This window comes from Podarcis erhardii (genome assembly GCF_964252035.2).
Source record: "Podarcis erhardii genome assembly, chromosome: 11".
NCBI classification, from domain to species: Eukaryota; Metazoa; Chordata; class Lepidosauria; order Squamata; family Lacertidae; genus Podarcis; species Podarcis erhardii.
Window position 1 is genome coordinate 37,547,001 of NC_138501.1, and position 288,358 is coordinate 37,835,358.

The 288,358-nt window shown below is 42.4% G+C and overlaps 3 protein-coding genes and 2 long non-coding RNA genes across 11 annotated transcripts; 2 read left to right on the forward strand and 3 right to left on the reverse strand.

Moving 5' to 3' along the window:
- Nucleotides 1-18,207: 18,207 nt before the first annotated feature.
- On the forward strand, nt 18,208-23,972 carry LOC309352886. Its single transcript, XR_014161446.1, has 3 exons — nt 18,208-18,316; nt 23,266-23,323; nt 23,873-23,972. It is a non-coding gene; the product is annotated as an uncharacterized lncRNA (long non-coding RNA).
- An 89-nt stretch (nt 23,973-24,061) lies between these two features.
- Nucleotides 24,062-26,687, reverse strand: LOC309352890. The gene is made up of 3 exons (XR_014161450.1): nt 26,614-26,687; nt 24,848-24,909; nt 24,062-24,169 (listed from the first exon to the last, which is right to left on the reverse strand). It is a non-coding gene; the product is annotated as an uncharacterized lncRNA (long non-coding RNA).
- Nucleotides 26,688-54,828: 28,141 nt separating this feature from the next.
- On the reverse strand, nt 54,829-70,732 carry SNX18 (sorting nexin 18). Its single transcript, XM_081881495.1, has 2 exons — nt 68,947-70,732; nt 54,829-55,953 (listed from the first exon to the last, which is right to left on the reverse strand). The coding sequence occupies exons 1-2, from the start codon at nt 70,634-70,636 to the stop codon at nt 55,700-55,702; spliced, it is 1,944 nt and encodes a 647-aa protein (XP_081737621.1). The 5' UTR covers nt 70,637-70,732; the 3' UTR covers nt 54,829-55,699.
- A 353-nt stretch (nt 70,733-71,085) lies between these two features.
- ARL15 (ARF like GTPase 15) lies at nt 71,086-172,062 on the forward strand. 6 transcript variants are annotated; one of them, XM_081881698.1, is made up of 6 exons: nt 71,086-71,480; nt 73,845-74,031; nt 161,834-161,978; nt 165,892-165,951; nt 170,605-170,813; nt 171,982-172,062. In XM_081881698.1, the coding sequence occupies exons 2-6, from the start codon at nt 73,984-73,986 to the stop codon at nt 172,045-172,047; spliced, it is 528 nt and encodes a 175-aa protein (XP_081737824.1). In that variant the 5' UTR covers nt 71,086-71,480; nt 73,845-73,983; the 3' UTR covers nt 172,048-172,062. The 6 variants fall into 6 exon arrangements, with proteins under 6 accessions (XP_081737824.1, XP_081737823.1, XP_081737825.1 ...); XM_081881697.1 differs by lacking the exons at nt 71,086-71,480; nt 73,845-74,031 and adding exons at nt 110,335-110,821; nt 126,949-127,005; XM_081881699.1 differs by lacking the exons at nt 71,086-71,480; nt 73,845-74,031 and adding exons at nt 110,336-110,821; nt 154,133-154,319.
- Nucleotides 172,063-256,834: 84,772 nt separating this feature from the next.
- On the reverse strand, nt 256,835-280,770 carry ISL1 (ISL LIM homeobox 1). 2 transcript variants are annotated; one of them, XM_081880658.1, is made up of 6 exons: nt 280,314-280,770; nt 278,866-279,055; nt 274,018-274,277; nt 268,632-268,915; nt 265,163-265,330; nt 256,835-258,313 (listed from the first exon to the last, which is right to left on the reverse strand). In XM_081880658.1, the coding sequence occupies exons 1-6, from the start codon at nt 280,339-280,341 to the stop codon at nt 258,197-258,199; spliced, it is 1,047 nt and encodes a 348-aa protein (XP_081736784.1). In that variant the 5' UTR covers nt 280,342-280,770; the 3' UTR covers nt 256,835-258,196. The 2 variants fall into 2 exon arrangements, with proteins under 2 accessions (XP_081736784.1, XP_081736783.1); XM_081880657.1 differs by having other exon boundaries at nt 268,632-268,918.
- Between the last annotated feature and the right edge of the window lie 7,588 nt (nt 280,771-288,358).

Consider the following 288,358-nt stretch of genomic DNA (forward strand, 5'->3'; position numbering starts at 1 on the left):
CTTTCAACTGGAAGACTTGCCACAGCCAAGAATACTGGCTGGAAGACATGTGGTGGGAGGGAGAGACATGGAGGAGCCTTACATCACTGGTCCATGTAGCTCAGTATTGTCTCCGCTGAGTGGTAATTGCAGCTCTGTGAGTGGTAAGCTACAGTTCCCATGATTCTTTGGGGGAAGCTTTAAATGTGAAGTAAAATGTGGATTAATTTGCTTTTGTACTATGTTATTCCCATAAAATGCAAATAAACCTCATTTTCAATTAACTTTTTGTCTGCCTTCTCTGCTTCCAATAGCCAGTTTTACCACATAAGCCATTTCCCATACTTAAACTAGCCATGAATCATTTGGGAGTCATTTTGGACTCACAGCTGTCCATGGAGGCACAAGTTAAATCCGTGTCCAGGGCAGCTGTGTACCAGCTCCATCTGGTACGCAGGCTGAGACCCTATCTGCCTGTGGACTGCCTCGCCAGAGTGGTGCATGCTCTGGTTATCTCCCGCTTGGACTACTGCAATGCACTCTACGTGGGGCTACCTTTGAAGGTGACCCGGAAACTACAACTAATCCAGAACGCAGCAGCCAGACTGGTGACAGGGAGCGGCCGCCGAGACCATATAACACCGGTCTTGAAAGACCTACATTGGCTCCCAGTACGTTTCCGAGCACAATTCAAAGTGTTGGTGCTGACCTTTAAAGCCCTAAACGGCCTCGGTCCAGTATACCTGAAGGAGCGTCTCCACCCCCATCGTTCTACCCGGACACTGAGGTCCAGCACCGAGGGCCTTCTGGCGGTTCCCTCACTGCGAGAAGTCAAGTTACAGGGAACCAGGCAGAGGGCCTTCTCGGTAGTGGCGCCCTCCCTGTGGAATGCCCTCCCACCAGATGTCAAAGAGCACAACAACTACCAGACTTTTAGAAGACATCTGAAGGCAGCCCTGTTTAGGGATGCTTTTAATGTTTGATGTATCATAGTATTTTCATAGTATTTTAATATTCTTTTGGAAGCCGCCCAGAGTGGCTGGGGAGGCCCAGCCAGATGGGCGGGGTATAAATAATAAATTATTATTATTATTATTATTATTATGAATCAGGAGATGGTGGGATGGCCTTTTCCCATTTTTTGACACAGTCATAAAGAAGGGGGGGAATGGCATCCTTCCAAGGCACCGAAAGGTCGTTCTCTTTTGGGATCATTCCCCATGGCATCAATTTAGAAGAATGGGAATTAGGCTTGGGTGGATATTAGGAAGGGGTGGTATATAGCAGCAGGAGTCTGTGTCATTCAGAATAATGGGCACTGTATAAAAACAAAACAAAAAAAACCCAGCCATATTGAAACGCTTGACTACAATGAGTCAAAGAGAATAAACATACTGACTGTACAGCATTCTAATGAATATTCAGCTAAGCAGAAGTCAGTCTTCAGTACAATGCCCAGATCAGCTCAGATATTAGGCTAGAGATCTAATAGGGAGGGTCACAAAGACCCACACATAAAAGGAACAAAAAAGAAATTAAAATACAGTGGTACCTCGGGTTAAGAACTTAATTCGTTCTGGAGGTCCATTCTTAGCCTGAAACTGTTCTTAACCTGAGGTACCACTTTAGCTAATGGGACATCCCACCGCACCATTTCTGTTCTCATCCTGAAGCAAAGTTCTTAACCCGAGGTACTATTTCTGGGTTAGCAGAGTCTGTAACCTGAAGCGTCTGTAACCTGAAGCGTCTGTAACCCAAGGTTACAAGGTTGTAGATGTCTTTTGCACACTTGTCATAATATTACTTAGCATTTATGCAGCATTTCTGAGCATTCAAAGCTAGCTCTTATGGATATGTTCCCCTGGACTCCGGTTGTGGGAAACCACAGGAGGGAAGAGTATTGTTGCACTCAGGACCTGCTTGCAGGCTTCCCACAAGCATCTGGTTGGCCACTGTGAGAACAGGATGCTGGACTAGATGGGCCATCGGGCTCTTCTTATATTCTTTCTTCATATACATTGTCTTGTAACCTATGCAACAGTCCTGTAAGGTAAAGGTAAAGGACCCCTGACAGTTAAGTCCAGTCGCAAACGACTCTGGGGTTGCGGCGCTCATCTTGCTTTAGTGGCCGAGGGAGCCGACGTTTGTCCACAGACAGTATTTCCGGGTCATGTGGCCAGCATGACTAAACCGCTTCTGGCGAAACCAGAGCAGCACAAGGAAACGCCGTTTACTTTCCCGCCGGAGCAATACCTATTTATCTACTTGCACTGGCGTGCTTTCAAACTGCTAGGTTGGCAGGAGCAGGGACCGAGCAACAGGAGCTCACCCTGTTGCAGGGATTCGAACCGCCAACCTTCTGATTGGCAAGCCCTAGGCTCAGTGGTTTAGACCACAGCATTGCAGATAGGAGGACTGAGGTTCCATGAAAAGCTCTAAATCACTCTTTTAAGATTATCATTTGGAGAAACAGCAGTGGGATGGAAATGCTGACCCCACCCTGATAACAGGTGCCCCACTGGACCCATTCCCTTCAACATGCGCGTGTCTGGCATGGGAATCTGCAAGGGGGCATGCAGCTACATGTGGAGCACATGTAGCTAGGTGTGTTTACATGTCTTCTCTTTGCAGATGTTGATGCTCAATTTGCGGGCACTGGGCACAGGCTCAGCAGGGTGTGTGTTTTGGGCACCAGGGCCAGCAAAGTTGGCTCACACCTTTTCCTCAAACAGAAGTAAACAGGGATAGAAAAGCTGCCCTAAAGCCACCTAGTAAGTTCGTGACAAATAATAATAATAATAATAATAATAATAATAATAATAATAATAATAATAATTTATTATTTGTACCCCGCCCATCTGGCTGGGTTTCCCCAGCCACTCTGGGCGGCTTCCAACAAAGATGAAAAATACACTAAAATGTCACATATTAAAAACTTCCCTGAACATGGCTGCCTTCAGAGGTCTTCTGAATGTCAGGTAGTTGTTTATCGCTTTGACATCTGATGGGAGGGTGTTCCACAGGGTGGGCGCCACTACCGAGAAGGCCCTCTGCCTGGTTCCCTGTAACTTGGCCTCTCGCAGTGAGGGAACCGCCAGAAGGCCCTCGGAGCTGGACCTCAGTGTCCGGGCAGAACGATGGGGGAGGAGACGCTCCTTCAGATATACTGGACCGAGATATACTGGACCGAGGAGATATAAGATTTGAAGTGGGGACTTCCTTCCTCACAATTCACTCTCTTAACCACTACGCTACCTTCGGTTCAGAAAGCGAAGATGGAATAGTTACTGAGTAATTGAACTGGAGGCACAGGCACAGAGTTGTGTCCAACATTGCGGGGGCTGCATGTGACGACTGTCGCATCAGGAGAGGCTGACTAGGCCTCCTCCCAACATTTGTGTGCCAGGCTGTGTTGGTTGGCCCAGGGTGACTTCCCTTCAGGCTGCATGGTGTCCAGAGACGACAGAGGGACACTCCATCAGGCCATGCAGCGTCCGGAGATGCCAAGGGCCTGGGGCGACATCCTGGCAGGCCATGTCATGTCGGGGCGACATCCCACCAGGCCTCTCTCCCTCCTCAAGATTGGGGGGGGGGAGGGTTGAGCCCTGTGTAATAGGACATGGTGGGGCTGAAGAGGCCTCAGCCCCATAGAGTTGGTGTGCTTGACTAGAGGAAAGTGAAGCTAACTCATATTACCCTTTGCTTTTATGAATGATGTAGGCCACAAGTTTAGCCCATGTGATGCCCTCCCATCACCCCTAGTCAGGATGGCCAGTGATCAAGGCTGATGGGAGTTGCAGTCCAGCAATATCTGAAGGATATGGAAGGAACACTGAACGAATAAAGAGGCTTGTATCACTTTTGACCCACTGCACATCACAGTCAACTGGTATCACCGCAATACATCATCATTTTCCATTGTCGCACAGGTCACACAGATATATTTCATAGCAGCAACTTTAACACACGCACACACTTATGTTGCACACAGCAACTTTAACACACGTATGTTATGGCTTCAGCACCTGCTGTGCTGTCTGCTGATGGCCTTCTCAACCTCTTCTCAGGAATGTTTTTCTCACTCTTATCATCAACACAAGCTGCAAGGTATCACACAGACTGTTACTTTGGTTCATCAAAATTCCACAGCCTCACACAGAGTTGGACTTTTCCATTGCTGTATTCCATTTGGGCTTAGGAGGCCTAGATTAACAGAACCAATCACAATTGCATGACATCCTTTTAAAACCATGTGTAGCCATGTGGCCATCAAACAACAACAATAAAAACATCAGCAGTAAAAACAACACCAGATATGTCACATATACATACTGGACTTCCTGAAAAAGGAATTATTAATTGTCTTCTGTGTGCACAAGTTCTTCCTGTCATTGCATGTGTCACCACTAAACATGGTTAAATTGCTTCCTGAAAGGTGGGTTACCTATTCAGCACTGGCAATGCTTTCCATAAAATGACCAGTGGCCAGCGGCGTAGCGTGGGTTGTCAGCACCCGGGGCAAGGCAAGTAATTTGCGCCCCCTAACCCAGGGCAAGGCAAGTAATTTGCGCCCCTAACCCCTAACCTGCCGCCGCTGCCAGCTTCTTCTTGCTGCTGCCTGGGCTGGAGTATTTACGGTAAGGTAGCCACGGCGGCAGCGGCGGGTCCGTGTCAGGTGATCTGAGGCAAGTTGCCACTGGCGCTGCCGCCCAAATGACACCACTTGCCCGGAGGAGGAGGGCAGAGAGGCGAGGAAAATGCAACATGGCCCAGCAGCTGCAGCAGCAGCGGCGGCGGGGGGGCTGTGAGGAGGGGCTGCCTGGCGCGCCCTCCGTGGCCCTGACGTGTGGGGACCGCGGCGAGCGCTGAGAGCCGCTGCCTGCCGGACGCCTTCAGCCCGGACACGCGCACAGCTCGTCGGTTCCGCGAGACATGGGGCTCTGCTACAGCCTGCGCCCGAGGCTCTTCAGCAACTCTGGAGGCGGCGAGCGCGCCCCCCCCAGATGTTGCGCCCGGTGCGGCCGGCCCCCCCTGCACCCCCCATGCTACGCCACTGTTAGTGGCTACAATTGCAGCGCAGAGGTTGACAGACTCTGCAGAGAATGTTGCAGAGCAAATATAAGCAGCGCTGTGGTTCTGGGTTGTGGCCAGGCTGATGTCATTTCTGCTAAAGACAACAATGGAAGCTTAGAAACCACCTGACGATAGCTGCACAGCCACAAAGACTGGGTGGCTGTGAGGAAAGGGAGACACATCATTGCAGAACTTGAATTGTGTGCTGGAATTTTCTACCATAAAAGGATCTCACGTATGGGTGTTAACCAAGACACATTGTGTTCCCTGCTATATTAAAGATGTGCATCATTATTCATACATATTTGCATTAGTTTTCTGATCAAGTACAAATGGGAAAATTCTGTAACCTCTCACATCACATTCTGGGCTCCCCCCCGATACAATACTACAGAGACATGGGGCACATTCACCTTTAAAACACATGACTTCCCCCAAAGAGTCATGGGAACTGTAGTTTGCTAAGGGTGCTGGGAATTGAATATTTGTGAGGGGAGATCTGAAGGGCACTGAGTTGTGGGAAATTTAAATGGTAGCTCCTAGACCCCTCACTGGGGGCCACCTAGTATTGCAGGGGAAGCACTAGAAAAATGGCTAAAGAATTCGAGGGTAGGCGTTATCTGTGGGCCCTGCTAGTTTCTGACAACTACTAAAGATACTATCAATGGCTACAGGCCACAATGTCAGTGACTACTAGGCATGATGGCTCTGTTCTACCTCCCCATAGGCCTCTGACTACCAGTTGCTGGAAATCGAAAATGGAGAGAGTGTTGTTGCACTCAGGCCCTGCTAATGTCTTCCTACAGGCATCTGACTGGCCACAATAAGAACAAGATGTTCTTAAGGATAGCACATGCTGATACTGGGCTTACTAGTGAGCAGTCTATAACTGTTTGTGCTAAGCCCTTGGACTAGAAAGGAATAGGTGCTTTCAACATCCCTCTCTTTGAAACTGATAGGCAACAGGGAGCTTCTGGACTGGACAGGCCTTGTATAAATGCTATGAGGCCAACTTTTTTTGCAGTTAAGGATAAGGCAGTTCTTATCAGCTCTGTATATTTCATGCTAAACAAAACACAGTTTTCTGCTTATTTATCAATAAAGAATTGTAGCAATGCAACAAAAATCCTTTTGTTCCCTTCCATCCCAATATTTCCTGAATACACTCATTTGTTCATGGATGATGATGATTCTCTGTAGAAACAGACTTGCTCTGCTTCAATTGCCCTTCAGTTCCAGGAATCATTCTCACAGCATAGCTGTGGCTGTCACTGCACAAACACTTTGAAAACGGGGAAAACATCTGACCAAAAAATGTAAAGTGCCTGTGGATTAAGTGCTGTTAAAAATCCATTTCCCCACTGCTGAGCTAGTTAACTGGAGCAGACAGGAAGCTCTTCCAAGCCTGAAATAATAAACAAAATAATAAAGAATTAATAAGCGCTGCTGAGAAGGAATGTAAATAATTTGATTGTGCCGATTGTCATATAGGTGGAATTAAGCGAGAGGAAGAAAGAGATCATGGTGTCAAAGGGGGTTGCAATCCTGAGCACAATTACATTCCTGAAATTCTGAAAATCCCAATAGGATTCCAACTTCAATTTCATTTATCCATTCATTTATTATATTTCTATGCTGCTTTTCACCCACGTGAGTCTCAAAATGTCTTACATACAATAAATAAGAACATCACAATTGCAACATAAATCATATAAAATAATCAACAAATCATCAGCAAAACAACCACTTTCTATAAAACACTAACAAAACAACTTTTTAAAAATAGCCTTAAACAGCACAACTACAAGAAAAGTCATACAGTGGTACCTGTGGTTGTGAACGGGATCCGTTCCGGAGGCTCGTTCGCAACATGAAAAGAACGCAACCTGCAGCGGTGCATCTGCGCACATGGGTTCGATTGCCGCTTCTGCGCATGCGCGTGATGTTTTGCGCGTCTGTACATGTGCGAGCGGTAAAACCCGGAAGTAACCCTTTCTGGTACTTCCAGGTCGCCGCGGGACGCAACCTGAAAAAACAACATGAAGCAAACGTAACATGAGGTATGACTGTACTGTCAAACAACATGCAGGATTGTGGTCCAGGTTAGGACACTTGAAATCTTGGAAAGCTTTCATTTTCAGGATCCAATGGAGCTCATGTGCTGGAGTTCATGTGTTGCAACTACAACCCCGTATGCTTACCTTTAAAAGCAGCTTCAGAAATAGGCAGGCGACTCCCCAGTGTGGGATTCACTGTGATGCCAAGGAGTGCAGGCCGAAGGGGGTCATTGCCGCTTCCTCCACGCAAATGTTGGAAGATTCAGGACAGACAAAAGAAAGCATGGTATACAATTCACATGGTACTGTAGTACCTCTAGTTATGAACTTAATTTGTTCCAGAGGTCTGTTCTTAACCTGAAACTGTTCTTAACTAGAGGCGTACTTTCCCTAATGGGGCCTCTTGCTGCCGCTGCGCCAGCGGCACACGATTTCCATTCTCATCCTGGGGCAAAGTTCTCAACTTGAGGTAACTCTTCTAGGTTAGTGGAGTTTGTAACCTGAAGTGTTTGTAACCTGAGGCGTTTGTAACTCAAAAGTACCACTGTACAGAGTTCTCTCGCATTAGAGGCAGTGATGGCCACCAATGTGGGTAGCTTCAAAAGAGAATTCGACAAATTCATGGAAGATAAGGCTATTCATAGCTCCTAACCTTGGAAGATATGTTCTACCCTCCATGGTTGGAGGCCATATGTTTCTGAATGCTAGTTGCTGGAAACCACACGAGGGGAAAGTGCTGTTGTTCTCAGGTGCTGCTTTGGTGTTCCTAACCTTCTTGTAAGCTTCCTAGGTGTATGTAGCTGGTCACGGCCACTGATGGGAAATGTGAAAAGGGCTCAAATAATGGACTGGGTCAGAGGTGGGAAACCTCAGGCCTAGGGACCCACCCACCCTTCTCTGTGTCTTCCATGGCTGAAATGTGTCCCTTGAACTGTGAAAATGCCTGTGTGTGTGTGTGTGTGTGTGTGTGTGTGTGTAAGTAACCCCCTGGCTTTTTGTGGCTAGAATGTAGCCTGCTGAGGGCCTTCTTGGTAGTTGTGCCCTCCCATCAAGATGTCAAGGAGATAAAAAACTATGTGACTTTTAGAAGACATCCGAAGGCAGCCCTGTATAGTGAAGTTTTTAATGTTTGATGCATGTTTTACTGTGTAATAGTAGTAGTAGTAGTAATAATAATTTATACCCCGCTCATCTGGCTGGGTTTATTTTGGGGGGAAGCTGACTTGGGGCAACCAAGTTAGATGAGCAGGGTACACATATTACTACTACTACTACTACTACTACTACTATACTATTATTACTATTACTACTAGTAGTCTACAAGGAGGCACATCCATAGCTCTGCCCACTTTTTCCCTGGCATCACTCACCACTGGCCTGTGGCTCCCATTACGTTGCCCTTTCATCACATCCAGCAGGACTCACTGAAACTAATTCTAGAAAAAAACCAAAACTTTTAATCTTGTCTGTATACACCCTGGAGTCAAACTGGCAGGCCTCTCCGCCTTCTGCAATTCTAACTGAACCAAGCATAAAAATTTGAGTCTTTGCCACCACACCTCAGTGATATTTAAGTTAAATGGCTAGGGGAAACTGACAAAAAAATGATTGCAAAATGAAAGATAATCTCATATTTTTTTGAAAAGGATTCTACAAGGAGAGAATATAAATTCCAGGAAACATACAGTACATGAGAAGAATTTTGCTTGTTCTTTGCTTCTGGATGACCTTTAGAAACACTGTATACTTTGGAACATTAATAAAACAATTATTATAAAGAGTTTCAGAGTGTTGCAATATGGATCATATTTTACTGCTTCAATTGTGTGTGTTGCTTCCTGCTGCCCCTTGCTTTTGAAAAACATTGCTCTCTGCATAATTTCCCTGTTAACAACAAATATTCTTCAGATACATGGTATCTGAAGAAGTGTGCATGCACACGAAAGCTCATACCAAGAACTGACTTAGTTGGTCTTTAAGGTGCTACTGGAAGGAATTTGTTTTGTTTTGACTATGGCAGACCAACACGGCTACCTATCTGTAACTGGAACTATGGAAGGCACCACATTGAGCCGCATGAAATGGAAGTCCATCAGGTATCTGAAGAAGTGTGCATGCACACGAAAGCTCATACCAAGAACTGACTTAGTTGGTCTTTAAGGTGCTACTGGAAGGAATTTGTTTTGTTTTAACAAATACATTGATATTCTCTATTGTATGTCTCACATGATTTATTAGCCCACGGAAATAAAAGAAACACGAGTTTACCAGCCACTGTTTAGCAATCTAAGTCATTTGTCACCCATCAACACATTTAAAAGGAAAGAGAGCTTTACAAAAACTTCCTTACCAACTTGGTTGTCTAAAGGTAATACCTGCTTGTCATAGGCAAGTGGCTATTTACAAGCCACTTTCCCCCTCAGTGTATTTCAAAAGCATGTTTACCTTGCAAACAGGGGTCTGGAGAGCCACACTAGGGGTAAAATGCTTGGGTGTGTGGAAGTTTCAAAGAGAAAACAATGATAGGGAAAGAATTAAGCCCTCCCCTCCCATTCCTTCTCTGATGCAAAGCACCTTCAGGGGCAATTAACATCCAACTGCAATTGTCATGTGTGGTTTGCACCAGGTCTATGTCCAAAGAACGTATTTGCTCACAGCAGCTGTCTCCTGTTCCCCAGCCCTACATTCTCCTTATGCTGTATCCATCCTTTCCCTTGAGGTGTGGAGGCAGCTTTCCTAGCAGTGCGTGTAGGAAGAGGAAGAAGAAGAAGACTTTGGATTTGATATCCTGCTTTATCACTACCCGAAGGAGTCTCAAAGCGGCCAACAATCTCCTTTCCCTTCCTCCCCCACAGCAAACACTCTGTGAGGTGAGTGGGGCTGAGAGACTTCAGAGAAGTGTGACTAGCCCAAGGTCACCCAGCAGCTGCGTGTGGAGGAGCGGAGACGCGAACCCGCTTCCCCAGATTACGAGACTACCGCTCTTAACCACTACACCACACTGGCTCTGAGGCTGAAATTTCTCAGAAGAGAATTTTCTCAGAATTGTCTCTTTTGGCCTCTTCCCAATGCTTGGAGAATTCTGCTTTCCCAGAGAATATTCAGTGAAGACCATCAGCATAATCACTATTTCACCATCTGCAACTGAGAGGGAGAATTTTAGGGGCCACTTTCACCCAGCCCTAACATACTGAAATACAGTAAAACATTGCATCTTACCGAAGAGAGATTGCTGGTCAGGCATGGTCCTCCACTGCCCTCCCCCCCTGGAATTGTACAGTTATTCAGATGGTGATGATGACAATGATTAGTCAGTCTTGAACAGGTGCTTCCCATCACCATGTTCCCTTATTTAGGCCATGTTCTTAGAAGGCCAGAAACTTACTATTTTATATCAAAGAGGTTCATTCCTGGAAGCCAGCCAAAATCTTAGAAGTATCAAGCATAACAAAGACAGGAAGCAGACAGCTCAAGTGCCAAAAATTCCAAAGCTTGCCAAGATATGCATTTGAATGTGTGTGTTTCTTGGGGGTGGTGAGGAAGGAATGGAAGAAGAGAGTGCTACAGACAGCAAGGTAAAATCAGCCTTAAGTATTGAGTACAAAAAGGTCATTCTCAACAGATGTTTAAACTGCTTTTAAAAAGAAGAAGTGGTAAACGAAAGTGTATCCAGGTGTTCTGGGTTTTGTATTTCCAGATTGGGTTTGTATAACGAAATAGAAAAAGAATAGTGGCTGAATTATTTTAGTGTTTGTGACCGAGCTCGTATACTCAAGGTGGGCTATGTGTTTGCATTAGCTCTTAGCTCTTGCCTTGTTAACTTGGTTTGTTGTATCTTTGGACTTACACCAGAGAGATGTAGATCATGGGTGTACCCAGTATTGTCTTTTGGGAAAGAAAACATGGAGGCTGCATTCTATCCATGCAAAAGCTAGAGGTTTCTACATTCCTCACCCCACCCCATTCTTTACCCAGGCAAGCTTGAAGCACTATCACAGTTCAAAGACACATTTCAGCCAGTGCTCAGAGAGGGTGTGGAGCAGGGTGAAAGAGGGTATGTGTGGTCTGGAGGGAGTCTTGAGAGCTGGAGAAAGAAAGAGGCCTGCAGGTCTGCATTCAGCATGTGGGCTGGAGGTTCCCTATCCCTAGTTGCTGATTTACCTACTGCTTTTGGAATTTTAACAAAAGAAAATGAAAAGCTAGCAGTTGCTCTGTTCTTTCTCCATCATTGGGAGGAACACACAGGTCCTTTGTGAGGAGCTCAGCAGAGGCTAAATTGTTCATCTAGTGCTTGGGAGACCTGCAGCTCAAAATCCTATAGGCACATAGGACTCTGCCCTATAATAGTCCATCTACCTCAGTATTGTCTACGCTGACTGGGAGTGACTCTCCAGGATATTGAGGATATTGTGGTGGGGTCTGCCTGGCCTGCCCTCACTATTAAACACTGTGTGTTCAGATGAATGTCTGAACACAGCTTGTGAAACCAGCTGATGAGTAAAAAGATTGGCAGTGAAAGGCTATAAAGTCCATGTCTTTAAGCTCTGCGAAGGGTTGGTAAACCAACTTCCACTCTCTTTAATTGATGCCGTTTCCCCTTCTTGCCTTAGGACCATGAAAGACCACAGCAGATCAAAAAAACAAAGACCTTAGGCATCAGTTAAAGCTAGAATTACTTAAGTATCTCCAGTTTTAACCAGATGCTGGAAGCTTACTAATGATGTAGCCATTGGCACCTCCAGCAGGAGAGTTCCAAAGCCAGGACACTACTACAAAGAAGGCCCTGTCTTATGTCTCCTCGTAATGTACCACATCCCCTGTCAATCTCAGAGCCTAGACTACTCTATATAGCAACAGGTGTTCTGGACAAGTACCTCGGTCATTCAAAACTTTGTAAGTCAAAACTACTGCATTGACTTAGACCTCATGAGATATAAGCAGCCGGGGCCAATCCCACAGAATAGGTGTCACATTCTTTCATGCAGAAGTATCTGTCAGTACTCTGGTGATGGCATTCTGCACTAGCTGCAGTTTCTGGACTGTCTTAAAGAGAAGCCCCATTTAGAGTGCACTACAGTAATCAAGACATAAGTTGGAGTTCAACAACATCTGGAGGACATTGGCTTGGAGAAGGCTGTTGGTCTTAGGGGGTGAGTTGAGGTACAACAGAATGCCGAACCTTCACAACCTCATGATGTTTTTCTGAAGATAAATAACTCCCATGTAATGCTGCTTTGAACTTCTTGTAGGAAAGATGTAATAAACACAACCAAAAAATCTTATTCATGATTATTTGTTTCAAGAGAGTTGGGTAACCCTTTCTCAAGACTTCTTTTATTAAATTCTTTGAAAGTTCATAAAGGAGAATGAAGGGATTGTGAATTACTTTCAGTTCCATAAAGTTGGTTGTTGACAGAATGTAGAATATATCAGGATTAAGAGTGTCACCTTTCGGAGAAAAGTACAGCTTAATATTATATAGGGTAGTGATTTAATTTATCTCACTGTCAGATTTCTTTTACAGTGAGTGTGAGGTATGGGGATTTCAATAAAACCAGAAAGCATACAATATTTTATGGAAACCTGTTTCCTTGTCTGAGCCCACATCAGTGCAAACTCAGCATATGAAACGTATGTGTGCACCAGACTTTCTTTTGAAAAAATATCCTGTGGGAGCCCACATCAGCAAATATTTGAAGGAGTTGATACATTTGCCAAGATTTAATGACTCGCATGTGTGGCTAGTGGCATCTGTGTCTAATGTATCACTGCTGTTTATTGTATGACTTTTGATATATATAATGTCAGAATAAGAACAGGAAGAGCTGGTGTGATGTTTATTTCAGATTACTCAGTAACTAAAATGCAATCTTCTATGAATGAAGGGCCCTTCTGAATAGGAACATAGGAATCAGTATATCCACCTAGCTAGCTCAGTATTGTCCACACTGAATGGCTGTGGCTCTCCAGAGTTTCAGATGGAGGCCTCTTCCCGCCCTACCTGGACATTCCAGGAATTGATCCTCAGACCTCCTGCATGCAAACCAATTGCTAATACACTGAACTAACAGCACTTCTCCTCTGAATACCCCTGAGGAACCCAGTTCCTCCAGAGAATGAGACCGAACTCTTATCAAGTGGGGATGCAGGGCTGCTGTATCCCAGAAACTCAACAACAGAGCACCCTTGTTACAGAGACCAGTGAGACAGTCTGATCTGTACGCTCCTATATGACATCAGGGAGGTCACAAGACCTACTTTGGTCTATTGTGAAAAGGCTTCCTTGCAAGTTTGGCTGCTTCTCTCCTTTGGCACACTTGACATTTCAGATTCAGGATCCACTGTCAGCTTGAGTACGAGCCACTTGTAAAATGTCTTGTGTTGCAAATCTCTTAACAGAAATGTTTTCTGCTGAACATGTATTTCAATCTTCAAGGTTGCCAGTACAGTGGTACCTCAGGGTTAAGAACCTAATTCGTTCCGGAGGTCCGTTCTTAACCTGAAACTGTTCTTAACCTGAGGTACCACTTTAGCTAATGGGGCCTCCCGCTGCCACCATGCCGCCACCGCACAATTTCTGTTCTCATCCTGAAGCAAAATTCTTAACACGAGGTACTATTTCTGGGTTAGCGGAGTCTGTAACCTGAAGCGTCTGTAACCTGAGGTACCTTACCAAAATTGCCACCTCAGCATCTTCTTCTTTCCAGTCATTGATCTTCACAGCTTCCCAGAGGTAAGAAGTGGTTTCAAGAGAAGGCAGAACAGCTCAGAGCAGCCTATGAGCCAAGCCCAGCTGGCCAACATGATTTGTTTAGTTCTGAGCTTTAATTTGAACCTGCTTCAAAAGTAGAAAGTAGTTCTCAACTGCTCTGGTAGAGGCACCCTGTGAAACAGAACCAGCATATTTATTGCTATTTTCTGTGGAGCTAGAACAGTTTACCAAAGCTGCTTAGAGGTAAATTTAAGAAATGCTTGAAAATAAAACAAAACAAAATATTATGATGCATTTAGTACACCGAATTAGATATTGGGCATTTGGACAACAATGGATATTTGGGTGTGGGTTTCCACTTTAGTTATATTTTTGAACCAGAATTAAGCTGTAGAACTATATCAGAGACCAAGAACCTGTAGTTCTCTAGATGTTGCTGAAATACAACTCCCACCAGCCCTAACCATTGACTGTGCTGGCTGCAGCTGATGGAAGCTGGAGTCCAACATCTGGAGGGCCACAAGATCCCCACCCCCGAACTAAAGGAGAATAGTGTCCATATTATGTCCCATATGGTATGCAAAATCAATCAATCAATCAATCAATCAATCAATCCAGAAACATTCCAGAACTGTTGCTGATAAAATCCCAATATAAGTTGAAGAGCAAAGGCCATTTCAATATTTATTTCCAATATTATTCACTAAATTTCTGTCTGTCTCCCTCTTACTAGTCCCAGTATATAAACCCTGGCTAGAAAGATAATATACAGGTTGTCTTCATCAGAGCAATTTATGTAACCTTACAGCATGACTCACCCCACAGGCTAGTCCTAATAGCTGCAGAGGAATTTGAATCCAATATGTTTTATTTATTACACCATGACTGCAATGCAAACAGATTGGCTTATTTACAGGCTGTCTTTGTTAGCATGAAGAGAAACTGAGGTGGCAATCCTATACATAGGGTGGGAGTTACTTCTGAGCCAACAGGCACAGGACTGTATGGTAATCAATTTATTATTTGAATATCGAAGTGTCACCAAGACAGTTTATAAGACACAAGCCAGGCTTTGCTTGTGAGCCAGTGTGGTGTAGTGGTTAAGAGCAGTGGACTTGTAATCTGGTGAACCGGGTTTGATTCCCTGCTCCTCCACATGCAGCTGCTGGGTGACCTTGGGCTAGTCACACTTCTCTGAAGTCTCTCAGCCCCACTCACCTCACAGAGTGTTTGTTGTTGGGGAGGAAGGGAAAGGAGAATGTTAGCAGCTTTGAGACTCCTTTGGGTAGTGATAAAGCGGGATATCAAATCCAAACTCTTCTTCTTCTTCTTAGAAAATTTTCCCTTACAAAGCAATTAAAGGCTGTCCAAACCAGCCTGGAGGTGGTAAGGAGCATGAAAGCCATTCCTATGACTAGCATGTCACTTTGATTCTGATAAATCCAGTTATAATTGGGCTCCTGAATCTGGGGAGAATCTGTCTATTTTGGTTCTATCCATATCTCATTTTTCCAATCTTAACTTTTGTGTCGGTTTGTGATTTCCTTCCACTGAAAAAAAAGTTTGTCAGGATTTTAGTATATGTTCCTCCTAATCTGCACATTTTTGTATGAATTCTTGCCTAATATTTGTTGAATTCTATTTTCATTAATATATACATTTTATGTACTTTCCCTGCAATATACACAGTTTTGCACACCATATCCTTCTGAACAACTGCATCACAAAGTTAAGAAATGTGCAAATTTCAAAGGACAGCTATGTTTCAGTTTGTATATTGTTACAGGAAGTGAACGTTATTTCTCCCTCAACTTTATCCAGCCCCTCATGTAGCCCATCATCTAACTATTTGCATGCCTCTTTTGGTGTGACAAGAATAGTGCATTCCTCAGACCTTTGATTGTCTCAAAAACTATTGCTTCTTGACTATTATTATTATTATTAATTCAACTTATACACTACCCTATTCCCAGAGGTCTCAGGGAGGTTCACAACAAGACCACAACATATAAAATCAAACCAAAAGCAATAATCCAAAAACTCCCCCCTCAGTGCTTCTGCTATGTGAGCATGGCCTTCTATAATTTACGGTGCAGAGAAAAGCTCCCTGACAACTGGTTTCAATCTTTTCCTCCTTTTGCCTTGCCATCTGCATCTAGTTGAAAGCCTTTCTGCAAGGTAACATTTATGTGTGCAAGCTGAGCTTGTCTTCTTAGCCCATAACTTTCGACCCACCATGATGGCATCTCGCCATCTTTTCCCCCTGTGATAATGGAAAGTTCTTATCTATCTGTGTTTCATCCATGGATAACCAAAAGCATGCCAATGGAGAGAGAGAGAAGGAGTAAGCCGAGCTACTTTGAAGCTATGTTATGTGGCTGGGATAGATTAGGGCTTTGCGGTATCTGGTCTTTGCATGACTACATGGTGGAAAAGACACAAACAGCAGGCAAAACCAGAACAAGAAAGATACTCTTCAACTGCCCTTGAGATGCAAAGCATCCAAATGGTAGGAACAAGCATAGCTTGCTTATGTGGCAGACAGTATGGTGATAGTGCTCATCTGATCTCCCAGCAGTGGACTTCCAGCTGTTTACCCTAGAAGTGGGTGGGGTGAGGCAGCAGGGAGGCCAATGCTATGTAAACACACCAGCAAGAGTGCTGTCGTAGTTTTGACAGTGTGTTTGCCAAACTCCCCATAGCCTCATTCCTCCGGCTTTCCTTTTTGGTAAGCATCAGTGACTCAACCTGCAGGAGGTCAATGGAGTGCTACCATCCCACCACGCCATCTGCTATTGGTAGCAATAATGTGCAAACTTAGGAGCATGCTCAATGGATCCTAACTTTTAAGTAAGCTTGCATAGGTGAGATGGTATATTACAGATCTTTCTTTCTTGAATTTATTTATTTATTTGGTTTTTCAAATTAGAAGTTTACAATCACATATCCAACATACAACATACAAACAAGATTCCAAAGAATCTCTTGGACTTCCCTCCTCCCCTTTGTGGGTCCTATCGTTAATCATTTCCTCCTGCATCTTTTATGATAATACAAATCTTTTACATATCCATTATGCCCACAATTCACCATTAAACTACAAGTGTTATTCCAATCCTACTAACAATTTTAGCTGTATACACTGGTTTTTGAGATAAATTTTCCCCATTCCTTAAATTTTGGACTTCCTGATTTCTGATTCTTCCAGTCATTTTAGCCATTTGGCATAATCTATCAATTTAATCTGCCATTCTTCTCTGGTAGGGACTTTATCTTCTTCCCATCTCTGGGCCAATAACATCCACGCAGCTGTGGTAACATACATACCGTATTTTTCGCCCTATAGGACGCACCGTCCCATAAGGCGCACCTAGTTTTTTGGGGGGGAAACAAAGGGGAAAAAATTTCACAGTGGAGAGCTGTGCGAAGCCTGGACTCGCTGAGCTCAGCGCACCCAGCCTTCAGCATGCAGGCAACTCTCCGTAAGCCACGGGAGCCGGGCACCGACCCCTCTCGCTCTCCAGGCTTCAGCGAAAGCCTGCAATCGCCCCATAGGACGCACACACATTTCCCCTTCATTTTTGGAGGGGAAAAAGTGCGTCTTATAGGGTGAAAAATACGGTAAATCGTCTTTTCTGCTCCCTTGGGATTTCGGCACCTAGAATTCCTAAAAGAAAGACTTCTGGTTTTTCAGAAAAAGTTACGTTCAACATTCTTTTCAACTCATATATCATTTCCCAAAATTATTTTACTATCTTACATTTCACAGATCTTGTTTCTACTTTGGCTCAAGCCAAGGACACATGCAAACTGTTATAAAATGATGGACCAGAAGACAGGAGTGTAGAGCAAAGTTTATCTGACACTGTGTAATTCTGACTGCAACCAATCTTAACATGGCTGCTGTTCAAGGCCTCTCATTTCTGGTGGTGTTTTCCAAAACTGCTCTCCCCGCCCCACTGCACTCACTCATGGAACACTTGGTTCCCACTTGCTATTGTATTTCGGCATCTAAAGAAAATATTTCTCTTCAGAATCAAGAAAGTCTCTTCCAGCTTTGTGGTCAAGGTCTTTTTGGAAAGACATGGAGACAGTTTTGGTTTTCTCCTTTGTTTGTTTAAAAGGTTTTATGTAAGAGAGCCAGGTCTTTAATTTGAGGCCAAACAGCTTCTATAACATCGCTCTATTCACATGTAACTCTGGGGCTGGAGTTCAGTAGAGGAGGTTTTGCTTCAGGCGGCAGATTCTGGAGGCAGCAGAGAGCTGTAGCAACAAGAAGTTGGAAGGAGAGAGCTGTGTAGGTCATATGCCCTGCCCCCCCTATGCTAGCCTGCTGTTCTCAGGTGCAGAGGAAGACACTATTCTGTGCCCAGTGTTAGAGTAAGATTCATCTGCCAGTCTAGTCAGTTTTTGTACATGGAATTGGAGGGAAGCGCCATCTTTCACTTGCCCTCTGGAAGCAAAATGCCTTGAGTGATTCTCTAGCAACTCTCAGGTATGAAGCATAGCTGTCAAGTGTCCCTTATTCCAGCGCCATGTCCCGCTGCTGTCCCTTATTGATGGATGTCCCTTAAATGTCCCTTAAATGGTGTCCCTTAAATTTCAAAGGAAGCAGCTCCTCTCCCTCCCTCCCTGCCGGCCAGGGAGGAGGGAGGCTCCAACTGTGTTGCTCGGCTACGTTGCTCACCCAATAAGAAGTCTAAGAACGACTGGGGGGGTGGAGCTTGCATGCCTTGTGTGTGGCTGGTTAATGCAAGCTGAGGGGGTTTTTGAATGCTGGACGCCATTTTGTTGCACGTGCTGCTGCAAAATTTGCAGTGCAAAGCCAGGCCGGGGAGCCATCTTAAGTTGAGGCTGCATAGGCCTTGTGGTGCATGTGATTCAGATTCTATTCAGTTGAACCTCTGGTTACAAAATTGGTTGGACAATGTTCTCGAAGCTACCCAGCATGAGTTTGACCAGACTGCAGGAGGACAGGAAGACTGGAGTGCCTGGAACAGGTGAGGCTGCAGGTCCCTTATTTTCAAGGCTGCTGGTCCCTTGTTTCAAATCTGTAAGTTGACAGCTATGGTATGAAGTTCAGCATTTGCTCTTGTGCATTATTATTTTTTTTACCTCAGAAAGAGTGAATAGTGTACTTCAGGGCTGCAGCAGGTTTTTTTTACCTCAGAAAGAGTGAATAGTGTACTTCAGGGCTGCAGCAGTTTTTTACCTCAGAAAGAGCGAACAGTGTGCTACAGAGCTGCAGCATAATTGTTTCCTAGAATGCTGTTTGAGAGGGAAGAGGATTGGTACCTGACATCACTTTTTTTTGGGGGGGGGGTGAGGGTTAATAAAAGAAACCTGCCTCGGCCATAGCAAATGTCTGTTTTCCCTGAACCATCATAAAAAGTTTTTTGGGGGAGGGTGGCAGCTCTTCAGAAATTGTGCCCCCTGTTTCTCAGTGGACTGAAACAACCTGCTCCAAATTCAGTCCAAATATTTGTTTCAGTCACATTCTTCCCCCCCCCCCTTTTTTTGTTTTTTATTGAAATTTCCACAAAAAAACAAAAGACATACAACAGAGGAAAAATAAACAAACAAAAATAAAAAAGAAAACACTCTTATTAATCAATTATAAGTATCATCCACTCATTTACACAACGTTAACACACGTCTTGACTTCCCTCCTATCCTGTTGCGGTTTTCTTACATATTTTCTTCTCCTGCAGTTTCTAACTCTGTGATTTACGCATAGCAAGGTTTATGTTAGGCCTACTGTAGTTTTTAATTTGTTACAATTACTTTCAATGTACTTCACAAATTTACTCCATTCTTCAATAAACTTTGTTTCTTTTTGATGTCTAATTTTGTTTGTCATTCTTGCTAATTCTGCATATTCAAATAATTTTGTTTGCCAGTCCATAATTGTGGGAGTCTCTGCTGATTTCCAATTTTGAGCTATCAGTATCCTGGCTGCCGTTGTCGCATACTGAAATAAATTCTGGTCTTCTCTTTTAATTTCATCTCCGATTATTCCTAAGAGGAATGCCTCTGGTCTTTTTAAGAAGGTGTACCTAAAGATTTTTTTTAGTTCATTATATATGAGCTCCCAAATTTTTTTACTTTTGTCACACGCCCACCACATATTGTAAAAATCGCCTTCCTTCTGCTTACATCTCCAACACATTTTATTTCCACTTTTATACATTTTATCTAATTTTACCGGTGTAATGTACCAACGATACATCATTTTTTCCAAATTTTCTCTTAACGTGACACATACTGTAAATTTCATTCCTCTGTTCCATAACCTCTCCCACTTGTCATACTCTATGTTGTGTCCAATGTCCATGGCCCATTTTATCATTACCTCCTTTACCAATTCCTCTTTTGTGTCACATTCTAACAACAGATTATATATCTTTGCTAAGAGTTTAGTTTTCCCTTCTAACACTTCTATCTGATATCTAGATTTTTTCTCGTTCATCCCCAATTTTTTATCCTCATTCCAAAGTGCATTTATCTGATGATATTGCAGCCAACCTGTCAATCTATCTTTCAGTTCGTCATATGATTTAATCTTCCAACCTTGTGTTTCAGTCACATTCAAGACAATGCTATGCAGTTAGTGTATTAAAATCTGCTACCTGGAACAGCCGAGAGTGCCAGTTTGTAAATTCACCATTTTGTGATTATTAGTGAGAAGAAGCCCATGCCACTCACCTACCAGAACTGTAAAGTTCAGTGTGCCAATGAAGAAACCAAGCGGGTTTGCATCTGTTTCTGCCCAGTGAAAACATCTCTTTGCCTTGAGACTTTATCTCCCTCTTATATTACACATTTTAACATAATGACTAAATTTGCCACTTTTTTTGACATTCTTTCACATTTGCAGCAGGACAGGCATTTATAGTTTTGGCTGATGCCAGTTTTATAGGAGGCATGGAAACCTTTTTATGCCTGTACTTTTTGACAGTGCTAAATCTAAGGCTGGCAATCTTTTAGCTGTTATAAAATGCATTTTCATTGTAGGGAATTCATTTGCTTCTCTACTGCTGCCAGACTTTCTCAGTTGCTTTAGAACCACATCCCTGCATATATATTCTCTGTGCACTCCAGAGTGAAATCTGCCTCCCTCAGTAATCTGGCTCTGACTCTGCTTGACTTGATGCCACACATTATGCCAGAGTAGTCAATGTGGTGCTGCCCAGATGCTGTTGAACTACGACGACCATCATTTAAAAGATTATTGAGTTCATCATCTGTGGCCCTTCTTCGTGTGCCTCCTCCCCATGATGTGCGGGGGGGAGGGGGTGCAGTGACACAAGAATGGGCCTTTTCGGTAGTGGCTCCCATTTGTGGAATGCTCTCCCCACGGAGGTTCACTTGGCTCCTTCATTGTATATTTTTAGGCGCCCGGCAAAAATGTTATTCAGCCAGGCCTTTGGTTGATTAATATTCTATTGTTGTTGTTGTTCTTTAGTCGTTTAGTCGTGACTGACTCTTCGTGACCCCCTGGACCAGAGCACGCCAGGCACTCCTGTCTTCCACTGCCTCCTGCAGTTTGGTCAAACTCATGCTGGTAGCTTCGAGAACACTGTCCAACCATCTCGTCCTCTGTCGTCCCCTTCTCCTTGTGCCCTCCATCTTTCCCAACATCAGGGTCTTTTCCAGGGAGTCTTCTCTTTTCATGAGGTGGCCAGAGTACTGGAGCCTCAGCTTCAGGATCTGTCCTTCCAGTGAGCACTCAGGGCTGATTTCCTTAAGAATGGAGAGGTCTGATCTTCTTGCAGTCCATGGGACTCTCAAGAGTCTCCTCCAGCACCATAATTCAAAAGCATCAATTCATTGGCGATCAGCCTTCTTTATTGTCCAGCTCTCACTTCCATACCTCACTACTGGGAAAACCATAGCTTTAACTATATGGACCTTTCTTTCAGTAGCACCTTAAAGACCAACTGAGTTAGTTCTAGGTATGAGCTTTTGTGTGCATGCACACGAAAGCTCATACCTAGAACTAACTCAGTTGGTCTTTAAGGTGCTACTGGAAGGAATTTTTTTATTTTGTTTTGACCATGGCAGACCAACACGGCTACCTATCTGTAACTGGATATATGGACCTTTGTTGGCAAGGTGATTAATATTCTATAGCCTTTTAAATGTGTCTGTGGGAAGAAGGGGGGGGAATTGCTTTGCTGTTTTTGTTTTAATTATTTACTTGTGTTTTTATCTTGTATTTTATTCTGTGAACTGCCCTGATATATTGTGTTCAGGTAATTGCCTGGGTGAGGGGCCATTGGGAGAGAACAAAGGAAGGCTGATGGGCTATTAAGAAAACAAAGGAAAGGGGGCTCTGTGCTGGATAACAAATGGGTGGGGCTCCTTCTCCAGCTCTTAGATAGGTAGAAGGGCAAAGCTGGAGTTGAGGGCAGAGATTGCTGTGATGTGACCTGGAGGAAAAAAGTTGGAGGTTGGGAAGGCAGAGAGAGTGAGCGAGAGGCTAATTTCTGCTTGAATCCAAAGCTGTGGCTATGGGAGAAGCAGGACCTTCTTGGGGTGTTAATGCTGTGAAGCCCTCCATCACATGCTCAGGTTGTATATACGTGTAAATAAACCATAAAGACACCATAGTCTCCACTGTGCTTCATTTTCAAAAGGAAACCCTAACCCTAGGTAAGTGCCTCAAACCCCTGGAATCTTGCTCTGCTCAGAGATTGCAGTGGCATGGAACAGTACGTTGAATCCTATAAATGGGGAGATGGGTGTTGCATTATTTTTGTAGATGGTATAGCAGAGTGGTACAGTGTGCAACTTCCATTTTAATTCAACTTCCATTTCCACCTCCTTGTGGAAGAGCAATATTCCATTAGCGCTAGTCGTGATGGCTATATATTATCTCCAGTATCAGAAATATTATGCTTCTGACTATCAGTTGATGGAAAACAAGAATTGGACAGTGCTTTTGCTTGTGGATCTCCTGCAGGCATCTGGTTGGCCTCTGTGGGAACATAATGTGGGACTAGATGGGCCTTTGATCTGATCCAGCAGGACTCTTTTATGTTCTTTCACTTAACTTTTGTGATCAAAAGGGTGCTAGCATGGAAAGAACTCTGAAAAAGGGTGAATGAATTGCTCAGCTCATATATCTTTGATGCATGTGAAAATAAAACACCAACTTATTCTATTATCTATTTTGTCAAAGGGCGAGATCACAAAAGGAGCTTGCATTTCACTAACCTGCCAGTGTTGGGAAATACTATGCAAAATAGATAGGCAAAGTGTGTCATTAATAATGCTGTATTATCATGCCCATCTGTCTTTAGTTTTGGAACCAAAGTGCTGTGTTACAGCAGCTGCTTCCCATTTTTCTCTAATAATTACTGTGATTAGATGATTTAATGTGGTACTGCATTTAACATTCCTGGTAGTAACACTGACTCTGATATCTGCTTATAAATGTAGAATACTGAAGAGCAGAATAAGAAAGCATACAACAAAGGATCTATAAACTCACATTAACGTAAGTCTGGTTATGATAAAGAGGTGCACTTTTCCTGAATGTATATCTCCTCCCAATATGTAGTTTATCTTCAACTAAGATACTGGGTAGTCTTTATTGCAGAAAGCTGTAAAGCTTTCAAATTGCAGACTGGGGTGGTTCCAGATGGGCATTTGTTGTGGGATTGGTGCTGTTCATCAAAATGCCAGCCCAGGGAAAAACTGGTAAGTTAAAAAACAAACAAAAGCAAAGCCTGTTGCTAGTGAACCGTTTGTAATATCTCAAGTCAACAACATGTTTACAATATTATGCTCTTGTCTAGAAGCACCCCGTGTTGGCAAAAGCATCAGATTTAAGACAGTTGTTTAATTAAGACAGTTGCTAAGGCTGGAGTACATGTCATGTTAATTCTTGATGACTGCAATAAGTCCATAAGTCAATTCAAGCAACATTTCCAAATGGCTCTGAGTTGAAAGGCAGGACTATAGAGAAGGGCCAACGTAGATAATACTGAGCCAATGATTTGACACTGAACACAACCAATTAACCACGTCTTCTGTTCCATTCTAGGCCAAGTATCAGTCAGGTTCCATTGTGCGAAATTTTCTTTTGGAGTACACTGGAAATTGCTGCTACTTCCAATTCAGAAAACAGATGTTACATATGACAAATGTAACATTCTGAACTTTTGATATGGAAAATAAAGTTGCAGGATATGGTGCAGGCAGGACAACCATCCAGCCTGTTTTACCCAGATCTGGCCAGAATAGCAAGAGTTGATTTCACATGCCTTTGGAATGCTGCCAGACTGTTCAATGATATTCATGAATCATCCGTCTCACTAGCTGTCTGTTTCACTGTGCAAAGCTGAAATTAATTAGATAAAAGATGAATGTTTTAAAAGAAATTAACTGATTGTATCACACCCTTAATATATCTAATCACTTCATTTCAAATATCTTTTTATAGTATTTTCATACCACTCTTCTTGGAAAACTACTGGGGCTGCAGTGCCTTTATGCCATTTAGTGCTTAACAGCTCTAGGGTTCAGCTGGATCACACACACACCATTCTCTGTCTTCTATCCAGGCAACCAATAAGTATTATCAGAGTTCAAGGCAGGGCCAGTCCAATTCATTTTGGCACCTTAGGCAAACCACAAAATGGCACCTCCCTCCCTGCTAGGGAAGAAGGGGTGAGTGTAGATAATCAGAAACATCAGGAACAAATGGGAAATAAAAATCTACATTGGGTCTGCCACCCCTGTGGATCCTGCTGCCTGAGGCTGTCACTTCACCTTGCCTCTTGGGTGGGCTGGCCCCAAGTAAAGGACACATTCTAGCTAGGCAAACACACTCATGGAGATTATAAAGTAAGGCTATTAGGGGGTGACCTGGGGAGAGTCCCAAGGGACCACACTTAGCCCCTGGGCCCGAGGTCTTGCAATCCTGGGGGAAGTTTGCCCATAGCTACTCTGTTAAGAGCCTCACTCTCTCTCCCATGTTCATATCCTTATGTGTAAAATAGCAATAATATTCACTTACCTTGCAGGGCAGGGGCGGAATGATAGAGATAAGATCATAAGGCATTTCACACATCGGAAGTACTATAAAGAAATATACATAATGAAGTGTCAGTGGGGATGGGCAACAACCAGGGGAGGAAATTACAGCCCCAGTGAAAAGTTTATTTACATTTTTTTCTGTTTAATCAAGTACAGATCTCATATTATGCATGCTCAGGACTCCTTTGGGAGCAGTTCCAGCTAAGGTTCATTGGAAAAGGGGGAGTGTATTGTAGCAAAAGATAATATAATCAGGCTTAGACTCACTGAAGAAGAACTGTAAAAGTTTGGAGAAATGGCAAGCCGTAAGTCAGGGCAGCTGGCTTCATAAAAAGCAGCAGCTATTCATCCACCCTTGCCCTAAGAAGCAACTGAGTTATTTCAGTATGACTCGTAAAATAAATACAAATGTACCAGACACACAGTATTATTCCTAATTTAAAAATGGCACAATGCATAAATAAAAAGTAGCTATTTCAGACTGGGCTTTCTCCTACCCCCACTTTCCTTCCTTTTTTTAAAAAAGAAAATCTTTTGTTGGTTTAACCATACGCTAGAATTATTGGACAGGAGAAATTGGAAAGAATGTTCTGGATCTATGTCTGATTAGTTAAAATAGAAGACTGGGTCACATAGACATACTCTTGGGATCCCAACAAGTTGCCCCTAAAAGCAGCTTTTTCCTGGTGTTCCAGCCCAAGACAGGGCTGGGAAAACCATCTTTCCAAATGAACGGCAATGCTTTGTTGGCACAGTTGTTCCTCTGCTTGAAATAAAGAAAAATACTTATGCCATGTAGATAATCCCATGTAATTATGCTACCATTCACTGTATGAGTTACATTCTTTGACCCTTGTGCAAATTCTGTTGGAGGAATGTTAAATGTTGGCAATCAAACTCAGTGTTGCCATGTTCCCAAAACTTATTGGCAACTGCAGCAGTTTTCTCTTCCTGCTATGCATATATGAGTGTAAATTGCATTTGAACTCCAGAATAAACCATGGTTCATTATACTGGAAATAAACCTAGGTAAGCCTAGGTCTTTCATCCTCCGCACTCTTCCTACCTACAATGTGGTCACACGGACTTTGGAATCTTTCACTTCTGCTTTTGATTAACTGTACCCTGTTGCCTTGTCTGAACCTGACAAGCTGTGGTTAATCATAACTATGGTTTGTTTGAAACAAACCTACTTCAAGTTTACACGAGGAAGGCTTGAATTCCTAGCTGCCTTGCTGAATATTTGTGACCAAGAAATACCCATGCAGTTCATCCCTAGATTATTCTTAGGTTGACTCTGCTTAATTTGGCATTCTCAAGGATCAGTATCTATAAACATTATCATGGGAACATTTTATTTACATTGTGTAAAAATGTGACCTCAGAATCACTGCAACCATCAGCCTTACTGATTTGAAGTGGCATTTCCCTGACAACAGTTTTCATGATAACCACTTGTTCAAAGTGCAGCCAAATGACGATGTCAGCATTCAACTATGTCCAATGCAGTAATGGAAAACTAACAATATAGGGGCTATATCTGTACTTATGAGAATGAGTCAGCACAAGCATCACCTTAGCGAAGTGTTTCTCAAACAGTGGGGCAGGACCCACCAATGGGCCTTGGGCCACTTTCAGTACCACAACCGTGCTGTCCCCTAGTCATACTATAGGATAGGCCAATGCCAACACCAGCAACTCCCGGCATAGTTAGTTAAGATGGCCTTTAGATCTATCATCAGCTACCTAGTTAAGAGCAACTGAAGTTGAAGGAGGAGGAGGACATTCAGAGCAGAGAGCAAGATGGGTGAACAGTTGGCCTGGAATTTACAGTTGTGATTAGAATTTACAGTTGTGGCGCCTGCCCTGTGGAACGCCCTCCCATCAGATGTCAAGGTAATAAACAACTATCTAACTTTTAGAAGACCTTTGAAGGCAGCCCTGTTTAGGGAAGTTTTTAATGTTTTATTTTATTTATTTTATTTTAAATATTTTGTTGGAAGCCACCCAGAGTGGCTCGGGAAACCCAGCCAGATGGGTGGGGTAATAATAATAATAATAGTAACAACAACAACAACAACAACAACAACAACAACAACAACAACAACAGCATATGCCCTACATAATGGTTAAGACAGTCTTGACATCTGTTCCTTCCTCCTAATAAGGAAGGGAAAACTCCTAGCAAGCAGGAGAGGATTACACCCATCCTTAGTTCTCTCTAAAATATAATTTGTAACATAATGCACACAATAGTTATTATACTTAACAATGTACAGACAGACATTGTTGCTGTCTGCCTTTAATTAGGGAATTTGTTTCCCCCTGAAGACTCACCAAAGCTTGAGTTTGAACATCTTCTGGAAATGATGTAAAGCATCATTCAGTCTGGTTTTCACTTTCTAGAGATAGGGAGTGTGTGTTATTGTGATTTTTATGACTGACATATTGTTACCCGCTGAAATATTTGGGTTGGGGTGGTATAACAGGTTGTAAATAAAATAAATGAATCATATAAAACATTAGTTCTCATATATCTATTTCAATTGACTGTTCTTTTAAAGCCAACAATTAAAATGTTCCTGGCTCCCATCCATTGTGGGAGGGTCCCTAGCAGAACTCTTCTGGCCTAAGCATATTCCAGAAAATTCTCACAGATACTGTTTTGAGGCATGTGAGAATTTGTTTGTTGCTATCTGTTTGTTCCTTGGTAATTGTTAAAGGGGCGTTTATCTCCTGTTCTCACCCATGTCCTTTCCTAAAATGAAAACAATCCACTTTCATTCTCCATCAATACAATTCTGTACATTTTGCACTAGTTAATATGTGAATGCTCAGCTGCAGCTTATTACACTTTTCCTTTTCCTTGGCACACAATTCTCTTTACAGTTCTTGTAGCTACAGCCGTCTCCAATTTTTCCTTCCATGCATATAATCTGAGGCTGGTTGCCATGGACCTGCATCTCAGGCCAAGCTTTGTTCTGGGAAGAAGCCACACCCTAAAATCTCTTCCTAAAACAGATTTTAGGACATTTACTTACCACTTGCTTCCCATGCTGACTGTTTCCCTCACTTATACAGTCATTAGGGTTGCAAGTTTTACTCATTTGAATCCTGTTTACTCAGCAGTAAATTAAATGCAGCTTATTCAAGAAGAAAAAAGAAAAAGTATGCACAGGACTGCAGGATGTCAAGGACTGGCAGGGCTCTGACAAGTGTGTGACAGGTTTGGGGGCTGGAGGCTGACCCAGGAGAGGGGCCAGCGATTTATGGGTTTTAGTGCCACTTGAGAGGCAGTAGACAGGGGGAAAGGGAAGGGTCTGAGCAATCAGAGACAAAGGTGGGTGAAATATACTCAGAGTCGCAAAGTGATTTCATGCTCTTTATTCAGCTCATAGTGGTGAGGAGGAATGAATGAATGTCCCCTCAAAGTATCTGCTTTATATACATTATTTACACAATGGGCTGCACATGATTGGCTAATTCCAGGATTCTACTGTAGGCCAATCAGGTTGTGGATTCACTTCTATCTGGAGCATGATTGGGTGGTTCCTGCTAACCAATCATACTGCTGCATTGTTCTAGGACCAATCAGACTGCTGCATTCTGAATCCTATTGTTCTAGGACCAATCAGACTGCTGCCTTTTGGAGCCTATTGTTCTAGGACCAATCAGACTGCTGCAGTTTGGATCCTATTCAACTCAGTACATAACACCCCTCCCCTCTAAGTTCCAGTCCTGCCCGGAAGGTCGCATTCATAGTCCTCAAGGTACGCCGGTGGCCTACGTGTGCGTTGCGGCCTGGGGTGTTCCCTGGTCCGGGGTTCAGGTTCTGGCTCGTGTTCCAAGGATGGGGCTGTTTGGTCTGGCGCAACCGGCTCGCTCAGTCGTGGTTCTGGTTCCGGTGTCCTTTCGGCCTCGCGGGTCCTCTCTGTATTTACTGATTCTGCCTCTCCTGCTTGCCCCTGCTGCTCTATGGGCCTCACTGCCCCACTGTTCCCTTGGGACTCCTCTGACCTGTCCTCCGCCTCCTGGTTTTCTCCCGGGAATCGTCGCCGTATCTGGTCGCAGTGGCGGCGCCAGCATTGCCCCCCATCTGTTAGCACCTCGTACGACACGGGGCCCGTGACCCTGGTGACTGTGGCAGGTACCCATGCAGGGCCTGCCCCAAAATTCTTTGCGTACACTGGGTCCTGGGCCTCGAAGGTCCGGGGGTTCCTGCCTTCCCCCACCACTACCTCATCCTGAGCTCTATCGGGGTGAAGGCAGTCCAATCTGATTGCAAGGCGCCGACCCATTAGTAGTTCAGCGGGGCTCCGGCCAGTCGTTGAGCTGGGGGTGCTGTGCTGTGCTAGAAGGAATGTGGCAAGGCGGTACTCCCAATCCCCTTGCGTCATGCGGCGAAGGGTGTCCTTGGTGGTCCGCACCATGCGTTCTGCTTGGCCATTGGTGGCAGGGTGGAATGGCGCCGAACGGATGTGGCGGATGGCGTTCTGCACTGTGAAGGTTTGAAATTCTCCTGATGTAAATGCAGTCCCGTTGTCTGAGACGAGAGTGTCAGGGAGCCCGTGGGTTGCAAACAGCCTGCGTAGTACCCGGATGGCTGCGGACGTAGAAGTGGACGGTACCAGTGCGACTTCCAGCCATTTGGTGTAGGAGTCCACCACTATGAAGAATGTTTTCCCCTGAAAGGGGCCAGCGAAGTCCACATGCAGGCGTGACCATGGTGCTCGGGCGGACTCCCAGGACTGGACTGGGGCCCTTGGGGGATCTGGGCGGGATTCCTGGCAGGCCTGGCAGTGTTTGACCCAGGCCTCTATCTCTCCGTCGATCCCCGGCCACCACACATAACTCCTGGCAAGGGCCTTCATTCTTACTACCCCTGGGTGTGTCTCGTGTAGGGCTGTGAGGACCCTTTTGCGGAGGGGCTGGGGAACAACGACCCTGCTTCCCCATAACAGGCACCCCTTGTGGGCTGACAGTTCATGTTTGCGGGTTGTGTAGCCGGCGAATTCTGGCCCGGGGCTGCGGCTGGGCCATCCCCTCCACACCCAGTCCAGGACCCGGGAGATGACCCTATCTTTCTTGGAATGGTGTGCAACTTCTTGTGCCTGAATGGGGCGGTCAGGAAGCAGCTCCAGGCTCATAACCTCTTGTGCAGGTGCTGGGTCGGGGCCTGTTTCCGGTAGTGGTAGCCTGCTGAGGGCGTCTGCATGGCCCATCGCCTTTCCAGGGCGGTGAATCAGTGCATACTGGTAGCTGGCAAGGAAAATTGACCACCTGAGGACGCGAGGAGACAGTACTTGGGGGGTCTGCTTTTCGGGGGCAAACAAGCCAAGCAACGGCTTGTGGTCAGTCACCACGGTGAAGGGCCGCCCGTACAAGAAATCATGGAATTTTTTTACTCCCTTCACGATTGCCAGACCCTCCTTGTCGATTTGCGAGTAGTTCCGCTCGGTTTCGTTGAGTGTCTGGGAAAAGTATGCTACCGGTACCTCTCTTCCATCCGGGAGTTGGTGTCCCAGGACAGCGCCGATGCCATAGGGCGAGGCGTCGCATGCTAGCACCACCGGCAGCCTCTCGTCGAAGTGTGCCAAGACCGAGTTTGAGACAAGCAAGTCCTTGACTGCCTGGAATGCGGCCTCCTGGCGCTGGCCCCACACCCAAGGGGCCCGCTTGTCCAGGAGTCTGTGTAGGGGCTCCGCTACCGCCGCCTTGTGGGGAAGGAAGGAATGGTAAAAGTTCAATAATCCCAAGAAGGCCTGAAGTTCAGTCTTGTTCTTGGGCGCTGGGGCATCACAAATGGCCCGTACCTTGTCCCCAGTCGGGTGAACCCCTTCTGCATCCACCATAAATCCCAGAAAGTCCACTTGAGGCACTCCTAGTAGACATTTTTTCCCGCTTCACCTTGAGACCCGCCATCTGGAAACGGTGCAGAACAGTGCGGAGGCGGTCCTCAAACTCCTCTGGTGTGGGCCCGGCAATCAACACATCATCAAAGAAGGGGGTGACACCAGGAATCCCTTTAAGGAGAGAGTCCATTAGATTCTGGAATATGCCTGGTGCCACGCTGACCCCGAATTGCAGCCGCTTTACCCTGAACGCTCCTCTGTGCGTCACAATCGTCTGTGCCTCTGCTGTGGCCTCATCTACTGGCAGCTGTTGATATGCTTGGGCCAAGTCCAGCTTGCCAAAAATTTTCGACCCAGCCAGGGTGGCAAGGACATGGCTGACCACTGGCACTGGGTATGCATGGGCCATGAGGGCCTTGTTTATGGTACATTTGTAGTCTGCGCAGATGCGGACCGAACCATTAGGCTTGACGGGTGTGACGATTGGGGTTTCCCAGGGGGCATTAGGCACCGGCTCCAGCACTCCTTGCTCCACGAGTCGGTCCAATTCCTCGTCTATACGGGGTTTCAGGGCGAATGGGACCCGGCGGGCCTTGAGCCTGACTGGTCGTACTGCGGGGTCAAGCTGTAGAGCAATGGGGGGGCCCGTATACTGTCCCAATTTCCCATCGAAAACCCCCGGAAACTCCTTGCATATGGCGTCCACGTCCACTTGTAAGCTCATGTGGTTCACCCCGGTGATGGCTAGTCCCAGTGGTCCAAACCATGCCAACCCCAGTAAGCTAATGTAGGGGCCCTTGACCACAAGCAAGTCCAGTTGCCGCGTCCGCCCTCGGTATTGCACCCTGAAGGTCCCCACCCCCATTGTGGGGACCTTACGTTTCTGGAAGTCCCGGAGGGTGAATGGGGCCGGCCTGAGTTTGGGACCCCCAGTAGGACACAGTTTCCTTAAGGTCCTTGCCGAGATTATGGATAGAGTTGAACCCGTGTCAAGCTCCATGCGGCATGGGGCCCCCTCTATCTGTACCTCTACATAAATTTTCTCTACGTTGGGGTGGGGCAACTGGTATACCTGGAAGTCTGTGAGCTCCGTCGAGTTGCCTTGGTGCGTTGGGCCCCGGGACCTGGAGCTCTTGGATTGGTCATCTGATGCCTGGCTTCGGGTGGGCCGAGCCCGACACACCCAGGCGATGTGTCCCAATTTTCTGCACTGCCTGCACTCTGCGTTGCGGAAACGGCAGGTCCTCCTCTCGTGACTTTCTCCACAGCTTGCGCAGTTCCCTCCTTCTCGTCGAGGCAGCTGTGGTATGTGGGCTGCTTGAGTGCGCTGCTGTACTCGGTGCACCTCCTCCCTGTCGGATCCCGAGTCGTTGGTGAGGTCTTCGTGGTGGACCCTCGGTTGGGACGGCTGGCTCAGCCGTGCCTCTTGCGTCGACCTCTCAGCAGCTTCCGTTGCCAGGGCCTCCTCCAGAGCGACCTGGAACGTTAGGTTCTTCTTAGCGTAGAGGCGTCGTTGCAGCTTCTCATCCTTCAGGCCACCGACGAGGCGGTCACGAAGCATGTTCTCCAGCTCTGAGAAGTTGCAGAACCGGGCAGCTTGGCGGAGAGAGGTCACAAACCCAGTTATGGTTTCCCCAGGGGCTTGCCGCTTTGCGTAGAAGGCATTTCGACGAGCCACCACTGAGGGCTGTGGCGAAAAGTGCCCCTTCAGCTGTTCCATTATTGTTTTGTATGGAACAGTAGCGACGTCTTCAGGCGCCAGGAGAGCCCGGGCGATTTCAAATGTCTCCTCTCCGCAGACGCTGAAGAATATTGCCCTCTTCTTGGCGTCTTCTTCATCGGTGACCCCTTTGGCTTCTAGGAGGAAGGTGAAACGGGAGGCGTACGCTTCCCAGTCTCCAGATGCTGGGTTGAATGGCGAGAAGCTGCTGTCAGTTGCCATTCTGAGTTCCTTGTGTCCCGGAGCTGAAGCCTGGATACACGGTGCGAGGCAGCGGTGCGGCAGGTGGCGGTGCTGCGGTGCTGTGTGTGGCAGTCAGCTCAGCGGGATCCCATCCTCGTCGCCAGTGAAATATACTCAGAGTCGCAAAGTGATTTCATGCTCTTTATTCAGCTCATAGTGGTGAGGAGGAATGAATGAATGTCCCCTCAAAGTATCTGCTTTATATACATTATTTACACAATGGGCTGCACATGATTGGCTAATTCCAGGATTCTACTGTAGGCCAATCAGGTTGTGGATTCACTTCTATCTGGAGCATGATTGGGTGGTTCCTGCTAACCAATCATACTGCTGCATTGTTCTAGGACCAATCAGACTGCTGCAGTTTGGATCCTATTCAACTCAGTACATAACAGTGGGGACACAGAATGTGTCAGAAGCAGACGAAAAGTCTATTCAGGCAAGGGGTGGGCTGGTCGAATCCCCGCCATACCCAGCCCACTGTCTCCTAGAACCAGGAGGGGCTTCAAGAGAGAAGTGCAACAGCAACTTCGATGCAGGAAGTCTCAGGTTGTGTATGCACACTCCATTGGACCGGGGGGGGGGGAGCCCAGGGTGTGGGGGGAGGCTGCACCCAACTGCCTTGCCAGGCACAAACCTGGAAAAGTTAATGCCAGCTATGTAGATGCCAGAAGTGTGTGTGTTTGTATCCTTAGGTGCTGTTGTTAATGTGTACTTTCATCAATAAAGAACTAACGATCGGCCATTTGCCTTCCTTAGCTGGGTGTGCACAGGACAGAGCCTTTCTCAGCTAAACTTTTAATTTCAGATTTGTTCCTCAGGTAATTGGTGGTCCTGATACAACATGGTGGCTTTGAGGGTGTGGAATCTGTCAGACAACTAAGAACATAATAATTTTCCTTGTATGTATGTGTGTGTGTGTGTGTGTGTGTGTATGTAGGTAGGTAGGTAGGTAGGTAGGTAGGTAGGTATGTTTGTTTGTTTCCCACCCTTTACCAGGGCCCAAGGCAGGTTACAACAATTTTAAAATCCAATATAAAAATAGTTAAAACAATCAAGACAATAAGGTGGGTTCTAAAATATAGACAGGTGTCAAAGGCCGGGATATAAAGGTGCATCCTGAGCATATAATGAAAGCTACTCAGTGAAGGTGCCTGTCATAAGTCCTATGGATCTGTCATGGAGAGGTTGGTGAGATGATAAGGAGGAAGGAGAAGAGTTTGAAGAATTGGAAGAGACTGGCCCAGGGAAAGAACTTGGGACTCCAAGAGGAGTCTGACCTCAGACCCTGCAGGTGTCCCAGAAAACCAGAACATCCCTTTTCCCCCCTGAGAGCGCAGCAGGCATTTTGGGTGCTGTGTTCTTGAGCAATTTTATGCAGAGATCTTGCCCTGCAAAAGGAAATTTGGGGGGCTGTGGTCTCAAATGGTACCCCAAAACATGAGTTTTCAGGCACCATGAGAGCAGAGCCCCCCTTGAGTGCTTTATTTAGGACTACATGCAGTTTTGGGAACTGGGAGAGCACGACACCGAAAAAGCATGTCTTTCGGCCTCCATGATCTCATACGGGTCACGCGACTTAGGCAGGAAGACAGAGAAGAAGACATGCGTCCTGGTTTGGGGAATCAACATGTTGGAGGGTATGTGACTTGGGGACAGTCACAGAGGATTGGGAGATAGAGCTCAGGAAGTGCCTACTGGCTTGCCAGAGGACAGGCCCACTTGCATGATATTGAACAACTGTGGAAGTGGCTCTGGCACCTTCCCCTGTCAATGAAGAGCCTCCCTCTTCATGGAGGCACCTGGGGATAGGTCTGGCTATGAGCTGGCCGAGTCATCTCTGCTTCCATCTGAAAGGATGTAGAGATGACAGTGCCTGTGTGAGTAGACCATGCATGCCCAACCACTATGGAGGAGTCCCCATTTGCTTGACTAGTCTTGAGGCTCATGAGTCAATCATGCCAAAAAGCTGTGCTTGTTCCACTCTTCAAAGGGAGAGTGCAGGGGGCCTGTCAAGTGTTGAATCAACATCTTAGCTATGCCTAGCCAGACGCAGGTGGTGCTGTGGGTTAAACCACAGAGCCTAGGACTTGCCGATCAGAAGGTCAGCAGTTCGAACCCCTGCGACGGGGTGAGCTCCCGTTGCTCAGTTCCAGCTCCTGCCAACCTAGCAGTTCGAAAGCATGTCAAAGTGCAAGTAGATGAATAGGTACCGCTCCGGCGGGAAGGTAAAAGGCATTTCCATGTGCTGCTCTGGTTCGCCAGAAGCGGCTTAGTCATGCTGGCCACATGACCCGGAAACTGTCTGCGGACAAACGCCGGCTCCCTCGGCCTATAGAGCAAGATGAGCGCGCAACCCCAGAGTCGGTCACGACTGGACCTAATGGTCAGGGGTCCCTTTACCATTACCTTTACACATGCTGGGATGCTTACCGACTTCATCAATAAAACTTTGAAGTCCTCCAGTTGTGGTAATGGTTCAAATTCTGAGTCCACGTAGGTGTGCCAGGACAGTGCCGGGTGCACCCCTGTAGAGAAGGAATTCTACAACTGAGGGGCTGCTACAGATAATTCCCTTTCCCTTCAAATGAATGCGGACAATGGAACTACCAAGGAGCACCCCCCCCCGCCGCCAATCTAAACACATGAGTGTCTGAAGGGAATGAGACTTTTCCAGATAATTAGGGCCCAAGTCATATGCAAAAACCATGAATTGGGCCCCCAAACAAACAGGCAACCAATGCAGCTGTTTCAAAACAGGATTTTGTGAGTTCTAATTTGGCTGCTGCATTCTGGCAAAATCTTCCTGATTCAGTCATCACACATCCTTTTCCAGACTGAGTACAGAAATAGGATATAGATGTTCCTCAAAAATCCAGATGGCATAGCTGCGAGCAATACAGACAGTGTCTTTCAAGTGGTCAATAGGTGACAGATGTCAGACAATATTATAGATTTCTCAAGGGAACTACTTTTTTCTTTTAAAATGGTGCCAGGAATAATACCCTTCCCTTGCTGGAAGATGGTGATGGCACAAGATAGAAACATTTATAATTAAAAGGTATGGGAATCCAGATATTTATAGGGAGAGGATATAAGGAAGCAGACTTTCTCTCCCAGCACCCTGACTTTTGAAATTCAGTGTGAACAAAGCTTATATTTTAATTTTTCCATTATTCTATTGATCAGTCTTTTAGGAAAACTTCTATTATTTTATAGATTAGTCTTTTAGGAAAACCTCTTAGGACTATTGGCAACAACAACTTTTAGGACTGATAGGTGTATGCATTCTACTCCCTTTCTATACTGTAATGTCATCTGTCTCTTCTTGCTGTACTGTGAATATGCTTTGGATATGCTGAGGACATTAAGCCAGTGTGGTGTAGTGGTTAGGCGCGGTAGACTCGTAATCTGGTGAACCGGGTTCGATTCCCTGCTCCTCCACATGTAGCTGCTGGGTGACCTTGGGCTAGTCACACTTCTCTGAAGTCTCTCAGCCCCACCCACCTCACAGGGTGTCTGTTGTGGGGGAGGAAGGGAAAGGAGAATGTTAGCCGCTTTGAGACTCCTTAGGGTAGTGATAAAGCGGGATATCAAATCCAGACTCCTTCTCTAGAGAGAGGGTCAGTGGATGCTGGGGGTAAGGGGGACTGAGGTTTTTGAGTTCTCTGAATACTGTATGGTGATATTCCGTATATTTTTTGTTTTCTGAATCTCTCTCTCTCTCTCTCTCTCTCTCTATATATATATATATGGAGAAGCAAAACACTATCAACAGCTCTTCCCCACACCCCTCCAAAATCCCTCATGCCCATACCAGCCAACTTGCAAACTCTTTTTTTAAACAAAAAATTCAAATAATAAAAAAAATAGGTTAGGGAGATGGTGAAAGCAAAAGTTATTTTGTGGGGTATAATACATGCACAGAAGATTTCTGTTGGCACCTGTCACATCCAAATGGTGTGACTCAGTATAAGACAGCTTCCTATAGTCCTATGTGCCTACGTAGCTGACACTGGTAAAAGGTGCTCTTGAGGCCACCTGGAGCTCAGTCACCAATGCTGGGCCTAGAAGCACCCCTATATTTCAAGCCTACTCCTTTAAGGGGGAATAAAACCTCTTTTATTTAACCTCTTTTTAAACCTCTTTGAGAGCCAGTGTGGTGTAGTGGTTAAGAGCGGTAGTCTCGTAATCTGGAGAACCGGGTTCGAGTCTCCGCTCCTCCACATGCAGCTGCTGGGTGACCTTGGGCCAGTCACATTTCTTTGAAGTCTCTCAGCCCCACTCACCTCACAGAGTGTTTGTTGTGGGGGAGGAAGGGAAAGGAGAATGTTAGCCGCTTTGAGACTCCTTAAAGGGAGTGAAAGGCGGGATATCAAATCCAAACTCTTCTCTTCTTCTTCTTTCAAAGCAAGTCGAACACCACCTAACTGGGCAGAGAAACCACTTATAAATTGTACTTCTGTCTATGATTGGCCCTCACCCAGTCCATGACCATTAGTTTTACTAAATACTTCCTTCAAGTTCCTCTACCACAGAGTGTTGCCTCTTTGGCCACCAGCTACATACAGTAGCTACTCATTTTGGTTTAGATGTGGTAAGTCGTGAAATGTTGTCATGCTTCCCTTAAAAACCCTTTTCTTATAGGCCTGCATTTGTCAAACGTATAAAATAGCAAATCTGCCATGGTCTAATTATAGTAGCTTGTAGCATTTGCCAATGGTTTGCTCAGTCTTCCCCATTCGGTAAGCTAGGAAATAACTCTTGTAACCATGGGTTTCTTCCCAATGGAAAACATTGCTTTTCTTCTGGAAACTATTATTGCTGTGAGCAGAGTGCCAGTAAGATTCCATGGCTTTTATCCTAAAGTTCGGGGCTTAATTTGAGTGAGGGCTCACCAAGGTTCATTCTCAGGCTCCCTTTGAAATGCTGAGTCCCAGGCGACAACATAAAAAGTATCTGCTTTGAGCTTCCGTTTCTGCAGTGGTGCCACCAGGGAAGAAGCCCAGAGCCCCACTTGGTGAAATGAGTCAGAGGTCTTCAAGCAGGGCTGGCTTATCACACTATGAAAGAATACACACACTACCATCTAAAGTAGGAGAGAGGCAACACCAGGCCAGAACATGACGTTTTGCTGGTGAACATAAAGAAGGTGCCCCTGTACAGTCAAATGTATACAGTTCAACACTTTCTCCCAAAACATAGTGAGAATAGGACACTGTAAGAATATATGTTTCAAATAGGCATTATCCTTTATTACATCTTCAACGACAAGCTGCGTTAGACAGTCCTTTTATATGCAAACGCAATGGAGTCCAATAGATTCTAAATATTATTTCAAATGTGATTCGTGGTCTTGTGATAAGTTGCCTAGGTAGAGTCCTTTGGGTCAAACAGAAGGGCCTGGGGGCACATTTGGTCCCTGGGCTTGAGATTTCTCACTCCTGCTATTTATTGACAGTGTCCACAAATCTATCAATAGCTGTTAGCCATAATAGTAAAATAGGACCTTCCTGTTCAGAGGCAGCAAACCTCTGCAGGTCCCAGCAAATCAGAAGGGTTTTTGTCTTCCTACCCTAGTTTTTGGACCCAGAAGTATCTGGCTGGCTAATGTTGGAAACAGCATTCTGAAGGAAGTAGCTGAATCCTCGATCCAATCTTGTGGGGCTCGTCTTATGTCCCCGTATACTCAGAGTAAAACCAAGCATGCAACACTTTCAGAGGTTTCGTCGCAAGAAATTCAGCAGCTTCAGATTACAAAGTTCCACAATCACCCTAAAGCTTCAGGGCTAATGTCTGGGAGGATCTCTTAATTCCTTGCCTTTATGTAATTCTCCTTTTTATCTAGTATACAATTACGGGTCTTCCTGCGGAAAAAGAGAATCATCCACTCTTCAGCACAACCCTACTGTGGAGCTGTGGAGTTACAGCACCAATGAGATTAAATGCCAGAAGAAGACGAAAACGTTCTCAAAGCATTTCTACACATGCATGCAGGCAAAATTAATTAAGGGTTTAACTTTTATTGTATTATTCCACGCTCCCCTTCATTCCAACACTTTTGACTTATACTAGCCTTTGGCTTGTGGAGAACCATGTGGAAATGGTGGAAAGAGGAATACATTTGGCAAGCCTCAAAAATGACCATGGCTTCTAGGAGCTTCCTCTCTGAGCCAAGGGAGGTCAACAAGGGATCAATGTCAGCTTCAAAGTGGAGCTGATTTTCACCAGGACTGCAGCACAAAGGGAAAGGCCTTTTCCATTTTATTGAAATAGTTTATTTTTTAATTAAGTGGCATAGGACTTGCCGATCAGAAGGTTGGCGGTTCGAATCTCCGCGACGGGGTGAGCTCCCGTCGCTCGGTCCCTGCTCCTGCCAAGCTAGCAGTTTGAAAGCACATCAAAGTGCAAGTAGATAAATCCGGCAGGAAGGTAAATGGCGTTTCCGTGCGCTGCTCTGGTTCGCCAGAAGCGGCTTAGTCATGCTGGCCACATGACCCGGAAGCTGTACGCCGGCTCCCTCGGCCAATAAAGCGAGATGAGCACTGCAACCCCAGAGTCGGTCACGACTGTACCTAATGGTCAGGGGTCCCTTTACCTTTACCTTTTGAAATCTTGCTAAAAAAATTTTTTAAGTGTCATAGAAAGACCCATTCCTACTTTTTGCGTGAACTTTGCAAGACAGCCACTGCAGATTTTAGGTGTTGAGGATATTTTAATAAGAGGGGATTCTGAAAGATCCAAATCCCAACTTATGGATACTTACAAAATTAAAAACGCTGGTGTGTTTTTAGAGCATCTGTGGCAATTGGAGACTTTAACAATATTTTGATAACAAGAAGCACTTAGAGATTCAGTGGACACAGAATGTCATCCCTGAACGTTAGAAGGAGAAGCCCAACAAACGTTAGTCACCAATGCAGCTGAAAGAGCTATTTGCATCTCAGTGGCACCATAATAATTACCTTGCCAATTTGTTTAATGCTTAGAACTAGGTGTACCTCACAATCTTGATTAAAGCTGAGTGCAGATAATGGATTAATCAGCATAAGGGAGCTTAATGGAAATGGCCTCGGGAGAGCACCAGGCACTGTGTGTGTCTTTTCATACACAGTGGCCTAACACTGCCCTGTCTATGTCTCACCATGCGTCATGCATATCTATGTCACACGCAGCAATGTCACTTCCCCCCTTGCTCACACCCACGCAGACAGGTGCATTGTTATGGGGCACAGGCAGGTTAAATACTTTCCCCCCAGGGTCACATTATGCATGAATGCCACCCTGAATCATAATCACAGCCACAAACTCTACTCTTGTTCTGTTAATTACCAGCTGGGTTTTCTTTCCTGTCTTGCCTAAATATTACAGCACAATGTTGTTGCCAGTGTTAGTCCACCTCAGAGAACACCCGTTGAAAGTAATGGGCATATCAGGCACACTCATTTAATTTATTAATTTATGAAAATATATGTATATGCCACTGAATCATAAAAATATATCAAAGCAGTTTACAACATTCAAAAGATTTAAAAAAACCTATACAATAAAAGTGTAAAAATTTAAAAACAGTTGAAAAGCAATTCTTTTTTAATAGGTTTAAGTCTGAGTAAAAACTGAATTACAGCTCACTGTTTTGCTTTTTGCTTTTAAAAGGGCAAAATGTCTGAAATGGATTGGCTCAGTTCATTAAATGTTCCAGTTAATATGAATCTTAACCTTTCACATACCATGAAAATAAGGGTTTCTAGAACTCTGTGTCAATATTTTATGTTTACATGGGCAGCAGGACCAGGTGAGACTGGTGCATTAGGTTGCAGTGGGCACTGCCCTACCAACCTCAGTCTGCCCTTAGCCAGCTCCCACATGCCTGCTGTCTTTCTTACTACCAGCCAGGGGTTGTCTCTGCCTGACATTGCCTTTAATTCTGTCTACTGTTGGTCTCCCTGCCTTCTGTCTTATCAGTCCCAATGGGTACCTGCCACCGTTGAGCAGCTCCTGTGACAGGTTTTTCTCTTCCCAGCTGTATCATTTAGGGTTGCATCCAATGCTTGTCCTACTCAGCACAGACCCATTGAAATTAATCACTATGACTGACTTCTTTCCATTAATTTCAATGGGCCTACTCTGAGTAAAACTTAGGACACATTCCCACCATACGTTTAAATCACCGTGATGCCACTTTCAATAGTCATGGCTCCCCTAACAACTCTCAGCACCCTTCACAAACTACACCCCCCTTAATTCTTTTTTTGGGGGGGGGCTATAGTTTGTTAAGGGTGCTGAGAGTTGGTAAAGTTAAAGGTAAAGGGACCCCTGAACATTAGGTCCAGTCGTGGCTGACTCTGGGGTTGCAGCACTCATCTCGCTTTATTGGCCGAGGGAGCTGGCATACAGCTTCCGGGTCATGTGGCCAGCATGACTAAGCCGCTTCTGGTGAACCAGAGCAGCACATGGAAATGCCGTTTACCTTCCTGCTGGAGCGGTAGCTATTTATCTACTTGCACTTTGACATGCTTTCGAACTGCTAGGTTGGCAGGAGCAGGGACCAAGCAACTGGAGCTTACCCCATTGCGGGGATTCGAACCGCCGACCTTCTGATCGGCAAGTCCTAGGCTCTGTGGTTTCACCCACAGCACCACCCATGTCCATCTGAAAGTTGTTGGGGGGGGGGGCTATTGCCCTCAAGGAGCTACAATTCCCAAAGTGAAGAAAGATGGACTTAAACCATATTAGAAAGTTCTTCCTAATGTTTAGTTGGATTCTCCTGTTTAGTAAGTTGAATCTATTGGTTTGGGTCCTGCCATCTGCAGCAGCAGAAAACAAGCTTGCTCCACCTTCCATTTTGACAGCCCTTCAGATATTTGAAGACAGTCTTCCCCCAACCATTCCTAATAAGGCTTGATTTTCAGACCCTTTGCCAATTTGGTTGCTCTCCTTTGCACACATTCCCACTTGTGGCCCTCTGCTGAGCATGTGGCCCTGGCAAATGCCCACCTTGCCAACCTCAATGGCCAACCTTTTGTTCTCAAAACTCTTATTTTACAGAGCATCGCTTAAGGCAATTAAAAAACAGGAAAAACTTAAGTAGCTCAGATAACAACCTTGCCTCAGTGCCAATTTAAAGTAGACTTATTTTTGTTTGTTTGTTAAAGGGCAGAGAGTGAAAAGTATACTAGAATAAAATCAAGAGGAGAGAATAATGCAGAGGAAAAACAGGAAGATTTAGTTCACATTTTTTTTGCTAAACATTGCACAAAAAAGCAACTTTGGAAGGAAATGGATTTTTTCCCTCTGTGTTATCTGTTTATATATGAAACAGTGTGAACATTTGTGACCTAGTGTCAGGGGAGGAAATGTCCATGATCTTGAGTATACGCTCTTAAGTTATTTTTGATTCTGCCAGTTCTAAAACCATAACAAACAGAACAAGGAGGAAAAATAAATCCAGGCAAAAGAAAATTCAGAGAAACCCATCATCCTTCCATTTCACACAGAACCGCAGGACTCAATCTGCAGTTTGGCTAAAGGCAGGCATTGGGTGAATAATGAACATGTTAACAAGGAATGAATCATTCATTTGATGAAAAAATGTCTATATTGATTGGATAAATTATTCACAATGAATAATTCACCCATTACCCTAGTTGAAGCCCAGGGCCATTGCAGCAGAAAGACTGTTTCAGAAAACTCATTTCTCAAGTCAATGTAAACGAAATAACCTTTTCATCTAATTATTACGCATCTAATACAACAGCTATTGGCTGCCTGGTACATCCCTGATGTTTTGGACTACAACTCCCATTAGTCCAACCAGCATGATCATGGCTGCGGCTGGAGTAAACCAAGTCTCTGCCCTCCTGTCTGGTGAAAATGGGCCAGCCAAAGTAAGAAATCAGATTTTGCAGAAACATTGAGGGTTTTTTTTTGCAGGGGTGGTGGTGGTTGTGGTGGTTGTCTAATGTTCCTCTAAGAAACCTGGCCAGATCCTGGTGATCCTAATCAAAGTCTCAAGAACAAATTCTGCATATTTCACAGGCCACAAGCTACTTTCAAATCCCACTTGCACAGCAGCAGTAGCATCACTGAAAGACTACTTTACCAGGGAAGAGTCAAACAATTGGTTAAATAACATAAGAACAACTTCCTGGATCAAGCAAATGGCCCATCTAATCCAGCATTCTGCTGTCACAGTGGCCACTCAGGTGACTATATGGGAAGCCTGCAAGCAGGATCTGCTATCTCTTACCATTTAAAGAGATTTTAATGATCACAGTGAAAGAACAAAAAGTCCATTCTTGGAGTAAAGGTGCTCCCAATTAAGGTTAACACCCACTTCCCCAAAGTAACCTTTATCACTTCCTTGTCTTGCAACCTGATCTCGCAACCACTGTGCCTTCTGTGCAGCTACCTTATATAATCTCCTTGACCTTGGACTGAGTGGCTGGACACTTTCCAGAAAAACAGAGTATGTTAACTCTATTTCTCCTGGTTCTTTTTCTCCTAGCTGTTTACCACCCAGTTCTTCCCAACTTTTGTCTTCTGAACTATGCCCCTCTGCGAACCACTGTTCCAAATCTATACTGTCCCACTGTATCTGGGAATATTCAGGATCCTGGTTAGGAGCAGGGGGAGGGGGAGGTTCCCACCATTCGTCATCTGTGCAGCCCTCCTCAGCACAGTCCTTGATATCTGAGCACAACAGCACTGTCCCTCCCTGTGGTTCCCAGGAACTGGTATTCAGAAGTATTACTGCTCCCAACCATGGAGGAAGAGCATTGATGTCATGGCCAGTAGCCATTGACAGCTTTATTCCCATTGATTTGTCCAATCCTCCTTTAAAGCCTTCCAAGTTGGTGGTCGTCACTGCCTCCTGTAGGAGCCAGCTCATTATCTTATGATAATGGCATCATATAGTTAAACGTTCCAAATATCTGGTATATCTTTACATGCATAAGAGTTCCCAACTTACAGAATGGCTAGCACCCTCGAGTCATTACAGGTTGTGATCTGAAAAGCTTCCAGGGATGTATTTTAGAAATATTTAATACAGCACTGGGAGGCAAGTTGCAATTCCGCACAGCCGAAGGGGTTTTTTGGTCGCAGAGATCAATCTCAGTAGATGGGGACTAAGCAGGAGACACTGAAAGAACCAACCCTAAAAGCTGCAGGGTGTCTCCCGAGATCAATGTCCAGGCCTCTAAGTGCTGTCTATGATACTTTCAGCAGATGGTAGAAACAGGTCAGCATGTTGAGAGGAAGAAAGGGTGGGGAAATAAGATCAATAATACGCATTCGACTGGTAAATGCAAGAAATGCCATCCAGTGTAGAGTTTGCGATTTTCTACCCTCGGAAAGAATTTCAATCTCATCCCTTCATTCATCTCAGAGGCTCTGATGGTTCTGTGTGGCCGCAACTCCAGTTTCCTGTTTATGCAGTGTGACTCGTTTCAATGAATCAGCATTTCATCCACTGCTTATTAGACTCAAGAGAATTACACAGCATGTGGCTTCTTTGGACATAATGTTTTTCACTAGCTGCTGGATGTGACCTGTTTCCCCCCTCCCCTCCTTAGGGGTTCATTCTGATCCTATGTTTGCTGCAGTTCTTAAGAGAGGCTTACTGTCTTTTATATCTGCATGGGATGCTTTGTCAGGAGCTCATGTTGCATAAAAGCCCCATCTCCTTGCTTGGCAGAAGTGTAGCATGGGGCCCCCAAATGGAATACCAATTACCATACTGGCATCGCTCTCCTAACCCTACTTTAAGATAGCTTTCAAAGTGGCTCACTCATAAATCTCTTATCCACACAACATTTTATAGATTAGCTGATCTCATGGCTAGATCACCTGAGACCTTTCTTAGTGATCTAACCATCTGCCTGAGTCACATGATAGTTTTGTAAGTCATCCTTGCATGACTGCATCATGCAGTGTTCGCTTTCCCCACACTTGTTTTAGATAGAGGGAAAGAAAAGATAAAATTATTGTGCTATGAGTAACTGGGAGAGAAGTTAAGAAAGTATAGTACTACTCAGACTACCCTGGAGAGGGGAGTTGTTTAATTTGCTATTAAAAATATACAATCCCTCATCTCTTCCGACCAAATGCTTTTAAATGCGTAGTGCTGTATTATGTCCATAACTCAGGCAGAAATCCTATGTACACTTAACTGTGAGTAAGCCCCATTGAACACAATGCAACTAGTGAGTAAACATGAAAGAATCACACTGTCATTCTTTGACCCTGTCATGTCAAGCTGTTGCCTGTAATCTTGCCAGGTCCTGTAATACAAGATAGATATGGTGAAACAGAAAACAAAACAAGTGGATGATGTAATGTAGAGACCAGTTCAGAAGTACATCCTGTCATGATTGTCACAGCCATGCCACCTCACAACCACACACCTTCTAAGGTTATACAACTTTCTAAGATTGTACAATATAATAAACTTATAATTATACAGCAATAGTAATTGGGGATGCATTGCAATGATCAATGTACATCCCCATGTGTTGCCTTTCAGCTAGATCTACTATGGGCAAATGATTTGGAGTGCTCCAATATCTTATTCTGGAATGACTTAAGTTGTGCTTCCCCCTGAAGTTTCATTGAATGTGACAGAACGTGCACACCATTCTCCTGAAAGTGAAACACCTTCAGGTATCTAAAGGGCTGTCACATGGAAGACAGAGCAAGCTTGTTTTCTCCTGTTCTGGAGGGTAGGACCTAAACCACTGGCTTCAAGTTACAAGAAAGGAGATTCCAACTAAACATTGGGAACTTTTTGACAGTAAGAGCTGTTTGACAATGGAACGGACTCCCTCGGGAGGTGGTGGAGTCTCCTTCCTTGGAGGTTTATAAGCAGAGGTTGGATGGCCATCTGTCATGGATGCTTCACTTGAGATTCTCGTCTTGCAGGGGGCTGGACTAAATGACCCTCAGGATCCCTTCCGACTCTACACTTCTATTATTCTATCTTTGAAATCAGTTTCATCTATGTATTAGCTAGGGCACTGTATATGGGGTAACTTAATATGGTGGGTGGCCACCATGGATGGGAGCTGAGCTTGACTCCTCTTCAAAAGCAGCACTGACATCTACCACTAAAAAGTCTGGCTGGGAGGGTGGTGAATGACCGTGCAGGCTTGTCTGCCCTTTAAGGGGTCCTTCTAATCCCCTGGGGCCCTTGGCAAATACCTAATCTGGCCAACAGCTGGCACCAGGCCTGCTCTCAGCACAAAATATTGGGCCCATTCACATGGTTGACGAAAGACTGCAGTTTGAGATGTAGCAGTCTTGACATTTGTGGAATCAGTCTGTACCTGGAAATTCTAGCATCCAAAGGAAAGTAGTTGCCTTGCTTCCAACACATTAGGGACATTCTTCAGCTGGAAAGGCAGCAGTGCTGCAGCTGTGAAGCTCATCTATTGTTTCCCTGTAAAAAAAGAAAAGAAAGAAGAAGTAGTGAATACTTCTGTTCTGAACCAGCAGTTCCTCATCAAGAAGAAAAGGGCAGTCAAAGTTAGTTACAGTTTTAATATTGCTTTGATATTAGTTTTACTTTCTACTGTGATCTGCATATGCAAAAGCATTGGCAAAATTACTGGTAGGTAGACCTGGGGCTTGGAATGCCTCAGGCAGGGCTGGCTTCTGTTAAACTAACCAAACTTTTCATTTAGCAATCTCCCCTGAGTTCAATGGGACTTACTCCCAGATAATAATAGTACTGTATCCTTAAAGCACAGTCCTGGCTACTTCTACTGAAAAGTAACTCCAATTGCTTGCTAACTATTGCATCCTGAGGCTGCAGTTCTAACCCACTCCCCTAGGAGTAAACCACAGTGAATTCAGTGGGATTTACTTCCAAATAGACAAGGTTAGGATTGTGGCCTAAGTAAATCATAAATCTCGACCCATGGGATTGTCTCCCAAACCTAGAATATTTGTTAGGTTCTTTATTTATGTAAAACACTGAAGAAACCGACAACACTTTCTTTTGAAAAGAGAAAGGAAAAAACCGGGATGCAATCTATCGCTTAAATTATGTCATCATAAAAAACCCCCACAGTGTTAACAGGAATGTACAAAGGCAAATATAAAGGTTTAGTGATTTAAAAGATTAATCTAGTTCTTCTAAGTATTGCAATTTTTCCTTCCTGATTCTATAATCCTACATGGAATAGATCCTCTTTTTACATTCTTTTTGATATCACAAAGAACTCATTGTAGTGCAATATTTATATTCTCCCGAGAAGCTGAAAGCAAATCCTATTGTCTTTTAATGTTATCTCCAAGTGCAACAGAACTGTAATGAATTAATGTGCAGGAAAGGCAGGAAAGTGGTTATTGATTGGTAGTCATCAGGCACAGACTGTCCTGTAGTTTTATTACTTAGCATGAGTAGAGAACCTCTTTTCTGTCTCTCTGATATGGCAAATATTTGTACCTCATTTCCATGAGAGAACAGGGCGCATGGGATTTCATACCTGGAAATGATGCTGTACTTAAGTCTTTCCAAAGCATGTTTCCTAAAGGAAGTAAGTTTTGTGTCTGTAGTATAACCATGGTGGTCACACTTTATTTATTGTTAGAACCCTAAAGTCCATTAATTGGAGCCAGGTGTAAATTAAGGGTTGTGTGCAGACAAATACAGAATTAAGGAATATGCATCTCTGAGCATTGTTTTTACGTTAGAACTGAATGTGCACCATGTTTCATTTCAGCAACATTCCTTAGGTCAGGGCTTTGTTTGTTTGTTTGTTTGTTTGTTTGTTTGTTTTTGCTGTTATAATCAGTGGTGTAGCTGAGGTTGGATATAGGCAGCCCTATCATTAGGCAGAATGTGCCAGCTGCCTCAGGCATCAGATGCTAGGGGGCGGGAAAGTGTTGAAAGGCAGAGCTGTGTATGCTAGGTTAATTTCTCAGATATGGTACAGGATGATGCCCCATCACCTGCCTTGAACTATGATTCCACTGCCAGGCCAATAGGCTTCTGAAGGGTGAGGCCATCATATTTTCTTTTTCCTTAGGTGGTACAGTGATTAGGAGTAGCCTTAGGGCTGAGGTAGAGAACCCCCAAGCCCAGAGCCCCATCAGCTGGCTGTCCAGAGAGCAGCAGATGATGGGGCAGTGACAAACAGATCCAGTGCCAGCATTTGAGGGCATGGGCCTTCAATGCTGATATTGGTCACTGCAGCATTCTTTCTTACTTACTGAAAACAAAACAAAACAAAACAAAACAAAACAAAACAAAACAAAACACCTTCAGTGGCATGCACATAGTTCCATGTGGTGATCCTATGATCTTTTTACTTTAAACATATATTATCCTCCGTACCACAAAATGGTGCCCAGGCAGTGAAACTAACTGGCAGCTGGTGCAATTCTTGCAGTACTGGGGTAACATGATGGTGATATTTGGTTTTAGTGAGCAGTCAACTGGAAGTCAGAAACCATTGCCAATCTACTGCAAGTCACCCCCAGATCTACCTTCTGTCTGCCTTGGGATATGGTAACAGATGGAACAAATATCAAATGCATACAAGCACGTACAGCTTTTCAAGCACCCAACCCTCTATATTTACTTATATCACCCCATAGCTGGCATCACTGTGGCTTCCACAGAGATTTGTAAGGAGCAGTTTTATACGAATGTCTGACTTTTCCCATCTGCATTTGAATATAGGATATCAAAAACCGATACAGATTGATGGAAGCTGTGAAATGTTTAGTGCTTAACCCCCCCCCTGCATATTCCTACATTAGTGGAGGTCAGCCCAGTAAAAAGCTGGGTCCTTGCTTACTTTAAATTACATCCTGTTTTTATTTTGTGGGAAAACACCAAAGTGTATTTGGGGAATATTTTTATGGCGTTGCTGAGATTTTAACGCACGCTGAGGCCCACCAGAAGCTGGGCACAAATGACTACATTAGATATTACATAGTAAATATGAGATTCCCAACAGCAGTTTTGCAGGTAGGTGGTATTTCTTGTAGGGGATTGTTGCTCAGTTCTATTGAGATCAATATATACCTGTACAATCCCAACCCCATTTACTTGGGAGTATGCCCTGCTGAAATCAACAGCAAGCACTTCTGAGCAGATGTGGTTTGGACTGCACTGCAACATACAAGGTGTGACTGGAAAGTTTGATGAATAGTCACAGAAATCGGAATATTTGAACATACATACCTTACAGGCCTTCAAAGTAGCCCCCCTCTGATACAATGCACCGTTGACAACGTTCGTAGAACTGTTGGAAACTTCTGGAAAAGTCGTCTTTTCACACTGCTTTCAGTTCCCTCGTCACAGCAGCTTGGACGTGTAATTTCAGTTTTGGAAGAAGAAAGAAATCCGGTGAGGCCAGATCAGGAGAATAAGGAGGGTGGGACAACTCAGTAACCTCAGTAACAATTTCATGCAGAATATGCCATTCTTACGCCATCATTCGGATGTACAAATGCTGACCCCGCATCAATATTTCACAAACTCTGTTGACATTTGCTGCCGTTCTGCTCATCGACGGTCTGCCAGACCGAGTCATCTTTGATGGTTTGCCACCTTTCATGGAAATGCTTAAACCACTCATACACTGTCTTTCGAGTTACAGCTTCATCTCTGTACACAGTTGTGAGCATTTCGTGTGTCTTCGATGCCGATTGCATGTTGAAATATTTCTCGCTGTCCGATTTCTGTGACCATTCACCGAACTTTCTGGTCACACCTTGTATTTAAGTCCCATTGATTTAAATGAGCTTTAGCCTCCCCCAGCTTTTATTGGATTGCCCACCATTGGCATTAAAGTGTTCGTGAGTTTTACTGTGGCTCATATAATTTCTGAAGCATGAAATGCTGACCATGAATCAGGATGAGGAATGGAATCATTACTTTGGCACAGCAGGACCCCCATAAAGACACCAGAAACATCTCTATTGTTTCATTACATAAACCTGAACTCCCATGCAAACCCCATTAAAATCTAGTCTATAAAAGCAACATAAACATGGGCACACTCAAAGTTTTGAAACCTTCCCATAAGGCTGTGCTGTACATACTAATGCAATACAAAACTATATGACTATTTACTTTGGCACAGGAATGAGGGCTTGGCTGATGTCTACATAGTGAATTCTCAGCAAGTTGGTGTTACTGCAAACACTTCCACAGCCTCGGCTGAAAAATGTGTAAGGCCTGGGATGATTGCTTTGTTAGAGCACATACACACTTGTCTAACCTCAATTAATTAACACATCAAAGTATTTAAACTGTGATTCTGGATCAACTTTATTTGTTGCACTGCAAAAGCCCCCACATTTTCAGAGCAAACTGCTGCAATCCAATCAAAGTGTTCAGTTTTCTTTTTCACGTGGGAGGTTGAATTTGGAGAGGCGCCAACAGCAGGAATGCAGGAAACCAGACAGTGTGTTGTAAGAGTTGCTCTTTACTGCAAGGTTGGTGCTAACAAGGTTCCTGGTGCATGAGTAATCACAGGAGAACACAAAACCTCGTGTTCTCTTTAGTCATCAGAAAGTGTCAGCACAATTAAAAGATGTCTTAACAAAGGTCAGCTGTAAGAGGCTTTAAGCGAACCACTGTAAAGTCACGTGCCCTGCTAGTTACATGAATCAGGGAGTGTTCAGATGGTTCTTAGAAGTCTGCCCTGGAAGGTCTCCAGCTTGCCAGGCATTTTTGTATCTTTGCTCCATTTCCCCACAGGCTCCTACTTTCCACAACTGCCAAGTATAACTCTTTCCATTTAATATTAGCTGAACTATTTTTTTTAGGTTTGGCTACTTCACCATTCCAAGAGATCAAGCTGGGTAACAATGCATTTAAAATAAAACAAGGAGCAGACAATATTGCTATGGCCCAATCAAAACTATAATGAGACTGCAACCTTCCACTTGGGAGAGCTCTCAGGGTGGAAACTTCTGTTTAATGACAACAGTTCAAAATAATTAAGGTTGCAATCCTAAGCACATTGATTTGGGAGTAAGCTCCAGTAGGGTTTACTGTTGGACAAGCATACATAGGATTCAGCATTTCATTTTGTCCCACAAGTGCCATAAGGCTTGAATGGAAAACAGGATTTTTGTGTGCATTTTATTGCTACCAGACAGGCACACCAACTCCTTGGTGCCCTAGTCCCCTCAATATTTTAAATAGGGGGGGACAAGACACGCACAAAGTGCTGAGGTAGCATGAGCACATGTCCAGTGATGGCATGTGGCCCCAGGCACCCACAGTCATAAGGGCAAGCTGTGGCTGCTGCTACCAGATACGGAGATGTCAAATTAAAGCACAAAGTGTGAAAAATTACAAAAACAAAAAAGACCAAAACAAACACAGCAATTTTGCCACTGCCGAAAAACAACCAGAAACTCCCAAAAGACAAAATCTGGAGTGAGCAAATGCTGCTCATTAACTTCTAGTTCACTGGCCATTGCTGCTGTGATGTCACAGATGTCCAAAGATCAGAGTAACTTTGGCTTTAGTGCCAGCGTGGTGTAGTGGTTAAGAGCAGTGGACTTGTAATCTGGTGAACCAGGTTCGCTTCCCCGCTTCTCCACATGCAGCTGTTGGGTGACCTTGGGCTAGTCACACTTCTTTGAAGTCTCTCAGCCTCACTCACCTCACAGAGTGTTTGTTGCAGGGGAGGAAGGGAAAGGAGATTATTAGCCGCTTTGAGACTCCTTAAGGGGAGTGAAAGGTGGGATATCAAATCCAAACTCTTCCTCCTCCTCTTCCTCCTCCTCCTCCTCCTCCTCTTCTTTTTCTTAGTGTATTGAAACAAACCATAAATGTGTTTTAAATGTGCCCATCCATTCTCACATGTTACATCCAACAATCGTACAATCTGTGTACCTGTGTATACTGACATCTGAGCTGTGCACTTGTAGTTATTCACATGTAACATTTACCAAATGTACAGTTTGCGTACCTATGTACCCACCAGCTGATCTGTGAAAATCAACAAGCATATTCTCTTACACACAAACACTCATACATCTGTACAGATTGTACCTGTGTTCAGTGTAATGTGTGAACGAGTCTTCTGAAAGACTCAAGGGCTTGCTATAGCATTTTAGCAGGTCAGTCCACTAAAAAGATATAAACACAACTGTCTGGAATCCAGTCTGTTCCCTACCATAAGCTGTGGACACAGCACAACCATGCACTGAATTCAGCAAAGCAAATCGTAAAGGCACACACTTCAGTGCACTTAAGAAGCCACATCTGTTCTTAGCACGGTACAGTGGTACCTCACGTTAAGAACTTAATTTGTTCTGGAGGTCCGTTCTTAACCTGAAACTGTTCTTAACCTGAGGCACCACTTTAGCTAATGGGGCCTCCCGCTGCTTCTGCAGCGCAATTTCTGTTCTCATCCTGAAGCAAAGTTCTTAACCCGAGGTACTATTTCTGGGTTAGCGGAGTCTGTAACCTGAAGCGTCTGTAACCTGAGGTACCACGGTATCATTCAGTGTTTAGGGAGAGAAGCAGCTTAACATGAAAAGTTACCCATTTTCCATTAAAAGAAACAAGAAGTTCCGAGCAACAGTTAACTTGTGGTCACTGGCAATGGAAAACATTCCATTGAAAACAGTAACAAGTTGCGGAATGCAACCATATGAACAGTTATCCCTAAGCTAAGTTACATGTTCACTCCCCTTCCCTTGGGTTTTTAAAATCTGACTATCATCCTAAATTTGCTGGGAAGATCCAGTAACAACACTTACTAAAATGAAAGCCACAATGTTACTCAATGCCCCATATGCATACATAACTCAGGGAACAATCTATTTGCTTGGCCTTTATCACAAGGAAAGTTCAAAGGAGAGTGGGGGAAAGCCCTGAGTTTCTATGCAGAGGGAATGCTGCTAAAGTCCCTTCAAACCTGTTCTTCAGGCCTCTTTCACTGTCTCTGCAGATCTCATGGAAGGAATCTCTTTTCAGCTAAAAATAATGTGTTCCCACTTAAAGGACGGTGCAAACATGTCTGTCCTGGACACTGGAGAACGAAGCAGAGATTCTGAGGAATACTTCAAAAGCCACATGACCCTCAACGCTGCATAATTGTATACCAGTTTTAAAGATTTGCCATTTAAGGACTGGGTGTCTTTGTATCAGAATCTTTTCAGAGAACTTTTTCTCACAACTCAGTTAAATTATGAATTTTGCTTCCACAAGATGTAGAAGACAAATTCATTAATGGATATGAGCCACAATTGCTATGCTCTACCTCCACTGTCAGAGGCAATATACTGTATACCAGTTGCTATGATTCCTAAGTGGGGAAGAGAGCTGTTGCTCTAAAGTTGCATGTGGCCCATAGGTATCTGACCAGTCAATTTGAGAAGAGGATGCTCAACAAGATAGACCTTTGGTCTGATCAAGCAGGGCTCTTATGTTTATTTTAGTCTCGCCTATGTTTTATTATGCTTAAGGTTAAAGGGTTTTAGTGGCAGTTAATGCTGCTGCTACTGATGCCTTTACTAGCTTTGGTTGTTGATCTTATGATGTTTTTATAATGTTGAGTTGTGCCCAAAATGATGGCATATAAAATGGTTGTTATAAATAAAAATATACAGAGGTTGATTTGTGCACCATCTTCACACATCACAGCAACTTTGGCCTGCTCTGTGTAATAGCAGGCCTGCTAAACATCTGAAAGACATGCACTCCTAGTAAACTAGATTGCCCCATAATCTGTTCGGGTGTGTGTGGGGGAGCAAGACTAAAGCTTTGGAGTCCGCACATCAGTTTAGCATTAGAAGTTAATTTTCTTCACCTTTTCCCTGTATCCGTGATGAATCCATGAAAAACAGTGATGAAATACGAACATAATATACGCTGGATAAGTGTCCAATAAAAGAGCCAGATGCTGAAGGATTGTTGCATAAGGAATTAAAGAACCTTCCTCGGCAAATAAAAAATCCACAAGACCAAAGAAAAATGCCCCCCAAACCTAGCATGCATGCCTGAGCATGGTAGGTTCAAAGGCTGTGCTTCATCCTCAGCTTGTTGGTCACAGGACAAATTCCTAGTAGTCAAGGTATCCTATGTACAGTAGGATGTACAATGTCACATAGATTTGTTTCAAGATAGTCTAGCATAGATTGGAAGTAAAAATATGATAAAGCACAATGCACAAATATTTACGGAAGTACTCACATTATTTCTTTACTTTAAATCATCAGACTTAGTAGGTAACCCCATTGTGTGATTAGATGGGGAATTTGTCTTTTGACTGCATTTTTTCCCTTCCTTGGTTAAAACCAGGAAATGAAACAACAAAACAGCGAAACCAGGAAGACTAGTGCCATGGAAGAACTACTATCTCATCTTACAGCAAAACTTACAAGCTTGACTTTTGTTATGTCAACATGATGAATTGCCATTACTCACTCTCTCTCTCCCTCTCCCCTTTATATAACATGCACATACATAAAAAATGTAGTTAATAAGAGAAAGAACCTGGTAAATTTTCTTGTATGGGTGATATTGTTCCCACACCTGTGCTACTAGAGTTGCAAAGTTCCATATTAGCAGTTGCTTTAAAGCTGAAAGTAAGCTTGTCCTATGAATGTATGGGGCCACACAACCACAAGGATTTTTGTTTTCTTTTTGTTTGCAGCAGACCTACTTTTAAAACTGATTAAAGGAGTTGCTGGTGTTTGTTTGTTTGTTTCAGTACAAGTGGTTGTTATTTAAGGAACTAAAATCCAAAGCCCCTTTGGCTTGCAGAACCAGTTGTGTCCTTCTGTGGGTTAGTTAATTACATTAAAAGGAAACAGACCTATAGGATAAAGACAGTATTTCAAAATTATTGTTATTTGACTTAAGAAATTACAATTAGGGGAACTATTTTTTAAAAAAATTAATTGTGGGGCTTAGGTAAGTCCTTAGGCACACTACAATGCCGCTGCTGATATTGCAGATGGCCAAGGCATATTATGCCACAAAGCACACTCCTACAGAGGCAGTTTTAGGATAGTGTGACTGGTTTGGCCGCACTGGCAAATTGTGATCTGCAAGTTTCAGTTGACAATGTAACCAGGTTTATAACCAAATAAATCAGCTGCCACGCTAAGCAATTCTCACAAACAATACATACATACAAATATGAGCCACTGATCCTCTGCTCTTATCCCACTGATATACTTCAGTATTCTTTTATTAGATAAGTGGTCCAAAGTTTCTATTCAAAGACATGTTACAGTGAAATATTTTACGTTGTCATGTTAAGAAAGGAAATACAGCAGTGCTGATTTCTTGCTTGTAGATTTAAGATTCTGGTACAAATAATAAATAGTATTTTTAATCAGCACAAAGTCTAAAATGATTTTAAATTCTGGGTTTTTTCCAGCCAAAATTTATCATAATACCTAGGTGTGCAAGTTACATGACAAGTTATTTTTCAGTCACTGTGAGGTTTGAAATCAGGCCCTATCAGAGGTGCCAACCCTTCATTCAATCAGTCATAGAAATGTGGTTTACTAGAAAATAATAATAATGAAAAACTGTAATTCTAAAGGCACAAAATCGCATAGCTGCTCTAACAGGAATTTGTAAACAGAGAATTGGCTGAATTTAAAAATTCATACCGAAGAGAATTTTAAAAAGGCATCTGAAGCAGGCTTTTATCTAACCAACTTCCTTAAAGACCCAAAAGGTTTTGAGGTCTACAGCATATTATGCACTAAAATACCGTATTTCAAAAAAGCAGTAAGGCAAATAGTATAATCATTATTTCAAAAACATTACAATGGTAGTGTAGGCATTTTGAGTATAACTTAGTTACAATGTGTAGTACAGTCTCCACTATATAGGCATAATTATGTCCTCCTTAGGCAATTTTAGGTTCAGTTGGACTCCAGAACATATTACAAAATCATCCTTGTACACCATCCCAAAAGGCGTCAGGAGATACTTGAGTGTGGAGTTTGTATCCGTTGTTCATTCCATCCACAAGCTTAGAAATATCCATTATTTAAAGTCCAAGAATTAAGCATATTAAACACTGTCATACTTGTGAAGAGCTTCTTCTAACTTCTGTGTCACTTTTTGGAAAAAAAGTATTTGCTGTTGTAAGAAATGCTGCATTTGTGATTTGAAGTCTCTCACTCGAATTTTGTGAAAATGGTGAATTTCTGCCAGGGTGGCAAAAGAAATAATGTTACAACGATCCTGAATGCCATCAGCTTTCTGAACCTCCATCTTCCCTTCTTCTACATGCCGCTTACTTTCCTTCACTTTGGTAAGGGCTCCTGCATAATGAACAAAAAAGATATACTGGAATTAAAAGATGACTGGAACAAGTCTAAGTAAAAGCTATACTGCTAATTACGCTTGCTGTTCAGTCTAAAAAATTCTGAAATTATTCCTATATTCTAGGACATAATAAAACCTTTGATTAAGAGATTCTCTCTGCAATACATCATAGTATATCCAGTGTGCATTCTGAAAGTAGCACCAAAGTGCTTACCATACCTAGACACGGTTTTGAAATGCTTTTTTTAAAAGATCAATTGTAAGCTGCCTTGGGCTGAAATATTTACCTCATCCTACAAGTCAGCTTACAATTGTTTGCTGTAAGCAAACTCCACCTAGAATATGCATTTCAGATCACCCGTACTATGTACCATACTTACATCACTTTGCTGCAAAATACAAGAGATGACTGAACTCAAGGGTGATCATACCTTTTCTTCTGCATGCTTGCAGGTTAATAGTTGATGACATTATCCTAAGGTAACACCTTTAACATATATATTACATTTTCACATTCAGGGGTAAACCAGAAGTGAAAAGTGAAGAAGAGCTCCTGATTGTTAATTCAGCTCTGTTCATTTCATGAAAAGTAATATTATAAACAAGTTTAATGAAGATATGTGAATTCTGGAGTGCTCAGTGTGGCCACAAAGTGAGCAAGGAAGTGAGACTACTATTCCCGCAATTCTGTGTTTCTGTAAGACTTTCAGCCCAACAAGCCTGAATTTATAGCCACTGCTCAACTAAATAAGACAGATCCAATTCTACAAACTTCTAGATTCCAGTTGTAATTTCACAGCAATCTAAGTAATTAAAAGGCAAAAACAGACTTTAGAATTGTCCCCATAACTTACATACAACCCTCTTGTAAAACTTTCAGATAAAAAAGGCATAAAAGAGGTTAAATGTTCAACACATTGCAAACATATTTTTGTTTGTTGCAACGAAATTTGTACATTTCCAAATGGTGTACACTTCACAAAGTTCTGCCCAGGTGTGGCTCAAGTTTTCTTTTCAACACCTTGGGTGGGAAAAGACACAGGCAACCTCATATCAACAGTGTCCCAGAAGGTTGTATATCCTCACAGAGAAATGTGGAGAATGCTGACAGCATCAGATATGCTGAGGTCAGGGGGAGAGACCATTGTGGCAAATACCCCTTGAAATGGGGACCCTTAAGCAACTATCTACCTCTGTGGTCAAGTAAGTCCCATGCTAAAACTTTTGTTTTCTTTTTGTAAAGTAGCTACAGTAGGATTTTAACTGGCAGCTCTATACAAGGGTGATTTGGCCAGCTTGGTTCAAAAAGGATGCAGCTGCCACCAGATTGGCCTAAGCCACTTCCTGAAAACATGTGAGAACCACATGCACGCCAAATCCAGTTTTAGAGCACTTATTTTAAAGCTTTTAGAATCCTTTCCGCACCAATTTATCTGCTGAAGAACTCTTCCAAATTGCAAGGGATTCTAGAGCATGTTCTCCTATGCACAGCGAGTTCAAAGTACATTGACAATTCTCAAGAGTGCATTTGGAAACACACTCAATACTCCCCTAGGGGTATACATAAAAGGGGGAAAACAATTATGGTGGAAAGTTGCTTTCCAGGGAACTTTGCCATTATTGATTTTCTCACTGAGAAGCCTAAACTTGGAAGGAACCCCAGGGTCCTGAGGTACCAGAACAGTCTGAATCATAGAATCATAGAGTTGGAAGAGACCACAAGGGCCATCGAGTCCAACCCCCTGCCAAGCAGGAAACACCATTTCCTGCTTGAAAACTACTGCCTTACTGGAATGATAGGACCAAAACATAAATATAACAAATGAATGAATGAACAAATGAAATAATGAACTGGCTAGTTCTGGCAAACAAAGAAGAGTCCTAAATCTGTAAGGTATATTCAAAAAAAGCAAACAGACAATGGATGAATGGGTTAGATATCACTTGCATATTTTCCATTACCACTTCTGAGTCACACTGAGTCACAGAGAACTCACAGGGTCTTTAGTGAGACATTACTGAGAGATGTATAATTTCAAGTCACTTGACTGCTTTAGTTGCACATTTTCAAAACAATTGTGGACCAGAACTTCAAGATCCGATTAACACAAAAGGTGAGCCATCTCCCTGAATAAAAATGTTTGTTTAACTAGTAAAACAGATTTAGGCTAAGTCTGACGTACATACAACATCTGGTTGTTGTCAGACAAAGAGTAAGCCTTGTTTGTTTTGAACCTTTTTCATTTTAAGTAGTAGACATGCCTTTCCAATTGTTTATGCACAATATGTACAAGTAATGAAAGAATACTTCAGCTAGGATAAACAATGCAAGCTTATGGCCATACGTACCCTGCACTGGCACACAAAATGAATAAAACTTACCAACTGAAACAATGAGGATTTTATCAGAACTCTACCAACTAACTTAAGCCTGCGATAGCATTCCATCATGGATCGTGGACCACCTGCTTGCAAAAAGTGAGGCTACATGATGTATACACAGCCAAGACTCAGCTATATGATCATAGTAGAGCAGCATAGGCTACAATGAAGCTTCTACATGCACAAGAAGAAATGATGCAATTGGCTAAAAATGCCTTCTCTTGGCCTCATGACATTCCCGTTTCCCCTTGGCTGTTGCAAGCAGTGTTCTGTTTTAAGTATTTCAAGATGTATTATTCTTAACAGCAGTTCTCTTTTTTAAATAAATAAAAACTAACATCTTTTCTTGTTTTCTGGCTTACTTGATCCTGTAAATAATACTTCTAATAGTTTTCAGACCTGGATAAGGCTTGGCTGTATTGCTGCCAAACATAAAAACAAAAGTCCTAATAAATATAGTGTAGCAGTGCCATGCCAACTGACAGTGGATCTGAAGGAGGAACTAACAGAATCATTAAATAAGCTTTTGAACTTGCAAATAAAATTGCTACATTTTTAAAATACATAAATCCAGAATGTTAGTATATTTCCTGTAGGCTGGTTGAGGTGACATAACCTGGTTACCAGCAGTTACAGGCTGGAGAGTACTACTTCTGTGTACTATAAACTCTCTACCAATCCCAGCAAAAACTTTCTTATGGCAGTCAAGAGTAGAAACAAGTATATGTTCTGGCCCCAAAATGATCTGTTTCATATATCTGATTTTAACATCACTAGATGCAAATCACAAGCTGCAGGACTCTTAATGGATTACAGAGTAGGACACCTGCCTCAAGGAACAATTTGAAGAGGACTCTGTGCAATTCTGTTTGTTCTCCATCAGGTATGGAAGTCACTGAATGTTAAAAAATATATTGTAAAGAGCTTCTCTTCCTGAATTTTAAATCAAACTATGTAAAAGCAAAATGCAGGTGCATGTGTAGGCACACCAGCTGAAGATATGTACTAATCTTACCTCAAGTTATGAATACTTACTTATTAAAAATTTTAAAACAATAATTATTTGATGGAGAACCCCCACTAGTAAGAATCTCTAATCTATATAGTGGAATAGGCTAGATACAACAGGTTATGATTTGGACCAAACAGTGTTAGGCAACCTGTGCCCCTCCAAATGTTGGATTTCATCTCCCATTTGCCCTAGTAGGCATGGCTAAGGATCAAGGATGATGGGAGCTGTAATCCAGCAACATCTGGAAAGCCACAGGTTCCTCTTCCCTGCTGTGCAGCAATTTTATATGACAAACTTTAAAATCCTAGGTCAAAGCAGGCAAAATTAGCCACCTTCATTTAGAATCTTTAAACATTCCTTTAAACCAAAGGAAGAACATTTATGGCTCTAGATTAAAAACACTGAATACTGCTATACAAATCACACACTTTACTTAATGCAGAAATACAGTTAACACAATTGGAAATGGAATCAAAGCTGTGAAGTCAAATTTTCATTTACTTAACATTAAAGGGGTTAAGATCAAAGACCAAATCACTTTGAAATCACACTTCCAGTTAGCCACTACACTGTGAAAAAAAATATGCTAAAAGTGACCGTCTCTAATGGTCTACCATAGCCTTCCCCAACCTGGTCCCCTCTAGTTGTTGAGAGTACAACTTTTGTCATCTGTGACAATTTGACATTCCAGCTGGTGCTGATGGAGGTTAGAATCCAACAACATCTAGAAGGCACCAGGCTGGGGAATGCCCATTCACACTCACAACAATTCAGATGCTGCACTTAGTATTATTGAATAGAAAATTCTGGTGCTTCTGCAGTATCCTAGCCAGCTGAATCATAAAGAGCAATAGTCCTATTGTGTTCACTGAGACTATCCATGCTAACTTACAGAACACTATGACTCATACAGGTTTTGTGGCAAGATGGTTACTTTAACTCAAAACAAGTACAGTGGTGCCCTGCAAGACGAACGCCTCGCAAGACGGAAAACCCGCTAGACGAAAGGGTTTTCCGTTTTGGAGGCGCTTTGCAAAACGAATTTCCCTATGGGCTTGCTTCGCAAGGTGAAATGTCTTGCGAGTTCCTGCGGGTTTTTCCCCCTTTCCCCCCCTTTTCCTAAGCCGCTAAACCGCTTATCAGCTGATCCGCTAAAAGCCACTAATCCGCTAATAGCGCTAATCCGCTAAGCTGTCAATGGGCTTGCTTCACAAGACGAAAAAACCGGTATACGAAGAGCCTCACGGAACGGATTAATTTCGTCTTGCGAGGCACCACTGTAGGCTTATAAAAATGAAGTTGCAACTCAACATTAGCTTTTTCCTTCCTTCCATCCTTTCCTTCCTTCCATCCATTCCATCCAATGGGAATTGGGAAGTTTCAAAAGGATATCATTAATGACAATGGGTGACACCCAACTGTGCCGGACCACTTGCGAAACAGATTTGCTTGCACAACAGGAGTTCCCCTTCCCCACCCACTATGTGATCTAGGTTTGGGGGACCCTGTAGAAGGGATATAGGTGGGGATGGGAGCAGCTGGGAAGGGAAGAGAGGAGGGTTAAGTCATGCTGAATCTACTCATACAATGTACTTGATCATCCTAACTTTACAGCATTTTTAGAGTTACTCATTCATAGAAGTTGAAATGGAAGTGAAAAGTCACAGAATAGTTATCAACCTCTATTTGCTACAATGTTATTTTTTCTTAGAGATTTCTATTTCCCCCCTTTAAAACACAAATACCCTTCTTTCTTATTCAGCAAATTTTAAAATATAAAAAACTCAGAGTGACACATTGCAAATACTACTATAGTGGACAGTTTAGACTGCCATGGGCATATGCAGCAGTGTAAGGGAGCTGGTTAAAAAACCCCTGTGTTTCTATTTTAACTTTTGGAACAAACACCATCCTAAATTTTTTATCCTGTCAATGCAAGTTTTTAAATGTACAAGCTTGAGAATGGAAAGCTAAAATCAGTGGAGGGTGCAGCTATTTGGGGTATCCACCAAGTTGCTTTTATTGTAGCACTCCTACTTCAAAACCCTTTCATCACAGAATTCAGAAAGTACTCCTTAAAACCCATGAGAGTTCAAAGATCAGTGTGCATATTCTGTATTTATTAAAGAATGTAGTCTGGTTTGAGAATAATTTGACCAATAGTGTACACACACCAGTGGGAGTTTTTCTTTAGCTCCCCCAGGACCAAATCCCCCAAAGGGCATTGTCACTGGTGTGCCTGTATACAGTATCCCCACCCTTGCCCCAAGATCCCTTTTAAACTGCTCTTGTGCAATCCCCAATTGCTTTCTGAGCTTTTACAGTGCAGTTATGACATCAGTTTCTGTGTGTGCTCACTCCTCTAGATACTGGCCACCAACCTGAGCTTTCAGGCTGCAAAGAAAATAATGGTCTTTGATGTTACAAAGTAGGGGCCAGATTACTTGCTCCTTAAAGAAAGCCATTCAGTATAAGTGCTTTTGTAGTTTGTTTTGCCTCCTGATGATTGAAATTAGTGTGGGACACATTATCTGCATAAATCTGAAGGCAGATGTAGAACAACAGCCTTGCATCAAACAAAACTCGAGTTTGCAGTCAGGTTCTGTGAATGAAAATTCAGATCAGAGGTTTCCACTTTTGTGCTGAAACCTGATCCATGAAATTCATTATCTTTCAACTCTGGCAAAATGTCACACTGGTTGAACTTTTTAAATTATCAGTTGCTTCAACATATGTTCCAGCTTTAGTAACAGACAGTTAAGAATTTGGCTGACAGGTTGTTGTTGTTTTAAACAGACATGCACTAGGAATTGTAAATGTATTTCCCAATAAAGTTGTAGGTGGTGGTTTCTGGCTGAAATAAGGAAACACTTTCATGTTACCACTTATGAAGAAACCCCTTTCCTTCACTGCAATACCATCACACATCCTAGTCCACTACTTACAAAACTACACTCCAGGCAAGAACAGGTACAAATGCTTAAGAAACCTGACTCGTAGTTACATAGAAAGAAACAATGCCTGTGGGAAACAATCATTAGGAACTTCAGCTATTTCAAAATTGACACACAAGGCTTTCGTAGGCCCAGTAGCAGAAATGTACTTATTCAACTGGACTTGCAGCTTGTTTCACCCCAGTGGATTGTGATGGGCAACCTGTTAATCCTTTTGTGCTTTTATGCTTTCCATGTGTGGTGGTGCAAACTGAATTTACAGCCTCTCTAGTTGGCAAAGCAGAGCTGGGAAAAATTGCTGCCTAAATCCCTAGAGAGCCAGTTTGAAACCAAACACCAGTCGAAGTTAGCAGTGCTTAGTGCAAATTGATTGAAATCATTATCAAGGTAGAAGAAGAAGAAGAAGAAGAGTTTGGATTTGATATCCCGCCTTTCACTCCCTTTAAGGAGTCTCAAAGCGGCTAACATTCTCCTTTCCCTTCCTCCCCCACAACAAACACTCTGTGGGGTGAGTGGGGCTGAGAGACTTCAAAGAAGTGTGACTGGCCCAAGGTCACCCAGCAGCTGCATGTGGAGGAGCGGAGACGCGAACCCGGTTCCCCAGATTAGGAGACTACCGCTCTTAACCACTACACCACACTGGTACTCACCATGTTTAGATTTCCATGTTTTTCAATGTTCAAACTACTGCAATTGACTTACAAGGTGAAAAATCTAACAATTTCCCTCAATGCAAATTATTTTGGTACATAATAAAAACTCACAAAAATGAACATTTCAGGAGTTCATGTCTGCTTTAATTGACCATATGTGAGCTGCTCTGGAAGCCTTTTTGGCTCAAGAGCGAGGCATAAATGCTCTAAATAAATAATGTATTATTATTATTATTTATTGAATTTATATACCTCCCTACACCTGGGGGTCTCAGGGCGGTTCATTATGAGTAACTTAGGTGACAATCCAGTATTTACCATGAGAGTAACTTCACTTAACTTACTTCTGAGTACACATGCATAGTATTGTGCAGTTGAGAAGCTTACCAGACTTTGGGAAAGTGTTTCACCCCAATACATCAAATGTTAATGAATACTTTCTTGTGAAATGTTAGAACAGTATTTTTTCAGCTTTTTCACTACACACAAAAGGACCAATGCATCATTCTCAAAAGTTTGTAAATTTTAGTTTAGCTTTCTAGCCAGCCATGATATATGCTTGTCAATGACCCCTGTGCTTATGTCAGAGAACAGGAGCTATGGCACAAAATCAATGAGAGCCATATTTGTGTGCCTTCTGCCTGCTACTAAATAGATGAGAGATCCATCTTCCACTCCCCACCCCCCACCCCCTAGTTGGTAAAGAGAAGAGTAGGAGGGTCCACACATGTGGCACTGCGGATGGGAATTCATCCTTGATGTGGGTATAAGGAAGGCTGCTCACTTCCATTAATAACATTGCAGGGGTGGGGTGGGGTGGGGAGTGGAATGAAAAGGAAGTTCTCAGAAATATTTTCACATAGGCAATGCATCACTTTTGGCAAGCTAAAACCCTGAGAGAATGTTTCATTGGTCTAAACTACATTACAGTGCTAAGCATGGGCTTTAAATCAACTTTAGTCTTTAATGGAGTTTGTATCTATAAGAATGGGCTACCAGGATAACTGGAAGGAAAAGTAGCACATTATCTATTAACCTTTAAGATGCCTCCTATTGTGCTGTAGTGTATGTGAGCAAGCATGGCTTGCTTCTCAAGTCTATACAAAATTTCATCAATGATTTGATGAAATATGCTAACTTAAAATAAATTATTACCATACTCCATTTTCAGCAACCACATAAACACTTTCACCCACACCACAGCTGGCATTTAAAAATTCATTTAAAGCTTTTTACTTGCTTAACTAGCTATACTGATACACCCTGTGACCAGTCACATCTATTGCAGACATAAGTGAGGGTTGTAAATGAAGCTCCTGGACACTTGGTGTCATTTCCTTTAACCCTCACAACTTGCACAAAAAAACGGTCTAGCTGTCAAATCCCCTAAACTATGGACAGAGATGCTCACAACAGCATCTTAATGCACAGATACATATGGAGAAGGGTGATCCTTCAACCCTGCTCCTAAGTGTAAAAGGTTTCACAGGTCAAAACTTGTACAGTACAGTGGTGCCTCGCAAGACGAAAATAATCCGTTCCGCGAGTCTCTTCGTCTAGCGGTTTTTTCGTCTTGCGAAGCATCCCTATTGGCGGCTTAGCAGATTAGCGCTATTAGCGGCTTAGCGGCTATTAGCAGTTTAGCGGCTTAGAAAAAGGGGGGGAAAGGGAAAAAACTCGCAAGACTCGCAAGACGTTTTCGTCTTGCGAAGCAAGCCCATAGGGAAATTCGTCTTGTGAAGCAACTCGAAAAACGGAAAACCCTTTCGTCTAGCGGGTTTTTCATCTTGCGAGGCATTCGTCTTGCGGGGCACCACTGTACTTTGAATTGCACTAGAAATAGACTGGAGTATAGCTGGCGTAGCACTGGCCTAAAATGCTCATAATGCCCAAACCGTTAGTGAGCTACCAGCCACTTTTGTACAGGCAGCAACCATGTTGCACGTGTTCAATTGGCACGCGACCACTGATGAGTGGGTAATTTTGGACTTGGAAAATGGCGTAACGGGAGTGGGGCATAACTGGGGGGGGGGGGCTTATGCATGCTCTGCAGACATGCGCAAGGGCCAGGAACTCTACCCCGGTTGCCTGTACTAAGTGCAGGTTCTGTATTGTCTTCAAAGGCAGCTCCACATATGAGTAGTGCATTAGAGTAGTGCAACTTGGAGGTCACTAGAGCATGGATAACTGAGGCCAGGCTATCTCTGGACAAAGAGGGTTGCAGCTGGCATACCAGCCTAAGTTGGTAAAACTTAAAAGCAACTTGCAGTTCTAATGACAAATCTGGATCAAGCAGCACCTGTAAGTGACAAACCTGTCCTTGCAGGAGACATGGGACCACATATAGCACAGGGTGAACACTGCTCCCCTGACTGACTCAATTCAATTGTGATGTCCTAGCCATGGTAGATGCCAGCAATTTTATCCTTGATTTGTTTTTTTAGGTTGTGCTAAATTTGCAAACACATCACTGTGGACCTCCAAGAGTTTAGTATCATCAGATGGGCAGAATGCCCCACACCATCCCAAAAAACTCCAACGGACAGTAATGTGAGGATATAAAACAGTGTTAGAAAATAACAGCTTCTTTGCTGTCATCAGAGACACCGAGTAGACTTAATAATGAGCTCTAACACTGTAGATTCACTTCAAGTCTTCTACCATTTGCACTCTAGCCATCTTCCTACTTGTTTCACTGCTCCCAGGAATACCAAGGAGCTTACTGAGTTCTGCCCAACATAAGTACTATTGCTAATAATAGTAATTATGTGGTCATGAAAGGCTCTACTGATTTTATTACAGGTTGTATTTATTTTATATTTACACACTACCCTTCTTTTAGAAGGCCACAGGGCAGTGTATATAGGTTTAATCCATTTTATTCTCACAACAACCCTGCAAGGCAGAGAGATAATGGGAGTTACTCAAAGTCAATAAGTAAACTCAAATCTGAGCAGAGACTCTCAGCCTCTCATCTCCAACTCCAGAGCATTATCCACTATATACACTCCATTTTGATAAACAGCATATGGCTTATATACTTAGCAAATGAAACAAATATTTTTGAGAAATTGTTTAAGCTGTAGCATGCTATGTAAGGATTTGAGTGAAACAATGTAAAATGCGGACAAATTATTGAGGAAGTGGGTCAGACATGCATCATCTGTGACTCAGCAAGCCAAATGTAGGTCGCCAGTCATGTATACTAGCCTAGCAAGATCTCAGTTAACCTCCTGTTGCTAGGGAATCAAGCAGGGCCTTGTCAAACACCTGGCAGGTCACTAAACATGGCCAGTAGGTTGTGCTTAGTTTGAAGGGGCACAAGTTATGCTGGCATAATCTAAGGTACTGCATCTTGAGATAATGTCAGCAGAAAACTCTGCAGTGGGTTTACATCTAGGCTGATTTACAGTATTTAGGCACACAAGTAATACATGTAAGGTGGCCAAGTAACAGCTTGATAATATCTGCACTACAACTACTTCAGTTTTTAACTGACTTAGTGCCTGCCAACACGAATCCATGGCACACATTAATTCTACTCAAATGGGCTGACTTACAAGCCAATCTTTTCAAGAGCTGGCAGGTATCCATTATTGCTTTTTCCTTCATAAGACAAACCCTCAGCCCTATCCATGTAAAATAACTTGGATTTAAATCAATAATCCAGCTACAAATACCGCCCCAAGCAAAAGCACTTAAATGACAGTGAAAATGTTAGTATGTTTTCATATTTTAAATGTTTTCTGAATTATGGTGATAGTGTGAATGAATAGCATCCACCAAGTCCTTTCTTGTAGCACGATTGTAAAGGCACACAGCAATCACATTGTCCCTGAAGGTGCAGACAGCATTTCAAATGAGTTTGAAGAATGGCACTGTAATGCAATACATAGCCTATAACCTGATGGAAGCAGGTATTCCTTCAAATGGCAATTTTTGAAATGTTGTCTATATAAAGATTAAGAATCATTAGGAATCATGAAGCACTTGCATGTTAATGGTCCAACTTGCATTTTGCTGCAACTACTGTGAGAAATTAGTGTTCAAATGTGAAACGTAGGTTAATAGTATTCTCAGAGTGTCATTATCTTTTAGAAGTCACAATTTATCATCCATCATTTACACAATTGGAAAACCTCATACTATAATCCATTGACAAAAAAAGTCAACCTCTATTAAGGTCAACAGCATTGATTACAATGTATTTGGCATTAATATATAAATGCAACCATGAGAGCATTTATCAATACACTAACATCAAATGCTGAAAAGGTTTATTAGCAATGTATTTATAGGCTCCTAGCATATAATACTCAAGTTACAGTTGATTTCAAGAATAATTGTATATTCCTGGAAGACCTACCTCAACAGATTTGAATGTCATGTGAAAATTCCCACCTCTCTTTTCACTGTGTTTTGTTATATTAAGTTTTTCTATCTGGATGAAAATAGTCCTGACTGGAGTGATAACCACAAAGGTTGACATTTTTATCCTTGGCCCTTGATATGTGGAACACATTAACTGATTAAGAGCTGCACAGAGAAATTAGACACCAAGGTGATGAACACACTGTCAAGAATGGGTACTAACTTCACAGCTGTATCTGTACAGAGGAAGTCAAACCTCATCACATAGCTCTGAATTGTATTAGATTGTATTGTATTAGGTTTCATTTATGTAAACTGGCCTAAAATCTAAAATAGAGAAACATTAGATCAGTAGAAAACCAGGTGCAAGGAAACAAAGAGAATCCTACATGCCTCTGAAGAAAATCCACCCTGGAAATGTTAACTACTTATGTACTAGATAGCTGTACATCTATGACCAAATCTTACAAAGTGGTTATGTGAACAAAGCCCAAGCATCCAAATCTTACAGGGACTGAGAACCTGCAGCCCTGCAGCTTGTTGTTCAACTCCCAATTTGCATCAGCTGTACTCAGCAGGGCCAATGGTTAGGAGTGGTGCAAGTTGCAGTTGGGCAATGTTTGGAAGGTCACAGGCTCCCCATCCCTAATGTGAACCTTAAATCCAGACAGAGCAGAGAGTGTATTTGTTTTTCTAAAAAGCTCCTTTGTGATACATTAATGTTTGTTTAATTAATGATCCAAACGACTCATATGTGGCTTGAAATTAATTAAAGTGTTCTGTGGCTGACTTTGCCTTGTTAAAAAACCCTGAAGCTACTCACAAGGTACACAGTAAGCAATGGTCTCTCTGACACAATTAAACAAGTATACTCTTTTAAAATACTGCTCAGTACTTCACTACACTCCTGTTTTACAAACAAACACAAATCCTGAGTATGATAGGCAAGTATAGTTTCCTGCTTGGGGGAGCAGGGTAGGGTAATAACATACCATTAAGGGTTCAAAACAAGCATCCTTAAATTCAGCCCTTCCTTAATAACTTGAGTCCATAAATCCTATTAGAAGAGGCTAACTTCTGAGGCAGAATTGTCTCCAGTGTTTTACCAAAAATAAGCATATTGTGCCACCTTAAAGACTAACAATTTTATGCTGCCATAGTATTTAATAACTTTATAGCCCAATCCTATAATGCTTACTCAGAAGTACTGCAACCAGTGAAGTTTATGCCCAGTAGGTGTGCAAAGGACTGTGGCCTAAAATCAAATCTAGATCCAAATTTGACATGAGGTTATCTTCAATAACTTGGTCCATTATATATGCATATTGGTACAAAGGGGAGAAAAGGCAAACATTGGGGGGCAAAAGGCAATGTAATCCTGGTGGCAGAACTTATGACATTTCCATACAAAAGTCAAGTGTATACTGTACAAGATTAGCACAGTGGCCATTCATTATTCGTCTTTGAGGTGCTACAGGACTGTTTAGTTTTGATGCAACAAACACGGATACTATACTCCTCTGGAACATTTTACTACAATAACTCAGAAGTCTAACTTCTATTATACAAATTTAATTGGGTGATAGAGGTAAGCCGATATAGTTAAAACTACATTACCTTTCTGGACATGGATTATGTCTGGGAAATTGGCCAGATGTCCTTGATACAGAGCTAACAAATCCATCACTGGATCGAGGTCCTGTCTGGGTTGCTCTGCAAAGAGTTCACCAATAGCATCATAAGCTTCCCCAGTGAAGGCAATGGCTTGATTGAGGCCAACTGAAAAAGCCTGCTGGTCCATCTCAAAGGCTTGGCTGAGGCCCTTGAAGGAATGCCCCACTTTCTGGTACTCCTTCTTGAAGCCAGTAACCTGCTTGCGAGCAAACTCATTGACTGTCTGGTTCAGCTGAATGGTGCTGTCATCCATCTTCTTGGTGAAGCTCTTGAAGCCATCGACTTTACTTTCCACCTCTTGCAGGTCCAGAGCAGCAGGACCACCAGCAGGCACGCTAATTGTGAGGAAGAAGTTAGCGCCCACCATCTCATCCTTCTCAGCCTTCCGCTTGCCCTGCTTCCAGGCCTTCTCATCGGTGCTCGGGCAGGTGAGGAAATGCTGGAAGGCATCACACTGCGCAAGCACCGGATGGCTACACATATGGTCCATCCACCAGGCCAGGCCTTTGCGGCGTTTGGAGATGAAGTCCTCCTCAAAGCGCCCCGTGGCCTGCTTCTCCGGCAGATGCGGCACCGAGATGACCGGAAACTTCTCCACCAGGCGCCCGTAGAGCCAGTCAAAGTGCTTGTAGCGCCGGTGCACCTGCTGCCCAGTGTGGCTCGGCACCAGCTTGTAGGCGATGTAGCTCTTCATGCCCTTGAATTTGGTCTGCTTGGTGGGGTCTTCGATGGAGCACTGGAAAGGGTAAGGGTTCTCCTGCCACTCGGGCCCGTAGGTGCCCAGCACCACACACAGCTTGTCTCCATCCTTCACAAAACCCGACGCCTCTCCGAGCACGAAGGCCTCGCCACCGGATTTCACAAAAGTGGAGAAGCGGTTCAAGTTGCGGCTCACCGTGGCCGAGCTCTTGGCCCCACCGGCGGCTGGGTGGTGCAGGTGAGCACCAGGCTGGCTGCCCCGGGAGCTCAGCGACAGGTCAGAGCGGGTGGAGAGGCGGTACCTGCCAGAGGAGCCACCGGGGCCTCCGACCCCCATCCCCGCATTTTCGTAGTCCGGGTACGAGCTGCCCAGGACGCCCGGCTCGTCCGCCACCGTCGAGCTGTCGTCCCAGTCATCGTCCCAGTCGTCGTCGCTGCCTTGGCTGGTCTGATAGGAGGACCCTCCGTAGGAGGGAGGCACCGCTTGAAAGGAAGAGAAGCCCGACGTGGCCGGTGGAGGAGGCAGCAGCTGGAAGGGCTCTGCCGGCGGAGGGAGCTGCTGGTGTTGCTGCTGCTGCTGGTGGTGATGGTGGTGTTGCTGCTGGGCCGGCGGAGGGTTGCTGAAGGCTGTGGCGGGCGACGTCGCCGCCACCACCGCCGCCGCCAGGGGCTCGAAGCCTCCGCCGGGGACATTGGCGTAGCGGGCCGGGGCCGGCACGGGCAGAGGCGCGGGGGGCTCGGCCGCGGGCGCTCGGATGACCTGCACGTAGGAGGCCGGGAAGAGGCCCCGGTCTCCGCGGCTGTTGACCCCCTCGAACCAGCCCTCGATCTCCTGGTCGCTGCACAGGCTCAGCACCTCGTGCTCCCGCAGGGAGATCTCGCCCGGGTTCTCCGACTTGAAGTCGTACAGCGCGCGGGCCCGCAGCAGCGCCATGGTCCCGCCGCCGCCGCCGCCCAGCCGGGGATGGGGGACGCGGGCGGGCCGCCCCACAGCGCCGCCAACCAAACGCAGCTCACGCCCCCCCCCCCCCGCCGCCCGGCCCGCAGGTCCTGCCCGCCCACTCGGCTGGCGGCGCTGCTCCCTTCGCCTGGCTGGAGGCAGCAGCGTCTCCTCCGCCTCGCCCGCCGGGACCCTTTTATTCTCCTCACGATTCGCCCCTGCGAGTTCTCCTCTGCCTCTCTCTCTGCCTCCCTTTCTTGCGCAGACCGTGTCGGCTGCTGCCCTCCCTCAGCGACTGAAGGAGCGACGAGGCAGCCCCGTCACTGGTATCGCCAGCAGCTGGAGTCCCCGCTTCACCTCGTCCGAGTCGGCTGGCTGGGCGGAGGGGTGTGCGCGAGAAAGGCAGAGGGAGGGAGGGAGGGAGGGAGGGAGAGGAGTGCGTGCCCGCGCCCGCGCCCCCGCGTGTTTGTGTGAGTGCGTGCGTGTGTGTGTAGAAGGGGCCGGGCCCGGGGGATTGTCCCACGTCGCCAGTTTTGCTAATCCAGAGCCGAGAGGCAAGGGCTGGGGAGCCGAGCGCAGAGCTGCCGCCCCCATCGATTGGGCCGGGGGCGAAGAGGGAGGGGGCGGGCTGCCGTTTGGGGGTTGTGCTTCCCGTGGCCCCCGCCTGCCCTCTGGCGTTTGCCTTGGGAGAAGCCGCTGCATTCGAAAGGCTTGAGGGAAAAGAGAGCGCGCGCGAGAGAGGGAAGAAGGCGGGAAACTGAGGAGGTATTTACTTCAGGAAAAGTGCCGAGAGACCTGAATTAGGCGGGTAGAACAACAGAAACAACAAGTCACCAACGTGAGCTGCGACCCTGACTAGGGAATGGCACACACGTACCCCCCCAATCCTCCACAACATAGTTCAATTTACTTACGGGTAAATTTAGGATTGGGTTATTTGGCTGAAATTCAGAGTTGCGCAGTCCCACTGAGCATAGTAGCATTCCCTCTGCAGTAAACACTCGCAGGATTGGTTTGCAACTATTATTATTACGTATTAATATATGCAGCGTTACATACAAATAGCTATTTAAATCCATATGCTTACAGTTTCACGTTGCTTTATAGAAAATTAGGACAGAAATGATTTATTTAACTAGTTACTGGAGTTATGGCAAGCTACAATTTTTGAAATAATGCTTAAAAACAAACAATTTTAATCTCCAAAACAGCAGCACCTTTACTGAGGGAGGATAATCTATTAGGTTGGTCCTATAACCTCAGTCCCCGTCCCCCCCAGCTGCCTTCTTACTTATACAGTAACCATCTTCGTGGGTCACCCTGTCTGATAGTTTCCTTCTCCTTGTCTCAGGTTGCCTTTCTGAAACTCAGTAGTGAGAAGGATAGGTAAAGGGACCCCTGACCATTAGGTCCAGTCGTGACAGACTCTGGCATTGCAGCACTCATCTCGCTTTATTGGCTGAGGGAGCCGCCGTACAGCTTCCAGGTCATGTGGCCAGCATGACTAAGCCGCTTCTGGCAAACCAGAGCAGCGCACGGAAACACCGTTTACCTTCCCGCTGGAGCGGTACCTGTTTATCTACTTGCTTTCAAACTGCTAGGTTGGCAGGAGCAGGGACCAAGCAACGGGAGCTCATCCCGTCACAGGGATTAGAACTGCCAACCTTCTGATCGGCAAGTCCTAGGCTCAGTGGTTTAACCCACAGCGCCACCCGCATCCCCTAGTGAGAAGGATAGACAGAGACAAAACTAGAATTAGTTGGCTGTGCCTTTCATGGCATCTGGCCCCACCTTCCACTGGTCTCTGTGTTTTCCATCCTCCTAGATCCAAAAGGCACCAGCCACCACTGTGAGTAGTGGGACATTCTCCTACGAAAAATGCCTTGACTTTCATGGCTAGTGGCTACACTTCAGATGACGGAGAGAAAGATGCTCAAGATGGGTGAAAAGATAGGTGTGGGACGAGACAGCCCATTAGGAGACTGCAGCTCCTTTAGAGCTGTAAAGATCAAAACCAGCACTTCGATTGGGCTGGAAAACCCACTAGGAGCCAATGAAACTGACACAACGCAGTCGTGGTATGCTTGAAGTAGTAAGCTTCTGTTAATATTCTTGGTGCTGCATTCAGAACTAGTTTAGCTTGTGAATGCTTTTCAAAGGCAGTCCCCCACAGAGCACATTGAAATAGTCTGAATTGGATGTTATTAAAATGCACATATCATTGCTAACCAAGAAAAGTTTCAGCTATCATCACAGACCTAAACTGGGAAAAGACACCAGATGCCCCTGTCAGTTGAATATTCACAGACAGCATTAGCGCCAAGACTACCTTCAATCTATGAACCCAAGCAGGCTGTAACCTACTCCTAGATCAGGTGATTCCCCAATCATAAACACCTCTCTTACCCATTTAAGTTTCACTCTATTTGCCACCATCCCTAAATCACTGATCACAACCTTAGTTCAAGTTACAGGTAGGTAGCAGACCAACACAACCTTAGGCTCAAGACACTAAGTGCAACCCAAGGTGTGATGGCCAGGTGTGGAACCAAGTGTAGGTGACTTCTTAGTGGTTTCATATAGCTGCTAAACAGCATGGGGACACAATGGATCTGCCCAGAATTGGGACCCACCTTTAGCCCAAACATGAGTACAGTGGTACCTCGGGTTACATAGGCTTCTGGTTACATATGCTTCAGGTTACAGACTCCGCTAACCCAGAAATAGTACCTCGGGTTAAGAACTTTGCTTCAGGATGAGAACAGAAATCGTGCTCCAGCGGCGCGGCGGCAGCAGGAGTCCCCATTAGCTAAAGTGGTGCTTCAGGTTAAGAACAGTTTCAGGTTAAGAATGGACCTCCGGAACGAATTAAGTACTTAACCCGAGGTACCATTGTATGCAGTTCTTAATTGTTTACAATATATCTGTATAGTGGTAGTTGCAGAACGTTTTTGTAGTCTAAAGGCTCTGAGGCTGCCTAACCTTAAAGTACTCGGGGTTGTTGTGCATCCTGACTGGTTGTTCTGTCTAGTCCCTGCCTAAAGCTAAATCACCAGTTATGATATAAATTGAATACAAAAAAATCAGAAATTGTGACAAAGAAGATAGAAATTCAGACCATCAAGACTAGGAGTGGGATCTGGGGAAAATTCCAATCACATAAGCCAACGTAATAGAAAAAAACTTATTTTTCCACATCTAGGCTTGTACATGGGCAAGCATAAAGCCACACTGAGCCTCCTTTCTGCATCCTACAAATGACTGAATAGGAGGAATTTCCTTCGTTGTCTTGCAAGCATGTGCTTCCCATAGGCCAACATTGGACATAACCAGGATTTCTCATGCACTTTCCCCCACTCTCCAGGCAAAACATGAACTCCCACTTCCAGGTAGGATTTGCTTTCTGTTACTAACTGAGGCTCTTCCAAAGTACAGGCAGCAACCATTTTGTGCACATAAAATTGATGTTTGACCGCCAATGTGTGGGTTTTTTTAGACCAGGAAGAGGGCTGGATGGGTAGAAAATGTTTGCAGAATAGCTGAAGAATCATGTTAAACAGATTAAAATGTCAGCAGGGCTGGAGTAAATTCAGCCGTTTAAAGTATATAAAGATATAATGAAGAGGAAGGAGAATAAAACATATGGAATAACCAGAATATGCAGTTGTAATGGGTAAATATATAGAGCCATAGAAAGGGGGGGGGAGGGAAGTAGATGATTATGATTGTATGAGTAAATTGAATGGAATGTGGAAAAAATTAATGAAAAAATGTGTGGGGCTGGGGGGTGTCAGTAACGAAACTCATGCAAAATTGTCGCTACCTGTAGTTTTAATAGCAAAAGCTATTAATTATTTACTCTCATCACAGAAGTTAGGACTCTTCTAAGTTGGAAAGCTATTTATATATGTTTCATTATTTTTCTTTAGTTATCATTGCACGGCATATTTTTTTCAGGGGTGGGGGAATTGCTTTATAGGAAAATTGTGGGGTCTGTATTATACTGCATTATACTGTATTATATGATGCTTGGGTTCATTAAAATTTCCATATGGCAGTACATTGTTCCCCGCTTCAGTCCTTGAATTTTCAAGGCTTGGGAATGTGAATTGCTGGTGTTTTGCATTGTATAACACTATGTTGCCTTTAACTGACAGTTTCAGTAGCTGATTATTGGGCTTGTCTGACTCAGCAAGGATTAGGATTCATGCGCCATTATTAGTTGCATGGAATGCTGCTATCAAGAGATACTTTTTTACTGAACACTGCAACATTACAATGATGAGAAAAGCAATACATACAGAACTTTAATGTTTTTAAACTAGGGATGTGGGGTTTGAATATGAGAACTTTCTGCATCTCTAGTTTAGTGCTGTACCATTAAATCTGAAGCATAGTTGGGAGCATGCCATCATGACACTGACCTTGGTGACACACAATATGCCACCTATATGTATTTATTCGGTTTGTATCACTCTGTTCTTCCTCCACAGGAGGTCAGGACATCTTATAAGTGCCAGCTGCTTTCAAACTACACTCTGGACTGGACTGTTATCTCTAATTACAAAATAAAAGAAAAAGGAACTAGAAAAAGTTCAGTTTCAGTTCCCTAGGGGCTTGTGGTGTTCAGGTGTTCTAAAGGATGTCTTGATTTATTCTATTTTAGTAAATCTACTGGATTGCATTCTTTAATTTCATTTTATAGATACTTTGTCTGAATAAAGCCCGCAGGTTAAGATTTTTGTACAGTGGACGCTCGGGTTGCGAACGCGATCTGTGTGGGATGCATGTTTGCAACCCGCAGCGGTGCATCTTCATACGCGCGGGTTGCGACTCGGCGCTTTTGTGCATGTGTGACGCCAAAACCCGGAAGTAACCTGTTCAGGTACTTCTGGGTTTCGGCAGTCTGCAACCTGAAGAAACGCAACTTGAAGCTTCTTTAACCCGAGGTATGACTGTATTTGTTTTTTGTTTTTTTGAATGTTGAAATGTGTATATCTTTATTGTTTTAAAATAGATACATTTATGCCAGGAAAGCAAACAAACCAACATACAATCAAATAAACTATAAATTGACAAACAGACAGTAGCAATATATGAAACAACACAATTCTTATAACTAACATCCTTTGTACTCCCAATGATGTGAATGATTGTAAAACTTGTAAAACAAGAAATTAAAAATGACTTCCAGTTAGTCTCGCTGTACTTTATCTGTTGATTATCTTATACCGCACAGTTACATATTTCTTATATAGATATTTTTGTATTTGTTTACAATTTCTTTTTGTTATGCAAAAATTATTTTGACACTGTTATTAGTATAAGACATTTAATTTGTATTGTATTTTGGAATTTTTATTTTGTTCATCCTCAAAACTCTGGTCTCATATACTCTTCCATTTTTGTAGTAAGTATAACATTGGTCACTGTTTCCATATGGCAATGCAGTATGTCCAACTTCAGTCCTTGACTAAAAGGTGGGGATCAGAATGTATGCATAACCAGGATAAAAAAGGGGACTGTATACATAACGAAAAACAGTAGTAGAAATTATAGAAATTTTAATTGGTTGTGGAGCACAGGAGAATATGTCTGTATTTGAGGATGGTTACTGGCAGTAAGGCAGAAGCAACTGCTTGGTTTTATTATCAAGTCTAAGACTCTGCGGTGGGAGAGTGCTTTCTGATTTTGTACAGTTCCAAGGGTGCCAACGTGGTGGCAACTCTCCTGATTTAGGCTGGATGTACACACTTAGAGTCAGTGCAGTGAAGGGGTTAGTGATGGGTTTAGACTAGGTTCAAATCCCCTATCAGCCACAAATCATGTTGAGTTACGTGAGCTAGCTACCACCTCTCATCCTAATCCACCGCAGAAGATTGTTGTGAGGATGAAATGGAGGGGACGTTGTATGCCACCCTACCTCATTAATACTGTGTTGTACTGTGTAATGGTACAAGATAACAGTTTCAGAATAGAACTTTGTATGCAATAGACCTGGCTGCATGTAGATACATAGTTATACTCTGGTTTTTTCCCCACCAATGTAAATATTGACCACCTTAGAAAAATGTTAGAGGGTAAAGCTGCAGAAATAACTTTGTGGATTGGAAGGATTGGGTTGGAAGGATACTGAAAATGGGCTTTGAGTTTGCACTCTGTCCATAATATAAATAGGCTTCATTCATATGTTAAAAAGCAACCTATTTATATATATATATATATATATATATATATATATATATATATATATATTTTATATCGGAAAACCTCAGTAACACCAGTGATATAAACTTGACTGGTTTTATCATGGGTATTTGCTGTTGTTGTCAGAGCACTCTCATGAGTTTTTTGCTCCAGGGGAAGAATAATTAATGGGCTGCCTGGAAACATATAAGCAAGTAGCAGGCTGAACAGGGGAGCACTTGTTAATTTTGGGAATTTTGTTCTGTGTTCAGCAGTGCTCTGAAAGTTGTGTGAGTCTCAGCAAGATATTTGGTGCAGGGAGAGCTTTAAAATTATGGAATACATACAAAGTGTTTCTATGGAAGGTCTCCAGTACAGTACACCACACCACACATAAAGTTCAAAGTGTTAAAATCAACACAATATATTCCTTCTGTTTGAAATAGAAATCTTTAAGCTGCAACTCTAAGCCTTCATACTTAGAACTATGGCATTGAAATCAGTGGAATGTAGTTCTGATAAATACTTAACATATTGCTAGGTGATTTGCGGAGCAAAGGACATTGTCCATCCTCTGCAGAGTTCATTTTAAAACACCATGTAATGAGTAAGAGGTGATAAAAGGTAGGTGCAATATGTGAGGGAAGGCAAAGGTCAGTGCAACAACAACAAAAAAGGTACAAGTGGGACCTGCAACAAAAAGTTGCACTGTGGAGTACTTCTGTTCAGTTAACCATGCTTTTTTCTAGGCTGTTCCACTCCATTTCCCTTCCCGGTTGTTTTTCTGCCCCCCCCCCCATTCCATTGAACATGCTCATTCCAGACTGGGATGTTTTTTTGTTTTCCCTCTCCCCTAAAGTTTTGTGCATTTCTGCAAATCATGGGTTCCAGCAAGTCTGCTGATAACTCCCTCTTCTGTCTGGGTGGTAGTGTTCTGCCATTCACCCCTGAGCTTCCAAAATAGCAGGAATGTTAACAAGATGATACCATCAAATATTGATTCAATTTGCGATTAGCAGTGAGATATTTATACCTATTTCTTTTATACAGAACACAAAAGAAATGTTTTTAATGGATGTTCCCAACGAGGTGTCAAGGCCTTTGTGAGCAGATGAAATAGACATTTAGTTGTGGTAGCCAGACTCAGGGTAAATTCAGATTGTATGTTCATTGCTCAGGGTGGAACTAAACTTTATGTTATTCACATTTTTAGTTCTTGCATAGATAATAAATAACTTGGGGGCAGCAGCTGGTGATAAACCAGCATGGGACTATAAGGAAGGGGAATTTTAACTCATTGTTTGTGCCTTAATAAAAAATTGGAGCTCCCCTCCCACCAAAATAAACCTGTTTATAATGAGAGGAAAACTCCCGCTGTTGCTACACAGGACCATGGCAGGGGCAAAGAGTTAAAGATCCTCTTCCGCAGGACTGGCTAAATACATTTTACTGCCTGAAGCGAAGTAGCAAATGGTACCCCACCCCCGCTTCCCACCAAATCAAGGAACAGAGCATCCAAGCCAGGCTAGTTATTTGGGAATCTGAAGCAGAAAATCCAGTAAACATCTCTTCCCCTCCTTGACAGCAAAAATACAGTAATAATAACACTCCTGAGCCAAGGCAGTATGATTCATTCTTTCTCTTACAGGATGGTGCTTGGTTTGTAGCCACTAGCTACACTTGTGTGCTACAGTCTCTGCTACTACTGTTACCTTTCCCCATGTTTTCTCCACTTCACATCTAGCATGTTGCTGGGAGTGTAGGAAAAACAAGGATAAATTGTTGGCTTGAAACATCACTTTATTTACCTGCTTGGAACTGGAAGAGAAATGAACAACCCAAAAGTTGTGTGTGGCTCCCAAGTCACAGGATAGCTACTACTAATCTGCTATACCTCTGAATTAATGGAATCAAATATTTCATCAAAAATATTTCAGTTTTGTGATAGGGTAATATGTTGTTGTTGGTTAATATTCTGTGATAGGCTACTGTGATAGATTGGTTGTATGTGTGTGTGTTGGACTAGATCAGTTGGGGAAACCGTGACTCTTGCGCAACTGCCTTAATTACTCACCAGTGTCCATTTTTACGGAGCTGGAGTTCCTGCCTGACTCTTATTAGTGATCTGGACATACAATTGCGGGCTGCAGGGGCACCAGATGGGGAACCATATCAAGGTCAGAGCCAGAGCTGACTGCTGGAGATAATGAGACCATTGCATCTGAGGCTGTTGGAAAGCAGCCCCCAGAAAAACCTCCCAGATCACTGGGACCCATAGGGCTAGAGCCCAGCCCTGCACAAGCACCTTCCCCTGAAAAGCCAGACGTCTCCCACCATATATCACCAGTCCAGCAGTTTAGGGAGTGCACCAGGAGAAAGGCTCTGATACACAGGGAGAGTGTCCGTTTTCATGCAAGAGGATTGGCCCTTAAGGCTCTGGAGTTCTCTACAGGGTGGTGGAGTCTGGAGGAAGTAGTCTGGATACAAAGGCCTCAGGCTACTTCCAACCCTTGTTGGAATGAATTGCTTACTCTGAGCTATCTGTGGTTTGGGTGCTTAGCCTTGCTGCTCACCCCCATCCTTGCTGTGTTCTCTGTGGGATTTGGCATCAAACAAGTGTAAAACAGCTCATCCCTGGACTAGATGAATTCAAAGGAAGTAGTGCTACTTAAAAAGAGCATGATTTAAAGTTCCAGGAGAAACAAAGTATACTTTCAGTACATTATGAATAGGCTTTCTTTATTTTAAATTATTTTATTTAGCTCTAATTGTATTAGTATTTCATACAGAACTTTAGAAACTAATGTATGTAATGCCACTAGGGGGCACCAAACGTTTTAGAAAATCAAGCTACCAGGCTAAAAGCAGAGAAAATATATACTGTACCGTAATATGTGGTCTTTCAGCAATCAGTGAAAATGAATGCTGAAATATATTTGATCACCAGTAAATTTTTATCTTCTATACATTTGAATAGAACTTGGATTTTGGAGCTGGAGCTGAACATGAATGTCTTGATTTTGAGAAATAGCTATAGCTATCCTTGTAACTTTTAACTTTCAGTTCTTGTGAAATTTATTCTTTGTGTAAAGAAATGGCTCTATCCTGGTGATACTGCATGTATTGGATATAGAGGCAGGGAACTCAAAACCTCACATGCTCCTCCACACTACTACTATTTCTTTTTGCTTCTGCTGGCACTTGATCTTGCAGTTGTAGTGGATAGCCAGAGGAAAATGTCAGTGCAGAGTGTAGCAGTTATAAAAATGGTAAATTCTATGTTAGGGATAATCAAGAAGTGGATTGAAAATAAAGCTGCCAGAATTATAATGCCATTATACAGATCTGTGGTGCAACCATACTTTGAATACTGTATTCAATTCTGGTTGCAACTGGAGATGCGAAGGAGCAGAAAAAAAGAACAGAAAGACTGGGAAAGTTCCCCCAATTTTTCAATTTCTTTCCCTGAGCCTTCACATGTCTAGCCACCACACCTCATAAAGGATATTGCAAGTCTTGAAAAGGTCAGCCAAAATGATCATGTGATGGGAACAATTTCCCCGTAAAAAAAAAGTTACAATATTTGGAGGTCTTGAGCTTAGAAAAATGGTGACTAAAATGGAACTTGATAGAGGTTTATAAAATTACTGATGGTGTGGAGAAAGTAGATCAATAGACTTTTCTCCCTCTAATAATACTAGAACAGGGGACATCCAATAAATTTGAATGTTGGAAGATTCAGACAAAAGCAAGCATTTCTTCACACAGCACATATTTAAACTATGAAATTCCCTCTTAACAAGATGTAGTGATGAACACCAACTTGGATGCCAGGGAAGAGGAGTAGCACCAATCTCTCAAAACACATTTGCTGCCATCAGTCCCCCTTCCTCTATTATTGAGGCAAGGACAATTCTCAAGGCTGTGAGTGACTGATTTTAATTATGGGGATGAGGGATCATCCAGCCCACTCCTGTCTGTCCCTGCAGAAGCAGGGCACCTTGCTTTCCTTGGTGACATCCCACTGATACACACATGTAACATGAAGTCTAATAGTCTAGGCATGTGAGGAAGTATCGCTTTGAGATGGTTGCAAACAACTCCAACAGCCAATTTTAAGAGATTTTATTAAAAGGGTTAAGAAGGCAAAAGGGAATGGATATATGCAGGGACGGCATGTTCCCATTTTGCCACATGAGGCCCTGCTCCCCCACTGCTGAAGCATTCCTTACCTAGGTTGTGCAGTGGTGGCATGAAGTGGTGATGATGCTGGCAGATTCTGGTGAGATCTCATGAGATCTTGCCTGAAATCAGTGCTGCTGCCAGCAGCTGTGGGCACCCCCAGCTGGGGACCCACAAGGGTGCTGCCTTGGGGGTTTCTGCTGCCCAAGGCAGCTGCTTCACCCCACCTCATGGGTGGGCTGGCACTGGGTGTATGAAAGTAAACAAACATTTCAATTCTACCTATCCTAATATTACTACTTTCAAACAGGGTTTCTTCATGGGCAATGTAGTATCTTGGGTGGTCAAATGGAGGTTGAGGGACAAAGAAGCTCCCATTGATGCCAATGGAAATGCACCTCTAAGTTTCTTGAACCTTTTAAAAAATGCAGACAGCAGCTGCTGGGCAGGGTAGGGGCAGTCTGGCTCAGGATTACAGAGAGAGGCTCAACACTTTCCTCCTTGTTGTGGTCCCTTTGAAAATCATTGCCCCAAAGCAATGGGAGGAGGGAAAGATGCAATTTGCATCAGGTGCTATTTGGCCCTGAAAACCCTTGTGAGCCAGACTCATCTTTGAGGTGTCAGAAATGAAGTTATGAAACTATTCAATAAAATACATTTTTACTTCATTTCTATGGATTATAAGCCACCTTGAGTACTGTAATATGAAAAGGCAGTTTACCAGTGAAAAGCAAAATACTATTTTGCAGACTTTAGTGCTGACACACACAGAGATCATTCCTGAGTTCATTATAAATAATAACTCAAAGTATAGTTTTCACTGTATTTTATGAAAGGTGATTTGCTTTGCTCTAACCATATGCTTTAGAATTTTGAAAGAGTAACAACAGAACATTTCCCTGGAAACCAGAGTTCTGCAGATATTTTGAACTTGGAAAAGTAATTTCTGTTGAGAGTTGATACCATGTGTGGTTTTGATATGAGAAGGGTTTAAAAAAGTGGAAGTACATCAGCATTTCTCATCGTACAGTACTTCTAAGACAGAAAAGGTGAGTTGTCCGGTTATCCAGATGAAATACAGATTCTAATGTGATGTAAGAAAGAGGGTAATTTATTTGACTGAATATGAAAGTAGTCAGGGCTTATTTTCAGCTGGAACTCAATTCTGGCACCTCTCAGGTGGGTGCCATTGCCATTATAAGAGAACAAGAGAGGCGCTTATGGTGAGTTCCAGCATCTCTTTTTCTTTTAAAAAAAGCAAGAAAAAAAAGCACTGAAAGTAGTAATACAGTTAACTTTCTAGTTTAGAAATCTAAGTGAAAAAGAACTTTGTCATGGACTGGCTAGATGCAGAGGAATGATGGGAGAAACCAGCTGGGGAACCAAGAAGCAAAGAAGGCTCAGAGCTTGGCAGTGGTGGAGGAAGCTGCTTGGGTGCCTGGGGCAGCATGAACTACCCATAGGGGCAGGGTGCACCACGGGGCCTCCAGAGTCTGCCTGCCTCCTCCCACTCAGCCGCCCTACAGCTGGGGGGGGGGGAAGGCAGCGGGTGGACCATTTGGGCTGTGTGGAGCCTGCGCGTGCCCAAGCCACCATGTCTCTCCCAGGACAATGGTGGTGAAACAATGATGAGTGATCATAGGGAGAAGCAGTAGAAGACTGGGTAGAGGAGGTGTCAGAAAGTGAAGAGGTAACAGCGCTTATAGACCTGGGAGAGTCTGTGGCAGAGAGAAGTCCAGAATCAGAGGCAGAAACTGAGGCAAGGAAGGAGGAAGGCCAAGAAGCAGAGATGGGTCAGACTGGTGAAGAGATATGGTTCATTTACACGTATTTACACCTGATGGAGTACATCTATCTTGTTTTTGCCCTCATAGCTTCAGCAAGCTTGGGCCCAGAGCAGAAGACTGCCATACTCCCCAGTCTGTGTGTACAGCCTCTCCCAGCCAGCCCCACATGGAGTTCTGTCTGCCCCCCTTTCCAAAAACTCTTTTTTTAAAGGCCAGTTTTCCTACAGCCTGCACCACCACCCACTGCCCACATGGAACTCTCCCTCCCAGGTTACATAATCAAACACTGAAATCCTAAACATGCCCTTTGTCTCTGCTCATCATCCCCTCATGGGAGGAGGGTAACTGTTTGTGTCAATTCCCCATTATCTTCCTTGTACTACAAGATGGTTTTTCTCCCCAGGCAATTCCAGGCCAGGAAACTGATTCAGTCTGAATTTTTACACTGCTAAGTTGTCTCACATCTGGGTGAAGACTTCAAGTATTTAGTAATCTTATACATTTACTTAGTCTAGAAATTAAGGGGAGAGGAATCTGGTACCCAGGACTTCTAGGGGAATCTGCCCCCCAACTCACAACAATATGTTATTAAGTGCATTTCTGCACACAATGAAGTGTTATATGTGATTACATTAAAGCTAACAGTAATTGTGTGTGTTTGTGGGGGGGGGGGGAAGTCCACCACTAATCTATAGTTTTGTTATAAACAAACCTCTGTTGGTACATCAGTTCTTCCCACTAGTATTCCTTTAATATTTTTTCCTGATAAAATACAGTGGGAGAACATAGTAGCACATGTCAGAAACGAATGGTACTATAAGGGAGGTAACACATTGTACGTATTAAAATTTTTGCTACCTCTGTTTCTAAATTGCTTCATTTGTACTGTTGCTATTAAGCAAATTCTTCTTACCACATTCTAAGATTTAAGTTGCATCAATCAGTTTCTCTGGGGAACTGAGAGCAGCTGAACTTTCTTAAATGTGAACAAGGTACTGTTTAAAGCTTCTTTTTAAAAATGATTGTATTTTTTTAATGATTGTATAGCTGTGAAATATGTCAGCTGATTTACTTTCATTATCTAAGAACTACAAGCCAAAATGACTGATGAAATACATTTAAAGTCACTTCCTTTTCCATGCTAATCAGATTAATATGTGGATTTTGCAGATAACACTAGCTTCAGTTCCAAGAATCAGAACTGTGAAAAGGCTTGATTTACTAAAAAATCTGTTGTGAAGTATCTTTCAGTTCAAAGTGCTAAACTCATTGATTGAAATACTTAAGTCTTGTGTGCAAATAATTTTGTTTGATTTCAATGAATAGATGTCTACTTAAGTTAGTGGAAGATGGAGAAACAAAACGAAAAACATCTTTTTCTAAGTTATCCACCTTTAGGTTTTTATTCTACCAATGTGTCTGAGATTTTGGTGTCAGGTTCTCTTTGCCACTCTCCCCCACTTTCTCCAAGCCAAAAAAGGCCTTCCCTTGGGGGGTAACAGATGATAGGAGGCAAGGCTCTCAACAGTTGTGAATAAAATGTGAAACTTTAATAAGGTTAGGTACACAATGTATGTCTTTTAATTTGAAGGGAAACCTCATGTGATCTACTTCATGCTGAACTAAAAATAGAAGTGCCTTGTAAACATTTTGTTCACTGGGTGGTTTTGACTATCTAATCTTGCTGTTCATAAGGTTTGAAGGACGATACTTTTGGAATGGGGAGCATTATTGTTCACTGGCCTTAAGAACTTTAAAAGAAAATATTTTCAAATTGCTTAGTATAACATGCAGAAACAATATACTGTCAGGAACAGTTTTTGTGATTGCTTATAAATATAAGCTGCTTAGGAAGTTTTATATGGCTTGATGACATCTGCTTTGCAATTTATACAATGGCATCCATCAGCCCAGGCACTTGAAGAAAGCAAACACATACTTTCAAAAGACTATCACTGTGTCAGACTGTGCCTTAAACTATGTATGTCATGCAGTGATATGGAACTCATGTCACAGTGCTGCTTATGAGCAATAGTGGTGCTTTTTACAGACCTCTCATAACTGTGTCTCATCAGATTAGAAAGTGTCACATGTACACTTATACTGTAATACAGGGACATCCAACTCTCAAGAGACTGATCTACTCCCAGTATTTTAAAAAACTGGCAGTGATCTACCCATTGTCATTGGAGGGAGGAGGAGTGTGCGTGGGGTGGGTTGATTGCCCAGAGTTGTTGAGCCTTTTTCAGGAGAGGATTAAAAAAGGTAAAGGGACCCCTGACCATTAGGTCCAGTTGTGGATGACTCTGGGGTTGCGGCGCTCATCTCGCTTTATTGGCCGAGGGAGCCAGCGTACAACTTCCGGGTCATGTGGCCAGCATGACTAAGCCGCTTCTGGCGCACCAGAGCAGCGCATGAAAATGCCGTTTACCTTCCCGCCGGAGCGGTAATAGTAATAATAATAATTTATTATTTATACCCCGCCCATATGCCTGAGTTTCACCAGCCACTCTGGGTGGCTCCCAATCAAATGTTAAAAACAGTACATCATTAAATATTAAAAACTTCCCTGAACAGGGCTACCTTCAGATGTGTTTTAAAGATAGGATAGCTGCTTATTTCCTTCACATCTGAAGGGAGGGTGCCTATTTATCTACTTGCATTTTGATGTGGATTGCACAGGGTTTTTTTAGCTCCCCCCCGTAACTTTTTCTACACAATAAGGATCCCACGATCTACCATGATCAGCCGGGGATCTACCGGTAGATTGTGATCTACTGGTTGGACATTCCTGCTGTAATATATCAACCCTTGGAAATCCAGTTGCAGATATTTCATAAAATGTTTTGAGATTATCATTTAATATTGGTCCCCCCCAAAATCTAATGACTTATGGAAATACATAAAGAGAAACAAAGAGGGATCAAAAATGCCCACCCTGATTTAATTCAGATTTTTCCTTTCTGGAGAAGATCAAAAAAGTTTTTTTTTTAAAGTTTGCTCCCAACACCCCATTTGTGATCTCTCCACAACCTGTTTGCAGATTAAGCCCCTGCTTGGAAGCAGTATAGTATTCTCTACTGTTTCTTGTTGTTGTTACTCTTAAGTTACTCAGTTGCTTTCCCCATTTTGTATGGTTGCAGATGCATGTTTGCTTTCATAAATTCTGAACAATTTGCAGATCTTAAACTTAAAATTAACCTGATCCAGCTAATGATACACAAAGAAAGAGGTGTTTATATATGCATCATCCTGCTGGGAGTGTAAAAGGCTGCTGAGGTGGAGACAGAATAGAATTTCAAGGCAGCAATCACTTTGCAACTGTGGTTCATTCCAAGCATGCTTCCACATCAGTGACAATACTGATCACCTCATAGATATGGGGATGTAGTCTTGGGGGCTGGTTTAGGCACTCCTTTCTCCTTCCCATCCCCCCAATTAAGTCCTCCAACAGTGCATGTAGCTGATGGCAAGAGCTGATTTGGCATTCTTTTGCATCAACAGTCTTAGTCCAGGTAATGTAATGAAATTAAAAAGCATCTAGATAAATTGCAACAATATTTTATCTTTTAATGTTTCCAAATGACAGGTGCCCATAACGAGAGCCTGTATTTAGCTTGGCTCTTTCTCCTTTGAATTCCTTTACTATTCATAGCTCAGCAGTCATACTTATTTTAACTACACTTGAAAGGAGCAGACTTACTTACACAGCTGCTGTTCTCCCAAAAGCAGAATGTTGAAGTATTTAGAAGAGCATATATAACAAATCTTTGCTGGAGGAAAAAAAAAACACTTTGAAGATCAATTGTTCAATACAGTATATTAATATATCTGGGACTGAGAAGTTAATGTTCGGTTTAGAAATTGATTTACCTCTTCAGGAGTAGGAGTTGTTATAGTTGCTATAGGGCAAACTTTAAAGAGAGGTCCACCTGTCTGGTTGGTTTACTTATACACAAATTACTTCTTCGGATCATGGCCACAGTGCTAATAATGCAGCAGTTTCCAGCATGAAAATCCTATTTCAATAAAAAGTATGCTCTAGGCTTAAATCTTTTGCCTCTTGAATACAAGTGCCTTCAGATTCCAAATGCAGCTTCCTGTTTCTGCTCTTCTTTAGTAAAACCTTCCCTTTACACATTCTTTTGCATCCATCTTGTACATCTTTTCAAGCCTTCATGCTGTTCTGTCAGATAGCCTTGTTATGAATGTCCGTACATCAGCAGCTGTTGGGAGCAAATACTGTCTTTCACATCAAACAATCAAACTGGGTAAAATATGCAAAGGCTTGTCTTTATCTTCATTGTAAATGCAGTTCTGCATGCAGAGCACCACAGTACATAATTGCTTAAGCTATAGTAGGAACAATATTGTCTCACCAGTAACAAAAAGTCTATAATTCATTTCTTGCTCAGGGTCTTAGTTTCAATAACCAAAATGCCATCATGACAGAAAAGAGCATTCAGATCTTTTGTTTCAACTCTGTCTGGCAATTTGTATTGTCTAGTAAAGCTTCTGGCTATAAAGCCATGTTCATCCATCCTGGGTCCATGCTGAGCTTTGATCAGGAGCCAGCCTTCAAAGGTTTGAATGATAACATCTTCAGGACGGAACTGCACAACATCTAGTAAGACTTGAAATTTAGGCTTTTCTTCATCTGTATGGTTCTGCTCTTTTTCAGCAGTACTCTTGACTGTATGTATATTCTTTGTCTGAGTGGCTGAGGCTGGGCCTGGCAAGGCATACAGAGAGTGGTTTAGTTTGCACGCATCCAAATCTTGATCAGCAAAATGCTCCTGATAACGTATTGGCGTTTCCACCCAGTGCCGTATAACTACTCCTTCCATTGCTGAAACAATGTTGATAAAGCCGCTGCTTTGTTTTGTTCAACTGGAACAGAACAGTCTTGAACAGAGTAGTGTACCCTTTCCAGTTGTACACTCACTTACAGACTAGTTTATCAGTTGAGATAGTGTATTATTTTTAGGTCTGGCAGAGCTTATTGCTTCACTGGGTGTGACTCAAATCCAGAGGCATGCTGCATCTTTTGACAAGCTGACAATTGACCACTATTTATAGGACTTGTGCTTGAGCTGCTTTGAAGGTTGTCGTTTTCATTAGTTGGCATTTATATGGCATTATTCTACACTTTCTCTTTTTTGTTATGATTCAGGGTACATCAGTATATTTTGGTATATGCCCCCCCCCATTTATTCTTATTTCTTTAAAAACTATACGGTTACAGTGAATTCAAGTTATTTATGCTGTTGCATCATGAGCAAGAAGTTGATTTCTCTGGATGTTTTCTTCAAGTACAAAGCTTGAATCTGTTTATTGAATGGATGTATAACATTGCCACTGGAGGTTCAAGTGACCTTGATGATTTGGAGTGCCTCTTTCCAGCTCCATCTGGTTTGCCAGCTACACCCTCTTTTGGATAGAGGTTTCCTGGTCACTGTAATTTATCTTGTAACTTTCAGGCTGGAGTATTATAACATGCTTTACATGGGGCTGCCCTTGAAGATGACTTGGAAACTTCAACTGGTCCAAAATCCAGCAGTCAGGTTATTGAGTTTCCATTTAAAACTTGCAATTCAGCAGTCAGGTTATTGAGTTTCCATTTAAAACTTGCATAATCCCTGTTTTTTTTTTTTAAAAAAAACGATATACCAGTTGCTCTTTGCTTCTGGGCCCAATTAGTGTTATAGATAAAAAGCTAAAGGACCTCTGGATGGTTAAGTCCTATCAAAGGTTATTATGGGGTGCGGCACTCATCTTGCCTTTCCAGTTGAGGGAGCCGGCGTTTATCCACAGACAGCTTTCCAGGTCATGTGGCCAGCATGACTAAACTGGTACTGGTGCACGGAGGATCATGTTATAATCCTAAATAAAATAGGAGCCAAATATCTGAAAGATTGTTTCCTTCAATGCAGAATTTCTCATGTGTTAGAATCGGAAGTGGAGGCTATCTTAGTAATTCCACCACCCTCAGAAATCTGGGGGCAGCCTGGGAAAGGAGGAGGTTCTCTATGGCAGCCCCTAAGTTGTAGAATTTTCTCCGCACAGAGGTGCACTTGGCACCTTTGTTATATAGTTTTCATCGTATGCTTTACCCTGGCCTTTGGCAGCTGAGATATATATTTTAAGATCCATACTACTTTCTTGACTGTAATTCAGTTTAACTGTTTTAACATTCTATTTATAAATTTTTATAACCCATCAGTCCATTGGTATCAGCAGGGAAACTGGTGAGTTCTTTTAGCCCTAGGAGGTGAAGAGAAGAATCTGTAGATCCACTGAGGCTACCAGGGTCTCAAGCACTTCAGGGGAAGCCAAGGTTCCAATAATTTGGGGGTGGATAGGTTTTCACTAAATGCAAGACTAGAAATACAAAGATAATTTATATTTGCTTCTTATGGTCATTAGGATGATGAAGAACCTGAAATCCTGCTCTTGTCCTTTGCCAGTCTTCCAGAGCCTTCTTCCTGGCTTCTGAGATTTTGCCAGGTATTTCTACTACATTGCGGGGGGGGGAGAGAATAAAATAAAAAACCAAACGAAACAAACATGCTTGCTAGATTGTATCCTTGCTATCCTTACATTAAAGAACCATGCAATTTATAAAGCTGTGTTCAGGAGATAACAGTGTGTTAATTGCATAGAGGCTTTACTCCAGCTCCTTTGCTCTCAGTACATAGATAGTTTGAACTTAAAAGGCCTGGTGAACCAAAGGAATTTTTACATTCTTATAAAGAAATGGAAAATATTTTCTGTTAACCATTATTTGTTAAATTACCCTGGAGAAGATTTTTGTCAGTTACCTGGGCTATCAAATGTCACAATCTTATAAAAAGAAGTCCTTTTTGAAAATTTGTGTTAACATTATTACTTACATTAGCTCAGTTAACCATAGCTTCACAAAAACTGAGAGGTGCCTTTATAAACAAACTGTCTAGGAGACTGGTTTGATTCTACAGATACACTGAAATGCATGATATGATTGCTGAGTCATATCAGCAATGTATTAAATCTTATTTTACTTATTGTAGCGGCCATTTGATTAAGCAATAAATCATGTGAACTGCAATCATGAAAACCAAGATTTTCAAGGTTTGCAGGCCATAGGTTGGCTGGGCTCAGTCCATACACATAAACCATCCCACCAACAATATTGATTTGCCCCATCTAGTACTTAAAAACAAAATAAAACCAGACTTCTACATTTGTAATATATTCATTTAAAGAATAGCTTGCTTTAGAATACAAAAATTTCTGGGTTTTAAACATCAGTGGTTGCAACCACCTTCCAAAAGTGGTACTGCTCCAACTCCTCTCAACTGACTCAGGGTTGCCCACCTAAGATTTCCCCCTAACTAAGGGTATATTTTTTTCAATATCACTTGGGGGGAAGAGGTAATAATTTAAGGAATATGTTAATTGTAAGTAGATAAAAGCTTTTGAACTTAAAATAAGTATTCTTTTTCAACTTAATGTTTCTAATGCACTCTTACAGTGTAACCATGTGCTTATTTTTCAAAGGTTAAGTCCCAGTGTGTTCACTGGGGCATACTCCCTTCTAAGAGCATTTTGGAGTTCATCCCAAGGCACAATAATATATATAAATACTTAGAATTGTATCCAATATTAGTCATATTCAGAATGGACCTATTGAATAAATGGATATGACTGATTTCTGAATAAAACTCACTTGGATACAACCCTTTGGGTTTGGTGACAGGGTTATAGGTATTTTGGTGTGAGGAAAACACAGATTTTTTTTTTACTCCAACCAACTGAAAATGTGACAGCCCCTTCCAGTGACATAGGCAATCTGCAGCTCTACTTGGCTGCTTTTTTCACTTCTTATATTTGTTGTTGAGGCAGAGACACCTTTGAAGTACAGGACAGAACTGGAACTTAACATCTGATAACAAACAGAATATGCTGCATGCTCATAGAAAACTGTAAAAATAACTCTCTCTACTTTTGGCAGTCAGCTTGCTATTTCAAATGTTTTAAAGAAAAACTGTCAACATCAGACCATCTAGTATGTCCCACAGGCTGTCCCATTATAGGGCTTAATGGCATCTTGAATGTTTTGTCCAAATTATTTTAGCTTGAATATGACAGTGATTGCTCTAATGAACTCAAGTAGCATACCGTCTTGCTGCTCAGAAATCCTTGAGAGCAGATAGCACTCTGGAAATTATTAACGGGCAGGTCTGTGCAGGCCACAGTAAAGCACTGAATCTGGAAGGAAAAGTATCCAGATGCCAAATCTGTTTTGTGTGAGACATATTTCTACAAGCCAGTCATGCAAAGTATTGCAGATTTCAGAGTCTGATCATGAGTTTATGTGCCCTAAAGGATGATGTGACGCAAGTTTCAAAACAAGTTACTGGTATATACATAGTAACAATACTTTGTACTTAAAACGTTTTATGTGCTTTGCATACATTTCAGTAATCCTTGCATAAATGCCATACTACAGTACTATTATAGCCCTATGCTGTGTGTTGTGAGAGACAGAGAAATATACAGAAGCTTAAGGCCACCTAGTAAGATATGGAAAAGTTTTAAGTTGTCTCTCAACCACCATTCTCAGTTTTAAGTAGTCTCTCAACCACCATTCTCAGAAACATGAATCCTTAAATATATGAATAATGGCAGAACAATTGTGTGAATGAAGTAGCTTCATTTTACACAGCAACAAACTTGCGTTTGCTTCAAAAAATGCTGAGAGATGCAGGCCAGTCTTGATCCCTGCAATTTGTGTCCACAACAAATACTTGGAACAATGCACATATCTCAATATATCCATGTCAAATACGTGATAGGTGGTGATACACATTAAAATGTAATGTATAAAGTATATGGGTATTTCAGCTCCTTTAAAAGCTTTAAAGTCAAGTAGGTTGTTTTGAAAAGTTCTTTTGCTCGGGTCTAGCAAATTCAGTTGTTGCACTTCTAAGTCTTGCAGAAAGTAAACTGACCTCATCTGCTTTACTAATTAAGGGCTGAAGCACATGTTACAATAACTATAGATAGGTTGCCCTTCCTTCTCTTTTTTGGTGATCATTTGTTGCCAAGTAACATGGTTTTCCATGAATATGATCTTAACAGTGTGTCCGTAAGTAACTGTGGAGGCCAGTTCTGGGTCCACGCATCCTTATAATAATAATAATTTATAATAATAATTTATTATTTATACCCCACCCATCTGATTGGGTTTCTCCTTCCACATTGGGGACATAAGTTTTTGGGTGGGAGTTGATCACGGTGAGGATTTGCCAAATGTACCTTCTTCTTAGCTTGTTTCTCCCTTTTGTCCTGAGTTTGTGCTTCTTCCAAGTCGATGACTTTGAATAGCTTTCGTATAAGCTATTCTCAAACTGGAGCACTTGCAGGCCAGTGTTTCCCAATTATCTGTGCTTTTATTTCATTTTAAAATATTTCTATTGAGAGCCTTTTAAAACCTCTTTTGTTATCCACTGGCATTTTGCTTCCCATTCTTAAGCTGGGAATAGAGTAGTTGCTTTGAAAGATGATAATCAGGTATCCAAACAACATGACCAGCCCAATGAAGTTGATGTTGAAGAATCATTGCTTCACTAGTGGTGATCTTTGCTTCTTCTAGTACCCTGGCATTAGTTCGCCTGTTTTCCCAAGTGATATTTAAACTTTTTGGAGACACTGTTGATGGAATCATTTGAGGAGTTGGGGATGGCATTTATAAGTGGTCCATGTTTCACAAGCATACAGTAAAGTTGGTAATATAGTAGCTTTGTAAACAAGCATTTTGGTTTCCCTGCAAATGTCCCGGTCCTCAAACACTCTGCATTTCATTTGGGAGAAAGCTCAGGTGATGTTGGAAAGATAACTGCCCAGGTAGGAAAAGTGATCAACACTTTAAAATGTTATGCCATTAAGTTGGATTTGTGGTGCAGAGGGGTTCTTTTGTGCTTCTTGGTTCAGCACTTTGATTTTTTGGATATTAAGCACTAGGCCACTCTTCCTATGGTGAGTGAACTCCACATTAGATCTACTTGTGCTCATCAGTAGCTGCCAGGATTGTGGAGTAATTGATATGGAGATGTTCATAATGGCAGCGAGTCATGGGGTAAATTGTTATGGCTGGAGCAGAGATCATTCAGTAGAGAGGCCACTTCCATTTAGCTGAATTCCTGTCACAACCGGAAATGCCAAACTAGACATGACAGTTGCTGAATCTAGGATCTCTGATACTCAAGTTGTAAGAACAGGTGGCATCCAAATTAAGGAGCAAAATGAGTGCACTAAAACCTTATCCCTTCCATAGCTTACCTCCTTGTAGTTCATTGCCTGAACTCCTTCTCCTCCCTCACAGGCTTCAGGACTGGAAGTGAGCCCTTGGAAGAGAAAAACATCAAAGATGATGGGCTATGGAGAAATATGTTGTGGCAGGTCAGGGTTCATTTTCCCTCACCCATCCACTCATTCCTTCTGCTGTTCAGTTCTCATCCTATCCCACAACACATAACCCAGCATACCTGCACATGAGTCTGCAGCCTTCTTATCTAGCATTAAAAGAAGATTTATGCATTCATGATTGATAAGTCCATCAGTTGCTATTGGTTGTAATGGTTATATGGTGGTTATATGGCACTTCTATGTCTCAGAATCCCAGTTGCTGGACAGCAATAGGAGGAGGAGCTATTGTCTTCATGTCCCATTCGTGGACTACCATGAAGCATCACCTTGCTTGCTTGCTGTGGGAAGTAAGTGCTGGACTTGATAGAGCTCTGGTCTGACCTAACAGGACCCTTTATGTTTTATGGAATGCAGTTTAGATGGCTAAACTGGCCCTAATATAAAGCTGAACCGATAGCTCAGATCCAAGATATTGCAAAGGGATTTTCAAGGCAGTTTAAAATTAAGAATTAAGAATTTTAAACTGAGACAGCAGCAATGAAATATCAATAAAACCCTACTAAAAAGCGCCACCTCAAAAAGAGCAATGTAGGTGTGGTGGTCAATAGAGGCCCTTAAAGGCCAAGGAGCTTTCTAAACATAAAGGTTTTAAGTCTATATAGGGCAAAGTTGATCTCTCTGGGGAGAGAGTTCCAAAGTCTGACTGCTACACATTTCCTTAACTGAGGTTTTCAAATGTTCGCTGATATATAAGTGAATTATTTACTTATACTTTCTTGAAACATGTATCCATAGCACAAATGATCAAGCACATGCCAGAGTTTACTTTCAGTTTCAGTTGATTTCTCGTATTAGGAAGTTGCCAAAGGTATGAGGCAAGGTCAGTTAACAGTTATCCTCCTTAATAATGTGGCACCCAAGTCAGGGTGGTGAGTGCTGCAGGAATAAATAGGACATATATTTCTAAATACCACTCCAATTCTAATAATGTTTACTTAAAAGTGACTTTCATGCAATTTGGGAAAGTAAATAGGCTGAAGATTGTAACTGAATTGCGTTAAGGTTTGGGATGTGAAGAAAAATGTGGTTACAAGAGAAGCACAATTTATTTGGAGAGTAGAACAGACAGACTCAATGATCCACTGCCCCAAAATAGCTATACTAGACATAACTGGTGCTGTTTGTACCAGCTGCCTCAGGTCCCATGGGCCAAAATGCTACTTGTCTGGCCTTATGAGTGGGATGAAATGGCCCTTGTATGGCTGTGCCATGCAGAGACTAGGGGGAAATAAAAGCACACTAGAAGTGTTGTGAAGATATCTCTTTATGCATTTTCCAAGAAAGTGTATTTTTGGCCTGACAACTGGTGTTATGACACACACTTATGATATAAAACAGAGATGGTAAATATTTGCTTCATGGGCCAAATCTAGCCCGTCAATCCAGCCTATGGCACTCTCCATAGGCCACATTACTTCCTCCTCACTGAAGGCTGCATTCTGCCCCCTTCACAATTGTATTAGCAAGTGAAGCTTGTATATGTATATGTATATGTATATGTATATGTATATGTATATGTATATGTATATGTGTGAATAGATCAATGAATGGATAGTTCAATGTTTATGCTTTGACCCCACCATCACTGATACACGACCCCAGTCACTTCTCTCTGAGAAAGTCTGGTCCATAAGTGCAAGAAGGTTCCCCACTTCTAGTGTAGCATTAGACGCGAGACATTTACCATGTTTTCCTGGGTATAAGATGATGTTTTTTGCTCAAAAATATTATTAAAAAAATTAGGGTCTTATACATGGATGGTGAATGCACAGGGGTTCGGGTTTGGGCAGGCAGTCTGGGCTCAGATTTGGGCTCAGGCTCTTGAAATATTTTAACCCTAACTTTGGGTGACCTCTGCAAAAAAAGCTCAAAGTTGTTCTGTTTGGTGTTAAAAATACTGATTTTTTAATTTTGGGTTCTAAAAAATAGTGGTTGTCTTATACATGGGAGCATCTTAAACACGGGGGAAAAACTGTAAGTGGAACTTACCCTATGAAACTCAATAATAGAATCAGACTGTTAGAAACATCTTCTCTGACCAATATTTGCTGCCTTTGATTGTTTACTGTTCTTTTGTGCCAATGGATTGTAAGTACATCACATTTTGAAAATAAAAACAAGAGGATTTAAGGCTTAAATGAGAACTGTAGTAGGGCTAGAACTGGGGACTGCAGGAAATTTGAGATAGATACACTAAAACAGATTGACATCAAATGACCTCTGTACTTGTGTATCTCTTGGTATGTAAGCAGTATATAAATAAGTAAATAAATAAATATTACTAACAATTCTCGTCTAGTGATGGCATTCTTAAAAGGAATGTATTTTGTTCCTTTACTAAAATAATAATAATAATAATAATAATAATAATAATAGGCAATGCAGATTACAGTTTGGCTACTCAGCTAAATGCAGCCACAGTTCTGCTGCATTAGTGTAAGAAACCAATAGAAAAAAGACAGTCACGGAACTGAGAAATTGTACAAAACAAATGAAATACCATGAAAATCCCTGAAACGAGAAGTAATCGACTAGAAATATTATCTTGTGGAAATCAACTAAATAATAAAAATCAAAAAGCTTAAGGAAAAAAATTAGAAAAACCTAAGATAGAACAAAGCCTTAACGGGATGCCGGCTACAAACCTCGTTTCACTGAACTATTCAATTTCCTCAGAAGGAAATAGAAAAATCATAAACTTTAAATGACCAAAATTCAAACAAGGGTAGAACCCCAAAAATTCTGACGTATTATAATCCTAGGTTGACCTAGGTAAAGCAAAACGCAGTAATAAAGGATTGAAGACTCAAAAGTACAGTTTCTAATACTGAATTTACAAAAAAGGTTTGAAAACCTAAATAGCAAGCATTAAACAAAGCCAAACGTGAAGAAGGCAAAGCACAATAATAAGGGGTTGAAGACTGAACTGTGAAAATTCTAGTGCTGCTTTTACAAAAAGGTTTAAAAACCTAAATGGCACAAATTCAAAGAAAGGAATACAAGATAAAGCTGTTTTGGGTTTTGAACAAACTCCTGAACAGGGCTGAACAGGTCTAGATGTTACTGCTGATGATCCAGCACAGATTCAGTTCCTGGAATAGCCAGCCTAGCTTCCTGGTGAAGTAATGACCTAAGTATGGGTCATTGAGGTAACAAAGGAAGTGACTCTGTGCCAGAGAGCAAATGGGTGGGCCCTCTCCCTCAGTTGTCTGGTACTTGGAAAGACAAAAGCCAGTGTTAAGATTTGAGCTATGTCAGCTGGAGGCTGGGCAGCTGGGAGACACAGCTATATCTGATTTCTGTTGGAAAGGCTGTGGCTATGGGAGAAGCAAGGCGCTTTTGGCATTTTAATGCTGTGAACCCATCCATTGTAGGCTCAGGTTGTATATATGTGTAACTAAGTGTAATCCACTCAGTGGATTTGTAACTGGCTGTCTGACCGAACCCAAAGGGTGCTCATCAATGGTTCCTCTTCATCCTGGAGAAGAGTGACTAGTGGGGTGCCACAGGGTTCTGTCTTGGGCCCGGTCTTATTCAACATCTTTATCAACGACTTGGATGATGGACTCAAGGGCATCCTGATCAAATTTGCAGATGACACCAAACTGGGAGGGGTGGCTAACACCCCAGAGGACAGGATCACACTTCAAAACGACCTTGACAGATTAGAGAACTGGGCCAAAACAAACAAGATGAATTTTAACAGGGAGAAATGTAAAGTATTGCACTTGGGCAAAAAAAATGAGAGGCACAAATACAAGATGGGTGACACCTGGCTTGAGAGCAGTACATGTGAAAAGGATCTAGGAGTCTTGGTTGACCACAAACTTGACATGAGCCAACAGTGTGACGCGGCAGCTAAAAAAGCCAATGCAATTCTGGGCTGCATCAATAGGAGTATTGCATCTAGATCAAGGGAAGTAATAGTGCCACTGTATTCTGCTCTGGTCAGACCTCACCTGGAGTACTGTGTCCAGTTCTGGGCACCACAGTTCAAGAAGGACACGGACAAACTGGAACGTGTCCAGAGGAGGGCAACCAAAATGGTCAATGGCCTGGAAACGATGCCTTATGAAGAACGGCTAAGGGAGCTGGGCATGTTTAGCCTGGAGAAGAGGAGGTTAAGGGGTGATATGATAGCCATGTTCAAATATATAAAAGGATGTCACATAGAGGAGGGAGAAAGGTTGTTTTCTGCTGCTCCAGAGAAGCGCACACGGAGCAATGGTTCCAAACTACAAGAAAAAAGATTCCACCTAAACATTAGGAAGAACTTCCTGACAGTAAGAGCTGTTCGACAGTGGAATTTGCTGCCAAGGAGTGTGGTGGAGTCTCCTTCTTTGGAGGTCTTTAAGCAGAGGCTTGACAACCAAATGTCAGGAGTGCTCTGATGGTGTTTCCTGCTTGGCAGGGGGTTGGACTCGATGGCCCTTGTGGTCTCTTCCAACTCTATGATTCTATGATTCTATGATTCTATGAACTAAACCATATATCATAAATACACCACAGTCTCTGCTGTGCCTTATTCTGAGGAAACCAAACCCAGGGTAAGCGCCTGGAACCCTGGAATCTTGCACCACTCTGAGATTGGGATGTGTGCAGCAATATGTTGCAGTGCTCAGACATTCTTAAGATAGTAATATGCATGTCTTACTGATGTTACCCGTCAACTTAGAACAACACTACCAAGATTCCTGGATTCCAGTATATTGAAAACTTGCAGATGCAGTACTGTACTTGAAATGTAGTACAAGTTCTAAAGGGCATGTTAGGATATTTAAAAGACCTTTATAAGAAAGGATCTGTGGAATACAGAAGAGGCATGGCCTGCAAAAGGTAATAGAGTCTATTTACCTCTAGAGTCTGTTAATGAGTCTGTGTTGTTAAATTTTATAGCATTACATTGCTCTGCAGCCTTACTCCTTAAAAAATCAAAACAAAACTGTAAGCATAGACAATACAAGATGAATGGCACCCTCAGAAATAGAAGTTTCTTGAACATTCAGTCTGGAGAACAATTCTGTATTATTTGAAAGTTCACTCTTTGTTTTAATGTTAGTTGGCCTTTATAGAATGTAATCCCAATTTGGTATTTTGATACTGTGGGACCTGTACAGTTACCAAAAAATTGACCTGTAAATTCTAAACACATCCCCAGGAAAATGTATTATACTGACACCTTGTGGTTTGGAAAAAATACCACAGGAATACTTTAGGTTTTCAACCTTTTCGAGTCCATGGCTCCATTGACCGACTACATTCTTTCTGCAGCACCCCTGTAGGATTCAGGTGCCCAGTTATGTCACCCCTTTCCTGCAGAGCTGGCAGCCTCTCACCTTTTTTCAAACATCCTCCCTTGTGGAGTGTTCCCTCAACCTCCTCTCCTCTTCTTGAGAGTCCTCTGGGCAGCTGCTGCTGCTGTTGCTGATTCTCTGAACAGCATTGCTCTCCTGCCCCAAAGAGAGATGCCCCTTACTTACACTGCCCCACATGGGCCTGGGACTTGTCTGTCCATTCCCAGCAGCAAGGGCTGGCAGACTAGCTGGCTGGGCTCCCTCTCCCGCTTGCTTGCTTGCTTGCTTGCTTACTTTGATGCCACATCAGCTCCAGGCAACCAGCATCTGCTGGCCGGCTCCAGAGGCACAATTTACCTGGGGAGCTTGTAGCCAGGGCTACTGCAACAAATATCTATGCAAGCCTTTGGGAGGCAGAGGCACGAGAGGGCATCAGAGAAGGGAGGGAGGGAAGGGAAGAGGGACAGAGGCCAGTGTTGCCTGTGGCACCCCTGACCATCATTCAAGGCACCCCAGGGTGCCATGGCACACTGCACTTAGCTGTATCTATTAAATTTGTTTTGTATTTTGAGTTATGCACAAGGAGACACATTTTCCGTTAATAAGATTTCAGTATGGTGTAATTAGGCTGTAGAATTGTGACTTTGGGCAATTTATCTTTAAAAGACTGCTGTGGAGAACGAGGCTAGCAATATCTTGCCATTTTTGTGTGAGTTGTTGCAGCTGCTAGTCAATAATATTGCGGCAAGCCTACAGATACAATTTCATTCTTGCAATTCATTCCCAAAAGGGGGGCAGGGTCTGACAAGCACAGAATTAATTTTGCCTAATATGAGAATGGTATTGTGAAATCACAATAGCTTTGCAAAGACAACATTTAGTTGTTGCTGACCTGCCGGTAGGCATGAGAAGCTGATTAGCTTTGCCCACAGGCTTTAAAATTCCTAGTAGGTTGCAGTTAGCTTGTGGCCTCCCGTCAGATGTTAGATTCCATCAGCCCCAACCAGCATGGCTGATGATCAGGGCTGATAGGAGTTACAGGTCAGCAACATCTGTAGGAACACAGGTTCCCTACCCCTACAGTAGAGGACACAATGTTGCTGCTCTTAAGCTAATTTGACAGTCTTCTTAAAATGCGGTGCTTAGAACTGGACACAGTACTTTAGATTTTGCCTGACCAGCACAGAACTGAGGGCAACTGTTACTGCTGATCTGCAATGTATGTTTCTGTTCATGCAGCCTAAGAGTGTGTGAGATTTTTTAAAAGATAGATAAAGTATAATTAAAACAAATGCATAAAATAAACTTCATTGGGTTGGATCCTGAAAAAGTTAGTCACACCTAGGGCAGATCCATACCATATATTTAAACACATGCTACACACTTCAAGGCACATGACTTCTCCCAAAGAATCCTGGGAACTGTACTTTATGTTAAAGAGTGATGTGAATTGTAGCTGCAAGGAGGAAACTTGAGTTCCCAAGACTTTTGGGGAAAAGTCAGGTGCTTTAAATGTATGGTGTAGATCTGCCCTTAGTATGCAATCATATTCAGCAATTTTCATTTCTGCAACAAGTATAGAACTTAAACAAGTCATGAGTACAGTTGTACCTCGGAAGTTGACTTCTGAAACGTTCGACTTCCAAAGCGCAGCTTCTGATTGGCGGCAGGAAGTTCCTGCAACCAATCGGAAGCCGTGGAAGCCCCGTTGGACATTCGGCTTTCAAAAGAACGTTCAGAAACTGGAACACTCACTTCCGGTTTTCTATTGTTCAGGAGTCGGAATGTTTGACTTCCAAGGCGTTCAGGAGCCGAGGTACGACTGTATCATAGTTCTCATAGATTTTAATGGGAACGAAGTAGGTCTTAGGCTGCAGTCCTATGCATGCTTACCTGGAAGATAATCCTATTTCTAAATGAGGCGTACTTTTCAGTGGATATGTATCGGAGTTCACTAGTCTGGATTGAATCCATTATGTTTTTTGGGTTTTTAAAGATAAATTTAGATTTATATACCACTTTCTTACAACTAAAGATTTCCCCACTCTTTACTGCTTATGGGTTACCCTTTTCTCTCTTACTTTCTCAGACTAGAGTGAGACTAGAGTGGCTATTTCACCACTCTAGAATAGCCACACGTTTTCACTCACAGTTTGTATTGGAAGAGCGGATTGGGGTAGGACTAATATATGCCATTCCTGAGGCAAGCTTTCTCTCTTGACTCCTAAATTTACCACTGTTTTCTCATTAATTTGCATCAGTCTGATTTTTGATCTGTTCATTCATTCAGAATTGCTCTTGCCCAGTTTCCAATTTATCTACTCTTTGCTAAGTCTCTTTCTCCCCCTGTTTTTCTCTTCTTGAGATCTCTCTTCTGCTTTTAATTACCATGGATCATGCTCTTTTTCACCAATTGTTTAAGTTTCTATTAATGGTTCTATGTTTCTCTTTTCTACTTTTTGTTGGTGTTCCCCAAGGTTCCATTTAAGTTCACTTCACCCTCTTGGCTTTAATACGTTTCCAACACTGAAAATCTTCAGCTCTTAATGTTCTTTGCCTGATCTCATTCCTTCCTTAACTAAAGTGTGTTATGCCTTTTCTGGAGAATAAATCAGAAATCTAATTTGTATATGACAGGTAAAAAATGGTTATGGTTAATGACATTTATACTATGATATATATTTATTTAAATTTATTATTGGCCATGGTTAAAGTCTTATATGATATATTACTGATTTTATAACTTTTGTTTCAGTTAGTAGATTGTTCTATTCCAAATGTGGGTAAATCCAGAGTAAAAATACCTTTTCATAGAGAAAAGGAAAAATACACCAAGATGCTGAGGTCACAGTCCTGCAGCTGTAGTCCATGTTTGGAAGTGAGCTTTGCGTACACAAACTTGTAATGCCCTCAGGGGCTTACTGTAATATAGGAAGGAAGACACCACATGCACACAAATTGAGAACTGCTGCATGCATGCATACATTTTCCATAAAGAGAAAAGAAAATTCCTGAATGAGAGGGGCTCTAGTTGAGCTGTTAAACTAAATTAATATCCAGACATGACTCTTCAGAGTATTAAATTAATGAGATAATTTTCTCAATGTAGCCTTTGCTTCCGCTACGGTAGAAAGTAGTAACTTACAAAATATTGTCCCACAATTAAAAGCTCCTGTTACCTTGAGAGTAGAGGAACAAACCATACTTCCTAGTTTGTTGCCTATAATTGAATATGCTGTGCCTCGTTAACACCCAGAATTCACCTAGATGCCACAGTTATCTGCTGTTCTTGTTTTGCCTAGGGCTGTATTCTGCTTGTTGCTTTCAGAACACACCATGAATTAAAAGGCAACAAAAATTTAAAATGTTACAGTAGTCCTTTTATCAACTAGTTTTCAAGGATTCCTTTTGTCCTTCCCCCTGACACTTAAAGTACTGACACTTAAAGTACTATAAGCTAGGAGAAAATAATTGCCCAAATGATGGGTTCTAGTGAGTGAGGTGTCACAACTGGAATGCTGACAATTTCAACTTGGTATCATGATATAGCCGATGTGTCCCAGTTTCTCTTCAGTTTTTACTACTGTGTGTGTGTTTTGAGACCATGCCTTCCCTTCCCCTCAGCTTTTCTATTCAATTCAATAATATCTTGTGATTGAGATTAATAACAGTTAGGTACAAGTTTACTTGCATTCTAGGTTCCAGTGCTGGTGGTGGGTCGCTTTGGGCTAAGGTGAATTTGAAACCTATAAGAATACTAGGCTGGATCAATGGGACTCCACTAACTGGATGCACTGGCAGGAATAGTCCCATACCCCCCCCCCTGCCCAAATCTGCTCTGGAGGTTTGTTGGATCACCTGGGAAAGTGTGGAAGTTGGTACAGAGTACAGCAGAGGGAAGTGGGGGATTGCTGAAAATTGCTTCCTCTTCCTTCCCACTAGTGAGTCCAATAAGCAGACAGAGAGGCTCTGCTGGATTAGAGTTTTATTTACACATGGAAAATGCCCTTCATTGACAGAGGGAGAAATATGAATACAACCCATTATCTTTGCCACAGAATTTTGACTAATGGAACAAATGTTGGCTAAAGTACTCTGATTTTACTTAATTGATATCAACTGAAGCAATATAACTCAGATAAGCAGCAATGCAAATGAGAATATTTAGACTGCAAAGTAGTGTTCCTGGAAAGGAATGATACAAAGCTAGGCTAAACAATGGAAGCTCTGTAGACTCTTGTTCCGGCTGTGTTTTAATTTAGAGTTGCTACTTAGCCTGAGAATGGATGCTGGAATTATTATATTATGTTAGAATGTTGGACTAGTTCAAATCCATCTTCAGCCCTTGTTCTCACTGCGACCATGACTGTGACCATAAGTATATCTCAGCCTGAGCAACCTTGACAGGATTGTCGTGAAGACAAAATCAGAGTGGGTAGATAAGGCAAAGGGGAGAACAAGGTATACTATCCTGAACATTCTTGGGGGAAGGGTAGAATGAACATGTTATTCATAAATAAAATAATGCAGACATTAAATATGTTAATAGCATATTCATACATTTCCGAAGCATCAATGAGGACAGAGATGAAGGTGGGAAATTGAGGAAACGGTGTTTGTGTTACTAAGTGGGGAAAAAGATGCTTGGCACTATCCAGCATGGTTAAACTTATTTAAAACCATTGAAATAAATAGGTTTAAATGTGCCTAACATGTATGCGCAACAATTCAAAGTGGGCATGGATTCTGATTTCATTAATGCAATTAGTTGTGAAGAACACATAACCTGTTGGTATATTGCCCATTTTATTAATGTTTCTGCAGTGATTTAGATTGCAAATCACAATGTCCTGGAAAAATATTTATATCACCTCATTCTGCCGTGTGTGTATTGTGCATACATGCCATATTTTGGACAAGGAATGAAGATTCAGCTTAAGATATAACTGAAGGTCATTCCACATTGACCTTCTAATTTCTTCTTTTTTAAACCCTGATTATGTGAATTGGCCATTAGGGAGGTGTCCTAAGGAACATCTACTGCAAATGAAATCTCCTTACAACACAGACATTATGAATATATCATATGCATCCAGTGTCATAGATGAGAGGAAGTTGAACAACTTGACTAGCAGCATTCTTAGCTTGACATACAGTTGCTTAATCTGTTTTCTTTTTTTACAACATGTTGAAAATGTGAATAGGAGGCAAACTTGATGCATAAATAAATACTTTCAAATACTTTCATCAAGTGATTTGAATTTATACACTTCGTTAGGCATTTAACTACTGGAAGCAGATTTTTTGTCTCAGTGTTGTTGTCTCAGATTTGCTCTCAGAGAAAACCCAGATGCCTAGATCAGGTTCAGTGTCCTGACTCCAAGGAACATTCTACAAATATTGTGTTGGCATCCATCCACCAGGGGTGAAGTGAAACCACTGGATAATCACAGCACCTGTTGTGACTGAAAAGTTTAGTAACTCATAACTGCTGTCTCCTGAATTGTTTTTGTTGCATTAGCAGCACCAAAGAGACCTTTCTGGGATGCAAGCCTGGGTAGTATGTACAGAGGTCCTGGGCTGCCCAGATGACAAGACCTCAATGATGTGGCACCAGCTAGGCTGCAGGAGTTGCCAGAAGGAGGTGTATAAGACAATATTCAACCATCTTAGGACTTCACTCCGGATTTTACTGATACTCACTGTTGAATAGTGGGTAGACATAGCAGACGACACAGAGATTCTTCAGAACATCTCTTTATTTGTAAGCTGGAACAGAACTGAACCGCAAACAGCTCAGCCAGCCTGCTTTTATAGGCAGCCGGCTGTCAACATTGTAGCAACAACAACCCAGGGTTTCCCGCCTAAAATAACTGACGTGGACCTGAGTGAAAACTACATACACAATACTCCTGGTGGCCAGGGTGAGAACTTCAATACATAACACCCCTCCCCACCGAGATAAGGCGTTAGTTACAATCGTAATGGTTTTCTTATATACAGCACTACACGTAATGGTTCAATTAGGCACAAAGCATATCAGTTACATTTCATATACTTCCATTAGACCAACAGTGTTACATGTCCAATAACATAGTCCTTTAAATATGGTCTACTGGCCTTGTGGATTTCCTGGGCGGAGAGTTCAACAGCTTCTGAGGCCACGGCCTCCTCAGTGGCTTTCTGCAGCATGAGGTCTGGCTTGGCAAGGAGACGCTGTTGCAGACGGATGTCCCAGACCCCGCAGACGATTTGATCCATGAGGGCATCATCTAAGTCTCGGAACTCGCAGTGCATTGCAGCCTGTCGGAGGGTGGCGGTATAGTTGTTAATTGACTCCCCCTCTGCCTGGTTCCGGTGGTAGAATGCATGGCGGGGAGCAATCTTGGGGCGTAGTGGTTGCGGAGCTTCTCTTGAATCGTGTCCCACGGCTCTGCCTGGACTGCTAGAGGTGCAACCGATGCTTGGGCCGTCACGAACACTTCGAGGCCACAAAAGGCTGAAGAAGAGGTCCTGCTTTTGCTCTTGTCAGCTCATTTGCTTGGAGGTAGCAGTCAAACTGAGCGAGGTAGGAGTCCCATGATTCAGAGGCTGGGGCAAACAGCGGTAGAGGCACGAGTGAAGCCATGGTTCCAATGCCGAAATGGAGGGCGATGGATGGAACACAGTGCTCTAGCCAGACGGTCAGCTCTGAATTGGTTCTGCTCCGTGATTTCGCTCAGTGTTTCAGCTCCGTGATTCAGCTCATCTCAGAGGGTGGCCGCATCTGGCTGTGCTCTGTTGTCCATCGATCCAATCCTCGTCGCCAGTGTTGAATACCGGGTAGACATATCAGACGACACAGCGATTCTTCAGAACATCTCTTTATTTGTAAGCTGGAACAGAACTGAACTGCAAACAGCTCAGCCGGCCTGCTTTTATAGGCAGCCGGCTGTCAACATTGTAGCAACAACAACCCAGGGTTTCCCGCCTAAAATAACTGACGTGGACCTGAGTAAAAACTACATACACAATACTCCTGGTGGCCAGGATGAGAACTTCAATACATAACACTCACCATGAAGTTGTTGCAGTAAGTGCCGCACTTTTTAATCAAAAAAGAGAGAAGTGCTGGGACTGTGTACTTTTGAGTACTCCCTGGAAAAAAGTACTAGGTTTATTCCTTAGCCTTTTCCTTTCCTGAAGATGTCCTGCAAGACAGCAGGTACAGATTTTTCTTTTCTTACTCCCAAAGCCTTTCTCACAAATGAATATAGCCGCAAGGTAGTGAGGTTTAGGAACAGAATTTTCTTTTTCCTAGTGTAGAAAAAAGGAACTGATTTATATTTCTGGAGTATCAAATTGAAAGAAATTATCCATTTATAGTACATATTTCATTCTCTAGTATCTTATCAGAAACGAAAGTGGGTGAAAATGATGTATTATGAATATTACAGACCCTTAAGCAATAAAAAGCTATTTGAGCCCTTGCTGGAATTCCACTCTAACACTTAGGAAAGGTACGGTATAAAAGTGGGAGATGAGGTTTGCTGACTCAGTCAGCATAACAACCAACAACACCCTTACAAGTCTTTGAGTCCTGCATTTCTAATGTTTCTTCATAATATTGTTACATGCCACCCCAATCTCCATGAGGATCACAGCTGTATCTGCATTTCCAATTTCTCAGTTGAAATGGTAAACTTAAGGGTCACCAATCAAATGACCTGCTAATGATGAAGCCTGAACCAACAATTTAGAAATTCAAGGGACTAAAACTTTCCCCCCGTTTGTTGAGCAATAACAGAGGTTGATTAACTTGACTGAGTGTGCAGACCGACTGCCCCTGGTAACTACAGCAAACAATGCAGTAATACTAGCAACTTGCACTTACTCTTTCTTAAAACACCGAGGTTCATTTTGTATGAGCTGTTCTTCAATGCTAGAATTAATAATTATTCACTTGCTATGGCAGAGTATAAAATCTGAGCCTCTCATATATTTTGGCCTCTATTTATTGAACCCTGTTTTGTTTTTTACATTTCCTGCTGTTATTCTGTTATTAAAGCCAAACAATCACTCCAGGAAATGTGGACAGGGAGGAGGGTAGTTTGAAATGAAAATGCTTTCCAGCTTCCTTTTTTCCACTTTTCTGTTCCTTCCGCCATACCCTCCCTCAGATAAAAGGGGGGTGTACAAAGCCAGGAAAGTTATGTGGAGATCCTTGTGTGGATGGGATCTGTTTGATTTAGTTTGAGGCAGCATCACCAGACCTTATCTCCCAAACATGTATTTTAAGGCTAATGCTCAACCCTGGAACATGATGATGATATGAGGCAAGTATAAAATACTAATAGGTACTCCAAACTTGCCCCACACCTGAAATTAAAGAGTTTCTAAAGCAGTTAAGTGATTTTAGTGCCAATTTTGGCTCTAGTACCTTTCAGAAACTGAGCACTAATTCTGAGGAGAAAAGGAGAGGTTAAGGCAGAGGGCCTTCTTGGTAGTGGCGTCCTCCTTGTGGAATGTCCTCCCTTCAGATGTCAAGGAGTTAAAAGAATTGCACAACTTTTAGAAGACATCTGAAGGCAGCCCTGTATTGGGAAGGTTTTTAATGCTTGATGTTTTTGATATTTTTAGATATGCTGTAAATCTGTCCAGAGCGGCTGGGGAAACCCAGCCAGATGAGCGGAGTACAGTGGTACCTCAGTTTACAAACTTAATCCGTTCTGGAAGTCCGTTCTTAAACCAAATCCGTTCTTAAACCGAGGCACGCTTTCCCTAATGAGGCCTCCCGCTGCCGGTGCCCTTCCACCGTTCGGCTTCCATTCATAGACCAAGATGAAGTTTGCAAACCGGGACACTACTTCCAGTTTTGCGGAGTTTGTAAACCGAATAGTTCGTTAACAGGACTGTTCGTAAAGCGAGGTACCACTGTATAAATAATAAAGTTGTTGTTATCTTCCTGTATTTCCCCTGGTACCATGACACATTCTATTTTATGGAAATTCTTCCTTTACTATTCTTGCCTGTTAGAACACATTAAAACACACGTGTAAAGCTTTCTTTAATACTTTGCTGCTCTCAAGTATCCTAACTAACTGCTGTGGCAAGCCTGTCCAAGTTACTTCTGTAAACAACAGCTGTGGTTCAAGTGCAGTCCTATGTCTTCTTGGTAGCCACAGCACACCTAATATTATGGGACTGCCTGAGGAAGGGCCTCAGCTGTAGTTCTTAGCGTATGGGCAGGCACATCTGAAGACAGTCAGTCCTCAAATTATACTACATAATTTTACACTTCTGACAATTGTTTGTTTCTTTGTGCATACACAGATTTGTAGTTGATGCATGCCTTGGATGTATAAGGTTCCAGGTGTATTCTCTGGCACCTTTAGTTAAGGAGCCTGGCCAGCAGGACTGGGAAAGATCCCCATTGGAAACCCTGGAAAATGAACAATACTTGATTTTATGGACAAGTTAACAATATAAGGCAGTCTCATCTATATGAAGGGAGCCCTTCCCTGCACTTTTACAGGCCAAGTGCACATTTTAAAAAGGCAATAATGTAGAATTGCTTAACTCTGGGTGTGTGTTTTAAACAATGATGTATTTTGTGCTGCTATTCATGTACATTGCTGCTTTAAAAAATTGCACACTGAATAGCACTTAAAAAAAACAACAACCCACCACCACCACCAAGCATAATACTGACTATGCAGCAAAGGGCCAATCATGTATTCTTCCACATACCACTAAATGCAGTGTTAAAATACTCAAATTAGCAGCTGCAAATTAAGGACCTACAGAACTTGAGGCAAGCAATTAACGTCTGTGCCTATCTAATTGCTGCTGATCTTAGCAAGAGAGACCCTACTTATGCATTATGTAATTGATGGTGGAAAGTATTGTCTCCAGCCTACTTAGCAAGACTTCACTGAGAAGATGATTAAGCAGGCAGAGGGTTGCCTATTGTGACCTTGGGGCTTCTTCAGTGCCACCAGCCCTGGGCTTCTGCAAGGAGTGCTCCCCACATGAATTGTAATCCATAGCCCAGCCTTCATTTTTCAAAGAGTAACTTTCTAATGTTTGTAGAACTTGTGACATGAGGCAAAATGCAGGTACTATGCAATAAATAAGAATACATTTTTTCTTAAGGCTTTTTTTTGGTGAGAAACTTTCAGAGTTTAGGAAAAGCAGATCTCACCAATTAGACCAATGAGAAGGCAAGAGTGAAACATCCAATGTGTTTTGTTTTTAAGCCTTTTCTGCTGGTCTTCCCTGGTGGAGAAGTAGAGAAGAAGGTTACAATATCAATACCAGTTGCTGGGAATTGCAGATGGGCAGAGTGTTGTTGCGCTTAGGTTCACCTGGTTGGCCACTGTGAGAACAAGATGTTGGACTAAATGGGCTATTGGCTTGATCCAGCAGGGCTCTTACGTTCTTATGCTACTCAATGGAAAACAACTCAGATATTCAGGATTTTAGTGTGGTTGTGATTGGGAAGTAGTTTCAAAAACGAAAGAAAGCAGCAATGAGAGGTCATGAGCTTTCTTACTCCAGATCATATTCACATTTAGGGAGAATAGGTAAGGTTCCATTCACAGAGAGAGCAAGACTTTATACAAAATGTATTGGTGTAAAAAAGTTACAAGAAAGACAGTTTGGATCTGCTGCAGGGATCTGCTGCCACAAGCAGGGGATTGATGACGAAAGAGTGATGAGTGCTTTTGATAGGTAATGTAATTTTGGGAGGACCCCAACAGCAGCACAGCAGGAGATTTGAGGTGCAGCTTTCAGTTTTCTTGTATGTATGTAACCCAACTGCCTTGCTTCCAATTCATCACTGTGTCGCTGTCTTTCAGCAGCTCTGGTTCCTGCCCCACCCCAAGCTGCCAAATCCCTGCGCATCTTGTGGTGGGTTGGAGAGAAGTGACAAGAAGTCAGTCTATATCACCCTCCAATGTAGTCTCTTTCAAAACAGACAAAGAAAAAAAGGGGAGAAAATACTGCTTATGATGCCGGTTAACTAGCGGAGGAATAGGATGCAGAATGTAAAACGGGTCTTCCACTTGCTATTTACTCTCCTGGTCCTCCATGCAGTGCACTGCCTAAGCATATATATATATAGTCGTATCCCATGCACGTTCATTTCAGTGGAGCGTATTTTGGAGTAAACATGCATACGACTGGCCTCCCTCCCTCCTGTAGTCTATCATGCCTTCCTTTTCGACCAGCTTATCTCACAGCATCTTCCATCCCTTTCTAAGTTCCTCTTCCATGCCCCTCTTCCTGTTCTAAACTACTCGTGGTGTTGCAAAGTCTGTGCCAGGCATCAGGAACCTGTGGACCTCGAGATGCTGCTGGACTACAATTCCCATCAACCCTGACCACTTGCCATGTTGGCTGGGACTGATGACATCTGGGTCACAGGTTCCCCATTCCTGGTCTGTACCGGCCCAGCTTTGAAAGCTGCATCCTCCCCGACCCACCTTCCTCGCCGCTCCTATTGCATTTCAGCCCTCCCATTCATTCCTCCCCTCTCTGCCCTCCTGCCGCTTTTCTCGTGCCTTCCTCCCGTCGACTCCCCTTCGTCCTTTGATGCACAGCTTGCCCCCTTCGACCGCCTCCCGATCTCCCCCTTCAAGTCCCCCCGCTCCTGCTATCTGCCTTGAGTTCCCCCACGCCCCAACCAAGCAGGGAGCCTGGGAAAGCATGTGTGTCCCTTTAAGAGCCTTCTTTCTTCGTCTCACGTGTATGATCAGCTGACAGTGACGCTACAGGGGGAAACTCTCCCTGTTCCTGAAACATCGGGCGCTGCAGCGGGTTGCACGGGCGCCTGGTTGGGCTGGGCTCGTCTTTTGCTTCTCAGGCGTCTGCTGGGTCTGGCTGCAAAAGCAGCGCTGCTACCGTTGCCGAGTGCTTGCTCGCGGAGACTGAGCGAAGAGGGAAGCGTGCCGGGTTCTCGCGGGCAGAGACGGGGCAGGGCGAGCAGCGGTGCATTGGCAGCCTCGGAGATCCAGTCCTTGCCCATCCACAGTTACTGAGACCGCTGACCGAGATCTCCCTGATTCCTGCCCCCCGGGAAGCTTCCTCACAGCGACAGCAACTCCATACCGTAGTCCCTGAGATTTTGCCTTCCTTAGGAGCCGCTGAGACGACAGCCACTTCTTATCAGTCTCCAGACGTTTTCACCCACCTTGAGACTGCTTGATAAGAAGCAGGCTACTCTGTGACCTATTAACGCCTAATCCCAGTTGTTACCCTGGTTCATGGATTATCTGGTAGGTACTTGACTTAAACTGAATGAAATCGCCCTTCCCAATACATTTCTAGTTTGTTTCCAATTCTGCACGTTCCTACGTCTTGATATCTGTATGCTTTTTTATTTTAAATAATGGTTCATGGTGACAGCACATGATAAAAGGACTCTTGGATTTAACAGACAATTGTTTGTGCTTTTTGAATAAGTGAAACTTAGTTGTTCTGTGAAGGTTCTTTTAGCATCAGTTTCACAAACAAACCTGAGTTCTCTCTCTCTATTGTTGACAGGGTAGGGTGATGGGAAGAGGCTTTCCCTATTGTGTCTTGTGAGCTCTCGATTAGGAAATTGCATTCCTCATGCTCCAGGGTTTTTTATCAGACTTAAAACTATTAAAGGCCAGTGAGCAAGAGTGGTTTTCCTAAAGAGGACTATAGTCCCACTCATTTGGTTATTAGACTTCTAAATGCCTGACCTCGGTCACTAGTTTTCCTCCTAAATGTATAAACAGAGGGAACGCTTGAATGCATCAAACTGAAATTGGGCATTTGTAGTTCTTTACCTGACTAGTTTGGTATTCAGCAGTAACACTTAACAGTCTTTAATGACTGTTGCCCTTATTTGTACAGAAAGAGATTTTTATCTCGGGTGTTTGCTCCAAGGTTGAATGACTTTTCAGGTTCATGAAAACACTGGCAACTACAAATCCGAATTGCGGTTACATATGAAATAAGAACTTTACAGTAACGTGTTTGCTTGGATGATTTTTCAAATCTAAAGTAAAACAAAACAAAGTTTAGCTAACTGGTAGTAAACAAACACACATGGTTTGGTGTGCTTGTGTGTTGATATACTTTCTGTTGCTGGATTTATGACTGGAGTATAAAGAAGCAGTGATGTTTTTCTGTGCTTTTCAAACAACTCACTTCTTTGCATTTCAGAATACATATTGCCACTTAATGGTTAACACTTGCTTGCAAGTAATTAAAGTAAATTATAAGCTATTTAGTCATAAAGTGTTAGTGTTCTGATATGCTGCTGCATGGAAGAGGTGTGAGTTGCTATATCTCCTTGGTTTCAGATTCTTATAAAGTAGTTGATAAGTAAAGGAATATATGAAGAGATGCCAACTTATGTGACCAACATCTGTGCAGACTGCACCTGTGAAACTTATAGTATAGTTTCTTGAAATTTCACTGCTTGAGTTCTCAAATTGTCAAAACCTCATAGGAAAGGCCTGTGTGAATAAATTGGCCCATAAAATCTATGTGTAAGATTGGTTTAATTATCCTAATAGGAGTTAGAATTTTTTTTTACTTTTTGATATTTTGAGGTGGAATGTGCTTCTGTTTGTGAGACCAAATTTGTAAGCTTTTGTGGACAACAGTCCATTTCACCAGATGTATGAAGTGTTATGCTGAGTTACAGGTATATAGTAACATATTTGAGAGGAGGGGCAGAATTGTAATTGTGAGCTCAGAAGGAAATGAGATGTAGAAAGTGCAGATACAGTGATAATTATGTAATTAACAAAACTGTATTTGGTGAATAATATCCTGGTATTTGTATACCAATTAACACATGTAGTATGCTAATAAAAGAACAACTACTTTGTCCCAATTCAATTCACAGGAGATGGAATCCAACCAAGAGTTTGCAAAGAACTTAAATGTGAAATTGACCTTCTCACAAAAATATGTAACTTGTCTCTTACATCAGCCTCCATACCTGAGGATCAGAAAACAGCCAATGCAACACCAATTTTTTTGAAAGGGAACCAGGGAGGATCCTGGAAATTACAGGCCAGTTAACATCTGTCCCATTAAAACTGTTGGAAAGTATTTATAAAGATAAAATAACCAAGCATATAGAAGAGTAAGCCTTACTGAAGCAGAACTAGCATTGCTTCTGCAAGGGAAAATCCTATCTCATGAACCTATTCAAGTTCTTTGACAGTGTCAAGAAGCATTTAGATAGAAGTTGACATAGTGTATTTTCAAAAAGCTTTCATTTTGTTCATAAACAATCTAGAGTTAGAAGTGAGCAGTGAAATTGTTCAGAGTAGTTAAAACAAAAGGAGCACAAAGATTTCCAAAAGGACCTCTCCAAACTGAGTAGTGAAGGACTAGAAATGAGACCAGGGGTCCTTCGCTGCCAGTTCAGACCCCGGCATAAGCAGATATGTGAAATTAATGGCCCCTCCTCCCACGTGCATCACTTTACACTTGTTTACATTGAACTGCATTTGCCATTCAGGACAGATAGAAGAAAGTACTTCTTCATACAACACATAAACTATGGTGCTTGTTCCTACAGAAGCCAGTGATGATCCCCAACCTAGATAGCTTTAAAAGAGGATTAGGCAAATTCATGGAGGAGAGGGTTGTCAAAGGTTACTAGCCATGAGCTGTTAGCAGTAATGATTCTGAATACCAGTTGCTGAAAATCACATGAAGGGAGTGCCGTTTTGCTCAAATCTTCCTTGTAAGTTTCCCACGGGCATCTGGTTGATCACTGTGAGAACAGGATGCTGGGCTAGATGTGCTATCAGCCTGATCCAGGATCCTCCTCTTACGTACTTATTGTAATTCGGCACTTTCTTTTTTTTAAAAAAAATAATTTTTATTAATTTTCGACAAACAAAAGTACAAACAAAAACATATAAACTGACTTCCCCAAACCTCCCCTTCGCTGCATCCTTATTTTATCAATTTTTTTAGCATTCTTTCATCCAATTCTTAAATATCTTTCTTATTAAAGTTTATCAAATTCAAATTTTACAACTGTAATTCCTTGTGTCTAATCCCTTGACATCTTAGCATTCCATAATATTACAAACGTCCTTAAGATAAATTTTAAATTTTTCCCAGTCCTCTTCCACCGACTTTCTCCTCTGGTCTCGAATTCTGCCGGTCATCTCCGCCAACCCCATAAATTCAGTCACCTTGTAATTCGGCACTTTCATAATCTCCTTGAAGTTTTTTGTTATGATGTTCTGTATTGTTACTAATCTACAACATATACTGGGCAATGGCACTAACCTCTTTTAGGGCTTGCTTCCAGAGAGCTCACCAACCTAAAACAGTTATTCACCAGTAATGGCAGTTGACAAAACAGAAATACAAACAAAGAAATTAGTCTCTATTTATTGGACATGGTTGCCAACTGTGGCAACACTATTACAGGACATAACAATGTCATTTACAACATTAGGGATTCATTCACCTGCTCGTCTTGCAGTATGAGGTATGCCACCCTCTGCCAGCAATGCTCTTCTTGGCAAACAAACCAGTCTTTGTACAAAGGAATAAGCAGACAGAAATTTGTCATCAGAAATGACAATGTTAAGAAACCAGGGTGGGTCGGGGGTGGGGGAGACTTCGGCATCTGGAATACTCGGTAACTGACCTTAGAAGTACCAATCTTTGAACAAAGAAACTTCAAAGAGAAACTGGAATGTGAAACAGCTCATTCACAGTTCACCAGGAGTTTCAGTTCTATCAATTCTGGACTGAGCTTGTCAAAGGTGTGTGTTTTTTAAAAATTAATGCTACATTTGTTGATTGGCTTACCAGTCATTGATCACCAATGACTGTTTTGTGAATGATCACAAAATTATCACTTTCAGTACTATCCCACATTTCATTTACCTCTAACCTCTCCTTTCTTTCTTTCTTTCTTTCTTTCTTTCTTTCTTTCTTTCTTTCTTTCTCTCTCACACACTAAGACACACCAACCTCACCTGTAACTTAGGATCTTAGTTCATGAAGTGAACTGTAGTCTGTGAAAGCTTATGTCATAATAAATTGGTTTGTGTTTAAGGTTCGGCAAGACTCTCTGTTGTTTAAAATGGGAGCAGTATTTGACCGAAATAGATTTCTATAGCTCTTTGGTTAGCCTACCTTACTGCATCTCCCTAAAATGAAAACAAAAACGAACAGTTTACTGCTGGAAAAAAATAAAATGGTGAGGTCTGAGAGAGTTTGCACATTATATTTATGTGTAAAGGATTCATTTGTCTCCAAAACATTTGTTGAACAGATTGTGTTCAGTATTTATGCTGGGAAAGAAGATGTTTAACGAAATGGTATGTTTCTTTTTAAGAGCTTAGTTAATGGACCACTAGTAATGAACTTGAATGTTCCAAGAGCAAGCATGCTGCAGCTCCCTGGAAACCTGGAAATTTCTCAAGTGGTTTTCTGGAAACTTGTATCTAGATAAATCTGTCTCTCATATGTTTTTGAAGGAAACATTGAAATGCATGACTACTGCAGAACTCTGTTGAACACTTAGTATATTTAACTGATTTTGAAATAGGCTCATGTATGTGGGAAATTTACAAAATGCTCTTAGCTGAGCTCAGACTGACCTATTTCTCAGCTTCTTGCCCTTCCCTTCTGCTGTCTTACTGCATGCAGCCTCACTGTTTGCTAATGGTGTGTGTTGTGAAAATATGACATACTTGCTTTTCTTTCTTTTAAAATGTTTTCAGCACCTGCTCTTGCTGTTCTTAAAATGTACCTGCATCAGTTCTTTTTCTGCCATAACTCACACAAAGGATGGTACCCTATTATATTTGATACCTTTTATGAAATGTGAGACTAGAATTTCAAATCCCTACTTTTTGACATGTCTAGTTGTTATGGGTTGGTAGTCTGCTTGATTTGCTATGTATGTAAGGAAAGACAGAAGAATAGAGTTTGGAACTTTAATATGATTTCTTTTCCCACTTCTTGCCAAAAAAACAAAACCCCCGACCTCTTAAACAAAACTAAAAACAGAACAATAATCATAACTTGTGCATGTACATATTTTTCTTAATGATACAGGTTTGCCATCTTTTTCAAAATGGCAGATTCAGCCCGTTGCATGTTCAGCAGGCCGTGGCTTTGGTGGACCTAACTCCATAGAATCAGATTGCAATAATGCTAATGTTGGACGTATCTAGTGATGGATGACCAACACTTTTTAAATGTTGGTTGCCTAGGCCATGTAAATTGCCTCACTTTTGTTTTAAAAAGCTGTCTAGAAAGCTTCATGGATAAATTTGTGCTAATAGTTGGGCTTCAAAATCAAGAAACTTATAATTGCATGAACGATTTACAGCTTCCAATATAAGTTTGTCTATAAAACTGTTTTTAGCCATGTTTTTATCTAGAATAATTTAGAGAAGTGGCTTTCAAATGGTCTCCGAAGGGAATCCGAGGTTCCCTTGGAAGCTGATCAAGTATTCTTCAGTAGGAATAATAGTAGTTGGTAACAGCAGCCAAGTATCCTTGAAACATTCCTTGGCTACTGCTGCCAATTTCCCCCTAAAATACTCAGTATTTGGGAAGTGTTGGATATGTTATAGCATATAATCTCAGCTGGCAGATGATGGTGAGGGCCAGTGTGTCACCCTGTGTGTCACAGGGTCCATCTACTTGTGATGGCAATGAAGTGATTTCTTCCCCAAATATTGCAGTTAGCTTTTGAAAGAAAACTCATATTGGTATGTGTGTGTGTGTGTGTGTGTGTGTGTGGGATTTCACGAAGATTGTGACTGTAGAGCAGAGCTTTCCAAAGTGTGTGTCGTGATGTTAGTGTGTGGGCTGCAGTGTGTAGGTGTGTCTTGCAAACGCTCCCCATACTCCTCCCTGGGCTGGAAAGGGGTTAGTCTAACCTCCAGTTTGCTAGTAAAACTGAATTACTGTGTCACGAAATGATGCATGTCTAAAAAGTGTGTCACCAACATGAAAAGTTTGGAAAGGTCTGCTGCAGAGGGTAGCACTCGTCTCCTGGATGCTACAATCCAGATACTCCCCCACCACTGGACCTGGCTTTTAGTTGTTAAAAAGGACATGTTGTAAATGCTAATCATATTGTTAACACCAATTGGTAATTAGACCCTACAGTCGATCACTGTTTTGAGGTGGAGCACAAGGAGGAGAGTGATGCCTGAGTTCATGTCTAGTCTTGTATCCTTGTTGTAGGGGCAGATGACAGGGCAAGTGTTGATTTTGTTCCCCTGGCTATGACGGATCACTCATTCACTCATTCACTCATCGTTGTGCCTGAGGTGAGTGCAGAGTAGCCCTGGACACCAGCTCTGTCACCATGGTGATGGTGACATCTACCTCATACTGCCATCAGTTATGTTGATTTCATGGAAGAGGAAGCAAACAGCAAGATTAGAGTCATGGAGGAGAATCCCCAGAGCTCTAAAAGGCTTGTAGTTTTGGGAGGGGAAAAGGATGCTGATTGAGAAGCCCCCATCCCTACACTCACTAATGTAAATTTGATTCCTAGTCAACCCTCAATAATGCAAGAACAAAAATATATCTCTAATAAAGCCATGAAACAGAGAAAAGTGGCAAATAAAAACCAGGCTTATGACTTGCTGTAGGCCAGGGGTCAGCAAACTTTTTCAGCAGGGGGCCAGACCACTGTCCCTCAGACCTGGGGTGGGGGGCAGACTATATTTTGGAAGATAAATATGAACGAATTCCCAGGCCCCACAAATAACCCAAAGATGTATTTTAAATAAAAGCACACATTCTACTCATGTAAATACACCAGGCAGGCCCCACAACTAACCCAGAGATATATTTTAAATAAAATGACACATTATACTCATGTAAAAACACGCTGATTCCCGGACCATCCGCAGGCCGGATTTAGAAGGCAATTGGGCCGAATCTGGCCCCCGGGCCTTAGTTTGCCTACCTATGCTTTAGGCAGTTGGCCCTGAATCTGTTGATTTTTGTTTCTTTCTTAAATAGATCCTTCAAGCTTGAAATATTTGCTCTAGGATAGCCTTCCCCTTTGTAAGCTGGTTAACATGGAAATGGTTCCATGAAAGTAGAAAGATTGAAAATAGTAAGGGATATTGATTAAATAACAGAAACTTTTTATCAAAATAACAACTCCTGAGAATAGGAAGAGTGGGAATTCCCTACAACAATGTAATTTTCAAATCCTTCTCACACGTGGCATACACTGTGCAAAGATGCTGTTAATATGGCAGAATGAATATATTCAGTGTTGATCTTAGGTTGGTATTATAGAGTGATTTAACCACAATTCAACATTGTTGACAAAGTAAGATGAAGAGCATTTTTAAGCTGCAAGTTGTGCGGATAAATGGTGTGTGATAGGTCTGGAATGTTTTACATGCCCATACTCATGTACTATTCTTGTGATTATATAATATGTCAACAGGACACACTCCTGATAAAAGCTTCCCAGCTATCAAGTTTGGTCTTCTTGCAGGGCTCCTATGTATTTTAAAGCTTCAAAATAAATCTGCAGGCAAAGCTTTTGCCATCCTTGTTCAAATTCTTTAAAAGTACTGGTGATCTGCCTTGGGAGTGGTGGAGGGGTTGCAGCAGGCTTGCTACACGTTTGTAGTTAGGAAAATTGGACAACTGCAGATACACTTTTGATAGAGGGCTTTTCTGAAGAGTCAGTTGGCAAAACACAAGGGCAGGAGATGGGAAAATGAGAGTAGCATAGCTTGGAGGTACTCCTGGATCCATCACTGTTGCTTGAGGCTCAGGTTGCCTTGGTGGCATGGAGTGCTTTCCATCAGCTTTGGCTGGTGGCCCAGCTGCACCCTTATCTGGACAAAGATAGCCTAACTATTGTTGTCAGTGGTCTGGTAACCTTTAGGTTAGATTACCTTAACACACTATATATGTGAGGCTGCCTCCGATGACAGTTTAGAAATTTCAGCTGGTGCAGAATTTGGTGGGCAGTTTGCTTACCAGGGCCAGATGGTTTGGGCACATACATCACTGTTTCTGGCCCAACTGCACTGGCTGCCAATCAGTTTCCAGGCCTAATTCAAAGTGCAGGATTTGACCTATAAAGCCTTAAATGGCTCAGGACAGCAATACCTCAAGGTCCACCCTTCTCCATAAGAACCAAGCTAGACCCTGCAATCCCTGGAAAAGACCCCGATGTTGGGAAAGATTGAGGGCACAAGGAGAAGGGGACGACAGAGGATGAGATGGTTGGACGGTGTTCTCGAAGCTACAAACATGAGCCTGACCAAACTGCAGGAGGCAGTGGAAGACAGGAGTGCCTGGCGTGCTCTGGTCCATGGGGTCACGAAGAGTCGGACATGACTAAACGACTAAACAACAACAGACCCTGCAATCATAAACTGAGACCTTTCTTTGTGTGCCTCCTCCATAAGAGGTTCGGAGGGTGATAACACAAGAACAGGCCTTTTCTGTGGTTCCCCCGCATTTGTGGAATGCTCTCCCCAAGGAGGCTTGTCTGGTGCCTTCATTGCATACCTTTAGGTGGCAGGTAAAAACATTTCTCAATTACCAGGCCTTTGACTGATTAAATAATCAATGTCCTTTTAAATATGTTTGTGGGAGGAGGGTTATTTGTTGTTTGTTGTTTTGGTTATGTATTTTGTGTGTTCATTTTGTAGTTCTGTGTTGTGAACTACCTTGTGATCTTCAGATGAAGGGTGGCATACCAGTTTAATAAAGAAAATCATCATCATAAAACAGTATTGGATCATTATAATTTTTGTACAATGAGAACAAGAAAGTCCTGATTTGTAGACTGAGAGCACACCTCTTGAATATAAGACCCAGATGCATGTTTTGAAATACATCAAATCAGGAGACAATTTGACATGTGAAAGGGTAGAGCAGCTCTTCTTAATTCTGACAAACCTTCATTTTTTATAAGTCCTTGATAAACATGACAAATATGAAGAAGCAGACTCAGCAACAGCTCAGAAAATAAGATTAAATAAATTTCATGTAGTATTCATTGAGTTTCTTTGCCCCCCTTCTTTTTCCTCAGCTCTTTTTATAGAAATGATTGGTTATGTCTGCTTCGCACTGTGGAGGCTGGAAGAGACATAATAATTTTCAGAGTATCATAAATAATTTTCTTTTTATGATAATGTTGATTGATTATCCTGTTTTGGATGTCAAGGAAGAGTTCCCTGGGAAGAGGTATTGATGGTTAAACAAGTCTGAGAATTGTAGGTCTGTGAACTACAGTTCAGACATTTTTTTGGGGGTGGGGTGGGAGCCATGACTGTTTAAAGTAGTTTGATAATGCTTTAAATTTATAGTGCAGATGAGGCTTGAGAGTGTGCTGCCTTGCCAAAGGACACCCGGTGAGCTCTCAACTGGGGACCTCTGAGTCTCATTTGTGTTCAATTAAACCAGTAAGATATTTTTGGTGTAGAGGTCTGCCACAGAAGCTAGTGTGCATGCCTGTTAGGGCATGGCCAACATTTTTCTGAGTTTTTGGTCATTTCTGTATATCTGTGGTGTGTATTACAACACTTTAATCATATGTACTATACAGTGGTGCCCCGCAAGACGAACGCCTCGCAAGACGGAAAACCCGCTAGACGAAAGGGTTTTCCGTTTTGGAGGCGTTTTGCAAAACGAATTTCCCTATGGGCTTGCTTCGCAAGACGAAATGTATTGCGAGTTCCTGTGGGTTTTTTCCCCTCCCCCCCCTTTTCCTAAGCCCTAAGCCACTTATCAGCTGATCTGCTGATAAGCCGCTTATCAGCTGATCCGCTAAAACCGCTAAACCGCTAATAGCGCTAATCCGCTAAGCTGTCAATGGGCTTGCTTCGCAAGACGAAAAAACCGCTATACGAAGAGCCTCATGGAACGGATTAATTTCGTCTTGCGAGGCACCACTGTACAGTGGTACCTCGGGTTACATATGCTTCAGGTTACATACGCTTCAGGTTACAGACTCCGCTAACCCAGAAATAGTACCTTGGGTTAAGAACTTTGCTTCAGGGTGAGAACAGAAATCGTGCTCCGGCGGTGTGGCAGCAGCGGGAGGCCCCGTTAGCTAAAGTGGTGCTTCAGGTTAAGAACAGTTTCAGGTTAAGAGCGGACCTCCAGAACGAATTAAGTATGTAACCAGAGGTACCACTGTCAAATGTTTTTGAGACCTGTCTGTTTTTTGTTTGTTTTTGGCTATAGCCTGCATTCAGACTCTTCTACATCTTGCTGGAGGGAAGGTGGTAAAAGAGGATCAAACTTCCACCTTTGTGTTTCTTCTCATGCCTATGGCCATTTTAAGAAATGCTAAGGGTATGGGAGCATATTCCCCTTGATGGCCAGACACAATTGATGCCTGTTTTCCCAGTGAAGAACTCTTGCCCACATTGCCAAAGTCAAATGCATACTGATACGAAAATACTGCTGCTACTTTATTACTGATATACCCCTGTGGCTGTTCTTAAATCAGTGCACACCTGTGTGATTAGGAATTGCAACAAAAAATCTTTATCTTTTATGCAAGTAAAATTAAATCAAAAGCTTATAGAGATATGTATGCATTGTATTTTATTTTTTTTGTTTCTGTTTTTTAAAGTGCAGCTATTTTATAATGGGATACGTTGCAAGAGGAATCTTCAGGCTGGACTTTGGAACTTAAGTAACATTATAGAACAGTAATATTTATCTACTGTTGAATCAAGCATCGGCTTCAGTTCTGTGGAGTGATAACTTAGGTTTTATGTTTGCAGGGGAAACAGTCTCTCACTGGCTCCCTGTGGATACACATTGCTTGTTTATTCCTGCATGATTTCTGAGAGCATTCCTTGGTGTGGATAGTTACAATATAGCATCATGACTTAGTTCCCTGTTGCTTGTTCCAAGGCTTTGATTAAGCATCAAATGAAGGTGCCTGACAGTCTTGAATGTTTAACTTGAAACAACTTGTGAGTGCAAATGTTTTGTTTTCTCTTTCATGCTCACCATGTAAACTCCTTGCAGAAAACTGCAGTAAACTGTAAGTAAATGAAACTTAAAAATGGCCCACCATTGAAAACTTTGGCTGGTTATTGAACCTTTTCTTAAGAAATCCTAACTTACACACAGCACAATATTCCATTTCAAAGCCTGTCTTTTTGTTTTAAGTTTAGAGCATGAAAGTCCTAAAATATAAAATAAAATAAAATAAAATAAAATAAAATAAAAGTAACTGTAATCAGGAAACAGGTCTCCCATTACATATTTCCACCATCCACTGAAACTCTTTGTTATTTTCTGGCTCTTTTCATTCCATGTAATCCTTAATTAGTTGAACTGCTGCTATACACAGCCCCCCACCCAGGTAACTTTAAAAATATCATAAAGGTCATAAACGTCTAGCATTTTCTGCTGCTTTCCCCAGCAGCATAGCAAGCCTGGGGCAGACCAGAGTTGTTGAACTTTTTTTTAGCTTAGGGTGGCCAGCTATGTTTTGCCACTCCTCCCCCTTTTTATAGTTTCTTATCATCACAAGAGATTTAGGCTCTCCAGAGTAGGACACATGGCCACACTTTGTTGACTTTGTTCACATCATGGCAAGCCATGGTTAAGCAGATTGCTCCCACTTTGCTCCTCTTGTAGAGCAAGTGGGAACAACAAAACACAATCCTTGGCTTAACATTATTACACCCCAAACTGGACTTTTGGTTTGTTTTTCTCCAAACAATCCACAGTTGGTGAGCCATGAACAGACATTGGCCTTACATTGTGGTTATTTTGGAGCCCAGCAGAGTACAACACCTAGTTTGGATGTATGCCAAGGATTGTGTTTTGTTTCTTCCACCTGCTCTAGGGGAGAACTGGAGTGGGAGTAATCGGTGCATTCATGGTTAACCATTAACCATGGCTTGCCATAGCATGCAAACACACCCAATATTTTATGAATTACTATGGTTTTTCTTTGAAACCTGTTGCAACCCTTTGCTGTAGCCTGTGGCAAAGGGTACCTTTTAATTATTTACTGTTTCAGGACAATAACTTTAGAAATCTGTGTTGCATGTAAAAATACAGTATACATTTGTATGCTCCTTAATTATAATAGTGGGTAAAGGATTGCCTTGCTTACTTTTCATAACCATACATTTATCCTGCCCTTTCTCAATTTTCTCATCATAGGCTGATAGGAATTTCTTGCAATAGTTTTGATAGTCTTCACTCATTTTCTTCATAATCTGCTTAAAATATACAAACATTAAAATATAAATATCCATGGCTAAAACTGCAATTCGCACCCCATTATCCACAGGAATACTTTTAGCAATAAGCATTTATTTGTATGGCGTTCAGACTACCTAAGATCTGTCCTCTGTTGGACACTGTAGATTGCTGTGGGGAATATCTCTAGAAAAGATAAGTGGCTCTTACCTAGGCTACAGTTGGAAGCTAGAGAACAGTCCATGTTGCCCTGACAGTTGGTCTGTTCTGATAGGTGAGGCCTGCCCTACATATATAGTCTGCAAAGCTGAGGTTACCATATGAGGAACATTTAAAAATATATATTTCCATAGTGTTTAATTGCTGGTACATCTAATTGTTTCACTGATAATACCTGTGCAAATATTGCCAGCTTTCTTAATGTGTCTTTCCAAAACCGTAAGCTGCAGTGGTTCAGCATACTATTGTGAAAATTGACCATAGCAAATCTGCCTGCTGAACAGTAAAAAAGAAATTCTTTTCTATGATAACTTCTCTTTGTTTCTTAATTAGGTTTGTGATGCGTAGTTCCCCCACCACACACACACACACACACACACACACTAGCTGTTTGCTGTTGCCTGTGGTTCACACTGAAAAAAAACCCCAGGGCTTTCTTATGCATTTTTACAGTATATGCATTGAGAGTGCAATCATTGAATCAGCCCACCTATGGATATGGTTAGATATTTCTAAGCCGTTTCAGCCACTGTGCTAATGGGTATAGCAGCCGCTTGCTGCAGATAAATTGTTAGATGGGCCTGTTCACCCATTTCATAATCTATGTGAACAGTATATCCAAAGTATTTGAAGTGGAATCTGACCCTCTGTTTCAAATCAATCTATTATTAACTGCTAAAGTAAGAGCAGATACTAAAAATACTGGTTCTTCATCAATACTTAAGAATATTACTTTTATTATTTATTTTATTAATGAATTGCTTCCTATGGGACATCTCCAGGTGATTTATAGTGCAATGTAAGGTACTTTATGTTATGCGTAGTGGTCCACTCTTCAGCTCAAAGGCTTGTTGGAGTAGATAACAATACAAATGCTTAGGACAGTAAAAACAGTATGATAAAAATTGAAAAGCAGCAAGATAAAATAGAAATGGCCCATGTCATCTGGATTAAAATTGTAGATTTAAAAAGATATCTGTTGATATACAGTTTACCTTGGATATGAGGTTTAGACAGTGGTTTTTGCAAGTCCTACAGTTGCCAAGAGACATCTCTCTCCCCCCCCCCCGCCACTACACTCAGGATTGTACCTGACATAGGACACAGGCACGCCACACTTAGCTAGTGAGCTGTGAGCTATTGAGCTATGCATGGAGAACAATTAGTGTAGGATTCAAGTGTCTAATTGAGATGGATCAGTGTTTCCAAACTCTTTTCTCCATGGACCACTTGAAAATTGCCAAGCGTCTTGGCAGACAATGATTTTTCTGCTTGTTTTAGCAGAAAAGTTAGGATAGTGACATATGTCAGATATGGAATACTTTCTATATAAGGCTGATTTCATTTCTGGAGGGGAATCACCTTTAATAATGTTTTAGCTGTGTGGTTTCCCCCCTTTTTACAAAAATGCTGCTGAAAGCAATAAACTTCTCTGGACTCAGCTATACAGCTCCAAATAAAACGTTTTAAATGTGTTGCAAAGTGCAATATACAAATGTGACACTAGATGGCGAGAGTGAGCTATGCAAAATTCAATGTACTTTTCAAAACCTTTTTTTAAAATAAAAAAACCATTTTCATAGTTTTTTTTATATTAAGGAGCTACTATAGAGAAGCTACGTCTTGCTTGTACTTGTTCTTTCAGCCCTCTTGTAAAACTAATTACAAACTTAACCTTTCCCTTTTGTATGTGATGGCTGAATATATTTATTACATTTTTTAGTCTTGTTATTCACAAGGGTGTTGTACAGATACACAGTAAGTTTTATATTTAAGTTACACTCCTTTTGTATTTATCTTGGTTTTGTTTGCAGCTGAAAAGCCTTATTATTGTAGCATTTGCTAAAGGTCAAAAGCAAATTAATTGTGTGCTGAATAAGAATTCAAACTGAAGTTACATAACCTTTGTTGTATGTGTTGGCTTCCCTACTAAAACAATGACGCTAAACTTCTCGTACTAAGCTTCGTCATGTTGAAATTTAGCTGAAATTTCCTTGTACTGGAAAATTGAGGGCTGGGAGAAATCTCAGTATTGCATACACTTGCTACATTTTCTTTCTTAAAAGCCTGTTTAACAGAAATATGCACACCAAAAGCAAGTTGTTTTCTGTGACAGCAAACAATCCAACTAACTAAAGCAATTGCTAATAGTAGCCTTAGAACAATCTAATACAGTTACAATCTGGGTTTTTTCATCCAGAAATCAGATGCATGCTAGATACAAGTCTTTAAAGCTCAACTTTTAATTATATTTGGAAGACAGGAAAGTCATTGTCAGTACACAATATAATCTAAAAGTTTGATTTTAACTTATAATTTGTAACTTTGGTTTGTTAATTATATCTTATTTAATTACACACTATCAAAGATGATGTAATAAACAAAAACATAATTAACATCGAAATATATAGACAGAGGGAGGTAAGCTAGTGTACTAGATAGGACTTTCCTGTCTTGCAAGTACCGTTTAAGTTCAGCTTTATAGTTTTGCATCTAAACCACATCTTATTCCTAAATAGAAAAAAACCCCCAGAGCATAACTGTAGGTGCAACTAAGTTTTATTCAGAATGGACCAACTGAAATGGTTGAACATGACTAAGAGTCATTAATTTCAGTAGGTCTACTCTGAGTAAAGATTAGTTGCATACAACGCATTGTTCTTTAGCTAGCCAGATTGTTGTTACAGTTAACAGACAGCTTGTTTTGGTATGCATACAACTGAAAGAGATACTATTTATTGAATGATTTCAGTGCACAGGAACAGAAGAGAAGGTTAACTCCCTGCTGCAGAAGAGCTAACAATCTAAGTAGGGCTGCAACTTCAAAGGCACAAATTCGTTCTGTAATCCTCTGCTCTTGTGTACCAATATATATTTGCTCCTCCTCCTTGTCAACTGTCAGTCAGGCAAAATGGATCAAAATAAAATCAGGATAAAAAATGAACCAATCAATCAGGACCAAAAAGGAACCATTTTTGTGGCCTGTGATATCTCTCACATTTACTAAGGAAGCAATTAGTAGCACAGATCATGGACTCCCCAACACACTGTGCAGGTTTAGTGTATTGTGTGCTGTGCCACCTATCAGGCCTGCACTCATACATAAAATCTCAATGTAAAACGGTAGCTTAAACTTTCAAACTGTGAAGGAGAAAATTTTATATTTTTAAGACACCAAAGTGATTTTTAGTTTTCTGCTGTCCCTGAAAGTGGGACATTTCTCAAAAACAGGTCTATCTTTAAGAAATACATGGTATTGCCAAACCAGGTTATGAAAACTCGTTTATGTCTTTCTGAAATATATTGTCTCATTCATATAACCACTTGAAGCAGAGCTCTAGCAGGAGTTGGGGGGGGGATGAGGCCATATAAGCAAGGAATATAGTAGCCCCTGACAGGGCTGTGTTTGAGCTTCTGATCTAAGATTCCTTTCCTTCTTCTAGGCAACTTAATGGCATATGATGTCTGCATGCGTACATATATATGTTTTTTGTTTGGGACAAACTATTCACATAACACTTCTTGGAATTAACTGCTTTTATGAGCCTGCCTCAGTAGTGCCGTATGGAAAAATAATGTGGATAACTTATTTCTATGTCGCTCTTTCGTATTTAGGTGCTCAGAGGTTCACTGCAAAACGTAATCATATGAAAGCTAAAATATTTTTATGGGCGGTAAAAACAAAACAAAACAAAGCCCTGTGATGATAAACACAGTTTTAAACTAGAATAGGCACACACACCTTCTTTCAAAATATGGTGGTACAGTGGGAGGAATTGGAGCCTGTTATTCTGGCCAACCTTTGTGCACCATTATTAAAAAATTCCTGCAGCCTCCCAAGATTAAACTTACGATGGGAAAAAACATGTGGCATAAACCTGTGTTTCAGAAGAAAAAAAGCACACTTTTATTTCTCATTCCGTCCCTTCCCCCAGCACTAATAATACTTGGTAATACTGTATTTCAATTTCTTTAGAGAATGTCTGGATGTATCCAGCTTTCATATGCTGTTTGTAGAGTTGGCATTTACACGGTAAGCAATATGCCATCTTTTGATGCAATGTATGCTCGAGTCTTGCAAAGTGAATTCTAGTATTTGTGCCTTAGATCCTCTGTTGTAGCTATTCCGTATTTCCAGCCAGTGTATTGTGCTTAAAGTTGTGTGTCCTGTAGAAGTTGGCTTCATGTGGTGAAGTGTTTGGCTTTATACATTTACACAAGTTCCTTAAGTTGTTGTTGTTGTTATTATTACAGTATTCCATCATTACTCATGTATATTCCCTTTTTGAGGATACAAATACTTCCAAGGCAATTCACAACATTTTGACTTAAAGCTAGAAATATAAATTACACAGCTATAATAGAGCATATCTATAAAGGTAAAGGGTAAAGGGACCCCTGACCATTAGGTCCAGTCGTGACCGACTCTGGGGTTGCAGCGCTCATCTCGCTTTACTGGCCGAGGGAGCCTGCGTACAGCTTCCGGGTCATGTGGCCAGCATGACTAAGCCACTTCTGGCGAACCAGAGCAGCGCACGGAAACACCGTTTACCTTCCCACCGGAGCGGTACCTATTTATCTACTTGCACTTTGATGTTCTTTCAAACTGCTAGGTTGGCAGGAGCAGGGACTGAGCAACGGGAGCTCACCCTGTCGCGGGGATTCGAACCGCTGACCTTCTGATCAGCAAGTCCTAGGCTCTGTGGTTTAACCCACAGCGCCACCCGCGTCCCATATATCTATAAATCATAGCAATTATATCACACCCTACAAGCATTGAGCAAAAGGCAAACTAGTGCTGCCCCAGTTATAACCCAAGACGTGTCCAAACACACCACAATATTTATGGCTCTGCCAAAAGCACTGATTGAACAGATCTTGCACGTGATTGATATGGGGGGGGGGAATTATCTGTTGAGGGGACCAAATAGGGTTGCACTGCTTGTAGCAAGCATCCTCGCTTCTGATGACTACACCTGCAATAGGGCATTGTTAACTGAACTGAAAGCGCTGGAATGGAAATAGTGTTCCTAAGGTTTTATAGAGTCCTGGTTTTTTAAAGGTGAAAAGCAGCACTTTGAATCGATCCTGGAAAGCTAGGTGGTTACCAGTAGAGCTCTTGTAATATTATTGAATTGTATTAGCACTGGATAAAAGCTGTACCACCTCAGTCTAAAGCAACTGCAGTTTTGGACTGTCTTCCAGAGCCGGTCTATGTAAAGTGCCTTACCGTAGTGAAATCGGGCATTTAAAACAGTACCAATGTCCTTATTTTCTGGATGGGGTACATTTTGGCATAGCACTTTCTATCAGAATCAAGCATCATCAGCTATCTGCCACCACCATCAGCACCTGTATTTCTGGATTTCAGAAATACCTCCAAGCTGTGAACTTGTTGCTTTGGGGCAGTGTGTCTTCATCCAGGACAGAAATATCTACTTCTCCAATCACCATAAGCATCTCTGTCTTCTGTGTATTCAATATCAACTGGCTCACCAACTATAGACAGACAACTGATTACTGATTCTTATATTACTATGCAGCATGGTTGTTGCTTTCACATGAGAGTTCATGCATTTAAAATGGGGAGACCCAATGGCATGGGTATATCATACAATTACTTTCTATGCCAACATTGCCAGCCTCCTGGAAGGTGAAGCACTGCTGTAGGAAGGAACTGTTCTTGGCTCATCCCACATTCTCTCCCTATTCCATATGTTATCCATTTAGTTTGGGACCCATCACACATAAGCAGTCAGCTTTGAGACACTGCTGTGCATTGCCTTCACCAGGAGCACTTGTCCCAATTGTGGATGTGGATATTGCCTACACATGATGGTATGCACAAATGTAGTTTGGAAGCAATGTCCACATACTCCTTGTGATTGTTCAGTTTACCTTGGCAGTATTTAGTGCTTATGACCACAGTGCACATAAATAATAAAGGAACATTACAGGAAGGAGGCAGCTTATAATAATAATAAATAATAATAAATTTTTATTTATACCCTGCCCTCCCTGGCCAGAACTGGGCTCAGGGCGGCTAACACCAGTAAAATTACAATAAAAACATAATGGGTGGGGGGGAACCAATTTAACTTATGGGTTAAAATACAATTTAAAATGCTGCTTCATTTTAATAGTAGCCCATAGATCAAAACCATAAGGGGAGGGAAACATAAAGGTCAGACTGAGTCCAAACCAAAGGCCAGGTGGAACAGCTCTGTCTTGCAAGCCCTGCGGAAAGATGTCAAATCCCGCAGGGCCCTCGTCTCTTGTGACAGAGCGTTCCACCAGGTCGGGGCCAGTACTGAAAAGGCGCTGGCCCTAGTTGAGACCAATCTAACCACCTTGCGACTTGGACCTCCAAAGTGTTGTCATTTGTGGACCTTAAGGTCCTATGCGGGGCATACCAGGAGAGGCAGTCCTGTAGGTACATGGGTCCTAGGCCGCATTGGGCTAATTTATTATTTATAATTATTATTATTATTTATACCCTGCCCATCTGGCTGGGTTTCCCCAGCCACTCTGGGCAGCTCCCAACAGAAGTAATGCGTCATAAACGGTGCAGACTCGTATTCTGAGGAGGAAGAGTGTAATCCTAGATTGGGCAGATGTCCAGCAATTGTGTAGGCACAGGCACATTAAAGGATTACTCTAGATATTGCTGCATCTCAAATTGAGACATTGTACCTTTGTATAATAATTTTCAATGTAGATTCTCCTCCTTCCTTGAACTGTAGGCCTAAGAAGGTCAGCTTCCAACACAACTGGACATTTTGGATGTGAGCTGCTGTTGAAGGCTTATCTAATTTGGAAAACGTTAGAAATAATTTGAAAAAGATACTGCAGCTGTTGACTTAAAGAACAGTTGTGGGTCCTTAATTGCACTCCAGAATCTGTCTGGTTCTATGGCAGTTTGGCAGAGGAATGCCATATCCTGTCCTCTTTATTGACTTCTCAGTTCATTTTGCTGCAGCTTTCAAACTTCTTTGGAAGTCTCCCTGCTAAATGCTAATCTAATTGGGCTGTGTTTGTCATCTAAGAATTGACAGGATTACAGCAGGGAGTTTTAAAGCCATAAGGGCAGAGCAGGATTGTGAGCCACCTGTGTGTGTTCTCTGCCAAAGGCTGGCCCAGTAACTGTCATGGGGAAAGTGATGAGGGAACATATGAGCAAAGAACTAATGGATGCTTAGGTGAAAGTGTGAATATGTGCAGCCCTTTGTCTTGGCGGAGGGTGGTGTTTGTGCTGATTAAACAGCTGACATCTAGCATTGGAAGGAAGGGACTATAAATATATAATATGCACTATTAAGCCAATGACTGTCATTTTAGTATTGGTACTCTGTCCAAAAATTATATTAACTCTCCTCCCCCCTGTTGCAAACATGGGATATGGCCTGGTTTTATTTAACTCTTTTTGGTTTTTATTTTAAAATGTGCATTGGAAATGAAGAAATACATTTTTAAATCCTGTTTAGTACTGTTCATGGAAAATGCAGAGTACAGAATCTTTTTTTTTTTTTTTACTGAAAGGGGCTACAGTGGCACCTTATAGACTTTGCACATTGAAGAAAAAAATACATGAGCAAACAGATATTCACCAGAAATACGTTATAGCCAAGATTTTAAAAAACCCAGTATATTATTGCAGGAAAGCATAACTATTTATTTTCAGCTTGCTATTAAGTATGGGCAGTTCCGGATTTATGTATAAGCTAAAGAAGCTATAGCTTAGGGCCCCACTCTCTTGCTCGCCCCCCCAAAAAAATTAAAAGGGGAAAAAACCCGCATGTACATTTCCAAAATATAAGATAAAAAACAAATAAGATAAAACTTACATACAGCACAGTGTTTTATGTTGTGTAGGCTCCTATGATGTAAGTAATGGGCCCTGCCTGCTAGCCTGCTCCCTAAAATATCACTGGTTTGCTCATTTCTATATCCAGCCACTCCCACCTGAGGTAGAGCTGGAATTGTTGTGTATATGTATGAGGTTCCGACTGTGGGAGGGGGGAGGGAGAACAAGAAAGTGCTATATGCTTGCATGTCTCGTGAGTGTGGTATGTGTGTACGCCTTGTATATGTATAGTGTGCCTATGCACACTAACCATGCCAGCCACTGGCAAGTGGCCATCACAGGGGTGGCATCTACTTTAGCATCCTGTTCTCACAGGATGGCCAACCACATGGCTGTGAGATGCCTGCAAGTGGGGCATGAGTGCCCCACAGCACTGTCCACCTGCAGCTCGCAGCCTCTGGTCGGTGATAGAATTATAATGCTTTCCTTCTAGATTCTGAGAACAGTGACAATCTACTGTAACCAACCTTGTGGATTTATTTCCCCACAACCACTGTTTCTGTGTACTGTCACACACTGTGATGAACACAAAGACTGGCCTTCTATTATAAGTAACTTGAATTTTTATTATGAAAGGGTACTTCGTTGGTGAAATTATTCACTCATTATAAGCACTTAGCTTATAACAATATATACATATTTATGCAATCAAACAGACTAATATAAAGGTGGCACTAGCACAAAATTAGCAAAAGTCAGCTTAAAAGCCATACAAAGCAGTATAAAATCAATAAAGGCACTGAAAAAGCTACCACTATAAAGAGAATAGTTCTGAATGTAGTGTCAATCTTTTAAAGCCAATATAATGAAATGCTTTTGGAGTGAACTCATACCGTATGGAAAAGTCTGCATTTTGCTATTTTCCATTGCTTCCCATTGTGGGGGGAAAAGGAAAATAAAATTACAATTTATCATAGCTTTTAGGCTGTATCCTGTGCACTCCTCCCTTTCCTATTGTGTGATGGACACAAGCAGGAAACCCCCCCCCCAAATGCATAATAACAGAGGAAAATCACCCCCCCTTCATATTGCATTCCACCATCCATCTGTTCGGTCGTAGTTAGCCTTGGCGTACAATGATTTGGCTGGCAATAATAGGATTTTCTCCTGCACCCTAAATTCCTGTGGTTTAACCAATGCATTAAAATTACCTGTGAGAGGTAGTAAATCTCAATGGATACAGTGAGAAACTTGATAAAATCCTGTTTCTGTGTAACTGATGTGTATGCTCAATAGCAATCATTTTGCCTGTCCTTGCCAGATAATAACCCACTTCCTCATTCACAGCATTGTGTATATATGCTGGAGGCAAGGTAACATTGCAGATTCATTTTAGACCAGGAGTGCGTAACTTCCTTAGGCCTGAAGGCCACACTTCTGGGCAACTCTCTCAGGACCACACACCAAAGGCAAATGTGCACCCACTTTAAAATGTAAAATAAATGTTACCTTTTAACAGTAGGTTAGCTTTTATAACTCTCTTGCACAGCTCTCTGCCCTCCATCTAGGCAAGCAGGAAGTGTTGCCAGAGGACATATTCCAGCTAGATAAAAACATTGAGGAGGGTGTGAAGCAGGGCCAGTGAGGGTTGTGGCCTGGGGAGGGTTTTGGTTTTTTTTGCTTGGTAGAGTTAGCCAGATAAAGAGGTCTGGGGGACCACATTTGTTCCCAGCCCCTGTTTTAGACTCTTGTTTGAGGCTGAGGAAAAACCTTTTCTAAAAGTTATCTGAGGAACATATGGATGGACAAGAATTTGTAAATAGGTCTTTGGGTCTAAGTGCAACTGATTGTCAACTTGATCATGAAGAACAGTGGTTGAACTCTTGTGTTCCCATAAAATCTTAGCAGAAGCTCCTGGGTGTTTTAAAGGCACATTCTCCAATGAATGAAACTTCTGCTTCAGTGATCTTCATCTGGTCTCAACTTAGCATACTCAGCCAAAGAGCTCTTTCGTTTTTCTCCTTCTGCCTGGCAGTAGCAACTGCAGCATTAAGTGACAATGAGAAATGCAGTGGCTCTTCATTTTGCTGTTGCTCAGTAGTCATAGTAATGGATGAATTGCCATTGCTCTGGTAAGTGAGTGAGGTGATAACAAGGTTTTATTTTAAGTTTGTCTCTGATAAGCATAGGGGATGTAAGAGACTGATTAAAAAGGGCAGGCTAGGTTCTTCTTTCCTTTTCTTTGATGGAATCTCTACTTCATGCTTAGTTTTTATGGTAACACTGTTTGCATTTCTAATTAAAAGCTAAAAGTTTGCTTTCAGCGGGCTGAAGTCTGTTTAAGCTCTGGATGTGGTGCTATAAACTCCTGCCGTATGTATAATACTGGATTTTGATGTTGCTTTAATCCTTTCTAGGAACTTCAGGTGAAAGGCAAGTAAGAATTTATAAATAAAATAAAATCATGGGCCAACATAGCCATCTGTGTTTGGATTCTTTTTGGGTATGCTTAGACTTTCCTTGAAGGTGTGTCTGTGGGGGTTGCCAAGATGGGTTCTTATCCTTTAGAATTGTGTAGAAATGGGGGCCTGCTGCTGTCATATGTAGTTTGGGTCTAAAATGATTTCTTGTGTATGAAAAATATGAGGAAACTATGGTTATTAATGCTTCAGTGTCTGCTTTTATTCTAACCACTAAAGTTGTATAAAAGGAGCAGACATTTGTTTTAAAAGTTTATGCATTCAAAAGACAATGTTTCTTGCTTGGGGTGGAAATCCGCTTTGTGGGGTGTGAATGACAGGAAGCAAGTGCTGACTGGAGGCCTCCATCAGTAAGAAATAACTCTAGTAAAGAATATACAAAAATGGCTTAAACAGGACTGGACTCATTCTCTAAACAGGATGCAGATATAAATAATCCAGTGCAAACTGAATTTGTAGGAACTTTCTCACGCACACCATAAATGTTCAAAGCATAATCCACGCATCTTCCAGCTACAGTGGCTTCTCAATGCATGATAAGCAGCACTTACTAAGTGTGTCAATTCATTGACTACATTACTGTAACCTAGTGTTTTCTTGCGTGTATTATGAAATATGAAGACTTCAAGTGCTTCAAAACTGCTTGCAATGAGGTAACATTAGTGCAAACATTGCATGGTTCTTCAGTATAGTTCTTCATGATTTTAACATACTAGTTTCATGGTATATAAAACTCCAGGAATGTTAACATGGAAGCAAAAGTCTCCTAGGATATACATCTATGTGCAGCAGTTATGTATGTTTCCAGTGTATATCAGGCCCGGTCCAAATCCCATTATCATCAGGGGCAGAGCCTCTGGTTTTAGGGTAACTGAAATGAACTCCAGGCTTCTGTCAATTGAATAGAATTGTTTAATGGTAATTTTAGTTTCATTGAAAGCACTTGGGTTTAGCCATATTTGTCAACACAATGTAATTCTGTAATTGAAACAAACTGAAAAATTACACCAGCTCAATCATACGGCATATAAGCACATAAATTACTCCATTAAAAAGTTTGTGGAATGTGCTTATCTTATGGTTTGCATTATAAAGTCGCTTATAAAAAGCCATGCATTCAAAGTATTTTTGACATTTGTCTTTTAATTTTTTATAAAGCAGTTATCTATGTTTGTTTTTTATTAGGACAGAACATTCTTTTTAGATCTTGAGTCACTTCATGCACTTTTTTTTTACAGCATTGTTTCTTCAGCAGGGATTTTCAGCCTCTTCATATTCTAAGCCCTCTAGAGCTCCGGGAGTCCAAACTTGTTTGTTTGTACCATGATAGGTATTTTGTCATGTTGATGCCAGCAGATCTAGTCACCAAGCCAGAAACAGGAACACAGAGTTTCTTTTTGTAAATGTAAAACAGTTATTATCATAGAAGAATTATGATTCTAGTGTCTTGCCTCCACTTGAGTTTCTTCCAGATAGTTACAATCTTGTGCTGCTGGTGATTGCCATACACATACAACTCTCATCCCTCTTGCTATATTACTCATATCAAGAGAAAATTAACTGTGATTGAAAGGGCTGGTTTATTCATCCCATTTTGTTAGGTTTACTCAAACCAATATTGAATTGGTAAGGAAGAATATGCAGTAAAGCTAAAGGTAAAGGGGCCCCTGACTATTAGGTCCAGTCGTTGCCGACTCTGGGGTTGCAGCGCTCATCTCGCTTTATTGACCGAGGGAGCCAGCTTACAGCTGGTCATGTGGCCAGCGTGACTAAGCCGCTTCTGGCAAACCAGAGCAGCGCACAGAAACGCCATTTACCTTCCCGCAGGAGCGGTACCTATTTATGTACTTGCACTTTGATGTGCTTTCGAACTGCTAGGTTAGCAGGAGCAGGGAGCGAGCAACGGACCCCGATTACTCAAACCAATATTGAATTGGTAAGGAAGAATATGCCTACATTCTAATAAAGAAGGAGAATCATGTATCTGCCTATTTTATAGGTGTCAAAAGCTTTTTACTTTGCGTATGTAATAGCAATGGATTGTACAGTGCAGGGATGTCCAACAGGTCGATCGGGATCGACTGACTGATTCCCAGGAGGTTCCAGTCGATCATTGTTGATCGAGCTTATTTTCCTTTGCTTTTGCCTAAGAGCATCTGGCTCCACCCCTTCGCCTGACCCTCCATTTTTGCATGATCGCTGGAACAGAAGACGGAGTTTTTGCTGTGAGGCTGATGGTTTTCATAGTGTTCTTTTGGTGAGCGACTAATCCCCTTTCCCCTTTCCTTTTGCCAGAACCCCCCCCCAAAAAACGGAACTTCCCTCCCTAAAAAAAGCTCAGCAACCTTCACCTGAACCACCTCCAAAAGGGGTAGATCACTGCCATTTTTTCCCTGTGAGTAGATTGCAGTCTCTTTGGAGTTGGACGCCCCTGGTATAGTGCAATAATGTACTTGAAATTAATTTAAAGCATAAGTTAATGATAAGTAATGTGTTCAAGAACTGAATAATCTTAGGTGACTCAGTGCAGACATCATGGAGCCAATTCTCATTCAATGGCTGGATGTTTCAGAGTGTCTCCATGGTTGTCTTCCCCCACTCTTCCATGGTTTGGGATAGCCATAGTTTGCTATGATATGGGAATATTGTGTCTGAATTGGGCATAGCTGCCTACAAACCAGGGACTGAAACCACACTTGGAAGTTTCTTGGTTGGTTTGGATTAAACTGTGGTGAGTAGCAAACACAGTTTGTTGTGATATCTTGATTGTGTATCTATGATTATTTCAGACTGTGAAAGAAGGGAAAGGACTGCATGAACCAGAGAAGCAGCTGTAGTCAGGGATGCTGTAGTCATGGCTTTCGTGAATTTACAGGGGTTGGAGTGAATGCTCTTTGATGCCATTTTCCGAATAATAGTGGGGGGGGGGCGGGTTGGCTCTGTATTACCTGATTTCCTTTACAAAAAATAATTACTGTGCTTTGGATACACTCCATAGGTGTTTATGGGGAAGGGGAACTCATTTTGTGAATAACTTCAGAACAGTTCAGATTGTAAAAAGGTAAAGGGACCCCATACCATTTGGTCCAGTCGTGACCGACTCTGGGGTTGCGGCGCTCACCTCGCTTTATTGGCCAAGGGAACCGGCGTACAGCTTCTGGGTCATGTGGCCAGCATGACTAAGCTGCTTCTGGCGAACCAGAGCAGCGCACGGAAACGCCGTTTACCTTCCCGCCGGAGCGGTACCTATTTATCTACTTGCACTTTGACGTGCTTTCAAACTGCTAGGTGGGCAGGATTCAGATTGTACACCACTACAATTCATTCTGCTGCAGTGTCCCTCCTGCCCAATGACTCGGCCATCGAGGTTTGCATTTCTCATTTAAAACTTTCAGGGAAAAGAAGAAAGAGAACAATCTCCAGGAAGCAGCAAACAAAGCTGTAATTCTTCCTGTTTTAGAGCAGCAGGAAGGGCAATCTTCAAATAAACCTATTTTGAGAGCTGGGAGGTAGGCAAACCTCTCAGCATATCCTGGTTTTAATGGTCAAGTGACCTGCTTCCCAAGAGATCAAGCCTTGTAACTTCCCAGCATTCACCAAGATAGCAAATGGTTTGATTGTACACGATTATCCAATCAGAAGCCCTGCAGCTGCAGGTTGTAAGTTTAATATTTAATGCTGCATTGTCTAATCAATGTGACCAAAGTTATAGTGAAGAATGAGTGATTGAGTAAAAAGGGCATTATCAGGAAGGAAATAGATACAGTACTACTTTTCCTGGCTGTTGCTCTTTTTCTTTCCAGTAATTTGTAATGCTTTACATTTTTCAGGTGTTAAAAAGGGTGGCACACGTCTGTATATTATGTACTTTGTGCTTATTTTGTTGACCTTTGTCTTTGTTATATTTAAATATCATCAGCAACTGCGGTGGCCTGATGTAGTTGTCTCTCTGAGCTGTGTCTCTTCTGCATAAGCTGCTTGGGCCTATGTGCACATTTTTGCTGCTTTAGGTAAGACCAATTGAGATCTTGATTAGAATAGCGATGTGGAGGGAATGAAGCCAAAACAAAGGTGACAGCATAACGTATTTTTGCAGACCAGTGCTGGAGTGTGCCAGAGTTCTGCTGACAGTTGCTCACTTTCTCCTCATTTCAGCTAGATTATAGCAATTCATAGTCTACGTCTTATGTGGGCCTACCAACATGAGTAGTAAAGTTACCAGGAATTTAATGGAAAGGTCCAGCTCCTGATCCCATTACTGATCTATATATATAAGGCATAATTGGTTCCTTGGAGCAGGGGTTGTAAAGTTCTCCTCCTTTCTTGCTACCTGCTATCTGCCTTGCTCAAGATGAAGACTACAAGGCCTGTCCTACTGCTCTTAATTGGTAACACTGAATTTTATTAATCTCATATGTTAGGGAACTTAGAATTGTTTCACAGCTAGATGGGCTGGAGCAGGCTTCATCAAACTTGGCCCGCCAGATGTTTTGAGACTACAATTCCCATCATCCCTGACCATTGGTCCTGCTAGCTAGGGATCATGGGAGTTGTAGGCCAAAAACATCTGGAGTTTGCGGAAGCCTGGGCTGGAGAGAGTTAGGAGATTATATTATTTACACTGGTTGATTGTTTTGTGATTCCTACATATTGTATCCAATTGGTTTGTTGCTTTAAATTCAATTCTTTGTAGATTGTTTTATTCTAAAATATTTTATCTTAAAGTATTTTATCTTTTCTTCTATTTCTATACATTTTATTTTCTGTGTAAGTTCTATAAACATTCATAATTCCATTTCATATCATTTTCATAACATTTAATAATACTATTTAACTTTCTATATCAATAAATTGAGTGATTTGTTGCAGTTACAATCAGGAGTGTGTGGGTTTTTTGCTGTGTAAGCTGTACTCCATATTCCATTGGGTTGCTACTTCGCAAAATTCAAACCTTGGTTGGAATCCAGTGCATTGGCTAGGATTTGTTATGGTGTGCACTGATATTGATTGTATATCCACCTTAATACAGGCATACAGCTCTGAGCTCCAAGGATTAAGGAAAGGTATAGATGTAACAAACTAAATTGAATTTATACAAATTCCAAGGTATTTTTTAATGATGAAAAATTGTAAAAAAAAGAGAGATCTAACCTCTGTCTCTAGATGTTGTGTGATTACATGGAAATAAGTCTGATTGAACTGACTCAAACTTTTATCCAAGTAAACACATTCAGGACATCAGCCTTATTTTCCTCTTACTGGGTGTGTTACAAATAAATATGTAATACATCACAATGCTGAGGAGTACTTTTTTCAAACTGCAGGAAAGAATGAACAAAGAAAGCAAGAACCTTAGGAATTCTTTCCTTTGAAGCACTAACCAGAATCATGTACTGTAGACTCGATAACTTTTAAAATTCAAGATGCAATTTATTTTGAAATGTCTTCTAACTCCATCTGAGGCGCACACCTTTTACTTGGTAAGGAATTAACAACCTGAATTTCTATCAGCAAGAGAGCATTTATAATCTTAAAACAAGGCTAGTTGCACAGCTACTTACATTTTTTCAAAGTTTTCATTGTACCACTAGAGGGTGCAATTTAATCTTTAATGAACTGAATGGCATGTGAATAACTTCTTGCCCAAACTGAAGTACAGTTGTTAGTTAATTGGTGTAAACAGCTCATAATACTTTGACATTATGTGAAACATAGACGTTAGAGTATGTTCACCTGGAAAGTCCCCGATCTTCCTAAACCTGGATCAACATTACATGGATTGATATAGCATTGTAGGTTGCAATTGCATTCTATTTTTTTCCTTTTCTTTAAATTATCCTTTTAAAACTGCAAGTGAAAGAAAATAAACAATTATGTAGCAGATACAATATACTATAGGCTATGTGTAACCAACAAGCCTTTTAAGTAGAGATATATTATCAGATTCTGTCACTATTGACTAGAAATTATTATTATTAATTTGATTTCTTGCCTGCCTTCACTGCAAGGTCCCATAGTGGGTTACAATAATTTAATTTTTTTTGTGTATATTTTAAATGTTTTTATTTTTGAATTGCTTTGGGATGTTTTATAGGAAGCTATTAATAAATGAAATAAGACAGAATGCATGTACCGTATTTTTTGCTCTAGAAGACTCACTTTTTCCCTCCTAAAAAGTAAGGGGAAATGTGTGTGCGTCTTATGGAGTGAATGCAGGCTGTGCAGCTATCCCAGAAGCCAGAACAGCAAGAGGGATTGCTGCTTTCACTACACAGCGATCCCTCTTGCTGTTCTGGCTTCTGAGATTCAGAATTTTTTTTTTCTTGTTTTCCCCCTCCAAAAACTAGGTGCATCTTGTGGTCTGGTGCATCTTATAGAGCGAAAAATACGGTATATATAAACAGTTAGCCAGAGCCAGGAGAGGCATGTATGTAAATCACTTCCATGTGCTCTTGTGGAGGGGATGGCGGCCAATTTTCTTCCTTTGCAGCAGCAGTCCTTGGGGAGCACTGCCATTATCACGTGAAAGGGGAATCACCATGGGTGCACGGTGATTTGGGCCCAGCCTTAGGAATTATTTGTTACTTATTTATGTCATATACCACCCTTCATCAAAAGATCTCAGAGCGGTTCACAAGATAAAAATACAAGATAAAAGCACAAATAAACTGTTAAGACAGAAACAACAAAAGAATAACCACCCTCTTACAAACACATTTTAAAGGCTGGAATATCAATCAGCTAAAAGGCTTGGTTGAAAGGCTAGCAAATGATAAGGAGTTACATTGCTTAGCTAATGTAGGTGTGAAGCAGATTACTCTTGTTGGGAAAGGAACAGAAGCAGAACCTGCTTCACAAACCTCCTTCAAAGTTTGTGAGTGAGAGTGACCATTGGTCCAGAAACTGCACAAGATTCGAACCCTAAATTAACTGCCCCCTCTGAAACATTGCTGCTTGCAACAACCAAGGGCACGAGGGGTGTGAGGGTATTTTTCTCCTTGTTTATTTTGTTGTGCCAGCTGTGTCAGTCCTCCGTCTGGGACCTGGACTGGCATAGTATCTAAGCAGATCCTTAGCTGGCCCTCCCTCCCACCCACCCCCACCCCCATGCCTCGTTTGGGGGGCCTCTGCTGGCTACTGTGTGAAACACTGTTGGCAGTAGTATTTCTTCTACTTCCTGTGGTTGTTGCAGAGCTTCCACTGGATCCTAACTGGATTAAGGGTTAGGATTGTACCCTTCCTTTATTTTTTAAAATTGCGCACATATGTTATTATTTTATGACAAGGGTAATATTTGAATAGACATTTTCCACTGTGGATGAGAATTGAGGATAACAAGTGTTGATTCTATGGCGAGTGTCACCTGCAGTTTTTTAAAATGCTCATATTAAAGAGTATACAAAAATAAAACAAAACACCTGCTTGATGTTTTATCAAGCTTATTAAATGGCGTCCCTGTTTTTTTTTTTAATGCAAAATGCAGACAACTAAGATGCATACATTTTTTCCTGTCCATCTGATGTAAAACATAGAAAGGAAAAAAAAAAAGGGGGGGGACTTTTACCATATATGGTGGGAATGAGAACAAGCTGAGAAGTATTGAATTAAAAGTAATGACTTGATGAACAGTTTTGGGAAACAAGTTCCCACTAGATCCACTATTTAAAAAAACAACAACTATGGATGGCTCAGTCTATGGATGTCAGGGACAGGCAGGAGTCCAAAGGGTGGGCAGAGGAGGCAGGCGGGCAGGAAGATGATCCAGTGGAAGGGGCCAGTGATTTGTCAGGTTCTGTACCGCCTATGAGGCAGGGGGAAGAGGAAGAGTCTGGGCAGTCAGAGATGGGGGAAGAGGGGAAGAAGTTGCAGGAAGGCACAGAGGTGGATGAGACAGTCGCAGAGGGAGAGACAGCCCCAGAGAGAGTTGGGCCACCCCCTGCACCAGTGTCTCTAGGGACAAGGAGGGTCTTAAAGCGACAGGAGCAGCTGGAGCTGCCACTCAGGAAAGTCACCAGTTGCTTGTGCGCACTACGGCAGAATAGGGGGTTTAAACGTACTGGAGGAGTGGTTGTGCTGTTGTACCAACTGTTTGGGTTAGAGCATAATTCTGAAGAAGGAGATTCCTAGCCCGCAATTTAGCATGAGCAGTGCATGTGATTCTTGCAGTTTAGGAGCTGCTGTAATCTACTGCTTTGTCCAGGGGTCAGCAAATGTTTTCAGCAGGGGGCCGGTCCACTGTCCCTCAGACCTTGTAGGGGTCCAGACTATATTTTGAAAAAAAAAAAAAGAACGAATTCCTATGCCCCATAAATAACCCAGAGATGCATTTTAAATAAAAAGCACACATTCTACTCATGCAAAAACACGCTGATTCCCAGGCTGTCCGCGGGCCGGATTTAGAAGGCGATTGTGCTGGATCCGGTCCCTGGGCCTTAGTTTGCCTACCCATGGCTTTGCCTTTAAAGAACTAAACTTCCAATTGCATGTCCTCACTGAGGGCTGGGTGTGCTCGGGACAATTAAGAGCACAGATAATTAACTTCCTTTATAGTCACTATGATGAAGTTGTTCTATGTTTGCAAGTTCTACTTTCAATAAAAGAATGATTAGACAGGCAAGAGGGTGTTATTAATAATTTGAATCTTTTTATTTATATAATAATTTACTATATTCAGATATGTCATTATGATTTTCAGCATTTTGAACAAAGTTTTAATTTAGACCCATGCATTAAATGATATCATTTAACTTGAGAAACAAGTAAACACAGATGAAATTTGATATTGTTCTTTCGATGAATTTGGTAAACTGATTATAAATATTATGCTAGATAAGACCTTTGTAATTGTATCTGAATCTAAAAAATGTAAAATAGCAAAATGCAGACTGTAGCTAGAGAAAATAAGGCGTCTCAGGTTGCTTACAGTGTTGATTGTGTCTTAAACTAACACTATGTTTTCCTAAGTTTGCAGTAATATGTTACAAATGTGCAATGTTACCAGGCCAGTAACTTTCTAAGGAAAAAGTCTGAACATGAAAAAAGCATCGGCGTAAACATCGGGATGTTTGTATAGATGTATGGAAGAAGGGGGACAGGGGTAACTAATTATTTTCCTGTGGTTTACCTGAACTAGAAAGAGAAAGAATGTGCAGAATGGGGATGGCGAATATATGTTTTTTGTCTAAATAGGTAGATGATCATATCCAGTTAATTTCACATGTCCCCGACCTTGAGCCAGTTACACTCCTTTTCAGTTTAATCACTTCACAGCGTGGCCATGAGAATAAAAGGAGGGTGATTGAGAACTGTGAACACTACCTTGAAAAGTTTAAAGAAAGTACAGTAGAAACATGCAGAATCGTAGCATCATAGAATTCAGAAGGGACCACAAGGGTCATTTAGTCCAACTCCTTGCCTGCAGTGCAGGAATCCTTTGCCCAATGTGGGGCTCAGACCCATGCACCCTAAGATTAAGAGTACTAAATTAAAGAAATAATAAAGAAATAATATGTTGGGATGGCGATCAAGGAGCTTTTTCTAATAATTCCACATGACCTCTGTCCTGAAACTACAGTGGTACCTCAGGTTAAGTACTTAATTCATTCCAGAGGTCCATACTTAACCTGAAACTGTTCTTAACCTGAAGCACCACTTTAGCTAATGGGGCGTCCTGCTGCCGCTGCACCGCCGGAGCACGATTTCTGTTCTCATCCTGAAGCAAAGTTCTTAACCTGAAGCACTATTTCTGGGTTAGCGGAGACTGTAACCTGAAGCGTATGTAACCTGAGGTACCACTGTACATACCTGGCAGGCCTATTTTTAAGCCAAATATTTGCAGCAGGGGGCAGCTATGTATTTTTTTCAAACCATTCACACTGATAGATTCCCTGCAAGCCTCCACTGTGGAAAGGCAGCTAACAACCACACTGTGGTGAAGAAGATGCTTCCATCGTCTGGCAGCAATTCAAGCAATTTCACGGGAGAAATGCACTATGTGAGCTTGTTTCACTAGACCAGGTGGAGGCTGGATTCCTGAACTGTTTTCTTTTCTTTTGGCTGATGCCTGATGGTAGACATTTTACTGTCCAAGTCATTTGAGCATCATTTGCTAAAAGTGGGAACCCAAATATATTCTTTGGAAGCAGCATATGCTGGTATATTAAAATGGTCATGCTGAAAAATGGTTCCATCTTTCCAACATCCCACCACATCTGGACGTTGGTTTTCTAAAAAGGAGGCAATTTCCTTAAGACTTACTGGAGATTAGGATCCATAAAAGAGAAATAGGGCCAAAAAGAGTTGAGATCATAATAGAAAACAAAACCTGAAGCCCTTTGTCTGCAATACGCCTGCTTATTCTAGCCTAAAGAACCTGCAGAGAAGGTTGGGTATATTTGCATGAATGCCTTATATCTAGCCATCAGTTTTCTTGTGAATAATGGGCCACAGCCAGGGTTGCCAAGTTGAATAAAGTATTAGGGGGCCCCAGGTAAGCCCTGCTCTACATGACATAGCACACACACACCATTTGAATAGCAATGCCTATAAACTTGGGGGACTTCACCCCTCAAATATTTTATCGGGAATGAAGAAACCTCGGCCCCTAGGAGCTTGCCTAAAATCGATGATGGTTAGGCTATGGCAGGCAGCTTTGCAAATGTTATATGGAACAATAGGGGAAGTGTTGTACAAGGATTGGGTGTGGCTGTTTTTGGTGGTGGTGAGGATGGAGATACCCAGGTAATGGAAAACAAAAATGGATTTCTGAGTAGAAAAGTAGTATGGGAGAACATATCAGATAGCCCTTTCAGAAAAGCTCACACACCATAGTAGATAGCTGATAGGGCTAGTAAAACAGGATAATGTCTTGGGAATTTGATTTCCATTCTTCACATTATTGACAGGGGGAAGGGGAAAGCTACAGGCCGCCATTAGGTCACCATTTATTTTGGAGACACCCATTACCTTGAGGGGACTGTTGTTTGATTAATAATGAGATTCTTGAGGTGTCTGGGGACTGAATTTGTGCTCTCTATGATTTATGGAAAATGAGTGTAACAAAGACACTACATGTGGTGTTTCTTGGCTTTGTTTATTGTTGTTTAAATTTTTAAAATTTTCAAAGAATTACAAAGGCAGTCACCCAACTCTGTGCTTCAGATGCCCCACCCTAATACTGTGAGAGGGAGAAAGGTCTCTATTATCTGTTAAAGTAATAAATATTTTTGTTGCATCCTGATGTTTCCAAGGAATGACAAATATTTGACCAATGCGCACGCACACACACACACACACACTACTCACTCAGATGGAGTGGGGGAAGCACAGTTGCTTATATTACATTATCTTATGAGTAGATAATTTCAAGATGGCTGCACTTCATGTCAACTGAATGGATTTGCTTTGGCATTGTTGTCTGTCTGCACAATTACCTTTGTCAAACATCAATAGTTGTTTTTAATGGCATTTTGAGATTTCATGGCCTCAGTGATATAGAATAGCCAACCACCAAACTAATTGGGTGGCCTTAAAAAAAGCCCTGGTCTCTGGACATGGTTCATCATGATGAGACAATAGCATTGTGTCACAGCCAGCTGGGAAGACTTGGATTTCTAGAATTGTCTTTCAGAGTCAGGCCACAATCCAGAGAGTTGCGCAACCAATTCTGCACATCCAGTGGGATCTTCATGTTTTCTTTCTCTTCTTATCAGCTCTTCTCTTCCACATCTCAAGCTGTTTTTTCTTCTGGGTTTTTTTTTTTAACTCCAGGGAACTTAAGAAGCAGTTTACAGAAAACTGCATGGAAATTCCAGTTAGAATGAAAGCCCCACTTGGAAAAAACCTTCCATCTGTCAGGAGTAACCAATATTTCTGAGGTGAGGTGTGTGGCATCCAGAGACAGTGAGTGCCTGGTGTTGGTAGTCTTGAGGAACTCCCCACCCCCGCACCCCCCGGAGGGAATCACCTGGTGCACCTACTTTGTTATCTTCTTGGCACCAGAAGAAGACTTTTTTCTTTTCCCAGGATTTCAAAGTTTCAAGTTCTGCCTTTGAACTTACTTTCTGCTGAAGTCAAAATGTCCCAAATAAATATATATGCTGCCCATTCCAACCAGTCTGGCTACCTCTTGCAAAAAAATAGAAGTCCACAATACCTTCCTATCCTTTTCTTTCACAATCTAGTGTCAGTTGTGTTTCTCTGTATAAGAAGCAAACTATTTTCTAGCTTCCTGCCAGTGCTCTATGCACATTAAACACATATCGCTTACCTGCTAACAATTGCTATCAGGAGCCAAAGATGGATCTTATATAAAGACCCTTGACCCTTTCATTTCTGTTGGTTGTGGGAAATAAAGAAATACATACAGTAGGACAGCAATTAACACGGGGGGTGTTAATTGCACATAAATGCAAACCCATGCAAAATCAGAATGGTCCCCAGAACCACCTCCACTCTCGGAGGTCTTCCTGCGACAGTTTCTTCCATCCCCACCCCATCCTTGCTGACACCATAAGACCCATGAAAAGTTTGGCCTTAAGTAAAGTGCTGTGAAACAATGTCTGTGCTATAAATGACAATTTGGAAGAGATCAACAATTTCAATTCTTCCAAATTTCAGGAAAGGACACCTGTAATTAACTTTTATAGATGCAGTCTCCCCCTGCCCCACGATTATTTCTAATTTATTCTCTGCAGAAAGTACCTAAATCTGTCTACTTATACTATGTTTTGGTGCAATGCTACCTAGTTTAGATAACCCATGTGTATGTCACTGCTCACTAAGATAACCAGACAAAGCCCTACTCCTCATACCAGCTTTTCGTGATTTAAAATCTAGTTGATTTTTTTAAAGCATGGCAGTTTTCCCCATGGTGTCCACAGAATTATGGAACTTTAACGTCAGCTCCTGTCCTTCACAAAATTTTAGGAAGACTTGCTATTTAGGTTGATGCCAACTGAATAGAGACTTATAAAAGTATGTTTGATATAGAAGCTGTGTGCAATTTATTTAATAGCAAATGGCATTGATATCATTTGGAGAAAAGCAGAAATAAAGGCTGAAGGTGCAGGATACAGAATGTCCCTCTGAATTATAAACCATTTTGCAAACCTTGTGTGAATATTTCCACACATACCCGCAGAATTATGGGAGGTCAAAAGCCTTACTGAGAAATTTAGAATGTGCAGTGCAATGCAGAAAGCAAAGAGCCCACTTTTTCAGGCAAATGTGGACTGGTACTGCTGTAATTATGAATGGAGGCCTATTTGGGCATGATTCAAATGTTACCAGAATGGCATTGGAGCCTCTTCTTTGACTTCTGGTCCTACACTGTTCCATTAGCATCTGTAGAAAGGAACCGTATCGGTAAGCAGAATGATTCTTTTCCATGCCAGTGTTTCCAGTAATGTATGAATCTTGCCCCAGTGTCCTTGGTTCTGTGCTATTGGCGAACTAGCAACCAGCAGTCTCTACAGGGCTCACTGGGAGTTCTTAATCCACCATTTTGGAATTGCTTGGTGTAGGAAGCTACAAAAGCTGTTGATTGTTTTGCTGTTTGCATTTGTTGTTTATGCAAGATTTATGTGCTAAGAGGAGCTGGGATTGTTTTAAGAAATGTCCAGCAGGAGCAAGGAAACACTTCTCACTAATCTGTTCCAATGCTGCATGCTAGTGGTTTCTCAACGGCAATGTTTCTCTGTAATAAGAGCTCTGCTGGGGAAAGGGAATATGTGTTTCAGTAAACCTGGTCTTATTTTTATTTGACATCTTCGTAACTATCCTCCATTTGGAGCCCACTGTCTTAAAGATGAACGTCCCACAGTGCTTTGTCTGGAACAAAATCAGTTGGACTGTAGTCTGTAAAATCCACATACGCGTTTGCCAATGTAAGATTGTAGACACTTTGTTTTTAAAGAACAAGTTGAGCAAAGTTTATTATATGGGTCAGCAATTAATGATGCCTGGGCCAAATTTTCCTCCCTCCAGTTGCAAACTCAGATGTCAAAGACTGGTTTAGACAAGCCGTGGCCTTGGCAACTGAACTTGCCAGCAGGACATGCTGAAAGGTAGCTGTTTCTGCATAGATTCTGCAACCATGTTCAACTCTATATACGCTATTTGCAGATGCAATGTGCCTTCTGGGATAGCACTTGTCTACATTACACCTAGAGCATGGGTAGGCAAACTAAGGCCCAGGGGCCGGATCCGGCCCAATTGCCTTCTAAATCTGGGCCGTGGACGGTCCGGGAATCAGCGTGTTTTTACATGAGTAGAATGTGTCCTTTTATTTAAAATGCATCTCTGGGTTATTTATGGGGCATAGGAATTTGTTCATTATCCCCCCCCCCAAAAAAAATATAGTCCCGCTCCCCACAAGGTCTGAGGGACAGTGGGCCGGCCCTCTGCTGAAAAAGTTTGCTGACCCCTGAACTAGAGAATTATTGTTAATGTTCAAAGTCTTTCAGCAGGATTCTTTTCAACTGTCTCATTAATATCTAATGAATGGGATGCATAATAGAAATTCATAAAGTTATTAATGATGAAAGAAGTGGGAAGATCATTTTTCTCCCCTTCCTTCTTCACAGTACCATAAATGGGTGTCACCCAAATTAGTTTTTGAACAAAGTATTTCACACAATGCATCGTTGACTTAAGGAATGCAATGTTGCAAGATGCCTTGATGGCTCCCTGTTTAGAGGCCTTTAAAAGGGGGGAGGTAGGCCAATCTATGAAATACAGTCTGATGAGTGGCAAAATGGAAACTTCATGTGGAATGTTTCTTTGAATACCATATGATGCCATCAGCAAGAAGGGGTAGCTGCTTTTCTGCTTTTCTGGTGGTCTTCACAAAGGCATCTCACTGGCCACTGTCAGAAACAGCATGCTGGACTTGATCCAACTGTTCTCCATGTTCTCATCATCAGAGCATTCTGTACTTGTTGACAACCTCATGTGAATAAAGAGGTCTGGCGATTACAGTGGTACCTCGGGTTAAGTACTTAATTCGTTCCGGAGGTCTGTTCTTAACCTGAAACTGTTCTTAACCTGAAGCACCACTTTAGCTAATGGGGCCTCCTGCTGCCGCCGCGCTGCCAGAGCACGATTTCTGTTCTCATCCTGAAGCAAAGTTCTTAACCCGAGGTACTATTTCTGGGTTAGCGGAGTCTGTAACCTGAAGCGTCTGTAACCTGAGGTGTATGTAAACCGAGGTAGCATCAGTAAAGCAGTAAGGGCTACAGTCGTGCACAGTGGAAACTAGTCCTTGTTTCTCATCACTTTGACTGTCCTTGTCAGAGCTGGGTGCAGCCCAGACTGCTGTAGCCAGCCTGACACAGATTGTCAGGCAATCAGCCAATCGTGATCAATCTTCTGCCTCTCTACTTTAATTCTGTCTGTATAGCAAAGTTCCATTTGAATGGGGATGTATGTCATTAACTCTAGGTCTGAGCAAAAAACACATGGAAATTTTAATTATTCCCTGCTCCTTTGAGGGCTTTAATTGCAGAACCAGTGCTGCTGACACAATATGAACTAGTGCAAATGTATTACAGTGGTACCTTGGTTCTCAAACTTAATCTGTTCTGAAAGTCCGTTCCAAAACCAAAGCGTTCCAAAACCAAGGTGCGCTTTCCCATAGAAAGTAATGCAAAATGGATTAATCTGTTCCAGACTTTTAAAAATAATCCCAAAACAGCAATTTAATATGAATTTTACTATCTAATGAGACCATTGATCCATAAAATAAAAGTAATAAACAATGCATTGCAGTCAATCAATCAGTAGCTGAACTGGGTTCTGCACAGTCACAAAAACAAAAACAAAAAACCCACAGAAACAAAAACGCAACATAAATAGCAAAAACAGACAGACCTCAGTGTAACACTCAAAACGGAAGTGTGGCACTCAGACCGGAAGCGTAACACTCAAAACGGAGCATGTTCAGCTTCTGAAAAAAGTTCACAAACTAGAACACTTCTGGGTTTGCAGTGTTTGGGTTCCAAGTTGTTTGTACCAAGGCGTTTGAGAACCAAGGTACCATTGTATATTATTACACTGTTTGAATTGGTTGGAATTTTGCATATGGATAAGATCATAATCAAAGCACAGTATTTAAGAAGGTGCAGTGAACTTTTCTTACATTTTTAATCCGTAGTTGGTGATTGGCATATATTAAATTGGAGTTATTCAGCATTGGCATATATTAAATGGGAGTTTTTGAGCATTGACACCGCACTGACCCCAGCAAAAATATTTATTTGTTTGAAGTATCTCTAGGTTGCTCTTTGAGGAAAGGGAGCCCTCCTAAGGCAGCTTCTAAATAGAAAACTACAATATATCATTTCAACAAAACAATAACTTAAAGGAGCATTTTAAATATTTCACAATTCAATCTTAGAAATTTATATTACTTAAACCATTCAAGAAATAGTTAGAACCAGCAATGGTATAGCTATTACAGAATAACAAAATTGGACATTTCCCTCAAACATGTCTCTGTTAAAAGCAGCTTCGAAACAAGGCCTGTTTAAAAGCCATACAATATGAAGCAAAGGAAATACCTGTTGGCAGATAGTTCCACAGGCAGGAGGCAACCACTGAGTAGCCCCTGCTTCTTGTGCTCATTATTTAAAAGACATTTCTGTACTGTTTCAGCTATCAAACACAGTAAGAGCAATTTTGTGGCTGTATACATCCAGCTTTGAAGATATTAAGAACTAGTGTGATCCAATGATTAGATACTGAATATATACCAAAAAGACCTGGTTTCAGATCTTTCCTCTGCTATACTTTTCTTGAGTAGCTTTGGCTAGCTTTCACCACTTTGTCTTAGAGTAAGAAAGAAGATCGCTTAACCACACAATAACATTTGTGTGCGTGTTTTTTAACCCTCAGTTTCTCACTTTTTAAGAGCTTGATTTAAAATGCATAAGTTGTGAGAATAAAACAAGATGCAAACTTTACAGAACTGTGAACTTTTAAACAAACTTTTGCACCGTTGCTTGCAATATCCCACAAAATATTAGGAACCTAGAGTTCATTTGAGGTTCACAGGCTCTTATTCACTTGTGATTCCTGCTTGTCCTGGGTAACTGACATACTGCTGGAATGTAGTAGCAACAACAGTGTGTTAACTTCTTTAAATTTGTCAACATTTCCCTAGTTCAGTAACTTGAGGAACACACTACAGTACGATGATTCTCCGGTTAGGTTTATCTCAGGCGTGACTTTAAAGGTAATGATACTGAGCAGTAGATGGCGATGTTGTTCTGCTGTGCTGAAGCTTCTGTAAAGTTCAGCCCTGACTTTAAACCCCACATCCTATTCTTTGCTTCTACTTAGACATTGTTTTATTGAGATCCAAGACCTGGTTATTCAGGAACTGACTTTACGCCACATTTTCTTTCAATATGCTGTGCTATACCTGCATTTGAGACTTTTGACTCATAACCTGCATGCAGGACTAAAGTTTAAACTATGCTGTTTATTAAATTTCATGAATCAAAATGGGTTTCTCTCCGCTGTTTTCTTCCCACTCCCCTTTATGGGTGTATCTTTCTATGCTTAATGTCAGTTGATAGCAGCACATGGGGAATTTAAAGAGAAGTTGTTTACAATATGGTTAGAATATGTGTAGGAGAAAATACTAAAACAACTTGTTTGCACAAGTTATGACTGGTTATGAATTATGATTTCAAACATATTTTTCTAATAGCTTGAACAAACATGGGTATTACAGTCGGTGTACTTGCATTTGGAAACAGAAAACAAGGAAACAAAAATCCTAGCAATACCCAGTAGCTTTACTATTTTATTGGATTGCAAGAATAGTTTTTCAGATGATGAAATTATAGTGCATTAAACTTCAGCTGGCTTAGAACAGTGGTTCCCACTTTCTCCCCAGCAGACCTTTTTAAAATTGCCAAGGGTCTTTGTGGACCAGTTAATGATTATTCTGCCTGTTGTTGCAATTGTAATGTACTGTACTAATGTTGCATAGTTTTTAATTGTATTTTTTATAAACACACAGTGGACCACCTAAATTAAGCTTATATCTCACTGGTGGTTCATGGATCACAGTTTGGAAACCCCAGGTTTAGAAATAACTGTATATAGGTGAGGATATTTTACTGTTGATTTAGAATAGTCAAGACATTTTTAAAAGCTTCTTGGACTGATTCACTGTGTGGAATATTACAGTAATGAAATCTTACTTCTGCATAGTATCATGAAAGTAATAGCTAAATATTAACCTTAACACAAGTTTGATACAACATATAGAATGAAACAATTCAATTGAGACATTTCTGGCATAAAACACCATATTCATCCCTTTACTTTAATAAATAACCAGTGTAACTACCCTTGTGTGATGCACTGTACATGTTAAATGGTACTCATGAGTTTTGGGACTAAGTTCTACTGCAAACTGAACTACACTCCTGTAGTGACAAATGATGATAATTCTGGCCACATGCTTTCTTTGCTGTATTAAATTGCAATATACTTTGCTTTATGTTCGAAGTTGAAATTGGTATTGACAATACTGGTGGCTCAGGCCAGAATCCAAAGAATTTAGAATTTGTTTGTTGAATCCAGTGGATCTTGAGGCCTTTGCCACATGGCAAACCAGGAGAAATTTCAAAAGCTGTATGTGATATGTAAGAGATTCAGAAATGCACAGAAAACAATGCCAAATTCCTCTAGCCTACCACAATATGCTGCTTTTTTTTTAAAAAAAAAGAAAATTCTACATTGTTCATTAGATCCACAGCATTTGAACAGTATTACTGCCACACTTGCACATCATTTGCTAGCTCCTAAAGAAGCATTTTATCTCACATCCTTGAATTATGTGTGTCTTCACTGAACAAGCATAATTTGTCTGTTCCTCTTGAAACTCTTCTCTGAGATTAAATATGTAAAATCAGCATAGTGGGGAACAACCGTCTGGAGGAAAAGGCCATCTCATCCTAGTAATTACCTGTTAGAATCTTGTTGATGAACTGAAATAGCCAGGGCAAGGGTCTTCCGGAAAGTATGGTCCGAATATGTCTTGCAGTAATACAGACACACCATTCAAGTTGGAGGGAAGATTTTATTTTATTTGGGGGTGGGGGGTGGGAAAGAAATTGCCTCTGCAACCAGACTTGCTCTTTACATTTGTAATACTTAAACAAGTTCAATAGGGGGCCCTTGATGCTTTGATCTAATGCCACAGTACACTTTTTAATGAGAGAAGTTTGGAATATTGTTGTAATACAGAGCAATCTAACAGCTTATTGTAATAAACAGAAGAGTTACACCTAGGAGACCCTTCTTCTCTTTCTGTGTGCTTGGTCTGAAACAGGTAATTACGAAAGGCCTCGGATCAGTTTTGTAAAGGCGGCTCCCTGATGGGTGCCATGACTGAAGTGTGACATGAGCCTTTTCCAATACAATGGGTGGCCTAACATTCCTTTAGAAGGCCAAGCTCATTAAATATTCTGTTCTCTCTCTCTCTCTCTCTCTCTCTCTCTCTCTCTCTCTTTTCCACCCCCGCCTTTCCCTCTTCATGCACTTAGCTTGAGTCTGAGCGAAGTCTGAGGTTTCTCTGCTGAGGATTTAGCAAAATTGCTTAGAGTTCTCAGATTGAATTTTTTATGTGTATGACTTCATGATGGCATTAGCATGCGCTTTGATCCATGTGTGAATGGCACTGGGTCGGCTCTTATTGCCATATCCAGATGGTGTTACGGGGAACAAACAGTTGTGTTTTAGGATTTCTCAATAGACTGTCTAGACTGGCTTTGTAGCAGACAGATACAGCCACCCATCAAATTAGCGTTTGTCAGATTTATGGTAATGGTTCACCAAAGCCTTCCTGTCACTGACATTAAGATTTACGCCGCCAAGTTATTTTGTTTTCTACAAGATATAGGGAGCCTAATTTATTTACAGAGCCCCCACCCCTTCCCAAACTCGGATTCAATAGGAACCACTTTCAGATGGATGGTTCGTGTTTTAGAAATTATTAAAAATCAGTGACTTGCAGCTGGATGGACTGAGGAAACCTTTTATTTCCCCTTTCAGATAAGACGGATGTGTGTTCTTTTAGTCAGTGTGTCCCATATGCTGCTTTTAGAAAGAAAAACATGTATGTGGATTACTGCGGCTAGAGTTTGAACTTTCATGTTACACTGAAGTAACATGAGCTGCTCCTTGTACACAGTGGGAATAACCTTTTGACAGGCACTATGTCCATTCTCAGTGGAAATGTTTTTCCAAGTCTGGCCAGAGTGCCTTTGATCATACCACCTCAAATGTAGAGGTCATAGCTACTATGCAAGGCAAGAACCATTAGCTGTTGACCAGAGCAAAAGATAAATTGGAGAGTAGGGAGCCTTTGGGCCGGGGGCGGGGGGGAGAGGTTTAAATGGAAACAAAACTCTCTGGGACTATCATTCCTTCCTGCTAGAAAATCAGGAGTAGATAAGTGTGGGGTTTTTTTTTAATGGCTTGTATGACTGTTTGAGAATTCTGTTCACACCAACACTGCAGGCTACTTTTATTTTTCCAGGTGACAAAGAAAGGGACTGGTTGTTGTTTTGATCCAAATATGTAATAGTAGATGGTGGATGTATCACTCTTCTCACTTTTTAAAGCACGTTTAGCTTTTTTTTTAACGGAGACTACAATTTTGGAAGTATCTTTTCCTAGTTTCTCCAGTCACTGCATTGTAAAACAGTGGGATTATTTTTTGTATTTTTCTCCCACGTAGCAATATGAAACAGAAAAGTATAGTTTATACAGAAAAGTATTGGTTTATACATGGTGTTCGGTGTTTATGAAATTAAGTGAAAGGTAAGAAAGGTGTTTCCCCCTATTCTCCCATGTAGTGGATACATTTTAAAGGTGACTTCTGATCCCAGGACACAGTATTCAGATGCTGATGAAACATACTCCCAATCTATACCTTGTGGAGAGAGAAGAAAAGCGTGGAAACTCAGATTTTGTCACTGGCAACAAGGTTTCACTTGCCTTATGCACCTGCTTCTGACAGTGGCTTCTAGTACACCAAACCTGGTCAATGAACTCTCTCATGTTTCTTGTGCAGCCATTGCCAAAACAAGCTAAATAAATAGTTCTCCAGAACCTGCAAGCAGATATGGACACCACCATGTTTCCATGTGGTAGTCATGTTTTTTGCACTGTTCAGTTGCAGTACCATATAGAACAAAACAGTGAGGATAAGGAGTGCTGGAGACCACCAGGAGCTACAAAGAGTCGGTGGAAAAAGGAAGGCTGGGTAATACAAGCAGCAATACAAATTGTGTAAAAGGATTCAGGTAGTACACCTGAAATGCTATACTACTTCCAGAACTTATTTTCCGTTTGTTACAATAATAAACAACTATGCGATCACTGGGCATGAGATTGGTGCAATTTGACTTTACGGTAAGGAGGAGAAAGGAGAACAAATTTGGAGGCCTGCTTGCTTTCAAAAATGTGCACAAATGGTTTTTTTTAAAAAAGCAAGCTGATGAGAAAATGGGGAGAACTGAACTTTTAAGATTTCAGAACTGAGAAACCATAATTGACAACTTCAGTTATGGTTCCATCCTGAAGAATAGATAAAGTTAAGGAAACGGGTTTGAACCAAGAAATGGGCCGAGAATGTGCTGTGTTCTTTGTAGGAAAAAAACGACTTGCAGAAGTAGAAACAAGAACTACTAATAAAATGCAGTTAGCAAAATGACAGTTGCCTTGCCCTTTCAACACAATTGAAAATAGTATTCCTATAGTAATTAGGAGATTGAGAACATCATGGTGTTAAGCCTTACAAGAGATTGGATGAAGTCCAGAGCTAGTTAAAGATGTGTAATCTGTTTATATCTGTAAGTTGAGTGCTTATGGCCCATTGATTTCAGGGAAATTTAGGCTTCTCTGACTTTTCTGTTGCTGGTACCCACCATGTTCTTGTAAACAGAAAAGATAACTCAAAAAGGCTGGAGTGAAAAAGGTACTTGAAGAACATTCTTAAAATGACTTTAATTTATTGCCTTTCAATCATCTTCTAAAAACAGTTTCCTTGTTTTGCACCTGCTTCTGGTTATTGTAATATTTTGGACCCTCCTTCTGGCACTATTCATAGGTCTGAAGCACAAGTATAAGCAAGAGGTAGGTAAAAAGGTAGCATCTAGACATGAAAAAACACATATACAGATATCCTCATCAGAAAGCTGGTATTGTACACTTGGTGGCAAACCAGAGTGAGTTGTTGCAAAATGTGTGCAGCAACCCTGAATGAATGAATGAATGAATGAATGAATGAAATTTTCTGAACATCATGATCTTCAGAGGCCATGCTTTGGGTGCACCTCCCTGTTTTTGGAGGGGCACACAATTAGAGACGGGAAAACGAGGCCTTGTTTTGGTACCCCAACTTTGGAATGCTGTCCCTGGGAAATGGCATTTTGAAACCAGGTGAATACTTTTTTTAAAATTCCCTCAGGCCTTTTAAATATTTTTGCTTTTTAATTTTTCTTTTTTACTCATTTGGTCTGGTGAGATTCCATTTTTGTGCTGCTGCTGCTGCTTTTAACTGATTGTATTGTTTTGTTCTTAAATATTTGCAAATTGTCCTGGAAGTCTTCAGACTGAAGAATGGGATATTAAGTGCAGTGAGTAAATAAATAACCTTGGTCTGTACAAGGAAGTTGTACAACTTCAAATGAAAGCTTTTGGGAGGCCGTTTATTTAAAATGAACTGAACAACGGCTTATCTAAACTCTGCTTGCAAATATAATAGTACATTGCATACAGAATTCGCAGCACTGAAGCCTCATTCTTGCATTTTAATAGTTTTAAACTATCATCAGGATGTCTCTTCACCCTAATCTGGACATGTCAGGTTAAGTAAAACATTGGTTTTATGACTGCCTATAATTTAATTTGGCAGGGCATAATATCTATTTTGCTCATTAGCACCCCCAAACCAATAATATAAAGCTAAATAAAAATAAAAAGGGTAGAATAAACTTTGTGCATCTCTTTCTTTGTATTTTTATAGTCCTGCATTGAACAAGATGTCTAGTCTTCTGTAGCCGCATATGATGTGGTACTTGTCTGGCTTTTAGATAACAAACGAAAGAACAGTGCCCTTTAGAAAACGACAACGCCCTGTTCCTTTCATTTACTTGTCCTAGACGTATTGGAGCTCTTGCTCTATTGCAGAGGGCACCGTGATCTGTTTTCTAAAGCCCATGCCTTTGGCAAATTGTTGTTTTTCTGCAGTCAACATACAATAGTAATCTTAATGCGCAGCACTGTGTGTGAATAAGCAAATATAAAAAACCCCAGGCTCAAGACTGTAAAAATATTGTGTGTTTTTCTAAAGACCAAGACAACAGAAAGGGCTAGTCACTGAAGTGGATAGTGGCTGTAATAGAGCGGAAAACTGGGGTCTCCTCAAAGAAGGAAGTGCTAGGATACACATGCTTTGTAACAACATTGTCTGGCTCAGTTTCTCATAAGGGTTTTTTATTATTAACAATCTGCCCTATTGTGGACAATAGTTGTGAAACAGTCTTCTGAAATTTCAGCTCTTTCCTAATTAAGGAGAGGAATATTACAGGCACAGGAAACCTTTATTCCACCTGCAAAATTCTTGTTGGAAGACACTGGTGCAGTTAAGCAATTTTAGATTGTGCACTTCCTGGTGATATGCTGCCCACCCTTTAAATGGGGATGTGTATCCCTTCACTGCTGTGTGTGGGAGCCCTCCTGCTCATTTTGTAAGGCTCTTCCTTAATCCATACTTAAAGAATGCCACCATTTCTTAGGCTGATTCGCACATGATAGTGGCTACATGTTTGTGTGAGTATGAAATTGGTGCTTGGCTCCTGTGTTGGCTATGCTCACAAGAAAGGGTTTGAGTGAAATGGAATTTCACAGGCTTGGTGTATAACTGATCCTTTTACAAACAAGTTGGGATGGTAGAGGTGTCTAAATTAGTTTTAAAATACAGTTAGTAGCCCTTTAAATGTTATTCAAATGCTTGGTTCTATGGTCCTATGGTTGGTTGGCATGCTTCTGTCTCGGGAGACAATGGAAGTGTGAGTGTTCAAATTAATGCTTGTTTAGTTGGTTGTAGTTGGCAGTTGTAGAATATTTATCAATACATCTATGGTACTCACAAAACAGGGCTCAGTTAGCCAAGCTTGTAGCATACTTTATTCATGAATCATATTGAAGAAGCTTTTCTAGCTTAGTTGAAGATCTGTAAAAGGATGGCTTTTAGCACAGCTTTGTGCTCCAGGCTATTGTTGAATAATCTGCGCCCATCTTTCATTTTAACAGGAAATGACAAGGGGAGCTGTTTCCTCAGCTTCTCCATATTTATATTCCTCATTGGTTTCTTGTGTTTTTCCATCAGTGGTTTGTTTTCTCTCTCTTCAGTCTAAGTAATGTTGTCTCTAATGTTGCTAGTTTTGCTTCCTTCTATCTTCTCCTGAGTTTTCATTACAAGAGCTTTTGAGAATCTGTAATTGGTAATCTGGGATTTAGGGAGTATGGTAGTTTGTGTGGGATGAGGTAGCATTTAATGGTTTGTGCAACTTTCCCAGGATTCATTGCCCAATTTCTTAATACTTCAGAAAAAAAGAGGCATCAACCAGCCCAGCCCATGTCCCTACTTACTGAAACCATTTTCTATAACAGGTAGGGAATGTGGGAACAGACCACATGCAGCTCTAGGGATGACATTCCTGATTTAATGAGCTATCAAAGGATGAAGCACATCATCCACTTACAAATCTAGCGACCCTTCTTCTGCTGTTAATTGGAAATCCTAACCTTCCTTCTCTACGATTGGCTTGTGTGGAGACAAACACTTGGAATAAGATGGTTCAGAGAGAGCCTATTAGATTGTAGAAATATGAAAACATAGAGCAACAAAATAATAATAGATGGAGGCAGAATTGTAGGTAGGAACTATCTTGTCTGTGTTCTATATTAGACAGTTTTTTCCTACACCCTTCCCCATTGTCTTTCACATTCTTTTGCTCACTTCATGTTGTACTGAAATGATGTTTGAATCCCAAAGTGACCCAGCTGACTCAGATCCTTAGCTAAATCAAAGCCTCTGCCTTACAATAATATAAATCATCCATGACAAGCTTCCTCTGGCTACATATAGGAAGAATGGGGATAAAATTTGCTAAGATGTGTAACATTTTGTGTATCATATAACAATGCAGATTTTGTTTGGTACTTGGGAATATTACATGTTAACATGTACTTTGCTAAAGCAAGTGCTGAAGTATAGGGGCTTAATCACCCAAACCTTTTGCAAAGCCATATACCGTACTTTTCCATGTATTAGGCGAAGGTTTTTTACTCCAAAATAAAGTAAAAAAAATGGGGGGTCATCTTATACATGGGTAGTGCAGAGGGGGGATGGGCGATTAGTTGCATCCGCGAGTAGGATCTAGCAGTTGGGTGGGTGAACGGTGTCTGCGGCAAGGGCTGCTTTGGATTGGCTGCTGCTTTGTCAATTGTGTGTGTTATTTGTGAATGCGTAAGGGGCTGCTTTGAATTGGCTGCCGCTTCTGCAGTTTGGCTTGTTAGCGTTTGCCAGTTGGGTGAGTGATCTTCGTCGTTCCCCACCAATAATTGCTCAACAACCATGGGCATCCCCCCCAAAAAAGCTCAACAACTCTGGTCAATTCTCCCCCAAAAGAGCTCAACAACTTTGGGCCATTCCCCCCCATTCCCTTTAATTTTAGTCCCCCCAAATAGGGGGTGTCTTATACGCGGGGCGCGCGCGTCTTATACACGGAAAAGTACGGTAAATTACCTTATTTTTAGTGAGATGCCATTTAATATAATGATGATAAGTATAATTCTGCCACATACCTTGCAGCAGGGGCTTGAGCCCACTGTACGCTACCTATCACACACACTTTCAATAAATGTTCTGGGTTTTGAAATTTAAAAATAAATAATACATGCTTCATTATACAGACTAATTACCAATATAAAGAAAGGAGAACCATTGAAGAGCCTTGCTGGACCAGGCCAAGAACCCATCTAACCTAGCATTCTGTTTAGTCAGTAGCCAACCAGATGCTTATGGGAGGTCCACAATAGCCCTCTCTTCTACTTATGTTAATTTCAGTCGATTGACTCTGAGCTGAACTTAGTTAGATACAACCCATGATCTGTAACGTGGGAAGTAATCTTCAGCTTTGTTCACCAGCTGGCAGGTTATATGAAGCTCTGTTCTAATGGCAAGGCCCTGCTCTATATAATGAATCTAGGTAACAAGTTGAGGCGTTTAAAAAAATGCAGTTTATTGTCCCGTAGCTATATTTACTGTCTGGTTCTAACTACAATAACAAATCAACTGTAGTGATTAAGCTAAGAAATACTGTGTTGTATAAACACAGGTGCAGATCTGTTAAGTATGAAGGTACAACCTTTATATAACTGCATGTTTAATGTTCAGAATCTTTTCTCTAAAGCACTATAAACTCCAGCAGCAGGTTCTTGAGGTATTCTTACCACCTTTGGCTCCTGATGTGTTGAGAATTTATTTGCCTTTTGAAATCTATTAAAAAAAAATTGACGTAGTCTTAGAAGGTAAAATAATAAGTCCCATAGGAAAAATGAGGTTTTGTTTTTCAGAAGACCAATGATTTTTAAGATATTGCAAAGGAATAATACACACAAGTACATTGCTATTAATATAGTAATCTTTTTTAAAAAATAGTTTTTTATTGAAAAGTGGGAAATGATATAATTTTTAAAGAAAGAAAACTATATACTGAAACAACTGAAGCATGGTAGGGAGAATACCACATCAGTACATCAACTGGAATGGTGCTGAATTATATTAAAAAACAACAACTATGCCATAAATATATCTGACCACATCTATCTATCTATCTATCTATCTATCTATCTATCTATCATCTCAGGAAACTTTTAACCAATGGCTGATTATCAGAAATGAATAGAATGCCAGTCATCTATAAATGAGTCTGAGTCACCTTGCCCATTATAGGCACAAATTTGTTTTGTTAATGTGGTCATTAGTGCAAGGGATCATATTTTTCTATATTACTGTTCTGCTGTGGAAGAGTCTTCACTCTTGCACTGGTGTTCTTGTTCTATTCTTGCTACCAGCAAAGGAAAGTTAGGGCTCTGAACTTCATCTCACAATATTTAATATCACCGATTTAGCTGTAGGTACAAAATTATGCATAAATGTAACTTAAGCAAAGTTTTGCCTCCAGGACCTGGTGATAGTATGGAATGAACCTTCAAATAGTTCCCTTAAGTTTTAACACTGTTGTTGTTGTTTAGTCGTTTAGTTGTGTCCGACTCTTCGTGACCCCGTGGACTAGAGCACACCAGGCACTCCTGTCTTTCACTGCCTCCCGCAGTTTGGTCAAACTCATGTTAGTAGCTTTGAGAACACCGTCCAACCATCTCGTCCTCGTCGTCCCCTTCTCCTTGTGCTCTCAATCTTTCCCAACATCAGGGTCTTTTCCAGGGAGTCTTCTCTTCTCATGAGATGGCCAAAGTATTGGAGCCTCAGCTTCAGAATATGTCCTTCCAGTCAGCACTCAGGGCTGATTTCCTTAAGAATGGATAGGTTTGATCTTCTTGCAGTCCATGCGACTCTCAGGAGTCTCCTCCAGCACTATAATTCAAAACCATCAATTCTTCGGCGATCAGCCTTCTTTATGGTCCAGCTCTCACTTCCATACATCACTACTGGGGAAACCATAGCTTTAACTACACGGACCTTTGTCGGCAAGGTGATGTCTCTGCTTTTTAATATATCATCTGGAGATTGTATCTTTACAGCAACTTTTATGCTTTCATTGTTTCTTTGTATGATGTAACGTATATCTGAGGTTTAGTATCTTGAATTTAGCATCTTGCCTTTAGTTTCTGTATAAATGGGAAATATGAAGATGGTTGATAGTTATTCTCACTTGAGACAACCATAACAAAAGATTAAAATAGGAGGGAACTAGGTCATTCAAGCCTGTTGTGTGATTTGGCATACTTGAGGAAGGATTTCAAAAGAGGCAAGAAGGGCTTCCTTCATTAAGTTGTTGGCTCTATGAAAGGACATACAGTATAATTTATCAAATGGAGTAGTGCATTTTATGATTAGCTAGTCATGTGATATTGATTGTTAAGTAAATGGATTACTTGTTTTCCTAGTCTAATAAGAAATATGTTGGCTGGGCAACAAGCAATGATCCTAGTCTTCTTTAAAGAGAGTGACATATTTAAGAATGCAGTCTTATGTGTGTAGTGAAATGTAGTGGCTAAAAATCTTTTTGAGAAACATACTGAAATGTACCTGGAACAATTCTTTGAATGCAATGATATGGCAAAAACAGGGTGTGCTTTAGGCCCAATTCATCTGTAATAATCTCGATTCAACATAGTAATCCCATTGACTTTTACCAAAGTTCTGTTTGTCTTCTTTCTTGGACATTTTTTTAAAAAATTATTAATATTAAAATTGTGTGATATTAAATATTAAATCTTCTTCTTTATGCTTTCCTCAACAGTGTTTTCGAGCACTTTGCTGCAAAGGGCCTCCACCACCACGACCAGAGTATGACTTGGTTTGCATAGGTCTCACTGGCTCTGGCAAGACTAGTCTACTGTCTCAGCTCTGCAGTGAAAATAGAGATAATATAGTATCGACAACAGGTAAGCTAATGCTTTATGTAACTTCTTAAACTAGATATATCTTTCAAAATTGTGGCAAAACTATTTGGCTTATTTCAAACCAAAGTAAAGTGTGTGTTTAAAGAATGCTTAACATCTTCCATTGGGGTAAATATCTGAATTGTAATTCTGTGCAAATAATATGAAAGTTGCCCATTTGAGTATTTAGTGTCTATCCATTTAGCTGCAGCTTGTTGTGTCCTTTAATAAATACCGTATTTTTCGCCCTATAGGACGCACCGTCCCATAAGGCGCACCTAGTTTTTTGGGGGGGAAATAAAGGGAAAAAATTTATTCCCCCCCCCCAGATGCGGGGCTGGGGCGGGGGAGGCACGAGCTTCCCCCGCCCCAGCCCCCAAACAGGCAGCTCTCTGCAAGCCGTGGGAGCCCAGCGCTGGCTCCCACTGCTTGCGGAGAGGTCCGCGAAGCCTGGACGCGCTGAGCTCAGCATGCAGGCAACTCTCCAACAGCCCCCAAACTCTCCAACAGCCCCCAAACAGGCAGCTCTCTGCAAGCCGTGGGAGCCCAGCGCTGGCTCCCGCTGCTTGCGGAGAGGTCCCCGAAGCCTGGACGCGCTGAGCTCAGCACGCAGGCTTCTGCATGCAGGCAACTCTCCGCAAGCAGCGGGTGCGCACCGACCCCTCTCGCTCTCCAGGCTTCAGCGAAAGCCTGCATTCGCCCCATAGGACGCACACACATTTCCCCTTCATTTTGGGAGGGGAAAAAGTGCGTCCTATAGGGCGAAAAATACGGTAATAATTCAGATGTGAAGCTGTAGTGATCAAGTATATAGGCAGGATATATTTACTGTATACCAGGAGGCCAGATCTTGTTAGACTACAACTGCCATTATCCCAAATTATTGGCTGTGCTGGGAGTCCAGCATTTGGCTTCCTATGCTGTTTATTTTGCATTTCTCAGCATGCCCCTTAAATAACAACTCAAGGATATTATCTACCTATTATATTTGAACTTGCTGTTCAGTGAAACATCTCTATTTCTTTGCATTAAACCTAAAATATGGACGGCCAAACTACACATCATGTGGAATTCAACATCAGGCTATTACAAATGTTTCATCTGCACAAGCATATCAGCTTGCCAAGTGAATCGAACCCTGTTCGCCTCCCCCCTTGCACTGTTCTGGGGATTCTTCCTTGAAAGCTGATTTCAAGGTTCGCTGGAGGTGTACAGGTGGAGATAGGAGGAAAGCCCCATTGCACAAGCAGAAATCTTTGTGCAGGGCTTTCGTTGACGGGGTTCATTAGGTGTTTTAAATGTGAAAACAGCTGTTTGTTTTTGGGCAATAGTACAAGAGGAGAAGCTCAAATCCTTTATCTCTCTTCTTTGGCCCCAATTAAATCCTCTCCATTCCAGGTTGTGATAAGCTGTGAAGGGGGAAACCTGAGAACTTTAAGCTTTTAAGCCTTTTAATTTCCCTTCTGGAGTATATAGCAGTGTTTCTTGGGCGGGTTACTTGGACTTAGCTGTGCTGTGGTCCTGATCCAGTCATGCACAAGACACTGCTGGTTTTTCAGAACGAAAGAAAGACATGAAGCTCCAACATCATGTGTAGTTTGACCCCAAGACAGATTTCATACTAAAGAAGCCCTTCAGTTAATTAGTAGCTGCTGTAGGAATTTTGGTATGTTTTCATATTGTGCTTTAGGAATGCTTATCACTGAAGAAGGTTGATGACACCCTTCTGTCTATATGATCCAGTACAAATGCAGGGGGTGCAGACTGAGTATTGTATATTTTAACCAAGCATTTAATATAGGGAGCTTACTTTACACACATTAGGGTTTGTTTATTCACATTTGCAGAAATTGACTGGGATGGACAACTAAGATGAAACCACTGCTCATCTATGGAAGGGCTGCAAAATGGATACATAATATGTGTAATATGTTCAGTGTCCTACATATGTACAGTACAGAAAAGTATTGTGCTTATCAGAACATCTTAGACAGTGTTAGAAACTGAGATGTGAAAGCTAGGAGCTGAATGGCACCTTAAACCTGGGTTATGGCTGCCACAACGGAATGTCTACGCACACATTTTTATAACAAGAATACAAAGCTGAAAATGAACAAACTGCAGCTAAAATCTTATATTAATTTTTCACATGGTCTAGTCCTCCTCTGAAAACTGCAAAAAAACAAAGCCATACTTCCCCTGCCTTTCCCCCTAATATTCTTATGAGGGTCTCTTCTGCAGTCCTAAGAGCTGGAAGTGAGGAGGCAGAAAAAGGTCTACTGTTGTTTCAGCAGTGGCAGTTTTAATCTGAAATCTTAGGCACAGTACTGCTCCCAGAGCTCAGAAACTGCTTGCATTAATGAAATCCCCTTTCGCAAAATGTGCCTAAAACAATGGGAGTTTTGAACGCTGGAGCTTATGTGTACTGACATATAAATTCCGTCTTTATTTTGATTTACTTTATTAATGTTGAAAAATCAATATAAATGTTTCGGAGAAGAAGAAAATAGCCAAGGCAGGATTTGAGTCTAACCTCTGCATTCTTACCGTTTACTGTGTGAAATGTGCACTGTGGCAGTGAGCAATAAAAATAAAATTGGTAGGTAATTGATTATGTTGCCTTGTATACTCATACCCAGGAGAAGATGCAACTTTGGATGCATTTGCAAACTAAAGGGATTCACTCAAAACAATTGAAATAAGTAACCAAAGCTGCTTAGTTTTAATGATTTCTGGAGGGTTAGGTATGGAAGCACCAGGAGTGGGTCAAATCTATCCCATAGACTCATAGAGTTGGAAGGGACCCCAAGGGTCATCTAGTGTTACTCAGAGCTGGCAGTGAGGTCCCCTACACATCACTGACTACTTTCTCTTCCCATATGGGTAGTAAACTTGTCCTGAAGAAAAACTTGACTACTACAGAGGCCTGTACATGTAGTCTGCACTGCAGCTAATGGGGTGCAGGGAAACTGGGAAAGCATCGCTGTAGACGATCATTTGGCCCTGATCCTAGGTACTGGGTAGCAGGTGAATGGACTAAAGGAATGTGAGGAAGCAGTGTTTACTGGATTGCCCTCCTGCAGATACCTTTTTAGAGAAGTCCAGCTGCTCCAGTTTAAGGAACTGTTCCTACCTCGCCTGGAGCAGCTGTTTCTAGATTGGCACCTTTCCATCCTTTGTCTTCTGCCACACCCTTAACCCACTCACTGCTTCAGGTTTACTGAAATGTATATCCAGTTCTAATCCTAAAAAAAACGTTGTGCCCCAGGTGTCTCTGAAAATATGTAATGATAAATTATTTTTGAGTTTGGGAGGCTCTGAATTTTGCATTTAGATATCAGTTTGTACAATTTCTCATTACAGAGAGATTAATTTGATTTCACAGAGTGGTATGAATTGAAAGAATGTAGAGAGATAAACAGAATTGGAAAGCAACCGATAATCTTCCATCAGCCTTTTGAATCCACTGCTGTTGTACCTATTATCTGGATGGAATAAGGATAAACTTTACAATCAGCTAAAATAGAATATGGAAAACAGAATTTGGAAGCGTGTGTCTCCTCTGCTTCCTTTCCAAAAAATAAAAATATGCCCCTAATTCTGTCAAAATTTTGCAAAATACTGTTACACTGTTTTATTTTATATAACTATCCTGCTTCTATGATTCATGTTTTGAAGTAATTCTAAATATTTTTGGCAGCAAAATGATTCTCGGAGGAATGGAGGAAAGGGAAGGGCCTGGGATTAGGGAAGGGATTAGGGAGAAGATAACTTTTGAAACCTTGCCCAGGCACTTAAAGATCACAAGAGGTTGAAGGCCCAAAGCAGAGAGGAGTACTACTACTATTAACAAGCATACTGCTTTGGATAGTCTCTGCACTGCAAAAATTACTAACTTTTTTTGTTCTGATTTCAGGTTTTAGCATAAAAGCAGTGCCATTCCAGAATGCCATCTTGAATGTAAAAGAGCTTGGAGGTATAACACTATTAATCAACTGAATATCTGACTGGTAGTTTTCCATTTCTTGGTCTCTCTCTCTTAATGATAATAAATAATATTTTATTTAATACTTAACAAGCACCTGTGACCGCTAGATACTAAGCATAAGCTTAAAGGAGTACAATCTAGAGTGGACATGATGCAGGATGAAAGCAAGGGAAATTCAGAATAGCAGCTGAGGTGCAGAGCTTGCACTTCTACTTTGCAATGCACAACTCCCATAATTTATGTATCTACTTAAAGGGAGGAATTCAACGTACCATTATGGCAGTTCTGTCAGCGCAAGCATTTCAGCTTGCCAGATGGAACGACCCTCTCCCTCCGCCCCCAGCATGCTATTCTGAGGGTTCTCCCAGTCAAAGCGGGGAGAAGGGGGGGATTCATGTTGAGCTAGCAGAAGACTTTCTGCTGGCTTCTGCTAGTGGGACTCATTAGTTGAACATGGCCTGCAATAGTGATCTGGCTTTACTCCTGTCTTATGTCATGTATTGTGCAGAGATGGATTATTGCACCACTGACACTGGTTCAGAAGTAGGACTAGTAAAGCATTAAAAATAATATCCATACAAATGCTGGGAATGTGGTATCTTGAAAGAGTGTGCACCCAGTGTAAGGAATGATAATTTTTGAAACTTTAGCCAAGACAGATCTCTGAGTAGCAAAAAACCTGAGAACCTCCTAATTCATATGAATGGTATTATCAGTTTAGGCTACTGTATTGAAGTACACATTGAAGAGATAGTTATTTTACTTCATTTAACAAAATGCAGATACTCCTTGAGTGTAGTAAAACCTATAAGTACAGTGGTACCTCGGATTAAGTACTTAATTCGTTCCGGAGATCCGTTCTTAACCTGAAACTGTTCTTAACCTGAGGCACCACTTTAGCTAATGGGGCCTGATGCGCCGCCGGAGCCTGATTTCTATTCTTATCCTGAAGCAAAGTTCTTAACCTGAAGCACTATTTCTGCGTTAGCGGAGTCTGTAACCTGAAGCGTATGTAACCCGAAGTACCACTGTTCAATTTAATGATCAATTAAAAACAGTTAAAAACAATAAAAAACACTTAAACATAATTTAAAATAACAGTAAAAAAAAAGATTAAAACATGTCAACACATATGAGTCTGGATAAGCTTACCTAAACAAAAATGTTTTAAGCACCCCAAAAGTGGTACAGTGAAGATGCCTGCCTGATGCCAATAGACAGGGAGTTCCCAAGTGTAGGTGCTACCACACTAAAACTGCAATTTATTACAGCTGCAATTACTTACATCTACTAAGCAGACTCTAGCCAAGATACTAATCCACAATTATTAAATCTCCATACCGTGGTACCTCAGTTGTTGAATGTAATCCATTCCGGAAGACCGTTCAACTTCCGAAATGTTCGACAACTGAGGCGCAAAGGAAGGTTTGCAAAGTCAATGGAGAAAAAAGAAAAAAAACACAGCAGAAGCTGTTCAACTTCCAAGGCGCGTTGAAAAATGGAAGCAATTACTTCTGGGTTTTTGGCGTTTGGGTTCCGAAATGTTAGGCTTCCAAGACGCTTGAAAACTGAGGTACCACTGTATCCGTTGTTTCCATACAGAAAACAATTCTGTATGGTGATGCCTCTTTAATGGAAGTATTCCTCTTAAAAGTAGCTAATGATGAAATGCTTCCCATTTGGCGATATTGCTCAAGTGGCCAATGGCCGAGCTAGTCCAGCATTCTGTTTTCACAACAGCCAACCAGATGCTTGTGGGAACCCTGCAAGCAGGATATGAGTGCAACAGCAGTCTGCCACGCGTGATTCCCAGGAAGAGAGGCATACTTCCTCTGACAGTGGTAGTAGAACATAATAATCATGGCCGCCAGTGGCCTCAGATAAAGGAGGAAGCTGTCCAAGGCTGCTGTCTACGTACTGTATTTTTCGCTCTATAAGACGCACCAGACCACAAGATGCGCCTAGTTTTTGGAGGATGAAAACAAGAAAAAAAATATTGTTAATCCCAGAAGCCAGAACAGCTGCGCAGCGAAAGCCGCGATCCCTCTTGCTATTCTGGCTTCTGGGATAGCTGCGCAGCCTGGATTCGCTCCATAAGACGCACACACATTTCCCCTGACTTTTTAGGAGGGAAAAAGTGAGTCTTATAGAGCAAAAAATACGGTATTTATTTATTTCATCCATATACTCATGGAACAACTCAAGAAAGCTTATTGGGAACCAAAGGGAAAAAATCAACGAGCTGTTTAGTTTGCCAGTAGTATCTGCCTATTCCTGAACTGAGAATCTTCTATGAACTGTGTCTGAAGTATTGGATGTGATACTGGTTTGAAATCTGGTAATTTTCCCAAGACTGAGTTGCTTATGAATGGAAATCTGAAAGGAAACTCTAAATAGGAAGGGAGAGGCGAGTAGAATCTTGTATATTGATAGAAATCAGGACATATTACGTTTCTGGCAAAATATGTTTGCTGTATTCAATTCCAAAGCAACTTTAGTTCTGTGGCTATTACAAAAGGCAAATCTTTAAAATTTTAAACTTATTTAATAAGGATATATTTACCTATACGAGATTCTAGCATGTTGGTTCTGATCATCCTATTGATCATCATGTTAATGATCTCTTTTATGCATTGAGTGTGTGTCAGGGGTTCAGGAGCAGAGACACAGGAGAAGGAGCAAATGGAGAGTGAGGAGGAGGAATACGAGGGGGGTGTAGGCAGTGACAGTGGTCAGAGAGAGTCCACGAGTCTCTCCAGCGAATCGGAAGATTCACAGAGAGGAGCGCCGATGGCCAGGGCAAGGGGGTGCCAAGGGGGAAACCCCAGAAGGAAGGGGCCAGCGGGGACTCCCTGAGCAGCAGTTGGAAATCAGGACCAGCGTCCCCACCAGAGCGTAGTGGGGGGGAGGAGTCCCAGGCATCGGGACCAGTCTTCCCACCACCAGAGGGAGGAGATGAGTCAGGATTGGCCACGCCTCCATCGGAGAGCGGGGAAACGGTCAAGAGGAAAGTCACCGGCTGGGCGCGCGCGCCAAGTTCAAATGTACAGGCGAGCGGCACAGCAGGTAGCCCGGATAGGGAGCCAGGTCCCAAAGCCCGCTGGAAGGAAGGGCAAGAATCAGGGGGGTCAGCGTCAGAAGAGTCCAGGAGGGAGGAAACCCCAGGGGGCAGAAGGACCCAGAGGAGGAAGGAACAGCGCAGGAGGTGGAGCCGGGCTAGGATCTTAAACTGGTGCGGAAGGGGCAGTGACTCAGAGGGGACTTCGCCTGTCTAGAGTCTAGACGTAGGGTTGCACGCTCTGGCTTTAAAATGGAAATTATACTTCAATAAAGACTTTTGTACATAATATCAGCCTGGCGTTGGTGCTCTGTGAGCTGGGACCTAGAGGGAGCCCTGACAGTGTGGCTCCAGAAAAATCAAAAACTTTATTTTCAATTTTACATTTTGAGGAGACTCACTGCATGGGATTAAATTGGTCAGCTGCTAATCTATCTGTTAAATGCTGACATAAATTGCCGATGAAAAAGATTGCTTGAGAAACATGACTCTTCTCTTTTTTCCTTTGAAGAAAAAGTTGCTGTTTTATTTAAACAGAACTCTCATTTATGTAAGGCTTGCAGTCTGCTTTTATTTTTGCCGGACGCTGACAGCCTTCTATGAGGACATTGGGTTAGTGCCCAATATGGTGCTTAGCAGTTGCATAAGGGCAAAATTTCTGAGTTGGAACAGACAAATTGTCCTGTCAGTTCATTATCTGAGTAACAGACAGCTGGAGATGTTTCAGGGGAAAGTAAAAATGAATAGAAAAACAAAAGGCAAATTCACTTACCCTTTTTAGTCCTAGGGCTGATAAAGTGCTATTGGATGATGATGATTTGCAAGTTCTATTCTCTCTAGACCAGCTGAAGTTCTTGCAGTCCGGATAAAAAGGGGCTCTGCAGAATAAGTAGCCTTTAAAGAAGCTGTACGAAGGGTTAAATGCCATTTGGAAAAAAATATTTCTTAAGTGGTAGGTGGCATTGGATCTGTGAAGACCTCTGGTAGGAATTATGAGAATAGTAGTGGAGTGTCTGGTAAGGAAGGCAGGAACCAGTCCAAAAGAGAGTTAAAAGTGTTAAAAAACCAATAATATTTGTAAATTGGGAAGTGAAGCCATTAAATAGAGCAGAGAGGTATTAGGATGAGTGTCCTACAGAGAGATGAAGGTATTGTGGTGAAAGTAAAGAATTATTATTATTTTCATATTTTTATCCAACTTTTTAAAAATTCGCAAAACAGGTGACAATTAAAATGGCAAAAGTAAAGCCAGAAAGCAGTAGCCATTTTGGTATTAGGAACAGAGAAGATTGGCCATGTTTTAAAGACCAAAATATGTCCCATTAAGTTGATAACACTTTACTGAGAATGTAAAAGGTTAAAATATGAACATGAGTAGGAGCAGAGATTGACTTCGCTTATTTTTATATACAAGCTATGGAATTAGTTATTAATTATTAAATTTGCATACCGCCCTTTATCTGAAGATCTCAGGGCGGTTCACAGCACAAAATAGTTAATTATTTAAATGAGCACTTAATCTTATTGTTCTTTTTGGTCTGACAACATTTCTGTTTTTGCTTTGTTTTTAATTATCATTAAAGGAGCTGACAATATTAGGAAGTACTGGAGTCGTTACTACCAAGGATCCCAAGGAGTAATATTTGTATTAGACAGTGCCTCTTCAGAAGATGATTTAGAAATTGCTAGAAATGAACTGCACTCTGCGCTTCAGCATCCACAGTTATGCACTTTGCCATTTTTAATATTGGCCAATCATCAGGACAAGCCAGCAGCTCGTTCAGTACAAGAGGTATGTTTAACACAGCAAGGTCTTATATGCTCCTAGTCATTTGCTGTGATGGGAAGTGTGTGTGTGTGTGTGTGTGTGTGTGTGTGAGAGAGAGAGAGAGAGAGAGAGAGAGAGAGAGAGCGTGCACACAGACACACACTCTGCACATGGACCTTTTGTGTGATGTGCAGGACCTGTAAGGGTTTGATGAATTCTCCTTTCAACGCATCTTGCTTAAGGGGAAAATGATGCTTTTAACTGACTTTACCAAAAGCTATTGAAAGTGCCTGCCTGCCTGCGTTGGTTATTTATTTGTTTGTTTAATCTGGGATTTTTTTTGCTGTTAGTTTAATCTTGTTTTCATTTTTTGAACAGCCTTAGCACTCTCTGTCCTCCAATGCGTGAAGCTCCCAGCAATATACACACTTCTGTATAAAAGCTTTTCATGTTTACTCTCATGCTAATGGTTAGCGGTTAAGTTGCAGTTCCCGCTTCCTAACATTTTAAAAATTTAGCACAGATTTCCAACTCCAGGAGGGTGAGGGTTAATCTTGTTTATAATATGGTTACTGTGAGGAATGGGCAAAACTGTGCATTTGTAATTATGGTTCCATAATTTGGGTCTACACTGAACGTTTGATCGTGGCCATCAGCCTGATAAATGGTAGGATTTTCAACAGGTGTTCATTCCCAAATTGCAATGGAAGGAACATAAGTGAACCAGCTCTCTCAAGTACCCTGGAGTTAGACCTGTTTAAGGGCTTTAAAGGTGAGCTCTAGGACCTTGAATTTAGCCTGGAAACAAATGCGCAAGCAGCAAGGCTCACATAATACTTGTTTTATGCACTTCCTGCAGCTAACACCAAACATTAACCTAGCTGTCAAATTCTGGGCCAATTGAAATTTCCAAAACAGGAACAAACTATCACAGATTAAACCTGCTCTATCATATGTGTAGCTTCATGCAACTGATGAAGTGGTACTGCAGTCCATGAGAAGTTAATCTGCAACAATAAACCTGTTAGTGTTTGTACTTCCCCATTTCTTTCTTTCTTTCTTTTTTTGGTATCCTTCACTAATATGAAAAGTTCACAAAAGTAAGTACATGTGTCGGTGTCATAGCTCAGTGGAAGAGCATATGCTTTGCATGCAGAAAGCCCGGAGTTAATTCTCTTACATCTCCATGTAGGGCTGGAAAAGACACTTGTCTGAATCCCTGGAGAGATACTGCCAGTTCGATGGACTAATGGTCTAAGAAGGCACCTTCTTAGATCTCAGATTAGCTTTTTTAAAGAGTTGACTCACTGTAGACTTAATCCTTTCACAGAAGAAGAAAGACAAAAAGCTAACTCAAACAAGAGTTACACTTCTAGTTAAGGAGACAAACGAAGCCTAGGTGTTCATTAGTTTCTAGCAGTAGGAAAATCAATTTTCTGTGCTTAATGCAAAACGGCGCTCAGTAAATTATGCATTTATTGAAAGAGGGATTTGGTGCTGTCTTGTCAAAATACGTGGTCTTTCTTTTTGACATTTCTAGTGTGTGGTGGTGGTGTTCAAGCTAGGAGAGTGCAACAGTTGATGGGGATATGTGAATTCAGAAGCCCATACCTTTGCATGCACCTGAATGGGATCCTTTGGCATGCAATGCTGATTTCATTATTTAGGTAGATTCCTATTGATGAAGCTGTTCTTAAAGTATCCAGGTCCTAGGCTGTTTAGGAATTTAAAGGTCAACATTATATCCTCTCTTTACTATATATGCATTGGGTGGCCTATTTCTCAGATATGGTTATCTATCTTTAATATAGTGACAATAGTGACAGTGGTACCTTGAAGGGCAGTCTTGAAGACCACAGAGCATTTTTCAATCTGAAATGTTGTATGAATGCTGATTAGTAGTTCCAAAACCCTTTTGCCTAAAACTATGCAAGAGCCAAGAAGATTCTGCAACAGCTGTTAGTGATATTGACTTGTGGGAGGTATACTGTACGTTTTCCAAATATGAAGCTTTTTAAGCAAATATTTTTCTTTATATATGGCATTTTTAAAAATAGCATTGTACAGATTATTTATCCAACCCATTAAGAAGAAAAACACATGTAACTTAATTTGCAAACCAAGGAATCAGATCCATAATTTTTGGTAATATTACTTGCTTATGTGAAAAGCAATGTACATGTATCCATACCCTTAAAGTATGTTAAAAACTTGAGAATTTTTATAGCTTCTCTATTCTATGGCTTCCCTTCGTTTTTTTGGTAAAGTTTATTATTATTATTTCATTTTATAATATATATAAAACATATATAACAATTATGACTACAGAAATAAATTAAAAGATGAAAAACAAAGCTATAAAATAGGCATGTAGAACAAGTAGTTTCATATGAGTTAGAATAGCAAAGTCTATGTAAAGACTGTCAACTTTATCAAATCATCAAGTATAGTTCCAATTTTGCCAGGCTTGTGAAGAAAGTTGTCTTGAAAATGATGGTCAGCTGCTTAAAGAAATGCAAAAACATTTAAAAAAGTCTCTGGAGGTTCTAGTTCCTGTCAAAATTTCAAATTAGGTGTGATTTTTTAAATTATAGGTATATTCCAGAGTGGGTGGTACCAAATGCCCAGTGTAAGATTGTGGCTTTTTTCTATTGGTTTGCATGCTGCCAAGATGATATAGAATTCCAATTCTTTTGACAGTATATTTACATTGATGACTTCCTGTTTTAACATTGAACATTATGCTTTCTTATTTGATCATCTTAACAAAATAAGTTAATGTTTAGAAATGTGCTTCTGCTTCTAAACATATGATTTATACAGTAGGCAAATCACAGAGAAAAACTCCTTTAGGGATCATATTTAATATTCAGTAAGCCAATTTAGACACTGAGGAAGTGGGGATTTAAAGAAGCATGACTTGCTCACTGTTTGTTACCTGTAGTTGTAATGTAATATCCTAAGCTGGAATTTCCTTGCTTATCCAGAATGATCTGCATGTTCAAAATCTCTGGAACATGATGAACTTCCTGCATTGAGAAGTCCCTCCTTCAGAGGTTAATATTAGAAACAGGACTTCAGAGATATGCTTCCAAATATGCTCTGTCCCTTGGACCTACAAGTAAACTTTGCAAAATTTGAGGCTATGTGCTTCAACACTCCCCTTCCAAAAAGAATTCACCACCATCACAAAGAAAAAACTCTGCCGTATCCAGTAGATAGCTAGGGTACAAATAACCAGAAACCTCAACAAACTATACCACCACAATTATAAACCCTATGGTGACAAATTCACGAAGACCTGAAGAAATGGAGTAATCCTAACTTCACTCTCTCAGCTAAAATAGCCATGATCAAAATAATCAACCTTCCAAAATTAACCTACTTATTTCAAACCCTTCCAATCTGGATTCTACCAACCCAATGCCGCAAGTGGCAGAACAAACAACACTCGTTTATCTTCTCACACAAAAGCCAAAAATAAGCCCCAAACACCTGCACCTCCTCACCTCAGAAGGAGGATGGGGAACCCCCAACACCAAACTATATTACATTGCCAACCAAGTGTGCCACATAATCCCATACATTCTAGAACGGGTCTGCAACCTTTAAGACAAAAAGAGCCACTTGGACCCGTTTCCGAAGAAAAAAAAACTGGGAGCCGCAAAACCATTGTGACATTTAAAACAAATATATCTCCGGAGCCGCGATCTGACAGCGGGCGGGAAGGTGACGTCGGGACGGTGCGTGACTAACGCACGCACCGGCCCCATGTGACGTCACAGCCAGTACAGCGCCCGCCACAGTGGGGAGTGTCGGGGCGCACAATGTGCCTCCTCCCCTCGCTAGTATCCGCCCCGGAGCCACGGCAAAGGTGTAAAAGAGCCACATGCGGCTCCGGAGCCGCGGGTTGCAGACCCCTGTTCTAGAAGATGAGACAAAATAATAGGTACACGTGGAGAGAGACATAATCGAAAACACTCCCACAACAGCATACCCTTTCCTCTAAAACATCCAGAATTGGCCCTATTGAACATCTTCCAAGATAACAATGCCCACTCACACTATATCATAACCCACCTACTCTCAGCAGCCAGAAACATCATAGCCAGACACTGGAGGGACCTGTCAGGAATAAACATGGAACACTGGTATCAAGTAGTATGGGAAACAGCCTTACTAGAAAAGCTAAATAGACTGAAAATGACATGGGGAGAAAGAGAAGAGGACGCCTTCACTCCAGTATGGCTCCTCTTTATCACATACACAGCCCAACAAGACAACAACACGAACCCACCAACAGCATACAATTCAATATGGCTAACTTGACCCAACAACCCGCGCCCCACACGCACAAACAAATCCCACTGCAGCCAACCAAAGACAATCAGCCACACCCTAGGCCACCCCAACCTCTCTCACCAAGAAAGAAACATAAGAAGTAAATAGAAAGAGAACCTACCCAAGTGACACTGACACAAAACCCCCACGCATACACTAAGTAAAAGAACATCAGCTTTACCACCCCACTCCTCTCTCCCATCCCCACTCTTTTCTTCCCAACCGTATACTGTATATAACACCAATGTCTCACAACAAATCCAAATGATCTGTAGAAAACGCAACCTGAAGAAAGAGACAATGCATGTGCTTCAGTAAGCGAGGAGAATCTTTAAGAAAAAAAATATTAAAAAAGAAAAAAGAATGTGTTCTGTCCCCATTTGTCCCAGTGTGGCTTTTCATATGTGGATGTCTCCACTCTGTTGTTAGAACCCAGATGGGAGCAGCCTAAAGCCATTTTAATAATCAAGAAAGCCTTTATTTACACAAAACCCTGCTGTTCATCAGTGTATGTTGTATCTTCTCTTCAGTACATTAAGTTCCGGCTCTCAATCCTGATACATTATTGAACAAGCTGTTTTTTAAATAGATTGAGAAACCCCAGTGCTTCTTAAGGGTGACTGAGAAGCAGCAGCCTCTTGGGTCAAATCAGTTTGGCTTTGGTTTATTAATTTGGGGAAAAAGAGAAAATCTTTCCAGTCTTAGCGGCAAGCCTTACCTATTTTCTTGGCATCCAAATAGATCAGTTGATGGGGATGTATGATGAGCAAAGTGTAGACTCTTTCCCAGTTAATTAAGCATTCCATTTTCTGCTAATTACTATAATGCTGCCTTTGTTTTGAATGGCATCCAGGAACCTTTGTCTGAATGGTTCTATAATGCTGTCTAGGAAGCTCTTATAGATACCCATTGAAAATGTACTCCATTGAAAACCCATCTGGGCCTTGTGCTTCCCCTCTTTTTAATTGCCTGTTCAGACTTTTTTTCCTTGTCGACTCACAGTTTTGTGTGTGTGGCAAGCTAGTCCATTCTGTGGAGTTTGATTTTTATCTAGGTGTTCTCTCGTGGGTTTTGTGGTGGGTTTTTGTTTTTTGCCTACAGAGGCTTGTTGGTTGTTGGCCCTGATGATATGATTTGCTAGAGTTTGACACACACATTTATTAACCATTTGCCTTCTTTGTTACCCATGCATTTACCTTTTGCACGTATTTGAGGATTTTCATGTGATAATAATGCAAACTAAGTCTGTTTTAGTCAACCTCTTAGTTGCATTTTGGTGTAAATAAATGTGAAGCACCGTTCCTTTCCTCCATGCTAGACAACTATGTAGTGAAGAGTATCAGAATAGGAAGTCAGTTACAACCCTGGTATCATCATCCTAACTCAACAGGAGTCTTAAGCCCAGTGGCAAGACTTTGAATTCCCTAGGCCAAGATAAACTACTTAGCAGTTCCATTCATTCATATTCCTTATCCAGCCCTGACTACACCCAAATGCTGCACCCTTGATGTCTTGCTGGATTAGCTTACTGTGCCATGTGAGGCTCCTGGAAATCAGCAACCTTCTGTTTTAAACAACTTGTTGGACTACTATTACAGACAATTGAATATAATACGGATTTTGGGCAGGGTGCTTCTGAAACTGTTGGTTTTAAGAGGTTATCTGTACTTACACAGTACAATATTTAATGAAGCTTTCACTTCAGGAAAAAATAACAGTTCTAACACAAAGTAGCTGCCAAATTTTGTCTGTCATATGCTGCAGTTATTTTTCAGGAGTGGATGAGTTCCAGGTTCTAAACCAGGGATGGGAAACCTGTAGCTCTCCAGAAGTTATTGGACTACATGTAATTCCCATCTTCCCTCACCATTGATTATGCTGCCTGGTGCAGATCTGGAAGGCTACCCCTGCTCTAAACCACTGGTAGTGTGGTTCAGAGTCAGAGTAGCTTATAGAGGCAATAAGACTTGTCCAAATGAAGAGAACCATAAAACCTACAAACTTTAGCAAGAAAAATGTGGAAAGAGACAGTAAGGGATGCTGGAAAAGAATTTGATGAACACATTGCTAAAAACATTAAAATGAACAAAAAGAAGTTATTTAAATTTATCAATAGCAGGAAGCCATCTAGGGAGGTGGTTGGGACCCTTGGAAGATTTAGGGCAGATCCCAGTGCCTGAACTAACCTTTGTAGAAGGGAAGTCTTAGGAACTGAGGCAGATAGTGGTGACAATAGATGAAGTTCTATGCTTATTATACAAAATAAAAACTTACAATTCGATGGGTCCAGTTGGCACCCACCCAAGAGTTACAAGAAGTCAAGTAACAGACTGTTAGATTGGCTCAAAGAAAAGGCAGTGACCTGGAAAGCCAGGACCTGTGGAAATGGTGATGAAGACATGGAACTGGATAGTGAGGGGCCAAGAGGAAAGTGGGTCTGTATTTTTCCAAACATAGGGCCTACGGACATAATGGGATGTGTGAATAAGGCTTCTTCTGGGCTAGTTTCATAAGACATTTAGAATCTTCTGTTAGGTGACTAGTTAGTAGTTCATTACTTAAAATGTCTTGCCCCCTTCCCTTCCTGGTATGCTGCAATTGCCAATTGGTTCAAAACAATTTTGGTATTTAAATGTCATTATACCCAAACAGTTAAATATATCTTAGCAAGCTAATTAATATCCCTTATAAAGCAAACTTAAAAATAATTAAAAGTTGGCAAAATGACCAATTTAAGGGGGAAACGGCAGTAATTAAGATGCATTATTTATCAAGAAGGCTACAGTGGTGCCTCGCAAGACGAAATTAATCCGTTCCGCGAGTCTCTTCGTCTAGCGGTTTTTTCGTCTTGCGAAGCAAGCCCATTGACGGCTTAGCGGCTTAGCGCTATTAGCGGCTTTTAGCGGCTTATCGGCTTATCAGATAAGCAGATAAGCGGCTTAGCGGCTTAGAAAAAGGGGGGGGGAACCCACAGGAACTCGCAAGACATTTTCGTCTTGCGAAGTAAGCCCATAGGAAATTCGTTTTGTGAAGCACCTCCAAAACGGAAAACCCTTTCGTCTAGCGGGTTTTCTGTCTTGCGAGGCATTCGTCTTGCGGGGCACCACTGTATATCTTTTCCAGGGGTTTCCAGTTTTTATTTCCAATAAAACATTACACTATTGCCTAAAATTAATTGAAGGTTAAATATTTCAGCAATGAGTGAGGGGAGATAATGAATTTTTTTAAAAATCAGTTATAAAAGTCAAAAGGTAAAAGGGGTTAGGTTATCCCCAGTGCTATTTTTTAAGAAGGAGAGGTGCCAGAACTTGCCATGAATGCCTTTTTTTAAACAGTGGTACCTCAGGTTACATATGCCACAAGTTACAGACTCTGCTAACCCAGAAATATTCCTTGGGTTAAGAACTTTGCTTCAGGATGAGAACAGAAATTGCACATCAGCAGCACAACAGCAGCAGGAGGCCCCATTAGCTAAAGTGGTGCTTCAGGTTAAGAACAGTTTCAGGTTAAGAACGGACCTCCAGAACAAATTAAGTTCTTAACCTGAGGTACTACTGTAAAGGCAATGGCACCCACTTAAGAGGTGCCGGAACTGAGTTTCAATGAGTTCCAGTTCATTGAAAAGTCCTGGCTATCCCTAATATCCGTTTGTTACAAGGCAAATCAGTTAACAAATACAGTGGTACCTCTGGTTAAGAACTTAATTTGTTCCAGAGGTCAGTTCTTAACCTGAAGCTGTTCTCAACCTGAGGTACCACTTTAGCTAATGGGGCCTCCCGCTGCCACCGCACGATTTCTGTTCTAATCCTGAAGCAAAGTTCTTAACCCAAGGTAATATTTCTGGGTTAGCAGAGTCTGTAACCTGAAGCGTCTGTAACCCAAGGTACCACTGTACCATTAGTAAAGAAAGAAAATGTTTAAAGCATGGATCAGTATAGAAAATGATAGTCAAGTTAGAATCCTTGTAGCAGCAACTTGTTGTCTTAAAAATCTTAAGGACCTACTAAGTCCTTTCTTAAGAACTATTACAATATCCAAACCTAGATGGAAGCAACCAATTCCTATTTTCTTTCTTGCTTTTTATCATCCACTTTTCTATAGTTAGAATAGTTTTTTTTAAGGGGTGACTAAAGGAATTAAGTTGCATTAGGGATTTTTACAATAATGGCCAGCCTGAAACAGAACCTGAAATCTGAAGAATTTTAATGAAAAAGAGCATACGTTTAGGTAGGTAAGTCCATTTATTTAGTAAAGGATATTATTAAATGGTAAGTAAATGCTGGTGCTTCAAGAAAATATAAAGGTACATATTTCTACTTATTGTGAAAGACTTCTTCAGTGTCAGCATTTTGGGAGATGGTGCTCCTAGAAAATGACTCAGTAACTAAACAAGAATAGCATTAGCATTACTGGGGATACTGGATGAGCCAAATGAGGTTGATTTGGTTAAATAATTGATTATAACTTCCTACTTATGCTACTTACATACCAGCATGTTTATTAGAAGAAAATGGAAATATTTAGAGGGGTTAAATAAGAATTTATTGTACAGTCAAATCTGGTCCCTAGCAATTGCCAAAAGATTAACTTAAAAATTAAGATATGCTATAGGGCAAACAAACAAAAGCTACATTTCCAACTACACGGCAAAAATCTGTTTTATATATAAATGATGGTAACAATGTTTGGATTCATCCTGTGGCGTATGCTACTATTTGGAATTCTTAGCAACTTAGCAACTTTTCAGCTTCAAGTGAAAAATATCCTAAGACCTCAAGGACAACAACTTGATATTTATAAACAAAGCAATCTTTAGAAAAAAAGAAAAAAATGACATGTTGCCACCCCCAATATCAATAGTAAAGGTTATTTGCCCAAATGATCCTTCTGCTTTTGTATGTATGTTTAGTTTTATGTTTAGTTTTAATGCTATTGTATTATTTTCTCTTTATTTTAACACACACACACACACACACACACACACACACACACACACGGTATTCTTGTACACACCATGGGTGGCTCTGCTACACTGGAGAAGCCACTTGTGGTGAGAAGATAGCATGTTCAGCACTGCATTCTGCGATCCATTGAGACCTGAATGCATCTGTGGCAGTTCTTCTTGCAGGCCATTTCCTCACCCTTCTTCCTGTTCGGAGGGCATTTTAAAAACCGACCAGCTTTTTCTGTTAAGCAGGCATAGCTTTTGCTGAAACAAGTTGTTTTGCATGCCTGTATTTTGGCTACAGCCATTCTATCTGAAGGGCCCCCGTGACATGGGATTCATCAGGGTGTACACGAATTCAAGAGGTATTGACGTGATCATGCAAATTCAGCATTTATGAAGAAAAGAAATAAAATTTAAAAAGCTGTTATTGCAGTCCCAGAAGGATCAAGTGCATATGTATGGGAAGTATGTGGAAATTAGTTATGGAACATTGAGGTTCAGCAATGAAATGAAATATTGCAAGAGTTCTGGCCAGGACCTGTCCTAAGGCTGTCATCCTGGCAACTTTACAAATATAGTGCATTCCACTTACGCTGGAAGTGTATGTGATATACTGCTGCTGCTTATCTGGGTACGTTGGCCATAACCTAACTGACCATTTGTAATGAATAACAATTACTAAAGCTGATGTATTTGTGCCATTCTCCCAGCATGGTCAGCTAGGTTATATAGTGTGTTCTACCATAATAAGAGTTTACTATATTATGTTTAAATCTAATGTAAAAAAGATATTGGTGTTGCATTTACTACTAGCTTTTAACTTGTAGAAAGAATATGTTATAATTTGTAAATCTTACTGCCAAGTGGGATGTATTGAATTTTTGAATTAAAGATAATGCTAAGGGCAATGTCTGTTCCATTATTTGTTCTGAAATGTAGTCTGTCTAGTGTATAATGGCACTTTGTTAGAGGAATAGGAAATCATTCTCCCCTCTCATTTCTACAGCAAACAATGATTCAGCAGCAGACAAGCATACACCCTCAGAGAAACGTGACATACCAGCTATCCAGAATCTAGAAACAATCTTTATACATCTAGAAGCAGAGTAATTAATATAATTAAGTTCTTGTAATGATTATTTTGCCAGAACTGTATTGGTCGTCATTGAATCTGAGGACATAACTGTTTTGTTCAAACACGTTATTGGAAGTCTGTTATGTAATATAGCAATACAGTTTTATTCAGGGGAATAAGATCTGAAATACTACAGTTTTATTCAGGGGAATAAGATCTGGAATACTATTTTGGAACAAAGCAAAACTGATTTTAGCTAACTATTAAGCTTTAATATTTAATTATTTTCTGAAAGGTGTTAGAAATGTGGTAGAACATGCCTTTGACTGTAGTCTTAATTAGTAGCTTGGACAATGGCTGCAGTGAAAGCTTTGCTCTGACCCATTTGAATCAGTATAGCGCTGTCCTATATCTATATTTTGAAATACTGGAAAAAGCTCTAAGTTCCAAACTAGCTTTGCAAAGCTGCATTGCATGAAGACTGGAATACATTTGATGTTCCCAAGAGCAAGGCATTGGAAGTGGGGAATTTAAGGTGACCTTCTTGACGTTCAATCATCAGCAGTTATTAACAGAGCAATTAAAAGAAATAAAGTGATAACCATTTCAGCAGTTTTAGTTGGCAAGTCATGTTCTGGTACTCTTAATTCTCCAGTCAGTGTGAACAATGAGAAATACTGTGGAAAATACTAACTGTATACCATAGCCATCCTTTTCTTGGTCTTGGTGAAAACAGAGCCAGACTGCTCCTTTTTGCTGAATATAGTAAATATAATTAATATAGTAATACAACAACAATTTTCTCATTCAAGAACACAAATGTGAGATTCCAATGCAAGAATACAGGTGGCAACCATTTGTGTGTGTTCATTTTGTGCATGGGACACTTTGGACCCGGAAGAGTGCAGAACAGGGGGCATAATGGGGCAGGCTTATGCGCGTTCCGCAAATGCATATGGGGGGGGGGGTCATGAATGCAACCCCTTGCGAATTGGGGGTTGCCTGTAGTAGAAAATCTGCAAAGAACACACGTGTGTTTGCATTAAAGGATAAATACAGAATACAAAGACTGGGTACATGTGCATGGAAACTGAACCATTCTGTGATTTGTTCTGAAGCATATTTGACTGCCAAAGAAACAAAACTGCTGCTTTCATTTTTAATACAGTGGTACCTTGGTACTCGAACGGCTTAGTTGTTGGAACAAATCAGCTCCCTAATGCCATAAACCCGGAACTAAGTGTTCTGGTTTGTGAATGTTTTTCGGAAGTCAAATATTCAATGCAGCTTTCGCTTGAGTGCAAGAAGTTCCTGCAGCCCATCAGAAGCCACACCTTGGTTTTTGAATGGTTTTGGGAGCTGAACGGACTTCCGGAATGGATTGAAGTTCGAGAACCGAGGTACCACTGTAGAAGCTTGTGTCTTTTGCAGTGGGAAGTGCTGAGACAACAAATGCAGGAAATTAATCTGCGGTTCTGCATAGTTTTCTCTAGTATGTATCTGTCTAATATGGATTCTGGACTATGTTTCTACACCTTTTATAGGGCAGTCAGATAGCATGCTGTTTGCTATTAGCTTCGCCCCCATTGTTCATAAGAATTAGTTTGTGGTTTAGCTGTTCTGCCAAGTATGTAGAAAAACACAACTTGCTTACTGTTTTCTTTGGGCAACCTCTTACTATCAAAGATTATTAAAAGCATTTCAAATGTAGAGCTGGCTGTCAATTCCATTTCTCGTGGTTACTTTTGAAGTTGCTTCCAGAATGTTAGATTACTTTCCCCCCTTTGCATAGGTGTTAAATAAGGCCACTTTAAATGTTTCTCCACAAAGTTGATTTTTTTAAGAAAAACTTTGATATTAGTTACTGGAAATCATACATTGTTTCAAAATGCTGGCTGGTCTTCATTACCTTGGCTGCCATTCAGAAAGCTATGATACAATGGCATAATAGTACTCTTTACTTAAGAAGCAGTATCTTGGAATGGAGAAATGAATGAAACCTAAATGTTAATTACTAAATAATTATGCATTATTATTTGGGTCCAAGAAATGGCTTTAAAGTGTTCCATGGTGTAGTTCCATGGTTGGCAGTAAGTAGATCCAAGTTCAGCCAGTACCTTGAAAGAGACTGAGATTCTATGGGCACAGTTCTTGGGTTTCTGAAAAAAGGCCAATAGACAGATATAATAAATAATCCTTAAAGAAATGGAAAACTGAGAATGCTAAAAAAAGGAAATTGACTTTCCACATTTTGAAAGGGTGAAAAAACTTCAAATGGTTGCATATCAAAATGAATAAAAAGAGGGGAAGGTTGTGTGATTGTATTCTGATTTATGACACAGAATATTTTAGGGGGGGACTTTCCTCATCCTTTGATCTCTTTTGATCATTGATCTGGGTGACCCCATGTTCAGTCTTTCTTTCCTTCATTTGGCATGGGTGGTTTTTGGGGTTTTTTAAGTGTCACTATCATTTGGGAACTCCAGGCAGTTCCACTCCACTAATCTATGATCTAATGAGCAATAATGTAGGGTTACAGTGAACATTTTGTTTGCTTTGATGGGAGGATGGCTAGACAGAGAGTGGGAGAGAAGTAGTATCTGTGGAGAAGAGATGCAGTGTGATTGAACAGTGTGAAAAAGACTTGTTAGATCAGAGTAGTAAGCCTGGTTTATTTCATGACAGGTCAGGGAACACCAAAGCAAATCTACTATTCATGTGCAAGGTTTAAAACTCTTCTGTCCAAAAGAATTCTTATTTCTGATACTTATAAAAGTGATAATTGTTTGGGAATTTTTGCTCAAGCACGTGGTTGGCATCATAGTTCCCAAAGGTTTGGAATGTTAGCTTTATTCAATCATTTTGCTTTAAATGTAAGTATAAAAAACCATGCTAATGGTTGACGGTTTTGTATTGGTAAAATAGCAATTTAAGCACTAATGCTTTCATATATTAAAAATAATATTGACAATGGTGTGCATTTTATGACCACTTTTATTAAATTTTATTTTTTGCCTTGAAACTACATTGGAAGTAGTGTTGAACACTTGGGTGTTAAGAGAACTGAAGTGATGTGTTCATATACTTTTAAGCTGTTGCACTGATAGTCGTTGATGTGTAGCAAACATTATTTCTGGCCCAGCTGTCATTTACAAAAATGAAAGTGCAGTCTTCCAAGCTATGTTATTGTTCATTCAGGCGTTAGGAAGCCAAACAAATGGATGCTCTTAAACAGTAAGGCACACTTTGTTTTTGTATTCTCCTATAAGTTTAGATAACTAAGTCTTATGCCCACTGGATCACAAAACCAGCTCTGTGCATACTTTAGATAAGGGTTCTGAAACTAGGATCCATGAGCTTCATTCAGGTAGTCCATGGCATGTCTGTAAAATTAAAAATCATATTGCATCTAGCACAGCTCATTACAATTGCTACAATGGGTAGAAAAAACATTAAGTGGTCCACCAAGACCCATGGCAATTTTCAAATTGTTCATGGGGAATTGTGCCATGGACCACCTGAATAAAGCTTGTGGATGAAAGGGTGCTAGGAACAAACCCCCTCTTTCTCTGTGCAGGGGAGCTTTGAGACAGTTTTTTCAGGAACCCCACTATCCAAACTGATGGAGGACATCTTCTCTATCGGTTTACATAGGGGTTAATTTGAAGGGCTGCTGGGAGAAGTAAAAGTTCAGTCCCCACAGAGAAGACCCTTACCCCAAACATCCCCTGTGGGAAGGAATGTGAACTTTCAGTCCTCAGCAGCACTTTTCCTACTTGCAGGCCTTGTGAAAACCAGTGAAGAAGTCCTTGCCATTGAGGCATGCTGAAATACTACGCGCATGGCAGGGAGATTAAGAGCTGCGCCCACCTCAGTTTTTTCAACCGTTTGAGCAGGGATGTTCACCTGATTAGAACACCCCTGCTTCAAACTTTCACCCCATCCTTAAAATTTAAATCACATAAAAATTTGCAAACTGGTGTCCTTGTATTTACCAAACAGACCGTACATATTTGCACCATTGGATTGAATGGTAAGAACTGTTCTACATCGGAACCATTTAATGGCGTGAGGGGTTTCCCATTGGAAAGCTTCAAGAGATGGCTGGACTCCTTCTCTTGTGGATGCTTTGCCACTGCGTTTGCTGCACTGATTCCTCTTTCGATTCTGTGAGCTACAGTTTTCGCAATACAATATTACTGAAGGCTTTAAAATTTCATAAAAATGTTGTTGGAAAGCTGCCCCTCTCCCCAGAGCATAAATACCATACTTTTGCAGAAACATGAATGCTACCATTGACTTGGAATACCAAAGGATCACGCACAGTAGTCTTTTGCAATATTCATTTGTGTACCCAATCATTGTGTTGCTGCCTGCACTGCTCTTACTTGTAGTACTTCATGGAACATTTCCTACTTGGTAGCATTTAGCTGGCTATATAGGCTACTTCCAACCCACACCCATTCTCTTGGAGCTTACTATAGGCACCTGCACCATTTGCATGCTGTTGTAAGTCACTGGAAACTATCCAGTGAAAGTATGAAAGTTTAATTACAATGTTGGCCAGACATCACAGAACTGGGTGTAAGAACAGGAGGTCTATGTTCCTAGCTTCTCTGGAAAGGGGATTAAATTCTTTCCATAAGCTACCCCATATACTCCGGTAATGCCAAATTAGGATTTTATTTGTCATTTTAATTCTTAGTGAGTATGCTATCTAGTTGAAATATTAATACTTTCTCTCCCCACTCCTCACAGACAAAGGGTCAAAGTATTTGCATATATACACTTTGTATATCTTAATATAATAGTTTTACATTATCTCACTCTTGTGGTTTTAAGTGCCAGTATCTTCAGTGGGGCTTACTTGCTAGGAAGTGTGTTTAGAATTGCATCCATAGTCAAACTATCTTGTACAAAAGTTGTGTCCTTTTTAATCTAATTCTTATTAAAGACTGCGTAATGTTTGAGCAACTGAGATGTTTAATGAGATTTATAGGTATTTTTAAATAGTTCACATTAGATGCTAAATTTTGGTCAGGGAATTGACCAACCAATGGGAATTTTGAGAACTACTGAATAATAAGAATTATCTGCATGTAATCGCCTGCCAGAAATAGGTAGGATGTCTGGAAATTGGCTATAGGCAAATTGCCCGCATATGAGATTTTCTAGATAGAAATGGTTAGGCAGATTTCTGAGGTCAGAGGGGCTGAGAACTAATACCGAGTTCCTTAATATGTTGTAGTCACGTTGAATTTTACTTATGCAGCTGTTTTCAGCTAGAAGAAAAATTCAGGAAGCAGCAGATGCATCTTCTTGAAGTTATCTGCCCTTCCACCATTTGCTTCACAACTGCCTGACTTTCACACTAGTTCACAATCAGAGATCTGAATTTCAAATTAGTGATACTGTGGCCCATCTCCTTAAGACTATAGTGGGCTCATTGTAGTCATTCATGGAAATCTTAGAGTTGTATCCAATTCTGCACAAGCAGAGTTCCACTCATCCTCTCCTCTCCCCTCCTCTCTCTGAACATGCCACCCCATCTGCTTTGGAAGGTTCCCCAACCCTCCAGAACACGTATTGAGTGTGTGTGATAGGCTGCAGAGGAGAATAGAAAGAAACTCCATTGCACAAGTGGAACAGAGGTATTGGTGCCATCCTGTACTCTCCTACTCAGAAGTTACTCCTTCTGAGTGTTTATAGAACTGTGCCTTCTAATTCTGTTGCTAATTAAATGTAAACAGTACATTTGGCCTTAGAAAAATAAGCCTATTCCCTTGGAAAACTCCACTTTTTACGCTTCAGGAGCCTACTGTGTTATAACAATACCTCTCTCTTCTTCTGAAATATTTATATGCCAAGTCTTCATGAGATATTTCAAAAGCCTCTTAGGGTAAAAAAGAACTGCTCGGAGGAGGAGCTGGCAGAACTTGTGTTCCAAGTTGGAATCTATATACTGTTTTATGTACTGTATATGCTTTTTTTGTCTTGTGCTTTTTTTGTTCTTTTGTGTTAAAGTCATTAGACATGTCTACCAGCTCACCAGTTTTATTGCTCCATAAAAGAGTGTTTAAAAAGCAATTAATGGCATAGACACATCTCGTACAACACAAGATGTAAGGTTAGCACTGGTTCCCTCAAATAATAGAAGGTTTTGTTCAGCATGTATCATAGTTACTACTTTTAAAAAGACAATGTGGAGACCACCATAGCAGCAAATTAAAACCCCTGGGAGCGAGCTGCGTGTTACTGAAAGCTTTAGCAGAGATGTCCTTCAAACCTTGAAGCCTTGCAAAATAAGATGTGATTTACTGTAGAAGTCTGCTTTCCTGCTATAATTTATACTGGGACACTGGCTGGAGAAAATAAACTTATTTTCCATCAGAAAAAGTTATGTGGGCAATACCTAGATATATCAAATGTAAGGCACACAACATACAAGGTATGAGAAGGATTACAGCTAATTATACAAATAGCTCAAATGTAGTAGTACAAAAAGTATGTTTAACTTTTAAGCTACTAATTAATTGCTGTTCTTGTTTTAATTGTGTATGTGTGTGTCTGTGTGTTTCTGTGTACATATAGACTGTGAGCATATTTCTGGCACGTTATCAGATTAAAATTACAGAATGTTCCTGAGTGTAATCAGATGAGACATTAGTTTAAAAGTTACATTTTGCTAAGTTGTCAGCAGTGCCAAGAAAATTCTACCTTGCTACTTCAATGTTGTGTCATATTAAAATATATATTACTTGCTACGTATTGGTATTGGGAGTTCAGGAAGCTGCTACGGAGTCGGGGCTATTGATCCATCAAGCTCAGTCTACACTGACAGGCAGGGACTCACTCCCCAGGCTACCTGACAGAGGACATTCCCAGCCATAACTGAAAATGCTATGAATTGAACCTGGGTTCTTATACATGCAAAGCAGGTACAGTGCTCTGCTACTGAACTATGACATTCCCCTTATAAATTTTCCTGTGCAGACAGCTGATCCAGTGCATGGTAGGGGATTTCATTGGCTGACCCTGTCTCCCTTCTAATTTTGTAACTCCCAATCCCCTCTGATGGTTGGATGTATAGGGGCATGCTTCTACATAGTGTCCAAAGAATCTTGTTACTCATGGTATGTTTGATCAAATGGCTATGTAAAGCAAAGGAAGATGTTCTGTCCCATATTAGGGCAAAACCAAAGTGTGCAAGCTTTTTAGTTCTCCAGAACTCTCCATAGTAAACATAGCAAACAGAGGGTGGAAAGCAACATTGTGTTAAGAGTATTGCCCTGTCAGGCAAGTAGAATGCTTGTGCTGATGGAACAATCTCCCTTCTCCTGTCTGCTATTGGAGTTCTTCTGACCCCACAGAGCCAATTTGTGGAGGTCAGGATGGGGGGAGGAGAGGGGGGAACCCCATTGTGCTAGCGGCACTCATTGTGCTGACTCCCAATAGCACAACTTTTTGATTGAAACTGGCCCAGAGAAATTGGGGGGGGGGGGGAGAATGAGAGGAAAAATATTTTAGCTGATATTAAACCAATGTAGTCTGCATATGGTATTAGTTTCAATGTGAAATGGAGGAAGACATAGCTGACATTCAAATAAGGCTGCAACTAGGCTTCCTGGGAAGGAGAATCATAACAATGACCAACTCTCCATCTCTGAAAACACAAGAACTGACTCTTAGCCAGGCCTTCTTTGTCTTTAGGCAAAATGCATAGGTTTCTTAGTAGGAAAATGGGAATTAACAAATAGTCTTCGCCATAAAAAAGAAGACCTTTAGGGTTTCTAGTCTGTTAGAACTCAGCTGTAGATTTGCAGCAGTATATGGAAATGGCATAGCTCCTGGGGTGCAGTAGGTAGCTGGCTCTGCCTCCTGAACTACCAGTTAGTATTTGGTTCTGTCTCACACACACATGAACCCTGCATACAGCTACTCTTTTGTATCTGGCTCCAGTTGGTGCACTATGGAGTTTTAATAACACAAAGTAATTATTGCTAAAATGCTGTCATTTGTTAATGAGGGTTTCAATATTTTCCTATCTGTTACTGAGTATTTGTTGACATTTTAAATAAAATTGGCGCTTAAGATCCATGGTGTATTTATAATCAAAGCTCTAATATTTAATTTTTGAAAGCAATTTACACTTTTCATGATATATTTATGATATATGAATGCATTTCCTCAACTCTGCATTCGTTTCTAATGTTTGCTGAAGATTTGTTTGCAGGCAGCCATTTATATTATTTTTGAGTGATTGACCTTAGAAGAATTTAACTGTCTGCTAAGATATGTTTGTACATGTGCCTGGCAAGAAAATTCGTCTAGCAGTAGACCTTTAGATCTTTGCACTGCTTTCAAATTTCAACAAATGTGTTTTGCTGTACAGAGAGTGAGTTTGTTGCATGGGCTGAACGAACTGTGGGGATTACCTAAAGGAACATAGTAATAAAAACAAAACTTGAAATATCGCATTACATTCTTTTGAAATAATAAAAGGGGTGTTAACAAGATTGATGCAAGCTGTAGCTGACAAAAGTTATCCATGGATTCCCTTACAAGTTATTAGCTGTATTCCCATAGCAAAGGTTATGCTGCTATAGCTTATCATAACATTAGCTTACATTGTACACTTTTTACCTGTCTGCAGTCTAGTTTCAGGCTTCCACAAAAGTTCAGTTGTAGGGAACTTATTAAAATCTTTATGAAGGAAACAAGTATTACAAAGCATTCCGATTTAGATTAAATTATTTACTTCAGTATCATTAAAAATTATATATAATTTATATATAATATATTCAGTCTGCCTCTGTGTTCATTGCTTTTGGACTACAAAGAACTCATGAGAAGTATTAAGAGATCTGTAGAGATATTTATGGCATAGTCTGGAAGGTAGTGGCATGGTGTAGTGGTTGATGTTAGTCTAGGACATGGGTAGGCAAACTAAGGCCTGGGGGCTGGATTTGGCCCAATCGCCTTCTAAATCCGGCCCGCGGACGGTCCGGGAATCAGCGTGTTTTTACATTAGTAGAATGTGCCCTTTTATTTAAAATGCATCTCTGGGTTATTTGTGGGGCCTTCCTGGTGTTTTTACATGAGCAGAATGTGTGCTTTTATTTAAAATGCATCTCTGGGTTATTTGTGGGGCATAGGAAGTCATTCATTCCCCCCCCCCAAAAAAAAAGATATAGTCCGGCCCTCCACGAGGTCTGAGGGACAGTGGACCAGCCCCCTGCTGAAAAAGTTTGCTGAGATGACTTTAGAGATCAGGCTTCAAATTCCTGGTCAGCCATGAAGCTCACTGTGTGACCTTAGGCCACTCACCAACTCTGTACCTAGCATACCTCATAGGGCTGTTGGGGACACAGATCACCATGCATACCGTTTTGAGCTCCTTAGAGGAAAGGTTGAACATTTATAGAGTTATAAATGAGAGAAAGAAAGGGCCCAAACTGCAAAAGCAATATGGAAGGATTTTTTTTTTTTTAATGTAATTTGGGTTATTGCAGCTTGCTTCAGAATGTAACCAATGTGTCTGCAGTAAATTATAGCTACTGTGTAAAATAGGTTGCATTTGTGATGCAGGCACTTTGTCAGGATAATTGTTGTGTTCTCTGCTGCTGTTGCTAGACAGTTTTACTGGACTGGTCCTCTGAGGGGCTAAGCAGGAAGGCCAAGCTGGTGTTTGGCATGAATTTCCAACATTGTGCCATAATCCCCTTCTACCACCAATGTGCTGTTTACTGAATCAGAACAAACGTCAATAGGTGTTTTCTGTGGGTTAATGTTTGTTCCGATTTGGTGATAAATGGCAGCCTTTCCCAGAGAAAGTGGCAGGGCAAACAGAAAACCACTTGGACCCATGCCTAAAAAGTGTGCAACAAGCAAAAATAACCCTCTCGGACCCATGCTTTCTATGTACATGGCAAGTGGTAGTGTGGTATAGCCCCAACTGTGGTAGTGTGGTATAGCCCCAACTGCTATACCAATAACGACTCAGGAAAATTAAGTCAGTGTTATTCTCCCCATACTACAGGTGAGGAACTGGGGCTTAGAGAAAATGTAGCTTGCCCCAAGCCCACCTGGTGAGTGGCAGAGGTGACATTTGAACCAGAGACGTTCTGGGTCACACAGCTCCATCTCCCAGGCACGCCATGACATCAGGTCTTGCAAGCTCGGTGGAAGCAGCAGTGGCACATGTGAGCCCATATGTAAAAGCCAGGTGGATGTGTCCTGAATCTAAGCAGATCAGCTGATTCAGAACAAAGAAGAGCCCTCAGAAGCTCTTTATATCATACCAAAATAACAGTGTTTGATTGAACAGATCCTATAAAGACAACAGGTTTCTTCCTTATTTGGTTTATTATTAGCTTAGTGATAAAGTACTATGTTGGCCAGTTCACTCAGTAGAGGGTTTGTTTGGTCTCTTTGTGTGGTATTTATAGCCTGGTCTGGTTAATGTCAATCTTCACTTTATTGGTAGTCTCTTAAATCCTGAAATTTTACCCAGACCAAATCTTTGCAGAGAAAAGCTATATATGCTCCCAACATAGCCAGTGAAATCCTTCAAGAAAGAACCTTTAACATATGTCTTTTCAACCTGTGTATGGTTATATTTCATCGCTATTCTTTCCTTGCTTGGTAGGGACAGGAATTCAGTTCTCATTTTTCATTCCGCTGAGGTCTTGACCATTTTCATTTATATGCATAAGACCCTTTTGTTGCACACCATCAGGGATTTTTTTATTATTAGTTTCCATTGTCAACAAGAGACAAAAGAAACAAACAAAGCATAAGAATCCATGTACCAGCAGCCAGCAGAACAATAGGATTTTTTTCAGCTATATTCTTTAACATTTGTTATTCGGTGGAGCAGTATAGTTGTGGTTCCAGTGAGAGAGAGATTAACATTTCCAACACTATACATTAGTTCCCTCCCCCCATTACATTTGTATCCCATATTTCCTCCAAGGAGCTCAAGACAGCATACATGGCTCTCCCCCCCCCCCCAATTTTATCCTCACAACAACCCTGTGAGGTAGGTTGATCAAGGAGGTAATGATTGGCCCAATGTTACTCAGTGGACTTCATGGCTCAGTGGGGATTTGTACCCAGGTTTCCCAGTTCTTAGTCCAGCACTTAACTACTACATCACCTGTTAGCATACCAACATTGCATTGCTGTATGACAAAGGAACCAGGTTAAATCTGAGACAGAGGTGTCTGTTTTCCAAGTCATGGCTGAGACCTGAAATATATTAATTAATAATACCAGCAGAAGCCATAAGCATGTGAACTGCATAGTATGTATGACAGCAAGGCTCCCAGAAATACTAGCAGCATTTCAGCTCCTTATAAACCACAGACAGTGAGCCTTTTTGAAACCAAAGATTGCATTCCCTTCTGTGCAACCTTCCAAGCACTACATGTTAATGGTGGGCAAGTGAGAGGAACAATGAATATACATTTTACATTAGAACAGTCATCTAGTTTTCACACACACACACACACACACAACCTGTAAGGAAGAAGCATTATCAAAGTTGGAGGACCTTTTCCAGCCAGGAATGGGGAGAGCACATGTACCCCCTTCCTCTTTCTCCAGGAATAGCTGAATAAAACTATAGCATCTGCTTCTATGGAAAAAGCATGCACAGTATACCTAATCCACCTTTCGATCCAGAATAAGCCCCTGGGAAGCTCATAAAACTCTTAATGTCTAAGATTGGAGTTAGCGCCTTAAATTCAAAGGAAGTAGGATACACCAAGGATTGGCTTAATAAGTTTCAGCCTCCTTACAACTTCTATTTCCTACCCTCTCCCCACGAAGCACTCAAATGGACATGGAAGGGGTTTTTTTGGGGGGTGCGGTTTGCCACTCCACAAAAGAAGCACATCTGAAGGTGGACCTACCCATCTGCAACTGTTACAGCCTTCTCGGCAAAGGGGCTGTGACTCGGTAATTTATTTATTTTTCAAGGCTCCTCTGGACTAAAAGTTGGAAACCCAATGGGAGCACTACAATTAGTTTCTGCCAATGAAATTTACGCACGAGGTTCTTCCTAGGTTTCCCCTCCCTCCCCCATAAATGAAAGCACCATCATGACATTCAATAGATGTAACAGTTCCCCCTCCAAAGAAAAAAATCCTTTCCCCCTCCCTTGACTTTCATTTTGTTTCTTTCCTCCTTTCTGATGCTACTATGTACAGCAGCAGCTAGGGGAGACACAATATATAGGACCTGTGTGAGTTCTCCCCTTTGTTCTGGAGGCTGTGGAAATTGTGGCTGTGCTTATCTCGCTGAGTAATGAGCTCCAAAGCCTCGCCTTTGCTGGCGAGAAAGCCCTGCGTCTTGTTCTCACAAGCCTCGTTCTCACCCTTGAGCTTGACAGCTTCATAGTTTCCAAGGAACAGACTTGCAGAGGGAGACCATCACAACAAACAGAGGGGTCTCTTTGAGCTACCTCACACCAAATCCCAAAGAGAGTCTTAAAGATTAATGCCATGTCCTTGAAAGTGACCTGCTATCAATGAAAGGAGCATAGGCCTGGGCCGGCGTGTTCTCGGGGGGCTGGTGTTGCCGAGATGGAGGCCTGCTGAATTTTACACTAATTGAAGCTTTTACTGGCCAGCCCTCATATTTGGTCTACAGAGCTAGGCTGGTCCAGTCAAGAGGTCATAAAGGTCCTCAGAGCTTTATCTTTTGACCCTGGGGCATTCCAAGTGCCTTTTGACTCCAATTGGCTTTATAGCCATAAATGGAGTCGGTGAGCATTTGGGATGCACAGTGAGTGCTACAGCTGGGCCTTTGTTTTGTTCTTGTAACATTCAACATCCTTTAGATTTTATTGGCCAAATGTGATAGTAGCTGATTAGGTGCTGGGGAACTCATATTAAAGGCACTATTTGTGTGAATATTGTACCATGCTGTCTGGTATGATTGCAGGAGGTTGGACTAGATGGCCCTTGGGGTCCCTTCCAACTCTATGATTCTATGAAATTGGCTTGGTAGGCTTAGCACATGGAGTTGGGTCAAAGGTGCCCTTCCAATAGCAGAAAGCCTCTTCCACTCACTTTTGTACCTCCCAGACTATTACATAGATTGCAATGAAATTATCCTTCAGATTTCACATCTCTCTTATTATTATTTTTAAAAATAACATCTTTGTATCTAAGATAAAATACATTTAGAAATAGGTATATTAAGATACATTTTTAAAAAATGTATTTAAATATTAATTTCCCATATGGATTTTTCTTTTTTCTTTTTCATCCAGATTAATGCAGAACTGGAAGGGGGCAGACTTATTGTTGGGAACCTGATTGGAGATACCCATGTAGCGGAGGTTGTCCTCACCACACAGAGATGGTTTAAGGTCCAAAATAGCTACAGAAGGTTCTGGATGTTGATACATACAAACAGCTTGTTGGCTTTCCGGTTACAGATACAGTATATACAAGCACAGAGATATATCTGTTGTTCCAGCTTCAAGATATAACACAGACTCAGACTCATGGACAGACTCACTGACTGACTAATGAGCTGACATGTCTTAATCACTTATATAGATGGCACTGGGCTGTTGCCATAGCAACAAGCTTGGCTGACCTTGCACTTGTTGGCTTATCTCATACACGGGGTGATTTGTGCCTGCAAAGGAAATTAACCCCTTCCCCATGTCCAATTCCTCCAACACTTATGAGTGTGAGGCTGATATGGAGTAGGAAGAGACTGTTCCATTCCTACTTCAATCATTAGTGGCACTAAAGCAGAACTTCCCTTGAATATCTCTAACTTTAGGGAAGGCACACACAGTGAAAATCACTTAAAGTGCATCTTGGACTTGGACAACTATTATTCCACTTAATTGCCAAATGACCTTCCATACAAGTTACAAGTATAAAACCCCAAAATATAAACACATGCTTTTGAAACATACAATAAAACAATTCCATCAAAACATTGAAATAAACATCTACAATTTTAAAAGTGCAATAAAGCAAGCCCACTAAAACAGCACAAAACAGTTACACTCGAAATTAGAACAATCAAAACAGGAGGTTGAGGTCACAAGATCAGAGGAATGCTTGTCAAACTGATACATCTTCAAGAGCCGGCGGGATGCCAATACAGATAGGGCTTCTTGTATTTCAGCAAGACAGCAGTTCCACAACACTGATGCCACTAGTGAAAAAGCTTGTATCCATGTTATCACAAACTGGTAATTATCAGGCCGTAGCAAAACTAACTGGATTACATTTATTGATCTTAATGCTTTTACCAGGCAATAGAGGGGAAGTCAGTTTTTCAGATAACATGACACTTTCAGTTAGATGTACTAAGCATAGGGTGGGGTTTTCCCCATTACTGAGTGTTGCTGCTTCGTTGTTGGTTAACTGGTCAAGGTAATTGATAGTAATAGTAATAGTAATAGCAACAGTGTGTGCATGGACACTGTTAGTTCAAAGACCATGAAAGCACATTATTTCATTGTTTTCTGTAAATCTTGCATATGTTAGGCAGGATAATGACTTTCGTTTACACTGATGGATCTTTAAAATTTATCAATATTGTTTGAAATGTCTTGCCTGATGAAAGCCTGCATACATAAAAGCAAGCAAAGCTTTGTGATTTGATCCAATTTGCATGATTAAAGCTGGAGTCTTAAGCAGAGCTGGAAACGGAACTCTGCTGAAATCCCCAGGAGACTTCTCAGTAAATACTTACAGGATTCTGTGACAACAGCCCAATCCTAACCCTCTTTATGCAGAAGGCAGCCCCATTGATTTCATTGAGGCTTCAGCCAATGTGTACATAGGATTCTAGCAATCTAGCCCCAAGCTATCCACATTTACTCAAAGGTAAATCCTGTTAAGTTTAAATTATTCCCAAGTCACTGTGCACTGGATTTCAGCCTGGGACTTAGTTGGGAGTAAACTTTAGGGTTACTGCAACCTAGGGGCATTTGCTTGGGTGTGAGCTCCCTTGAAGTTGGTGGCCCCTTAACTTCTTCTAAGTAAACATGCATAGGACGAAGCGGTCTGTTTTCAGCCCAGCAGTTTTATGGTTGCAGAAGTCTACAGCTATAATGGCGTAAAACCTAAATTCTACAAGTCGAAAATGTCAGCTATTTGAAACAGTTTTAGACTCCATAAAAAAGTACGTTCTCTTCATGTTGACATTTTGCAGGCTTTAACCATTAAACTGCTCTGATGCTGAATTTCACTCCCTGGTTGTTCTTCCAATCAGCAAAATCCCTGGTCCATTTCTGTATTTACATGCATAGGACTGTGTGCATATTTGAAGGGGCAGGGGGAATGAGCTTTCAAAGAGTTACACACACTATTAAGCTGGCCAGGTTAGCAGACCTTAATGTGCATATGAGTAATATAAAAATGGGGGCAATAAAATGTGAAATATGGTATTCTAATATAAAAACATTGCTAGCAACGTTGTGTTTTGGTTTTTTACTGAAATGAATGAAACTTGTACTTTGACCTCATGAGTCAAACCAGTACAGCAGCTACCACTGGCTTGGCTGTGTCCATGCTTTCTCCCTGACTCTATGAAGCTCGCCAATGTTGTTTTGCCCCAGAGGGGCAGAACCAACTCTGTTGCATGGCATACAGGGGGCTATTTTCTGCTCCATAGAGTAGCTGTTAAATAGAGCTTTTAGTTACGAAATCCTTCATGGTCTGGTAGTTACTTATGCTTGAGAAAGTTTGTGAACATAGGATCTGCCTTATGTTAAGTCAGACCACTGGTCCATCTTGTTCAGTTTTTCCTGCACTGATTGGCAGAAGAGGCTGTCAAGCCCTACCTGAAGGTGCCTGGGAATGAACCTGGGACCTTCTGCATGTCAGCCAGATGCTCTGCTACTGAGCTACAGCCCTTCTTATAGTGGTAATTGGTAGGGGAGGGAGCACACAAAGATGGGATGCCTGACCCAAGCAGTCCAAAGTTGCACAGCCCAGAATAGACTGGACTTTGTGGCTTTCCTTGCACTCCTCAAAACAGGACCTACCTCAAATGATCTCACTATGAAATGTTAGAACTGTAGAGCTGCTTACAGGGGCTTCACAGTGGTTGCCCTGAAGCTGTGGAATGAGCCCTCCTTAAGGTATACAGATGGAATAGAAATTGCAATTTGCAATTCCATTTTGGTTGGCTTTGGCCAAGGTAGTTAGGTGATAGCAAATTCCCAGACATTGTTATCAAGTTTGTGCAAGGAGTCTGCAGAGGACCATTGCCCAGGACCCTCTCAGACCTGGCAGTGATGCTGGGTATATGCCCTGCATGTGGTTATATCAAGCTGCAATAGATTAACACAGATATGCTGTTCTTCTAACTGCTAACATACCTTCCAAATGATTTATTCAAAATGCTTCCGATCAAAAATTAAATTGAAATGATGTGTATTTTTTCTTTAAAACATAAAATGGGGGTGGGTGGGTTTGTATGAATAAAAATGTGAACATTTCCCCCCACCAAAAAAGCACCTTATTGCTGCTTTACCCAATATGGGAGCCTATTGCTCAATAGGATCCTATTATTTATCCGATGCCATCTAAACAGCCTGATTCCATCAGGGAGAGCTGGGAACTAGCAGTACTTCATTGACTCTGCTGAGAAATCAACTCTGCTAAGCTCCTGCTTGTGGGATGTATTATTACTAGAGCAGTCAAGTACAGTATTTTCCTGTTGCCTAGAATGGACCCACAGGGGACTGTGACTCCAGACAAGGAGCACTTCCTGTCATACCTGCTCTGAGGCTTCCTGTGTGTGACCAGGTAGATGGGCGTGACCCTAGCTGACCAGATAAAAGGGCTGGCCACACAACCATCTCTCTCTTGGACTCTTACACTCTTACTCTTAAACCATCACTCTCCTTTTTTTTTAAAAAAAAAATGTATTTATTTTCACAGAAAAGAAAGAAACAACAGAAAAGTACAGAACAACAAAAACAGTCACAGATATACATCAAGTACAAAGAAAAAGTTAAAAAAAATAAAAACTCCAATTTCTAAGTTCATATTTGCAAAACTTTCTTTCTTGACTTCCTCACGCCTTCCTTTTTTTGTTCCTCTTTGTCCAATCAGATACAGCAAATCCTTACCCTCTTTCAAAGCTCATTTCTAATTATTAAAATCCCTTCTATTATGTCTCCGATCCTTCCTCCTTATACTTTAAATACCTTTAGCATATTATTTACTTTTGACATAATATAACTTTAATCTTTCACCTTTTTCTGTTACATTTTTGCATACTTTTTCACACTGTATCACTAATGCCATATTATTTTTATATCCAACATCATTTTAACATTCATAAACTTTGCAATATTTCTGCAGATAGTTCTTAAACTTCTTCCAGTCCTCTTCCACTGCTTCTTCTCCCAGGTCTCGGATTCTGCCAGTCATTTCTGCCAATTCCATGTAATCTGTTACTTGCATTAAACCATCACTCTCCTGACTCTTAGCCAGCGCATGGCTCAAACTTCACATAGGATGGAGTCCACAAGCAGAAAGTCTGAGATGTAGCTTACAATTCTTTTCACTGTAACCACAAGATAAAGCCTGCCTTCAGATTACTGCTGTGAACTGAATGTGAGTAAAACTTCTTATTTTTAAAGAACACTCTGTTGTGGTGTCAATATTTTAAGAGGGAAAGAAAAGGGGAAACTTACCCAGAACAATCCAGACTGGACAAGCGAGACTGGATTGCTTAATTAAAGGAGTCTAACAAATCATCAACTTGCTTCCAATAAGTTGCAAAGGGAATGTGCTCTGCTGTTTACTCACCAGCGTGAGTGAGTGAGGAGGGATAATATCAAAACAATATACCCTCTCCTACCTTCCTTAAAATTCCCACACTCCCACCATCAGTCGTCACCTGGCAGCAGTCATTCCATCAGGCTGCAACCAAAAAAGAGGTAGAAACTGTGTTCCATCAGCTTTGCTGTTAGAGCAGGTTCATTTAACTCCCCCCCAAAAACTGTTCAGGAGCATAGGAAGGCACACTATATTACATCAGACCACCTACTTCAGTATTGTCTGCACTAACTGGCAGAAGCTCTTCAGGATTTCAGAAGAGGCATCTCCTTGAGCCTTACCTGTAGATGCCATGGATTGAACCTGCATGCAAAGAAAATGCTTGACCACTAAGCTACATCCCATTTCCTCAGGGTTAAGTTAATAATTCCCTCCTCAGGCCTGTTTCCCCTCTTTTGTGCAAGTTCTTTTACACTGCCAGGCTGGAAGCGACGACTGTTTCATTTTTATTAGCCCTTTCAGCTGAAAACTGGGGGTAAAGATATTTATAAAAAATACTAACTCAAGTCATACATGATTCTGTAGTTTGGGCAACTTGAAATGGCTAGGTTTTATATATATATATATATATATATTCTCTAAATGATTTCAAATGAAAGAGCCAGACACATTTGGCTATACCCTTTGGAAACAAGGAAATGTCCCTGGTTACGTGATCCCATTTTGCAAGGAGGGAATTAATCAGTGTTGCTACAAGTGCCTTTCCCCCTGGGCCTGCTGGAATGAAAGGGGTTAAGAAGTTAAACCCAAGGGACAATGGAGGAGCAGCCAGAGAGCCATGTTCTTTTTCATGTGCATTGTTCGAGGGGGAAGGTCTGTCAGTCAATAAGGCAGATGGACTCTGACTCACGGGTGGCGATACAGGGAGTCTAAGCTTCGCCTGAGCCTTTTGCCTAGAGGCTGGCTCCTGCAACCAGATCCTGACAACCTCCCCGCAGCGCTGTGCATGTTTCACTAAGGCATGCCAATGGGATTAGCATCAGGCAGCAATTACAAACTCCCCTTTGTGTAGCCCGCACGGCTTTGATTTCTAAAGTCAACTAATGGTGTATTTCTGCTAGGACCGTCCTCTGGCTCTTGGGGCAGAATTCACAGGGGCTAAGCCTCCCTCCCACACTGTCTCCATCCTCCAGCAATCCTGGGTTTTTGATCAACCTACACTGGATGTATATTCCCTGAGTTTCACAATTATTGACTCAGTGATTCAGTCTGAAATGGGAAGCCACACATCCAATAAATTTGGAAGCATTTCAGATGGATGGATAGCAGTCTTATAGAGAGCCCATGTGGTGTAGTGGCGAGGCGCGGGTGGCGCTGTGGTCTAAACCACTGAGCCTCTTGGGCTTGCTGATCTGAAGGTTGGCGGTTCGAATCCCCGTGATGGAATGAGCCCCCGTTGCTCTGTCCCAGCTCCTACCAACCTAGCAGTTCGAAAGCACGCCAGTGCAAGTAGATAAATAGGTACCACTGCGATGGGAAGGTAAACGGCATTTCCATGCACTCTGGTTTTCATCATGGTGTTCTGTTGCTGGCCACATGACCCGGAAAGCTGTCTGTGGACAAACGCTGACTGGACTTAACCATCTAGGGGTCCTTTACCTTTACCTAGTGGTGAGAATGTTGGACAAAGGTGATAGACTATATGGGTTTGGCAGAGATGACGAGCAGAATCCGAGACCAGGGAAGAGAAACGGCGGAAGACGACTGGAAAAAATTTAAAGACTATCTAAAGAAATATTCTAAAATTAGTGAAAGTTAGATTGATGCTGGATGAGAAAATTAGGGGTTAATAGTGGTAATGGATAAGTTAAAAGAAAATGAGTGTTATTAAAAATAAGTTAAAAGTAAGGGAAGGATTTGCTGACCAATTAATTAGACATGAGAATACAGAAAGGGGAGGTATGAGGAAGTCGGGAAAGTAAGTTATAAGAAATTAAGAGTTGAAATTATATGTGTTGTATGTTTTGTATTGTTATGTTTTATGTTTTGTTTGTTTTGATAAAAAATTGTGGAAACTTTAATAAAAATTATACTTAAAAAAAAGAGAATGTTGGACAAAGACCTAAGAGACCAGGGTTCAAATCTATACTTGGGCATGAAGCTCACTGAATAACTCTGGACAGTCACTGCCCCTCAGCCTACCTCACAGGGCTGTTGTGGGAATTAAATGAGGAGGGGGAGAACCATGAGCTCACTGGAGATAAAGAGGCAGATAAATAAAACTGAGTCAGACAAATGGTCCCTCTAGCTCAGTAGTAGCTCTCCAAGGTTTCAGGTAGGATTTCCCTACCTGGGACCTTCTGCATCCAAGTCAGATGCTCTGAGATGTAGCCCTTCCACAGCTTCTATGGTTCTCTAGGCTTTGCAAGGAGTGTGTCTGTCCGAAATCTGGGTCACATGAGATTGCTAATTTCTTCATGTTCAAGCCTGGAAGCTGCTGCTCATGGGTATTCCTGTGTGGATTGTGGCTCTTTAGGCATGATGACTAATTTTCTCTGGAGTAGAATCATATGCTTTTAAGTAATGATAATAATTTATTATATATACCCTGCCCATCTGGCTGGGTTTCCCCAGCCACTCTGGGCGGCTTCCAACAAACTATTAAAATACAGTAGTCTGTTAAATGTTAAAAGCTTCCCTAAAGAGGGCTGCCTTCAGATGTCTTCTAAAAGTCTGGTAGTTGTTTTTCTCTTTGACATCTTGTGGGAGAGCATTCCACAGGGCGGGTGCCACTACCGAGAAGGCCTGTGTTATGTACTGAGTTGAATAGGATCCAAAATGCAGCAGTCTGATTGGTCCTAGAACAATAAGAATCAGACTGCTGCATTCTGAATCCTATTGTTCTAGGACCAATCCGACTGCTGCATTTTGGATCCTATTCAACTCAGTACATAACACCCCTCCCCTCTAAGTTCCAGTCCTGCCCGGAAGGTAGCATTCATAGTCCTGTAACTTGGCTTCTTGCAGCAACGGAAACACCAGAAGGCCCTCAGCATTGGACTTCAGTGTCCGGGCAGAACGATGGGGGTGGAGACGCTCCTTCAGGTATACTGGACCAAGGCCATTTAGGGCTTTAAACGTCAGCACCAACACTTTGAATTGTGCTCAGAAAGGTACTGGGACCCAATGCAGATCTTTCAAGACTGGTGTTACCATTTATTCTAATGGAATGTGTTAAGCATATGTTTTCACCTACTAAAACAATGGGCCTTGAAAATCAATGGGCCTTGAAACTGTGTTCATTCAGTTGGATCATGTTGCAAGTTTATTTTCGTATGAGTTTTGGGGGAAGGTTGTTTTGTTTTAATGCTATATTTCTACAAAGATCCATCAGAGCTTACAATTAAGACACAGAAATACCCACTGATGTATTTATCCCATGCTATTTTGTTCTATTTCCTTTTAAAATGTGTGTGTCTTTTTCAACATAAGAGAACAAACGACAGTAGGAATACCAAACCTACCTTAAACCGGTAATTTAATCTGGGTTCCATAAAATAGAAGCGTTTCTGGAACAAACAAGTTGTTCTTCACAGCTTGGATGTATATGAAAGCTGTCACAAATTAACTATTTCAAAAGAAAATGTAAACAAGATCTTATTGCAACTCCAGAAAAGGAACAATAACATACTTCATGGTTTAGGAATGGGATAGCAGCCAATAGTCAATGTGCCTAAATTCGGTGTCTTAAGAAGTAAGTTTTGTTTCCCAAGTAAGCCATTAATTTCCAGGCAAAAGCTACCAAAAGCCAAAAACCTATGAACCTAGAAATAAGCAACCAGGTTTTATTTTAGTATAGCTGTAAATGCATTTACCATAAGTTAATGTTTCCAAGGCTCTGTAGGCCATATTCATAACTCATATATTGCTCTACAATGTGCTGTATGTATCATTGCCCACCATTTCAGATGATGGTAAGGGAGGAAGTGTAGGACACCTTAAAAGGTTGCATGGTCCAACTTATTTTCTTAGTCCTTTTAAAAAGCAAAATTATAGCATACCCTCTTGAAATTTATTATGCAATCCTTGGTGCATCTTCTGCTAACTAAAAGACCTGGAAATAGTTAATAGGGAGGCATGGACCGCAACTACTTTTGGAGCTCATAAACTTCATTTTTTTGTAAGGGGTCAAAGAAATACAGGACGAACCCTCACTTGCAAATATTATTTTTAGTTTAACCCTTAAGCTGCTTCCATGAGCCCCAAAATATACCCATTTAACCTTTTGCTATTTCACATTGATGGTTGTACAGATTTTGCTTTATGGTTGTGTTTTATGATTGCATTGTTGATATATAATAAAATTTCAAAACGAGAGAGAGAGGCTTAGATCCCCAACTCTTTCCCTTCCTAAACCGCATTTTAAGACCATGTGTGTCTATGAGGTTCCATTTTAAAAAGCAGCTGTCATCCTTTTTGTAGCTCATGCATCATGGGAAGATTTTCTTTCAGATTTTCCTTTCGTTTTTTATGGCCTGTTTTGAACTCATCTCTATTGTCTTAGTGAACTCCCGGCAGAGTAATCAAAGGCCATTATTTAAGGGCTCTTCTCTCCCCAAATACCATGGATTTCAAATTTCAAAGTCATAAAATTCTGTTATGGTCCTTCTCACACAACCCTGAGAGAGGAGGTTATGCATATTTTAATGATTATGGACAAGAACAGCTATGGGTATATACCATCTCTCTTTTTTTCTTTTCTTGTCCCAACAGGAAGCTTATTTAATCTCTTTCAAAGACAAGACGAGGGATAAATTACAAAATAGCTAAACAGAAACTCTCCCCCATCCCTGAAGTTTTATCTGCTGAAATATTCCCTGGAACTCAAGGTCATCCCTACCAATCAGCGGAGATGTCAACAGCAAATTTTTGACATCGAAAGAATGCTTGTCATTTGAATTTCTGATTATATTAAGATAAAATTGGAGATGGGAGCATGCACAATTGGATTTTCCAACTCAGGCGCCAAAATTGGACTAGCTTTGGCATGACTCAAAAGACTTGCATATCTCATTCCCACAGAAAATGTTCCACACTATCATCAGAACATGCAACAAGCCTGCTGGATCATGCCAATGGCCTATCCAGTCCAACATCCTAGACAGTTCTCACAGTGGCCAACTAGATGCCTGTGGGAAGCCTGCAAGCCGAACATGCCAGCACTTGGCGCACTTGCAATTCCCAGCAACTGGCAATGAAGGACATACTGTCTCTGACAGAACAAAGCCATTGTGGCTAGTAGCCATTGATAGGCTTGTCCTCCATAAATTTGTCTAATCCTCTTTTAAAGCTGTCCAGGCTGGTGACCATCACTGCTTCCCGGAGGAACAAATTTCATAGTTTAACTATGCACTGTGTGGAGAAGTCTTTTCTGTTTACCAGCTCCATCTGGTACGCAGGCTGAGAGCCTACCTGCCCACGGACTGCCTCGTCAGAGTGGTGCATGCTCTAGCTATCTCCTGCTTGGACTACTGCAATGCGCTCTACGTGGGGCTACCTTTGAGGGTGACCCATAAACTACAACTAATCCAGAATGCGGCAGCTAGACTGGTGACCGGGAGCGGCCGCCAAGACCACATAACAATGGTCTTGAAAGATCTACACTGGCTCCCAGTATGTTTCTGAGCACAATTCAAGGGGTTGGTGCTGACCTTTAAAGCCCTAAATGACCTTGGTCCTGTATACCTGAAGGAGCGTCTCCACCCCCATTGTTCTGCCCTGACACTGAAGTCCAATGCCGAGGGTCTTCTGGCGGTTCCCTCACTGCGAGAAGCCAAGTTACAGGGAACCAGGCAGAGGGCCTTCTCGGTAGTGGCACCCGCCCTGTGGAACGCCCTCTCACCAGATGTCAAAGAGAAAAACAACTACCAGACTTTTAGAAGACATCTGAAGGCATCCCTGTTTAGGGAAGCTTTTAATGTTTAACAGACCACTGTATTTTAATACTTTGTTGGAAGCCGCCCAGAGTGGCTGGGGAAACCCAGCCAGATGGGCGGGATATAAATAATAAATTCTATTCTATTCTTTTCTCTCTCCTGAATTTTCCCATATTCAGCTTCATTGGTGTCTCTAAGTTCTAGTGTCATGAGAGAGGGAGAAAACCTTTTCTCTATCCACTTTCTCCATGCCATGCATCAGCTTGTAAACCTCTGTCATGTCACCTCTTACTAGTCTTTTTTCTAAACTAAAAGTCTCAAATGCTGCAACTTTTCCTTATATGGGAGTTGCTCCGCCCCCTGATTATTTGCAGGATTATCACATTATCGGCTGCACAACAAGGCTTTTTAAAAAGTTTCTGTGTTAAGACTAAGAAGCCGCATCGTGAAATATTCCTGGTACCCAAGTTTCCCTTCTTCCATTTGCATCTTCTCTCTTTGATCCCAAAAGCTTCAGCTACAGCAGTGATGGTGAACCTCTGGCCTGCCAAGAAGACCCACTTTCCCACCCCCCAGATGGCCAAACAAAGTGGCATGGAAAATTGTTGGAAAAGACAGTCTGGAACTAGTTATCATTCTATATCATTCTATTTTGTAAAGAATTTCATACTGTGTGGATTTCTCAGGTGACTCCACTCAGAATACAGGTGCAAGCACAAAAGGACCAGTGTATGTAGAATAGTTCTATTTGTTTTTTCTGTAAAGGTGATCTCATCAGCTGAGGCCTTGTTGGTTGGCACTGATGCATGACAGGGCCTTTTCTGTGGTGGGCTTAAGTTGTAGAGATGTGCCTGTCTCCATCATTATTAATTTTCAGGAGGAATTTGAAACCTTTCCTGTACCCAAGGATTTGGTGGCTGAAGAATACTTTTCCTGGCAACCCCATGATCATTGGATGGAAGAATATTTTAAACCATAATTGTTTTAAGAATGTTTTTGACTGAAAGCGAAGTTCAAACTGTTGAAAATGTGTTGGCTTTGTTTTTATTGTTAAATTGTGTATCTGTTTGCCAACCCGGGCTCCTTAGGGAGGAAGGGTAGGGTATAAATTGAATAAATAATAATAAAACTACTAACAGTCTTGTACCCAACATTCCTTGGAAATTCTAAGCAACCGACGAAAGCAATGCAGTTTTGAAAGCTTCATTCCACCATCTTGTTTCAAAATGACATCCAGTTGTATCAAAGCATAGACCAAAACCTGCTACTTGATCTCAGGAACCGTCATGCAAAATTTCGTTACAATATCTTAAGAGGTGTTCAAACAATTTCCCGTAATATACTGCAGACAAGTGCTAAAACCACACTTGATTTAGCCAGAGTAAGTTGGGGAAAGATTACAGCCATGTCTCCTAAGTGAGGAAGAAATAACTTGACATCTAGTCCAGAGCATTTGAAACAGCTACCAAGGTTGACTGAAGAAGAGGAACGTACAAGAGGGCAGCATCGTTGAACTGTTCACTTGGGTTATTGCCCATTCTGTGCCGTAAGCAATAGGGTAAATCCTGTCTTTAGCTATGCGAGATGAAAAGTCTATTTGAAGTTGGAGTCTGTGGCTCCCTTTTTCACAGTAAATTGACCTTGTGCAGCACTGCCAATGTCATAATGCTTGGCTTTATCTTGGCTGAGAGAAAGGAAAAAAAACGCAAACTGCTTCTGCATGATTAGTTCTGCCACTTCAAACGTGTTTCTTCCGAGTCGGCTTCCACACTTGCTGCTAGAGATACATGCCACTGAGAAACTCTAATCTTCCTTGGAACGTCTGGGATTTCAGTAACTCTTTACTCACCAAGCTGAAAATGCAGGCGCTCAGGGGATTCAGACAGAGAACTTTCAATAGTGTGATATTTATTGATTGATCAAAGGTATGAGTCAGATCTCTCTCAAAAATACACAAGGTTCTGGGTTGTTGTTTTTTAAAAAACTGCACAAACTTTGTAAACTAAATCAACTATCAGTTAAAACATAAAACACACAAGAACAGAATGGAACAAAGAAAATCCAAAACCAGTTGGAGAGTTAGGTAGTCAACTTGGGCAGCTGATTTTGGGTGTTACGAAAGGGCAATGGTTTCAATTCTTTTTATTTTATTTTTTCTGCCCTCGCAATCCCACACACAATGCCACACACATTGTCATGCATGTTCATTTTACATGTTATGATGTCCAAAAGGACTTTTAACATTTAATGTGCCCAGTTAAAATTCCACATGCACAAGGCAGAGGAAATGTTTTACAGCCAGAGAGGTCTTTTTCCCCCCTGAAAATGTCACTCAGATTTCTTTTAGGGAACTCAGCCCAATGAAATGATAAACCTTGGTTGCCTTTGTAAATCACATGTCTGCCTTCATTCAGAATCCATCCGTTGTGCCCTTCAAGTACATCCAGACCCGGTGACTGTGCAGCTTTATGAATTACTGACTTATAATGATTTTCCCTCTTTCTTGGGGAACTAGAGCAGCAGTAACAAGCTGAACATGACAAGTATTTAAAAATAAATTGTGCTCATTTCATGGGGTGAAATACACAGAAGGAGGAGGGATGAAGGCAGATGCGAAAGCTGAATGTTTTCAGTTATTTTTGATCACTAAAGGGCAGCATTCACTCAGATGTTTGCAAGCTATACTGAAAAGATGGAGTGCTTGCATTCATTTCTTTTAATGGAGCCTACACAGGTCAGGTGGCCAATCACCCATCAACACCACCACCACCCCAAAAAAGTACAAAAGGGGACACATAACATTTAAGTATGCTAATTTATTGCTATGGACCAGGGATAGCCAGTGAGGTGATCTGCTGTTAAACGCCAACTCCTATCATCCCTGGCTGTTGGTCAGGATTGCTAGGGCTAAGGGAAGTTGGCATCCAAGAACCTCTGGAGAGCACCAGGTTGGGGAATGCTGATCTAGAAATATTTACTGTAATTTACATAGAAATGGGACACGGGTGGCGCTGTGGGTTAAACCACAGAGCCTAGGACTTGCCAATTAGAAGGTCAGCGGTTCGAATCCCTGCGATAGGGTGAGCTCCCGTTGCTCGGTCCCTGCTCCTGCCAACCTAGCAGTTCAAAAGCACGTCAAAGTGCAAGCAGATAAATAGGTACCCCTCCGGTGGGAAGGTAAATGGCGTTTCCATGCGCTGCTCTGGTTTGCCAGAAGCGGCTTAGTCATGCTGGCCACATGACCTGGAAGCTCCCTCGGCCAATAAAGCGAGAGGAGTGCCGCAACCCCAGAGTTGGCCACGACTGGACCTAATGGTCAGGGGTCCCCTTTACCTTTACCAATACATCTCATGAGAGTCAGAGGGGAGGACTCTGTTCAGGTGGCCAGTGTGCCTGCTAGGTCTGTTCTCCAAGTGTTAAGCATCAATGGGCAACTTCAAGACCCTTCCTTCTCTCCCTTCTTAGGTTTATTCATATTTAAACCAAACTTGGACCACTCAGTCCTTTACATAGAGGACTCTTTCAAACAGAGGACTGTCCTCTTTAAAGTAGGACACATGGACACCCTCTGTACCTGGAGGATTGTGGTCTGCAGGAGCTAAAAAGTTGGAGCATAACGTGGTGAAAGCTGCTACCTGACAAAGAAGTCTATGTATCAAAAGATTTTGCTAACTAGCTTGACACATAAATGGCGCATGATGTCAGCTTCTATTAAAGGCTTTTGGTAAATGATGACAGCCCGAAGAAATAATGGTGTTTTCCAAGAAGAGAGCTTCAATTCGATTTTAGATGATATTACAAAATGTTATGAATGCGTCTCTCCCAGAACATGGCAATGAATAAACCGGGCCTGTGTAAGAACTAAACTACACTTTACTTTAAAATGCACTCTTTATAAAGCATGCTTAAACTTTCATTTTGAAGAAAAGGCAGCTGCCTCACCTCCCTTCCCACAGTCTGGAATGGGCTCCATTCCAGATAAGACCTCCTCCATGATTTCCTATCAGAAACACACACACACACACACACACACACACACTTCCAGCTGCTACTTGCCTACCAAGGTGCTTATTATCGCTGCAAATGGCACCTATCCAGAAAGGGAGTGTGTTGTGGATTAGGGGTCCACAGCAACATTTTCTTCAAAATAAAAGTGACTGGTTTAAGCACAGGGGATTTTTTTTGGGGGGGGGGTATTGCAAGTGAATAAGATTACACTTTATCCCTTATGAATAAGAATGGGGAGGGAACAAAATAACATCCACCACAACAACCACAACACTCCTCAACCACAACCACTCCTCAAAGTGGAAAATCATTACTGAGATGTCCATGCTATACAGTTAAGTACAAATTCATTTATATATTTAAGCCATCGTAATCAGGAAGACCGTATTTCTCTCCTTGGTGTGGATAAGGAGTCCTGTAGGTTGTTCTGAAACATAAGAAATAAAGACCCACTAGATTGCATAGAAATGTTCCACAAGTTCTTTTCATTTCACAACATGAACTTTTCACAACATGAGTTATCTTCCCGGCAATTGCAAGGTTCTCAATGTTCTTTTACAATAGTTCAAGGGATAGGTCATGAAACAAAAAAATATGGGTTGCTAGCTTGTAACATGTACTTTGGTCCTATCTTTTGACCCCTAACAAGCCATATGTCAAGGTCCACTGAAAGCCTCATGACTTCCTAAGACTGAAAAAGGCTGTTGTTGCACACCACGCCTATCCCCAAGCGGTGGAAGATTCCAGGGGTTCCAGGAGCTTAACCAGGGTTTGGTTTCTGTAGAAACTGTGGTGTCTTTATGATATATTGTGGAGACTCTGGGACATTCCTGACCTAGTAAAGCCTGCAATAAGGACTTGGCATCACAAGAATACTTTGGTGCTCAACACTCCACACTGAAGTGCTAAGTAGGGTCTTTGTGTTAAGCAGAAGGACTCGAATGGTGTGGATGTGCTCAACTATCTAACTCCTACTTGTGGGTACGAAGGCCAATTGCCAGATAATACCCTCATGTTGAAGACTTGTGTACAAACTGAAAGATTGAAGTGCACCCTTTCAGCACCAGGATTCGGTTCCAGTGGAAAACACACTTCATTTTTGTGAATCTGCCGTTGGAGGAAGCCAGAGAGCCCCGTCCCTCCAGCCTCTCAACATTCTTTTTCACACTCTGCCTGGAGACAAGAATATTGTACCATGTGGAGTGCCCTCTTTATCAACACGTTCCATGAAGCATTTGGCACAGTGGAATCTGATCTGTACCGATGACAGAGAACTAATATCATTTGAGGGTTTTCTTTTAAAACACACACACACACACAAAAGAATAAAGACTCCTCTCTGACCCCTCCTTCCCTACACCCCTCACGTCCATGACTTCACATCACCTCACACTGTGCGGTGGTCACTTTAGCCTAACTGGGAAATGGTGATTCATTTGAATGCAGAAACTTTGCCCAGATAACCTTGAGGGCAAGCCGATAGGACAGGACAAAGTATATCCCTTAAATGTGTGACTTTTGAAGCTATCAGGGCATTTGACTTCTCTTTCCATTTTAACTCTTCGGAAGTGCTGAAGCTTAGATTGCAAAGTAGAGATTTATCAGAAAAGAGGAGTGTATGATGCAGTGCAATGTGACTTTCTAAAACCCAAAGGAATTCTGCCTGAATGACATAGATAGAGATGTTCAGAGTTTGGGGGAGTGGGCGGTTTCCTCCTCCTTTTCAAGAAGACACATAGGCCCAGATCCAAAGAGCCAGGCAACTCGTTCACCCACCCAAGGGGACCTTGGAACTGTGTTCTGCTTTCATGAGCATCAGCCCACACAGAAGCTTCACAGCAAATCTATTTTGAAAAGGAAACGAGTTTCGAAAATAGTTTGTGATGTACCAGGGGGGGCAGGGGGTCTACATTTCAGTAAAATGTAAAAAAAATAATGTCACTGGGGATGCCCAAGCTCTTGAGCTCACCTAAAGTAGCTTTTTGGAACATAGGACATGAACTTGCACTAAGTCAGACTGCTGGTCCATCTAGCTCCGACTTGGCTGTGTCTCTCCTGGGATTCAGGGAGAAGTCTTTCCCAGCCCTACCTAGAGATGCTTCTTCGATGAAGCATGAATGAGGAAAGATACATAAAGTTCAACCCACCTTTTGCTGGTGAAGAGAGCAGCAATGGAAGATGGACAATTGGATCTGTGATGCAGGAGGCAATGTTGCCAGGGCTATCATCTGGAAAGTCCCCCCCCCCCCATGTTTCTAAGCGCATATGAATATTCCTCAAGAACACCCATTTTCTGTTTCTACATGTTGGCTGGTTTTTCTTATAAACAACTGAACAGGTCTGCACGAATCCTGTTGCTTTTTTTTTTAAGGCAACTGTTTCACTTGTGTTTTGCCAAATGCAAGATCTTTTGGATCCACTGGCAATAACAACCCTAGTAGAGAGAAGTTTGGTGCTTTTGTTGGGTAGCAAGCTTGAACACAGAATGAAAACCAGTGAAACAGTCTTTAATCTGGATGGGGTAACACTTCCCCTGAAGACACAAGTTCACAGTTTGGGCAGCCCATATGTCCTCGTTTTCCAGGACACATCCTCTTTTTCATGGGTATGTAAAATCTGAGTTGCCATAGCGATCCATAGTTAAAAGTAGAAGTCAGCAAATGTGTCCTCTTTTTTGCTCTTCAGAATACGTCAACCCTATAATCTGCTCTGAACATGGCTACTCAGATTTCTACATTGCATAGTTAAAGCTAGTGCACCATTTGCACCCATTCCTTGAGGTGTCTAAATTGCCCATGATGACACACACCCTAGATACATTCTGATTGGGATTACAGTGGAACCTCGGGTTGCGAACGTAATCCATGTGGGAGGCACGTTCGCAACCCACACCGTTCGCAACCCGCAGCACCGCATCTGCGCATGCACAGGTCACGATTCGGCACTTATGCACATGCGCAAAGTGCAATTTAGCGCTTCTGTGCATGCATGAGCTCCGAAACCTGGAAGTCACCCGTTCTGGTACTTCCGGGTTCGGCGCGGTGTGCAACCCGAAATCGCATAACCTGAAGCATCTGTAACTCAAGGTACCACTGCACTATAACACACACTACATGGAGCTGTCTCTGAAAAGTGCTCAAAAGCTTCAACCGACTCAAAGAGATGCAGCCAGATTTTTGACCAACGATGGTTATTTCAGTCTGCTTTTACTGATTCCTACTTATTTCAGTTGCTGCCGATATTTTAACTATAGGTGAACATTTTTAAAGGGCTATACAGTTATTTATTAAATTACATACCACCCTTCATCCCAAGATCACGGGGTGGTTTACAACACAAAAACACAAAATGCAAAATAATACCCTGCACAGACACATTTAAAAGGCCATAGATTCTTTAATCACTTACTAGAATGATTATTTTATATTTTTATAATTCTTATTAAATGTTGTACATAGTCCTGAAGTGACAATTGTCCCCTAAAAGGCAGCAGTATATAAATCAAGTGAATAAATAAATGTTGACAGCTTCCTTCCCAGGGCAAACAGAAGCTTTGCAGGTCTTTTCATTTGGAAATGTCCTCCTGGGTGACATGGAAATGGCAATGCCTCTTCTGGGCTGCAGAATATGTAGAGGAAACAAAGAAAATGTGCTTTTTTTTCTAAGCAGATTTATGCAGAATTAATCAGTTAACCAACGAATGAACTCATGTTCACAGCTAGAGCCCTTTCATCCTTGCAAAAACGAATGACTACCCTTCTTTACCTAAGCAATTTCTTGAACGTGAATCTGTATCATCCTGAGATACCTGCACAATATGCTTCCTTAAGGTGGGTTTTTTTTCCTTCCTTGCCAAAATTGCTTTGTCATTTTGAATGTGACATTTGTGACAGTTCTCTTAACCTTACTTCATCCAGGGTTGGTCAGCCAGTCAAGAAAGCAAATCTGTTTTGAGTGTAGATGTTCTCAAAGAATCTAACCAGCTACAGTACATTAGTCCACTTGGGCTTCCACATAATTTTTTAAGGAGACAGCAGCCTGCCACAAACTTTAGCGGCATGTATCGGGAAGCAGTGGCTTCATAGCAGCTTCAGATCTTCCTTTACAAATAGTTCCAAGATAATGCAGCTCAGTGGGAGAGCACTTGCATTCCTTGCAAAAAGTCCTGAGTTCAACCTTCAGCACTTCCAGGTAGGGCTGGGAAGGACCTCTGTCTGAAACCCAGAGTCTGAAACTCTGTCTGCAATGCTGCTGCCAGTGACCCAGATGGATTAGTGATCAGGCACAGTGCAGGGCAGCTTCCTATGTTCCTAGTATCACCTTAATGCAAAGTGACAACCAAGGAAGCTGTCTAGAACAACGATAGGATGCTAATCTAATGAGAGATATCTGGGTTATACTTCCAGGTCTATTAATAGCTTGCTGAGCCACATTTGGTCAAGTATATTAATTGTTTTGTTCCTCAGAACTGATCTACACATTCTGCAGATCAGGGTGGAGAACATTTTAGGCAGGACAACTCTCAACTGCAGGTGAAAGAGCTGTCCACATTTTAAAATTCTCCTCCATGAAAAAGAAAGGAAAGGAAAGGAAAGGGAAAAGACTCTTCTGACATGCTGTAAACTAGTACATTAGGGAGAAGGTTGTTCTATTTACACCTTTATCTCAAGTAGACACTTTTTACATATCAGGAAGCAAAGAAAATGATGGTCCCAATCTGCAACCTGAAATGATTCAGTCCAGAATTCTGCTACTTCCATCTACTCTTTCATTCTGCATAATGTGCAGCATCATAATATTTCTGCAATCATCTCATTTGACCCAGAGAGTCATGCTTAGAGGTTTGACTTTAGGATAGCCACTTTTGCATCACCAAAATTAGGACACTGATTTGTACTAAATGTCCACATGCTAATTTTGATGTGTAGATGCAAATTTGGAAATAATTCCTACATTTTAAATAAAAAGTAATACACCTCACCACAGTGGATGAAGCTGATCTGCGTGCCTGACTGGGAATGGACAAACTGTCAATTTTCTTTTCTCTCAATTTCTCATTTTTTCCAACCTAAAATTCAAGTTGCCCCATTTCCTCATGAATTTTCTTTTTTTTCCCAAATGCAATTTTTGTGTATGTAGTTTTCTCCTACTGTACACATTTTTATATGCAATTTAGCCCAAATTTTCCCTGCAATAACTTTTCCCTAATGTAATGTCATTTTATGCATGATTTCCTACTAATTCATGCATATTGGTGCACACTTTTTGGTTGAATAACTGCACCATGGTTAGAAGCTGTGGAGGAGGTACTGTATCTGATGTTTCCTCCTCCAGGTAAGGTTGCTGTATGGGGGATGGGGCCCTGTGTGTACAGGCAATCCTCATTTTACATGGGGGCTGCATTCTAGACCCCCATGCACCTGGTGGGACCTGCAAAAAGTGTCCTGACCCACCCCCATTCTGCTTTTTCACTGACACTTTAGGGACATTTAGGATCACTTTTGGGTTCACTGCCATGCTGCGGAATCACATGTCAATTGGACATGCGTAAATCGGTCATTGCCCTGTGCTATACTACAGCGGTAGTGAATGTGTTGTTGTTGTTTAGTTGTTTAGTCGTGTCCGACTCTTCGTGACCCCATGGACCAGAGCACGCCAGGCACACGTCTTCCACTGCCTTCCACAGTTTGGTCAAACTCATGCTGGTAGCTTCAAGAACACTGTCCAACCATCTCGTCCTTGTCGTCCCCTTCTCCTTGTGCCCTCCATCTTTCCCAACATCAGGGTCTTTTCCAGGGAGTCTTCTCTTCTCATGAGGTGGCCAAAGTATTGGAGCCTCAGCTTCACGATCTGCCCTTCCAGTGAGCACTCAGGGCTGATTTCCTTAAGAATGGGATAGGTTTGATCTTCTTGCAGTCCACGGGACTCTCAAGAGTTTCCTCCAGCACCAGGTAGTGAATGTAGTGCTCTCCAAATGTTATTGGACTAAAACTCCCATTCCAGCTAACATAGATGGGAAGGTTGTAGTCCAGCAACATCCAGAATCCATTATGTTTGCTCTCCCTTCTGCATAACAGTGTGTCATATTCAGCAATCAGATTACAAAAGCACAGAATGTGGCATTGGGCTGAGTATCCTGAGAACTTTGGCTTTCTGGCTTCTTCTTTTAAGCAACGGCATGATCCATTTCTTCCTTGCCAAGACACACGCATACAAATGCTGCAACGCTTTGCACTAGCTGAAGTTTCAGGGTGCTTTTCAAATCCTGCCGCACACAGAGAGTATTATAACAATGCAATCTGGATGTGACCAGGGCATGTGGACTTATACCACTTCATCACCTTACTCTGAAAGGTGAAATCAGACCATCCAATCTCACTTTTGCAGATGTTAATTATCATTCCGTCATAAAGTACTTGGTGCTTTTTAAAGCAGAACTGGGAAGGTTTGGGTGGGTGTTTTAAAAATAATTCTGCATGCAGTTCCTGGATTCCCAAAGCTCCCCCCGTCCTCCCTCTCTTCAGATACACATGGATGTCTGAAATTCAGTTTCAGATTCTTCCTGAAAAGCTGAGAACACCTCATGGCTCTGTGTGTGTCTGCCCAACTTGAAAGAGTGTGCTTTTTTTTTGTCAGGGAGAGTACAAAATGTCTGCCAAGCCTAAAAATGATGCAGATCATGTTTCCATGTCTGTTAGGTGACGCTTACTCAGCAGTCTGGCTCTTGTCAGTAATTTTTCAGCAGCTTACCGTGGTGGGATTACACTGTAGAGCTAACAGGAGAAATTCTTTGTCCCTGTTGCATTTAAAATTACATCTAATGTTACCGAACCCCTTGATACTGTTTCTCGCTGTGCTTGTAGCAGGTACAGTGCCCCTTTTGTTCCAGCTCATCATTCTACAAACCATGGAACTAGAGATAGGGATGGCCCTTTTCACCTGAGTAGGAAGAAGTGTGGTGTATTTCCTTCTGGGGAAACTTCCAGAGGCCAGGTGCCAGTCGTGGGTGGGGCTAGAGATTAAAGTAGGTGGAGCAAGGGATGCAAATTTCACCTCTGTACATAGGCTAGTTTCTGCACATGCTCCCCTCCACTATCCTCCACTTAAAGGAGCAAAAGGCATTATCAAAACTCAATGGCACATTCCAGAATGAGCAAAGGCCTCAGCATCCTTGGTCTATAAAACTGCTCAATGTGTGTGAGAGAGGTGAAGTATACAGCAGTGGTTCCCAAACGTTTTCCCCCATGGGACCACTGATCATTTTTCTTGCCAGCTGTAGCCAATGCCGGATTTATGTATAGGCTCAGTAGGCTGAAGCCTAGGGCCTCTAAATCTAGGGGGCCTCACCAGCCCTCCTGCTCCCCAGCGCGCAGTCTTCCCTCTCCCAAAATTGCAAACCCAAGACTTCATGCAAGGGCAGTGCAACTTGGGCCTCTAAGTCTAGGGGGCCTCACCAGCCTGCCCTCTCCCCAGTGCCGCAAACCTAAGACTTCATGCGAGGGCAGGACAACTCAGGCCCAGCAACTATGAGACTCAGGGCTAGCCAGTGGGGCCCAGTTTGAAGCAGTGGGGCACAACTTGATTATTATTTTTGTAGGGCCCCAGTTCACAGCCAAAGCCTGCAAAATCTTATAGATATAAATAAAATCCATCTAGATTGCCCTGGTGCAGGGGCCCTCTTAGGAGCGGCCCCAGGGGCCCAATTTGGCCCAATTGCTCCAATTGCCTTAAGGTCAGCTCTGATGAGACTGTGCAGGGGTTGGACTGACAAGCCCTGTACCTTCTAGGTCCCTGGTGTCACTATTCAGAGTACAGACTCAAGGACTTGTTATGGAAATAAAGGGAGGCACTTATTGGAAATCAGTTTTGTCACATCTTCCCACCCCCAAACCCTGAGACAATGAGCCCAGCCACCTTTTATTCACAGTCGCATAAGCACTACACTACTTGTACGTTCAACCTCTGAAATATACACCAAATATGTAGCAATGGAGATTTATGTTACTGCTTTATGAATGAACACTGTGTTTTACGAATGGACTCTGTAATTTGTGAATTACCTAAGAGCCACCAATAGGGAGCTCCAGAATCTGACAGCTAACCATTTGGGTACTACCAAACAGCGACCCCTATTGCTGAAAGCAGGTAACCAGCAGGGAATGCTTCCGCTCAGCCTTTGCACTGTTGACTGAACACCCCCTGCTGTGTGGATAATGGAGAAAGCTCATAAATTGTATCCCTTCTGGCATCCTGGCCAACTCTATTACGCTGGTGTAAATCCTGGTGCACCAGTAGCACAGAATAGCAGCAAATAAAATCCACTCATACATTAGCAACTGATAAGACTTGTCAACCAGTTCTTCCAAAGTCTTCCTTAATTATAAATACAGGCCAAAAGAGAGCAGATCTGGGAAGAGTGAGGCATACAATGGGCACCACCAGTGAAAATGCCCTGCTCTGTGTAACTCCTGCCCTGTCATTTGATACAGTGCCCACTTGCCCTCCTTCTTGACATGGAATGCTCTTTATTGAAGTCTCCGGGTACAGTACAAAGATCATAAGATGGGAAAGCAGGGACCTTGAAGTTCCCAACAGCTTTTAATCAAGCAAGCAAGCACACAGGTCACCTTTGTCACAGTCAGAACACTTATGTCCTGGCCAGGCCTGCACCCAATCTTGTTTTTGTACAATCTAGTTTGTCCTCAGTAACCAAAATTATATTATCAACACATACAAGCAGAAAACTTGTTTTCCTTCATTTGCAACGAATCGTACAAAACAAAGTGGCACTAATAAAGAAAAGTTTCAGGGTGGCAACAGAAAGCAAACTAAAAATGCTTTTGCAGTTCATCAAAACTATCCAGCAGTATCAAGTTATAGGAAAACTGGTGCTATTAACAGTAATCCTTCTAGTTGGTTAATTGGTTTGGCAACTTCCATGCACATGACGTGTGATGCTAATTATTTTCCCCAAGAGTTAAATGATAACTAATCAGATGAGAATGAGATTCAGGGTAGGGCCAGATGCCTTGTCAACCCCAGCAGGTATATAAGAGGACGACCCGGCCTGCCCAGGTGCCTAGCATGGAAGATTTGTGTATAGTACGCAGATCAGAAAGGGCCACAAAGGGTAAACCACCCAAAAAGTATGCTGAAGAGTTTGCTAAAACAGTCATAGCAGATACAGCTTTTGTTAATAACTCAGAGAAGGTTTGGGAACCTTCAAGTTTCCAAGAGGTCCAAAGTTTAACCTCAGAGAATGCTGAGCCATGGTTAAATGCCATGAAGGCTGAGCTTGATTCCTTAGAGAGGAACAAGACATGGCCTGCCCAAGCCACAAAAGGTTTACAAAGTTCAGTTATTGCAAAAGTTTTTCAGTGTCAATTTTATGCAGTTTTAAAAATCACCATGGTATTTAACAATAATATATTATGTCCTTTAGAGGAGAAATTGTGAATTGTAGAATTTTAAATACCCATCATCATCCTTGGCTTCACTCAGTTTTGTTTATAACACTCTTCCATTTTCTTCTAGTTGTGAGGGTGGGGGGTGGGGTGGGGCCTCACAAGTGGTGTCGCCTAGGGCCTCTCTTCATCTAAATCCGGCCCTGTAGCAATGTGCTGTGCTGGAATGCTATATGATATTTAAATGTCTTTTTACAGAGCTTGCAGGCTGAAAGAAGCTCACAGACTACCAGTGGTCTGTGGACCACAGTTCTGGAATTCATTCTGCACATGTGTGCTCAAAATTCCTAGTGGATTCAGTGGAATTCCCAGGTAAGCATGTGTAGGACTGCAGGTTTAAAGCTCATTCACACTTTGCTTGTCTCGTGCCTAGAAAGCATGAGTCCGAGAGAGCATGAGTTTTCTAGGCATGGGTCTAAGCAGTTTTCCATTTGCCCCACCACTTTCCCCAGAAAACCCGATGGATCTCTGCTCCAATTCAGTGGGTTTTCCTGTGAGAAAGCAGTGGGACAACGGAAGTGTGTATATTTTCTTACTGCTTGCTTCTCCCTCCCCCAGCAAAGTTCTTTTCTTTTATCCTTCTGGAGGGCAAGCTTGAAGGGCTAAATCCTCAGCTGATCTATTTCACCTTTTCTTTTCCATTGCTGGTGGAAGTTCAGGTTGTGTCAGCTTAATAAGCAGTGTTAATGCTTTCCTTTGCAAAACTTGCCCTAACCAGTACTGAACAATCGAGTGACACTGTAACACTAACAGCAGAACAATATAATTATCAGCATGAAACAAAACCACTGCTTTTTTCCTCTCTCTCTCTTATGTCAGTAAGAATTCTAAGTTAACTCAGACAGAAATAATTGGTATTAAGGAGTTACTGGAAATTCCATTAATGTCACTCTTAAAAATTAGGATGCAAAGTGCAACTTGTTTCGGCAGGCACTGTTTAGCAACATGAATGAGAGTACAACTTCGCTGCAGTTATTTGTAGGCACAGAACAATTCAAAAATTTCAAACAAAAGTTACCGCTTCTTATTAAGAGAGGGGGAAATAAGATGTTTAAGTGATGGGTAGCAGAGCTCAGAAATCCTGTTTATTCGGTCAGAGTAATTGCTCACATGACTCACAGCTGTCAAAAGCAAGCTGCCTAATAGAGCACTCAGGTGGTGTAGTGGTTAGAGTGTTGAGCTAGGACCTGGGAGACCAGGTTTCAAATCCCCACTTGGCCATGAAGGTGACTGTGGGCCAGTCACTATGTTTCAGTCTAGCCTTACTCATAGCATTGTCGTGGGATAAAATGAGGAAGGGGAGAGCCAGGTGTGCCACTTTGAGATCCTTGGAGGAAATGGTGAGATATAAAAGCAAGCAAGCAAGCAAGCAAGCAAACAAATCTGAGTTAGATCATTGGCCCACCATGTTCAATATTCCCTTCATTGACTGTCAGGGTTTCAGAGTGGTCACACCTATTCCCAGACCAACCTGGAGATTCCAGGGATTGAAACTGGGACCCTTCTGCATGTCTTTCCCCATGTACACTCAGGTTCTTCACATGGAATAAGGGGGCACCATCTTGTCCTCTGCTTTAACCCTGTATTTGCTGCATTCTCATTCTTGGTTTTAGGCTCGGGAATTGCCCACAGTGTAGTTACTTTTTTTAACTGCTCTAGTGCTGTGTATTTTGTTGTTGTTGTCGGGGGTGGGGGGTTGCCAGCTAATGTTTTTGACAGCAAAATGAACTTTGAAAAAGAGCACTTGAAATGTAAATAAAATTTGGCTTCGTTCATGTTGATTTCCTTTATTTCCCCCCTTTCTTAAGGCACTTGACTTCGGTATTGTCAAGTCGCTCATTAAAATAAGGGTGGTTTTTTCTTCTTTTTTTAATTAATTATACCAGCTTACCCATGAAGTATACTGTTAAGTCAATTAGTTCTCTTTCTCTTACAAGCACGGTAATTATTAGCTCTTTTACTGATTGGTGTTTTCAAGACTGTTGCAGTAACAATTATATACACATTAATAAGGTGGCATTGAAAAAATATAAATCCAGGAGACAGAACATTCCATTACGCTCCCACCCCCAGCCCACCAGTGTTTAGGCTAATTGCCAACTTGTCTTCCTCCAGAAAATGCTGGCATTCACCCAAAGTGCAGGAAAGCATTCAAACAGGGTGTTTTTGTTTTCTTCTGTAAAACACTAAGCTCCCAACTTCATTACGCTTTGCAAAAGCAAGTTTCTTTGTTAGCTCTTTGTTAGCGGTTTTGGTGGGGGTTTTTTAAGGCTGTTTAAAGAAGAAGAAAATGTTAAAGCTGCAAGCTTTCATGAGTTTACTTTGTAGTGTCAGAAACACTTTCCACATATCACATATTGGGTCATTCTCCACCTGCCTGCCTGCCTGCCTACCTCACAGGATTGTTGTGAGGATTAAACAGTAGGTTGGGAGTCATGTATGTCAGAAAGGACAGAATATTTTATGATAGATAGATAGATGATAGATAGATAGATAGATAGATAGATAGATAGATAGATAGATAGATAGAGGGAGGGAGGGGGAGGGAAAGATGATAGAATCCAGACTATGTATGAATCAGACTTCAGTCACAGGACAGTCATTCCTGGAGAAAGGAGGGAGGCCTTTTTATTATTACTCCTTCCCCTGTAGTCCCTGAAAAGCTGTTCCAGAGCATTCCAATGGGTGTTTATACAAAATGTGATGTTGCATCATTCAGGACATTGTGGGAGGAGGGAACTGTGGCCACCACCAAAGGAATAGTTGGCCCCACTGAAGCAGCACTATATTCCTAAAACGTCCTAGAATGATACCTAAAGAATTTAAAATGGGGGGGGTGGACACCAAGAACAACTGGGAGGATTTTTTTTAAAACCCCACAAATGGATGCCCTGAATGGTATAATGGAGTACAAATAGCTATGAATGGAAGTACTGAAACATGTCTCTGTTTGTATCCCTTCATTTCTCTGAGCATTTGTTTTGGGACAAATGAGAACTGAATGAATGAACCCTATTTGGTTTAATTTTTCATTCTTTCTGAAATGAATGCAGCCTCCTACAACTGGACCCTTAACGGCTTCAGCTTGACAAATCAATAATAATATATCTGTACCCTGCATTGAGTTTTGCATGCAGTGTTGTTGTGGGTGCGGGGAGTGTTACACAACATTAGAGTTCAAGGAGGGCTAGTGACACTTTCTGAGAAGTCTGTGGTTGGTGATTTCTTGATCTGTTCCACTTCACAGTACAGGCGTGGGAGGGGGTTGCATCTCTGAATGTGCCCTATCCTACCCTGCAGCAGAGAGCAGGCTAAGCTAAAACTCAAACAGGCCCATGCTCTTTATACATATTTGAAAAAGCTCCGGGAGAAACTAAATCAAAATGAATTTATCAAGGGGATCGCATACAAATCCATCAAAAATGGCAAGCATGACTCATGAATAGAAAGCATCCAATTCATTTCCCATGTTGCTTTATGGTCTCATTACCAGCTCTTGTGGTTCTTGTGCCAAAACATTTATGAAAGATTCAAAGATAATTTAATTAGATTAATTTCATGAGTTCACAAATGCAATTTTTTTAAAAAAAATAAATAGCATAGCGTTTGCAAATTTGTGGTTCTTGACTTCGCTTGCTCTGTGAGTTTTGCATTTTGCTAAACTACATTAACAGATTCATTATTCAATGTTAGTTAATTTGCTGTTGTAGATTTGCTAATGATTTTAATTGGTATTCTCCAAGTTGCTATTTTTACTTTATTTATATAACTTGTGCTTGGTTGTGATTGTGATTACAGACTTATAACCAGAAACTGGGAAGATGTCTCAGTGTGGTGGAAGTTTATTATAAGGAATAATGGCCTAGTTTTATTGGCTTCAAAATACATCCAGTTCATGTTCATATATCTGCAAAAGGCCCTTTGAGTGTTTCAAAAGCACATGGGATGAATAAGCGTAGGCGTACAGGCAGCGGCGTAGCGTGGGTTGTCAGCACCTGGGGCAAGGCAAGTAATTTGCGCCCCTAACCCCTAACCTGCCACCGCTGCCAGCTTCTTGTTGCTGCTGCCTGGGCTGGGGTATTTACGGTAAGGTAGCCACGGCGGTGGTGGCGGCGGGTCCGTGTCAGGTGATCTGAGGCAAGTTGCCGCTGGCGCTGCCGCCCAAACGACGCCGCTTGCCCGGAGGAGGAGGAGGGCAGAGAGGCGAGGAAAATGCAACATGGCCCAGCAGCTGCAGCAGCAGCAGCGGCGGCGGCGGGGCTGCCTGGCGCGCCCTCCGCGGCCCTGACGTGCGGGGACCGTGGCGAGCACTGAGAGCCGCTGCCTGCCGGACGCCTTCAGCCTGGACGCACGCACAGCTCGTCGGTTCCGCGAGACATGGGGCTCTGCTACAGCCTGCGCCCGAGGCTCTTCGGCAACTCCGGAGGCAGCGAGCGCACACCCCCCCCAGATGTTGTGCCCGGTGCGGCCGGCCCCCCCTGCACCCCCTACGCTACGCCACTGGGTACAGGATTGTGTCCCCTGTCCCACCCCTGATCTCCATAGCTTCCACTGAAGAGCTAAACCACTTCTGCACAATCAGAAACCCTTCAGAAGATAGGAACTCAAGCACATGGGGGGCACTGCTCAGACATTGCACAGAAAGTGTGGCATGCAGAGGCATGACTGTTGGGAAGAGTAAAGAGAGAAGAAACGCCATGGTGAATCTGCAGCAGCACAACTAGATGCCTTCATCTGCAACAAAACATGTCTCTCCCACATCAATCTCTACAGCCACTGCAACTTTCCAAAAGTTTCACCTTGCCCACAGAGGCACACTCCTCTATTGTCCTGAGACAGACGGATGCCAATAACAACTTTTCCCACTCTTTTGCCCCTTTGTAGCCCTGCAATCAGCAAGATTTGTCCTTTAAATTGAAATAAATTTGTCTTTGGAAAAAAATTAAGAAGCTGTATTTTGCCCATAGATTTGATCACAGAACATGCCATAAATATGAGCGGAAAGATTAAACTAGAATGTAGTTTCAGATCTAAATCCAATTATCACTGAGCACTGTGGATTTGGATTGATTAATGTAAAGACTTGACAGTTACATTCTTTGCAGAACCGAACCATAAGCAATGTACAAACGATAAACCAAGATTAGGTAGTCATGGTTAAATAGATAGTTGAAGCTGCAATGCTATGCCCACTGCAGGAATAAGATCAGAATACACAACACTTAACCGGTGATGGCCTAATTGTTAAAACGTGGATTTAGATCAATACTTAACACATGTACACATGAAGTTTATGGGAAGAATATGCTTTGATTTTTCAGGCCCTAGAGATACTCTCAAGTTGATCATAGGCAGCTGAGGTGTGAAGACTGTAGAGCTAGAACTAGCATCTGTTTTGCATGGAGAGCAAAAGTGAATATGTAGAGATGATTTAATATGGAAGCAGCTGCTTTTATTATATGTTAGTTCCTAAGAGGTTCAGAGACTCTTCTGAAGCCAACAAGCACTCAACAGAGCTAAAGAGAGGCCCCAAAGCAGCTCTACCTTCCTCTTATCTCAGTTCATCCTGGGAGACAAGGCAATCCATCATCACCATCCAAGTCTCTTCCCATCTTCCCAACCTCAGGAACAAAGAGGAAGTTTGTTTTGTGGGGTGTGTGGTTGAGATAAGGGCATCCAGACTATGAAGCAGTCTTATAGTTTAGGACACAACTGGTGACTTGTGGTGAGTAACCACACCATTGAAGTGACCAGGGCTGCCCATTGCCATCATAATTGTCCTTGTACCACCAGTGGAGGTACAGCCATTCAAAGCTGTAGTCGTATTCTCTGCTTCCAAAGGGCAGAACTCCATTAAGTAGAAGATTCCAAATCTTGGTGAGCCACTTTTATTAACAGCAGTCAATCCTAGTGAGTGTACTGAACTAAGAGAGAGAGATGGGGGCTTAACTCCAGCTTCCCCAAGGGCAATAGCACCCTGGCTCCAAACATCGGATCAACTGGTTACTGATCTGTGCTCTTCCTTGCTCCCGCATCCAAAGGTGAGCCTAGGGAGCACCTGACATCTCTCCTCTTCCCCCCTCACTGTGTTTAGAAGGATGAAACCACCAGGATCCAAAGGACCTTAATCTGCTCAATCCTTCAAGTGAGTTGGCAATGCAAGGTAGGTTAGTCAGCATACACTTGCCATGTAGGTGCCTCAGGGTCCTACATGAGATGGCCTGTTTAGTTTTCCCATTCTTGCCAACATTAACTGCTTGCTGTGACTGAGAGAATTAAACCAATCAACCAAACAAAGGTCACTATCCAAAATCAAAAGGAGTGTGGAGTAGGCAAAAAGGGCAGACCCAAGGTGGGTGAAGGGATCCCCCCCCCCGAATATTCCTAATCAAATCTCTGTCAGGGGTGACTGACCAATCCAATACTCTTCAACCCACGGGCAAGAGGGTTGCCACTCAGTGCTAAAGTGGTCAGGTCTAGAGACAGGGCTAACATAAAGCTTACTGCACCTGGCCAGTGGGATCAGGACTGAGGTGGTCCAAAGGAGTTTCTGCTCCTCATTAATTACAGTGGTGCCTCGCAAGACGAAAATAATTCGTTCCGCGAGTCGCTTCGTCTTGCGATTTTTTCGTCTTGTGAAGCGCGGATTCCCCGGGTATTAACGGTTTTATGAAAAAGGAAGCAAACTCGCAAGACGTTTTCGTCTTGCGAAGCAAGCCCATAGGGAAATTCATCTTGCGAAGCACCTCGAAAAACGGAAAACCCTTTCGTCTAGTGAGTTTTTCATCTTGCGAGGCACCACTGTATAGGCTGCTTCATTAGGGTACACTAACCTCCAGCTACCCTCAGCCAGCCTCCACCTGCCTGCCTTCCTACCTACCTACAACCAGACCAGGGCAAAGTACTGTCTGTCAGCTTCCTCCTCTTTGGTCTCTGTGTTGCGTCTTGTAAGAATCAGCAGGGAGGAGTACGAGGACAAAACTAGAATTAGGTGGCTCTGCTGGTAATTGGGTCTGGCTCTATCTACTATTGGTCTTTTAGCCTTCCACCCAACCAGTCCCAACGGACACCAGCCACTGCTATCCTCACTTTCCCCTTCCTAGGAGGGGAACAAAATTATGCTTGTGTGCTTCATTGAAGTGGAAATGCGTGTGAATTCTCCCTCTCTTTCTCCCATGAAAAGAAGATCCCGGGCCTAAAAATTAATAGGAGCTGATGCGTTCCAGCCAACAGAACTGATAATCAAGTCAATACAGTGATCCAAAATATAAAACATACTGGCAATTTCTGCATAGCTCTTATTTCCTTCTGTTAGCTACAGAATGCTTTTGAAGATTGTCCCAATTTCATAGCTCATAATAAGAGGGAAGTGATCTGAAGAATAGGAATTCTTTCCATTCCAACTATTTCTGTTTCTAATTGTAGAAAGGCTACAACAGCACCTGAAAAGCCTAGCTATTTCTGAAATTGTAGGGGAAGAAATTTTGAGAATAAGACCCATCTAAATGGAAGATCTATATTTTCCCTATAAGTGTGCATCTGAAATGAGCAAGTTTCCCACTGTTTGCTACAGATGTCGGAACAGTAGGAGACAAAGAATACTCTAAGGACACTCTTCTGTCTATGTAGTAAAGCAATCAGGAGTTTGAGCATTGTTTCCCATTGGATCAGAATATCAGAATTGCTCAGTAGAAGAAATGAATAAAAGCTCTTTACTTCAAGCTCTCTTTGATATTGCAGCAGTTCACCAGGACTTTCAAATGTAGGTTCAAGAAGTCATGGGTACTACTGGACCATTTGTTCCCCAAGTTAATGCCCTCCAGATATTGTCAGACTACAACTCCAATAATCCTTGACCATTGACCATGCAGGCTGGGCTTGATGTGAGTTGTAGTTGAAAATAGTTAGAGCATGGGTAGGCAAACTAAGGCCCAGGGGCCGGATCCAGCCCAATGACCTTCTAAATCCAGCCCACAGATGGTCTGGGAATCAACGTGTTTTAACATGAGTATCATGTGTCCTTTTATTTAAAATGCATCTCTGCGTTCTTTGTGGGGCCTGCCTGGTGTTTTTACATGAGTATCATGTGTCCTTTTATTTAAAATGCATCTCTGGGTTATTTGTGGGGCACAGGAATTCATTCATTTTTTTCCTTCAAAATATAGTCCGCCCCCAAGGTCTGAGGGACAGTGGACCGGCCCCCTGCTGAAAAGGTTTGCTGACCCCTGAGTTAGAGGGTACCAATTTGTGCTAGACTTCCCTCCAATAAAAGTGGAATTCAGGTTGTGGTTCCAGTATATCTAGATTCTGTTATGAAAATTCTGACATAATTAATCATGTATTCAGCAAATGTGTTACATGTGCATGCTGAGCTAGAATGTTTTCATTCTCAACACCCTTCCACCAACAAGCATTTTGTACTTTTATAATCTATTGCACTAGAGGCTAGGACCTGAACCAATGGATTCAAGTTATAAGAAAGGAGATTCCAGCTAAACATTAGGAAGACCCTTCTGACAGTAAGAGCTGTTCAACAGTGGAACAGGCTCCCTAAGGTGGTGGTGAAGTAATAATAATAATAATAATAATAATTTATTATTTGTACCCTGCCCAGCCACTCTGGGCGGCTTCCATAAAAACCAGAAATACACTAAAATATCACAGATTAAAAACTTCCCTGAACAGGGCTGCCTTAAGATGTCTTCTGAATGTCAGGTAGTTATTTATCGCTTTGACATCTGATGGGAGGGCGTTCCACAAGGCGGGTGCCACTACCGAGAAGGCCCTCTGCCTGGTTCCCTGTAGCTTTGCTTCTCGTAATGAGGGAACCGCCAGAAGGCCCTTGGCGCTGGACCTCAGCGTCCGGGCAGAACGATGGGGGTGGAGACGCTCCTTCAGGTATACTGGGCTGAGGCCGTTTAGGGCTTTAAAGGTCAACACCAGCACTTTGAATTGTGCTCGGAAATGTACTGGGAGCCAATGTAGGTCTTTCAAGACCGGTGTTATGTGGTCTCGGCGGCTGCCCCCAGTCACCAGTCTAGCTGCCGCATTCTGGATTAGTTGTAGTTTCTGAGTCACCTTCAAAGGTAGCCCCACGTAGAGCGCATTGCAGTAGTCCAAGCGGGAGATAACTAGAAGTCTTCTTCCTTGGAGGTTTTTAAGCAGAAGTTGGACGACCAGCTGTCATGCATGTTCTAGTTGTGATTCCTGCATCGCAGGGGGTCCTTTCCAACTCCAATTATTTGATTCAATAATCCCTTCAACCTTCCCAAGTTCCATGTTGCTGGCCTTTCACATGAGGGTAAAAAATTGTCCACATGTGAGAATGAATTAAAGGTTGAGCAACTTACATTCTGTGATGCACTCTGAAGTCAAGGGGAACATAAATATCCTAGAATGTCTATCTTTTATGTGGCTTTTCAACAAAGACCAACATAATACAGTGAAACTGCAACCCAAAATGTCATGCTTTGGGTTTCTTTGAACAAACACAAGATATAAATTCTGCATTTAAGTAAATACATAATGCCAGTGACATTCACTTGTGTCTCTCTTGCCTGGAGCTGGAAATTAGCATTTGTGACAGAATTCTTCTTGTGAGTCTGGCACAAAGCTCTGGTTTCAGGTATTATAGTTTAAAAACTGAAATATTTAGTATATATTTGTTTTTCTGATCGTTCCACTTATTTCTTTGCTTGAACCATTTATAGCCTGCACTTCATCAGTACTGATACCAGGGCAGGGTCCAATATGGCTGTTGATGACATCTGTCTGTCTTGAGAGGCAATGGAGTGTGCCTCCGGGGGTGAAGTCAAACCGATGTGCTAGCATCACTGAAGTGATCTTCCCAGGGTGCAAGCCTGGGCAGTGTGCATGGCCAGACAACAATACCCCCCTCTTGGCCTCCAAAGGAAAGCAGAGCTATACGTTTGGCATCAGCTTGGCTGCAGGAGTTGCCAGAAGGAGGCATACAAGGCATACAACCATTTTAAGTACTCTACTACAGCTTTGTGTAGGGTTTACTCCTTAGCCTTTTCTTCCAAAGATATCCCACAAGGCAGCAGAGGTTTAAGATCAGATTATTTCCTTTCTTTGGGAAGATGGTGGTGCTGTGGTGTAAACCACTGAGCCTTGGGCTTGCCGATCAGAAGATCGGCGGTTTGAATCCCCGCGACAGGGTGAGCTCCTGTTGTTCGGTCCCTGCTCCTGCCAACCTAGCAGTTTGAAAGCACATCAAAATGCAAGTAGATAAATAGGTACCGCTCTGGTGGGAAGGTAAACAGCGTTTCCATGCACTGCTCTGTTTTCACCAGAAGCAGCTTAGTCATGCTGACCACATGACCCAGAAAAAGTGTCTGTGGACAAACGTTGGCTCCCTTGGCCAGTAAAGCGAGATGGGGGCTGCAACCCCAGAGTTATTCGTGACTGGACTTAACTGTCAGGGGTCCTTTATCTTTCCCTTTTATTTCCTTCTTTGGATGCAGAAGGTGTCACCAAGTCCAGAGAAAACAGACAAAACCATGAAGAGATTGGGATTATATATATGTCGACAAACACACATATTACACAGAGAGAGATGTTTTTAATTAGACAAAAGTTGAGTAGAAACATCTAACCAGAGAAGAAGACTAAAATGGTCACTTAAAGGAAGCCTGAATAAGCAAATAAGCTCTCTCGGCACCAACATGATATCAATAACCCGATGCACCTGTAGTGGGAGGGCATTCCACAAAAGGGAAACTGCCACACAGAAAAGAAACTATGCCATATCACCACTGAATGATGGTGGGAAATGAAGAAACCTTCCACTGTTCTCGGAGCACAAGTAGTCTGATATAGAGTACAGAGGGGTACACTTTCAGGTATGTGGGCTCCAGGTCATTTTAATTATTTCAGAATGTTTTAAATAATTGTTTTTACTGATCATTCCATTATTTTGTTCTTTTTGTAAACTGCTTTGAGGGTCTGTTTTTTGTTTGTTTGTTTTTTTGTAATCAAGCGGCATATAACATTTTAAATCAATCAATAAATATTGCCGCTGTACGTGGAGGTAACAAATTGCTACCATGAGTTGTTGCAGCCATAAATCCTCTAGCCTACTCAAAGTAAGTAAAACTAATGGAGAAGAATTCTACACTCATTGCCTCTATAGTTATTTTGACTTCAAACATTTTGACTGAGCTAACAGGCTGAAACATACTATCCATTTGTGTGATATTTTGCTGCTGGTGCAACAAGCTTGGGTTTGTTTTCTGATGGAGAAATGGTAAGGGTTTTTTTTAAAAAAAAAAAAAAAAGCAGGGAGGAGGGGGAAAGAACTGTCATTTAGTCAGCCACCAACTTCGTTGCTTTGGAGTTTAATTTTCTTAGTGAGATAAATGCAGCACAACCCCATCATTACACACATTAGTGATTGTGATGTGTGCATCGAAGCAGATGTTTTGCCCCACAAAAGTGTATCTGAACTAATTCTTGAATTTGATAAATTGGAAAAAAATAAATCTTACAAAACATTTGACAGCTCCTGAGTGAAACTAGCAATTAATCCTGGCATGTTTATATGAAAGATTAAAGATTGCTTAACACTTGTCACAAATAAGCTGTGTGGATGTGTTTTATTTCTTAATTTGCTAGAGACACGATTCACAACAGCGAAGAGGCTCTGAAAAGGAGGTGCTGAAGATGTGCACAATAGTGGGAGATGGCTGTTTTCATAGCAATGCTTGCAAATGCCTTGTACAGAGGTAAAGGGTAAAGGGACCCCTGACCATTAGGTCCAGTTGTGACCGACTCTGGGGTTGTGGCACTCTTCTCGCTTTATTGGCCAAGGGAGCCGGCATACAGCTTCTAGGTCATGTGACTAGCATGACTAAGCCACTTCTGGTAAACGTGGGTAAATGCCATTTACCTTCCCGCCGGAGCGGTACCAATTTATCTACTTGCACTTTGACATGCTTTTGAACTGCTAGGTTGGCAGGAGCAGGGACCGAGCAACAGGAGCTCACTCCGTCGTGGGGATTCGAACCGCCAACCTTCCGATCGGCAAGTCCTAGGCTCTGTGGTTTAACCCACAGCGCCACCCGCGTCCCTCTGTACAGAGGTGGTATACCTCTAAATTCCAGGGCTGCCCCAAGACATTTTGCTCTGTGAAGCCAAGATGGAGCCCACCATCCTGGTAGTCATACAGAAGCCAACTGGATTGGCATTTGAATCTTACAACAGCACTGTAACTGAAGGCAGCAGGATGCTTAAAGGTCAATGACAGGCCTGTTCTCCCAGAGAGGGTAATGTTCAAGGGTCCTAGAAGCAACTACCAGAGGGCTAGTGCAGCTGGTTCCCATGTGCAGAATGGAAATCAATGCAGTGAATATGGTTGGTATTCTGTACATGGGCTGGTAATTTAAAGGAAAATCATTCTCTGAATCACTGTAGGCAGAAAATTCTTCTCTACAGTGCAGTTCGTATTTTTTTAAAAAAGAGAAAAAGATCGCTTATTAGCATTTGACAGTTACCAAGCAAGGACTGGTTTAAGAAAAATGGCAGCAGTCTCTCACTGCTGTGTCCTTCCTTACCATGGGTTTTAGAAATGTTGTTGAGTAAATGTTTAAGAAAAGCAGAAAAGAGCAAAACTCATTCATTTCAAAATGACGTAACCCATCTTTTAAAAAGCTGCTGATCCTAAGACCTTGCATGACATGGTTGCATCAAGTGGAATTTTAAAGGACAAATTCCTCAGCCCCTAATATCCCAAAATGCTTTTAATGCTCTACATTTTTTAAAAATGGAAAAGAAATCAGAAATGTAGTTAGTCCATGGTATAACTTAATAGCTCTAAGAAAGGTCTTTGTTTGGGGCATTTAAAAAAACCAAAAAACTGAAGAACTGAAATCAATGAGCTGAGGTAAATACAAAAATGTGTCTTACTTCTCCCAAGTGATGCTGACAATTCAGAGATGTGTCTCACTCACAAGCAACTATATTGCAACACTGAGTCATCTTGCTGGGCATGACCAGTTGGCTTCCATCCATTTTTCATAACTTGTCCATCTGTAAGAAGATGTCCACAAAATGGCAGAAACAGGTATGGAAAGCTGCCCATAAAGACAGCTGACTGGGTGGCCAATTGCCAGTCCTAGGCTCACTTCTCTGATCTCAGCTGACTTTGCTACAATTCTTTCTCCTTTTGTTATTGTCTGCTCAGAATTTCCCAGAATATAAGGTAGAGAGTAGAGATTGGCCTACCAGTTGCCACTGCTGGGTAGGGCTGTGGTTGAGTGGTAGAGCATCTGTTTTGCATGCTGAAGGTACTGGCTTCAGCCTCTGGCATCTCCAGGTAGAGCTGCTAGGAATGTCCCTGTCTGAAAGCATGGAGTGCCACTTCCAGTCGCTGCAGACAATACTGAGCTACATTGACATGTGGACTACTACAGTACAGGCAGTTTCCTCTGCTCCTAGTAGTCAGATCTGCATGAGAATGTCTCTTAATTTCTGTTGTTCTTAGACAGGATCGAGCATTTGGGGGCTATATGCCCAGTGAAAGTTTGCAGGTTCCCTAGAAACATATTTCTTTCCCCTCTCATTTATCCAGCAGAACCTCTCTTGCTCATGTTTGTTTGCAGTACTTTCTCCCTGCTTTTTTGGCCAATAATCAAAACTTGGGGCCAGTGCACATGCTTGACAGAGCATGCCTCTGAGGGGTTTCCATTTATTCCTATTGGAAAAGAATAATGCACTACATTTGGACACTGTTGTGCTTGTTCTGTTTTGATTAGTGAGCTCAGAAGAGGTGAGACTTCAGTAGTACCCTGGACAGCTCCATGAAGGACTTAAACTGGATATTCCATGAGAGCAGCTCTCATGTTGTTTCAGCAGCAGTCATCCTCAGAGTACGCCTGTTTCAAATGACAGAAGCCTCTTCATTTAAAGGAGGTGATCTTGCTTTAGGAGTCTATAGAGGGAGGGAGCGGATACAGTAAAATAAAAAAGATACAAATAATATGTAAAACACACACATTCTCATCCCTTTAAGGCAAAACAAATAGAGTGTGGTTTTACATCCTCACAAACTTTCTCATTCCAAAAATAAAATAAGTCACCCATCTTTCAATAAATTTATTTTAATATAATACAGTTCTCTTGCATTACATTATAAGTAATGCATAATATTATAAGTAAGTAAGTTTATACAGTTTTGCTATGTCCCCAAAACCACTCAGCAGGGCCGGGGGGGGTGGATTCCAATATGCTAAAATTTACATTTTACTTGCTCTTAGCAGGACAGTCATCATTTCAATGACTATATTTTGAATATAGCCCTCTGAGTAATCTAAAAGTACATTTTATGGGTTCTTTGGGATTTCCTACTTGGTTATTTGTTTGATATTATCTAAGATGTGGCTCCAAAAGTTTTTAGTTTTACTGCATTAAAGAAAACGCATGTAAAATAGTCTGCAGTCCCTTGTACAGGTGCTTTTGATTGGTTCTTCTCATCTGGGACCGTCCATGAGGACAATTGGTTCCCTCAGTCCAAATCCCCAGCCTCATTCCCTGCAGAAGGGGAATCTGGTGCCACGGTCATGAAAGTGACAAAGCCAAAACCTCCTCTCCACCCACGCCATGGAGCCCTTGTTAGCAGGACGCATACAGCCATACTCCATTTCCCCTTCTATATGCCACTATAGGTAAATTTTTCGAGTCTGGACTTACCTTATGAGAGCAGGGAGCTCTTTACGTGGATATGTATGGATTACTTCAGTTACATTAACATGTTGTAGGCTGGTGCTGTTGCGTTTGTGGACTCTGCTGGTCCCTCTGCTGAGTGATGCTCCAACTCCTTCTTGCTGGCACTGCTGCCTCAGTACACACAGCCCACTTACTATAACAAAGCAGGCATTTTGCTAATTCATCATATTCTTCCACTTTAAAAGCATGCACTTAAAGCTTAGAAGAGTTTGTAGCATCGGTCATGAAAGTATGCATGCAGCAGGCCTGTAAACTGACTTTATCCAAGCTGTTTGGTTGGGATATTTTCTCCCCTGGACTGAACTGACCCTGCAATGTAAATTAAAGAGCACGGTCATCCCTGGTGTTTGATCAAATTCCCTTTGCTTATTTAACTTAAGAATGATTTTCAGCTTCCCTCTAAATCAGTATGCAGGCAAGTAGCATGAAATGCGCTGATTTATATGTTGCTTGTGGTACACCAATTTATCCAATTGCCTCTTTGGGAGAGTTACAAACCAGAAGCCCAGGACCTGTTTTGTTCCACAGCATTTCAGTCCTTTGGCAGATTGGCTCATGTTTCTAATTACTTCCCCCCAAACAAATTGCTCTTTAGTAATGTACCGATTGGCCAACAAGGTTAGATGACATGGCATGTTTATCTGTTTGAGATGGAAACTTGACATACATTTTTATGCAAATTTAAGGGAACAAATTTGTCTAAGAGGATCAAAAAGCCTGCTTTGCAACTCTAATAGGGACATAAGGAAAGCCAGACTTTATTATTTGTTTCAATTGTTTACTCAGAGGTCTAGTTCAACCTGTTCTAAAGGCTCACGATGGGTTTGAAATAAAAGGTAGGTGGTTTCATTTGGCATGTACAGGGCTTCCCTTTAAATGTTCATAGCACTTCACACACATTGATGTGCAATGCAACCCTAAGAAAATTTGCTCAGAAGGAAGTCCCAGTATGTCCCAAAAGGACTTGGGGCTCATCCATACTTCCTTTCACACTGTGTTTCTAGGAACAGGTCCATGCTTTAAAGCACCATGACTGCATGCTTTCTCTTTTTCCTTTTTCCTTTTCCTTTTTCCTTTCCTCTGACAACCACGCTCTTTACCGCTGATTCAGAGCAAACAGCAATCCGAGGGAAACCCATTTGTTCAAACTCAACATTAAAGAGTAGGTTTTCCTGGGGAAAGCAACTGAGCAATAAAAAAAAAAAGAAAAAGAAAACCACTTGGACACAGCGCTTTAAAGCATGGATCAGTGCCTGGGAAGTGGAAAAGTTAAATGTGGATGAACCCTGAGTCCCAAGTTAAGTGTGATAGGGACTTAATGCCTTCTCTGTTCTTGGAGGCCACTATATTGCTCATTGGGATCCTTACCTGTGCCCATGGGCTGCTAGCTGGAAACACCGACCTGAATGACCTTTACTTATGCCAAGTCTCTAATATAAACTGGGATAGCAGACAAGGGTCTGGGGCTGAAAAAACTGATGGACAGTATTTCACATTAACAGCTTGAAACATGGGGAGGTCATTCCCCCTTGCTCCCTTTTCGAGTTCCTTTCTTCCGTCCTTGTTCACACTAGAGTAGGGCCAGGCATGTCTTACCTGATAAATTGTTTCCATGTGCTGAACTCCAATTCTGTGAAGCTGTCGTGTGCGCACATGTATTCATCCATGTGAACTGTTCACACCAGAACATAACCATGGCTTTTGTTTTCTAACCAACTGGAAGTTGGTTTTGTGTAAAGTGCATCAAAGAAGAGTATTTTTTGCAGCAGCAGCAGCAACAGGATACAAATGGGTTGCGGCTCACGCCAAGTGAACTTGGCTTCAAACGCCAGCAGTGGGAGTGTGAGGTACTCACAATAAAAGGTGATGGGAATCACAAAGCAACGTATTCTGTTTCCCCAGTGTGTCCCTATCTGTTAATTTCTGCATTATATTGCAGCTTTCATACAATGCTTTTGAAAATCTAGCAGAATACAATGGAGGTTTAGTGCTCATTTCCAAATTAAATGGTCCCAGATATAATCCATTTGCAATCCTATCAACTCTGAAAATAATGGTATGAGTAAAGTGACAAAATTTGAGGCCATATACTGTCACACAGTCCTTTCCTGCCATTCTCATAGGTGAATCAAGGAAAGAATACATAAGCAGAAAGCACAGAGTGGTGTCAATGTCCGATAATGTTTATTCCTGCGCCACACCACACCCAATGGTGTGAATGAAATTTAGCATGACATGCTGGTAAAAAAGCCAGCATGTCATGCTAAATGCCAGCATGTCATGCTCAAAAAGCCACAGTTTCATAATGAAACAGGCAGGGCCAGATTTAAGTTTGATGATGTCCTAAGCTTATGAAGGTAATGTGGCCCTTTATATGTCCAGCTGTGAGCCAGAATCTAGTACGAAAAGAGTATTACAATTGATTCAGGACTTTGGTCGGGTGGCGGGATTTAAATTAAATAAACAGAAAACCAAGGTGCTGGGAAAAAAATTGACAGATATAGAGTCAGAACGGTTTCAGAGAGAAACAGAATTAACTATGGTTAAAAAGGTAAAGTACCTAGGGGTAAACATAACAGCAAAAAACCTGAGTCTATTCAAGGACAACTATGAAAAATGTTGGTCTGAAATCAAGAGAGACTTGGATAGTTGGACAAAATTGAAGCTTTCTTTGTTAGGCCGAATTGCTGCTATTAAGATGAATGTATTGCCAAAAATGTTGTTTTTGTTTCAAACATTACAGATTGTGGATAAAACGGAGTGCTTCCGGAAGTGGCAGAAAGATATATCTAAATTTGTCTGGCAGGGCAAAAAGCCCAGAATTAAGTTTAAGATATTAACAGATGCGAAAGAAAGAGGGGGCTTTGCCCTGCCAGACTTAAAGTTGTATTATGAAGCCGCAGCTTTCTGCTGGCTAAAAGATTGGCTACTTCTCGAAGACACTGACGTACTGGACCTGGAAGGTTTTAACAATGCTTTTGGTTGGCATGCATACTTATGGTATGACAAAGTTAAGATCAATAAGGCCTTTAAGAATCATATTGTCAGGAAAGCAGTGTTTAATGTCTGGACAAAATATAAAGACTTATTGGAAAATAAAACTCCAAGGTGGCTCTCACCTCTGGAGGCTAAGGCCCGAAAAAGACCCAATATGGAGGCCAAATGGCCAAAATATTGGGAAATATTAGAAAAAGATGGAGACAATTGGAAATTGCAGAGTTTGGAGAAAATGAAGGATAAGGTGCGAGACTGGTTACATTATGCTCAGATTAAAGAAGTTTTTAAAAATGACAAAAAGTTAGGGTTCCAGGTGGAGAAATCGAAGTTAGAAACAGAATTGTTAGAACCAAAGACCAAGGTACTATCTAGAATGTATAACTTGCTGCTAAAATGGAATACACAAGACGAAATGGTTAAATCGGCTATGATAAAATGGGCACAGGACATTGGGCATAACATTATGTTTGAGGACTGGGAAAGGTTGTGGACCACTGGGCTGAACTTCACCGCATGTAATGCTCTGAAGGAAAATGTAATGAAAATGATATATAGATGGTACATGACCCCAGTTAAACTTGCCAAAATATACCATTCGTCTGATAATAAATGTTGGAAATGCAGAGAAAATGAAGGAACATTCTTTCACCTCTGGTGGACATGCCCTAAGGTGAAGGCCTTCTGGGAAATGATATATAATGAGCTGAAAAAGGTATTTAAGTATACCTTCACAAAGAAACCAGAGGCCTTCCTTCTGGGTATTGTCGGCCAGAAGGTGTTAAAGAAGGATCGAACATTTTTTATGTATGCAACAACGGCAGCAAGGATTCTCATTGCAAAAAACTGGAAAACTCAAGATCTACCCACACTGGAAGAGTGGCAGATGCAGCTGATGGACTATATGCAACTGGCCGAGATGACCGGCAGAATCCGTGATCTGGGAGAAGAGAAGATGGAGGAAGACTGGGAGAAATTTAAGATGTATTTACAAAAACATTGTAATTTGGTTGAATGTTAAGAAGGATGCTAGATTATAAAAAATTGGCCACCACTAAACTAGATTTAAATTTGATGATAAGTGAGACTAAAGAAAATATAAAAAATTTTTGGAAGAAGTGCTAGATTATATTTGAATGAGTGGACATGAGATTGTAAACAAGTTGATAATTTGTTTGGAAAAAATTTTTAACGATGTAAATGGGAGCGGGAGATGTGAGGGAGTCCAAAGAAGTGTGGAAATTGTTGTAAAAGAAGTAAGATTGTTTATTATGTGTGCATTTATATTTAAAAACCTTAATAAATATTTATTAAAAAATATATATATATGTCCAGCTGTGCTTTGTCAACAACAAATTGTTGTTTTTTGTCTGTTGAATATGCTATATGAAAATTTACGGACCTAATAGGTATCTAAAGCCATCTGCACGTTGCCATGCAACTAGTCCGTGCAGAATGTAGGCACCCTATATATAGAAATGAGCAAACCAGTGATATTTTAGGGAGCAGGCGGGGCCCATTACTTACATCATAGGAGCCTACACAACACAAAGCACTGTTGCTGTATGTAAGCTTCATTTTATTTGTTTTTTATCTTATATTTTGGGAATGCTCATCCAGTTTCTTTTCCTTTAATTTTTTTTGGGACCCTCAAGAGAGTGGGACCCTAAACTGTAGCTTGTTTAGCTTATACGTAAATCTGGCACTGGCAACACTGCAGTGTGAAAGGAGTATTTAAAATTGGAACAGAAGCACTAGCACTGTGATCAGGAAAACTAACCCAATATTCCCCACATCTCAATGTACTAAAAACACACAAACACTGAGCACTCTTTTTTTACTTTGCAGTCCTTCCACAATCTAGATCTGCTGTAATAATAATAATAATAATAATAATAATAATAATAATTGTTAAAAGCCAGCCCCTGAAAATTGCTTCTTCAGAAACTGGTTTCATTCCAAAAAATAAATCTCTTGGCAGATGGATTCTGCATTAACCTGCAGTGTGTCCAACAGATGGAAACAGATGTAGGTGGTCTCAGCAATGGCATCTACACCTGCCCAATTGTAGTGTGGGTGGGCATATATCAAGATCACAATCACTGCTTCCTTCTTGATTCACCTGGGGTATGTGCAAGGAGGAACACATATGGATAAGCTTGTCAAGGGAAGGGTTTTCAAATGTGTATCAGGTAACCATACTTACCCTTGTAGACTTCAGGATCTGGACTAGATTTGGGTTGAAAGTAATGTGTCGAGGAGAAGCATCAGCAACTCTAGATTGAGGGAAACTACATTTTTGTGCTACAAACTGATTAGTGTGTATGCAACCTTAGTCTGAAATGGGCTGGTTTAAAGATAAAGAAACATACATAAGAAGAGAGAGCAGGGGCCCTCACATTGTCTATCAGCCGTCAGCACCTAGGCAACAGGCTGAACAGGCACAGAGGTCATAGCCTTGTACATAATAATAAGATGCATTCCATTTCTATTTGAATTATAGTATTATTATTTTTCAAATTTACATCCATATGTAGCATATGTATATTCAATGACAAATTACATCCTCTTGTCACATGATGGATTTCAACTTTTGGGGCAGTGGAATTGCTCAGAAAGTTCACCAAAGAAAGCCAGCCATACTGAAAGCAGTGTGGGAGAATGGACTTGTAGGTCACTCCTGGAATGGCGCTGACCCCAAATCAGTGCTGACCCTCTATGGTCAGGTCAGTCTCCAATTCACACATGTAGGTCAGTGAATGCCATCAAATTATGTGTACAGTAACCTCAGCTCCTTGTAAGAATGGGTAGTCCTGTTTGGGCTTTTGGTACCAAACATTTCAAATGCATGTTTGGCTTACAAACTGGGGTTTATTTTTAAAGCATTGTCTTAATTATAAACTGTGCCCTATATTTACAGTGTCCTTAACTGATGGGCTGCAGACATGGGTGTGGGTGGGGAGGGGGGAGGAAGCTCCCTAAACGTTTCAGGTTAATTCCCACCATATCTTACTGTTTATCATGCCCAGTGACCTGTCTCACATTATCTGTACAGGCCTGCTACGTTTAACACTTTTCAAACAACACCTAGTATTTGTGACAAATCAAAATAAACAGCAAGTTCTACCCATGAGAAAAAGGAGGGGGAAACTGGGGCTAGAGGGACCGTGAAAGAAACTTTCTTTGGGAAAAAGAAACAAGACTGTATTTACACCATCTCCTTAAATATCCTCACAACTTCAAAGGTAAAGGTCAATTTTAGAAGTATTTCATGTTACAGTGGCTATTCAGGAAAGCTCTGAAATGGAACTTGAGTGGATATAAAATACTGTATATCTTAAAAGAAAAGAAAATGGAAACACTAGGAATTCACCAAACAGTATAGCAAAACCAGGACCTCACACTACGCTGGGTTCATGATTTCATATTGGTGAGAATAAATGCTTGAGATTGGTTGGGGATCTTGGAACAGACACACTAGGATTGAACTCCTGAAGGTTCAAACCCTGATTTTGTTATACAGCTAAATGTTATGGAAGGGAGGAGATCACACACAAACTGAGCCCCCTCTCAGGCAAAATTAAAGACTTTTCAGTCGTTTTGGTCCCAAAGGGAATGATATAAAGATGTGGTTAACTTCCATTGAATCTGGGACTTTCAGAGTGCAGCTCTCTACATGTCTCCTTCCTTGGAGGTTTTTCAGCAAAGATTGGATAGTCATATGTCATATATGATCTGATTGAGATTCTTGCATTGCAGGGCTGGGCCAGATGTCTCTGGGGTTCCCTTCCAATTCTACAATGTTATGATTCTGCTTAGCGATCAATCCCACTGGGTTCAAAGGGACTTACTACCAGGTAAGTGCATGTAGAATTTCAGCCTAAAAGTGCATAACTTCGGTTGGATTGTGGTCTGGATTCTTGTGTGTTCAAAAGGTTTCATATCATTTGCTCTCTCCATCCCCACCCCCTGCACTCCAGTATATTCCTCTCAAAGATGAGTGGATATTTCAATCTCTTTAGAGGATATATCCAAATAATAAATAGTTGTTGAGTTCAGATCATATAGAGAGTCATTTTCCTTCATTTTGAAATGAGCTTAATTCTTAAAATTTCTTTTTAAAAAAGAAGTACTGGAAGCAAGAACACAACCACCCCTCTGTTCTTGCACAACAATCTTTCATATCTCACTGGACTATGCCTCTTATCTGCCTAGATGTTCCAGGTTGAAAATGATAGAACATTGCTTCAGTTGGAAGGAATGGACCTTACTGTGCAATTCTAACCATGTCTGCTCAGAAATAAGAGGTTAGGATTTCAGCCTTAGAGGTCATCTCACCCAACCCAACAGAGTGGAACAACAATTACTTCTCATGAACTGAACAGCAGTGCACCAGCCCAGTGCTTTTTTTTCTGGGGGGATGCAGGGGTACATGTACCCCTAAACATTTTGTGAATCTAACGGGAGAAGAAACTAATTTAAAAAAAAAAAAAAAAAAAGTTTCTTCTCTAGCACAGTGATTCATCAGTTCCATTGCTACCTCAATGGCAGCCTCCTTTCCTATCACTGTGTTTCCTGAGTGTTTAATGTGTTAAGCAGGAGTTGGAATCTAGCACGGTGATGGGTCAGTTTCGTTATTACCACCTCCAATGGCGGCTTTATTTCCTTTCCCAGTGTAATGCATCTTTGTACTTTTGTCCATTTACTGTATTTATTTCCCCCAATTTGAACTCTAAAATGGTGGTTTTCTTGAGTCAAAATGAGAGCACCCCTAAACATTTTTTAGAGGGGGAAAGCACTGCTCAAGCCTAAACCGAATCAGGCTGATTGAGACAGAACTGGGCTTTGGCTGAGTCCAAATGAGGCATTACAGATCACACCAGGTCATGCTACCCAGAGCAATCTGGGGCTTTCAGAAAGTGGGGCAATCAGGTAGTGGGAGGAGAAGGAGAAAAAGAGACAGGGAGCCTCTGCAAGTGACATGAGAAGGTGCTACCAAAGCAGCACCCAGCAGGCTTGCACTCTCTGCTCACCAGCTCACCCTCCAAATTGATTTAGGGCCCAGTTCTGGGTTAGGTTGACCACCAGATCAGCCAGGGCTGAGACTAAACTGAAGTCCAGACCAGTCTCCAAACAGTACTGGGGAGGGGGGGGACCTATGCACAGCTCTATTGAAAACCATGCTTCTGTTAATGCACCTTAAGATAATATTCGCTTGTTTAGCAGCTGCATCAAATTTCTATCCCATGCCCATTTGCCATGGAGTCCCACACTTTTTATCAATTATACTGAGGAGAGGACTTGGCTGTGGTCATTCAATACTCGAGAAAGAAAAGACACTTCGCATGCTCTCAGAAATGTTATATTCTTATCAAAGGCAACATCTTTCAGGAATGAGTTGTGGCATAGCAGAAAAAATGGTTTTGTAACTGTGTGATCCCAGGCACACTTGTCGCTTGAACATAGGGAAACTTTCTTCTGAGCAAATATGCCTGAGATTCTGCTATATGCGCTCTCCTTGGGAAAAATTAATGCTTCTCTCTTCAAAGAGTTGGCTCTGTGACTTTGTGTGTGTTTAACAAGGCAGTTAAGGTGTACATAAAATTCTGGAGGCAAATGCAATTGGTCTCTGCCAAGCTGCCCTTACTCAGCTCTGCTGTAATGTACTAGCTCTGCTTTCTGTGACTAGAATGCTATCAAAACCTGACAGCTATATTCACAACCTCATTAAACTGAGAGCAGAGACACCAGTTCAGATTTCAGGGGAGAGGCTAACTTTTCAGGTGGGCAAAGGTGCACAGCAAGGTTCAGGGATCTGCTCTGGATATATTCAAATTGCAAAATAATAATAATAATAATAATAATAATAATAATAATAATAATAATTTTGGAATATTACATTTGCTTGCTTTTTGCATCTCATAATAACTGGAGTAACATTGCAAAATTTCCTCCCCCCTTTCATTGATTATGATAAGCGCCTTTGGTGTGCAAACCTAACACACAGGTCCAGGGCTCATTCATACACCCATTGAGACAGAAGCAAAACCCAGTATCCTCTAGTACAGTGGTTCTCAACCTGTGGGTCCCCAGATGTTGTTGGACTACAACTGCAAGGTGCTTTGACATTCCAGCTTCCAGACTTCAGAGCTCCAAATCACCTGCCATCATATATGACATCAGTTGACTGACAGGTGCGTAACTCCACCAACCTATGCAATTTGATTTGCAAGGTAGATCCGGATAAGGATGTAGCCTGTGGAGGCAAAATGGTCCCTCGCTCCTGTTCTAGTGCTGAAGAATTTGGGCTATCTTTCACAGGATGCAGGGAAGAAGAATCAGGTTTTATGCAGCTGATAGGAAATATCCCTGGTTCTTCAACCCATCCCAAACTCCTGGTCATGCAATATGTAAAACTGGGTAGTTGGCCAAAAATATCTGTACTCCTAAAGAATGCTTGAGACTGTTAGAAGAACACTGTTGGGCCAGAACAAAGGGTCATCTAATACAGCATCCTGTTTCTCACAATGCCCAGTCAAATGTTTCTGGGAAAACCACCACCAAGACATAAAAGCCTATGAATTTTTGGAGAAAAGTATTAGGATGTATAAATACTATTGCGGGGGGGAGGGGCAAAATTGTCAGAAGATGTTATCCTAAACCACATACCAATTATATGAGGTTTGACAACTGGTCAACATAGACAGACTCTTCATGCCCTTACTTTTTCCAAAAGACTGAGATTGATTCATTGGAAGGATAATACCATGCCCCGCTTTGATCTGCCGAATCTTGCACCATAGGAATGGATGGCTTTTGGATGCAGATTGTGTATGGATAAATATAATGATATTTGGAATGCATTTATAAACAATATAGTGACTTGTTAATGATGGTATACTCAATGGAATAATAACATTACTTATATATCGTATTGCATTAGTTTTGAGCACCTTTTCGTTTCTGCTTTTGCATATCTTTCACTTTATTTGTCCACTGAACAATTTCAATAAAATATAAATATGTTTTAAAAGACATGAAGGCAATAACCATCCTCTACTGTTGTCCTTTGATGGGTGATATTCAGCTGAACCATTGAGCTCAATCCTTCCAGGTAGATGGGTATAAGATTGCAGTCTTAGGCAGGATTTTACCATGCCAACTAATTTTATTCCACCATGGAACTCATAGTGGGATTTAAAAGTACAAGATGAAGAAACAGCACAGTCCTATTCTCAGAAGTCAGTCTCATTGTGTTTAATAGGGCTTACTCCCAGGTAAGTCTGAAGAGGTGCAGTCCAATGATTTGAATATAATCTATGGTGGACCCTAATTTTCTCAAACATATGGCAGCATGCACGATAGCCAAAAGCCATCTCCCATCCAGGCACTGACTGAATTTAGGCCTGCTTAGCTCTAGCAAGTTGGCCGGATCATGTGCCCTCAAACCACATGGTTCATTTTTTGATAACTCTGCCATCAATTTGATTTTCCGTTATTTTATTGCCTTTAGGGAATGAAACTAGGTTAGTGTCATGTTGGTAAATGATTGTTTGCTTTACTTCTTCCCTGATTGTACAACTTGGTTGTATGACTCTGTGTCCCAGTTGTTTGAGAACAAATTGGCAGACATCAAACATAGTGTGTGTGCTTGTGTGTGTTCGTGCGTGTGTGCATAGCACACAAAAATCTGAAAGGAATTTCTTCTACTATCTTTCCAGAACAGTCTTAGTATGGGCCTGTTGTACCAGTACTGTTGTCATAACAACAGTCTGAATGCTTATTTGAGACTAACTCCATCAAACCTGACTTTGCTGTCAACAGTTCATATGTTTTTGTTGCTGAAGTTTTTGCTGCTGTTTAGTGGGGTTTGTTTTATGGGTTATTGTTTGGCTTTTATTATATTTATATTGTATTCCTCTTTTGTATGTTATGTTATGCTCTTAAAAAATTGTATGTCACTTGGAGATTGCTTTTGTAGCAAGCAATTAATAAATGGAATAATTATTATTGCTATTACTACTATTTTTCAATGTCTTGTTTTCAGCCACTTTTTACTCTGTGTAGACTCACTGAAATTAATCAGCATGATTAACTTATATTTATTAACTTCAGTGGATCACCTCGGAGTAGAAGGTACTTGAAAACAACCTAATTATAATAATTCTGAGATGACTTGCATAGGGTTGGGAACTCAAGGTGAAAATCTTTGTTCTGAATTAATTAATTTGGAACATTTTTTTGTCTCAGACTTTATCCATCCTCAGCTTTTCCATTACCAGCATAGAGCCTCCAGTTAATTGACCCCAAGCAAATGCAGCCTTCAAGAGAATCAAAGGTTGCCCACCTTGTGTTAGGTGCATGTAAAACCACCTTGGGCTACGTTCTGCTTTGGTACTGACCTTCTCCCCGCCTCTACAATCTCTCTGGTTTTTTCAACAAACACTACCATTCTCTTCCCCACAAGGGGGTGCCTATTTGGTGTCCACCATATACACTGGTGTCTAAACAGAAAATCAAACTGACTCTCCATGAGAGTTTGGTGTACACCATCTCAGTTATAGTTCAATCCCATTAAAATGAATGGGACTTAAAGTCTTGTCCCATTGGTTTGACTGTGACATCACCAATGCATGCCGTGGTCCTTACCTGGGAATCTAATAGGACTTACTTCTGAGGAGACGTTGTTAGGATCACACTGTTAGTCTGGATAGAACTCATTACCAATGTTCAGAAGCATTGGCCACCCTTCAGTGACACCCAAAAACTGGCACAGTGGCATTGCCAGATGCTACCGAGACATAACCTGACTAGAACGGTTGAATCAGTAGAGCATACGACTCTTGATCTAAGGGTTGTGGGTTCAAGCCCAAGGGTAGTGGCTTCCTGGTCCCTTCCAACTCTACAATTCTATGATTCTATGATTCTATGAAGGCAGAGAGGCAAATCTTAGCACATTGTGCTACTCCTCTATCAAATCACCCAAACAGTCCTTTTATTTTTTTAAAAAAAATAAATCTATTTTTTATTATTTTGGTCAAAGGCGACGCTGCTACTGAAGTCAGAAAGAAAAGGAAAAAAGCAAGACAAGACAAACCAAATATGTTATTATTGATCTCATCTGCTTCCAACGCACTCAGCAGCTTGCAATATCCTCAGCCTCAGGATAAAAGAGGCTCATCCAGAGAAACGCAATTTCCAGTTACCAGAGAAGAGCTCTCTCTCTAACCGGACGTCCTCTCTCCCTTAATTGAATTGTTTCGATCGCCACTTAAATGATGTAAAAGGAGGAGCTGACGTTTCTTTCCCTCAGCAAAACTTGAAAGCAAATAAGGAAACCAAGAAAGGAAAATAAAGAGGTGGAGGGAGGGAGGAGAACCTGGTTGTGTGCTTGAAGGAAGTGGCGGGGGGTAGGCGCTATGGTCGGTCTTCTTTCCTCCCAGATCTTTTCCCTCCCATCTATTTATTAGTCCTTAAATCGGCGCTGCCCCCTAAGCGACAAATCGGCCTCGTGGCACCCGATCCATGAATTTAGGAGGAAATCTACCTACATATATCAACTCAGCTGCGTTGAGTGCAGTTATTCTTACTCCCCTGTAAGTTGTGCACTGGCGGGGCTAGGGACCCTGTGGCCTTCCAGGTGTGGTTGGACTCCCAACTCCCATCAGCAACAGCCAGCATGGCCAGTAGTCAGAGATGATGGACTCCAATGGGGAGTCGCCGCCCCGGGTGTGTAGGATTAAATAGACGCAACGCCTCAAATGCGCGCAGCTCCAGGAAGCGCAGCTTAACACAGGACCGTAGGAAGCATTGCTCCATCGGGCTCAGTATTGTCCACACTGACTGGCAGCGGCTCTCCGGGGTTTCGGGCTGGCGATATTCCAAGTCGTACCTGGAGATGCCAGGGATTGAAAATGGGGACCTTCTGCGTGCAGAGCAATTGCCCCACCACTGAGCTATATGGTGACACTTCACCGACCCCTTAACAGAGGTTAAATCCAAGAGGGGTTAAAGAGGCTTGCCTAAGCAGCCCTTGGATCGCACTGTTGAGGGGCAAGGGTCCCAACTTAAAATATTAGGGGACCGATAAGTCCCGCCCTGCATAATTGATCACAAGACGTGGTGCACGCACACTATTTGAATGGCAATTCCCATCAACTTGGGGGGAGCAGCCCCCTCAGATATTTTATTGGGGAGGCCTGCTACGGATCTGTCCTTTCGGGTGTGACTTTGCACCGAATTAACCGCGCCGCTTTTGGAATCCCCTTAAGGACGAATCTCTTTAATTAATTTCTCCATTCCCAATCCCACCCCCACCTCTTTCGCCTGGAGACGAGACCAATCCAAGGGGAGGAAAGCAAAGCATCCACGCCAGGCGGTAGGACCTGTTTGGAAACATGCCACCGCCGCGCATCCCCCTGGAAAGCCATAAAGGCGGCCCTTAAAGCCTCCAGGTGGTGCGTTTGTTGTCCTGCTGTCTGTGAGGTGTGGCGGCTCCCCCCACCCCACCCCCCGGCCTTGCCAGATCTGCCGGGGACTTGGGAAGAAAGTCTCCCCGAGCGCCGATCCCGAGGAGAGATAAGAAGCCGCCGGAGTCACCGGCTCTGTCTAGACTGCGGACCTCACAACGAGCCCAACCGGGGCTGTTTGGATTAGCCTCGCCGGCCTCGACCAACCTGAGCAAGCCCCTCGGATTGCTCGCTTCCTATTGCCTCCTGGGGCTGTGTGGGCCCTTGCAGGGAGACGAGCATCGCGCAGGGTCTGGCAGAGCTGAGCTCTCCCCACCGGTCGGGTCTCTCGCCCTCCCCCGTTTCCTTCCTGCTGCTTCTTCGCCCTGGGCCAGCAGCGAGGCTCCTCTGCCACGAAACTGACGACGTGCTAAAAACAGAGATATATAGCCAGGCAAAGGCAGCCGCTCCTTTTTCGCCTCGTAGGTAGGAGCCCGGAGGTCCTTCCAAAGAGAGCAGAGGGACCGTCAGGCGGGACTCTGGGGACACATGCCCGGGTGTCCCTTTAGCAGAATGAACGGGAGGCTCCCCCATTCAAAGGCAGAAATACTACCATACCAAAGTTTGTAATGTGTTTTCCTTCGCTGGTTTCCAGTCGAAAAGGCTACCTGGGTGGGGAACCATAAAGCGCAGCGGGGTCCCAAGCCCAGCGGGGCTGCCTTAACACATTTTTAAGTGTACTGTATTAGTATCATCTGACTGGGTTGCCCCAGCCACTCTGGGCGGCTTCCAACATATATAAAAACATAATAAAACATTGCACATTTGAAAGCTTCCCTATACAGGGCTGCCTTCAGATTTCTTCTAAAGGTTATATAGTTACTTATCTCCTTGACAAGTTAAATGCTACACATTTGCTTTCTGAGGGTGGGGGGGACTCCGCCCCACCGCCCGGAGCAAAGTTATGAAGTCCAGGGTCTAATGCCACCTAACTGGAGCGAAATGTCACCTGCTCCAGACCTCTTGGATTTTAAATCCTCATTTAGCATTAAATTTAAGGTGACATACACGCGCGCGCACCACTGCCCCGGCCCCTAGTAAAGCAAGATAGTGGGAAGCACAACAATAAGCACCGTTCGTGTGTGTGCGTGTGCGTGTGTGCACCTTTCCGAAGGGCTCCTTTAGAAATCTCCTTGACCAAGCGTTGTGCAAACACAGCGCTCTGCTTATCTGGTTGCGTTTAACGCGAAGGTCACCGGCGGTGAAATCCACCAAGCTCAAAACCCTGCCTAGGTGCAGATGGCCCGGGAGTGCGAGATCCGCGCACAAAGCGGGTCTCACCCTGATCCCGCTCCTCTCTCGCCTTTGGATCGCCTTCTTCCTCTCTCCCACCCCCGCTCCCTCCTGTAAGCCACTTTCTGTCTCCACTCCCGCCCGCCCCCTCCTCTCCAGGGCCCCGGGAGGTGAAGAGAGATTCTCCTCCATCAGCGGCTGGGACATTGTTCAGGGTTAGGCTGATGTTTGTGGCGCCTGAACTCAAACACCCATTCAGTGGCTCGCTTTGTTATCAAGAAAACAACAAGACAGAAAACACAAATCGACCGGACCGGATCTGTTCCAGAGCACCCCTTGTCCACTGCCCAACACCACACCCGTTTGCACCCGAGAATGCTTACCAGGCTTATACAGCAATCCCCTACACACTTTCCTTGGAGTAAGCTTACTGAATTCAACGGGACTTGCACAAGACTATGCTGCCATTAGGGGATTTCTCCGCAATGATCTATTTATAGTGCAATCCTCTGCACAACTACTCTGGAAACCTCACCGAGTTCCGCGCAGTTTACTCCCATGTCGGTAGCTATCAGATTGCGGCTTCAGGGCAGTTGGTAGTTCGACTGGGCAAAGCGATGTTTATCACACGTTTATATAGCATCCAGCCACGGGTGGCGTTCCCACATCATGTTTTCCGCGTGTGAAGAGTCTGGTTAAGATTGAAAGTAGCATTCTTTTAAACTAAATCCAACTGAATTATTTATATTCCCCAAACCAAAAATCACAAAAATGTATCAGATCGAATACTCCTTTTGAGGCACTGATCTTAACGTTATAACCAGCGCCCCAAAAGCAGCTGAGGTTGTTACATATGGGTTGCTATCTTTAAATGAGAAAAAAAGACTGGGTGTAATTTACCCAAGTAAGGGACAGTATGTATTGACAATGTCACACGTTACAACCAAGAAAAGCAATCCAACCAAAGTCCCATTAATTTCAATGGGAGTCCCCAATATTTACTTTATTATTATCTACTGAAACCAATGAAAATGAAAAAAGACTTCACTTTGACTGGATTGTTCGCTAAATTTATCGAAGAATTGAGTGACTAAAAAAAATAATGGTCGAGGAATTCAAACTAGCCCGAAATACAAATAGGTAGGAGGAGCTTGAACCAAAAATGGAGCCATTTCTCAGCAGGATCCTTGTTAAGCAAAAGTACTTTGGTTTTTAATCCTTAGGTGCGTGAGATCCGAAACACACACGCCTAAAAAATAACACAAACACACAAACACGCATATCATTGGGATTCACTCAAAAGTAAATCGGTTGAGAATTGGGTGTGGGACAGACCCACTGAAGTCGAATGGAACAGTGGCGTAGCGTGGGAGGTGCAGGGGGGGCCAGCCGCACCGGGCGCAACATCTGGGGGTTAGGGTTAGGGGGCGCAAATCCACGGGTTAGGGGGCGCAAATCCACGGGTTAGGGGGTGCAAATTACTTGCCTTGCCCCGGGTGCTGACAACCCACGCTACGCCACTGGAATGGAAACGTAAAGTGTGAAATCTAAACCCCTTTTAATTAAATCCCAAACACTGGGTTTAGCAGGATGACAGCTCGCTTGGAAACCGGACTGCCTCATGTGCTAGCTCCACGGTAAGAAACAGACAGTTTTACCCAAATTACAGAAAGAAGAAGCATTTGCCAATTCTGCACCTAAGACCCTTTAACTGGATAAAGCAAATATTTCATTGAACTGGAAAGACCTTGTGCATGAAAAACTGGAACTCTGTCACTGACTTGCCGGCTCTCTCGCTCTCAAACTAGCTTGGAATTGGAATGTGATTTGCAAATACAAACATCACCTTTCCCCCTTATTTGCAGAGAAGAGTCCCGAATTCTAATCCTGCTGCTTCCGGGGGTGGGGGTGGGGGAGAGAATCTTAAACAACCAAGTCAAACAATTGCAGAGCTGAGAGACCAAACGTCAACACAATTGGATTACTATTTATTTGACCACGCTTGCCCTGCTACAACGAAAAAGATGTTACTGAATTTACACCACCACAGGACTTGTTGCTTTTCAGAGATCCTGTTAATTTTATCCAGATCTTGAAACCACGAGTTTGGAAGCAAAACCCCTCAAGTTCAATTGTGTTTACTCCCAAGTCAAGCTGTAGTTCTGGGCCCAATTCAGCTGAATACACGTGCACAGGGCAAGACTGAAACCCCTTGAGTTTCATGTGTCTTTCTGGAAATTAATGTAGCCCATGATGAACCATACTTATTATAGGTAACAGTAGCCTTGAATAATTGAAGAGAGATTCCTTGAAATAAAACAGGTAATAAGGTGGGTGGGGTGGAGTGGAGTGGAGTGGAGAAATGCATGGACAATTGGAAGGAAGCAGGGGCAATGTATATAAAGTAGCACAACTTAATTCTGGTTAAGTAGTGTAGAATAATTACATTTGGCCTCAACCAAAATTCTGAAGCGAGGGTCTTTTCGGTGGTGGGTCCAGTTTTGGAATTTTCTGAAGAGATAGATTTCCCTAGAAAAAACTTGATATGCTTTACTTGGGCTATTTTTATAGGTCAGGGTTTTTGTTTTTTTTTAAGTTGTTTTCATGTATTGTGTTGCAGTCCTGTGTATGATAAGCCTCCATATGACTGATTATTATTTTTAATGGTGATGTACTATTATAAGCTCTTCTGGTGCTAAAATGAATAAATAGAGGAGATTCTCTGTCTCTCTCTCTCTCTCTCTCTCACACACACACACGCACACACACACACACACATGAATCCCCGAAGAATATAGGTGGGGGAGACGCTGAGCCACTCTTGAACAATGCTGATTTTGTATATAAACGAGTGCTTAAAATGAGTTAAGGAGTAACTAATTCATAATAACACCACAGACCTATGAGTGTTACTTACTACATTAAAAAGAACTTTCTCCCAACTGAGTACATTCCCGGCTGAAACCTTAGCCAGCGATTCTATGTGCACTGCCTTGAATGTAAGAGCCCACTGAAGTCGCGGGGGGGGGGGGCGGCGCTTACTTCTAAGTAAACAGAATCAGGCTGCAAGCGACCAGGAGCCCTGTTAGACAGCCTGGTTTCTCCAAACTCAATCATTTTTAGCTGATGTAGCAAGAAGGAGAAGTAATGGACCCCTAAGCGAATTAGGAAGAGTGAAGTAGGCTAGAGAGTTTTCCTTTACCCTTTTTCCTTTGCTTTTCTTCTTCTTTAATAAGCTGATTCATTCTCAGTTTCTAGGCTAAACAAATAGTCTCCTGACATCTGTTTGCTGAGTCCCAGAGAACTAGCAACTGCTCATCTTCAAGCTGAGCGCTCCAACCCAGCATAATTATCTCATTTTAAAAATTAATATGGAGACTACTCTCACTACCATCCCTCAAACGGGCTGAGTGATCCTTGTTGTTTTTGTTTTTTTTAAAACTAGGCCTTTTATCATCTACCTTAAAAAAGAAAAGAAAAGGAGGAGGAGGAAGCGGAAATGAAAGAGCCCCAGTCCAGGAGGTCAGCAAAGGGTCTCCAGACGGAAAAGGAAAGGTGACCGACCAGCTTATAGGCCCTGCCGCGCAGTCAAGCCAAGCTGCCCTCGCCTTTACGCATGGGGCTCCCACGGCACCCCAAAGGGCCCTTGCGTAATCTGGGTGTGTTCGGCATTGTCTCTCCAGTTGGTTTCAGCACCCGCCGAGATTATTTCAGCTTCTCAAGACAAAACCTGTTAACAAAGGAAACCCTTAGCAAACAATTACAAAAGTTTGTTTATTTTTTATTTTTATTCTTAAAAAAGTCTACGTTTTACGCAGCGGGATGGAACTCAAATGGTCTCCGAACACTATTGCAGTTGCGCCGGCAACAATGTACACAGAGACAGGGCAACGATGCAAACTAGTTATTTTCAAACACGCGTGGCAGCAAACTATTTAGGGACCTCGAGGGCTTCAGAATCGGAACAGGTTGTTGAGAAGTCCCTGTTTAGAGACATCAGCGCGATCCTAAGCATGTTTTCTCACCAAACTACAGTCTGAGCCCCTTTTAGCTAAGAGTAAGCCCCGCTGGAATCAATAGAGCTTACTTCCGAGTAGACGTGGCTAGCTCGTGCTGTGATTCCCTAGGTTTACAACCTTGCAGCCTCATCCCACCCATGTTTATGTGCCGCTGTGCTCCCTGGGGTGGTGGCACAGAACTACCCAGTGGCGTAGCGTGGGAGGTGCAGGGGGGGCCAGCCGCACCGGGCGCAACATCTGGGGGTTAGGGTTAGGGGGCGCAAATCCACGGGTTAGGGGGTGCAAATTACTTGCCTTGCCCCGGGTGCTGACAACCCACGCTACGCCACTGGAACTACCTTCCCTCCCTGGAAAACAATAAGACTGAATGCGAGTCCCATGATTTCGAGGCGAGTCCATATAAGGCTGGGATCCCGGAACTCGCTTCAGTCCGCATGTTCCAGCCTAAATAGTTCGAGGATCGCGTGGTGCAGAGTCCAAATCCCGAGCCACTGGAACAGCGGCTCACTGCAGAGGTAGATCCTGACCTCAGTGGGGATTACGCCGAATTACATTAACTTTTACTCCCTTGGCTTTATAAGGAACCTCGTCAGGCTACTCCAGCGTAAAAAGAGGAAAGATAATGCAAAGAGGGGGACAGCTCAAAGTTACCCCTTTCTGGTGCTCTAGTTGCGCCTAAAGAGTAGAAGAAAGTTGAGGTTTTTAATTGTCGAATGGTGCGTTAGCGCTGGACCATTTATTTGTAATTTCCAACTTTCCTCCCCAAGTAACAAAGTTGTCGCAACTAAAGTCACAATTCAGTGTGACGCCTTAGATCTTGCTCAACAAGATCCTCTCCTAAACTGACAGTGGCAGTCTCGATCATAGAGGCTTTTACCCTGAGATACTATGTTCAGACAAGTGTGTTCAAACAAACTCAACTGGCAGTTGCGTTTTTCTGGGACTAATGAGAGCGCCAGCCTAAGGATGTCTACCTAGAAGTAAGTCCTGTTGAATTGAGTGAGTTTAACTCCCAGGGAAGCGGGGTTAGGACTGCAGCCTCGAGCCTTATATTTGGAAGTGAGCCCAAACGGATCCCTATAGAACGCGTTTCCAAGACACCGCGCACAGGATCGCAGCCATGCTCCACAACTGGGGGCGGCGATCCAGTCAAAAGGAAACGTTTTGGCGCCGCAATCCTATGCATAGTTTCTCAGGAACAAGTCCCTACTGAACTTAGTCACATTTACCCCCACGGAAGCACGCACAGGGTCCGAGAAGGATTTCCACAAGTGCTTCTCTCTCCTCCTGAGACGTCTCGCCATGCTTACTCGGAAGTAAGTACTATTAGTTCACACAGGATTTACCCCCAAGTGAGTGGGGATTGCTCTGCAGTCTTAGAAAGGGCTTGACTTTGGCCGGATCTGGTCCATGGCTAGTTTGCTCTCGGAAGCAACAGTGCGAAGAGGTTTGAGCAGGAAACAGAAGCCGCAAACGAAACAAACATCTCTGATTGGTGCGATGAAAGGAACTAATCTGTTTGGGAAAACAATCTTCATAAAAGACACCCCCTTAAACATGCCTCTCCCCAAACCATAGAATCGGACTCATTATATAGAAATATAAGTGTGAGGTTTGAGAAATATCTTTCGAATGCAGATTTTCATTTATATTTAAATAATAAGAGTTCTGTGTTTCTTTTTTAAATGACGGGGAAGGTCGTGGGGCGGAAGCTAATAAACGCGTTTATAGGCAGTGGAACTTGCAGCCTTGCTTGCAGCATAATCCTATTCCTGGTTTCTTAGAAGTAAATGCGAATCGCGTTCATCATGGGGGCTTATTCCTGGACGTGGGAAATCATATCGGGATTTGTTTGTTTTTTCGTGTGCAGCCCAACAGCCCAGTTGCCTGCATCTGAACTTGAAACAAGAACGTTGCCCTCAATGAGACTTACATCCCCCAAGTTGCGCCTAAAGAGTCCAGTCCGAAAATCCCAACCGGGTTTTCTACGTCTAATTTGCTCCGGAGGGAAGCAAAAAGAGGGGATGTTAAGGCAACAGTTGTTATGTTTAAAAGCCACTATTTTAAAAACTACCCCCTTCCCCCAGAAGTGAGCCTTTACGAGCGATCCAAGCCACTTAGGACGGGTCATCTGCCCTTCCTGCGTGTGTGTATTATGAATTCGTATTGCCCCTTCCATATCCGGCAGGCTACTAGCGAGTTAGCAAATAACGCCGATGTTTTCAAACGCCCGTCTCTGAGAAACAAACAAAGCCTTATGATTATCTGAAAAGTCCACCTCCTTCAGAAACTTCACTCCCCAGAAAAGGAGCAGCAGCAAACACTACTAACAAAATTGTTTTTCACACCACTTGCCCCTCCCGGAAAAGGAGGGGGCTTACAAGCCTCCCCGAAAAAGAAAGCTGGCAACCACCGACGGCCCCGATCCCTATTCCGCTCAGGAAGTGGAAAGGAGAAGGAGATATCCTGCCAGAACCAATTTCATCTTCGCTTTCCTCCTGTGTGATATAATGGCTCCTATATCCTGTTGTTACTTAAAAATGAAAATATATCCACACAGAGAGAGATTGCCACGAATGAAGCTTGAGTTTAAACAACCCTTTCCGTGAAATTTCTCGGTTCTGGTTCCCTTCTCCTGCATTATGACTTTGAGACTGTGAACCTCTCGGAGCCAGAGGACTGGGCTGCTTGGAAGAACGCAGGCGTTCATTGCAATCCTAAGCACTGCCTACTCAAAACTCAAACCTCCCTTGACTTACTCCCAGGTAAGCATTGCAGCCTTTGCGCACTAGAAAACCAACAACAACCCCTATATTGGACGTCGCCATATAAAACTCGCCATATAAATACAATCATTAGCAATAAAGAAGTTACGTCGTCCCCCCCTCAAACTCCTTAAGAAACAGACTACCGGAATCTGAATGCACGACTGTGTGCGCGCCTGTTTTTTAACTATGCTTTGAGTAACGAAGCGATCCTAAGCATCCCCCACCTCAATTATTCCCTACCATGCCAGCAGGAGGATGGAGAAGATGCGGCTTAACAGCCTGCAGGACGCCAATAGAGGGTTCCCCCCCCCATATCAATCTTCCAAAAGATCGCTGATACTTTAATTGGGGGGTGTGGGACGTGTTTATTTTAACCACTTCCCATTAATACAGTTCTACATCGGGGCGGAGGCCAGAACTGCGTTTTTTAAACACAAGCGTGAATCGGGTTCACTTCCAGGGTTGGGGAAGTGAAACTCACAAGCGTCTCTGGCGCAGCCCGATCCTGTAGCCACGAGGATCGCTGGAAAAGAGGCGTTCCGCTTGGATCGGAGCAGGCTTCCAAGCAAATGGGCGTAGCTTCGGAAACTCTCCAAGTTCAGGAGGTTTCTCTGTTTTAAAAGGCCTGTGGATCGCACCTTTGTTCTGATAATACGGCTATTAGTCTCTACCCCTCACTTCCCCCTTTCACCAGCGCTTAGCATCCGCCCTCCTTTCCAAAGCCGAAAACGGAAGTCGAAAGAAAAACAACAAACACGGATAGCCCCAAAGCCCCCTCGAGCCAGAATCCCCCTGCAGCATTTCTCAAATGCTCTTGACAGCAAACCCTGATGAATAACAGTCATCCTTCACTTGCTAAGCAAAATGCAGCCCTCCTTATCTTCCTCCTTCTCCCACAAGTAAAAACAAAACAGAGATCGCTCAATCAATCATAAAGAGGAGACGTTGGTATACAGCATTACTTAAGGGAAATTCTGCACGTGTGAATGTGCGTTTGTGAGAGCACTGTATGTTGCTGTTAATTTGGGGCGGAGCAAGACGACACGGGTCCTCCATGTTCCCACCCACCCCTTGGTGGGAAAGGAGACATTCACATATTAGAGAGGCAGGAATCCCAGGCTTGGTATCCCGTGTACGCAAACACGTGTTCGCCACGTTTGGGACAGCTTCGCCCTGAAATGCGCCGTACGGATGGATGGAAGGAAGGGAATTAACTGCAGTTCTAAATCCCCTTTATCTGGGAGTAAGTCCCGCTGAATTCGCTGGGACTTTCTGCTTGAGTAGACATTCCTAATGTTGCGTTTGACTCGCTAGAACTACGCTTTCCAGAGCAACCCAGAGTTTTGAAGCCGATTGAACGTGCCACTGGAAAAAGCTTCAGGAGATTTACTCGAAAGAAAGTAGTTCGGGGTGGTTTTCACCCCTAAAAAAATGTTTCCAGCTTGCCCCAGAGCCCTGGATTCCTACTGGAGGTTGGAGAGGAGGAAAAGGTGTATTTATTGGATTATTGTCGCCGCAAAGCCTTAGAAAATGACATTTATAATACGTGTGACACGAGATCACATCTCCTCCTTGCACCTGCTTGTCGTGTAATATTTTCCTTCAAGTATTTAGCGGCTAGCTTGTAAATGCGTCTGGTATTTTTAAATATATAATAAAATTTCTCTCTGTCTTTAATATATTTATTATATATATACGTATATATCTTAAAAGGGGCACCTTGATCAGTTACCTTCCTTATTTTATTGTTTCTCTATACCAAACTGTTTATTTAGCGAAATAGTCCTGAAGAGAGAATCATTCTACATACTGCGCTTTTATTTCACATACTTAAGGAAAGGAGGTGGGAAATAAAAATGCCAAAATGTGAAGGGGGGAGGGGAAGCCCCACATAGATGTGGACATGAAATTTCAAATACCACGCTAAAGAAAAAGAGACATAGCCTCCCCCCCCCTCAAAAAAACCCCAAACCTATTTTCCCACTTCGTTCTTTTTTTGGGATCTATCCAACGTACATTCTCCTGCGCAAGAAATGTATTCCTCTACTTATTCATCCATCCATCCATTCATAGATGACTTGTAAAGAAGAACTGCCCACAGCGTGGATCATCCCCCGCAAAAACCAAAAACTTTAAGCAAAATAAAAGCAACACACACCCATACACCCACACACCCAAAAAACGACAGCAACAGCAAAACAAATCAGGACATGGAAAAAGTGGCAAGTCTTTGGATAATAAATAATAAATTACTTTTATAATTTTTGCAATGCGAGAGCAAACAAACAAACAAAAGTATTTCCTCCTCCCCCCTCTTTATTTCCAGAGAAAGAGAAAGAGTGAGAGAGAAAGGGGTGGGGGCAAAAAACCCCAGTTCATTAAAAAAAAGCACACATTTTTTAAAAAAACATAAAAAACCAAGAACTATACACATCTTTGGGGAAAGGGGAATGTTACTGAACGGACGCCAGTCAAAAACAGAACCCCGAAAGACGATTCTTTTTTTTTCCTTTTCATTTTTCATGTGTGGCCAAAAAAGAGGTATACCTTGTTGCGAATGAAGGTTTAAATTGGGATAGATAGATATATATTTATATTTATATTTATATATTTTTAAAAACCGACTCCCTCCTTTAAATTAAAAACAAAAACGAAACGAAACAAAAAGAGTCACTGGAGAGTGGAGACTTCAGGAGAAAAAGGATGGATCTCGATAGAAACCCAGCGACCCACCCGGGAAAAGGGAGAAAGAAAGAGGAAGAGGAGGAGGTGGAGGAGAGGCCAAAGCTACAGTACATGCTATTGGAGGGACGACCCAGGCGCTCCAAGACCTTTCTTGGGGGGGAAAAGGAAACAGAGAAATTCCAAACCGCTCGCAGCTCCAACCATCTGAATAGCTCGTTCTGTCGTGGGATGGTTGGGAGGGTGTCCTTCCTTGATCTTGGAAAAGCAATCTATCAGAGCTCCTTTCAAAGATATATATGTGTATGTATATATATATATATATATATATAATTTTAAATGTTGGTTTTGTTTGTTTTTTTGGCAAGGGGCGAGGCAGGTCTAGGAAGAACACCATTCGAGTTTGGACGGTCATACGAGGCGTTTTCTGGGCGATGTTTGTGTGCAGTCACTCAACAATGCCATTTGGGAAAAGTTGGCGGTCCTGGGTCCGTATCCTCTTGCGTTTCACAAACGTCTTTAAAACAAAAAACCAAAATCCTTCTTGATCTCCCTACGATCCTTCTGTGGGGGGTGGATTGTTATTATTATTATTAAAAAAGAACGAAAGCATTTTCATTTGCTTTGTAAGAGTATTATTCTAGTAAGATCCCAATGATTGTCTTCACAGTGTTGCTACCTTATCATTGCAAAACGAAACAAAAACGAACGAACAAAGACTCCCCAGACAGTTCATGGAGTTTTTCTTTTCTTTAAGGTTCATGAACACGGTTGTGTTTAAATACTTTTCTTCTTCTTTTAATTTTCTAATTTCTCTTTCTCCTTCTCTCCAAGTCCCGAAACGTGATAGCTTTCCCACTCTCTCCAGCAGGGGGCGAAAACATTTGAGGACTTCAGCACCGCAAGGAATGTTCCTCATGCCTCAATAGGACTGGCTACCATGCTGTTGGGTGTATCCGGGAGTTGAGAGGACATGGATGCTACCTCACTTCCGGTGGAATTGGAACCTGGGCCTCCTTCTGAAAAATTAACCTGCAAAACATTTTTTTTAAGAGAGAAAGAGAGAGAATAAACCGTTTACAAAAAGAAAAGAAAATGCCCATTTCTCTGGCTTTCAAAATATCATTGCATTTCTGCTCAGGGCAGAGACCTTCTGGTATACATTGTGACAGCATTATATACATAAATACTATTACTAACAACAGTAACTCAAATAGTAACATTATTTTATGTTCTACCGATTTTTATAGCAGCCTGCCATTTCTGCTTTTTGCAACTACAGTGCGGGAACAGTGAAATAAGACATATTTGCAAGAATTCATGTGAGGATCGACTCTGGTTTCACCCTGATAGTTCATCACTGCCTCGGAGTAGATTTGCGAACATTCCAAATGGAATATTGGAATGGAATAATGGAATACATTTGGGACACTTAGACAATTAGTTCTGAAATTAAAAAATGGATGGAAAATTTAAAGTTGAACAAATCCCACATGAATGAAAAGCAAGGAATTTACCAGTGAGATCTTGGAACAGCTTTGGGTTTTGTAAAATGTTGGGCTACTGGAGCTATTTATAATAAACATCAGTATTTTATATCAGCAAGAGAGAGTTTTAGTGTTCAGTGTACTTTGCCTAAGGTCAGTAATCATGTAAGGTCAGTATTAAGCTGTAATCATGTAAGGTCAGTATTAAGCTCACCCTCCAACAGAGATTGAGGAAGAACAAAGAACTGAATAGAAGAGTCTTCACCAACCTTCTGGTGCCTTCCAGATGTTGTTGGACTCCCATCAGCCCCAGACAGCAAAGTGAACAGTCAGAGATGGTACCCAAGAACAGCTGCAGAGTACCAGGTTAGGACACATGCAGCACAATCCTATACATGCTTACCGAGAAGAAACCCCATTGACTTCACTCACATTTTCTCCCAACTAAGTGTATACTTAATGGCCACAGCCCTAGCACAGTTCAGATCTGAGGTTGAATTGGAAGTTGGGTTTACTTATTTATCTTTTTGATTCTAGCTACCACTTTTTATCACTATACTACAGAAAACTATTTTATATTATATTAGAGCTCATAATATTCATATGTTTGGAGCACTGAGCAAGCAGTCCGATTTGGGATGAAAAGATCACGGAATTATCATCATTGTTTGCAGTGACAAAATTTGTATTTTGGTATGTGGATACTTAAATGGCGTGCCTCTGCTTCCCCCACCCCCAAGAATTTGCAGTGTACAGTTGTATCAGTTCTGTCTGAAATATTTGCTGCTCAACTTAAATAGATATTTTCTGGGGCACAAACCCAAGAAACAATTCTGCATAAAATTTCCATATGCTTGTATATACAGATAAGTGCAAATTTAAACTAAATTTTAGAGGGAAAGCTGCTAAGCAAAGTCATATCTAAAATATTATATTTCAGTGCAGAATGGAGAAAGTGTCAACAGTTCCTGGTACAGAAGACCTGTTGACTCAGGTAACCTCAGTCATCCCTTAACAATGAGCCAACAGGGGAGTATTATGATGGCTCAGCTCAGAAGGAGCCCACACATTAGGCCCAATACATGTTCTTATCTGCTCTTTCTCTAGGTAAGAGCTGATCAGAGCTCTGGGAGGTTTTTACTCTCTAGTGCTGATTAGATCTTGGAACCATTAAGCAACAGGTCTTCTGCAATTCACAGTTCTCTGGATCAGGGTCAATGAAGACTATTCTAAGGCTGCAATCCTATACATACTTACCTATGAGTAAGTCCCTTTTGCCATGAATAGGGCTGGCTTCTGAGTAAACACAACTAGGTTAGCACTGCTTGGGTATTTTCACCAGAAAATATGGTAAACTAGAAGGCAGCTTTAAACAATTCTAGTGAAATCAACGTGTACCTTTTCTAAATAGCTTTTCCTGAGCCCAGTGAAGGAGAGGCAGAATAGAAACATAACATATACATAAAGCAATGGTGGACCTACATATATACCGTAAGTGTAGTGTGTGTGTTTTCCTATGTACACCCAGTATACAACCTTTGGGAAGGGAAACTGCAGCAAATAAATTCAAAGCAAACAGGATCGTTCAATATTAATAATTACACAAAGGAGAGTTAGTGTCAAGTAATGGATAAGGCTGCAATCCTAGCTTGCTGGTAAGCACCACTGGACATAGCAGAATTTACTTCTGAGTAAACATACCTAACATTGTGGTGCAAGAGGCTTGAGTTGTAAACAAGAAAATCCCAATTCAAATCAGGCCTTGGTCACAAAATTCTCTAAGGGCAGCGGGGGGAGGGGGGGATAAGCCAATATTTCTCTGCCTGAGTCCCTCAAAAATAATATGGTGACATACTGACCTACCTCAGAGAGTTGTTATAAGGATTTCAGATAAATGTTTTGGTCACACTTATATAAATGCTATTACAAGCATCACATGATTCCCCCCCCCCCCAAGAAAAGTTACTTTCCGAGTGAAAATTGTAGCACATGAAGCCACCCTCCAAGCAGCCAGTGATGAAATGTTCTGCAGTTGGGTACAAGTTCCCAGCTGCAAAACACTACTTCTGAAGGACTCAGATTTGAAATGAAATGAAATTAAATAAATAAATAAATAAAATGCTGCCCATCTGACTGGGTTGCCACAGCCAAACAAAATTGTAAAAATTTGTTCTATGATTTTAAAGAGGCACACAGATTGGAAATGCCATTAAAATCAATGGACTGGAGCCTCACTTTTTGCCCCATGGTCTTCCATGCCCAGAACTGGCTTTCCATGAAGAAGAAGGCCCTTCCCTTCATAAAGCAAAAAGTAAGGATCCCAGTCAATGTAAATTCTTCCATTTCAATGCCCTGATCCAAATTGAAATTGAATCTCCTTGATGCCCATAGAATTTAGTGCTAAGAAATACAGGAACAAAAGGAAAGTGCCTTAGAATGAGTCAAACCATTGGTCCATCAAGTTCAGTGCTGTCTACATTGAACCTCTGAAGAACCGCTGCCAATCAGACATAGGACATTCCTAGCCCTATCTGGAGATGCCAGGAACCTTCTGCAAAACAGATGTTCCACCACTGAACTACGGCCCTAAATGCTTGAGCACTACAGATAATTGTAGGGATTGCAATCCCTATTTTCCAAGGAATAAGCCCCATTAGATTCTATAGGGCTAACTTCCAAGAAAATGTGCATATTAGTTTAAATCCAAGTAGCCCTCATCTGTGGGTTGGGTCCCAGTTAGGTTCCTAATGAAACTGCTATCTTCTTTTGGTTAAGATTTTCCACATTGGCTGGAGTCCAAACCTGTTAAATTCAATATGAGTTCTTCCATAGATTTTCATCCTAGATGCTGGCTAATTCTTCCCAGTGTGTTTCTGATTATTTAAGGTGTGTTGCAGTGGATTTCTACTTTGCACCCCAGTGGTAAACACATGGTTTAGAAGTAAATCCTATTGAAGTCAATGGAATTTATTTCTGCACAGTGTTCAGGCTCAGAGTCCTCTGTTTGTGTATGCTCCACTAATCACACAGGGCTCCTGTGAGAATGGGCTTCCCTATACACTGAAGTGAATAAGGGGAGGCTCTTTGCACATGGATAGACGTCCTCTCTGCTCAGTGAAACTGGAATATTATTATGGATGGAACTAATCCTTTGCCTGTGAGTAATCACTGAATCTGAGAAAAAGAAGGAACAAGAAGCATGGCTTTCAATGAGGTACTATGTACAAGTATTTCTTTTGTCCCATTTTCACCTCTGGTTTGAACACTACAAAAGCCTGCTTATGAGAATTACAGTTTCAAATTGCTTTCTATTCTCTTAAAAACAGACTGCAATTTACCTCCTATCAAACTTCAGCAAGCCAACACCCCGCAGTGGGAATTAAGAAGAAATGATGGTTTCTATCGGGTGTGAGGATCAGGGCCAGCCTAATACATTTACATCTTCCAAGCAGCTGCACCATGCAATCCAAAAGGAATGTCCCACAATCCCTTGCAACACTGCAGCTGCTCACATTCTGAGAGTCATGTCCCAGAATCCTCTGCAGCACTGTAAGGGATTCTGGGTGTGTGGGGGGGTCACCTCTCTGATCACAGACCGCTTGCTTAGCACCCCTAATAATGTTGCTACTCCAAGCAATTGCTTGTGTAGCCCAGTTAGGTGTGTCTGTCTGTAAAGCTCAATATTGGTAATAATAAGATTTTAGACTCTGTATTGAGGCCCTGCATGGGGACATAAAATGCCTCCAGACTTCATTTCAGTTCCTTTAGCAGATGCCTGATAAAAATCATTCCAAATGCAATTTTCTCTCCACCCTACGCTTTTACCCATCTTTGTCATACTGACGTAATTTTTTTTCACACCGTATCATGTCCTAGAATCTTCCATTGTATCTCGCTAGACTCATTTCCTCCCACAAAGTCTACCCATCTCCTCTATTGTTAAAAGCTGCACTGAATGGTTTAAAGCAGGATAATTCTGCCTGAGTACCAGGCAACACCCAGAACAAAGCAGGAAAAGAAAACAGCCCCTAAATCAGAATTAAGTAGCCCATCCAAGGTGGCATGGTCACAGCACACTGATCACTATTGGATTTAATCTATTTTTACCACCATTTGTATTTTCTCTTTCAAGAACAAGAAAGTCTGGAGATCTCTAAAGGCATTTACTCAGAAGTAAACTTTCCCAATTTCAGTGATACTTAGGCTACAATCTTACCAAATGAGTTATGGCATAAATTGTGACACAAGGATTCTTAGTGGAATTGTTTTGGGCATTGTTCTAGAAGAGTTAAAGCTGTCGTTTTTTAAAAAAAAAGAAGAAGGACTTTGCAACATATATTTTCCAAAACAAATATTTAAACTGTTATATCTTTGGGAGACACTTTGTGCACCCAATCATTAGATGTACTACGAAGTTTAATCACTGAAAAACCATTCATAACATACCTTATTATTTTTAAGATCTGGTTTTAACACACTTAGGCCAGGAAATTGAGTTAAGGTTGAACTTCTGTCCTTAAATCACCTGGTTGGGCTTAAGTATTGCAGATGATATGGTCCCATATGAGCTGCCAAATGATGTAGGCATAAGGAAGTGAGTTAAGAACAGAATTGATTGGTAAATTCCTGTTGGCTTTTTGGTGAAAGCCAGCCCTTTAATACTATGCAACTGTTGCACGTTATTATATAACCACATTTTTTAAAATCATGAAAACAAGACAAAAGCATCCATGGAAGTTCAGAAATATATGCTAGCCATGGCATGTAAAAATAAAAATAAAATGCAAGCAATCGGGCTAAAATATACATTTGCACAAACTGTGCTAAAGGCTAACATTACAATATGCAAAAGTAATTTATGTAAATAGGAAATGTGCATTTCACAGGAAAAAACAGGGGCTAACCTTTGTAATATTTTATAGAAGTGTACATATTTAGAAAGGCGTGTTCATTTTAAACACTGCTACCCTCCAAACAATACTTCAAATAACTTTTTCGATTTATTAGACTCTCGCCACCATATTTCAGCCCCAATGTACAACCCAGTAGAAGCAACACACCCACTACCAGGATCCTATTCACTCAGTTTAGTCTAATTGTTAGGATGATAATAATAATAATAATTTGGTGACAACTTGCAGATGCTGGCTTAAATGCCAATAAACTTAAGCATTTTAAGGATCTTGGGCATAAGCTTGGTGTCTGACATTGTGGTTAAATGGCTGAATTTGGTTATGGGAAACCCAGGCCATAAAGGAAGCCTAGCTGGTCATAAAGGTCAAAAGCGGGAGAGAGGGAGGCTTCCCTGTGCCTTCTCACTCTAACGCAGACTAAAAATTAGATGAATATTGGAAAGCACTTTGTGTATTGTGGGAAAGAGGTTGCAAACCACCACACAGCTAGACTGCTTAAATGCCACTGGCATCAGTGGAATACAAGTCTCTTAACTGTGAGTAGGATGGCAGCTAAGGTTTATAAAGCCCTCTGGAAAAGCTATTAAAATTACTAGGATCCTTTAGGACAAATTCATCCTATGATTTCTTACTAAGCAACAACATAAGTCCTGCAAATATGGCTGTGAATAAAGTACTGCTTTTTTGAAGGGGCGGAAAGCATACTTCCATTTTTATTTTTTAGATAATGTATGTTTCTGTCACAGGATAGGCCATCTTAAAATAGGCATTTCATCCATTGTTCATGTGTGACAGAAGGGAGGATGGCTTTGCAGGGATGCCTGCAACCTGCTCTGAAATGAGTTAATGCTAAGGGGACATTTCCCCTCCCCAATAATTGGGTATACCTTGCAGTATCAAAAACTGCTTTTACCTTGATTTTTTTTTTATTGTCCAATATAACTACTGCTGCTAATACCACTGCTACTGATAATAGCCAGCCAGATCATCAATATGCATGCTTCTTAGCAAATGTCCACAGAGCAAGCAGCTCTGCGCTTAAAGATAACTGTGAGGCTAGCACAAATGGGCAGCTGTGGTAACCCTACCCAATCGCCGTCTGTGGCTCCCTCCTGACTCCTTCCAGCACATGGGCACACGTCTAGGGGCTTCAGATGGGGGTAATCTATGGGCACTGCTATCTCATACAAACCCTCAAGCTGCAACCCGAACCCCACTTACCCGGGAGTAAACCCCCACTGAATCCAGCATGATTTAACTCCGAAGTAGAAGTGGTTTTAGGGTTTGCAGCCTAAAAGCATCCAAGTGGAAGGATCTCTGGTGGGGACGTGAGTTGACCTCCAGGTGTTTTAAACTCTGGGGCTGGGAAGGAAAGGGGGGCGCGGGGGTACAAAAACTTTGCAGGAATAATCTAGAGGAGCGTCGCGCTTGCCTTTGCGCGCACAGTGGCCCATTCATCGCAGCCGGGAACTGACACTTACGAGTTGCTGAAAAGCCGGTTGATCTATGTCACTCTGCAAGGCGAAGTCGCTGAGGACTTTCCAGGGCGGCTGGTAACTCTGCACCTCCACCGGGTTCGCCTGCAAGCCCCCGTCGTGTCTCTCCGGGCTGGCCGCCACCATGGGAGTGCCCGTCATCCCTTGGATGTTCTGTAAACAAGGCAGGCAGAGGCGGTGAGGGGCCGCGCCGCACAAACCGCGATTGTCTCGCGGCGCAGAGAGTCAATAAACTCCTTCTCGGGCTTATCAAACGCTCGACTCTATTGACTTTGTTAATCTGCCCTTCGCGGAATTTCGTGTGTTATTATTCTTAAAAACAAAACAAAAAAACACACCACCCACACCTCTCTTTGCTGAGTCGATTAGGCAAAGTAGATTAGGATCCGTTTCCAGTCCTGATCAAGGTATATATGTACCTCCCGCACGCAGGGGAAACATGTCTATTTCCAAGTAGGAAAGGTGCATACTAGGACTCCATGTTAGGTTGCTTCTCTCTCAGGCAGTAAAGCCCAGTGATCTTAGTGGGGTTTTATGAGTCAAGACATTTTGGATTGTCCTTGTTAACTTGAAGGTTTCCAATGAGGAAGAGGCGGGTAACTCCATGGGAACGCCACAGAGGAGGACAGGAGGCGAACAACCCCGGACAAATAGCACGCTCCCCCAACTGCTAATTACATTACTGGTACCCCACCTCCAACGACTTATTCCACATCTATTTATTGATCCCTCCTAGTGCCGCCACACTGAATAACACACTTCTTCCCCCGATTGCTTAAGCGCTGGAATTCACGTCCAGAGCGCAAAAGCTGGAGATCCGAGCACGAGATAGGAGCCCTAGACTAGAGCATGGAACAACTCTAGAGCCAGCAGCTTGACGGCCTTCAGGATCACAGTGTGGGTGGGAATACATACACACCACTCATATTTACCCAGGGGTAAGTCTCGCTGACTGAAAGGGGAGTTACTTACACACACGCCTGCGTCGAAGCCTGCCTTAAAGCGTGAGAAAATGCCACCGAGGGTTACTCAGGTCCCTTTGAGCGCTATGGAGCTTACTCCCAGGTAAGTGGGGTTAGGACTGAACCCTTTCCTGTGAATAGTTAGTAGTGGTGATATACACTCCGGGTATTTTCCTCGTGGTTAAGGGAAATAACTCCTGAGGTTGACAAAAGTCAAGCCGAGTTGCTCTACAACGCCGCAGATTTCAAACGGACCTCATTTCGGAGTAAGCCCATGATCCGGAGTTGGCATTTTCTTTCAAGTAAACATCATGCCTAGGCACCATTGATCCTCTAAGTTTAGGTGCGACTGCAATCGTACACCGGGATGTCTAGGCCAGTTGAGGAGAAGAATTGGGACTGAAGCCGGTTCCGTTCCACTCCCTTCCTAAAGACGCAACCGGTTTAGGTCCCAGTCCAGCCATTTCACAGAACTGTAGCCTCTAGAGAAAGTTCGGGAGATTCGCCTCACTTTTCGCCCCGGCATCGACAAGACATTGAAATGGTCTTCGAGTGAGATTGAACTTTCCAGGAAAACGTGATCCGGAACGAGGATCATTTCCAAGGATCCCTGCTTATTTAGGTTTGACTGAGCTCACCCTTTCCTGGCTAACCACCACTATACTTTGTGGCAACGAATCGGGTGGGGAGAAATAAACTCCGCAGGTATTTTAAAGGCTTTGTGTCCAAAATAACTTCCTAAGTCGGAGCAACTTAAAACACTTCAAACTGGGGTTTATTACATTCCACCGCGGTAATACGCAACGCTTTAAACTTCCACTTAAGCAGATAAGCAGTCTTAACAAACATTAATAGCTGTTCCTTTAAGCAACACAACAATGGCCTCGGCATCATCAAGGCCTAAAAGGCAATGGATGGGGTGAGAGCGGTTCTTTTGGAATATCTGCCCCCTCGTCATTCTCATCTGCCGAAACTGTTGTGTCGCTAGTGCTAAAGTTCGATCTCATTGGATTTTAAAAAACAGACCTTAAGTCTGTTTACTCGCAAGTAATTCTCGTTCCGCCCAGCTAGACTTCATCCTGGATCCACTTACCTAGGAGTAAGCCCTACTGAATGCCGTAAGACTTGCTTCCGAGTAGACATGAATTGGGCAGTGTTGTGAGCATGCATAGGATTGGAGCCTTACAAGAGTATCTGGCTGAAATCCGGTAGTTGGCAAGGACACATAACTGCCTAGGCAAGTAGCACCAGAATTTTCTTTCTTTCTTACGAGTAAACCATGTATAGGATTGGTCTGCCCGACTTTCAGGTCTAGAACCAAAAAATGTGGCAACAGAATAGATCAATCCTACACAGTTACCCGGAGTATGGCTGTAATATTAACCTTAATATTAATATTAAGAATAAGCCACACTGATTTCAACAGGGGTTCCTTCTAAGTAGTCATATTTAGGATTACTCTGTAAGCCCCAGGGGGTTCCAGGTGGACCTACTCCCGAGCAAGATTTAATTCCATCGAGTGCACCACTATGGCGTTTTGACATGCACACACTTACTAGGTAATAATTGAACGTAGGAGGGATTTACTTTCGAGTAAATATCCGTAGGAGTCCACTGCGAAGTTCTATTGAATTCTATAGGGCTTCATCGCATTTCTCTTTGAAATCTGCTTGCCAGAACTCGACAGTAACTAGGTAGGACTGGCATCCGTTCATCTATAGAAGCCCACTCTATTGATTTCAGTACACCTATTCGAAACGTCTTACATCCAGCAAGTCAGTTGAGAGCCTTTTTAAAAAGGGATCTATCCCGTCCCTCCTGCGACCTTTACCCCCCACCCCCCACATTGCTGTTATGTATCTTAGACCACAAGAAAGTAGGAATTACCCACAGACTGATATCTGTCTGTGGAACAGCCCCAGCGTCTTCAGTAGAACTACTCTAGAGTAAGGCAGTTTGTAAAGTCACTGTAACATGTACTTAAAAAAATTAAAACGGGGTGCTGTGGAATATCGAGACGTTGTTGTGGGATTTCTCCCTACAATTGGACCATTTATTTGGCAACAAAAAGTAAATACATGCGCACAATCAAGAGTTCACGGACCAGTTCCCTAAACCCAGCAAGCTATTGAAGCCCTGCCCCAATAAAACCCAGACCCCTTTCTAGAAGCGTGCTACTTCCACAGGCCAGCATTCAACAGGTGAAGCGTCCCCTTATCTCTCTGTTCGATTGCTGTGAAAGGCACAGAAGAATGGGGAGCTTTTCTTTTTTTCTGATGGCTACAGGGAGCCCCGCTAATTGGCGTTCTCGACAGACACACTCATTGGACAGTAATACACACATGCGCACGAACCTATCCCCCCCCCCCCAAGCAAATCAAAAGCACCAAGGCAAGAGAACAGCCAAGGCACGCCCACTAACCAAGAAAGTTTTTCCTTCGGGAACTGGCGCCCCCTAGAGGCCAGGAGGAAAGACCGCGGCAGCCACTCACCGTCTTGTCGTTGGGCTGCTGCTGCTGGAGCTGCTTCATCATAATGCTCCTCTTTTTGTCCTTGCAGCGCTTGTTTTGAAACCAGACCCGGATGACCCTTGGGCTGAGGCCCGTCATTTCCACCAGCTGCTCCTTCATGAGGGCGTCGGGCCTGGGGTTGGCGGCATAGCAGGTCCGCAAGGTGTGGAGCTGCTTCTCGTTGAGGACGGTCCGGACGCGGGTGGTCTTCTCCGGCTGCTTATGGACGTGTGGCCTCAGAGCCGGTTGCCTGGCAGAGATAGGTTCTGCTGTGGGGGGTGGGTGGGGGGAGGAAAAAGAGGAAGGAACAGGAATCCCGTAAGTGGCGGGGGAGGGCGAGAAGATGCTGACACGCAACTTCCTGGGGGGCCAACCTCGCAGGGATCATCACTGCCTGGACGCCCATCCATCCATCCACCTTTCTTCAGGAACCAACGCTATTGCAAACAATGGGAATCGGGGACACCTCTCTGTCAAGCCCCTCCACTTTTTATGGATCCCCTTAATCCTCCACATTCTCACAAGCGCCTCTCTTGTTTTCCCCATTGTCTCGATTGGAAGCTCCTCGCGGACAGGGGACTGTCAGCGGAGGAGCTGCTGTCCAAGGTACTCTATATGGCGCTCTCTAATGAGCGGCGACGATTGGGACCCTCAAGCCTTCGGATCTCGGAGGTGAGGGAGCAATACTCATTCTATTTTGTGGACTGGAGGAAATCGCCAGTCGTCCAGTTTCGGTGGGACGTCTTGCCGGCCCACCTCACCGGGAACACCTGCGCAACCCAGTACAGTAGTTTCTCTCCCCGTCCACCCCGCGTTCCCCATACTGCTTCCAAGGGTCTTTCCTCAGCGCGCAAAGGATGGCTGAGCTCTCAAACGTGCACAGGGAAAGGAAATTCAGCTGGGGGGGGGGGGAATCAGTGGCGTCGATTTTTCCACTTCAATATATTTTTGGATTGTGGAAGGAAGCAGATAGTCATATAATCTGGGGGCGCCATTTCACAATTCTCGAGGAAAAATCACCAGGGCTTTGGAAGGAGCGCGGAGGCGGCTACCACCAAGACCTCCCTCCCTCCCTCTCTGGCGCCACTCACTAGAATCTTAAAGCTCAAAGGGATCAATTGGCCACCTAGTCCCTCACCTACCCTGAACCATCTGCCACTTCCGGGTTAATGGATACAACAATGCAAGCCACAGCAAACAACCCAATTGCCTCCGTCGAAAATTCTCCCCCAGGTCCTGTTTATCTATTGCTATTAGCACCTCCCGGATTCTCCTCCTGTCCCATGCACCATTACACAGGCTTTCCTTCTACAGCTCCGGACTTTCAACGCCTCCCTCCCCCCCCCCCAATTTAGTTGCATAAAAGCCTGCTTTTAATAGCCCGATTCTAGGCATGTTTAGGTGGAAGGAAGGAAACCTCCCTATAGCCAATGGGGCTTGCTTATCCAGATCTACATGAACACAAAACTGCAGCCTAAAATGTGAAACGGTGGGGTTTTATATCGAATTTTAAAATGAGAACTAATAAACATGTGTGTACTAATAAGCAGTGACGGGGAAAGTGAGTTAGCTGAATTATATAGTTTTAAAGTGGGTGAGTCTGTGAACGCTGTCAAAAGAACACACCGCTAGAAAATCCAGAGCAAAATAAATGTTCCAACAGTTTTTCCTTTAAAAAATGCAACTGACACTCTTAAGGCTGCAATGCAATGAACAGAGATTGAACATTACTGAAGACAGTCAAACTTTCTTCGAAGTAAACAGCCAAAGAGGTTGCTCTATAAAACACTCTCTCATTGGAAGGAAGGTTGCAGTGACATTCATTGGTGAATGGAGTTTACTCTCAGGTAAGTACACAGTAGATTGCAACCTGAGCTACTTCCTTTGCAGAAAAGTCCAAGTAAATGTGTTGAGAAAAATGTACTCTAAAGCAGCATTCTGAAGTTTGCTTTCTTGGAAGCAGGTGCCACTGAAATTAGTAGAACTTCCTTCTGAACATTTATATGTTGAAATAATTTCTACATCCCCCATCTCTTTTTTTGCCTCAATATCAGACAACACATATAAAAAGACACAATTCAAAATACAAAAAAATGCAACCATGTATCAAACAAAATACTTGAGCTAATATTTTTAGAATCAATTCTATGGGATTGTATCTAGAAATGCAGAGTTACTGGGGAGGGCAGAGATAATCTGATGGTTTCATTGTGCTCCACATTTTTGACTTGCTTTTTTCATAACACTTTCTCCCCTTTCAAATTAGTCACTGTTTTGTATTTGGTATACCAAGGAAGACTCTACAAGAAGTGCGATTTCAGATTTGGAGGCACACAAGACATCAACTTGTTAAACCCTTACTGCTCATTCTCATCTATTACTTGGAAGGAAATGTTTTTGAAATCTAGTTAAGACTATGGGACTTGCTTCCAAGTAAAGTGCAACAATGGATTCTGAATTAGGAGTCCAACGATGATGCTTAAACCTCTTATTAAAAACCAAGGAAAGACTACCCTGGATTAAGTTACTAAAGACTGGCACTGTAAATAGTGTTCTTGCTGTCCCCACTCCCATGATAGGGCAGAAGGGAGAGAAGAGCAGAAAGACTTAAAAGTTACAAGCTCTTGACTGGGAATTCTCCAGGCCTGTCTTGTTTTGTTTGCCCTGATAGGGTGGAAAAACAAATAAGGCCCATTCCCAGAAGCCTAGACAGGGCAGGCAGCAAAGAAGTGGTCCTGCAATGTTTCAAGTCAAAAGTAATCCTAATGAAAAAGTAAAGCCAGCTCATGGGTCGACACTAAAGTTTTCGGCTTGAAATTCTCACCCAAACCACAGAAAGCTTCATGAGGAGAAGGCCGAATCCCTTAGAAGGCCAATTACTGAAGATTAGCTTGTTGACAGTTTTAAATTACAGCTTGAAGTGGTGCCTGTAGTTATTAGTCTCTTTTTTTGGAAGCTGGCTCCCCCTCCACACTGCATAACCACCCCCCCATCCCATGTTTCATTCAGAATACGCCTTGCTGGGAAGAGCCTAAACTCATTGAATAGCATTGCCTCATCTGGATAGGGGAACCCATTGCTGCCTCTCTGCTCTCCCCTGCCCTTTTTTTTTATTTCTTGTTTCCCACATTAATTATCCTGCTCCCCCCTTGCTTTCCATATTTTCTCAGGACATTTCTAACGGGGCAGCAGGATCATAAGCATCTTTACTTAGAATAAAGACCTAAGTGCAACAAAAGGACACAACATCTGAATCAACTGTGCCCTCTGTAAAAGTTCCTTGCAATGCAAGGTACACTGCTGTTATCTTCTCTTTCCCCCCACCTCTACTGTTGTGATCTTTGTGTACTTCTCTGTCTGCTCCTTCCTCTTGCTTTGGAAAGATAGATTGCTGTGATTACCCAGCGCACATACCTGACAGTGAAAGCTACGTATACAACATATACATAAATATTTATTATTTATATTAAGCCACCAGGAGACTGAAAGTATATTACTTCTTTGGCAATTCAGTCGTAGTAGAGCACACTACTCTGCCTGCCCTCTGTACTGTGGCAGACTTCATATCTTTTTCAGATCAAAGGAGAGGAGGAATTATCTCCCATAAAACAACATGGTCCCATACACCAGCTTAATTCCGCTGATTATAACAAAGTTTGCTCTCCAATAAGTGGGCATAGGAGGACGGCCTAACAATATAATCCCAAGCATGTTTACTTAGAAGTAAAAAACAAACAAATACCCCACACAGTTTAATGGTACTAAAGGAGCAATCCTATACACAAGAAACTGGCATAAAGCCAGCCAGTGTGAATTAAGCTAGTATAAAATACACCAGATCCAAACTTCATTCAGGAGTGAGGCTAATGCTGACTGAGATGGCCTAAAGCAGGCAGAGGGAAAACAATAAAGTATGGGTTAAACCACCCTTTCTGCTGGTTTAATTTACACCAGGCTGCCAGGTCATGTGACTGAGCTTGATGGATATAGGATCCATTCTAAATCTCCTTTTTCTGGTCCCACCCCCCTCTGGAATGCCCCCTTTTCAGGCCTTACACTGGCACAGCTGGAGAACCCCCGGATCCTAACCCCACCCATCCCAGAGGGTCCCATTATACGATTGTTCCCTAAAGATGCAACCCTATGCACACTTCAAGTATGTAGTATTGCAGCCTAACGGTGCCAAACATGTCTGCTCAGAAGTCAATCCTATGGAATTCAGTGGGACTTAGTTCAGGATAGAAATTCAGAGGATTGCTCTATACATTTCAAGGAAGGGGTATAGGGCAAGAGCCTTGATTGGATTCACTCATCTGCTTTTGCTCTTGACAACACTCATGTCTTGGACCTAAATACACAAGCTCCATTGATATCAATGGAAGTTCCTACTAAGATTGCATTCCTATGCATATTTACTTGGAAATCTGTTCCATTAAAATTATGGAACCCTTTTGAATGAACATGGATAAATCTGAGCTGCATCCAAGGTTTAGGGATCAGGGTGCAAAGTTGTTTTACCAATGGATGTTTGCAAAAGTAGAGTTTTGGGGGTATTTTAAAGGAGATTCTAAGCAAGTGAGTTTCACTCAAACCCTTTGGACCATGCGAGTTAATGGCTGCAATCAAGGCTGCAATTAAAGAGGTGGGAAGCTACAATCCTAAGCGTGCCTACTAGAGAAAAAAGTAAGCAAACCCTGAGCAAACATTCTTAGGATCCTGGCAGGAAGTCTCATTGCGCTACAGGGAGTTTACTTCCGACAAGCTCGCTACCGGTTTGGGCATCATCTCCCAGCAAATTTAAGCAAACTCCTTTCCTTTTATTTCAACGAACGGCTCATCTCTGTTGCTGAGCTGCGCTTGGTGGAGATAGTCAGGAAGAGTGCAATCCTTTACACGTCTGCTCAGAAGTAAGTTCTCCCCCGAGTTCAATGGGGCTTACCCCTAGGTAAGTGGGTGTAAGATACCCCGCAAGCGGCATCCTCTTATATGTTTACTCGGGAGTAAAGTGTTCAGAGGTCTGCAGATTTTGAGCATGTGTGTGTGTGTGGTTCTGCTTCTTAGTGTCATTTTGCCATCGGAAGCACGGGGATCTCGTGAGCCTTTTCTCCAAAACTCTCTCACCTCTGCAAAAAAACAAAACTAACCTCTGCGAAGCTGGTATCAAAATGAATACGGGGCTGGGCACATCTAGGAGGTATTATTAGCCACTGATGGCCGGGAACCGCGGGTGGGGAGGCAACGGCAGAAGAGCTTGGAGTGGGAGAGAAAACACATATATGGAACAAAGGCCCGGAGGGACCCTCCCTCCTTTGCCCTCCCCCCTCCCCTGCCCTCCCCGAAGTCTCTGGGAGGAGGGACCAGGAAGTACCTGCCATCTGCAGCGGCCTGGCGGGGTGCAAGGGGCTGAGGGGGTCCCCAGCTCCGAGACTGGCCCTTTCCACTACGTCGTGGTCCGCCCGGCAGAAGAGGCCGTCCTCCCGCAACGCGAACTCGTCCCCGGGGATGAGCTGCCGGCTGCAGGCCACGCAGCGGAAGCACTCGATGTGGTACACTTTGGAACGGGCGCGCATCACGAAGTCGTTCTTGCTGAAGCCGATGTTGCACTTGGCGCACTTGATGCCGTATAGCCTGAGCCCAGGCCCCGTCAAGGAAAGGGGTGGTGCGGGGGGGGGGATTGGGGATAAAGGGGGGGGAATACGGAGGTGGGGTGAGGAAGGAAGAGAAAGAGAGAGAGAGAGATTTCACTCCGGCCGCCCCGTCGAATCAAGCCACTCATTCTTTCATTCACGTTCCAGCCTCCCACGTTAGACAGCAAGCCCAGCACGCCTTCCAGGTCGCCCGGTCTACCTCTGGCAAACCAGAAGCTCGCGAAAATAGAAATCGGAGCGAATTCGGTTCCTACCGACTTCCCAATCCTAGTGGCTTCTGAAATTGTACCGTGTACGCGCTCGGACCTTGCAGCAGCGAAGGGGAAGTGTTTTAAAAAATAAATAACCGTACATGCATTTGGGTGTTGATTGGTTTTTATTATTTTTATTATTATTTTTATTATTATTATTATTATTATTAGAAGGGTGGGCCTTTTCTGTTTGTTCTCTTTCGCGGTCTCTTTTGGAGGGGGAGGGGAGAAAATATGCCCTATGCACAGAATGGAAGAAACGAGGGTGGCTGAAACTTCACAGCAACCTTTAAAAACCAGGTTAGAAAAGGAGAAAGTCTAATTAGAACAGCAAGATGTGGGGGGTCAATGAGCAACGGGGGCTGCAATCCCGCGAGTTCGCCCTGTGGAGTGCAACGGTGCTTACTTCCGAGTAAACGCCTCCAGCATTGGAGTCACTTTTTTATATATACTTCTGAGATAAACAATAATGCAACCCATCCCGGTCCTGGACAGGCTGACTTTGGAGAAAATCCCACTGACTCCCTTCCTTTTAAAAGAGTCTTTAAAAGATTGCAGTTTTTAAAAAGCCGCTTCTGTGTCTCGTCACACCAAAAACAGAACCAAATATTCCCAAAGAGAAAATGGCAGCTTACCCTTTTATACAATGAAAAGAGGAGGAATCGTGACGCTTAGGGAAACTTATTCCGGGGGCGTCCACTTTTATTGGGAGTTTATTGGGGGCTAAAATGCAATGCTGGAACCAACCCTGCCCTCCAAAAATCGCTCATCAAAAAGGAAGGAAAAGGCTAAACTCGACTCTTAAAATATAAACAATCAAATACAAAACTCAGGAGTAAAACAGTGGATCTGGAGTCAGTGAATCGCGGCCACCAATATCCTAAGCCCACTTGCAATACTCAGAAGCAAAACCTTCGGCCTGCCTTTGCTTCCGCACCTTTACGCTCCCGGCTCTGCCTGTTTACTTGGGTGTAAGTCAAGTTCAAGGGGACACTCTCCCAGATCGCTACTAGGCACGTACTAGAGACGAAATTTCTCCGGGAAGGAACAGGCGTGTGGCCGCGAATAAACCCGCTGCACTATGGTTTTATTTGGACCGCTTGAGCAGCTGTTTTACCCGCCCCTTCCCCATATAACCGCCCCCCCCCCCATAATCTTAGCTGCCAGCAACTCCTGATGGTCTTTGAAAAAGCCCCCTTGAAATCAGTGAGAAATTGCTTCAGAATAGTAAGTTTCCCAAAGTAAGACTGGGGCAGAGCGAGCCTATCTATGCACGTCTACCCAGAAGCAAGTCCAATCGAGTTCAGTGGGACTTACTTCCGGGGAAATGCGTGCAGGATTGCAGCCTAAGGGCGACGTCCGCCTTCTGTTCCAGAATCACCAACAACAAATCAACAGAATTCTCAGTAGCGCTGAAAAGCTCCCGTAGAGCACGAATAGGAGGTCGCTTTTCTGTAGAATTCAGAGTTTATAAAGACAGAGTCTTCGGCTAGGCTTTGATATGGCTTCACATTGGACCCATATGTACACATACAGATAATCTACATATGTTGTTGATGTGTAAGTCCCTCCTCTTAAAAGAAGAATACAGAGGTGGCGGCGCGGAAATAGCAGGAGGAAAATGCTTAGTTTTAAAAGCTCAACTCTACCCTGAGTCTATGATTCCATAATTCTACCCGCTTCTCTATTAGTATCTCAGGCTAAAGAATCAAAGCCCGCCCGCCCCAACTCGCTTCTGCCCCAGCTAGACAAGGACACGAAGGGCCAACTCAGGCGCCAGTCGGGAAAGCGTTCCTTCTGAACCAAGGCAAGTAAATCCTGTTTGAAAGACGGCGAGCAGCAAAAGGCTAAGATCCCTTCGCACACGGACTTGCATGAAAGGAACCCTGATGCCCATCAATGGGATTTGCTTTCCAAGTTACTCTATCTAAAGTTGCCATCCTAAACACATGTTCCGGGGAACTAAAGCCCCGGTGTCGAGACAATGGCGGTTACTTCTGAGTAACGCAGCGGTTTACAGTCGGGGTGCAGGGATCACCGCGTGAACAAATAATATATAATATAAATTCTTATTATTAGTATTAGTATTATGTATTAGTATCATGGTGGTCCTAGCGTTCCCCCCCTCTCTCTATATATATTGAGAGAGGGGGAGGGAGCATGGGATCAGAGGGATCTTTCACCATGCTTTCACTTCCGAGCACCTGATTCTCGGGGAGCTGGGAATCAGGTTTGCCAAGGGATCCCTTCTCTAGACCGAAGCCAGCTGAACAGCCGGGTCTGCTGGACAAAGGCGAACTCAAAGCAGGAGGAAACTCGGTCTCGCCTCGTTGCCAGACTTTCCCGGGAGTGGGGCGGGGGAGGGCTCTCAGGATTGCAGCCGGGCAACTCTGTCTCCTCAGCAAGGAAGCCCCACGGATTTCAGGAGGACTGGCCTCCGGTTAGGAAGCTGCACCTTGAGAACCGCGGAGGGCTGCACAAGGATCCTTCCGGCTGAGTGAAAAGAAACTGCCCAAGAAATTGCTGCTGCTGAGTTCGCCTAAAGCCGCGCGTAAACTTCTCTTGCCATTTCCTTGCGAAGGGACCTTATGCAGGAGAATTTCCAGTGGATCCTCTCTCCCCTTACCCCTTCACCCGGGTTAGGGTTGCCCCAACCTTTGCCCCCTCTGCAAAGATCAAATGCAGCAAAAAGGACACAGTAGCATAGCGCCGTCTAAGTCAAGACTCCCTAAAAAAAAAAAAAGCTGTTCAAAAAAGGAGCCCCTCCCCTTTGCTCCCCCCTCTTTAAAAAGAAATAAAGGTTTCCTTATAATGTCAGCAATGGCCAATTGTACCCCCCCACACACGTGTGTGTGTGTGTGTGTGTGTGTGTGTGTGTAAGTAATCAGCTCCCAGATTTTATGCTAGGTAGGAAGCCGCTCCATTATCTAAATGTACCGATTGTTCGCCCACAGATGAGGGGCAATTTGATCTCCTCTGTCCAATTCATCAAGGCAGATAAGATAAGGAAAAAGAGTCAGTCCGAGCGCGCCCAAAGGGTTAATATTTTAAAAGATTAAATGTCATGTTTAGGGTTTTTTTTGTAAAGCCCCCCACTCGAAGAAACCACCCTGCATTCAGGAAACAGAAGGGGACTATTAATTATTATTACCACTAATAATCATCATCACATTTGTTTACCATGCTTTAAGGAGCCATGGGCTGGCGTGAGAGGAGGAGTAGGAATGGCCTGTTTTAACTGAGCCCCTGTTGCTATTTTCCTGTTGTAACATAGTTTTTAAAAAATATAGATTTAAATTTACATTTATATATATATGTAAATCGTACACGCAGTCATGCAGCTGGGAAGCAAGCAGGCCTGAACGCCACCACTTAATTTCAATTATACTGATATTAGTTAGAGTTGAATGGAGGAAGCGTTGGGGGCGCTTAGTTTATAGAAAGGCAGTTTGAACCATCTTAAATGGTAACATATTGTCGCTGCCGCTCCCCTCCCCCGCAAAAAAAATTATATTACACACATTACCAACAACCGAAGAAGGTACTCACACTTAGATCTCTCACACATCTTCTCATAAGTAACTACCACTAATTTCAACAGCTCTTACCGCCGAGGGGCACCCAGCTTCTAAGATCTTTACCTGGAGGTCAGGTCGGCGAATTACTGAGAAATCTTGCAAGTAATTTGCCAGTATGGATCTGAAATGTCCCACGACCCTGTATACCTTTCCTTAAAAGCAAGTCTATCTGATAAGGAAACCCGTTTTTCAAATTACCGGTACTTTAGATTTGCACCCTCGCAGACTATTTATTTTACACATTTGCTCAGAAATGTCAGCCCAAACTTACTTAGGAAAAAAAGAGAGTTGAAATTGTATTTTTTTTTTTCTGGAGGGGGAGAAGAATTTACCTCTCAACTGTATGTACTCAGTGATAAGACGCAATACTCTTTTTTTTTCCAGTGAGCTCGCACTGCAATCCTAGTTAATTTCCCACTGAACTCAGTAGGGCTTGACACTCGATAGGAACGGAACTAGGCGCTTGTACACACGCCTAAATAATCTAACCCCTGGACGCATTTTCTTGGCACTAATAGGAAAACACACACACTTACCTCCAGGTAAGCGTGTTTAGGAGATCGCGGTTTCATTTCTTTTAAACGGGGAAGAGGAATTTAAAGAACTGGGGTTTTTGTTTTTGTTTTTGTTTTCTCTCCCAAACCTTATACAGATAGAAAATAAACAAGGCTCAACTGGAACCGTCTCTAACTGCAACGCGACCGAAGGGGCGGAGGAGAGGAAAAGGCAAGCTCCGTACCTGATATAGTCTCTCTTACAGTAGGTTTTCCCATCCCTAACAAAGCACGTACAAGTCTCGTCCAAATATTGGTTGCATTCTGCGCACTTCAAGCAGGCCGCGTGCCATTCCAAATCCGGGGAAACTCGCAGAATATACTGATCGTGGATTTGATTGCCGCAACCGACGCATAGGGAAATCAGCCGTTTTTCTGAAAGGCAAATAATAAAAGACATGATTGACTGACCGTTTGCTCTCCTACGGCGATAAACACACTTTATTAGTGTCGATCACCCGCGTAGGGCTGCTACTCTTTGGGAGCGCGTTGCTGCTGCTGCTGCTGTTGTTGTGGCATTATATGGGGGGGGGGGGAGGAGGAAGAGAATGATCGCAGAGAGTGTGAGAAAGATAGAGAGTGTGTAGCATTTTAGGATGGTAATTGGAGTGTGTGCCATCAAAGGCTTCCCTCATTTAGAGAGGAGGCGGAACGCACATTCAAATGAAGGCTGGCAGAATTCTAGAACGCGCACATTTTACGCACCTTCCAACGCAATCAAAACATTCCCTTTTGACAATTTGTTCTTTTGGAGGGTGATGGTGGAATGAAGGCATGTGTGTGGTGTTATTAATTTTGTACTTCCAGATTCTGAATAGGAGAAACAGAGGGAAGCTAGTGGACTGGGAAACAGAACACGCCGGTGACGCTTTCTCTCTGCTCTGCTCTTAGGAGTTTGATGCAACCGGCAGGCTTTGGTTTGTCAATTCCATTCCTTTTGTCAATTTCAATCCCTCTTTCGCTAAAAGGTTTGTTCACTTCTGTAGGGCGGGGGTCCTAAAGGCCGACCTGGAGCGCTGGACGCTTACCTCCATCGGAAGCATTATTTGCTTGGGAGGGAACCCTGCCGAGCTAAGAAACCCATTCCTTTCCAAAGCAGCGCGCTTATTTAAAGGGTAGCAACCCACACTTCCCACGCTTTAAATAATCTGCTACGGGAGTATGAATGGATCCAGTTGCACTCCTGGCCCCCAGCCCCGCCGCCGCCCCCCCCCAACACTGCGATTCCTCAATACATTTAAAGGAAATCCAATCCTATTGTTTGGGTGTTTGTTTTTTATTTTAAGGGAAACCGACTTCCAGCAAATGTCTCCAGAATTTTAGCACCGGAGCGGTCGCCCTGAACTGGAGTCATCTACCGCTGCCTCTGACGCCCAGCCCCCGTCCATGGCAGCTACCCCCCCACCCTCCTTTTCCACACTCTCGCCTCTTCCTTCACGACTTTTAAGCCAGAGGCTCTTCTCCCAAGCCACCGAGATCGCTCCGGAGGCTCCGACACCCCACCAGGCGAAGCGGCAGCCCGCCAGAGGCTGCGTCCTCCACCGCTCCCGCCTGCCACCGTGGGAAGAAAGAGCTCGTCCTCCCGCTTGCCATATGACCACTGCTCAAGAATAACGAATAACGTCTTCCTTACTTTTCGGTGGGTCTCCCATATCTCCCATATCTGTAAGAGGGTATAATGTCCACAGTGAAATGGTGCACGGTTGCGATGGAGCTTCCCAGAGGTAAAAAACAAAACACAAACACACAGGGAAAAAAACAAAACAAAAAGGAGACAAGCTGCGCCTTCTTGGAAAGCGGGAGATGCTGTCAAATGGAAAGGAAGAGAGAGGCTGCTTGATCAGTCGCTCTGAGGATCAGTCCAAGGAGCTGGGATCAAATTGGTTCCTTTATTACTAGAGTGATGTTGATGAGGAGCCTTTTAAAAGAAAAAAAGTCGGGGTCGGGGAGTGAGAGACAGAGAGAGAAGGGAAAAGAGAGAGAGCGAGAGAGCAGAAAACGCTCCGCGCACCCGCACAGGCCAACTCCGGATCGGGAAGCGAGTGGCAGAGGCGCTGCAGTGTGCGGGACTCAGCGCGCAGCGGCCGCCAGCCTCTTCCTTATCTCTTACTCAAACTTCTCTGCTCCAACTCAGCTCCATCGCCATTGGTCGACGTAGGCCTCGGGGACGTCAAACCAGCTCGCCTCTGATTGGATGTAGGGAACACAGAAGCAGCTGTTCTGATTATCATATTTCAGTGGCTGCTGTAGCCTTTGCTGGGAGGAGAGGGAGGGGGGTGCTTGGAGAAAACCCGGGCAGAGCCAGAATTTGTTTTATTTTTATTTTATTTTTTTAAAAAGCTGGACTTGGAGAGAGAATCAGATGCAACTTTTACACTCCTCATTTGATTCCCCCCCCCCTTATAACTCTCCCTTTGCATTTTCGGTTCCACACTCCGCCCCTTCTTTTGGTACCCTAAGGCAGGCAGCTGTCTTTCAGCGCTCTCTGGTTTTAGTGATTTTTAACCTCCCTTTTTTAAAAGAAAGAAAGTGGAAGAACTGAAACGTTGATTTCTCTTAACTATCCCTCCCCGCCCTCACGGAAAAAGGAAATTGATCAGGCGTGCGGTCAAATATTGGGGCAGTGGGGGGGGGGAGGAGGGATGGATTAAAAGCCATGCAAATCTGTGTTATGCCGCCAAAAGGGGGGCAATAAAGGCTTAGCTGCTGATAGATTTCGCAAGCTGTACTTTTTTTTTTTTTAATTATTCTCTCAGACGGGGAATCGAAGCGCCAGCGAGGCTTCTGTTGATGGAGGCGTTGACCTCCGGTAGGAGCTGTCTATAAAGGCTTCTACATACCCTCCCCCCACTCAAAAAGAATTGTTTGTGTCCCCTCTTCTCCCGCTCCACCCCCCGACAAATTCGTGACATATATTTTCGGAGAACTATTGACTGCAAAGCTCTTGCAGGAGTTTAGCAATAGAGGGCCACTGCGATCTTAGAGCTTCGGTACTTACTACCTGGGAGTAAGCCGCACTGAATTCAAGGGGATGTAGTTCTCACCAGACGGCTAGGATGCTGCTGCAAGCGCTTTACTCCGACGTTACGGCTCAGTGGAGTTTCTATGTAAGCAAAGGAGTTTTGGAATTGCTAGTGTTCCTCTGTGGAATATGGAAAATAAAACTGATAGCTGCTTCTTTATGATGCTGCCATGACTTTCTTTGGAGAAAGAGTTGGGGGTGGAATCTAATCACCACGATCACTCTGCTGTGAAATCGCTAGAGAAAGAGTAACGAAAATGTAATCACTACCACCGCACCACTCGTAGTAGTAATAACATTTCCTCTAACTGCTACCACTAGAAACTGAAAAGCACTTTCAAGCTGCCAGTTCCCGTGAAAGTTTCTGCTAGTATTTTCCCCCATTCTGGACAGACAGAAACGTATTGCAAGGCCTCTGAGTGCCTACAAAACTAGTGGGAGCCCGGAATCCTTGACTTTACCCTCAGTTTTCACGCTAACATGGTTGTCACCTCCTCCTCAGTACATTCACTTAGGAGTAAACCCCATTGATGGAAAAGACGCCTGTCTTGATTTCTTCGGAGTTCAAGCAGCAGGAAAGCGAAGATAACTCGAGTTGCGGATCAGGCGATAGGCAGATAGTAAGGAAGAGAAATAGAGCATTCGTCTGATTCTTGATTGTGCCAAAGTTAGCTTGGCTTCCTCAGAGTCAAAGCAAAGCCTGTTTGAAACCCCCGTGTAAAACGGCCCCTCTTCCAAAATATAAAGGGACCACGCATCTATTGACCTCAACGGGGCTACATCCTCCTGTTTAGCAGTTCACTGGTGTGCAGTTTAGCAGTTTAGCAGTTCACTGGTGGTATTATGGCACGGCAGAATCACCTAGTCCGTGTTTGCAGTTTCAAGCTTCCTTCAGCTCCCAGGCACAAGGGTTGTGGGCTGCTACACCAGCTTACCCTCCCCCCTCCCCTCGCCCATTCACTTCAGCAGAGATTGTTGTTGGGGGGGGGGTGGAGAGGAGGGCTGTGCCTTTAGATAGGAAGCGGCATTTCCTTCCTCAAACGATGTGCCAGGATCCCAGCATGATTGACGGGAGGCGGGACGCTTCTATTTCACTCCTAACATTTGGAAATAAAAAGATCCGAAGTGTATTTAGAAGATAACCTCCCCCCCGCCCCCCGCCCATTCAAAGCCCTTCAGAGGAGTCACCATGAGCACGGTAAATAATAAGCCTTAATGACTTTGGAATTCAACGGTTGGTTACCGACGCCCCTGAATTAAGGGGAAAATACACACAGATTTCTAAACACACTAGAAAACAAACAAAAACAAACCGGGGGCGTTGAAGGACCAAACAGAAATTTATTGTTGCTATGAAGAAGTAGTATTTGGGATGTGCAAGGAGCTGGGGAAAATATACACTTTCCAGTTTACAGCAAGTAAATAAATACATCGCATTATTTTTTTTTAACGTTCCCGGGGAGATAACTCAGTTGGATGTCTCGAAAAAAGATCTCCTGGTAAGATCAGAAGGCAGTCTTGGGTTTGTAAACAGACAGGACTGATATACTTCACGTTTCACTGGAACAGATGGATGGAGGGAATCATTTGAAATTTGGTGGAATCCGAGAGAGAGAGAGAGGGGGGGGGGGCAACCCTCCTCTCCATCTACAGTGTTTAGCTCTGTACACCAATAAGCAATTACCAGGAATAATTGCTCTGGAGAGAGATGCCAAATCGAGCAGGCTGGCATGCCACCGGGAAAGGAGGGCTTCTCTCTCCTAGTAGATAATTTGACTAGAAGAAGAGATCGCAGCCAAAGACCTGTCTCGGTCAGAGCACGCGGAGGGGAAGAGAGCCTCGATTTCTCGTCGCCCCTGACCAGCAGAATGCAGAAGGCGAAATTCCGTAAGCACAGATCCGGGAAACTCCTCCGGGTCGGTGGAAGCTGGCTAGAGATTCCCAGACTTGCAGGAAAATGGAATAAATGCTCCCACCCAATTTATAATATATAATTGGGGCAAGGCGTAGGGATAAATTTTGCATGGTTTCCTAAAAGAAATCTTAATCTGGACACGAATTTCCGTGTTGTGACTAACAAATTTTCCTCCTTTAATAAAACTGCATTAAATACTGGTTTCCAGACGTGTGACCGACTCTTTCTTTCTTTCATTCCATTCTTTGTAATAATAATAATAATAATAATAATAATAATAATAATAATAATAATAATAATAAACAGTATCTATATCTACATACACCTCACATATTGGTTCTACATGGGTGTTTTTTAAAGGTTCCAGTCCGCTTGCCCTTTAATCAGTTGCAGAACACCCCCTGGTTTAAATGGCTCTGGATTGCTCCTTTCCTATCCTCATACTAGACATTTGCAGTGTGTGTAGGCACACCAGCAATATGCATCCACTCGGAGCGCATTCGATGCTGATGAAGCGAGCGGAGAGACAGCGGGGTTGCTGGTAGCTCCGACGCGATCGCAACAGCGACCCCTCGTGTCCGAATGCGGAACGCCCCGCCCGGTGTCATGTCAGAGCACCCCAGCCTAATCCTGGTGGCCTTTTACTTCCCGTTTCTCCAAACATAATTAAGCGCTCTAGACTAATGAGGTTCCCTCGTGGGCCACATGAATGAAGGCTTTTATGTGCAGCAAAGAAAGGGGGAAACTCGTATAACTTTTATAAGACGCCCGATCATAATATAAAAATCGACGGGGGTTAAAAGATTTGAATAGATGGGCTATTTCTCTGCAAATCCCTTGTGATCCCCCCTTTTCTTGCCCCGAAATGTCTGCATTCTTTCTGGCTTAACCAACCTCGATGGGAATTATACAGCCAGGAGACTATTGCTGACTTTTCCAGCCTATCCCCGTTGTTAGAAAATTACCCTGTCTGCTTTATTTTTCCTCTCTGCCCCCCTCCCTCCTTTTTATTATTATTTCTGTATGTTTAAATACTGGAGAGGGTGGGTGGGTGGCTGCTTCTTCAGTGACGTGCAAGGACCTGTCTCCGGCCCACCAAACTGGGGCGAGGAAGGAAAAAAAGGAGGTCTTTCTTTTTTTGGCATCTTAAGGCAGGGATTTTCCCTCAAACCTCCCCTTTTCCTCTGCTACCGAACTGTCTGTTTGCCAAAAGGCGCAGCGGAAAGGAGGTTTCTATTTATTTATTTATTTTTTTAAAAAGGGAACGGAACGGAAAACACAGCCGCTGTCAATGTTAAGGTAAAAGAGGTGGGGGGGGGGGAAAGAGAATTACATTTAGAGCAAATGAAAAGATTTCTTCTTTATGACAGAGAAGACTCTGGAGAAAATTGAGCGACGCGCAACGCGGAGACTCGGCTGGAAACCCATCTGCCTTTCTTCCTGGATGGCGGAGGGGAGACGCGGAGGGAGGGAACAGCCAGAAGTCCTTTACTTAGAAGTAGTCCTACCGAAGCCGGATAGGCTTCTCCGGTGTAAAGGGAAGAGTGCAGCTTTTTCATCTATATGGGGGGGGGGGGGCAACCGACCAATATAGATTCTCCGGCTTTCTCTTTAAATCGTGCTCTGTGTATGTGTGCGGTGGGAGTATGTGTGTGTGTGTGCGCGCGGGCGGGCGCGCGTCTGGTGTGAGTCTCCGCATTGGGGGGAGGGGGGAGCCAGGTTAACCCTCTCTCTCCCCCAGACCCTCTCTTTCTCTCCGCGTCGAGAGGTCTGCAACTTGTAGGCGCGTCTCTGATGACGAGGGAAGGAACGTTGCGCTTGAAAACAGATTTCATTTCTTTTGAAAAGCGAACTATTTCATTCTGAACTCAAGGAAGAGTAAACAGCGCGTCTGGGACAGGAACCAAACCAAGAAAGCGAAACAATTCTCAAAGGGGCTTTGCAGGCAACAATTGTCCAGAGATATGTTTTGCCTCCTGGGTCATTTCTCCTCCTCCTCCTCCTCCTTCTTTAAAATATGTTTATTTCAGATGATTAGATTTATATTCGTCTCGGACCAAACGGTGTTGAATCTGAAGCAAGATTGCGTTTAAATCGAAGCTGGCATCCTAAACAATTTACACTGCAATCCTGTGCACGACTACGTAACAGTAGGTCCCATTGAATTCAGTAGGACTTACTCCCAGGTAAGGGAGGATTGCAGCCTCACTTGGACTTCCTTTCGGCTCGGGGTGAAAAAAAGGTAGGGAAAGGTGTGTGTGTGTGTTAATATATATATATATATATATATAGAGAGAGAGAGAGAGAGAGAGAGAGAGAGAGAGAGAGATTATTATGCTTTTATTTTTGTTAGATTTATCTAAATACAACTTTTGGGCATAATAAGTGCTTTCTTTACTTGTCATTCTTTATAGAACAAATTCCCAACTTGACGCAAAGATCCACCCTACCCTCTCCAGAGTCCCAATTTAGGCAACGGTCAGTATACATTATGAATATCGGATCGAGTCTGACATTTTTAATGCCTTTGGACTGGCGAGCTGCCGCAGAACCGTTCTGGCGAACGCATCCGAACTTCTCCCTCCATGGTTCGAAAAGATCCTCTTCGGGTCTCTTTTGCAACGTCGCGTCGCGGATCTCTCTGCCTGCTGATGATGCTCCGACCACGAGAACAAAAGTGCAGGAAGGGAAAGGAAGGAGGAAAGCGGCTGACTTTGCCTGCTTGAAATTTTCTCTAATTTCGAGGTAGAAATCAATTAGGAAATACCTTAGGTCGCGCTCTGACGCTCTGGAGATGCGCGTTCCCTCTAATCTCCGCGCACTGGGCGATGTTTGAATGTTCAGAAGCGCGCAGGATCGGCGCCAGATCTCTGGACCGCTGCCGAGGTGCTCTACGCGTGCAGTATGCTGCAACACCGCTGGCGTGAATTGCTTTGCTGCTTCAGGGCGGCAGAAATTTGTGCAAAGCGCAAACGCAGCCGGCACGTGCCCTTGCTAGGAGGAACCTTGATTTCTTTGAATTGAGGGAGAACCCAGGGGGAGAAAGGACGGCGGACCAGCTTTTCCACACCCATCTCGTGGTGTGCTTCCCCGATCGCCAACAGTAGTTGGTGCCCGTCGGGACTGGCAGGGCGTAAAGCAGGGAAACCAGCAGTGGACAAGTCAGAACCCATGGCAAGCAGAATCTAATTCCCCCCACCCGGTCTTTCTCCCTGCTGAGGAGCTCTACAAAGGCAACTCTGAGACTAAGCAGGCAGAAGTCGATAGGCAATGCACCTGCTCTGGACTGGCCAGAAGTAAGAACCAGGGTAGTGTAGTGGTTAGAGTGCTGGAGGAGGGCCTGGGAGGTAAAGGTAAAGGGACCCCTGACCATTAGGTCCAGTCGTGGATGACTCTGGGGTTGCGGTGCTCATCTCGCTTTATTGGCCGAGGGAGCCGGCGTACAGCTTCCGGGTCATGTGGCCAGCATGACTAAGCCGCTTCTGGAGAACCAGAGCAGCGCACGGAAACGCCATTTACCTTCCCGACGGAGTGGTACCTATTCATCTACTTGCACCTTGACATGCTTTTGAACTGCTAGGTTGGCAGGAGCAGGGACTGAGCAACGGGAGCTCACCCCGTTGCGGAGATTCGAACCGCCGACCTTCTGATCAGCAAGTCCTAGGCTCTGTGGTTTAACCCACAGTGCCCAGAGTTCAAATCCCTGTTCAGGCATGAAACACACTGGGTGACCTTGGGCACAGTCACTGTCTTTCAACCTAGCCTACCTCACAGGGTTGTTGTGGTGATAAAAATGGGGAGGGGAAAACCGCAAATGCCACCTTGAGCTCCTTGTAATGAATGAATGAAATAATAAGGCAGGCAGCAGGGCCAGTTGTTCAACTTGCCCAAAGGACCAGCCTCCATTGCTTAGCAATGCACCTAATCTACGAGACCACTATCCAGCCCACAAAATGTGTGTAGAGCCTCACTCTCCATTAATATCTCCTGTGCACGCATTTCTTATGGCTAGGTCTGGCCCCACTCTGCTTACACTGAACAGCTCCAAGCAGTGATGGCTCTAAGGGCTGAAGTGGGTCCCTAGTAAACAGCCTTCTGGTGGTACCCTATCTAAATTGCTGCACTCCCCTTGACTTGCTAGCAGTGGTGGCCAGAGGTATAGTTAGGCACCCCTGTCAAGGAGCTGTATTGGCAGCCCCTGTCTTTGTACTCTTGGAGCCCCACTGGACGCTCCACTCATGCACAGAAAAGCCTGTGCATCTTGCCCAGTCACCTGGAGCAGTGAAAGTGTGGCCTGAGGAGCAGGTGGGCAGATGGGCTCCTAGCCACTCTGAGTTAGAGTAAGGTAAAGGGACCCCTGACCATTAGGTCCAGTCGTGGCCGACTCTGGGGTTGCGGTGCTTATCTTGCTTTATTGGCCAAGGGAGCCGGCATACAGCTTCCGGGTCATGTGGCCAGCATGACTAAGCTGCTTCTGGCGAACCAGAGCAGCGCACGGAAACGCTGTTTACCTTCCCGCCGGAGTGGTACCTATTTATCTACTTGCACTTTGACATGCTTCCGAACTGCTGGGTTGGCATGAGCAGGGACTGAGCAACGGGAGCTCACCCCATCACGGCGATTCAAACCGCTGACCTTCTGATTGGCAAGTCCTCGGCTCTGTAGTTTAACCCACAGCGCCACCCACAACCTTTGAGTTAGAGTGGAGAGGTGCAATTTTAGTGCTCCCCTGAGCCTGCAC

What these genes read in the sequence shown, in the direction of transcription:
- ISL1 (XM_081880657.1), bottom strand. Translation starts at nt 280,341, where the DNA reads ATGGGAGATATGGGAGACCCACCGAAAA. An exon ending in TATGGGAGACCCACCGAAAA is followed by an intron (nt 279,056 to 280,313) that starts GTAAGGAAGACG and finishes TTTGCCTTTCAG; the next exon opens with AAAAACGGCTGATTTCCCTA. An exon ending in AACCGGCTTTTCAGCAACTC is followed by an intron (nt 258,314 to 265,162) that starts GTAAGTGTCAGT and finishes AATGTTTTGCAG; the next exon opens with GTTAATTTTTCAGAAGGAGG.
- SNX18 (XM_081881495.1), bottom strand. Translation starts at nt 70,636, where the DNA reads ATGGCGCTGCTGCGGGCCCGCGCGCTGTACGACTTCAAGTCGGAGAAC. An exon ending in CATAATCCATGTCCAGAAAG is followed by an intron (nt 55,954 to 68,946) that starts GTAATGTAGTTT and finishes TTCATTATGCAG; the next exon opens with GAGCCCTTACCAAAGTGAAG.
- ARL15 (XM_081881702.1), top strand. Translation starts at nt 160,811, where the DNA reads ATGAGATGGCCAAAGTATTGGAGCCTCAGCTTCAGAATATGTCCTTCC. An exon ending in TAATATAGTATCGACAACAG is followed by an intron (nt 161,979 to 165,891) that starts GTAAGCTAATGC and finishes TTCTGATTTCAG; the next exon opens with GTTTTAGCATAAAAGCAGTG. An exon ending in CAGCTCGTTCAGTACAAGAG is followed by an intron (nt 170,814 to 171,981) that starts GTATGTTTAACA and finishes ATCTCCATGTAG; the next exon opens with GGCTGGAAAAGACACTTGTC.